The 280944-nt window shown below is 50.8% G+C and overlaps 9 protein-coding genes across 10 annotated transcripts in view; 4 read left to right on the top strand and 5 right to left on the bottom strand.

The window, feature by feature from the left end:
* Window positions 1-6655: 6655 nt before the first annotated feature.
* Window positions 6656-48935, bottom strand: RNF130 (ring finger protein 130). Its single transcript, XM_009958292.2, has 9 exons — window positions 48671-48935; window positions 39133-39327; window positions 25587-25837; window positions 22030-22101; window positions 20099-20181; window positions 13171-13267; window positions 11903-12107; window positions 9736-9829; window positions 6656-6845 (listed from the first exon to the last, which is right to left on the bottom strand). Exons 1-9 carry the CDS (start codon window positions 48933-48935, stop codon window positions 6830-6832), a joined length of 1278 nt encoding a protein of 425 aa, XP_009956594.2. The 3' UTR covers window positions 6656-6829.
* Window positions 48936-56374: 7439 nt separating this feature from the next.
* Window positions 56375-112069, bottom strand: FLT4 (fms related receptor tyrosine kinase 4). The gene is made up of 30 exons (XM_086471280.1): window positions 112012-112069; window positions 90088-90184; window positions 83544-83818; window positions 79553-79665; window positions 78524-78686; window positions 78141-78280; window positions 77258-77426; window positions 76367-76484; window positions 75602-75753; window positions 74721-74883; window positions 72760-72904; window positions 70029-70137; window positions 68607-68966; window positions 68211-68357; window positions 67570-67701; window positions 67180-67286; window positions 66747-66882; window positions 65834-65938; window positions 64184-64297; window positions 63859-63947; window positions 63420-63567; window positions 62748-62842; window positions 62268-62390; window positions 61741-61852; window positions 61266-61365; window positions 60669-60774; window positions 59577-59716; window positions 58802-58922; window positions 57956-58041; window positions 56375-56594 (listed from the first exon to the last, which is right to left on the bottom strand). Exons 1-30 carry the CDS (start codon window positions 112067-112069, stop codon window positions 56375-56377), a joined length of 4143 nt encoding a protein of 1380 aa, XP_086327406.1.
* A 5395-nt stretch (window positions 112070-117464) lies between these two features.
* Window positions 117465-158287, bottom strand: LOC104347495 (zinc-binding protein A33-like). Its single transcript, XM_086471053.1, has 7 exons — window positions 158191-158287; window positions 122043-122320; window positions 121339-121434; window positions 119425-119658; window positions 119007-119026; window positions 118150-118265; window positions 117465-118041 (listed from the first exon to the last, which is right to left on the bottom strand). The coding sequence occupies exons 1-7, from the start codon at window positions 158285-158287 to the stop codon at window positions 117497-117499; spliced, it is 1386 nt and encodes a 461-aa protein (XP_086327179.1). The 3' UTR covers window positions 117465-117496.
* LOC104349895 (neuropeptide Y receptor type 2) lies at window positions 142727-143890 on the top strand. The gene has a single exon (XM_009955568.2). The coding sequence runs from the start codon at window positions 142727-142729 to the stop codon at window positions 143888-143890; it is 1164 nt and encodes a 387-aa protein (XP_009953870.1).
* Window positions 158288-162059: 3772 nt separating the features above from the next.
* Window positions 162060-182426, top strand: HMGXB3 (HMG-box containing 3). Its single transcript, XM_086470736.1, has 20 exons — window positions 162060-162168; window positions 162880-163027; window positions 163446-163620; window positions 164076-164615; window positions 165253-165351; window positions 166899-167030; window positions 169109-169521; window positions 169861-170036; window positions 170335-170432; window positions 170979-171077; window positions 171635-171784; window positions 173569-173870; window positions 175307-175434; window positions 176048-176179; window positions 176453-176637; window positions 177234-177453; window positions 178531-178664; window positions 179062-179178; window positions 179594-179803; window positions 180398-182426. The coding sequence occupies exons 1-20, from the start codon at window positions 162060-162062 to the stop codon at window positions 180866-180868; spliced, it is 4038 nt and encodes a 1345-aa protein (XP_086326862.1). The 3' UTR covers window positions 180869-182426.
* A 1741-nt stretch (window positions 182427-184167) lies between these two features.
* On the bottom strand, window positions 184168-203744 carry CSF1R (colony stimulating factor 1 receptor). 2 transcript variants are annotated; one of them, XM_086470769.1, is made up of 21 exons: window positions 203670-203744; window positions 198792-199031; window positions 197739-198023; window positions 197055-197214; window positions 196162-196298; window positions 195121-195310; window positions 193949-194064; window positions 193559-193679; window positions 192685-192875; window positions 191987-192099; window positions 189789-189915; window positions 189199-189303; window positions 188761-188871; window positions 188333-188492; window positions 187673-187770; window positions 187414-187529; window positions 186504-186626; window positions 186271-186382; window positions 185857-185956; window positions 185124-185229; window positions 184168-184647 (listed from the first exon to the last, which is right to left on the bottom strand). In XM_086470769.1, the coding sequence occupies exons 1-21, from the start codon at window positions 203716-203718 to the stop codon at window positions 184516-184518; spliced, it is 2892 nt and encodes a 963-aa protein (XP_086326895.1). In that variant the 5' UTR covers window positions 203719-203744; the 3' UTR covers window positions 184168-184515. The 2 variants fall into 2 exon arrangements, with proteins under 2 accessions (XP_086326895.1, XP_009957366.2); XM_009959064.2 differs by having other exon boundaries at window positions 196162-196321; window positions 197078-197214.
* A 9317-nt stretch (window positions 203745-213061) lies between these two features.
* On the bottom strand, window positions 213062-227854 carry PDGFRB (platelet derived growth factor receptor beta). The gene is made up of 22 exons (XM_009959065.2): window positions 227806-227854; window positions 226095-226391; window positions 225380-225649; window positions 224970-225097; window positions 224446-224620; window positions 223667-223859; window positions 223339-223454; window positions 222672-222798; window positions 222298-222509; window positions 221489-221583; window positions 221064-221196; window positions 220552-220656; window positions 220333-220443; window positions 219805-219958; window positions 218252-218418; window positions 217877-217995; window positions 216561-216683; window positions 215023-215134; window positions 214647-214746; window positions 214424-214529; window positions 213681-213919; window positions 213062-213212 (listed from the first exon to the last, which is right to left on the bottom strand). The coding sequence occupies exons 1-22, from the start codon at window positions 227852-227854 to the stop codon at window positions 213062-213064; spliced, it is 3282 nt and encodes a 1093-aa protein (XP_009957367.2).
* A 22516-nt stretch (window positions 227855-250370) lies between these two features.
* CDX1 (caudal type homeobox 1) lies at window positions 250371-263347 on the top strand. The gene is made up of 3 exons (XM_086471093.1): window positions 250371-250797; window positions 262790-262935; window positions 263141-263347. Exons 1-3 carry the CDS (start codon window positions 250371-250373, stop codon window positions 263345-263347), a joined length of 780 nt encoding a protein of 259 aa, XP_086327219.1.
* Window positions 263348-269940: 6593 nt separating this feature from the next.
* Window positions 269941-280944, top strand: part of SLC6A7 (solute carrier family 6 member 7) — a 13301-nt gene continuing 2297 nt past the window's right edge. The window contains exons 1-10 of the mRNA XM_009960041.2: window positions 269941-269973; window positions 275380-275560; window positions 276268-276399; window positions 276979-277213; window positions 277747-277885; window positions 278180-278314; window positions 279011-279114; window positions 279693-279817; window positions 280394-280506; window positions 280588-280719. Coding sequence (XP_009958343.2) covers window positions 269941-269973; window positions 275380-275560; window positions 276268-276399; window positions 276979-277213; window positions 277747-277885; window positions 278180-278314; window positions 279011-279114; window positions 279693-279817; window positions 280394-280506; window positions 280588-280719 — 1329 coding nt within the window. The remainder of the gene's footprint in view (window positions 269974-275379; window positions 275561-276267; window positions 276400-276978; window positions 277214-277746; window positions 277886-278179; window positions 278315-279010; window positions 279115-279692; window positions 279818-280393; window positions 280507-280587; window positions 280720-280944) is intronic.

Here is a 280944-nt window from a genome sequence, read left to right as displayed (position 1 = left end):
TGTCACATGCCGGTAAAAATTGATTTTTCCTGCAGTGTGTCAAAGCGGTTGCTGCTTTCCTTTCTTCTTCTTTCTGCATTCCCATTATTGATGTCAGTGGGAAAGGGCAAAGCTTAGAGAACGTGTTTGTTATTTAACTGTTGCAGATCTCAATGGGAGAATGGGATAAGAAGCTTACCTCTTTTCTTCTCTGTGTAATGCCAACATGCTGGCTCTTAAAAAACCTCAGTGAAAAATTCAGTGGATTTTTCAAACCCCCCCTCAAAAAAAAAGTTAAGTGAGAAAGAAAGCTAATTAGATTTCTGCATATTTCAAAAAGTCTAACGGTTTTCAGGTAGATCAAGTGCTGGTTCTGTGAACGTCCTCTCTGTAGAAAGAGACTCACTTGACTTGAGCACACGGAAGGACCACAAGTATATTCTGTGTAGACCATTTTTCTCCTGCTTCGATTGAATTGGAGAAAAAAACAAGCATCAAGTTCCTTGAAATCTTTCTGCAAATGCAGGTCCTCTCTGCAGCTTTAATGTCAGACTGGCTTGCTATTGTCCAGGGCTACGTGGGTTGTAGGAAAATCAATGCACTTATAAAGGTCCCTTTCAGAAGGGGCTATTTCACAGTAAGGTTATGGATTGACCGAGATATACGAGTGCTTTTACCAGTCACTGGCCATCTCCTCTACAACCAGTTCCCTTTCTGACATTGCCCAACCATCTGGACAATTAAAAAAATGGAAACAGCAGACGCCTGTGCAAGAGACGCATTTGCAGTACAACACAAACTCTTAGGACCACCGTAAAACCTCTTCTGCATCGTCGCGGCTGGACCGACACAGCTCCCCATGCTGCTACTCAGCAATTTCCATCAGACAATCTTGCTTGCGCGCAACTCTTTGTCAGCTCAGAGACGCCACCCTCAGAAATCACCACAGCCGGTCTTCGTCTTTGCAATTGAGAAGGCGGGTTCGTGTTCTGGAAAAAGCAGCTCTTCTTCAGACAAAGGAGATCCATGGAAAGAGTACACAACAATAGGAATGAGAAATGAAAAAAACGGAAAAAGGGCCAGGAAGGAGCATGGATTCCTTTCAGGTTTTGTTCTCATCATACATGTCCAAGGCGGGCTCGATGGTTGAGAACTCGCTCTCGTAGACCAGGCTTCGAGGGGATAGAGAGTTACGATGAAAGAAGTGACTGCCTACGAGAGGTAGAACAAAACCTTGTTAGGATCACAAGCAAACGTTAAGAACTGAGTAAAGCATCCTCCTACATGGGTGCTGACCACAAAAACAGTATGCATGGAAAAAATTGGCACCCTTTAACACAAACCAGTAAGATCCATATGAAATAATGCACCTCCGTTCGTGTGCTCCCCTGCCAGTTCAAAGAAACTGCTTTCCATAGGCATGAACAATCCCATCTCAAACCGTTCTTTCAGATAAAGCAGGTCAAGTCTGAGCAAGGCTAGGGCAGGCTGGAGTTTCACACTCAGTGCTTGCTGCTGGTTTCCAGCCTTGTAAAGCAGGCACGTGCTGCCTTGGGAAATGCAGAAACGTTTGGTTAGGTGCCCAGTTCCCTATGCTGTGCATGAGCACAAAGCACTCTGGCATGAGGTCGAAAGGAATGAGCAGAATGACCGAGAAGGTCACCAAGGGTCGTCTGAGTGATGCTGCTGAAAGCCTGACCTCCTCCAGAGCTCAACAACCTCCATCCACCCCAAGTCACCTTCTAGAAACAGGCACCTCCATATTTCCTTGCACAGAACCAAAGCAGACCCAACCCTCTTCTCCAGCGTTGGTGATACCTGAAACAAGCACCAAGTGGCTGTTGATAGAGCGGGGAATGGAAGTTCCTTCTTTTTTTTTTTTTTTAACTCAGTGGCCTGGCATTCCCACCGTTCTCCAAAACCACAGATGGGTTTTGCCCAGCCCTACTGCTGTACAAACGGTTCTCTCTGAAAGCATCTATCAAATCAGGCCCTTGGCCAAAACATTTCATTACTCGGTTTCTCGATCCCAGGGGGGATTAGCTGGGAGCAAGGCTGCTTAGATTACAGTACACCAGGCAGCCACATGAGCCAAATTGGAGGCAACTGAAAAGCTTCCAAGTTCATCAAGAAGGCACTCAGCAAAGCAAGGTGCCTTCGGTTTCAGGCATCAGTGGAGCAAGATGCTTAGGGGATTGCAGTTTTAGTCCTGGTAGAATTTAGGTGCTTAATTCCTCCTTTCTTTGTCAAACTTTGAGTCCAGCCTAGAGCTTACAAAAGATATGAAGGAAGAATTCAGCTGTTACTGTCCAAAACACCTTCTCTCTTCCTCACTCACCCAAAAGACAGAAACTCAGAAAAGAAAAAAAAAGAAGTCCTTATTAGGATTAAAAAGAAAAAGCTAGAGTTAGAATCAAATGCGTAGAGTTGTTGAAAGAGCAAAAGGGAGGATGAATTTTGCACTTATCAGAGGCCCCGGCCCAGCACTGGCTGGAAGAGCCAGGGATGCCATAGACGGGCTCCACGCAAACTCATTTTGCAAGCTGTGACAGCAAGCCGCCGTCCTGATTTGCAGCATACTCCAGACTGAGCTGCACAGCAGCTGCGCGCCCAGGTCAAATCCTTGTTGAGAACAGCAGCAAACTGAAGCTGGGCAACGTATCTGCTGCCAGTTTCCTAAGTCCCCTCCAAACCTCTCTTTTACCCCCAAAAGCCAGTACACATGCTCACTCCACCATTCGCAGTGAGAAGGCGAAGTTCTCATAAGCAAACCAATTTATTTTTGATCGTGTAGTTAACTGAAACAAGAGTGAAATTAGTTCATTGCATAGGATTGAATTGCTCGTTCTGCCAGGAGCATATATCCAGGTATTTGGAAGACACGTACTGTGTGGGAATATACTTCGCAGAAGCAGTCAGTAGGGGATGATGAACACCCACTGTCTAGCTCTGAACCCTCTCCAAATTTACAGGTTTCTAACACCAGGCAATGCCTAAAATAAAAATAAAATAAATAAATATAGAAGTTGAGTTTTTGAGAGAACATAAACTTGGAACTACGACTTCCAGCTGATCATAGTCTGGCTTCAAACAAAAAACTGAACCTACTTTGAAATTATACCAGATAAAACTCAACTCAAGATTCTTCTTGAAATGTGTTATGGGTCAGGATCACTTAATTTTTGATGACTGAGTCTCAGCTTGCAGTTGAAATAAGCCATGGATATTGGATGTTTCATCTCCCTTTTCTCCACCTGCTGAAATATTACATACTGAGAAGCCAATGCTGAAATGAAACAAAGGGAACACTAAAAGCTTGGTGTTGCTTTCGTTTTTATTACACAATAATCAAACAAGGGATTAGGAAGCAGACAGCCCAGGCTGTCATTTCCTCCGTGTGCGCCCAGACTTCCACTCCATCAGATTAAAGGGAGGTATTTAATCAACAGGCAGACAGGTCATCTAACAATAAATGTTTAAAATTAATCTGGAAAAAAGCACTACGTATCCAACACCTCTAAAATTCTTTACTGTGATGTTTTCTTGCTTCTTGGCAAATGAAATTTAAGCCACCCACTTCCAAGGAGGCTGCATGTTTCCATACACATACAAATCTCTTGGCTTTCACACCACTTTGGGACACATAATTTATTTTCCCAAATGTCTCTACCGTTCAGTGCAGTCCACCCAGTGCAGACAGTCCACCCAGTGCAGAAAACCCAGTTGCTGCTCAGTCCTTTTCAACACTCGATCTTCAGATGCTCTAATAACCAGGTCAGTATCATCGCCCACAACTTAGGGCTAGAGAAACAGAGTCAGCAGGACACAGTGACCCAGCCACGCTCATCTTAATGCAGAAAAGTGCTAGTGCTTGTTTAAAAATGTGGCATCAGTCCAGTTGATAAATTTACTGAATAAATGTATTTTAAGGATAAGTAGAAAGATCCACAGCTACAAAGTCAGCTTATGAATCTGTTCTTCCCATTTTGCACTTACCAAGAAAGATCAAGATTTACCCCTTAGGTACGGAAAACAAATGGGAAGACTGCATTCAGTTTTAATACGTGAAAATGAACGTTCAGTGCTCTCTGCTGCTAGTCTTCATTACATACTTAGAACATTTCAGATAACTTATATTGAGTCTGAAAATAAACATGCTACCCTGGAATTGGTCCTTCTACCTACCGCAGGATGCTACAGAAGTGAGCACAACACCAAGATCAAAAAGTCAGGAGGCCCAGCAGGGCCACAGCACAGGTGCATCAGGAGCGAGCATCGCCTGGCCTTCCCTTTCCATCTGAAAGTATTTTAATGCCTTTAAGTCCCTAACCAGGGCCATCCTCTGCCACAAGCCGCAGTCCCCCCACAGCTCCTCGCACACAGTGACAACTTCACACTGAAATCCGATCAGAGCACTCCCCATCTCAGACGATCTGTTTCAGACACCCTCTCGGTTAAGGAACAGAGCAGGATTATTTCATAAAGTACCCTCTCCTCAAAGCCAGCTGTTTGCCGAGGCACTGCTACTCCCTCTTGAACTATGCCCCATCATACCCTTCTGTCAGCCCAGTCCTGCCATCTGTGCAACATCTGCAAGGAGAGACCAGCTCTTCTCCTTTCACTATTACGATTATGCATATGAGAGTAACATTACTCATTTTTTTTGCGTGCGGATCTGAAAGCATGACAGGCAGCAAAAACTTTTGGAATTTCCTTACTGTGCCTATCCGAAGTAAAAAAAATGAGTTTCTGGGATGGTGCAGAATCCATCTTTAAATATATTTATTTTACTAACAGGATAAAGTTCCATCGCTAGCCTGACCTGTAACTTACCTAGCTGATACTGTCTGCATTTTTATTAACGCTTTGTTGAGACAATTGTTAGAGGATCAAAAGAAAGAGTAAAAAAAGTTGGCCCTGGGTTATTCAAATCCTCTGCAAAGGGAAATGCACTAGAAGCCCTGTCAACCATTTTGTTCCCAATGTCACTCAACTGCTGCTGCTGCTGCAGTTCTGCGGAAGAACCATGAACTGGGACTGTTTGTGGTGTCTTTCGCATCTGGGTCAGATGTTCAGGCTGTCCCTGCGCATCCCTCTTGACAGCATTAAAAAGCACTTAAGGATTTTTGTTTCAGAGACAAACACAAACTTATTTTTACTACTGCCGTTGAGATGGGTGAAAAAAAAGAGTCACCCTTTTGTTTCACAGCCTGTATGCTAAACCATGCTCTAACCACATTCCTCCACATTTTTGGCAACAATGCTCAGCTGACAAACACTGTATTTTACAAGGAGACAGTCCTCAGACACACGAAGTTTGAGGGTTTTTTTCTCTTCATGAATAAGTCGAATGGGGTTTTCCAGTCTTTCAAAATGCACTTACTGCTCTACTGATTGTTTTCATGTTTCTTTCAAAATTTCACAAGGACACACTGAAAAATAATTTTATTAAATGTACTGAAGCTACCACATACTTCATTTCTTATTATAAAAGCTGCTTTCTCAGCTGAAGCCTGCTGGACAGATAAGAATTACGAAACTATTTTAATGTAGACTCTGGCTGTGTTCCTAAATTCTGAAAGTGCCTATACATAAAAATAAAATTAAATTAAATCCTCTATTTCCCAGTACATAAAAAAATTAAATCTTACAGTAAAATTGGTTCTCTCTTTATTTAATTAAATTAGAAAGCATTAAGTTTCAAATGTCTACATCTTGATACAAGAACAACAAAAACAACCAAACACAGAATAGGTTTTAACTTCTATCAATTATATTTTTCTCACCCATTTGTTACCTTCATCTACCCATCTCATTAAGTCAAGCATTAGCATTTGGCTGCGAATCAGATCCGCATGTTTTAACTGACTGTTGTGAAATTACTCACACGCTGCTCGCGTAAGTAAGCTTGCGTTAAACAGCCTGAGCAAGGACGGCGATGAGATGTTTTCCCTCTGCCTCCTCACCAGTAAAAAAGCCACGGCAAGAAGGGACACGCTTGCATAGAGTTCCTACATTACAGTAAAGGCCATTATCAATCTTTCATGATCTCAATTTGAACAAAAACTAACCCCGTCACTAATATGAAAGGAGGCTTCGCAGATGACAGCAGGCGAAAACGCTACCTTTTCACTTGGTGTTAGGAAGGAAGTAGTGGTTTAGAGCAGCTTCGCTTTTACCAGAAAGAAGGGTGGGGTGAAAGCAAAAGACAGAAAAGGTTTGATTTGTATGTGAAGAAAAGTGCTGCAAACCTTCAGCAATGCCTGACCTGAAGACAAAAATCATACTGCAGTCCTCTCGGTGCGACACAAGAGCGATACAGGAGGAGAAATGCAGAAAGTGTTCTTATTTCGAATTAATTCTCAGCTGGAGTCAAGGTAAGCCCGTTACAGACTAGAACACTCGGCACAGCGTTTTTCCCTCCCAAGCTGGTACAGAGCGATTGCTGGCAATACCCTTTCAGTCACTCCAGTGCCGGGCAGCACCACAAGAACAGCACTGCATGAGATTTCCACTTGTTCCCTCGTGTCCCCCAAAATGAAAGGAGAGGAATACAGATCTGCAAAGGCGAACTCATTCAAAGGAAATAAAGCACCTTATAAAATTTACAAAAGGCTGTCAGACTTGAGTACTAACACAGAAAGGCCAACAAAAACAAAATTCTCACAGAGTAAGATTTCATAATTAAAGTTTTTTTATTTCTTCACTTTTTCCTTAATACAAAGCTTTGGCATCAGCAAATTTTATGAAAAAATAGAATGTACTAAATAATTGCTTGTGCTGCATGATCGATAAATGATGCATAAAAATAGGTGTCTCTCTCCAAGGTAATCAGCCGGAAAGCGTTTCTTCAATACCATTCTGCTCTGTGGGGCAGAAAAAACAAAGGAACAAAGTATTTATATTAATGTTAATACTCCAAATACTAAAAAAAAAAAAATAAAAAAAAATCCTGTAACAGTCAGTTAGTGAGAAATGACTAATTATACAAGGCCAGAGCATTAAGAGAGGTCTGTACTCCTTACATCATTCTTACAGAACCCATAAAACACACAGGACAGCCAGAGGTTTGAGCACTTATAAACTTCTGAGGAAACTCCATCTGCTACTGAAAACACGTGGTGCTATCCAACATGTGGGCTTTTTGGACTTTAAAGCACAGTTATACAGTAATTTCTGACCATTCCCCAAGAAGCAAAGCAAAATGCGCTTCTTTTGTCCTTTAAATCACTACCTAAATAATAGCAATAATGCATGAATATTATCAGACCAAGATAAAGCAGCTGGTTCTTTATTTTCTTGTCACTTACACAACGTTTACTTTTATCAGTAACTATTTAAAAACGCATGTGTGCATGTGTATACCATACAGACAAACATACATACACACAGTTAGAGATGTGTATGTATACACAACCCCAGAAATGTTCCTCTAAATAAATATGTTTAAGCTGCAGGAATGACATAGAAAAAGAAAAGGATCAGGACATGTTTTTGGTGAGTTTTAATGCAGAATATTTGGCACTTTTTACTTGCATCAGCATATTACACGGCCTCATTCTTGCCACTGAGAAAAACCCCTCAGCTTCCTCTTGAAACACTACCATAACAAGTATAGGGTCTGCCAGCACTGCCTTTCATATAGAGAACGGCATAAAAAGCAGGTATGCTGTTATGACATTTAATGGAAATTGCAGTGAGAGGGAACTGCCATATATCTGGCGTGATACTGAGCACAGCAAGTGCTTTGTCTGGCAGTGGGGAACATAAGGTGTCAATGAAACAATAAATCTAAGCATTAGTGTCACACGTACACATTTTGAACTGTCTAAAATGAGTAGCCGAACCTGGCAGCACTTGTGGAGGCTGCTTAGATCCCAAAGGATTCAGTCAAAAAGCTGCTGAGGTTAAGGGCTACAGCTGGGTACAGCTCAGTTACCTAAATAAGTGATTTTTTTTACTGGTTTCTGCACTTGCCAGTTTTCATAAGTCTGCCTCAAAGTATACACTGGTACATGCTCGCGTGTTCATTCCTATCGCTGGGGAAAGGAACTCTCCTTACATCAGCCCTTTGTTTGTACATCACTGTGAAAACACTTCACTGGAGGCCCTAACTCTCTGCCAGTGTGAAGAAACTTGCCCTTTTTTCAGTGAAAACAGACACAGCTCTGACTGAGCAGAAGACCACAAAAAGAAGAGTTGCAAGGCAAGGCAGAAATGCAACTGCTATCAGTGCCCACATCTGGATGGCACTCCATGGGCTACAGTTCCTTTGTCTTCTTCCTGATAATGTGGAAACGCCCAGAAACACAGACATTCCTGTTTCACAACTCCTCTTGCCCCACGCTTTCCCAAGCTATTTTTCAGCGCAGATTAACTCTGTTCAGCTACAGCTATGTTGCCAAGTTGCTGATTAATAGTTGCAATTTCAAGATTTTGACAAATGGGGAAAAAAATAATCATGAGACTTGATAGGGCTATTTGAAGTTCTAAAACTTTTCTTCATTAAGCCCTTTTGGAACTAGCATCTGAAAAAATGAGGAAAGGAAGATTTGCAAATTAGTGGTAATCAAAGGTCCCTGATGACCAAAGAACTTATTGCCCCTCCTCAAGAAGATTAGCTCGAGAATGTCTAAAATTTTACACTGGAGACTATTAAATACGTTTCCATCTTATTGAGGAGGACACCTTATACTTTCTGGACAGCAATAAAAGGAAAAAAAGCACTTTCCCTTATGTTAAAAAAAAAAGGAAATTATGTTTATAAAGCTACATTTCCAGGCTGCACAGGAGATTGCCTTTGAATCTTACACCACTTTTGGTAAGAGATCAACGCATTAGGGGAAACTCAGCTGCACCAAGATGTTCAGAGACAAAGAAAGATGTTGACACTTTCCCTCCCCAAATAAATAAATGATAATTAAATATATATCATAAGCCCAGATGTTCAGTACACCTAAATTAAAATAGCTAGATGTACCCAGTTAATAGATCTGCAGAACAGCTTTATGCTTGCCCACACACAGAACTATAAAAAAAGATTGCAAGTCACATGCTAGAGTCATTTCTTGTCCAGCCTGTCTGAAAAGAGGCACTGGGGGTGTCTACAAAAATTAAGAAAGCGGGATGTCTTTAAGGACTCCTTTGACTGCAATTCTTAAGCATACTAAAATGAGAGATCAGAAGACTGGTCTGCTCTCTTCACCTGAGAGAAGAAACAGTAGTGTATTAATCGCTTTCATCTTTCCCTCTCCTAAGAGCAAAAAGGTAGTTTTCTATTTAAATACCTTTTTTTTAGCTGAAAGTGTGCCAACTAGGAATTCAGTTGTTTGGGGTTTTTTTTAATATGAAATTTGACTATGAAATTGAGATGAAAACTGTCAAAGGTGACTGATGGTAGTGATTTTTGGCTCTGCCAGGCAAATTTTGAACATGGGGATTTAATGGCAGAAATGTAATGTTTACCTAGACCATTGACAAGAAAACTGAATATAAATATCCTCTCTTTTCCCCATTCCACGTCTCCACTTTAGCAAGGATATTTCCTCAGACAATTCAGCTAAATACCCATTAAGAGGGACTTTAGGTGTTACCCTGGAACCTACTGTTAACAGACAGACTTGAATTTGAGAAAAGCAGAAAAGGCATTTGAAAATGGCATTTTTCCCTTTCTCTGTTCTCTTGGTATTTGTCCCCAATGCTGTCCATGACACACACCCACCAGAAACACATAGAAACATCTGAATATTTACTTACTCATTAGCATTCAAGCTAGCTGTGGCTTTGATGATCATGTAGCAGAGTGTAAGGGCACTGAGGAGGCCAAAACTGGCAATAATAAACCATTCTTCTGTTGACAAAGGAAAGGGAGGAAATCACTCGTGGGAGAAGGCTTATGTCAAAGCGATGCCAATATTTCCCTCAAACACCACTGGCGGAAGGCAAGAGGCTTCTAAGCCATGACTGGCACCAGGAGGTGAAGCAGAAGGAGGTTAGCCACAGAGTTACTGACTGGAGAAGGCTAGCAAAGAAGAAGTGGAGAGAGGTGTGGAAAAAAAGCATGGCACAACAATATTTCCTGGCTGAGCCCAAGGGTTAGTGATAAAGAAAGATTACTTAACAATGTAAAGTGGAATGCAGGAACAAGGGAAAATGTAATGAAAACTCCGTCCACCCCCAAGTGAGAAAGACGACCGTCAGGGTTGGTTTAGATTTGCTGAGATGCGGCTCTTCACAGAAGTGTACACAATAGACTCTCACACTTGTGTTTTTGCACCCTCCCTGCTGAATAAATGCTATAAAAAAACCCCAAACCAGCCCACCCCCCCAAAGAGGATAGCTCATTCAACAGTAAAACATAACTAGTTTTCCACTTAATAGACAGGAATACAAAAGGGAAAAAATAATTGCAACATTAGCGTAGATGTACAGACACATTAAAAAATAAAAAGGGGTATGAAGAAGGCTATTAGAGAATGTTCACTATTCAAAGTTCTCCCCCTTCAAGATCAATTTGGCACATAGTAACAGTTTGGAATACAAACACTTTTGCTGAATATGGCTTTTGGTTTAACTCTCATGCATCAAAGAATGCATGTGTCATCCATAAAATCCAAACATTTGAACAGCCTTTTCTAAAGCTTTATTTTATAAACACTGTCAGAATGAACTGTTGCTGATTATTTCTTGTTTTACCCTGGCATCCCATCTGTGCAAGAGCAGTACTATTGCTGGTTGGACACAGACAGTAAAAACTGTTCTGTAAAGCCAAGTAGTGAAAAGTTTCAGTTAAGCTACAGAGTTTTCTCAGCCCTGACAAGGAAAGCAGCACAGCAACAGATCTGCTCTCTGTTCAATAGGTCTGAATACAAGATGTATCAGATGTCAAACACTGCAGGACAAAGTAACTTACTGGCCCTGTAAAGAATCTAGATTTTGTATGTGGATTTTCCCTTCTCAGATCAAGACATTTCTGCATGTGGACTGTGTGTTTCATAAGATGAGATTTTTTTTTTTTTAATGAGACATTTACTTTGCTCCAGCATCTGAAGAAACACTCTAGTGGACTGTATCAGTTACATTGCCTCTTACATATTACCAGTGGCAAACTGTGTCACTAAGTTCAAAATCTAGATCACAGATGCACATAAGCAAAATAGGAGAAAATTAGACTGTTGTACTGCAAGGATTCTGTTTTCGCAATTCAGCCACAAAAACGACCATTCATGCATCAAATTGAGACTGTGCAGCATATGGAAAATGATGCAATTCCACACATACTGTATTCATTACAGTGCTATTATACACTAAAAACCCTAGGTAAAATCCAGTGAGTGGAATTTCCCATGCTGTTCTTATGGGTAAGAGTTTGCAAGCAGTGCAAGAACAGTTTTCTGATGTCATAAAACTCTTGGACAATACTCAAATGTTGGTACATCAAATACTTCTTTTTAATTCACAAATTTCGTAAGAAAAAACATCTGCTAAGAGACGTCAGAATTCCAGTAGAAATGTTCTCAGGGGAAAAAATGTCTGCAGAAATAATAATCAGCTAAAATATTTATATTTGTATAAATTATTGCACGTAAAGTACTCTGAAAGGGTAAATAATGGTTTTGGCAATCCAGCTTCTCGTACTGGTTCCCAAATCCAGGAGGGCTATTTCGTTGCCATTTTAGTTCATGCAGTGCCCTTTGCATGCAGATCTAAATGGATATACCATTAATAATGGAAGTGTTGGCACTGTCATACCCAGAGTTATCAGTTTCAATATGGAGCATCTGCCTCTTCCAGAGACACTGAGGTCACCTTTGTCCCTGCAGGGAAATCTTTCACCACAGCCCCGCAGCACAGAGCTCCAGTAGAGCCAGTGCCACATACCAGGAAAACCATGGAACAGTACTGGAAGCCAAAGAAGACTTACTTGTCACAGCAATGTTGATCTCTCCCGACCTTGGTGTTAGCTCTCCGTCCTGTGGAAGCTGTGACATCCCAGAGGTGCGCAGGGGCTCCAGGCTGAGAGAGCTGTCATTGGCAAAATCTCCGAGTGCTGAACGCCTGCTAGCTGGCTGGCCTCTGGTGAGCCTTTCCATATCAAAGGCTACATTATCTGTACATGGCACGTTTGGCTGGAAAAAAAGTGATTCCACATGACAATGGTGAATATGTAGCAAACCTCTACATTGAGTAAAACCGCACATACACACTTTATTCAGCTGCTATGGCTGTGCTCAGATCACATAGGAGAGAAACACATGAATTAGCAAGATCTATCCAAAGTCGCTCCTTCAGTCTACCTCAAAGAAGTGGAGGAAGAAGCAGAAAAACAGATTAAGAAAGGGACTCAAATATGCTCGTATCACAGCCTAGGCCTGTATGGTTTACCACTGTGAACAATGATGACTTGCACTGAACTCTACTGTATCCCCCTCTAAAAATCCAGGTGTTATTAATTGCAAAAACAGGTCATCCACAATATAGCTGCAACAATTTCTTAGAAAATGTGCAAATTTGCAACTGACACAGCTAAAAATGGAGGCCTGATTTTTCTCACTGGCTTGATTCAAAAGCTGCTTTAGACAGTATCTTCATACGCTGTTCTCTTTCTTCCTTATTTCTTTCTTCTGAAAAGAGCACCACTCCCACTTTGTAATTTTTTCCTCACACAGGAAAGAAAAAAAAAATCCTCTTTGAGGTTCTTCACTTCTATCCCTTTGTGAACTGGTTAAAAAAAGCAACCCTCAGGGATTCCATAAACCATGAGCTGCTTGAGGAAAACTGGCTGGCTTTGGCTAGGGCATGGCTTTTAACATGTAAACAAATGTAAGAGTGTCTATGGGAGACCTCAACAAGAATGAGAGATCTACAGAGTAAATTTAACAAAGATGGGTTGGAAGAAGTTGAGGAAAGGGAATATTGTAGAGAACCTAGTAGACTTCCACTAGATAAGAAATTGTTATAAATGCAAATATAACAATATATTCTCAATGACCAACCAGGGAAAGAACAATAACAACAACAACAAAAAAATCAGCTTTATTGGCAGCAAAGAAATTGGTAAAACAACCCCAAACACTTTCTGAGTAATGGTACTGGAACGGAACACCCTTCCCCCTTTCTCCCCTACAATTATTCCTCTTGTTCCAGGACTCAGACATAGGAGGAAGAGCAGCTGCCAACAGTGCAACTTACCACAATTCCCAGTGCCTTCAAAATGTTCAGTTTACACATTGGACACGTACAGTGCTCACTAAGCCATGGATCCACACAGGCTTTGTGGAAAACATGCCTAGAAGAACAGACAAAGCACGTAAATAATTTGCAAACAGTTCTATTTTCTACAATGGGAACTAATTTAACAAACTTTTAGAGTTTCTTTTTAATTAAGCTGGCAGAACAAATTCTAGAATTGCCAGTATTCTGTAGTGATTGCAATACGAAAAAAAAAAACCCAAACAAACCACTCTTGCTTGTTGTTGCCACACTTTACTAATAGTTCAACTAGAAAGAAACACTTAAAATGAAGATTTTTAAACTTTTTTCCCCCTTTTTATTGTGGATATGAGTATACATATGGCAGAACAACTTGGATAACAAAGACCCCACCATAACATTGTGTAAAGTCTTGTCTCAATTTCTATGTAAAATATGGCCATAAACTGGGTAGGAAGAGCACAGATCCACCAGCAGTCAATTTTATTCAAAAGTCAGTGCAACCAACCCAAACACCCTTATGTTTCACTTTGAAAGAGCTTTTATAATTATCATGTCTAAGTAAAAAGAAGGCTTTTCCTACAATCAGTATTTCTTGATACCAGGAAAGAAAACATGTCCATCATCCTATGATGGTCATAAAAAAAGAAGAATCTTTCCAAGATAAAACGGCAAATTTGGCTTCTACTTGCACAGCAGGGAACTCTGCAATAGTCTGAATTGCCACCTACATTGCATATAATATCTTAGTCACCTACACGAATATAAACCTAACAGAGCTGGGATTGATATAAACCAATATAACAAGGAAGGGCTATGCAGAGACCAAAACAATGTATCTAAATTAAAGCAATTAAAGGAAACGTCCTCTTGGCTTTCCAAAAGGCTTCAGAGCATATTAATGGCAAAATGGGTATCACTAGACTTGCTACACAACACAGCTTCAGCAAATACTCACAATAACCTAGTCTGCACAACTGCCTATGACAAGAACCCAGATCTTTCATTTCCAGTGGCACTGACTGCAGAGCAAGAAGCCAGTAAGAGCAGGCACACCCAAGCACGACAGACTGGTGATCGTGACAAAGATCAGCAATTACAAGGGTGCTCAGCCAGTGAAGAGCTGTGCTCTGAAACCAGCAGGCGAAGGGGCAGTGGCAGAACATGGAGCTCCTGCCACATATTTGAGGCATCAGCACAGTCTGTAAGAGGTCGTGCATGCCCCCAAGGCAGCATAAGGTTGAGATGCTCTCCATCCCCTCCTTTCTCAGGTTATACTCGCTGCTCTATGCCTCAGTAAGCTCACCATGGGGTCTGGGTCTTCTTTGCTCCCTATCCCTTGGGATTTTAAAACCAGAGACCAAATGAGGCATGTTACTAGATAATTAATTCCCTCTAAATCTCTTGAAAGCGACCCGAGAGAAAGACCTCCTGAAATCGTTAACAATCACGGAAACAGACAGTATATAATTATGTTTTGTCTATGGCTACTAAGGCTGATGGAGGGACTAAAGAATACCAACGTAATTAAGTTCCAGTCAGCTACAACTAGATAACCTACCTGCACTAACTAAAGATGCATAGACTTACAGAGTACAATATAGTCAACAGAAGATGGACAGGGAGCAAACGAACTTTGCCTAGCTATTTCCCAGATACTGGAGGAATAGAAACTTACAGAATCGCAGCTAGTCACTTAGCTGGCCTGAGTCCTTTAGCAATACAGCAACCAGGCAAACCAGGCTATGTACAGTGCTCACTGTTCAAATAATCGCACAGAATACAGACTCACTTCTATTGTTATTAGGTCTTAATGCATTCCCTTTATTACTCACAAAACTACAATGTTTAGAAATCCTGGGTGATAGAAAATGGTTTGACATCTTCTGAAACAGAAAAATAGCATCTCTATGTGTTAGGCAAATCATAGCTTTTAGTCGCTTATGTTTCAAGTCTCTGAAGTCTGTTGTTTTAGAGTAGGACAAACCTGAAAATCTAATATTTTGGGAAACAGCAGACATCAAGACTCCACAGAAGCATGGAAACAGCTTTAATATATCGTTATCTGCTAATCAGTGCTGTAGAAGCACTCAGATCAAGTGAAGCAGGCACCGATATGGATGCCAACATGCATCCACTAAATATTTTGAGTTATTTTAAAGAGTCATTAGCAGTGTGATATAGTTCAAATGCACCAAAACAGCTCAACTATATTTGTGACCTCTTAATTCTTTGCTTTTAGTCCCTAAACCTTCAAGGATGTTTATTAATGTGTTTCAAAAAAGCTCAGTTCTCCAAAGGTTATTTATTGATTTAGGTCAGCATGGCTCTGCTTACTACTTATGCAGTTTATCTACTCCTTAAAAAGCTTGCCGATACCATCATCGTGGCTCAGGCTCTGTCTGGATTTCTCTGCTTGCGAGAGTTAAAAAGCAGTCCTACAACAATGAAGATAGTAAACACATGAATTATTTTAAAAACTCAGTCTGACAAAGTAAAGCCTTGCATTTTCTGCTATCATAAACCTTCTCCATATCCATATTTCTGTCACTTGTTTTCTGAGACCGTAAATCTGAAGAGTTCCTAGCGAGTTGCTCTAGGTCACGGCAGCTGATGACAATTCCCCAGGAGCCACATACCGGGGAGTCAAGTGTGACAGCTTTTGCTGCTTCTCCAGCCTCGGGGCTGGAGGAAGCACGGCCAGCAGCCAGGCTGGTAGCACTGAAGGAGTTTCCCATGCGGGCATAACGCCAAACAGGGGACCTGCAGGTATTTTTCCACTCTGTCAGCATACCCAAGCCAGTTGCCCTCCAGCTTGTAATAAGCACCATAACACCAACTCCGTTGTACACCACAGCTTCTTTGCAGCAGTTCACAGAGGAAAAAAAAGGAGTCAGAAATCTCTTTTGGTAGCGTGATGCCTTCGAATTTGCATGTCACACAAGGAGAAGGGTTTGAATGAGTTTGCAAGTGCAATCTCCCAAGAGCTCCCTACACTTCCCTGCTCTCAGTGCAGCATCCCACCAAAGCGATCTGAGCAACGTCCTACTGCAAAGTAGCATCTTTGGCTACTGCTGGAGGCAGCTGCTCCCCTCACCCTGGGGTACAAACCTCCCACCCGGGCTGGAAAGCAGCACACAGGTCCTTCCTGCCCTGCTGAAGGCCGCCCATCACAGCTAGCACAGCTGAGGAGGGATGTCTGGCCTGCTGCGGCAGGGAGGAAGGCACCACGTTTCTCCCCGCCCCAGCAGGCAACGCCAGGGGAGAGCAGCCTCAGGTTTCCACAGGTATGTGGTATTGCTGGGGGGAAAAGGGAGACTGCCCTGGCAAGCAGGTAGCAGTGAAAATGGGGGTTGTGCAGAGGCATTGCAGTAAGTGGAAAGGAGGGCACTGAGATAGTGTTAATTGGCTCTTAAAAAAAAAAAAAAAGGCAGCTATTTGCAGCAGCACAATCAAACAGATGAAAATCTGGCTTAGTCACTTTTGCCACTTTCCCCCTTCTTGCCTAGTACAGGAATTATTACAGATTTGCTCAAAAGCCATTTATTTTAACTTACACACTACTCCTTTAATTCTCTTCCTACCTTGTAAATTCCTTCCTTCCCAGGCCATCTTTCCAATGTCATTCTCTGCTTTTCTCTAACCTGTCACTTCGCTCTCCCCTTCCCTTATCTCTCACCAGTCCTTCACACTACCCCCTCCTGATCACTTTTCATCTAGTGCCTGTTCATCTCCTAGATGCAGCCGTGTGATAGTAAAACTATCTGAATAAAGAAAATTTTCCACGAGGTTTGTCTTTTATTGGAAATCTTCTGATATTTGCCTACTCTACCTATTTTTAACTTACATAATGACATTCACAAAAGACAGAGTCATTCCTCAGGCTTGTAAGCCTAAGACAGATGGCTGCCTTATCCCTCTGTGCACTAAATGCTATAGGTGTATCCATAGGCTGCTGGTACTGTATGTATTTCTCACTCTGAAGCAGAAAATTAATGACAAATTCAACTATATTGTCTGCAATCATTTACACTTTAGTTTATTTTTAAATTGGCCACAAAACTTTTTATATCACAAATCTGGTGTTTCGCTACAGAATTTTAGGTGCAACTTGCTCAGCTGCTGGTAGGTTTTGCCTGCTGTGTGTCTGCCCAGACCAGACTCCTCTCTGCTGAGGCACAGAGTGACAGACCATACTTAACTGCAGAGAACAATTGCGGTACCAAAGGGAAATGCTACTTTTAAATTGATGAAAGCAGCAAGGATGTCATGTCAGTGATTCCTCCTGTCTAATGGTTATAGCTTCCTCAACAGGCACAGTAAGAAAAACTTCTAGCCTTTCATTTGCTTCCTCTTGGTCGAGCCATTTTCTCCACTGCTTTCTTGCAATTTATTTTGTCATCTGGTTTAGAGACTCTCCTGTGTGGTTTTTTGTGTGTGGTGGTTGTTTGTTTGTTTTTTTAAACTAACTTTGCATGTTGCACTAAAATGAGAAGCTAAAGTATCAGGAAGTAGGGATTAAACCTCCAAAGAAGGGATTAAACCTCCAAAACAAGATTTGGGGAGAAGGGTCTCAGACGTTGAAGACTGAAAAGTCTTACATGCAGTCTGAAATTTATTGGGCTCATCTCTGCAGATACTGGTTAGCTCTTCATCTACAAATATAAAAATGTTTTGTGGAAAGTATCCACCTCAATGTTTCTGTCTAGCCAAGACAGGTTTGCACTCAAAGCTGAGCTGCAGCAGATGAAAAGTGAGATTTAAAAAAGAGAAGTAGAAAGCGAACATAAAAGTTGTCACACAGCCTTCGGCAGGAATGTAATCTGAGCCTTCGCTGACCTTACATTCTTGTGAAAAACAGAGCAGAAGAGGATCTACACGGGAGCCTTGATATCTCCTTCGCATGGGAGATTGCACTGGGGGAGGACTGCCATGGGAGATGGCAGCCAGGTGTGCCTTCATCCAGCTCCCTGAAGCAGCTGTAACTATCCCAAGAGCAGGGGCTTCCTGGCTGCAGGACTGCAGCTCACCACAGGTGTCCAAAGGAAGCAGACTTTAATTTTTTTTTTTTATTATTAAAAAAATCAATTATCATCTTGGTTAAATGGTCTGTATTGTATCTCTTGATACTAGCAACATACCCATTGCTTAGACAGGGGCAGTTGTTTAACCAAGGAAGTTGATTTTAGTCCCACCTCTGCCTTGTCTTTAGAGGGAGAAGATGCTTTCCCATCAGATGAAGACTCATTCTCTCTTCACTGGCAAGGACCACACTCTGACCTCTGGATCAGTATTAAGAGAAAGGCAAAGGAGTGGGACTTGTGAACCTCTGTTCCACCTCCTTGACTCTCCTAGCGCACCCTGAACTACACAAGTAAAGCTTTCTTAAGAGGCGGTGGTCCAAAATTAGTGTGCAGTTTCCAGAAGTTCCTCCTCTAATTTCCAAATAGTCTTCTACTTAACAAATCAAAGACCAGGGCTTAATGCATGTATACAAGCTTTACTTGAGATTACAATATAGGACATAGCTCTCTGGAATCTCTACTTAATACTTGGAAGTACATTTTTTAGGGTAAGAGGACATAGTCTTTGAGTAAAAATGACTGAATTGTAAAAGCAGAAATGCACACACATCTGCATAACCAAAAGCTCCCAAATCTTTGCAGATTTAAGACAAATCTTTTCTATTCCCAAATATTTTAATGGGAGTTTCTAAACAAACATTTGTAGGGTGTATTAAACAACTACACAGAGTCTAAAACTGGTCATTGTCTCCCACAGTCCAATAGGTAAAGAACAGAGGAAAGTAAACTGAATTAAACTTCTGGCTTCAGAATTAGAATGCACATGTACTTTGATCAGTAAGATATAAAATAATACTGTTTTCCTTTTATGATGATAGAAATTCATTATGTATTAGAAGAAAAATATTCCAGCTATTTGGAACAGCCTGCAGGAGGATTTAGAAGGCCAATAACAAGCTCTTAGGAGCTGCTGCTGCGTGACTGAAGATCAGCTCCAACACCATCAACTTCGTTGCTTCTAGAGTATCATGCAGAACACTGTTTATATACCAAGCACAGGCCAAATTACTGGATCTTGGCTGCATATATACAACATAACTTACATGTGGTTTTTGTGTCTGGAGATAAGGAGAATTGCATTTCATAATACAAGGGAAAGACGTCCTTGGTAACGCTTAAGTGTACAGATTCATCAAAACCAATCACCAGGTAGAAAAAAGTATCTCTCAAAGAGCAAATAACCCAAAACAACTCAAGAATGAAAGTGCAATGGAAACAAACTGAAACCCTGTAAATGTCAAGAGAACAGAACAAAAGGAGGAAGTTGGTACATTTTAAGCACCAATGCGGAATATCCAGCAAGCCTGACTCTTCAGGCACGAGCCAAGAACACACTGCACTGGAGAGCCCAAAGACAGATGCTAGCACAGTGGCTGGCTGATGTCAGAGGAGCTATGAAGGTTGAAAGACTGCATTTCTGTTTCCTACACTGTTTCAGAAATCCGCAGCCAATGTTGCACATCTACTGTGCAGAATGCTGCAGCTGTACCTCATTCATTGTACTCCAGTCTTTTTGCGTCTGCCTACTGCTCAGTCCTTGAATCTGCACCACCACCCTCTCCCCCCTTACAATCTTAATAGCTCCACTGCTGATATGCCGAAACAGCCCATCTTCAAGATCATAATCTTTTGTTTAATTTCTACTGTTATAACAGCACCAGCACCCACCTTCTGGTGTCATAGTCTAAAATAAAGTGGCTGTTATTAGGACAGGAAACATCTAACAAACGTGTCTGTAAATTACAATGCACATATTACATGAAATGAAGCAAAGGAGCACAAAGAAAGAACAGTTTCCAAACAAAGCAACTTTACTAGCTTACTTGCATGGTAAAATGCGAACAACATCGTTCTGCTTGTAACTTTCAATGCAGACAGCACAATGATCAAAGTCTGGGTCTGTTTCCTAAAAGGAACAGAATGAAAATTCAAGTCAAGAGGTTGAGACTATGATAAATGTAAAAGCAGTTGTGACTAGTACAGGAACTGCATTGTGCCAAGTGGCTGTTACTAAGAATATACAAAACCAATAACTGGGTTATTACATTCCAACATGACTTGAGAAAGAAAAGTATTTCATACGTACAAAACTCTCCCCTTATTTGGAGCTGGTAAATGATCATTTGAAACATAAGCTAAGGCCTATGATGACTCTAATATTCAGTTAAGTCACTATAAAATACAGTGGTGATTTTCCCAGAGGCTTTACTTCAGGTTGGAACTAAAACTTTTATTCAGGTTTTGGGTTTTTTTGGCAGGATAAGAATCCTGGGATTCCCTTTTATAGCCGGAACTAGCAAATTTTACTTATTTCAGAGTAGTCCCATATTTTTGTCTGCCCCTTACCTGCAGAATTATCATCACTCTTATCCAGACATGAAGATGAGGATCGCTGACTGACTGGCTCTTGTCTTTTCCAGAAATTATTACCAGAAATTATTACCTTTTTATTTATTTATTTATTTATTTAAACACAACAACTTAAAATCTCTAATGAAAAAGGGCTGACTTCATTTGGAGGTAGATATGGCATCAGCAATATGTATTTAAAACATGTGGGCTTGTGACACAAGACAGACTGTGCCTTCTCTTAGTTTAAGTTCATGATGCTTTTTGATGCCAGCAAGCTACCAGCAAGACACCAAGACAGGAACCACAGCAAGACCGCAGCCACAACCTGGTCAGCACCAGGCAGTGCTGCAGGCAGAGAATCCCGATGGGCTGCTCTGATGAAGGGCAGGTTTTCTCCTCCTCTCTCCTCACCTGCGTGTGCATCTCACACCATCTGTACTGCAACCTTCATGCCACTTGCCACTTTTGAATTTATGCTGTCAAGATGACAGCATCTTTTCTTTTAATATGGAGAAGTTCCCGTTATCTACAGGTACTCCCATACCCATAGAAAAGATTTAGTGCAGCGGGCTCTCTTGGAATAAAACTACATAGGGAGGGAGAAAGAGCAGAAAGACTTTTTTTTCTGCCTCCTCTCTGGAAGTAAATTTTTCCATCACTTCCTAATCTTCTATTGCTGATAGTGTTGGTGAGAAAGATAAGAAGGAATCACACTAAAAAGGCCTAAAGAAATAATCTTCTCTTAAAAATCAAATCATAGCCAGAATTCCCTTGCCTTTTGCAAATTAAAGGGGAAAAATTAAGCAAGATTAAGTGACTATTTTTTCCTTTCGGAATCAAAACCAAAGCAGTACTGCTTATAAAAACTGGAAAAAGTTTAGAACTTAACACACCATATATTTTAGTTTGTATACTGGCAAGAAATATTCTTGGAATAACATTTACTGTCTTTAATGAAATACCTGTTTATACACTTCCTCAGATTACTGGATATTCAGATTTTATATAAGAGATTATCCTTTATTACCGGTTTTTGAAATTTATTTTTACTTTACACAACTTACATATGGAATGATTCTAAGCTTATGGAATTCTACACAAACAATGCTAGGCCTATGCACTCCTACCAGGAAAAGCCGCCAGCCAGCTAGCACACAAACCCACTCTCAGTCACAGTTGCCAGATGGAGCGCAAGTAGTATTTAAGCAAGAAAAACTTTGAAATGTACAGACTTACAGCATACATCGATACTAAAAGTTACACAAAATACTGTGCCACAGGACAAAGTAAGCCTCCAACAAGGAAGGCAAGGCCATAAATCAGAAGTAAAAAAGAAAAACTGAGATTGCTTCCCATGGCAAAAATTAAACATGATGCTCAAGTTGAAATATTATTATTATACCTTATCACCCTTCTTTACTGTCCTCGTTGTCAATTTACCGATGGCTTTCTTGGCAGCATCTCCAAGACGACGCTAATAAAGTGACAAAGAAAAGAACACAAATTAACTCTGATATTAAAGCTTCATTACTGTCCTTTATAATGACTTATTTGGGCTCAATACTAACATTGCAATACACACTATGGCAGTAGGCCAACACATAAGACAAAAAGCATACACAGCAAAGCATGCAGAGATTTGTCAGGAAGAAAAAACCCAACAGTTAAGCCCACAAATGCACTCGATAAGCATGGACATAAGCCTCACGGACTGTATAAATATCCACAAAAGTGATTCAACATTTGTGTGACAAAAGCAATCAAGCCCAGCCCGCAGGATAAAAGCTGGAGCAACATGCCCTCCTGATGATTTCCATTATATTCTGTTTATATTGCTTTTTATTCAGTGCTGTAATATACCCCTCGTACTCTTCTTAAGCTTGAATTTCCCCACACCCCCCCAAGCAGGCTGATCTTATTCTGAGACATAAGAGATCCTCTCAGTGTAACCTAGGTTCTCCCTTGCCACTACCTGAAACCACCAGATCTCACAGAAAAAATATAATGGGTCATGAAATCTAAATAAGCCAATACAGACTTAAATAAAGCCAAAATGAATACCAGTTTGAAGATGAACCTCAACCTAAATGCAGAGTCCAAGCTACTCTTTTTTGTTGTTTATGCTGTTTTTATGAACACCACTGTTGGATGGAAGGAGCCATTTCTGCAGTTCAAGTGCTGCAATGCCCAGTTTCCAGCCAACAGAGAATGGCTGTTTGCCAGCTGATCCACGGGATCCCAGAGATGGGGCACCAAGTGCAACAAAGCTCATGTCTTGTCTCAGGTTCCTGAGACATCAGATCTGGTTTACATTGACTGGAAAAAGGGAAGTTCATGTAGTTCATCCTTCACCTCCATCTTGTACTAAGTACTCTGCCTTTGAAAGAGACTGACTGTTCAGAATGTAAACTGCACCTATCAAAACCTCCCATATAGCTTGAAACAAATGGGAGTGTTTTGTGCCCACCTTCTATACAGTCGAAAATCAAACCCTTCACGAGGTGTATCCCCCTGTATCATACATGTTCTCTGCATCCAAACTGAAACTAAGGCTGCTTTTATTTGAGAAACACAAAGACCTCAGAATTCCACCACAACCAACTGTACCACCATTATCCTAGAATTACATAAGCACTTTTTGTAGTTTCCACAGAAGAACAGCTCCTATTTCATACGTTTTAGAGCATGGATTTGAAAAAAAAATCAGATACTCAGTCCCAACTACTAAAGCATACCCACGCAGGAAATGCAACATCAGAAACAGAGCTGGGATGGGGAAATTACATGCTTCCTGAAGTCAGAAATCTCATCTTAACCTCAACATGTGAGAAATTGGTCGATTTAAGCAAATCTAAATTACATGTCCTGGAACAAGCTGAGTAGTTAATGGCACAGAATATACTGGCACACTGCTCTAGTAGATAATCATTGCATAGCCAAAAGTGTGATTACTAAGAGAGGAATAACGCTGAAAAGACACTTAAATGCTCAACACTACCAACCACTTAATTGTGGGTAGTATTTATATTTAGTTGTACTGCATATGACTATGTGCACTACAAGATTATTTTCCTATTGGAAGTATATTTCAGCAAAACTCTTCCAAAACATATCCATGTTCTCTTACGTAAGTAGATTTGCTAAACAATAACTTCACCTGTTCCAGTTAAGAGATCCATCTCTTTTTCTAATTTTAACAAATACTTTTCTATGCTAACATTGGAAATGCTCAGGATTTGCTATTTTGATAAGTTAGGGGATAGCTATACAGCATACGCTTGCTTTTAAAACTCAGAACTGTCTTGATGGAAAAGGCCACCATGACATGCAAGAGAGTTTCAAACCTCTGGATGAAGCGCACAAGCGTAACGATATGAAATACCAGTATCTACCCACACTATCTACAAAACACAGTACAGTTTTGATGGATTTCTTTTTTTTAAAAAAAAAAGTGTGCCTCGACATAACTTAAAAACAAGATCATAGCCTTAAACAATCTATTTCATCAGTAACAGGACAGCCTTCACTCTGTGACGGTTCTCAAAGCTCTTAAAATATGCTGTAGCTGTCGCCACCTTCTTATTAAAGTTTAATAAGCTCAGCTTTTTAAGCCACATAAAATTTTCATCAAGTTTCTTCTGACCTTTGTAAAAATCTAAAGAAAGAAAAAAGGTCATAAGAGTCCTTTCCCCATGGAGCAACTGTTTTGAAACACGGACATTTGGAAGAAGCCTAGAACCATGTAGGGGATGCAAAAGGCACAATTTAGTATTCACAGACATTCATTGAGTAACAGTTATATTTAAACTTTCACCATCCCAAGGGACCATGCTAAGTACCGGTTAGAGTGTGGTCATTTAAGAATGATATCCTTAAGAAAATCTACAGGATGCTCACAAGACCTGCAGCATCAGACACTATTTATAGAAACCAAAAAGGAAATCCCTTGTCACAACTCAGGCTTTATACGTTTGCACTTGTTTTAGGTTTGACAAAACACCAAAGCACTGCCTCAGAGTGAGCTCCCGTGTATTAGCTATAATTCAGGAGGAAAGGGGGGGACAGTGACTAGAGGTCTGCAGCTTTGTAAGTTAGTCTTGACAGAGAGATACAAAGGTAAAAGGAGCACAGCGGATTTCCTAAGATTTAGTGACCCTTCTCAATAAAAGCCAAGGCACACTATGGAGGCAGTGGGTCATTAAGTCCACACTAGTAAAACATTTACTTCTAAAGTTTAATCCATATTTAAGTTGATGACTGATTTAGTCAACATCTCTGAGTATAGCCACACTTAATTCTGTTCTTAAACAAATTTAGAGTTGAACAAGAATGTAAGAAAGGCATATTGGACAAAATTTTACTTAAAATTATGACCAGGAGAATTAGGTAGTCCACACCAAGTATGATCTTGAGTAAAGCTGAAAGTTAACACAGATCACTAAGCAGCTCTATACCTTAGTTTTCTTACCCTAACATTCATGACAGATTATAGTTCAGAAATACCTTTACACAACTTCTGAATTACCTTAACTATTACTGAAGCTATCCTTAAGAACATGGATAGAATTCATAACGTTAGCTCTGTGATCCCCTACAGTTCACAAGTTCATTCACAATTTAACTTTCCTCCCCATTTCCAATGTGCATACAATATGTGTTATTCAGCCAACATTGATTCTATCTTCCTCTTGGACTTATGTTCATCAAAACCCAACTATTTTGCTTCAGTTCTATTCTTTCCTGTCATGTATTAAGATCTTGTACTGGCTCTGCTCAGGATGAAAACACTTTGCTGTATAAAAATCCCTGTCCAGCAACATGCTCTGCCTTGGAACAAAGAGGTTCTGAACACGAGTTTGATGGACATTCCTTAGAAATTACTTGCTCCCTATTGACTATTGTATATGGAAATATCACCTCCAGAACTCATGAGGAAAAAACCCAGAATCATTCCCTTACCTGATTCCTGTCACGTGCACTCGTGTACCTGATCTTCTGGATGAAGTAAAATATTAACCATGCTGAAGAAATTATCATCAAAACTATGAATGATATTGACACAAAGACTAGAGAGCCCCGACTGAAGTTTTTTGGAGGAACACGGGACCCCACTGCTATTGCCATCAGGACAGAGATATTCTTTTCCAAGTAATTCAGGATCTCCTTAACCTTCGATTCTGTAATCATGACAGCAACAATGTCTCCAGTTCCTATAAACAAAGAGAAATACTTAATTTACATTTAAAAATTAACATGGCATGCCACTTACAAGATTTTCCAAAAGCAAAGCCATTTGACAGCTTAAGAGATTTTAATCTAAGCCAACTATGGCACATGGAACATGCTACTGGGCACTCAACTCATGGCTTGTCCTTCAAAACCAGATTTTCAAATTAGGGCATTAACATGCAAACTGCCTGCAGTTCCACACATAGTAACAGATCTTTACTAGTGGTTACAGTACTTCCCACATTATAATTACTGTGTGCAGTCTGAACTAGCTTTCAAAAGTACATTTGTTCCAGATTTGGAGCTGTGAATACCTAAATAGACAACTCTCAGAAAAAACACCTATAAGATGAATTCAATGATACTGCTAGTGGTCTTGGTATACACAGCGCGGTGTGCAAGTTGGTCTGGAGAGTTATGCAAGTTCCCTTGTACGGTTATGTGGCTTTCACAAGTCACCAAGGTTGTCATGAACCTGTAAAACACAATTCCAGCACAGAAGCAAAGCAGCCAAACTTCTACCTACATCACTGCAGACAGAAGTGAACGTAAAGTAAGTCTGGCTGCAAAGTCGAAGAGAAATGAAAAAAAACTTGCCAGAAGTTTGAGTGCTGATTTTATCACCCATACAAACGCACACCTGATAAGGCTGCAAAGAGGCTGTGAGCTTCATCAGCTCCATTTTAATGTGTAGCCCATCTGGTTTTCGTAGTGTCTTGCCTTTAGACTACCTCCTGTCCCAAAGGGAAAGTTATTGGTATGAGGATAATGAGAGAATCAAACCACAAGACTTGCTGAAAAGAATAAAATCACCTGCAGAGCAGAGAGCGCACCTATGTTTTAAAAGCAGAGGCCCCATAAAAACAGGAGGATTTTGAACTCAGGGCAATTCTGATCTAAGTTCAAAGAAAGCAAAGTTTATAGGAAAATCAAAACCAGAAAGAAAAAAGCCTGATGAGTGCCATTCTTATTCATCCAGCTCTATTTGCTTCCTATACCAAAACCCCTTTCAAGACCTATTTTCAAAATGCTTGCAAGGTCTGCTCATCTGTGTGCTCCATCTGCTTGCTCCAATTCACATTGCCTCAGAGAGGAACTGTGTAATGCAAGCGACCGCAGCACCGAGATTCTGCATTTAGAGTGGATTTAAGTTACAGAGAACCTACTGTGACAGTGAAGAGAGAACATGAGGTCCTATTTTAACACAAGGAATTTGTTCAAAGTCTTTTAATCAAAATCTGATTTTTAAGAAGTTACTGTATCTACAAAATTATGTAGAAGACCCAGAAGAGCAGCATCTTTGAAATCCAGGGCACAGTAAGTCAGGGTGACAGACCCAGACGGCTACATAATTTTCCAAAATGGTGGCTTTAATAGAGTTGTGTAACAGTCTTACATGTTGTCTTATTACTCTTTCTATTCACTATGCTAAGTTGTAACTTTTACAGTCACTATCCTCAGTTTTCAGAGCAAGTTCCCCAACATCGGGGTTGTGGATTGTGCTGACACAGCACTACTCAGAAGAATCAAAGTTCATAATCTCAGAAATTAAGATTTCTGTAATAATTTAAAAAATATTCCACAGACCCAAAATTGTTTTGCCCAAGAAATTTCAACTTTTCTTTATTTAAAATTGAAATGGTAGAGACATTCATGCCTTGTCCTAGTAACATGAGTCTAAGTAGGAAGAGAATGTTCAGCGTTTCCTTCTGAATATGTCTGAAACAAGTGTCACTAACTCAAAAGCTTTGAATAGCAACCAAAACCCAACACAATTTATGGACACAACTTATTTAATCACTAGTATTCCACGGATTCATACAAGGTCCACTTTAGTCCAGCTCTCCAGAGACACTTCCGTTTAAGACACACTGGTTTGGTTTCATGCAAACTAATCAAGATATTTAATACCCAGCAAAGCTCGGAAACAGAGTAAAAATCTATCACTTCCTTTATTTTCAGGGGAAATCTACTCAGATTCCTATTCGTCCAGTTGGGAAGAGAGTTCCCGACCAGACTTGCAGCACTTAATCACAGGACAAGAGCCATCTTTCCTGAAAGATTCTCTATGTAGATGCAGCACGTGCTCCTGCAACCCCAGAACTCTGCAGCTCAGATAATGCATGATCAATCAAGAGCAGATAATTTGTATTGCTTGATATTTTCCCTAGGCTTCACTTTTGCTCTTCATATCTAGCCCGGATAGTGAAGAAGGGTGTGGAAGGGTGCAGAGGGACTGTATTCCCCAGAGCACATGTTCTGCTAAGCTTCCCCAGTAGGTATTATTTGCATCGAGGAATTATGTTAGAATCAGAATATCAGTCAGAAGCACTCAATGTAGCATTCTGACATGATTTACAGTTATCTGCAAAGCAAAGCTGGCTGCAAGATCTTCCGATACTAGTCCAGTTCTGTCCAAATCAAAAGCTGAAGCCTCTACCTGTTCCCTGCTGCCCAGGGAATGTGACAAAGCTGACAATCTGTCATGTGTTTTATATAAAGCCCAGCACAAAGGGAACCTCTGGCATCACTGCAAAGTGATTTGCATTCCAAATGACTCAACTGGGAACAGCCAAAGTGCTACTGCTGCTTCTGACCCTGCGAGAGCCAAGGAGAACTGCAGAAAAGAAAAATAAATTGTGCCTGTTTAACATACTGAAGCTCAGTGGAAACTGGGACTTGGTTCATCTGTATTTTTGTCAGGGGCATCACCCTAAATAATTTTAGCAAGAGCTCCCTGTTCGAGAACAATTGGGGGCAGGAGGAGACACTGACTCATTTATTTTAAGCACCTTGAAACACTACATTTCTGAAACTTAAGCAGAAAAAAAACTCCCCAGGTGAACTCAGGAAGACTAACAGCATTTGCAAAAGTTAGAATATGGTCTTACTACATAATCTTATGAAGAGCAATACTCTCCTCAGCCAAGAACACAGTGTCCAGAAAAAAGAAGCTGGAATGCTAACTAAAGCCAATGAATGACACACTCAACCATAGATGACAAGCTAGGACAGACAGTAGACATATGATAAATATTGATGCCTGTAAATATAAATCATTTAATTGTTATCATCCAAGCCCAGACAGCTCTTTCTAGCTTGCAATTTTACTGTGTCCATGTTTAATTAGGATAGTTATACAACTCTACGTATGAAAAGGGATGAGGTTGTAATTAATCATTAAATCTGTGTAATATTACATTGGGAGAAAAGAGAAAAGGACTTAAAAGCTGAGAAGACTCTAAAAACAAGAAGATGGGAAAACCAGCAATATCCAGAAGTTTCTTGCAGAGCTCCTACAGAAACCGCTTTGCTCTCTCTCTAATCTACCCATGTCTCCTAGCCATTCTGAAAGAACATGTTTAGAAAGTCCATAGAAAGCCATTTCAAAGAAAAATTAGTAGTCTCATCACAAGCAAATAATTGCTTCCTTCCTATTTGTTTTGTTGATTCTTGTCTACCAAATGTTTGTCTGAAGCTCAAAATATGGACAACTATGGCCAGGATACCAAGCTAAAGACAGGCACGGTTCAAAGAGAACTTCCATCCATCTACCATCCCTTGGAGGGTGCAGGGAATAGCAGCCTGGCAAAACACAACCACCAAACAGCTGATATTTTTCCTCAAGCAGCTGTTTGGTCAGTCCTTGGGGAGAAGGATAGGTGAGACAATTCCTCCTGGGCGTATGAGCAACCTGGCACTGAACTCCTGACACTGCTGCAATGTCTCAGCCACCTTCCCACAGATGGGGAGGGCAAAACCCGAGATCCCATCTCAAGCACAGCAAACGTTGGACCACCTGTAAGCGGCACTGACCTGTTTTGATTTGATGTAACAAGGTTTGCAGAGAACCGAGAATTAAGTCAGTTACTCATTATAAAGGTTAGAGCTTTTCTAATGGCTGATATTTTCAGCTAAAGTCCTTGTCATTTCCTAAGTCTTTGATAGCGCCTGCTGATGCTGCAGTCACAGCATGAGGTAGATAGGCTGCACTCATCTCATGCTCACGAAAGAATATTGTTCTCTCTTTAAATAGCAGATAATGCTTAACTGTAACTGAATCCTTTCATGACTTCACTCAGGAAAACCTAAACTTAACACACATTTATCCGAATAATTCTGCTGGTGGAAATTTCAGAATACTTCCTTAAAAAAGGCAAACAAAATCCCCACCTTACTAATAAAGGTAAAGAATGGTGCAGTCACTCATAGGCTGGATTCAGGGCATGAATCAGATATTGAAATGCCACTGCCTATTCAATGGCAACAATGGGGAGGAACATCATAATGATAATGTAATTGGAAATAAAACTGCCCATCTTCATAAATCAGACTTCCCTATTCTTCTGTTAAAATCCTGTAACTATATGCTAAGCATTTCTGAACATGTTATATCAGAAATAAAAATATTCAGTACCCAGGAAAGGGATCAGTCCTATTACTGTGACAGATTTCTTGGCATAACATTAAGTAACAGGAAACCAACAGAATTTGGGAGCCCATAAAACATGGACGAAGAACATATGAAACCACAAATGAAGTGCTATGGTTATAATATGAAGTATATATATATTCTGAGAGACTGATCGGGAGTTCTGTGAAAACACCAGAAGATATGTGAGCTGCAAGGGAGCAGAGGCAAAAATTACCCCTACAAGGTAAGCGATTTAGCCACAGAGATAGGGATATAATCCATTGAATCCACAAGGTGAGGTGAGGGAAAGGGAACAGGCATACCAAGCTGGATGCAAAACTGCACCGCTAGAGAAAGTTGGCTTGGGGAGCACAGCAGCCTTTAAACGTAAATTCCATAACATTGGGGAAAACACACAAATTATTCAGACACCTTAAAACTTTAGTCTGATACGAAATAGAGAAATTTGTTGTGAAGAAGTCTTACATTCTAAAACAGTCTTTTGGAAAAGCTGACACCAAGAGGAAGAGCCTTGGCGTATCTTCAGAGTGATCAAAACAGGTCTAGCTGCACATATTTTTATTTTGATCTAATCAGAAAGTAAACAAGACACATCCAAGCTGTCAACACACGACTGCAATCTCAAGAGTAAAATATGTTGAGATGTCCCAAATCGAACACTTCTGAAAACAGAAAAAACCTGTAATACTTGTCAGTTATTTAGTTCTAAGCAAGGCAAAAATTTAATGCCAAGATTATACATCGATTTTAAAATGAGACTGGATAGCATTTTAAAACATTTGTCTTCCTGTTGCCTTTATAATATCGAAAATGTTGTATTCTTGTCTGTGTGTAAATATTTACTTTAACATGCCTATTCTGTGTAGTGTCAGACACTAGAACAGATGTTACACCACCACCGTGAGAAAAATTGTAAAGTACAGCAGTATATGAAACTGTTACCTAAAAGTCAGGCTTTCACAGGATGCATCAGTTAAATGCAACCAGTGGAACAACTAGCTATCCCAAAACATTGAGCAGATATTTGCAGGTCTCTCTCCTACGCAAACCTACATGAAACAACCTAAAAAAAAAAAGCCTCTGAGGTTAAAACTTGAATTCTGACTGTCTGCTTAAGAGGACAAAGTAGTAGATATTTAAGTTCAGTGAGGAACAGGCTTCTATGAAACACAACCACAATACAGTCAATTTATGTCTGAAGAATGCTCGAAACTCTTCTTTGCAGCAAAAAGAGCTTCAATCGATTTTAGTCTGCCAGGCTAGGAAAGGGCACAGCACTCTGCCTTCTCACTATGATTACATACACTTCAGTATTTTGCAATGTACCACGCATTGCTGTACTGCTAATAGACATGTGATGGAGCTTCACAACATCCTGCTCCTTTAAGAAAAACAGGCATGCGATTGAGGCACACGATTAGAAAACCAGAAACAGCAAGAGCAGCTTTCCAAAGTTGGGTGTGACACAATTAACTTCGAAACAAATATTAAAGCCTAATCAGATTCTTGTTGTACTAGCCTGTAGCACACCAAATTAAGTCCATAGGTGATAAATAATAATCTTATGAGCACAAATCATCTTTCCAATGCCCATCCTCCTTCGTTAAACAAGAAATCATGCCTCACTATAATGTTCTTGCCATGTTTTCAAATCACCTTTATAATCTGCTATGACTGAGATTTCCTAAAAAAGAGCTAAATCGCAACATCAGTTGAGGAAACTGTTGGGCAGTTTTTGGATGACAACTGCTGACACATTATTTCATAACCCAGCTGCTGTATTCCGACACTCAGGGAGATGTTTCTCAAGAAGAAATCTGCATAAGATCAAAACAGGCAGTCACAGCTAAATCCTCCTGCTTCATTCACAAGTCTGAACCATGCTGACACACGAGATGGTGGAGCTATGCCCTTGCATTTCCTCAAGCTTGACAAGGTCTGGCTGTCTCTGCTACACCCAGCATACCCTACTCAAGAAAGCCAACACTACAGTCTCTCAAGCATAGAATACAGTATTAGTGCATAGAAGAGAGGTGTTAGACTTCGGCTTCACAATTTCCTCTCCATCAATCTCACCCAGAGAGCTCCTTTTTATCTTCTATTGTAAGCCATATGACACTAAGCACCGTTAGAAGAACTAAGATCCTTCTATTAAGCTGCAAGATGCACCCGCCTCTTCCTTAAGCCTCCCACAAGTTCCTGAATCTCTGCTCCATCTTGATTTTTGAAAGCAAGAATACGCTACTTCAATGCTTCTGAAGGAGGACAGATTCATGGCTGGGCTGAGAAGGAGGGAGCACCCAAAGGGAAAATTTACACATTTCTGGAACCAGAACTGCAGCAGAGTTCACTTAAAATGGTACAGACACTGGGTTCAGGTTTTGTTTTGTTACTCCATCCCCCACACTTGACTGCCTTGATCATTCTACTTATATCATATATTCCCTTTCTGTAGAAGGACTTGTATCTTCTGGGCATTATATTTACATATACTTTTTTAATGCAGGTGACCTTTTGGGTTCTTTACACTATGGAAGATCAAGTCTAGATAAGGGAAAAGCAGACAGATGTTGCAATGATTTTACAGACATTTCACACAACTTTTTTCTCTTTCAGCAATGCTTCTTTGCATCTAATTGCACTACAATTTTTTTTTTGGAAAAGGAAACGGACATTCCACTTTAATACCGGAAGAATAAAAAAAACTTGGTACAAACAGATTTATCATTTTATCATCCCCTTTCCACAATCTGCACACAGATTTTTTTCTTTCAATCACATAGGTTTACAAGGAATTTAGCTATATATTATTTAAACAGCATTTGCAGTCCTATTTAATGAATACTTTCACTATGAAGGTATTAGTATGCTAACAAAGTAGGTCAAATTTTATATTCAAACCTTGAACAAATGCAAATTAATAAAAAGGACAAGGGTCACATTAAGTTTTGACTAGGGAAATGGTGTAATGATAACATATGACACACTACTGAAAAAAAGGTTCCTCATGTCACAATTTCACATATGTCCAAAATACGTAAGTCTTTATCTTCAAAAGGTATTTCTGCCTATTTAAAACCAACCTTTCTTCATGTATACTTCTGAGCAATGTCCAAAACCTGTTACCTTAGACCTGGATTTAACACCCAATCACTGAATACAGTGTCACATTCTTGATTAATCAATAATATTAATGTAACATAGACCTTATGATCCATTCATCAATTAAGACACACTCAGATTTTGACAACTAAAAGTCTCCGTAATCTTGCATTTTGCGGCGTGACCAGGTGCTAGTAGGTGGCTTCCATTTTGCTGTTTCTGGATAGCAGTTCGTATTCCCACTAATGGAAGTTGGAGCTAAAAAACCCAGGGATTTCTAAGAAGGGTAATCTGTCTTGCTCATATATTTTCTTCTATGTACAGACAACTTCCATACAGATCCATCAATCTGGACAGTCATTCGAAACAAATTCAGCAAAGCTCTAAAATGAAACAGTAAGATATCCTCACCCAAGAACACTACAAAATACTTCTAAAGCTTCATAAATAGCATATTAATAAATTAATATCATAAATTTGATTCCACCAAACCCACAGATTTTGGGAATTACTCTGGTGCTGGAGCTCAGACTTTGGATAAGAAAAAGGATGTAATTACTTACAGTCACTAACAGTCCCGTGGGTCTTTTCACAGTCACAGAACTAATTACCCTTTCAGCTGGCTAAGGAAAAATGAGACTAACTGCTCTTATTTCGGTTGTGGATGAGGCGCACACCACACAAACACTGGTGAGAAGCTCTGCGAGGCACTGAGGCTATGTTAGCTTTGTAAAGGGGTTTCCCTGGCTTGTCTCGAAGGGAGAAGTGGTTCCTTATGGTCCAGATTCTGTGCTTCAACCACACTCCTCTCCACATCTCAGTGTCATGCACCTCAATCTACTGTGTGACAGATTTTCCTGATGGATACATTTCCAAGAAATGCAGTGGGAAACAGGACTAACTATAATGCTGTTGACACTCGTTTCCCATATTTTCAAAACAATAAACAACATAAAATGATCAAAGAATGGTTAGACTATTGATTGTTTTGCCTTTTTTAAAGCTTCAACTTTAATGACTCATCTCTTTCCATTTCACTAATATTCCAGTGTAAATTAACAACAATAAAATATAATAAATATATTATAATATAAAATAAAATTAGTTTTGAGCTGTGGATTAAAAGTAGGTGTCAGTAATCAAGGGAAAGTTTTGCTGTGGATTTGGCATAGAGCTGAAATATTTGTCAGCACACACTTGTGCAAAATAATCTGCAGTGGACACCGTCACAGCTTTCACACACCAGTTCAGCTTACAGCTACACTGACATTTGTGAGACAAAGGCAAGCGGTGTAGGAATAGAGGTGCTGCCACAGCAAGAGTGCCACAACAGAAGAGGGTGGCATTTCGACTGCCGGATCTCTGCAGTCTGCTCTACCCACTCCGATTAGGGCAAGAACGTGGAATAGCCATTAGATGGCAACAGCTCCAAACTACTTACTGTCCCTCCTGCCTCTGACCCAGTGACCTAAAATAATCCACATAAAATACATTCAGTTTTATCACCGTTCAAAGCAAGTACAGACCTTGCTTTCTGTGCTAGTGTGCTTTTTAAGTGAACACGGGGCCATCAGAAATCCTTGCCTTGAAAGGAAACTCTTTGTGGGAGTCAGTGTTGGGCAGCCCTCCCGCAGGAGGCAGCAGGAGAGCGTCACCTTCTGTGTGCATCACGGAACCGGAACACCTTCTTGCAGAAAACGAACGCATCGTTTCTGCAGAAGCTCAATGAAGATTGATACCAATGTCTTAAGACTTTAACAGATTTACCTGCATCAGGTAAATCCTCTGAAGAAGGTATGATATCAGAAGTTGTTTAAATTCTTCAGGAAATTTCTTCAGCACCAAAACAGTAGTTATTGGAATCCAGCAACTTCACTTTGACACTCTCTTCTATATTTGTTTATCTTTTTCTGTTTATATTTATTCCACAAATTCTGAGTATGAAATTTCAACTTCAGAGGCTTCTTTGGCTTATATCCTTTTCTATAAATCCAAATGAAGTCTAGACTTCACAAAATTTAACCATTTTGTACTTGACAGGACTGTCTCCACCACACACAAACAGCAACAACAAAAAAAGATTTAAAATGTTTTTACCTGCATTTCCTTCCTATTCCCATAATTGATTATAAAGCTACTACATATTTTCTCTACCACAGAGGCTCGTTTTTACATTAAACAATACTTGTTCTGCTTTAACAGAAGTAGCAAGAAAAACCACTCATAAAACTGCCTTCCTGCCAGTGATATCATAGTATAACATAACCTGTGCTGGGAAAGATGTCCTTCACTTAGGTTGGTAAAGGACATCTACAAGAATGTGTAAAATCAACTTATTTTCCATGCACACAGTAATATATATAGAAGGATATACACAGAGAAAAGTAAATAATGTTGCAAACATTAACAGAAATACATATATATCTGTTTAAAAAGTTCAACAGCTTCTCAAGGTCAGTACATACTTTAAAACTCAACTCTAAGCTGAAGGGGCAGAGACTCAGTGGACTATCACACAAAAAAAAGCAAGTTCTGATATCAGCAATAGAAACTGTTCATTTGACATGGTGATGATAGACTGATTTAAGAGTGACAGTTGTTATCTAGCCAACAGAAGGAATTATTCATATTCTGCTAGGTAATACCTTGAGTACTAACAAATTTCCATAAGATTAAAATTTTCAAATGTCTGTTCAGGCATAAAAAAAACTTGGTTAAAATATTAATCCCATAGGTGAGAACTGCTTACTGAGCTCTTTTCATAAGGAATCTCCTGTCTGCAGGTGGGCAACATCCATAAATCTGTATTTGACTTATTTTTAGCACAGACATTGCCTAAGCTGGTGATTGAATTCATGCAAATATCAAAGCAGGAAAGCATGCAGTTCACAGAGTGCGCATTAGCAGCAGTTGCCGCTTTCCTCTCTGCTTCACCAGGAAGACAGAATATTCCTAAAGTTTGGTATGTAGCAGTATAAAAATTATGTTACAGTGATATAAAATGACATAAGGTCTATGTTCACCTGTCTATGGAAAGCAAACTTAGAGCCATGAACCTGGTCGTCATAATACAGTTGCAAAATTGTCTTGTGAGGAATGCATTTTTAAAAGAATAGAGAAATACTGCACAGCACCAGACATTGTATGGAAATAAGACCAACTTAGTGGGTCACGTTCATTTTCACTTTATATCAACACTATTTAACACATACTCAACTGATTTAGCTATCAAACACACAGCGTCAACTCCTCCCAACCTTCAGGGATAGAAAATACTAGAGAGAAGAGATGTAGCACACCAGAATATCTAATTAGCAGATGATGTGGTCTTTCACCGCCTAAAAAGCATACAAGCAGTGATACAGTTGAAGAGGCAGAAAAAGGAAGACCAGAGAGTGCCTTGAATGTGTGTAAGACTGCTTTACTCACAACACTTGTTTGAACAGGTTCATCACGTAAGCATAGGTTCATGAATTTATAATCCCACTTAGACTAATTCTCACTGAGGGCAATGCTGGATTCCAAACCCTCCCTGTGCTGAGGCTAACACCAAAGGACTAGTCTACATCTCAGTTACACACACTTGCAGTTCCTACATCAAGCAAACAGGAAATTATTTATAGGAAGCTCTGCAAAGCGCAGATTGCTAAGGAGATCCCTTACATGATCATAACGCAATCAAAACAAAAGCTGTGGAGCGACATTCCTCTTTGTTACAGCATGGTGCTAAGAAGGTACTTCAGCTCTAGATAATTGTTTTTAGTCTGTCGCATTCGTTTGAACACTTCAAGTCCAATATTAATTTTGAGATTGTGCCTACAGCCCAAATAAGTGACAGAGATTACAGTATACCGGGGACTGAGTACATGCAGTTAAAAGCCAGTATCTCAAATACTCAAAGATAAAATATGCATCATCTCCAGTAATTACACTATTACATTTTTTTTTAAGTGTTCCATGAGTAAGAGTAAATATTTGGAAGTCAACATGCTGAAGACAGTATTAGCTTTTTTCCAAATATCAAGTATCCAAACAGTTGCCCGGCTAGCTTACAAGACACCATTTTACCCACAGCAGCTCTCACGTTTTGTATCTTGAGACATTTCAACCTGTTGATATAGTTTCACAGGCAACACACTGGTCTTCAAAGCCTAAACACTGAGTCAACTAGGATTTCCTAATAAGAGACACACACCATCCCACTGCCACGAAAGCGCCTGCCAAACCTAATGGCATTATGAGAAAGAAGGTATTAAAGTTATAATCAAATGTTAAATATGATTTAACATGTAACAGAGCAAACAATACTACAGCTGTATTGTTATTAGTAGACTTTCCTCCTGCCACAGTAAGGTATTCCAGGCCACAGGAGAAGTCACAAATCATTGCTAAACAGAGACTGCACATGTTACAATCTTACAGGTATTTCAAAGAGAGACCAGAGCTGAAGGCTTCAGAGAGTATTACATCAGCAGAGAGAGAGAAGTCGTAAAAACACACGAAAAGAAGGTTGTAAAAAGCGTTTCAGTAGAATACGGGACTTTTTGCCTGCAGATTGCTTGCAAAATTGTCTAAGGAAGGTACCTAAGATAAAAATGGACTGCCAACAGGCTTCGAATTGCTACACAGAGGTCAAAATCTCCCTGGAAAATTCCTGAGGTATACAGAACTGGGAAGATCAAACCCCACCAAACCAGAAGAAGCCACAAGATATTTCCCTGTTAGAAGAAAAAAAAAAAAAAAAAAAGAGAGAAAGAAGCAACCATAGCTCCTCTTTAGTAAAAAAATTCAATTCTAATTGTGTGACAATATGCAGAACAGTAATTAGGAAATTCCAGTTTCCAAGCAACCCACTATGCTTAAAAGAAAAAGGACTGAAAATATTCTAGGGGAAAAAAAAAAAAAAGTCAGCCAGCAGTACAGCCATCAAATATAGAAATATGCCTTTTCTGATTAAGCTAAGTAATTTCCAAATTGAGAAAACCTTCTGGGAAAATGAAAAATGTAGTTATCAGAATTGTGAAAATAATTTCTAACCAAGGAAAACGTTTACATATGAGGCTCCCACCGGCTAAAGTAACTCACTAGTAACAGTAAAATTTTACACAGAGACACCTAAAAAAGTAGAAATCTGTAGAAATGCAGATTTGCAGCACTATTCTAGACCAGCAATAGCCTAATACTAGACAACTTACAGAGGCAACGTCTCTCCAAATCATTGTTTTGTTGATTCCTGTATGGCACTCAGACACATTGTAGAAAGAGAACCCTCTGTAGACTGCCATTAAAAAGAGCACGCAAGCTCAAATTCAGATATAACTGTTAACATTTGAAAGCCTCCACCATAACAGCCAGCTGAAGACATGCTACTATAAAAATTCTTCAGGTACAGATACTTTGTAAAATTCTAGACCTTCCATTCTATGTTAGCTTTTCTTCTTCAGAAAGGTTTGAAACAGATTGCTCCTAAGATCTTACAGGTATTTTCTCGCTCCAGAACACCCATATCCCCACTGCAGAGCAAAGTGTTCTTCATAGGATCAAACCTTCACTGAAGGAAAGTAACTCTTCAGAATTCTCGGTTTATTTCACTCTATTGCATACTGTAAACATCATTAGAAAACAAGCTATTTCAAATAGCAACCATGTATTGCCAAGGGCTCTTTAGCAATAGTTTATATGGGAAAAGAGCACTTGGGCAAAAAAGAATTATAGTGAAAGAGATTATGTTTTATTTACCTTGATGAGTCATTGTGACAGGTTCTTCACTGGATATATTGTTGTAAATGACCACAGCTGTGGCATTATGTGAAGCTGCTCGCAGTATTTTCTCCCTAAATGTACAGTTTCCTCGCTGTAGTAAAGCAATCCACTGCTTGGTGTTCGGTGGAACCTGGAAACGTGTTCGAGGGTCACAGCCGAGTCGATCTGCAACTGAAATGGGAAATCCATTTATACAGCTGACAATTGGTTCAAACAAGCCAAAAAGAAAAAATCTAACTCCCAAATTTTGCTGAGTTACTTAACTGTTATGCACTAAGAAGCCACCATCCTCTTGTTAATAAAGCCTAAAGATAACTGCATTCTTATCAAAAAATGTCTTTAAAAAAAAAACAAGTCTCGCACATTGAAAGCTGGGACTTTATGCCCAAGAGTTAGGCTCACCAACACAGGCTATTTTTAACGGTAGTGCAGCTAGAACAATGAATTCACATTCGAATCAATACCTGCCTGGAGGCTGAAAAACACTAGAATATGGTTCATATGCCATAGGCATTTATGAAACAGCTGTTTATCAGTCATTCTGGGGAGTATAACTTTTTTCTTTCTATTTCAGTCATAAATGTCACTGCAGTGGGAAGTATAACTAAAAGGAGGTTGTGAAAAGAAGATTTCAGAGTTATCTGCCATGTGCAGACTACTGTAAAAAAGGACAATATTAAAAGCAGATCTTGTAAAACCCCAGCAGGCAACATCAGCTTTTTATATACCCACAGTTTGTCTACAAGGAAGCGCATTCAAATTCAGAGAGAAACAAATGGCTTTGCAAACATGATGCACTCAAGTTGTCAGCTAAACAGGTATTGCTGGTACAAGGAAGAGTAACAGAAATGGGAAACACCAGATTGTCTGAATTCAACAGCATGCAAAGCTCTTTTGTCCTTTCTGATGCTGTAATGTATCCCGGAAAAACCCAAACCCACACAGAGCTACGTACAAAAGGCACAAAATGCAATGCAGAAGATAACTTCACAGTACAGCAGCTGACACTGATGAAAGACATTTCTGTTTACACAACTGGAAACACACTGTTTAGTCTGATACACTGGTCATAGCATTAAAGGATTCTAGAAATTTAGAGCCAACAGCAACTTATAATACAAGTATATTTACCCTTTCAAATGCCAAGAGTATAAAAATCTTTGGCTACTAAAAATGGTTGGGATAAAGTGTGATTTTTTCCAAGCCAAACAATTTATTTGCATAATAGCTCTGAAAGCAGTACAGTTCATAAGAGCAATTCAAATGAAGTGTTCCACAATTTTTTCCGTTTAAAGAGGAGAGTTCTTCAGCACAGACTACGAGATTTCAGCAAAAGATCTACCACAAAAAAACCCAGTTTAACATATTAGCTGGAAACAAATGATCTTTTTAAGCAGTCTCAGCTTAACATAGCTCAGATTAAAACCTGTAACAAGGGAGATTCAAATAGCTAAAGGATCTTTTCTGCAACAAGAAAGAAAATCTTTTGCTTGCCTGAAGAAAACTAGTGCAGATGAATATGTTGTGGCAGTTGCACAGGAAGTCGTTGCATCTCTTAATTTGGACAAGAAGTGCCTCTCCCTGTTCCCCTGGAAGGAGGGTGGGGAGCCAGATAGAAGCACATCCTTTTCACAATTGTTTTTCAAGACTGTATTAGACATTTCAGACATGCAGGGTTATTTGTTGTATTTGTGCTTTTGTTTCATACAGGGATCAGGGAAAATCTGAAATGTAGATGCCTGAAGCCAAATTTTATGGAGTATTTTCTTCCATTGCCCTGACATTATTACTTGAATCCCTCTGGAAATTGCTAGCTAGCACTGATCCACACACATTGTTTTGGACCACTGGTGACGGCCATCATGAACAGCAACAATCATAGAACTGCACTTTCATATCGACTGCACTTCTGTAGCTTGTCTTTGTAGCTTTAAACTTAAGGTAATAGTACACTTTTTGAAGGAATTAAAGTCCTTTTTGAAAATGTGATAGAACCATAACATGGCACATATGCAACCAATCCTGACGTCCTCTGTTAAGACAAAGGCAGTTTACTGTTTAACGCACGCTTCCCCCTTGTTCAGAACATTTCCACTTAAAAATGCAGGAGGGAGAAAGCACCAGCAGACTGTGACAGAAGTTTCTCAAGCCTTGAAAGCTAAAAATCCCATCCTTCTCCAGTGAAATCAGATTCAAGAATCTCAGGTGTGATACATCCTTTGCAAAACACTCTTCAATAAATGTCCACAATTCCACAGAATCTCCTCAAACTGCAAAAATTAACTCTGAAAGTAGACACTACAGCCAACATAAATTTACTCAAAATATATGGGATGGATAAAGAGCAGTAATCCTATGGATTATGTACAGTTTGCTTCAGCACAATCACGCTCAAAATACCAAGTGAAAACAAAAATGGCCACAAAAATAGGGTAATGGGCTATTAGAATGAAAAAACATAAAAGCAATGAAAGGGAAAAGGCACTTTGAAAAGGGAGGCAGCATTCTCAAAGTCTGTTATACAGTTCAGTTTTACAAAGATTTATGTAGGCGCCTTTAAATTTGTACAGCTTGAAATTTTTAGCTTAAAAACTGACAGAGAAAGTAGTAAGAGATAAGAGAGATCACATCTGTGGGAAAAGGAGTATAAAATTTTCTACGACTGTAGAGATCAAAGTCTCTTTCAGCTGTGGACAGAGCTATGAAACGTTACTGGATAGAGCAACAGGATTAGGAAACAAGATATTAAGAGATAAAAGCTTTCCAGATATAGACCAACAAACACCGCTCAAATGCATACAGCATGTTATTCCTGACGAGGTGGATTTGGTATGTCTTGACGAAAAACTAACAGCTGACAATATTATTTTAGCACTATTTAAGTAATACAACAATATTAAGGAAAATCTGGTTGTTTTAGATAAACCTGAACTGAGTAACTGCAAATCACTTGAGATTTAACAAAAAGTCACAACCCTCTTTTCTTTACATTAGCATCCTATTACACCACACAAATGTTAAGTAATCTTTTCACTTTTAACTAAATAAAATTCAGGAAGAATAGTGGAAAAATCTCAGTTTTTCCACTCACCTTTTCAATAGACTTAATACACTCTGAAAATACTGGAAGTCTTATAATCACGGCCACCCTTCCAGCATAGCAAGCTGGCTAAAATAAAACACCTGCTATATACCTGATGTGCCAAGCACATCGGTTGGCATTGTAAGGGACATCAATAAACGAACAGTGTCAGCAAGAATCATCATCGATAGCTCTCCATTATCATGCCATCTATGCTCCGCTGTCCAAAGTCCAATTAGGATCTAAAAGACTAGCGATTGCAAGTATTACTTGGATGATATCCATGCCAGAATGAAAAGCAACTTCACATTAAATTAAAGTTATTATAAAACAAATCGCTTGTACATAAAAAGCTATGATCAGAAGTCACTCGTGTAATTTAATTTCAGAAGACACAAGCATACAGAAAGCCATCTACTTATGTTTTCCTATAGGTGTGGTACTCTTCTGGCTTATGGAAATGTGAGTTATTTACTCTGCCTTTCCCTTCTCCATGTCTAGCTATGTACCACAAGTGTGTTGGCAAAAACCCAATTATCTGTTAGAAGTGGCAGCCTGCTGGGTTAAAAAGCTATGTACAATGTTGATGTAAGTATCTCCCTTCCTACCATAAGCCCCAACACCACAGAAGGGTCTCTTCACAGAAGGATCAGCTGCCATTTAAGTATCCACTGTTAGGCTGCACGTTTGTTCTCATTTTCAGGTGAGTTTCAGTTTTCTCTTGCAGAACACAGGACTGCTCAACTTGCACCTAACTTTCTCCTCAGAGCATTATTTTAGAATTCAACAGCCCTTCCTGCTGAAGGACTAATGTTTGTGACAGCATTTTAAGGATTCATATGAAAGAAATAGTTAATAATGCAATAGATCCAACCAGGCTTCCTCCACTACTGAAGAAGCATTGTCAAGCTCTCATTAGCACAGCAATGGCACTTTCCTCCTCATCTTTTCCACATGCTTGACCAGGTCCTTTAGCTTCCCCTTAGAAGAGGGATAGCCATTTTGTGGGTGCAAAAGTGAAATTAATAGGTCAGCTGCCAGAGGCTTTGTCAGAAGTAAGCACACACCTCCCTGAATGCAGACAGTCTCCTCCTACTTCTGAACCACAACCGGGTTTGCTTTCTCTCGCCCACCGTGTGTTTATGTTGTTCTCACACAGCTTAGAAAGTAGCTGTGATGTCCCTCTTCAGCCAAGGCTGCTGTTATCAGACTTTGTCCCCTTTTCACAGCAAAAGGCCAGTGCCATGATCCCACACCCTGGGTATTAACTATTTGATTCCTTTTTTTTTTTTTTTTAAAAAAAAAAAAAGAGGTCAGATATCTTGATATTGATTGCATCAATATCTACTCTATGAGGCCAGCACCAGTTGCCAGAGCTGGTCTGTCTCAGCTACATAGACAGAAATCATTTTAAAGCCTGACCTTCAACCGCTGTAATACAATAGGTGGAGAGACACCACCAATATTTCGAGGGGAAGCAGATCAAGAGACTTGTTGGGAAAGAAAACAGCACACAGGAAGATGCAGACCCATGCAGCCTGTGCCCCAAAGCATTCCCCCCTCCCTCCCTGCAGTGGGCACTGGCCAGGCAGGTGGGCACCTGACTGGCAAAACAGCAGCCTCATGCAACGTGTTAATTATAATCCTGTGATAAAATTTCCAGAAGAGGAATTCAGATGGGAAATTTACAGAAGCAACACAGCAGCACCGATTGATCCTTATTTCAAGGAAGGGTACTCCTTATTTGCTATCCCCTTAGGGTGTAATATGTGTAATTAACACATATTTTCTTTCAATGCATTACGACTTGTGTTATTATCAATATAGTCCTTATCCAAGCCAGTTACAACTTCCACTTCTAAAAAGCTGTGTCAATGAGTTATGTACAGCAATATTTTATTTTCAAGAGCTATTTCAGGTAATTGCTTTGACTAAAGCTGGCATTAACACTAAAAAACCTCTTTGAACAAGAAGTAATCTTGTTTCAGAGAAGAAGTTAAACAAAAGAAAGTCACTGAAGCTTAGAAGATCCTGTAGTAGTTCAAATTTAATCTTGTCAGCTCAGTAAGTATACTACGATTATGGCTACAAACTCCAATATACAACCTCCACTTTTGTTATCAATTAATGACTACTAATTAAGCTGGATACCGAGACCAACAGTAAAGGATGGATGCATGGCACAAGACTTTTGTTCCACCACTCTATTATCTATTTGATGTTGCATTTTCCAAAAGCTTACTGTTTTGGATTCTGGGCCAGAAAGGAACACAAAATTCTGCCCGAGTGTTACCTAAAGATCTGCAGTTACCAGGAAACTGGCATTTTAAACCTTCTGCAGCTAAAACTTGTTCACACGCGTTTATCGAGTGTCAGATGCTACAAAATGCCATAGTTACAGTACCATGCACAAGATTCACCTCCATTCCTAACACTGTACCAATATTGTTTCTTCCCCATTTCCACCTTTTTCTAACATGTTTTTCCTCAAATTCTCAGTCTCCTTGCCCAGCCACAACCCTACTACCTTCAGCACAGATCTCCCTTTTCTGTGTTCTCCAATCCAGCTTTCATACAACCATCACCTCCCCACAGGTGGGGAAGTGAGGAAGAGACTCTACTCCTTTTCCATCCCTCCTCACTCCCTCCTTTGTGACCTATAGGCTCAGCACATCCGAACATTTTCAAGTTTGGCTTTGAGTCTGCTGCTGTTTCACTTCCTATCGGTCCCATCTCCAGCCCTAATCACCCTGCCTGCTTCCCTGCTACCCAAGGCAGGCAAGACCCACAAAACCTCACCTCTGGCAAGGTCCAACCATCTGCGAGGGCACTTTGAGAGCTCACAGGAGTGCCATTTCCAGTCCTCAACTGTGTATCCAAACCCAGAACGACATGTGATAACCTGGACTCAACAGTTACAGAAAAGTCCCATTCACCTGGGAGAACACTTTTGAAGGAACTAAGCCACAAAGTGTTGCAGTTTCTACCAAGAACTGTTAAAGGGAGTTTTCAGTGGCTTCTAGCTTGGTTTGTCATAGCAATAGGAATATGCTTGACAGCTAAAGGTCAGCACCACAACTGGTATCAGACACCTAATACCAAAGATGCTCAAAAGCAAAGGTCACTAGAGTGGCACAGGGCTGAACACTTACACAGTGCATGTACAGACACTGCCACGAGTACCTATGCAGCCAGTGTGAGAAGTTTGGGCCAAAATGGCTCATTTCAGAAAGTTACAAACAACTGAGGATGGGACTGAAGGAGAAATGCTCAGTAACCTCACCAAAGAGATGATATAAACTGGAACTAAACTATCAGAAAAGCTGCATCAGGCTGTGAAGATGCATTTCACTATTATCCTTCCATGCAGGACGAGAGGAGCATTTTTGGGTGATCTGAAGCATTCATATCCAGAAACTATTTAAAATGCTCTTTTAATAAGAAGTCAAGTCATGACAAAAGATCACAGGTTAGAGGAAGTAAGAAAAGGAACTAGAAGAATGGAAGAGAGACAAATAGAGAAACTCTGCTGCTGTCATGCATTTAATGCACTTGGAAAGAGAGGCGTACGCAGGTGCTGTATTCACACCCAGCAGCCAACTGTGACCGACAGCTTGCTGAGGCTACACTTTCACAAGTCACATTCACAAGCGGTCACACAAATTACTGCCATATCACTTCCAGGGGAACATTGCTTTTGAAATCCAGTATCAATTTCATACGAGAATCTATAAAAAGAACAGGGAAGGAGTTTTAATACATGTATTAACATGACAAGGTTGAATTTGATTAAAGAAATTCTGATAAAGAAACAGGAGAAGTGATTGATGTACCATTCTGCACTGATATTTAAAGCATGGGTAATCATACAGGACTAGCAACTTCAAAAAGTAATATATAAAATATTGGGCATATTCAAGAACAGATGTTAACAAAAAACACCGCAGAGCACAACAATTAAAATCACAGGCTGTGCTATTACAAATGGTGTATGTTCAGCAGCAATCATTGGCCCTAAATCTTGAATCGGTAAATTAATTTATTTCCCCATAGTCAATGAGTGAGGGATCTTAACACAGCACTCAAAAATGTGACATGAGGGACATTTCACCTCTAAAACATGGATGCCAAAGTCTATGCCATCAAGGTGCTAATAGATAACCCACATTCATGGAAATTTCAAGGTATAGCCCATGAACGGGTGAATGCTTGACATCAGAGCAGTTTCAAAGTCGAGGCATTCTCAAACATAGTTGTTAACAGTTGCAAGGTCTTTTTCTTCTTAGGATCTACGAGAACCAGGGTAGAGCACTTACTGCTTCAACAGCAGAGGTTTGTGCTAGCTACTCCTGTTAAGAGCTACTAGAAAAAAAATATTTTGCAAACAAGTTCTACAGCAATATTAACAGGCTGATAAAAAGGCATTAGAGTAATTACTTTCAGCAAGACAGCATTGTCTTTTATCAAATCTAAATACAAAAGGAATATAAATGTAAGACCCTCTAGCATTCAAGAACATCTTAACTAAAAGCATAAAATATTCCAGTCCTTCCTGTACATGAAATACTTTTAAGGCACATGAAGCGTACCTCAGCAAAATTAAAATAGAATGTACACTATACAACAACCTATACAGAACAATCCAGTAGAACTTTAAAAGATGACAACTGCTGCATTGTTTGCTTTAACAGCCTTCTGCTGACAAACAGAAGGACAAAACTGAATCTTCCCAACAACTGATGGCAAAGTTTTAATGACTGCAGCACGTCAAAACTACAGAAATTGAGGTCTGCAATTTCACAACTCCTGCTGTGCTTTCTCACTGAAGTTATTCATCATAATACTTAGCAGTAAGGTATAAAAACGCTGTTTATGGGCTGCTCAGAATTTTATTCAGCTCTTTTCATTATTCGCTTCTAGTGAAAATGCTGTCAGCCACCCTCAATGTTTTAATCACACTTTAGTGAAGATATCAGAAGAAAGCAGAAAAAGTTACAGAAGGTTAAAAAGTAATAATATCAGAAGATTTTCTTGAGAAACAACGCAGCTACTAAAGAAAATAAAGTATTTTGATACCTTGTATATATTAAAAGGCAGCGTTTTTAAAAACCCTAAAAATACTACTTGCAATAACAATGTTTATGTGCCTAAGGCTTTCAGGAACAGCGTCCTGATTTCACATGGCAGTCAGGGTGTGTGTTTTAAGTGAGGAATACCAGGAAGCAGGAGAAAGAAACACTAAGCATATTTGATGATAGCTGACTCAGAGCACGGTGAAGGTAGGATTTGAAGTACAAGTGAAAATCATTTCACAGTAGACTTGCTCAACAATTTCTGCTTCCTCACCCTCCCACCCCAAAATATGGTGCATTAATATACTGTAGTTAACGCTTTGTAAAGCTAATAAAATCGAGCTTCAGTGAAACTGGCAAGCATCTGCTGATGCACAGGCTGCTTCACACGTACTAGAAGCTTGTAGCAGGCTGCTTAGCAGGATGCATTTCATTCTGAAGAAGCATCAAAGTATTTTCCTGATCTTAAGATCTGGTAAATTCTCAAAAGCTTTTAATAATACAGTAGGTCTGTGTTACCAATTCTTTTAAAAAACCCACTTAATATTCACCACTTAAAAGTCTAGTTTTAACTGACAACATTATTTCATTTAATGCATTATTGAGAGGTTTACTGTCCAGGAGACAGGTTGGGACCACTGTGATCCATCAAGTGGTCCATTTCTTGAAGACAGTAGTTTAGATAATGTCAAGAAGGGTTTCTGAAATAAGGTACTACTAAAACCACATCGTTATGACTGAAGCAATTGGTTTCACTTCAAGACAATACTATCACTTGTTTCAATTACTGTTCTCTATAAAACACAGCATTGGTCAAAAACACAACCAATGGACAACAGCTTCACTTAATTAAAACTCATTTGGAAGCACTACACAACGTTCAATGCCGCAAACAAGCGCGTTTTGGACTGGCCACAACAGTAACAGCTTGACAGCTTCAGTTTTTCCAAGTCTTGACAGGAAGCTCAAACAGCATCTTTAAGAAACGAACACTGAACAGTCATGACCATGCAGCTGCAAAAGCCATCCAGATGCACGTCTGTCACAGTGAGATATCTATGCAGCCGTCCCGAGATTCACGGCAATGCCCTAACCAAATACCGTTAGCTGTCGCTACTGAATCTCTGCAATTAGTTTAGAAGTAACACCCTCATCACTCAGTATGACTAGCCTGCTGGGACCCACACTGCAAAACACATTATGCTTTGCAGACCCTCAGACCATGGATTACTTTTTTATTATTATTTTCCTCTGGGCAAGTCCTTCCTCCCCTTTTGCCCGAGCTCTCTAGGAAAGTCTGCAAAGCTCAGATAAAGGCGACCCGACGGCAAGCGACCAGCGGCTGCGAGGGACGCGTTACCTCCGTTGATGGGGACGGGAGCCACCAGCAGGCCCTTGACCTCCACCTTGGGGGAATCCTGCCCGTAGCGGCCGCGGTCGATCCTCAGCAGCGTGGGGCCGCCCCGCTCGGGGCTCAGCACCGTCACGTTGATGAGGGCGGTGTAGTACGCCTGGCTGGCGTTGTCGGCGCCGGCCGGCCGGACCCAGCAGTGCCAGAGCAGCAGCAGCAGCAGCAGGACGGAGGAGCCGCCGTTCCCGTGCTGGCGAGCCCACCGCCAGCTCATCTTCGCCTCCGGGCGAGCCGACGGCCGTCACCGGTTGCCTCCGCCGCTCTCCCGCGGCAGCGCCGAGCCCCACACGCCCGGGTGTATTTTATCCCATCTGACAGACCAGGAGCAGAGAAAGACCAAAAGCAGGCGGAGGGGGGAGGAGAGCACGGGCTCATGCCATGGGAGGAGCCAGGGGAATCATGGCAGGTCCCAGCTTAGTCCGATCCGTCGCACGCGGCCCCCGGGGGAGGCTGCTCGGGGCGAGCCCCGCTCCGCCGGCCCCTCAGGGCGCCGCGCTCATGCCGTCCGCCCGCCTGCCCGCCGCCGGGGGAGCCCGGCCGCCAGCCTCTGCCCGCGCCGGGCGACGGGAGGAGGCGGGGGCGGCGCCGCGGCCCCCTCCCCGCACAGCCCCGCGCCGGTCCCGAGGAAGCCGCCGGGAGAAGCCGCCGGGAGGAGCCGCCGCTGCCGCTGCCTCAGTCGCGCTCACACACGGCCGCGGAGGCTCGCGTCGGGCTCGGCTCGCCGCCTCGCTTCGCCTCAGGGCTCGTCGCCGCCTTAGTGCGGCGGGCGGCGCGTCCCGCTGCCCAGGCCGGCGGCTGCGGATGGTGGCCGCGGCTCCATGCTCGGCTCGCCCCGCCGGCGGCGGGGCCCCCCGCACCTTCCCGCAGCCGCGCCGCGCTCCGCCGCCGGCTCCGCGCCCGGCGCCTCGACTGCAGCCCGGCGCTCCTCACACTGCGCAGGCGCCTCACGCCCCGCCCAACGCCACGAGGGCGAGAGGCGGGGCTGAGGGGGTGGGTGGGCTAGAGCCACGCGCGCGGGGAGGCGGAGCTAGCGGAGGGGCGGGGGCTCGGTGGTATGACGTCATCGGGGGCGTGGCAGAGGGCGGCTATGGCGGCGGTGAGGGAGGGTCAGTGCCCGTCGTGGTGCCTCACCGACGTCTGTAGGGCTCTGGGGACACGCGGTTCTTAAGGGGTTCGATGTAGGGGCACATGCGGGCTGCCCTGGCTCCTCAGCCTCTTTAATTTCTAGATCGGGAGTGCTGAGCAACAAAAAGATAGGAGAGATGGTCTGAAATGGGGGGGAAATGGGCTGTATGTGTGAAAAAGAGGCGGAGTGTGTTCTGTCTGTCCAGTTAACACCGAAAGGGCTGTTGGGCAGGAACAGCACAGCCTTTGTGTTGGGGTTTGAGCACTCCTACCTGATTTGGAGTTACTCGCTTCTGATGTACTAAAATGGGAAGTCTTACAAACACTCAAATGTTGTGAATAAATATTAATCCCATTAAATGCTGTAAAACAGGACTTGATGAATTACCCTTGCTTTAACATCATAGTTTTAAGGATTTCAGCCTTTTCAGAGATGTAACAGAATAAAGTAATGACCTTCTGGGATTTTGAAAGGCAAACTATCTGAAAATTATTTATGACAAAGAGAACAGGGACTGCAGGGTTGTGAGTTAGGATATTTTCTAAATTTCTGAACAAAGAGCTGTGCTGCTGTTCTTCCGAGATACGGTCTCCTTGGTGACTTCCCCAGCTGCTCAGGAAGGCCCTGCGATAAGCCTGATGTTTCACCTAAGTATCTTATTAAACTGTTCTCTTGTGGAAGGTTTTGTAGTTTATCCATTTGTGACGCGCCTGGTCGCACAACGCGTGTAAGGTAACACCATTGAAGCACAGACTGGTTTGTTGAGGTGCAGGTGGTGGGTCTGATCCTTCCCTTGGAGAGACCTGTGCCATTCCCAAGGAAAGCAGCAGGCTTGCGAGCCTGCATCTGGGAGCAGAACGGACCTACTGGCTCTGTTAAAGACATGTAGCATGCGGCTCTGTAAAATCTTCTGAGAAGCTGTTCATGAAAAGCTCTATAGAAACGTCAATACGATCCAGCAAATGCTTTTGAAGCAGCAGCTGAATGTTCTGCTTCCACTTTTTTATTTAAGTTTGCTCTTCTCGGTAAATGCTGGGTGAGGAACCACGTGCCATTAACAGCCCCTCAACATTTCATCCAAACTTTCACCCCAGCTGGAGGGCAAGAGTCGTGGCGAACACACTGATATTGCACTGTGCAGAACACGTTTCGCAGCCATTGTTCTTGCAGCGCAGACAGTAGTTTGATTTTTCAGCACTAAGAGCTCTGCATTGTTTTGATGGAAAGTCATCTGCTTTATTGCTGAAATGTCCTCAGAAGGGGCCTCAGAGCCTGGATTCCTTGCTATTACAGTGTTGACCTTCAGAGAAGGATCTCAAAGCACTTTTGAAAAGCATTGAGAAAATATTCTCTGGCTGTGCTAGAAGCAAAACAAGCCGAAGGGCCCAGCCACCGACTTCCCAGTTCCCTTTTCTAACCACAAGAAAAAGCTGCTTTTCATTTCGCCTTGCCTGGTTTCCTGTGGGCTGTGTTTCTGCTGCAGAGAGGCGATCTGCCCTGTGTCAGGGCTGCCTGCTTGGTCCCAGCCCTCCTCAGGCAGCAAGAGCCGGGATGTCGCTCTGTGCCACATGGGGGGCCATGAGCGCTAGGCTGCTCCTCTTCTGCCGCGAGGCAGAAGAGAAGCGGCCGAATGCTTGTGGCCCCAGGAGAGGAACCCCAGGAGAGAAGCAGCTGAGTGCTGCTCCAGGGTGGACAAAAATGGGGTATTTCATGAGCAGAGCAGCTTCAATCTCCTCATTCCCCAGACGGGCAGGTCCCTGGATGGGATTAGGTGAGATCAACGGTCCTTTTGGCTGCTTTCACCCTGTGGTGGAGCTGGGTGAAGGGATGGCGGTGGAGAAGCTGGAGCGGAGGGGTTGTCTCCAGGTCTCTCCACCTCTGCAAGCGGCCACTCCTCAAAGCACCTTTGTTTTGGCAGACTGAGGTCTTCACGGCTCACCACAGGGTTGAGGGAGGGAGCCGTGCCTCAGGTTTCACCCCGGCTCCTGGTGATTTTTTCGGGCAAATGGTCATAAATCCATCTCTAGTGCTCCTCGGGCGCGGAACATTTCCTTCAGCCCCGACCCCGCCCGTGACTCGCACCCGCCCTTCGCTTTCCTGTCCCGTTTAACGCTGCCAAAGGCCCGCGACCAGCCCCGCCGCCATCTTCCCGCCACGGCTCTGCCCCGCGGCCCGCGGCCGCCGCCGGGATGAGGGCGCCACCTGCGGGGCGTCGCCGCCGCCGCTGCGCCTCCCTCAGCCCGCTGAGGGGCTCGCTGTGGCGCCTGAGGAGAAGGGGGTGACTTGGGGGGGGGTGGGGGGGGTTGGGGTGTGTCCCCGTTGGTCCCTCCCGGCGCCGGTCACCACTGTGTGGTGAAGAAAGGGCCGGGGGGTCCCAGACCCTGGGGCCGAGGCAGGGTGGCGGGTCTGGGGGAGATGGCGGTGGGATGAAGGCCGCTGGCTCCTGTCAGCGAGCTTAACCAAAGCGTATCCGGCTTCACCATGAGAAAAGGCTGGGTTTCATCCTGGATGGAAATGGCATACAGGGCAGCTGTTTCCTAGAGGATGCAGGGAAATGCAAAGGGACACGAAAGTAAAAATAATAAACCCAAAAATGTACTAATGGCTTGGGCCAGAGTCGGGCTGCCTGGTGCTGCATGGGGGAGCCGGGAGCAGAGTGCTGCAGCACCCGCGGGCAGCGGTGGCCTCCAGGAACCAGAGAGCAGCTGCCAGTTACGACTTTATTCATTTTCACATTTAGATATTACAACGAAACTCTTAATGACAAAGGATAACAAGTACTATAGGAGGAGAGGAAAGAAAGCAGTGTTCTAACTGGTTTGATATATAACCGTGAACTTCCAGAGACAAGACTCAACGTGAGTTATAAACACTCACATACGCTCACTGGTAGGAAACATCACACGTGCAAACACCCACACACGCACCCACAAAACACTCACTCGCACACACAGACCACACTTTTGTACTCGCACATAACCCATGTTGTAACCTACTTGCTTCAAAGGCAGCCCACTGAAACATCGAATGCTGCTGTAGCAACAACAGGTACCAGGTTAAAATATTGCAATATAAATGAAGTGTTACTTGATACACAGGTTTTTCTTCAGAGACGCACGTGTATTTGCAAGTAGAGGACCCAACGCTTTGTTTTCATGAGGGAGGAATGTCCTCTCAACACCAACACTTTGTAAGGAAAAATGAGACTGCGCATAGGGCGGGAACAGTCATTTTAAAGGAGGAGGATGATAAATAGCTTAGCTTCAATGTTGAGTTCCAGTAAAAAGCCCACACAAAACAAAACACAGAGTGCATTGTGAAAGGAGCAGGCACAATTATCGAACCCTGGGTTTTAAATTTGAAATACTCCCTTGTTGCTGTGGAAAGACAGACAACGCTGTTGCCTCACATCTTAAAACCAAACCAGACCAGCTTCATTTCATGCTCACACTTATCTGGAGACTGTAAAAAATTTACCAGAAATAATGCGGGAGTGTGGGGAAGGTTATCAGGTTTGTAGACTCTAATTTTAGTATACTTTCAAGAGAGTGAAAGTACAATTGTCTCAACAGCTCTTCAATATCCCACACTACAATTGTTCTTCATCAGCAGGAGTGTCTGAAGAGGAGCCAGCGTTTGCTCGTATCACGGCTGCATTGTTCATGCAATGCTGTTGACGGAGATACAATAGGATTTGATTCCACCCCCCCATCAAGATGGTGCAAAAGAGAGAAAATAAACTTCTGTGGAGTTGAGTGATTTGAATGTTCAAAAACCAGATGTCGCGCCAGTGCTTTCCCCAGAGTAAAGCAGGGGATTGTTAACAATGGCTCTAATGAAGTAACCCTTCTTCACAAGAATGCTTGTGAGCAATTTACAGCTGAACTTAGAGACAAAGTGCAGCTGTCTTGGCTGGCTGGGAGTGCTGACAGCCAGCCGGCGTGCTCAGACGCCTCTGTCCCCTTTCTGCTGAGGAATCCTGCCAGTGCCCTGCAAGCGTTGGGCTTTGCTAGTACATTTCTATCCCTCACTATGGACAAGGACTTGCAGCTACTTTTGAATTCTATTTTTCAACTATTATTTTATTCATAGGCCTCTTTCTTGGGTGCTTTTTCAGATGGGGCTGTGTTTCCAGGCAGAGAACTGTTTGTGAAGCACTAGAAACAAGAGAGCTTGCGTGCTACGGATGTACATCACCCAGCGAGCAGCCTGAATTTAGCTCAGCTGTCTGTCACCTTCCACTCATGTGAATGCTGGGGGAGACCCCCAGCAGCACAGGGCACATGCAGCCTTCCTTCTGTCAAGGGAACCACCAGTTTAAAAACCAGGGCAAGATGAGGGCAGGAGAATTTGGTCTGGCCTACACCCCGTTGGCTGTCCTACTTCCTTGGCCTGGCTCTCCAGTGTCTCCTGCCAGAGGATTCTTACTGAGTCATAACAATTACCTAAAGATGCTTAAATTCCTGGCAACTTCAGGGGACACCAGTACAAGTCAGGGAATTCATTGTCACATGCAGTTTCCAATTCCACATCTTGAGCCGGTTTGGTTGGCTCAAGCTGGTCCAGTTTTCTGCCTCTTTTTTTTGCCATGGAAATCGCAGCCAGCCATGTCATCCTGCTGACATGAAAAGGGAGTGGAACGTTGAGTGTTCAGCACAGGCTTAGAGAATCTGAATGACAGGCATGCTTTTCCCATGTGCTAAATAAATCTCCCCATTACACTTGTGCAGAGAACTATAATTAAGACTTGGGAGAGTCATCCGTAAGGACTCACAGACTTACGTCAGGAAATGCATCAAACCCTCTGCTGGGAAAGCCATGCAGTTTGGGAAAGCAGTAAGTCTGACAGGAAACGCAATTTATAAAGTCCAAACCAAACCCTTGGCTCTGCGCACAGAGGCGTGGCCCACAAGCAGAAACTCCCCGGTGCTGCACCTAGATGCTCTGGTGCAAGGAGCTCTGCCAGCCACGGGCGTGTGTGAGAAGAGATGATGACAAGCTCTCCAGACGAGCCTCTTCACCCAGACTCCTCTGGCAGTGATGTAACTGTGCTCTGTGGCTGAGCTCTTGGACTGTGAGCAGGATGGAAAGTGGGTGAGAAGTGGTGAGGCAGCAGCACAGAAATCTGTAGCGAGGAGCTGCGGAGGTTCCCCAGAGCTCTGAATTCACGTGGTATCTTTTAGAAACAAAAAGCCCAAGTGATGAGATGTTTCCTCAGCAAATAAATGTTCCTCAGTCCTCCAGAGACAGGCACACTGTGCTCGTGGCTCTGTAACAGCAACTGGAGAGGAGCCCCTTGGGCAGAGAGTGCCTCCTTAGAGCCAGGCAACTCAGGCAACAGGAAAGGTCATGGTGCAGAACTGTCCATCCAGGAGAACTGGGGCTTAAGCCCTGGCCAGGTGCTGCCCTCCGTGTGCTCAGTGATGCCAACACACAAGGGCACCTCATTGCTGGAGCTCTGTTTCTTCCACTGCTCCCCAAACCCTTGCAGCAACTTGAAAATAAACATTTCACTCCCTACCACTTTGATCCTTTTCCTCCCAGCAAACATTCCATTTTCGCTCTATGTTTAGAAGCCAGCTGAAATTAACACAGCCTTGCTTTAATTTCTCACTCGAGCAACAAATGATCTCAGCACTGCTCTGGGAGAAGAGGAAGGCGAGAGCAGCAGACCTGTGAGTAACCTGCTCCCAGCACAGATCATATAAACTCCTGTTTTGCATAGGGCGTGCAAAAAGAGTTGCCATTTATCTCAGTGGGAGGACTCCAGCCATCAGCTGATGACCTACTCAGCACTAGCTGTGTTCAGATGGCTAAAATAATACTGGTATAAGGCAGATTGACAGGTTTCCCCCCAGCAGAGATGAGAGGGGTGTGGGTGTTGCTTGCAGAGGAGATGGAGAGGCTGGCAGGCTGGCATCTACCCAGAATGAACAGTGTGCATGAACATTTACAAAGATCCCTCAGGATCTCCGTACACCTCTTTAAAATGTTCTGCTCTTGCTGCTAACACCACTAGGGATTTCTTTCCTTTGATTCTGCTCCACAGCTCAGGAGCTGATATCATGAGGAGAGGAGGAGGAAGCGATCCAAGGAAAAACATTCAGGCTGCGCACCAGGAAGAAACTTGAGACTAAGACAGATCTATTTATATCTGACCTGAAATGGGCTTTCTGAATGGGAAGCTGATCTGAGTGGAGGCTGGATGCTAGGCAGAAGGTGCTGTAGTGCTGAACACAGGCACCCACTCGCCGGCAGAATGCATCTGTCTGAGCCGCAGGAAGAAAAGAAACGTGAGGAATCAGCGAGGCGCTCTCTCCAGTCCCAGCACGGGGAAGCTGCAGTTGGAGGTGCTGCATTGGGCCATTGTGCTGTAGTTCCAAGGACAGCGATGTTCCCCATCTGTTTGGGGTAGGTTCACTGCTGGGGTTGGGCATAGGTTGAAGGAGAAGCTCTGAGTGACCCTGATGATGTGCCTGGAGGGGGAGAGGGGATGCCTCGGCAGGCGCCTCCAGGCCCTGAGGCCATTAGTACTGCTCAGAGAAGAAGGAAACGTGGAGAGTGGGGGGACTGGCCCCCTCTCCAGGCGGGGTGCAGCTGCCGTCCTCAGAGTGTTCTGACAGCTCCCCGTATTCACTGTTGTAAAAAGTCTGGCCTCCAACCTGGGACCCGTATGACGGCCGACATCTGCCCCGCAGCTCCGACTGTTCCCCTGGCAGCTCCGCTGTTCGACTGGGCCCTTTACTGCTGTGAGGGAGAGAGACACAGGAGATCAATCTGAGCACTCCTGGAAAGCCTCTGTCCCGCTTAGAGAGATCCCAGCTTCAGGAAACACCAACTGCTAATGCATAGGGCAGAGGCAGGGTCAGGAATGGACCTGCACCTCCATTTCAAAGCACAACACCAAGCCTTGCTCTAAACCCAAGCACAGCCCGTATGTTTTGTGAAAAATCTGCACATAACCTGATGACAGTTATTTCTGCTTTTCTAGATACCTTTGGGAAGCACAGGGAAGGGTTGGGACCCCAGCAAGCAGGGAGAGACAAGAGACATTGCCTCGATTGCTCCTAGACCTGGCAGGAGTAACAGAAACTGATACAAACCAACAGCCAGGACGGGGGAAAGGAAACGAAGGAAGATGATGGAGATGTGGGAGGAAATCAGCAACGCCATCTCAGTGCTTGCCAATGCCAGGTGACAGGCAAGAAGTCACAAGAGTGAGGGCAGGGACACATTCAAGGAGAGGTTTAAGGGCAGTGTTTTCCAGGAGATGGGATGCCAGGTAGCCCATGGTGTAGGAGACAATGGGAACGTGCCTTAGGGAAAGGAGGACAAGGACAAGAAGCAGGAGACAGTCTGATACAACAGCAGAGAGGCCACAGGGCTATGCCTAAGGGAAAAGACAATGACCAGTCTGATTTGATGTTGGGAGGCAGAGGAGGTGACAAAGAGGCTTGGGACTGGCCTTGTCTACACATGAGCTGATGTGGTTCACTCAACACACTGTCACGGAGACAAGGTTCCAAGCAGAGATGAGCTGGACAGCTTCTTGCCCAGTTTCCAAGCCTGGGGCAAGGACATAACCATCCACAACATCCTCAGGCCTGACAGTGCCAGCTCAACCTGCCGGGCTCAGTACCAGCATGTGGGAAGTGCTAAGGCCTGTACCATCCCTGCAGTGCCCCCATCGGGGCCCTGTACCACATGGGTCGGGGCTGGGGGAGTGAGGTGGCAGCCACACAGTTTCCATCCATCCCACCTGCTGCTGCTTGAACAAGCCCTGATACATTTCACCAGAAAATGTCAATAAGCATTAAGAGTCTTATTAACACCGTCACTCCACTGTGCCTCATTATCTTAATGGACACATTCTTACTGAATAGGCACAGTTTACATTTTTAAACCCTAGGAAGCAGCAGGCAGGTCTGTTCTTCATGCATTTTCCCTCTTGTTAATGTGTGCATGGATTTATTTGGCTCAGGGCCCACAGCTCTGCTGCTGCTGAGAGCCCCAAGAGGTATACCCTATGGGGAGACACCAAGAGCTGCCTTCCTGGTCTCACTGCATTTGGCCGCAGGGAGGTCTGAGTGGCTAGACTTAAGGAGTACCTGAATCCACCTTCTTTTCTGTGTCGGTTTTCTATCCTCTCAAATTCCTCAGATGCCAGAACCATCCCACTGTCTGTCTGATTGTCCTGGAAGGAAGCAACAGGAGTTATCAGTAACATCCCTGTCGGCTGATCAGAGTGGGAAGGGAGGAGGAATCATTCAGGAGATGAGATCATGTGTATCTGTGACAGGGAAAAGGAGTAGGGGTACTTTACCAGCATGCTCCATGGTCTTGCTGGAACTTACTGTCTTAGATGCCTTCTTAAAAGCAGCACATACAAAGGTAAGATTTGTGTGTACAGTTCAGTGCCACTTTTGAGAAAAAAAAAGAGTGCTCCCTGTCTGGAAGATACATTACCATCAAATCTGTGAGAGGTGGGATTTTCCTCTGAGACTAAAGGTATGACTTAAGTTTTGCCACTAGAGGAGATATAAGTACCAGCCCAGTTCTGAGAGGCCAGGAGGGTCCCTACTGCACAATGTCGTGTGGGTCAAGATACGGGAGATGCGGACAAGCACTCTGGATTTACCGAGCCCTGGCTGGATTTCAGTATGCTTAGGCCATGTTCACAGATTTGAGAAGGGTGAAGAGCAGGCTCTTCTCTGAGGTCCCTTGCTTTTGGGTCTAACCTCCCTATTTCACACTCAGGCAGTATGAGCTGTGCTGCAGAGAAACCCCTACGTGCCAGGTGGAGAAATGAATGTGCATAGGACTGGACGGACTGAACAGGAATGACACAGACAGACTGACATTAGATAGGAGTGATCTTCCTTCCATGATCTTAACAGCAAAGGTGTCAGGAAACAGCTGAACATTTCTTTGCCCCCTGCCCAGATGCTACTTACCGGGTGTGCCTTGTACATTGTATGTGTCATGGGAAACTCTTCAAATGTCTTTATCCTGGATGGACACCTGATCTGATTTCCTCCCGTCAAACAACCAGGGAATGAGACACAGTTGTAGTATCTGCTGACAGAAGTGTACTGTATTCAGTAAAACCAACAGAGTCAATGTCCTGAATAAACAGGACCTGAACCCAACCTCCTTTCCATGCAACCAAAGTATGCAGGGAGGCAGATGACCCAAATGGTGAATTTTGGGAGGAGAATGGCATCACCTTAGACCTCTCAACCCCATACTACTTCTGCAGTGGGGAGCACCCAGACTTCCTGATCTTATCAGGCCCTGATTACCTCTCCACTTTGGATAATGTCACATAGATCCCAGGCATCACACTACTACAGCTCCCTGGAGATGAGAACAGATAGGATGAAGTTCCTGCATTAGCAGAAGGGCAGAGACCCAGCTGACACCTCCTTTCCTCCTCTACTTGATAGGCTACAACGCCTTTAGTGGGACATGATGCTCTGGCAGTGTAGCTGGAGGCAGGAGAAGGAATGTCATAGGCTTAGACATCAAGGGCTCTTTCTCATCAGCAAAGGAAAGTGATTTTGCTTTTATAAGCAAGATGCTGTGGCCTAAATGCTTGGACCACGCCTGATCACCTGGGATTTTTCCAACATCTTGCTACTGGTTCGCCCCACATCCCTCAGACTCCCTTACAGCTCAGGCTGCTGGCTGCCTGCTGGGCTCTCTCTGCCCTCTTCAGAGGGGATTCACCTTGCTGCTAGGCTGTGACAGCGTATCCTCATGTCAAAGTCCTCTTCATCTGAGTTTTGCTGGGCAGAGGAAGGCACTTGGGAGAAACCATCATCTTCTGAGCTGTGAGAGTCGTTCAGCGGGATGTAATCCTTCCCTTCCTGGCAGGAAGAACAGTGAGTGGCCTTAGAAGAAGGGGAGGGCTTTCCCACAAGAAAGGACTCTATAAGCAGAAGCTGTCAGAGCTGGGGAGGAAAATTTCTGGTTTATGTCCTTTGTTTCTCTGGGTCAAAGTATCTGGCTGGAGATTTCTATGCCCTCTGCATTAAGCAGCTGTGAGTGTTGCAGGTGTGTGGAGGTTTGTGCGAGCAGAAAAACAGCCTAGTCCTGTGGCACCTACAGTTCTCTAGCCTACGTGGATGGAGCGCTGTGCTCTGGAGGCACATCATTGTGGCTTAGTCATGCCTGTGCTGGGATCCAGTGCTGAAAGGTTAAAATCAGAGACGTCAGGATGACACAGTACTCGTATTTATGCATTTAGCTATCATCTTATGAAATGGAACAGCAAGAAAATTTTACAATCAGAGCTGCATGCTCATTGCAATTAAAAGTCCTGGTGAGTTATTGCATGGCAGTGATTAGTAATAGTTTCACAGAAATTTGTATATCTGACTCCTGTAATGGAACAGTTGTTTCGTTCACATGGTCCTGACATTTAGATCTGAGGATAGAGTTTCAGAAACCCTGGTGAAGTCCTGGTTTTCATTATGCGGGCATGTGGGAGGCAGAAGTGCCAGGACCTTGACTCAGCTGAAAAATTTCAAACAAGCATCTGGGGATTAGCATGGAAATACTGGAATGACGACTGAGAGGGCACCCACCCTGCAAGAACTGGAGCTATATTAGGATGCAGTGAGAGAAGGCTACTGCAGAAATGAGCTCTCCAGTAGCTCTGGGAAACAGATCTCTCTGATCCAGGAAATGCTGTGTTATTCCTTGGCCTACGCAAAGATATTGCATTGGTCAGGGAGTCAGAGGAGGGCACAGCAAGGGAGCTAGCGGTGGGAGAAGAAAGCTGTCTGGAGCTGAGCAGGATCACAGGGAGGTTTTCACCTGCTGGACGTTTTCCTGAAGAAGGTTCCCCAGTATCTCCACCAGGTCAGAGAAAGTTGGTCTCTCCTTGGGATCACCATGCCAGCAGCTCAGCATTATACGGTAACTGCCAAGAAGAGATGCTAGTTTTATGCCATGGAACCCCTCTCCTACCCCGCGCTGCAGCTCCCACCCACCCGGTGCCTGCTGGGACAGCATGTATCTGTACTGTGAAGGAAAGCTCGGCACCCCCCAGCACATTGGCCATGTGGACCTACTGGAAGGGGGTTGGTTCATTATGCACTGAATATAACGATGCACAGGAGCTAATTTGGACACTTCTGATACCCTTGAGAGCAGGAAAGCACATTGCCCACTTAAACACTCATCCCAGTGTGGGTATGCAAGGGTACCTAGATAGCTGATTTGACCCCATCTGTCTTGCCCTCCAGCAGCTGCCTGGAGTGAAGGATGTGTTGTCTCATCCCAACCTTGGCTGAAAGGTCTCTGCATCCCACACAGGGACCTGTTCTCTATGCTGGGATCTGGGAGGTGTCTGCCATCCCGCAGAGGGCTCTGCTGTGACCAGTGCTGGGATCCATAGGGTTTCTGACTCACATTTCCGCTGTGGCGTACTCTGGGGCTCTCATCCTGGTACCGTCTTTGAGCCTCTGGCAGAACTCCTCATTGATCTGAACTCCAGGGTATGGAGATGCCCCTAAAGGAGGTTTGAAGAGGAGTGGGAACATGAAATGTGCCATCAGAAACCAGCCTTCTGAGACTGCCCTTCCTCCCAAGACACTGGGAGATGTGGTCACTTCTCATACACAGCCCAAGTCCTTGATGCTGCCTGAGACAGCCGCTCTGCCTCAGTGAGCAGGAGGCCACTTCTGCACGCCTGTCTCTCCATCGTCCTGTTCATGGGTGGATATGGCCTCCTTATTTTTTTTGCCTACACCAATGTCTCTTCCCATCACTCCTTAGACGTGCTTCAGAGCATCAGGGCCTCCTGCACAGGCTTACCTGCCAAGCTGCTATGTGTGAAGAGAGGTCCCGCCTCCCTCAGCAGCACATGAACCTCATTAGCACTCACCTAGTGAGAAGATTTCCCAGAGGAGGACCCCGAAGGACCAAACGTCACTCTGGGTAGTGTAGACTTTGTCGAAGATGCTCTCTGGAGCCATCCACTTCAGTGGGAGACGGGCCTGCAGGAGGAGGAGGCAAGGCACAAGTGTGCAGTCAGGGATGTGTCCCAGGACAGACCTTCTTGTAGCAATGGGATGAAATGAAACTAGAGCCAATAGCCCTGCTCCTCTCTCCATGGAGGAATTGAGGTTTAGTTAGGCCAGAGGGAGGGATGGAGACACTGAAAGGGGGAGGAAAGAGTATAAAGAAAGAAGAATAAGTTAATGACAGGTTGCGGGGAAGAAGGAAGGAGACAGAGGTCTGCTGGGGGAGTAGGACAGCACATACATCATTGGGCCAATGGTTCGTGGTCCCAGCCACACAAGTGGTTCCAATCGTCCTTTTTCATCTTTTCCTCAGTTTATTTCAGCCCCAGAGTTTATGAACACCTCAAGGGGGCCTAATCTGTATAAGCTTTGAGAAGATGGCACTCACACTGCCTTTCCTGACATAGTCGGGGTCCTTGTAGATGTCCCGGGCCAGGCCGAAGTCACAGATCTTTACCACGTTGTTCTCTGACAGCAGGATATTGCGAGCCGCCAGGTCTCTGTGGATGCACTGAAGGCACATGAACAGGAAGGGACAAAATCAGAGGGGTAGGAACCCCCATCAGAAAGTGCAGAGCACCCCCCCTCCCCTATCCTTCCCTCACGAACTTGAGCTGTAATGGGGGAATGGTGGAGGTGGGAAGGAGCTAAAGATTAAAGTTTCAAAAGGAGATGGTTAAGAGGAGGATGAAATGCAAGAGGAATAATTTCCCATCTTTGTGTACACAGAGCTACTTCAGACTTCCTCAGAAGTGTGAGGCAGATCACCAAATCTCTCTGTGTGTCACCTGTAAAGTGGCTGTAGGCAGGCCTTCTCTGGTCAGGCATGCACAAAAGAAAAGGGGAGTGAAGGAAAGGGTGAACTTACCTTTCGGGATGCCAGGAACTCCATGCCACGTGCTACCTGGAAGCTGTAGCAGATCAGGTCTTCCATTGTCAAGGGACTTTGCCACAAGTCGTCCACTGTCCAGGAGTACAAGAAAATGATTAGAGAGTGACCAGTCTCTTGTCCTCTTTGCCTCTCTCCAGGACTGCGGGATACAACCAGCCCCTCGGCGAGATACAGCTAGTCCTCAGTGCTAACTGAAGTAACTAGCTCCCCGCTAGGATTTTCTGCTTAGGCAGCAGAAAGCACACAGCAGGAACCTGCTCAAGTGTGAGGAGAATGAGTCCAGCCTCCAGCACACATTAGTCAGACAGAGTTGTGGAAACAGGGCTGGAAGGGACTCTGAAGGTCAGCTTATCATTCCCATCCTAGGGAGGACTCACTGAGATCCCCTTCAATTCTCCTTTCTTTAGGCTAAAAAAAAAATCCAAAGGGATTTAATCCTCCTTTCTGGCTTTCAAGAGTCTATAACAAGAGACAACAGATGACTGTAATAGCCCTGTTCAGGGAATTGCCATGCAACACTGGAGTGATCACCACCAAGGCTGAGTCCCAGCTGCCCGCTGTCATGCCCTATCCATTCCCCAAGCTAGCCAAGTCTGGTGTTTCTTTGGTGGGTCAGGTGAGGAGCCACTGCCAAGGCTGGAGTATTACCTTCCTGGATTGGCTGCACTGTGTGGCTCTTGTGCATCAGAAAGCGGTTGAAGATAGCACTGTCACTAGTCCCAGAACGACTCCTCCTGTCTGCTCTCACTGCCTCCACGATGGACTGGACCTGAATACGCAGCCTGGGAGACTTCTCCTGGCAAGGAGACCAAACCAAAAACCTCAGCAGGCAACACACACTGTAACCCTTGCACCCACAAGCCGCGGTCTTTTCTTGTTCTTAGACTGTAATTCTGATCTGGAAGCACCTATCATCCCCTGCAGAAAGAAATTACTGCCCTGATGTGCGCACGAACCAAGATCACTGTAAAGTTGATCTGCCCTAGACAGACGGTGTCTTTATCCCATTGTCAGATCATGTTTCAGGCTACATGTCTTCCTTCCCTAGGCATAAGGTGGGTCCCTAGGGGCAAAGGAAGCTATTTACCCTGTAGGGACTGAACCCTTCCCGCTTGGTCCGCAGGTAGTTGGAGAGGTTTCCATATTTGCAGAACTCAACAATAACCATGAGTGGACCTGGCGAGAAGAAAGCAAAAGTCATGGGAGGAGGTGAGAGCTTGCGATGGTCAGAATTTGCCCTGACTCGTGTTATGTGCAGCCCTGCTGAGCTGTGGCACCTGCCCTAAGTGCACACAGCACACTGATAACATCTCTACATGTCCCTGCTGTCACACACGTGGCCAGCAGAAAGACACAGGGGCTGAGCACTGATCTCTGGGAGCGGGCACAGCCTGATGCCCTGGGATATTTACCATTGGGTTTGGTACAGGCACCCAGTAAATTCACAACGTTGAGGTGATTCCCGATGTGAATGAGGATCTTCAGCTCTGACATCAGCGCCTTGTGCTCACTTGCGGTAGCTCCCTCTGGAAACACACAGATCATGTCATGACGCCTCCTCACAGCTTTTCACTCCCCCTCGCCACCCTTCTCCTAACAGAGTGTTAATGAGAGTCTTGCTGAGGAGGCTGTGACCCCAAAGCCTTGGTACATTTTGTTATTGCATGTTTCCATATGAAATGTCAGAGCCTTGTTCTGAAGATCCCAGGATCCCTGCTGTAACACATGGGGTGCTCCCTGAAGGTGCAGGGACACAGAGCAAAGGACACCACCACCTGTGCCCAACAGATTTTTCCTTGTGATAGTTGTGCAGGGAAAAAGATCACTTGAGGCTTACATACAGATGCATATGTTTGAATCTCTGCCCTTTCAGCCTCCAAACAGAGATGAGCCATAAAACAATTTGAAGGAAAATCAGAAAAAAAAGGCATCTGAGTCTTTGATCGTGACAGAAGATAGAAGCTGACTCAGCTCAAACACAGAATACCTTGTTACGATTCCTCTCCAATAGCAAACACAGTGTTGTGCCCCTGCCAGCTCTCTGTACTTCATCTTCTCTCTGAGTGCCTAATTCGCATCAACTCTTGATCCTCTGTTTTACCCTCAGCATGTGTTCTCTGGTTTTGTGTGCTTTTTTCATACTTCTCTGCTTCCCCATATGCATTTTGCCTTACTTGAGAGTTTGCAAATCTAGTCTGAGAGACAGAAGCATCCTCTTGAGCTGCAGCTTATGGGCCAGGTGAGAGCCGTGCCTCAAAGGACTGTAAAGCAACCTCGTGTGGCCAGGCTTCCCTCTGCAATCACTGTGCAGATCATCTGTACGCTTGCAGTGCTAAGTACTGCTGAGATGAGCCATGACTCAGTTTCCGCATGCAGGCCACTGCTGGCCAGACACTGCCTTGGTATTTTGTTGGATGCCAAATTACAGAATAATGTTTTGGATGTCTGTTTGAATGCGTGGCTATAAAACCTTAAAATCTCACTCTGGATTGACCAGGTTTTGGGCATAAAGCCAATTTAGTCCTCAGAGCTGGGTAAGAGCTGCAACCAGGTTCCTTACCCAGCTCTGAACCTGGCCCATAAACACAAAATACAGGCACATTTGGAAGAAAGCATTGGGAGCAACACTTCCTTGAGTGACCTGCCAAAGAGGGGCTCTGGGTTCTTGTTTGTCGTTTGAGACAGATTTAATTCTTTGCCTTTGTAGACAGCTAAATTTCCTTGAAAACCGAGTTCCCCAAGTGCCTGCTGTCTGTTCTGCCACTGGCCTCCCAGTGCAGCTGAATGGGGCTAAAGCATACATGAGAGGAGGCCAGGAGGATCAACTGTGTTGAGGCCAAGAAGCCATAAATTAAAATGCTGGCTCTAGCTCCTCTCCCCTAGTTGAGAGCTGGCTCAAGCAGAAGCACCCAGGAGCGCTTGTGGGAGATAAAACATTTTTCCAGGGCCTTAACAAATGCCATAAACAAAAGACAGGCATTTACAGGGTGAACATTCCCTGGCAGGTGCCTCATTCTTTGCTGTCCACACAGACTGCACATTCTGCTTCACTGTCCACATACCTTTCAGCATTTTGACTGCTACAGTCTCACAGCTGTTACTTTTATTGATCCCAAACGCTGATGCTTCCACCACCTTCCCAAAGGCACCATGACCCAGGACTTTACCTATAGGCAAGGAGAGAGGCAGTGTGAAGGAAGGCAGGTGCAGCACAGGCAGAATGGAATGAAAAAACAAAAATCCCAACAGGAAACCATAGGAAGAAGAAAGAAAAAACATCATAAAGGAAAAGGAAGGAGTGGAATGTGTGCCCTTCCCAGGTGGCTGCTTGCTCTGTTGGTGAGAATAAGAGAAAGGATGATGGAAGGAACTGAAACAGAGCTGGCATGGACAAAACAGAGGAAGGAAATGGCCCTGCAGAAGTGAGGGTCTGTTTGTTGCCCTCGAGCAGAGTGTGTGGGAAAGGTAAACATGACACCTTGCAGCAGAGCAGCCAGGGCTAATGTCACTGCTCTATGCCTCAAAGGTAGTCTGCAGGCCTTTTAACCCTCCCAGATGTGGGGAAGAGACTGCAGGTGGATGTCTCAGCATGAGGAGGATAATGGATGAAATCCTGGTCCTGAACTCAGGGTACGTGCTGTGGGCTGGGCTGTTCTGTCCAGATTACCAGCTGGAGAATATGGGGTTGTGTTTTAAAGTGTGCCCAGAGGTCTTCTGGTCTCAGTGATGCCTGTGTGGGTACACAGGGAGAGTCTGGGCTTACAGTTGGCTCAGACCTCTCCGTAGTCAGATCCAAAGAGATTTCCCAGGCACAGCTGGGCTTTAGGGACAGTCTGGGGAAGAAGATGGGAAGCCTGAGGCAGAAAGGAGGCATTAAATACACAGAGGTGTGTAAAAAACCTGGAGGGTGCGTTTGAAGGGCTGGTAGGAAGCCCTGGCTGCAGCGCGCAGTGGCAGGGAGGGGGTCTGGCTCACCTAGGCGCAGGCGGTCTCGTGGGAACTCCCACTTGCTGGAATCATAGGGCAGGTACTCGCACTGCTCCTCCAAGGGCACCTCGCCGGGGTCCATGATGATGGAGAGGTAGCCCGTCTTGATGTCTGCATGGGCAGGCTGCAGGAATCAGCCAACACAGAGGGTGAGGAGATGCCCTCCCTGCACTGGGTGCTGATTCCCAAGGGGGATTTGGTTCCTTTGCCTGCCTTGACCTGCTTCCCCCTGGCAAAAGCCATTCCCTGTCATCTGCTTTACCACAGCCCTTATGCACCCTGTCCTTGGCAGTGAGAGCACCTGAAGCAACACTCAATGACCTCCTTTTAGCTGTCATACAGCCCCATATCACAGCAGTGGTGTTGCCCCAAGCCCTGCTAAGCCACCTCCCCTTCCCTGGGACAGAGACAGTCACGTTACCCTTTTGATGTTACAGAAGATGAGGATAAGGAGGATCCAGAAGAAAACAGCGATAACCCCAGTCCCAATCAGGATGACAATCTCCACATTGGTCCTGTCGTCAGAGCCTGTGGGATGGGAGGGAAATGGTAGCTTCAGAGATTCCATGCCCCAGCTCAGCCATCCCTTGCGGCCTGCTTCAGGATGTGGGGAGATTGGGGAGGTGTGTTTGCCTGAGCTAAATAAGCTCTGCTCTACAGATCCTCCTGTGAGAGCACCATGCCACCAGCAAGGCCTAGGGGCTTTCCCTGCCTGCCACTGCCTGGTGTCACAGGGAAGAAGCATGGGACCTTGGCCACGCTTCTACTCCCCCCCTTCATCCCCAGGTACCAGTATCGTAGCTGCTGGTACCTTCCACAGAAACGCTGGCCGAGGAGTTCACACAGCCCTTAGCGTTGCAGACGCTGCACAGGTAGAGCCCAGCATCCTCCTCCCTCACCCTCTGGATGCTCAGCCTCTGGTTGAAGTCCGCCAGGTCGATCCCTGCAAGGCATGGAGAGTTGTAGTGGTCACTCACAGGGAGGGGGGATTAGTATACCGGACTCATTCAGGCTCAAAATAAGGCTCCTATTTTTTTGGCTGGTTTATTGTAGATGGCAGAATGAAATTGCATCAGCTGGTAGAGGGTCTGTCAAGCTCTGCTTCATGTCCAGGACCTGTTCCTTTCCCTCTTCAATGTACCTGTTCTTTCCATGGGATCTAGGTTTGTCCCTGCATGAGCAGAGACACCAGGCACTGGGCTGGGAGTAAGAAGATGAATGATTTATCTCTCTCTGCTGTCCAGCTGAACATGCACATGCACAGACAGTGCTGAGCCGGGCCCTAGGGCATAGACTTGGCTGGTGAGACTGCATCAAACTGGGATAGAACATGATTAAAACCAGAGTTCATCCAGTTCAGAGAACAGGCACCTTTGCAACTTCTAGCAGTGTTCAGCTCTCCAGCTGCTGGACATGACACCCTGCCTTTGATTCACCCCTAGCCCACTGTACCTGACACTTCTTCCACCAGTTTCTCATCTTTGTACCAGCTGATTTCAGGAACATGGTTGCCGTCCACCTTACAGCGCATCTCTATGGAGTCACTGACGTTCACCCAAATGTCTGTCAGGTTCTGCTTGAGGCGGGGGATCTCCAGGGCTGGAGGAGCAGCACAAAGAGGAGGAGGGGAAAACGGGAAACTGATTGATCAAAAGAATAGCTGTGTTCCTGGGGGGCTTTGGGTCTCTGACCCCTGCTGAAGGGTGTCTTGAGAACCCAGGTGCCCTGCCTTTGCCACCTTTAGTTTAGCTTGCTTGCGTGGCTTCCCCTGGGGATGGACTGGGAAGCTGATGGCAGCAAGAGCACGAGCTCTCCTCTGTCACTCCCGCCTGCCCTGTGGACCCTCACCCTGCACAGAGATGTATTTCTTGTGGCAGTGCTTCTCCCGAGTCTTCCTGTTCTGCACCTCACACACGTAGTCTCCCTCCTCGCCCAGGGAGATGTTGGGGATGGTGAGCAGCAAGGTCGCATCGTTAGAGTCGGGCTGGAAGCGTAGCTCCCCGTGCATCTTGGTGGCGTAGTGGTGGACGTTCTTGCAGTCCAGCACAAGGGGGTTGCCCTCCTCGTCGTGGAGCTTGGAGAGGTTCAGCCGATACCACTGCAGGTTCTCGTAGGTGTAGTTGTCCGCATTGCAGCTCAGCTGTAGGTCCTGCCCCTCTATGGGCTCTTCCGAGGGCTGGGACTCAATCTCGAACCCGTCTGGAATGGCTTTCAGGAAGGAAATGAACATGTGAATGAGTTTCCATGGCTGAGCTGCCAGACACAATGAAATTGTCTTCTTGGACTCAGCTGTCTGAGACTCCCCTGCCCTCAGCCAGGGTAAAGGAAACCAATCTAGAGCAGAACTGTGACATGCTAACTTCTAGCGACAAACAGCTTCAGTTGCACGCAATGAGCGCTAAGGGATATGCTGAAGTCCCGGGGTCAAATTAAGATGGGGTCACAACTGAAACAAGCCTGGGAGATCTGAATTAGGCTGTTACTGCTCTCAGCTCAGCTGCAGCGTTCTGGATTGCACACACTGCTTTCACGTGTGCAGGCAGTGGCACAGCCAGGCTGGACAACTGCACACGCAGAGCATTACTGGAGCAGCGACTGAAGATGTTCATCTGCCTCCACAAAGCTGGTGGTTCTGACAGCACAGGTCCTACCTATGATAGCCATGACCCCAGGCTTTGGGGTCTGTCCAGAGAGGCATGTGCCCTTGCTGTGCCCTTGCTGGGCACCCTGTCCCCAGGGGCCAGGGACAGACACCCGCCAGCACGGGGCACCACTGGCAGGAAGCTTATGCAGCCCCATATGGGCCACCAGTCCACACTGCTGGGCTCAGCTTCCTCCCCCCACCAAAATCCCGTGGGCACCCGACCGAGGGGCTCGGGCCAGCAGAACCCTGCCTGGGAGCAGGGCGGACAGTGCCACTAGAGGATGCTCTTGGACCAGGCACTTCCCCAGCCCAGGGAGCTGCCTGGGCCTGAGCCAGCAGCATGTCCCCAGCCCAGGACCTGCCAGGGCTGCTCCAGGACCCAGGCACAGGCAGCGCCAGCTCATGCCCAGGTCTGCCTACCAAACTCTGCCTGTGCCATCTGCTGCCAGGGCTCCAGGCTTCTGACACTCAGCAGAGCTCTGGGGTAGCCCTGCTTTCCTGCTGGCTTCCCAGTCTCTGTTTAAGGTGCTGACTGTGAATGACGGGACCCAGCAGGTCTAGGGACCTGCCTATTTCAAGTAGAGAGTTCGGCTGAGGCAGGTGGAGGGGATGCCCACAGTACTCACTGGTCACGTAGAAGTAGATCAGCCGCTCATCTCGACCCACTTTGTTAGAGGCGATACACTTGTACATGACCGAGACGTTGGCCTCCTGGATGGCCAGTTTGCTGACTGTCTGATGGGGAAGGAGAGCATAAGAACGAGTTAGGAAGAGCAAGAGGGAAGAGAAGTAGGATCGGTGCTGCTCTCTGGAAGACAGCAAAGCACACAACAAACCTGGCCTCAGGCAGCAGCTATACCTGGGAAAGGGTTATGCAAAATCAGCCCCTTATTCAATAGCCCTTTGTACATTTCAAGCCTCACCTGCTGGCTCTAGCAACAGCAACGTGGTTTTATTCCTGATCTCTGCTCCTTTTTACGGAGCTCAGCCAGCATAGGTGCCTCTCCATGGGAGAAAACTTCTTGCTAAGCCCCTTGGGTCACCACGGGGACAGGCCTGTGCCCAGCAAGGGGGACATGAACAGGATACAGGGCTGAAGGGATGGCTAAGCTCCTGGCAAGCTTTATAAAAGTGGGGAGACAGGGAAAGGACACCAAGGCTTTGATTCCCTGAGCCCTCTGCAGTGAAGTGGCTGCTTAGTGTCTCACAGAGTTCAGTGAAGTTTACAGGTACTTACAGACCAGCAAGCACTCCTTTTATCCATAAGGGGAAATCAAACCTGTGAAAGCAGCCCAGCTCTCACCACTGCAGGAAGAGCTGTCATCTTCCCCCTTGAAATTCCAAGTGTACATAGACATGGTCCTAAAAGCTTCCTCCTCCCTCCTTCCAGCAGGACATGACTAAGACTGGGCAAACAGCCAGTCTTAGTCCTGGGAGCACGGACCCAGGAGATGCTGCCTCCAAATAAGCCAGGAAAGGCAGCTGGGGAATAAGGCTGCGCTCCTCCTCCCAGCTCACACTCCACACGCGTGAGCTGCCAAATGTGTTACAAGCACTCCCCTTAGAGGAGACCTGCGGTTTGAAGCACAGGCTTCTCCTCCACCCCAGTTTAAATGACAAGTTAATCACATGCACAAATCCCTCTAATGAGACAATGTTTAAAATGCAAAAAATTTGTGTTCCTACAGGGAAACTACTTTGCCTTTACTATTCATCCCACAGAGTTTGGGAAGCATTTCCGCTCTAAGTGGCAATGTATTAGCTTGTGTTAATCAGAAGGAACAGTCATTCATTCAGTGCATACTCAATATAGCTGAAGTGACCTTATTACTAGTACTTTTGTGCATTGCCTTTTCCGTTTCTTGGGGTTATTCAATACAGCTGAAATGACCTTATTGCTGGCACTTTTGTGTGCTGCCTTTCCTGTTTCTTGAGGATTTTCCTTCTAATCTGCACTGTTACGTTTGAGTTGGGGTTTCTGCATTTGACATCATCCTGCTGTCTGCAGTGCGTGGCTGTGCACTGCACAGCCTGTGGGCCATTCTGCCTTTCTGGACAGAATAAAAAACAGAGGAGGATGGTAAAAGAAGCCAGGCAGAAAGGAGAAGGAAAGGGAGAGACAGCAGATTGGAGGATGTAGCATCCCACTGCAAGTGGAAAAGCTCTGTTCTCCCACAGCTCTTGCACGTCCCCGGGCTGCACAAGCTAAGTTGGACCTTCAGGACAGTTACAACGAGATAGATGGAATGAGAAGGACACAGCTGAGGAACAGGAGGAAGAGAATGAGGAAAAAAGGGGAAGACCAAAAGGGACCACATCTCAGGGGGGACACAAGGGCTTCTCACCCTGGAGCTCCCACCATCCCTGCTTGCCTCCCCCGGGGACACCAGTCCCTGTCTCTCCCTTCGGCTGCTCTAGGAGGAGCAGCATCTGCCCCTGCCACCCTTTTGGCGGAGTGACGAACTCCCAGCCAGGCCAGGGGACGGGAAGTGCCTTTGGAGGTGTGTAGGAAAACAGGAAGTGACTTTCGGAAATAGGGGCCCGTTTGTTTGTTCTGCATCCCTCTGCGAGCGGCTGGTGCCTGACACCAGCGGGAACAGGAACCCCGTCATGGCGCAGACCTGACACTCGTGGCTACCAGAGAGACAGAAAGAAACAGGCAGCAAGCAGTGTCTGGCTGTTTGCAGGTCACACGCTGCAATGAGGGAGAGATGTTCTTTCCAGAGAGGAAACGCTGTGATGGAGAAGTGGGCTCTGTGGGGCACACGTGCTCTCACTCACAAACATGCAGCAGATGGCCACCAGCACCTCCATACCACCCTTGCCCCACCGGGATGGGGACAGCTGGATGAAATGCCCTGCTACACACATGCATGTTCCCGAGGCCGGAGATTTCCTGGTCAGTCTGTGACTCCTGCTCTCCTTTCCCAGCTGCCCAGGCTGCTCTGTGGGGTTTGGCTCTCCCAGAACACCCCAGCAAGAGTGCTCAAAAATGGCCTTGGAAGCCCCCCCAGCACACGTCCCCCAGCCCTCCCTCGCTGGGTGCCCTGCGTTCAACAGCTATCGGTGTAAACCCTCCTGTGCAGCCAGCCCCAGTGGGAGCCTCTCTGGACGCAGGGTAATTTCTCAAAGATGACAGCTCTCCCTCGCCCTGGGGCTGCCTGGTACTGCAGAGTCCCAGAGCTGGGAACGGCCGCTGATGATTTACTTTAGAAGCAGAGGTGTGAAGCCCTCCCCAAATCTGGCTCTGCCAGGCTCGTTTCCAGGCCACTTTTGCTGGCTGATCACAAAGGACCCCTCTGAGGGTGCCTGTCTCCAGCTCCCTGCTCCAGGATGGGTTTGGGACTACAGCCTCACCTTGTTCCGCCCCTCCACGAACTCCACCCAGGTGTCAATGCTTTCGATGGGGTTCACCGCATCCTGCTGTGACACATCTTTCCAGTCCTTGCACTCGGGCATCCGGTCCCGCTGATGGCGTCTTGCTGCCCGGTGCCTGCTATTGCTAATCCAGCAGCCCGGGAGGAGCAGGAGAAAGAGAAGAAAGATGGAGAGAGGGTCAGCTGGGAAAAAGGCAGCAAAAAATAGCATTTTGTCTGAGAACTGATGCCCCTGTCCTCTGACTCTGCAAAATTTCCTGAGTCTCTTGTTTACACAGTTCTAATGTGTTTTATAAGGGTGCTCTGCAATCATAGTGAGGCAAACATCATCTATGGATGTGAAAACGGAGGCAGGGAATGGATACTGGTGTCCCAGGCAGTGTCTTCACCCCCAAGCCGGTGGCTTCATCCTTCCCTGCTAGGGATGGAGAAAGGCAGGGGTGAAATCCTTTCATGTGTGCCTGGGGCAGTTCTTGATGCCACTTTGCCAGCAACAAGGCCTTAAACCCCTGCTGGGACTCAGAGCCAGGGATGTCACAGACTGGTTGGACGCTGGCCTGAAGAGCAGAGGGTGCAGCACCCAAGGGTGTTCCTGCTGACTCTGATTCAACAAATACCAGGAGGGAAACATCCGAAGTAGCGATGCTGCTGGTGTCTCACAGCAGCATGGTGGTACCTCTTTGGGCTGAGACAGGCAAGTGGGGAGAAGTGCCCAAATCTTCAAGGACCCGGGATGCTGCAGCCTGCAGGATCCTTCTGAAACGCAGGTGGGGTGGGGAGATGGGAGGGTCTACCCAAAATTCAGGGTGGGAGGCATGGAGGGAGAGGGCTTACGATGACAGGAAAGCAGGTGGGATCTGAGTGCCCATGAGCAGTGGCAAGGGTGCACGCTGGCAGTGCGGGGCAGAGAGCTCAGCGGGGCGAGCCCATCAACAAGCTTTGTAAACAACAGGAAGCTCGAAAGAAGCCTCCTGCATCCTCTGGAGCTATGCTAGGCAGAAATATGGTGGCCTTGGGAGACAGTGCTCATAATTCATGAGCCCCTCTGCTTCCTGACAGGGCCACAGTGCTCTTGCATGCAGTGGAGAGTTCTCTGGCGTCCCTGGCTCGGCAACAGCCTGCATAGGGCTGCGGGACCCAGCTTCCTCCAGGCACCTTGCTGTCCTCCACCCTGACTGCTCTGGCTACAACTCCCCAGCATCCCTTTTCCTTCTTCCTGCAAGGCTGCTGCTAGAAAATGCCACTGCAGCCCTGCCTGATGCTGCCCCAGCTTCCCAGGGCACAGACAGTGGGCATGCACCCTTGCTGCCTGCACAAACAACCTCCTGGCAAACCATCCCAGCAGCTGGCAGAGATCTGGCACTTCCACCCAGTGCAGCAATTCTTCCTCGCATGCAGCAGCTCTGCTCCCCTGCCTATGAGCACTTTTGCTTCCATCATTACCCAGCAGAAGATGAAGGACCAAAAAAACCCAGGGACCTTAGGGCAGGAATGGGGTGAGCCCCAGCTGCTGTCTCAGGGTCTCACTAAGGGGCTGTGACAATTCCTTCTGCAACTTGCCTCAGTTTCCCCATTAGCCCAGTAGTCAGCAGTTTTATTGCAGGTGCTGTGAGGTGTGGCTGGGCCATGGACGTCCCCTGACAGATGCAGATGGCCAAGGATGCAGGGGAAGCTGTGGAAGTGCTTGGTGTCTGGGACCAGTCAGGCTAGGCAAAACTCCCACATGGAACACAAGCGTCTCCGGTGGGCTCCACTCTGCCTCTTTACAGGGCGAGTGGGTGTACAGCACTTGGAGCTATCGGTGCTGTCCTCCTCTTGCCATGTCGTGGCTGGGAGAGCAAAAGCGAGATGGGGTCTGGTACACAGCCACAGTCACAAGGAGCCCCTAACGCCACACTGGTGGCCTGGTAAGACACGGTTGTTGGAGGAAATGGCACTCACAGGCTGCGTCGGGAGAACATCCGACAGGGCATCCACGGCCTCCACTGCCACTGGATCACCTCCGGCGCTGGGATGCCATAGACTGTGCAGGTGAGGGCCTGGGGGCTCCTCCGGGAGTAGATGCTTGGGGAAGAGGCTTCCTTCTCATGGATTCGTGGAGGAACTGCAAGGATCAGAGTGACACCGTGAGCGGCCGTGGGCTCAGCCGCTGCAGCCCCAGGCCGGGCACAGCCCTCCCCAGGCCCATCTACGCAGAGTGGGCAGCTCCCGGCCTGCAAGGCAGAGCAGGTTATACTTGGCAGAAGCAAGTTACATTCTTTCTCCTTCCTCTGCAGAGTGTCACTGTCTGGATGCTGCAGATCTCAAAACATTGTCTGGCACCCCCCTGCACAGGGCTATAGAGCCTGCTGGAGACAAATCTCCAAGCAGCAGTCCTTCTAGCACTTTTTATGTTCTGGTTCCTGCATGACAGGGACCAGTTTCTGCCAGGGGAAAACTCCCTAGAAGCTTCCCATCCAGAGGAACTGCTCCAGCTCCAGGCTTCGTGTGTGTTGCAGCTGCCCTGCCCTCAAGTCCACATCAGTCAGGGTCACCCTGAGCAGCATCTCCAGCTGCAGTTGGGAAATGGCCCCTGAGCAAGGACATATCCTGCCCAGAGTGATGGAGCCAGGAACAAAACTGTGCTGTATGGCCCAGGCCACAAGGAACCAGCCTTGCTGTAACCAGAGCATCCCTCAGCAATGGGGAGAAGGAGATGATAGAGGTACCAACTGCTTCAGGACAGCAATGGGGCCTTGGTCTTGGGGCAGCCCAAAGGCTGGGGGCCACAGGCTCAGCGCTGTCCCCCCAGCCCCAGCCCTGGCCCTGGCCCCCTCCCTTACCATTGACGATTAACTGGAGGCTGATGCGCTTCTCCAGCCCTGCCAGCCTGTTCCGCAGAACCAGCGTGTATGTCCCAGCATGCTGCTCCGACACATCCTTGATCTGCATTGAAGATTGAGATTGCTTGGGAATTAGCTTCCCGTCCTTGTACCTGCGGGGAGGCAGAGAGAAAATGCAGCCATGGGGAGGAAGTGTCCCACTGGCAGCTGGGCAGGGGTTTGCTGGTCCCCACTAGAGCGCAGTCAGGGCATGCCTTGCTAGCGCTGGGGACCTGTCTGGAGAGACCCCTGGGCTTTCCCTGGACCTGACTTATGGGTCTGTGCATCGTTTTGGGGATGTCATAGCTCTGCCCTGAGCCGCGTGCAGGTGCAAAGCTCCCAGCCAGCTCTGGCCAAAGTGCAGCACGATGCAGTGCACAACTTGGCCCACTCTCTTGCTCCTCTGGGCAGCCGTGATCTCCGCTGCAGAGGGACAAGAGGGACAGCTCCTGTGGGAGCTCCATTTGGCCCCTCCAGACAGCACAGAGCTGCCAAGTCAGGCCAGGACCTTTGCTGCTTCCCCTCCAGACCTCACCTCCTCCCATCCCAAGCTGTGCAGCTGAGCCAGGGCAGGTGGGAGAAATGACCCCCATGGGTGGGACAAAGTGACATTTGTGACAATCTTGGCCACACAGGGACCTAGAAAGAGGGCCAGGCTAGGCTCCCCTACTTGGCAGAGGGAAGGAGGAGAGGAGAAGGTGGCTCAGGCTAAGAAAGGTGCGTTACCACTGGAAGTCTGGTGAGGGGTAAGCCACGACTTTCACCGGCAGCTTCACGGCTTCATCTCCTGCAGTGGCTTCTATCACTGGGCCCTTCCTCCACTCCACGTTGATGAAGGGCTTTTCTGCAAGAAAAAAGGTGAGCATGGAGGAGAGGAGAGCACAAATGGACAAGCTGTCACCAAGCTCTGCTGCTCTCCGCATGGCCCGACAGCAAGGAGCAAGGATAGGTGGGGTGTTGTGGCAGTGACGTTGAAAATGACTACTCTGCAACGATGAAGTCAAAATAACCAAAATCCACTATTGTCTCGTCTGCCCATATGACCCCCAACCCTTCTTCCACAGCTTTGCTCCCAGCAGGGCCCCCTTTGTGGAGCAGAAGGGAGTGAGTGCCAGGCAGGCCAGCACAGCGCCGTGACTCCGGCAGCTGAAGAGCTGCCTCTGCCTCGCTGTTGGAAGCCATCGGGGACACAGGGAGCCTGTGCTGCCCCGTGAGTTTCTGCTGCCAGGAGACAGCCTCCCAGTGCTGATGGTGCCTTGTGCACCCGCAGCTGGGTGCCTCCCAGGCCAGCCATGCCACAGGGGCACTGCATCTGCCACAGGGCCACGAGATCTCTGTGTCCTGCCATCCTACCGGCACTTGGGCCAATTTGGTGTTTGCGTCTTTCTCATTATCTTGGCACCTTGTCAAATGCGCTCATGCTCCCCATGTGGTGCTGGGGTGCAGAAGGGTTGAGGGACTGCAGGAAGGCTGGGTGTCACTAAAGCAGAGTGGGATGAAGGTGCAGGAGCACCCCTACTGAGCTTTGGGCCAAGCACTGCCTAAGCAGTCTGGGGATTGCTCTGGTGGCAGCTCTGCTCTGGCTGTGGCTCTGCAAGGGAGTGGAGGGCGCCGTACCATGCACGATGACATCGGTGCTCTCCTCCAGCATCTGGGCACCGTTGGTGGCGGTGCACGTGTACTTGCCCAGGTCCTGCTGGCTGACATTGTGGAGGGTCAGGATACTGGAGAGCTCTGTGTGTGTCTGCAGGGACCGGCGCTCAGGCTCCATCACTGCCCGCTGTGTCTGCAGGACATGACAGAGAAGGGGATGAAAGACATCAGTGGAATGGGGCTGTGCAGATGGGCTCCTCACGTTGACACTTCTGGCTGCCCAGTGCTTGTCTCTCCTTGGACAGGCATCTCCACCACTGACTGCCATTGTCAGGGATGGAAAGGCAACAAGCCCTGTGTGACTGACCACCTGAGGCTGAGGTCAGAGTTTAGCACATGTTTTGCTCTAACCTGCAGCCCAGTAACCAGTCTGGGAGCCCTATAGGTACGTGAACAGAGTGATGTCCTCAAGGGTCGCCCCTGTCTCACTGGTCTCAAGAGCCAGAAACTACAACAGGGGGAAAACACAGCAGGGAAGGGACACCCTCGCAGGCTTTTGGTAACCAGGGCTGTGTGGCTAGAATACCTCCTTTTAAGCCAGTGGTGTTTGGTCTGGATTTGCACTGGTGGAATTGCAGCCAGTGTTTGCCCAGGAGTCCCCCAGAGCAGTAACACCTTGGCAAAGAGGGTGCTTTCTGCCAGGAAAAGGGGTCTTCCCTCTGTCTGGCTTCTGCTGCATGAGAGAAAAATGGGAAAGCACTCTGACCAAGATGTCCGGGGCACAACATGGTTAGGATCATGAAGCAGAGCCCTGCCAATGATGTGAAGAGGAACAACGAAGGGGCAGGAGCAGATGACTCAGAGGGAAATGGTTCAGTGCATGGGGAGCTGCTCTGTTTGCTGGTACCTGTTTGCCAGGGTAAGTCCACTGGAAGCGGACGCCAGAGTTGAACTCAGCCCACACTGTGCAGTTCAAGACCAGCTTCTCTCCCACTAGCAGCTCCATGGCTTTCTTGGGATACAGCTGGATGTCATACAGCTCGCTCCCTGAAGTAGAAGAGGCAATGAAAAAACATTTCTGATCTATTAACTCTTTGACTCAGGCTATGCAGTTACAGGAGGCTTGGGTATGACCTCCTGCTGCTTGGCGTATCTCTGGCACACAGTAGAGGAAATATAAGCACCATGCAGAGTCTATGTAGCTAGAGAGGACCGTAACAACCCCCTGAACCACACTGATGGACTTGAGAGTCATCCAAACTGCCCCCCTGCACGTTCCCAAATACTCACCTGCTATATGGATGATGAAGAAATTGGATTTGAAGACCTTCTTGTTGATGACAGTCTCACACTGGACAAACAAGGAGTCCCTGATCAAGTGTGTGGGTACCTGCACCCCCTTCTTGTTGTCCCAGAAAGTGCTTTTCCCGTCAGGATGGATGAGAGAATTTTGCTAGAAAAATCAACATTTTTTCCAACTGAAATAAGAAGGTAACAACATTCCCACACCTTCCAAGCTTTATGCTGGCTAACACACCCCTTTTGAGGGAAGAAACGATGTAGTATCATGCTGTGCTGGCCTCCTGCCCTCTCCCCCGGAGGGTTTGTCATCTAGGAATCGCGGCCTCCCCTATACCCTGAGCAGCCGTATCCTGCACTATGAACCTCTCCGTCTGCAGAGTGGGCCAGAGACTTCCAGGAATGGAAACTTCTAGTGATAGCTAAGGAAACTGATGCTGATGTCCCAAACATCAGCCCCACCGGGATGAGTGCTGACCTTGGGTAGAGTCCTTCCCGGGCAAGCGAAAGGCCCCTGGCCCCCAGAGTGTCCCTGGAGGCCTTTGTACAATAGTAACACTCATCCTGGAAGGATGTATTTGCATTGAAAAAAAAAAAAAAAAAAAAAAAAGGCACAAGCAAACTGATAACAGAGTTGTTTTTAGTCATCAGCCCCAGGGCTGCAGCCTCCTCCCCTGTGGGGATGCTGACCACCTAGAGGGTTTCTAGATCACAGAGACCAGAGCAAACAGGGGATGCTGTGGGGAAATGGGATTAAAACAGTCTTGTTTTGTTTCATAGAGCTCCAGAGAAGAGAAGCAAGGTTGGCAGGAAACCCGTGGGGTCTGCCCAAGGGAACTGGACAGCACAGCTTTAACCAGCAAATAAAACGAGGAAGCCAGTGGCTTGTACTTTCCATGGAAAATGTATCCCATGCATTTTCCATTCCTGGCAGTGCCTGTCCTGCCTCCACTCAAGCAATTACAAATACAGAACAAATGCAATACACCTCAGACCAGTTTCCACTGGTCGAGCTCTCACCGAGAGCAGTGTGACGTTAAGATCTGGGATGGACACAAGGCATGGTACCCAAGTGTTCTCCTTCTTGCTGATGAGGAGGGTCTCCGGCTTGTTGATAAACGGCTGTTCAAAATCTGAAGAAGAAATACAAGGAGAAGAACAACTAAGCAGAGGCAAGAAAAGAATGGGGAAGAAGGACCAACCAGAAGAAAAGGAGGCTTTCTGGCTTTCTTTGACACAGCATGAGCTTGCCAGAGGGAGTGGTGTTGAGCTGGACGGCCCCATCTGCAACATGCAACAGTCAGAGGAGACACCTGGAGCTTGGGAATGCAAAGGGAGCAGCCGAGGTGAGTGCCTGGGCCAGCCGGCTCCTCCACACCAAACACCGTACCGGTGGAGCGGCACTTGTGTGACATTTGGGCAGTGCTGGAAATGACCTCCCTTTTCCTGGCCCCCTCAAGGTCTCTGCCTGGGTTTGACCCTTTGTGAAACCAGTGGGTCTCAACCTGGGCTCAGCGCCTGCCCAGCTGGTGACTGTGCGTGGCCCCACGGCTGGGACGGTGCGGGGCTGTGCCGCCCTGGTGTGGCAGCAGGCAGTGCGACCTTCCAGGGTGAGGAAGTGATCCGCAGCGGAATGGTATGCAGATGTCATCCTGCAGCCATCCCGGGCCGGCAGATAAACAGATGAGTCGAGCTTTCCAGGGCTGCCACCCCACTGCCTCCCAACTGCTGCAAGCACAAATACTGACAGGAAAAACAAAACCACCCAAAATTAATCAGCGAAACGACTTAGCAAGGCCAGGGACGTTACACTAAACTCCATGTGGAGCCAGCACCAAGAAGCAGAGTGTCTGCAGAAGGGGCTGCCCCATCCTGCTCAGTGGGTGGCCTGAAAAGCCCAAACAGGGGCTCCACGGTGAAAAGAGTTGATGGCAGCGTATAAAGGAGATGTGTGGTGGCCCTGACCCGTCGTGCCAGGCACCACCCAGACACAGAGCGCAAAGACCAACCTGATCCCAAAGAGATGGCAAGCTAACGGGGCAGCATGGACCCCATTTCTGGTTCTTTCTCAGATACACCGGAAAAAGCTGGTGAGACCAAGATGCAAAATACACTGGTGGGATACCATGGCCAGCCAGAGGGTAGGAAAGGTGAGGTCTGTCTTGCAGTGCCTCATGCCAGTTGCTGCTGAGGCACCTGCTCACCCGTCTGCTTGGCAGAGCGTTTGGTTTGAGGGTTTTTCTATTCTTTGGACTCTCCCAAACAGGGTGCAGTATCAGCAGCCACCCAGGCTGACTAAATGGGATGAAGACAAAATTGGAAGAGACAACGGCCTTAAAATTTACTGTTTCTTCACCTGGATTGCAGCTAAACCATTGAGTTCAAGGGACTGTAGCATGAGGACGTCTGTTTGTCCAACCTGAAACTCTTTCTGTCTGCTACCCAACCCCTAAAGCTGCCCGTCTAAAATGACAAGTCAAAGACTAATTTGTTAATGATCCCCATTTGGGGATCCTGCTGTTCAGATCACATTGGGCCCAACCCAATCCAACCCAGCACTCTCACTGTTAAATGCATAAGGGAATTCCTTTAATTTTTGATCTGTAAAGCTGTTGCTTCAGTGATAGTCATGCTGCAAAGACCTACTCTGGGTGAAGTGCTTTTTTCTGCAGCTTAGGTGAAACAAGCCGTGCACAGGAAATGTGTGGTCAGCTCTTATGAAAATACAGATTGCCCAGAGAATTCTTATCTTTATTTCCTGGGGTTTTGTGCTGCCACAGGATTGCTGTCTTCTCAAATCATAGATCTGTTTCATCCCTCATTCCTCTCCTGAGCCCTGGGCACATGAAAGGGAGGAGGTGCACAACTGTCAGAGGTGAGAGACTATGAGGTCCCCTCCAAGCCTCCAAGCTCAGATGGCAGCCAAAAACTAACTGATTTACTGGGCTGGTCCTGCTGCCAATGAGCTTGTGATTCATGCACTAACTCCCCTCTCTGACCACATCACATATTTTCTGTAAGTCCATCTTAATGGGACGGGTGGGAATAATTTAGCATCTTCTTCATTAATATATGTTAAGCTTTATGAGTTGGGGGCTGTACGTATCCTATTCTACCCTGATGAGGCATTCTGTATGTTTACAGTGCTATCTGTAGCTGTAATAAAATACACACCTAACCAGACACATGGGAAATGAGACATATGCTTAGAGAGTTCGTTTGAGAACTGAGCTGCAGGTAAAATACAGAAGAACCCATTTTTCCAGCCAAGCACAGATATTTTGTTCTTGGCAATTCCACCAAGCTTTTAACATGAAAAATTAGGTTGATGGATAAACCTGTGGTCTGATCATGCTGTCTCCAAACATCCCCAACACTTACATCAGCCCTTCCAAGCTCTCCAGAGACAGTTTCACATTGCAGCCCAGTTCAGCAGGAACAGGCAGGGCTTTATCTGGATGTTCTGCAATGGCTACGGTTACGGTATGCCTGGGTTTTCCTGACGTGTCCCTTCTCCTGCTTGAAAGCCTGTCCTGTCTGGAAAGGGGGATTCTGAGGTTTCCTGGATGCTTGATAGCCATACCAGCGCACAGCCTGATCGGAATGAGTACGAACATGTGCTGTGTAGCCATGCACACAGCGACGCTGCGAGGTGTCGGCTGGATCTGTTGCACACACGCTGTCCCCAGGCACGGTGAGTCCCATGGGCCCTGATAGTGTGGGATTTATTGCCCCTAACCTACATCACACATGCACGCTTGCTGCTCTCTGGTAAAGAGGAGAGCCACTACTGAGCTGCAGATGAGGCTAGAGGTGAGAGAAGGTGGACAAGGGGACAAAGTGGCATGCGCTGGATCACAAAGAAAATCAGGCTTTTGCAAAATCACTCCCTGCACACAAGCTTGTTAGGTTGTACTTATTTTCAGTGTGTGTAAGAAGCTCTCTGCCTCCAGCCTGATACAACACTCTAGAGTGTCTGAACAACCCTGTCTAACTCACAGACACGTCCTTACAACATATCTGAGATCCAGGGAAGCTCTGTCCTGCTTTAGGATGGGCAGCAGGGCCCACGGGAAGAGCAGGCAATTGCCCAATTCCTCTCCAGCAGCTGCCCAGCCTTTCTGATTTCCCCCTGCATTTTTCTCTGCATAGTTGCAGAGGCAAATTTGGCTTTGCCCTGGGACTTCTGAAAAATGCATCTTGTGTGTCATGACCTGCCTGGTTCGTAACAACTGCACCAACTAATAAACGGAGGCAGAAAGAGAAATAGCTCAGCCAACTGTTTCCAGGGGACAGCGCTCGTTTGTCTTGCTGGAGCGTGCTGCGAGCAGTGGGGGAGATGGCGGAGGAGCCCCTTGGGCATGAGGAAGCTGAGTATTGGCCCCACAGCCACTTGCTGAGCTGAGGTTCCAACTCCAAACCCGGTGGACAGCCCTCCTCCTCCAAAACATGTGTCAGAACCCTGCCTGCATGGGCAGCCCCTGCGCAGTGTGGAGAGGAGCAACTGAGTGTGCCACCATGGAGCGGCTGCAGGGCCATCAAGCCCAGGGACAGGAGGAGGCTGCACATGGCGGGTTTGTACCACTCCTCTCCCTCTCTCAGTCTCAGCTTCATGGAACATTGTCATCCCTAGCTGCTAGCATCTCGGAGAGCCCCCAGCTGCCCAGAAGCTAACTCTTGTGCTTTTTTTAGTGGTGGAGAGTCTCTGAGGCCCGGCTCTCACTCCTTAAATTCCTGCATTCCAGCCCGGCTGGAGCGATGCCTCCGGGCCTGGACGTAATTGAATCCCAGGCGCTGCTGCCATCCCCCAGAAATGGACGGATATTGGTTTTATCCAAGTGCAGGAGCCAGCCCTTGGCCTCCTCCTTGAGCCTGCAGCAGCCACACTTTGCCCTGGGAGGCCGGGGACAGGGGCATGTCAGGCTTTTTAATCTTCCTGATATTATGCTGGTGCACAGGCTGCCCCTGAGCTCCCCCAGCCCGAAGGTGCACGCTGCCGGATGGCTCTTACCTCTCACGAACACGTAGGTGCTGACTGCCGTGGTGCCCTCGATTTTGGCATCGATGTACTTGTAGTAGCAGCGGTAGTAACCTGTGTCGTTTGCCTGCGTCTCTGTCAGCACCAGGACTTTGCAGTATGGCTTTGTGCCGGTCCCCTCGCAGTCTTCTTCTCGGATTGCCCAGCCGCTGCTGGGGGCTGCTGAGGCCACCAACTCGGTTTCCTTCTCCTTCCCAGCAGGGTCCACCTTGCCCCCAGGCCACGACCACTCCAAGGGGTGCTGGCCCCTAGACATGGGCAAAGAGGAGAGTTAGCTTTGGACTGAGCAGGGTGAACACGGTGGGGATTTAACTGCCCTGTGTGACTCTGCGCCCATCTGCACGTGGCCCAGCCAGCCGCCGCTCCCAGGCTGCGGCATGGAGGAACGGCCATCGTCCAAGGAGAAAAACAGGCGCGAGGAAATGACAAGTAGCTTCACTAATCACTGGGCAAGCAGAGGCTCGTCCTCTTCCCCAGGCCACCTCTCTGGCCATGCTAAGCTGTAAGACATCAGCTCACTCACAAGCAGGTCTCCCCCTCCCACAACTTTATCCTATTGGTATTGATGCCAAGACAGGGAGACACATAGGGCCCTGAGGGAAAGGCTCCATTTCTTCTCTATTCCCTCTCATTATTAAAAGGGTCCAGAGCTATTAAGAAAACACACGGATGTGATGAGTTCCCTTGGCTCAGTGTAGCTGCTGGCTAGGGCTCGTGGTGTGATGAATGGAGCGGGAAGCAGAATGAGGGAAGGAGAGCAGACTGGAAAGAAAACGAGGAAGAGAAAAGCAGGAGGGAGTCAGGGATAAAAGACAGCAAGGAGAAAACAAGGAGAGGCTCAGCTGACTGCCTTCTGTCCAGCTGCCAGCTGTTTCCTTCCTTGCTGCTGTGGGAGGGGATTCCCCTGCTCTGCACAGCACCCTGCAGCCCCTTCAACCCCCTGGCACGCTCCCCTGGCTGGCCTGGGGCTGCTGCTGCCCCTTCCCACCTCTGCAGGGACACTGAGCTACAGACACCTCTCCAAGTGCACAGCCACTGAGCCTGTTCACCAGTGGCCCAAAGACAAACGGAAAAGTCCAGGAACTGCAAGAAACCCCCAGACAGAGCGTGCACGTGTGTATTTATATATAGCTGAGGACCTCCAGAGCAGGAGGCTTTGCGTATGCACATGTACACAGGCGCGCACGCCACCATAGCTTGCTATAACTGCACTTGTTTACTACAAACAAAACAAGCTTTTATTGCATGCTGGAAGTTTCCTTCTGTGAAATCAGAGCCCCTTTCAGAGGAAGGCCTAGTCCCCACTTGAAAGTTTGCCAGTGTAGCTGAAAGTCACTTAAGAATGTGCAAAAAAAAAAGAAATGGGAAAAAAGAAGACATTGCAAGAGCCAGCTGTGGGGGTAAAAATGGCCTTTTGTCACCACCATTTGCTCTAGCAGGGGAAACTGGGTTCATCTATTATGCAAGTTGGGAATAGGCATGTTGGCACACGCAGCTTCTCTGCCAGGGCCCTGCCAGGGTAGCTCTGCGGGCAGATGCTTTTAAGCGCAGCCAGATCGTGACTGTCACCAATAGCTGGATCCAGACAGCAAGGGACAGTGAGGAGGAAGCGAGATAAGGTGCCATTGGAGGGCACAATGGCTCAGACGCAATGAGGACAGGATTTCTGTCCAAGTGTGGGGGAAAGACCTGCCCCTGTGTGTTTGTCTTCAGCAGCTGATTTATCTTCCTGCAGACTTTGCTCTCTTCCAGCTCCCGCTGCCTAGCTCGCTGCAGATGAGTTCAGAGACAGTGTGCTGCACTCTCACCGTGTCACCAGGCACAAGGGCTGTAGAGGCAGTGACGTGCCCTTGGGGACAGCCACGCAGCCCCTCTGACCCAGCTCAAACCTCTGCATTCACTAAAAATGCCATCGATGCCTGAGGCAGGACTGGAAGTACAGCTCCAGTTGCTTGTGTCCATGAATCACGGGCAGGCTCTTCCAGAGTATCAGAGTCTCATGAATAATAAGACTCTTGAATTTTGAGTTTTGTCCATCTTACGCATGCACAGGGAAAATAATAGTAAATCATAATAGTAAATCTGATCACCAAACCAGTAACACTCAGTGGCCTCTGCCATGTCCATTGCTGCTGCGCCCATGGCCCCGCTGCACCGGGCTCAGGCCGTGGGGCTGTCCCCACTCTCAACCCAGAGCCGAGAGCTTCAGATGCTGGCTGCGCGAAGGAGCCCCAAAGCCCTTTGCGTTTGCTCAGGCATTTTTGGAGCTCCACGCGGAGCAGGGTAATTGTACAAGTCTCCAGCGTTTCCGCTTTCTGTTTGTTTACCCACTGGGATTTTCACGCATTATCAGATTCACTTGTTTTATTAACCAACAAGGCTAGCAGTAGCTGAGTGACACGTATTTATATAAACATGGATGGGCCAGTACAAATAGACCTGCTGACCAGCCCACGGGCAGCTCTAAACTAAGGCATTCCTTGCATCATGTCCTGCTTGACCTGATTCGGTGGGGACACAGAAGGTGTAGGCAATAGCACTGAGTCCAAGTTAGCGTAGCTGGTGTGTTAAGAGGACCAGAAGAAGGCAGGGATGAGGGCAGGCCAGGCTCACTTGGATTTCTTTCTGAATCTATCCTCTGCATTTGGGGAAAGGTCCAGGCAGCAGTTTTGGATGGTTCCCTCCCTCCTATCTGTCACCTTTGAAGATTTGTTCCCAAGTTGTTTCCTTTCAGCTCTGTGATAATGTGCCTCTGGGCGATGGAGCCTGCTGATGCCAGCTGGAAACAGATGCACTGTAGGCTTCTCCACAGCTGTTTTCCTAAATCTTTTCAGGACAGATGCTCTTCAAGGGAGACGTTGCAATTGGCACCACTTTTCTTCAATCCTCTTTTGAAGCTCCCAAGCGTGGTATGACGGGCAAAGCTGGCTGTGGCTTTGTGGCTTAGCTGGGATAAGACAGATCCCCTCTCAGCACCGCAGAGATGTTCACAGCAGTCACGCACGTGTAGGAAAGACCAGCAGGTGTTGTGTGTGTGTCCGCACACTGCTCCGGAGCAGTCATCGTGGGGCACTGCCTTATCCTCAGGCTTCTTCAGCCCTGCCACAGCGCTCATTTCCTCCACAGGAGCCAAGAGGGCTCCGGGGTCAAATACTTCCTCTCTGCCAGAGTGGGGCTTGTGCATCTGCAAGTACCTGTGAGTCAGCTCTCTTAACAAGTCACTGGGCGGCAAAGGGCAACCCTGCTCTTCTTTTTCTAAATACCACGGCTGGGTGACGCTCCCTCTCCACCTGAGTGCCCAGCAGCTGCAGGATGGGATGGGATGGGATGGCTGGGGCTGGGCTGGCCACAGCCAGGACCAAGTTGATCCCTCTGGAGGTTTCTGCTGCTGTGCAGCCAGCTCCAGTGGGCTCTGCTCCAATATTCATGAGCCGGAACAGCACAAGGTCTTCGCTTTCCCCCAGCACAGGCTGCCGAGGGCATGAATGCAGAGATTCACAATATTCTTTCCTTCCCTCTCAGGATGGGAGTTAATAAAAGACGCACTGTCCATGTGGGCATCAGCCACTTTACCATGCCTTGCCACATGCTTAGATCAAAACATCACTGGGGCTCTCAGCCAGCCCTGGCATGATCTGTATTTTGGGGCATGCTCCTACACTGGTCCCCTGCTCTGTCTGGACCTCTCAAGAGTGCATTGTGCTGGGTGACAAGGGAACATGTCTGTATGTGACACCATTTGCAAAAGCAGAGCCCCAGCATTTGCTGGCTCCCCGCGGGTGTGCTGTGTCTTTGGGTCTCTGTTAAGGACGCCCAGCTCCAGAGGCATCGCTTACCCCATGGCCTGGCACAGACTCTGGTCACCGATGAGGCTAGGTGGGCTGCGGAGCAGGAGGGGGTCTGCAGAGCTGTGGGTGTGTGAGATCTAGGCTGCTGCAAGGGAGCCTGAGAGTGCAGTTGGCTGCAGGACTCTCACGCTCAGTGGGTGAAGCTTGAAAGGTCTCCAGGGAGTCTCACGCGGGGGGTTTTGAGCTCAGTTTTGTGCTGCAGCACTGCTTCAAGCAGGCCCATACTCCTGGCTCCAGGGCAGCTCTAAGAGCAGCCAGAGGACATTGTTCTCAGGGGATGACCAAGGTCAAACTGAAGCCACCTCCAACACGATGCTCAGCAGGAAATCCCTGGATCCTGGATTTGATTTTGTATTTGTTTCTGCCCTACCCTGCCCCACCACCCTCTCCTTTGCCTGTTCTCTTGGTGGTCTGCATGTTTTTCCCTTCAGCTCCCATTAACACAAGCCAGGTCTTCCCAGGGTGGGCCATGGTCCAGAGAAGAGGTTGGAGAAGCAGCTGGGTGTAATTAGAGATCCAGGGACCAGGAAAGATTTACTTTTCATTCAAATGAAGTAACAGTGTCCCACAGTCAAAATCCTCTCCTCAAGACATTAGACGAACACAGGCTTGAGAGCTCAGAGGGAGAAGGGGAACCTCTAATCCATGCAGGAGATGCTGAGACTTATCTACCTGACGGTGGAGCAAAGGACACTGCACAGCCCCCGAGGAGCACGTCTGGGACTACAGGATGCAGAGGCAGGGGGCAGCCAGGAGCGACATGGGCCAAGGGTACATTGGTTTTAGTATGGTTTACAGATGGCCCATCTGCCCTTTGGCTGGCCAGTTCAGCCCTGCACAGCACCTGGGAGCCGGGGGCAGGGATGTTCCTTATCTCAGCTGTGCCCATGCCAGCGCCCTGTACGGATGCTGCCTAGTGAGCCTGAAAGATGAGCCTTGGCACTACAGCAGGGAACAGGGAGTTTTTTGCCACTTGGAGAGACTCTGTAGCTTGTATGATGCTCCCTGCAAGGGCAGGCTATTCAGAGTCTGCGCTGGAAACAAGATGTTTCTTTTTCCACTTCATGTGATTTTCCTTCATATTAATCAATACCTAACAAGGGCACAAGGAAAGGGCATCTTGTCCACAGTCCAGGAGGGTTAGCCAAAAAGAAAGGCTTTCTCTTTCGTGGTGCTAAGCATGTATGTTCATGCTTGACTGCAGAAGACACTTTCTTTAACCACACCTCTAACTTCAGTATGTCCTTTAGCCTTGGCTCAATCTGCAAGCAACACAGTCTTGAAACCACTTTCTGTGTCCCTCCCTGGGCCACTGCTGAGAAAGGGTCTGGCCTGATTATAAACTCATTCAGAATGATCTCACTGAATCTCCCGTCTTCAAAGGTTTTACCAGAGAGTGTCAGCTCCCACATCTCTCTGTAGAGAGAACTACCATGGCCGAACACTGGAGTCCCCAGACCCCCTCCTCTTCCTCTGTGCGCCCTACAGCAGCTATATGGTTGACCACAGTCCTTCAACTCACACATTTCCTACAATCTAGTACACCCCATGGCTCCTCAGGTCACTATATCAACAAGCCCACAACCGCTTAGCTTCCCAGATCAAGTGAAATCAGTTCAGTACGGCCATCAACAACCTTTCCTCTGTCTCTCTCCCCTGGCTATGAACTGATTCACAAAGTAAAAGCAATGCCATCTGTTCCAGAAAAAGTTAAATATGTTTGTGACAAGACATGAACACAATGCCAGCCAAGTGTTTGCAGTAATTGCTCCATAGTTATATATAACACTGAGAAACACCCATTTGAGGCCCACGCTGAATTTATACGCCTACTGGGCCCTAGCACTCAGATCGCAAGCATGGATCTGCTTTCAGCTGCTGAAGGGAAACTCCAGCTTTGTCAAGAAAACTGACCTTGGTCAATTGTCCCACTTGGGGTTTTTTGTTTGTTTGTGTTTTGTTTGTTTGTTTGTTTTTGTTTCCAAGATAGGAGGTAGCGCTGAAAATATGTACAGCCAAGTGTCCCAGCATGGGATAAACCAGTTCAGGCACATCACCTTCTCAGAGCCACAGTCTCCAAAACAACCAGAGATTCCCCAGCTCCTCTCACAGAGTTATTCACCTGGTCTGGCCAGGGCTTCTCTTCACCCCCATGTGTACAAGGCAGAGCATTAAATCCCAGCTTCCTAGAAAAGTTGGAAGCCTCTCACAGCCACCACTAAGTACAGTCTTTGCTTTCTCCCATGGATATTTCTCAACATCCCCCAAAAATGACCTGCCAGATTTAGAAACCATAACTACAACCCTAGCAGCCACTGATGAGGTGAGAAAAAGCAACATCAGAGAAAGACAAGGAGAGTTAGGAAGGACAGTTTCCTTAAAGAGCTCACAAGGAAGCTATCAGATCATGCAAATGTTTCTTTATCTTCCTTCTGCCTGCAAAACTACAGCAGAGGTTATCACCATCTCCTGAGATGTCTTTACCTTCTTTTTTCAATTAATTAATTAGATGAATTCTCATTTAGTGAATGTGGAAAATTTCTAGTCGACTGTGCTAAGTTGCAGGTGTACTGCAGCCAAGGCATCCCTGGCAGGCACTCCTTGCATGCTCCTCCAACACTTACCAGGTAAAAGCAGTCTAGGCAGAGCCATGCTTGCTTATGCCTTACCTGCAGGTGATGGTCAGCGTATCCTTGGCGTTGATGACGTGTTCCTCCTCAATGATGCTAAGAGTAGGGGGGGTCATAGAATAGCTGCTCACTAGATCTGTGGAGAGAAAGGAGAGCGGGGATGATGCAGTCATCTGCTAGTCTGGACCCACCGCTGTGGGCAGCAGCTATCTTGGCATCACGAGCCCAGAGAGGAGCAAAGCCTGTTGAAGGAAATGTCTCGTAGAAGTCTGCTCCTACAAGACAGTTTAATGCTGGCTCGCTGGGACACAAGCAGTTTATTTGCAGCCCTCCTGGCTCCAGCGAGCAGCTCTTCAGCAACAGCTCAACGGCCAGGTCCAGACAGCCCCTGGGCTCAGACAGACAGGCTAGCATAGATGAGGGCCAGAAAAAGAACAAAAGACCAAAAATCAGGTAATCCAGGTGTGGCCATTCCTCACCGGGTGACTGAGATTGATGTTACTTGGACTAGGGCTCTGAAATTATCTTATCTGCTAACTAACAGGAGATTTTTCTATACACATGTAGTTTTCTATAACCAGAGGGACAAGTCAGGGGTGCCCAGGTAGACAAATGCAGAACTCTTGTGTTTGTACAGAGATGCTCTCAGGAGCCAGCAGGGATTCACCAAATGCCCTTCTCCTGCCAGACACTCTCGGGTACAGGCAGTCACCCAAACAGGACCAGACCTTTGGGGATTACAGCAGCCCCTTCCCTGCACCACAGCTGGACAGGCATTCCAGGAGTGAAATTATCCAGGCTCAAGGACGGGCAGTTAAACATTATCATGCACTTCTCCCAGCTTTTGCCTGGGAGAGTCCCACTTCTCGTGTGCTTGCATCTCCGGCATGCCAGACACGCATCCTAAGCAAGCTCCTCATGAACAAAACATCTCGAAGTACCGGTTACCCTCAAAGACATACCCATGGTTTTTCATTAGCATGGTGTTGCTGACTGTCATTACTTCATGATCTTTATCTTAAAACTCCAGCTTCTGGAGACGTGAGATAATTCAAAAGAAAAGTCTCAGTCACTGCACAAACAAGCAAGCAAACTAACCAGAAATAGAAAAAAAAAAAAGTTGTGAAATGTGAAGCTGTGACTCAGGTAGATGCTAAATACTAAGGAAGAAAGGCATGCAAAAATATGTTGCTAGTTCGATTTTCCACAGAAACACGAGGTTTTTGCAACCACGTTCTGTGCATGTCTGTCTCTGTCCCTCGTAACATTCAAATCCACATATCAGATCTGGCAGGGAGGGAGAGGTCTCAAGGACGCGGTGTTTCCACAAGTTTCACAAGCAGCAGGAATGCCGTATGACACCTCTCCTCCAAAAGCATGGCCCGAGGACTGCGGCCCTTGGAAGCCCTGCGGTAGAGCCACGGGATGAACGCTTCTCTCTGGGGAAACCTGCCCCAGGAGACACCAAATGGCCGCCAGCCCCTCTTGACACAAGGCCCCCGAGGTGGGGTGTGAGGAGCCAGGCCTGTGGAGAAGCCGAGGTGCCCAGGGTCCACCGCCACCAGGCGAGGCCGCTGAGGGGGACACGGCGGTGGAGGGACGTGCCGAGCGGCACCGCCGGCACGGCCAGGCCAGGGCCGCCGGCCTTGTTCTCCCCGATTGTTCTCCACTTCCTTCCCGCCCTCACATGGCTCCGAGGTGGTGTCCCCGTGGCTGCCCCCATGGCAACGGTGGGGTGCCGGCCATCTCCCCCCGCCACCTCCCGCCTCCTCTTCCCTTGCCCGTGCGAGGCGGCGTCAGCCCAGGGGCTGTCCCGGCCCACCTCTGCCTGCGCGAGGGTCCCGCTCCCCATGACTCGTCCTACAGACACCCCTCTCTCGACGACGACAACAGCAGCAGCCATCGTTCATCATTCAACACATGGGTTGGGTCAGCGTCACCGTGGCCCCTGGGACTGGGTGGCGCTCGGCCCCCGTGGAGGACACCCTGCCTTGCGCCTCCAACCTCCCCTTCCCTGGAGGGAGGGGACGTCAGATGTCACACACAAAAATGTGCCCTGGGGCTGTGAAAATAAATGACCGCATTTTTGGTAAAATCCCTTCAAAATGTAACAAGGTTTATTAAAAAGAGGCGGGGGGAAAGGAATCTGTCTGCTAAGCTGCATTTCCTATTAATGCCGGACACACTTATCCCAGTGCAAACACCGCTCTCCAGATGGCCACAGCCTGCCAGTCCATCGCCCCAGCAAGCGGCCGGGGGGTGCCTGCCACCCCTGTGGTGCTCAGCCCAAAATGCAAAAGGTATGGCTTGCCATGGGGCCAGCTGGCGACAGCAGACCCCCTCATCCTGACAGTGTTCTGGGGCAGCGAGCAGAAATCTAATCCTCAAAACCCTGGCATGGCAATCCCCGGGGCTGGCTGTGACAGGCATCAAATTTGGTCTCAAAACTGGATTGGTCTTCCTTGCTTGAACCACTAAAGAAGCGGTCTAAAGCGGCAGGAACCTCTCGACCGATGCTACGCACTGCATCTGCCCTGCCGCCAGGCTCGGGGAGAGCAGAAATAACCCCCTGCCTCCCTTCACGTGCCGCCTGGTGACATGTTAGCAAACAACACCGGGGGGTGGAGGGGAAGAAAGAAAAAGTACGATCTGTGCAGGTTGAGGCTGTGGGATTCCTGCAGATGCATCCTGTCCACGGCCCTCCGCGAGTACAACAGGAAAAGGAACCACTGCTCCCTCCGAAAGCACCGCGGTGCGGGGCTGGGGACGCTCCTGCTGCTGGCAGCCAGTGCTGGGCCAGCTCTCGTGGCCGTCCAGCCTCCTTGCCGGCCCTGGGCTGCTGGGAGCTTCGGGGACTACCCACATCAGGCAGTGGCTCATGCTGAGGACCCACTGCTCACCCTGATGCCCCACCCTGGGGCTGGCATCTTGAGATGCTGATGCCCACAGCCACATGTGGCATCCAGGACAGGCAGAGGGATACACATTCCCAGCCTGCAAAAGCATCTTCAAGGCCATCAGCTTTCCCCAAAAAGATTCTCCATCCCTCTGCGCTTGCCAGACAGATCCACCCCATTGCTGCCCTTGCCTGGGGGAGCGTGTGCCCTGCTACAGCTCTCTCTGGTGTCACACTCTCCCCAGCACTGAACTTGGTGCTGGGTTTGGCCATTAAATCTCTGCTAACCGACATACAGATGGTTTGTGTCTCCGGCAAATCCCAGGGTGTGAGGGAGATGTCTCCAGAGCATGGAGCGTCTCCTCTCCCCCGAGTCCCTCCTTCGCCCCCCTCCAACCCCAGCGATGCTTTATCTCCTTGGCCCTTCGAGCAGATCCCACTCTCTCGTGCACGCTAAACTGCGCCCTTGCACGGGGAGAGCATTAATGTAATTAAAAAGGCATGCGGCAGCCCCGGCGAGCTTTGTTTTTTCAAGATGGTTTCCAAGCAAGTTGGCAGCGGGATATTAAAATAAACAGAAGGGGATTGATGGGATGCGGGGAGAGGAAGCAGGATCCCACAGCCACTCACACCTTGTCTATTTTCAAAGCGTGTTTCCCAGCAGTTTTCCTAGCCTTGATCTCTCAGCACGCGGCCCTGAAAGGGGCCAGGCTGCATCAAGGGCCTTCTCCTTATCGCTGGCGGCTCCATCATTTTCTGCAGCCCCTTCTGCCTCTTCCTGCACCCTGAAATCTCTGCTTCTGGGGTCCTGAATCCCAGGGTTCTCCCTGCCTGGTGGGGAAGCCATGCTCGCCCAGGAGAGTGCTACCCACCCTAGGGCACCTTGCAGAGACCGAGCAGCCCGCAGGCTCCAGCCTTGTGCTTGAACTCCTCTCCACCCTCGGGCATGTTGTGGGAAAGCCTCACATGTGGCCTGGTTTTCCCTTGTGATGGCTGCAGACGCCTAAATCACTGCAGGGCAGCGTCTGTGCCAGGGCCAGCACCGCTGCAGCAAGCGATGGCTTTGGAAACCCGGGCGAAGGCTGCGTGTGGGTGAAGGTGCAGGCGTAGCATGGCACGGTACGGCATGACATGGCTCCCGCTCTCCGTCTGCTGCCACTCGCAGGAAGCCCTGCACCGGATCCTCCCTCCAAGCCCCCCCACACCACCTCAGCCCCTCTCCGCTTCCCCTTCCCTCCCTCTCTGCTGAGTCGGCCCCGCTGACTGATTAACGGGGCGCCTTTCCGGAGAGGGATTTTGTTCACACTCTGTCCTTCTCGCTGACTTCCTTCCCCGGCGATGGACTGGATCGCTCTGGCCACAGCCGCTGCGTGTCCCCAGCTAACCGGCACAGCTCATGCTCCTGCCACCGAACTTACTGCTTCAGGGTTTTGTGACCAGAGCTGCAAAATAACATGGAGCAAAGCTGGTGCAGATGAGGCTGTGTGCTCCTGCTTGTGTCCTGGCACCTCACACACCCAACCCAACCCAGCCTGCCTACCTTAGTGCTGTACTGGGTCAAAAGATGGGCTGGAAGGGAAAAAAGAGTGTCCTTTTCCCCAGCAAAGCTACCCTGACCCTGCTACTGCCCCATTTCTACTTTGCTGTATTCAGGCTAAAATTCCCAGGCAATAAGCATCCCGACAAAGCAAGGCAGGAACTTGAGGTTCAGACACCTTCTACAAAAAAGGGATTTCTGGCAGATTTGTACCAGGTAACTGAATTCCCAGACCAAGGCTCCAGGATGGAGCCCTTGAATTTACCAACATCCTGAGTCTGCCACACAAAGCACCACCGATGAGCCTCTTCCAACTCACCGGGCTCAGGCAGCTGCTCTGGCCTGTCCCTGGCTGCGGCTCAATGGCACTCTGAACGCCCTGGGATTGCTCATGGCCCAGTGCTACCATATAGCCTGATGTGGCTCACTTGGCAAAGCGCCTCCCATTTCCCTTGGGTTTCACCCCCAGCCCGAACATTTGGCTGCCCCGAGCTGCCCCTGCAGGCTGCAAAGCCAGTGGTGGGGGCTCTTCCCTTGCAAGGCATGCACTTAGACATGCAATCACACATCATGGTTACTACGTGAGCAAAGACCTGCTCCTGGACAGCCAACAATAAAATTCCAGTGCCTCAGTGGCAGCTGAGGAAACAGGGACTGAATGACTCTTTCTGATGCAGAAGAGCAGCAATAGCTGGCACTGGGGGAGAGGGAGAAAAAACCTTGCTTTGCCCTTTCTGCAGACCTCTCCTCTGGCTTTCCAGGCTGGGCTTGTCTGAATTAGTGGCATTTGCAGGTGAAACTGCATGTGCACCACTTCCCCTTGCCCCGCAGGAATTAACTCCAGCACTGCAGGTGCCATCTTCCCCCTCCACTCCAGTTACCTCTTCCCCGCCTGCCCCACGCTGGTATAACCGACTGCCCCGGTGCTGGAGGACCCGTGGCTGCCCACAGACACATGAGAAGTCCATGTGCCAGAGGCAGAGCTGGGCCAACTTCAGGGGGGGCTGAAGTTCCCCCATTTCAGGGAGGAGTGACTCCTCCTCATGCATGGGCAAGCATCCAGCTGTGGGCTGGAGCTGCAAAGCGTGAGCGTCACGTCACAAAGGAGCAGGCAGCTGGCAGAGCAGCACGGGGAATTTGGATATAGGGCTGTCAGCTCCTCCTCTTCCTCCTCCCGGTGCTCGCCAGCACGGAGGAAGGCTTGTTTTGCAGAGAGGTGCGATATCGCACGAGGCTGAGAAATGAATGGCAGACTCTGGCCAACGTGGGGATGAAACACCAGGTGTTTTCTCTCCAGTCTCACAATGGGAAAGGCAAGCCCCAAACCACGGCAGGAATTCACACCAAAATGGAGCAGGTTCTGCCCAGCAGCCTGTGCCCCGGGGGCTGTGATGGCAGGGTGACAGCCACCCATGCCCACGGTGAGGCTGGGGGAAAAATGGAGAGGTGGCGTGCTAAAGGGCTCTGAGGGCAAGGTGGAAACAGGCTGAGGTGTTAGCAGTGAATAAATTAAATAATGATAGAAAAATGGAAATCCCCCCAAAAGTATGTATTTGCACAAGGGCAAAGGAAGCAGATCCCTTCTTTTACGGGGTTCATGAAAGACATTCCTTTTGCTGCAATGCAGGGTTGATCATCACTTCAGATCTGTCCCAGAAGGGGTTAAACACAGGGGCTGTGCTCCTCTGTCCCTCTGCACCCTGTGTTGTGCTACGAAGTCACACAACTGACCCCCAGGCACCAACAGCTCATTCAGGCCTGGGGCAACACCTTTCAGTGTAACACCACTGGTGAGACAACACTCCTCTGGCCTAGAGATTTTTCATCCATGGACCTCAAAGACCTGAAATGTCACCAAATCAAAGTGTGGTGGATCTGTGTCCTCAACATTTTGTCAGGATATTCCCAAAGCATCAGACGTTCCTTTGCTTCAACTGTGGCAGGCTGTCCTCTTTCATGACACAGGGGACTAATAATTACAGGAACTCAGTCAATACTCACAAACACAGAGGTGATCATCATTACTGGGTGCCTGATCCCTCCTGTCCAACGCCAAAAGCATAACAAAACATTAACTTTTCCCTGAGACACCTGTGGGTAAGTTGGCGAATGGAGGCAGGAGTCCCCCGAGCAGAGACCAATATGAGAGCTGAGGAAGGTGCCACCAGAGCTGGTGGAAATATTTTTTCCTTGGCACCAGTCTCAGAGAGACCCCAGCCAAAGCATCGCCCTGCATGCCAGCCAAGTGGGGAGCGGGATGGGGTGGGCAGAGACACGAGCAGTGCATCATGTGACGGCAGCATGGTCCTGACACAAGCAGAAGGAGCCACAACCAGCGCAGCAGCTGGGTTGTCTGCTCTGCTCCTCCAGCCCCCGTCACTCCACAGCACCATGGCCACACATCCATCGCCTGCAGGTCTGGCCGAACAGCCCCATGGCCTCAGTCCAAAAGGCTGCTCTGGCCTCAATGCAAGCACCCAACGGGTCTGTTTAGCCTTTTGTTGCTCATAAACTTTAATTAACCGGTTCTTTTCTGGCAAGGCACAAAAATCTCATAACCACCTGCACTGATGGGGAATGAGGCAAAGAAAGTCATGAGCTCTCTGGGCTCCTTCAGCTTTTGGACTTCCAAGCTGGCAGTCTCATCAGGGAACAGAAACAGAGTCGCTCGAAAGCAGGAGCCACTTTCAAGAGAGCTGGGCTGTCCTGAGGAGCAAAGTTACCCTCGAACCCTTCAGTCCTGGTCCCTTGGTACCTCCAGACAGGGATCTAAACCAGGGTATTTCACAAGCCAGCTGCCTTGAGGCAGCAGAGCACGGCTACACCCAGTGCCCCACCGTGCTGCCACCTGCTTTTGGGACTCTGGTCTGCACAGCCACCCATGCCCTAGGGATCTGCCACCATGTCATCCCAAAGCATCCCGAAGAGGGGTCAAGGAGCGCCTGTCTGGGAGTGTTTATCTGTCTGCCTTTCTCCCTCCACAGGAAGCACTATCTCACCATCGCCCTGCCTCACTCCAGCCTGGTTTCCTGCTCCATCCTGCCAGGTTTACCCTGCTTTTTCCTCCTCCCCTCCCCCTGCCCCATGGCTGTCAGGCCATGTTTGCATTTCTGTCTCCTGCCGTCTTTCCTCTCCCTACCCCCCCGCCCCGCGCTCGCTCCCTACTCCATCCTCCCCAAGAGGCTACGTCCTGAGCCAAAGTTAGCCTCTGTCAGGTAGCCACATGTCCGGCCTGGGGCAGCGGGTCAGCCGGGGCCACCCTGCAGACCTCCTCCAGGATCTCTGCTGTCAGCAGCCTCCCCAGGCCCCAGGGGAGCCGGCTGTTTGCTGCTCTCACTTGGGCGAGGGATGCTCCCGCACATCAGAGGGCTCGTTTCCCCTCGATGAGCCGCCGGCCCACCCTTTCTGCTGCTGGCCAGGGGCTGGCCCGACGCCGCTTTGTTTGGTCCCCCATTCCCTGAATCGCTCCGGCTTTGTTGGCTGCCTTCTCCTGCCCGGAGAATCCTTTTCCTGCCTTTGAGATAAAGGATGCTCGAGCCATCTGTGTGTTTTATTTCCTTGTAGAAACTAACAAGCCAAGGATTGCTTCCTCTCCCTGACATTTTGGAGGGCAGCTCCGGCTCAGCGGGATGCGCAGGGAGGGGACGGAGGCCCAGCGCCTTCAGGCAGGAACAGGACCTATTCTGTCCATAGGATTCACTCCCCAAGGGGCAGAAATCTTCAGACCTGCCAAAATGCCCGTGGCAGCTCCCACTCTGCCAACGCCGTGACTCTGCAGGAGCCCAAGGCGAGCTGCCCTGCTTAGCATACACAGCCACCCCTCTTCCAGTGGCCCCTATTAACTGCATGGCTAAACCCTTGCAAAACTCAATTAAAATTATCCTCCCACATCTTAAGGACTGTCAGGTTGCTTCTCTTCCTGTTTTAATTTACTTCTTTCAGAATCTTGCCCTGCTCACTATTCTCCGCCCCCGCAGGATGTGATTAACATGTTGTAGAAAGAGCAGAGGGATCAGATGGCTTTAGGGGACCAGTAGCAGAAATCAGCGCTGTTCATTACATCTCAAACCTGAAGGGGTGCAATGGGTGGTCCACAGCTCACGTGAAATGAGTGTTGGTCCAAATCCGGTACCTGGCAGACAAGCCTTGCCAGCACAAAGAGATGGCCAGGATGGGCCAGGGACACACCCCCGTGGGTCCCGGGGATCTGGGATCTTGGGACAAGTGGCTTGGGAAAAGCTTACACTGCTGCTACCTCCAGTTAACCTGTTTGGGACTGCTCAGGAGTTGCCTGACCATTGCAGGATTCAGAGTTTAATTCCACCCCGTGTCTACCCAGGTGTAGCGCTGGGGGCTTTAGTGGTCTGAAGTACCTCTGGCAGCAGTGGGTAAAAGCCCATGCGACACTAAAAAGACATCGTCGGTCACTGAGAAAAAAATGATAGCCCGTACAGTTACAAAGGGTAAACAACTAAAAGAAATCATTATCCACTGCTTCTCATGCTGCACCTGATGAAGCTACGAGACGGACGACAAAGTACCTTTTCACGCAACTCAGCTAAACTGGGGATTTTGCCACAGAGAGATTCCCAAAGAGAGGGATAAGCTCCTGGAGGACAAGTCACCACCAGCTGTTACACACAGTCATCCAGGTGAGAAATCCAGGTCTAGGAGTCTCTAAACCGCCCACTGCCAAAACAGGCGGTGCATCAGGGCAGGATCCCCCTGCCCTCGCCAGGGCATCGTCCCCTTTCCCGGAGCCCCAACTGCCCACGCTGAGGCTGATGACAGCCCGAGCAAAGCCAGGACCAGCTCCAGTGCCTGGGCAGGGGCTTCCACCCGCAGCACTGGTGCTTCGCTTCGTGGACACAGAGGAAGGGAAAAGCCTGAGAAGCAGAGGAGAAGAGACCCTCAGTTTGGACATCATTGACTGCAGCTCCATCCTGAGCAACTGTCCCAGAGGCTCAGGGGAAGCTCCTATGGAAGTAAGCCACAGATGTGCCGTTGGGAGAAAATGGAGGTCAAGCTAAGCAAGGCCTCGGCATCCGACTCTCGCTGGGAGATGAGGAGGCAGAGGCAGCTGACCGGGAAGTCAGACAGAGCCCGAGGGTTGGCACTGAGCACAGGGAGAAAAGGGCAGCAGCGTTCAGAAAGAAAAAAAAGCGAGTTGCAGGTTTGCTTTTTTCTTGATGTGTGTGGGCTTAATTGCGGGCCTTTGAAGTTTAGCTCTTCCCAAGACCGTTGGCTTACGGACAGCCTGAGCAGGACGCTGAAGAAACCCCTGTACCCCACTCAGGGCAGGTTTCCCCCATGTGAGCAAAGCCTGTGGATGCTGCCTGCCTCCCACCCAGGCTGCTGCAGCCAGGCTGACCGTGCTGGGCTTTTTTGGGGGTCTGCAAGCCATGCAGCTGGACCGGGAGGCACCGTGCCAAGCGGAAAAGACCTGCTCCTCCATCTTTGTGTCCCTGGAGTTTGCAACCAGATGTTTGCTACTTAGCTGTGAATTGAAATCAACTCTGACCCCTCAAACCAAGCAGCTGCCCTGGAGCTGGCAGTGCCTGTTCTCTGCAGCACAGCCCATCCTCAAGTTGATCTCCAGCTGCTGAGTGCAAGAGAAGCTGATGAACAGGGTAAGTGGGGGAAAACAGTTTTGCAATTAGATGATTATCTTGGCCTTGGAAAACCTGGATTCAATTCCCCATCTGCTCCAGGCTCCCTGCAAGCCCATCATGCAGCTTCTTTGTACCTCCATCCTTGCCTCAGCCACAGAGGGTAGGGCAGCAAGAACTGAGCCGCTTTGGCTTGGGAACAAAGGTACTCAAGCAAGAAAGGAGGAATCCTTATTCCTTCTAATGAAAGATAACAGGGAACAAAGAAAATGGATTTATCCCAGAGCCAATGTGATGTGAAAAACCTACATTAGACATGGATGGGTCCAGAAAGTAGGAAGCACAAGGAAAGTGCAGGAGGAATTTAAACATCCTGATTATCAAAGCAGGGTTTTCAAGCATCAAGTATAATCTAAAAATAATAATAATAAAAAAAGCAAAGGGAAGAGTGGTCACAGGCATGAGAGAGCGCTTCTGCCTGGGGAGGGGGGGAGCATGAACCCTCCTCCACGGCGCAGCTTCTCGCATGCACACCCGCACGTGCGCACACGTGCATCTGCACGACCTCTTCTGCCGCCTCCGACAGGGTGGGCACCAGGGGAGGCAGGAAGATCACAGGCACACGCTCTTCAAAGGAGAATTAATCATCAGAGGTAGCGGCAGAGGAAGGAAGCCTCAGGTACGAGGTCAGGCGTGCACAAGCAGAGAGGGCTGCTGAAAAGCTCGGAGTGCTTGCTGCAGATCTAAGAGCCCTCCCAGCGTCTGCGCGAGCAGGACAGGAGGTGCAGTTCCCTGGGGTAGGCGCACCTACAGAAACGGAGGAGATAAGAAATTTCAGCCCTCCTGGAAAACACCGTACAGCTCAGGTTTCTGCCATCCTTGAAAGCAGCCGGAGCCAGCCAAACCCGGAGCCTTCCCTGATGCGGTTAATAAAAATCTTACTCCGCTCTCTGAAGGATCCCCAAGAGGGACGGGCTCTCGAGAGCGCAGCAAAGCTTTCCCCCCACATAGGGCTCTGCTGGCTTGCTCCTCACCCCCAGGTCAGTGATCCCATCTGCTTCCTGCTGGGCGAAGAGACTTGAAGATGAAGAGGCTTGGGGCACTGGGAGGAAAGCCGGCCCCCATGGGGCTGTCCAGGGCATCGATGGCAAGATACAAACGCTCTCGGTTTCTCTTGGCACAGAGCTGTGACCGCAAGCCAGGACCCGCTGCAGCAGGAGATGATAATCATCATCTCTGAGAGCCAAAGTGTATCGGGGCATTCGCGTCACTTCAGATTAGCTGGCTGTTTAACATCTGCACAGATTTCTCTCTCCACCTCCACATAACACCCCTCACGCAGCTATGAAACTCATTTAATTCCCTTCCAAGAAAGGCTGAGTTGGAAATGTCACACTTTGTATATCATAGCACAATTCCTACAACGAAACACCCAGCCTAAATGGCAGTACCGAGCTCTGGTGATATTTGAAGGCCAGTAAGCTAAAACACCTTATGCTGCTTTTTTAAAATAGCTTCCAAGAGGGTTACCGAGTTTGATAAACATCCAGTTACTCTCTTGTTAATACTCAGAGGCTGATTGTTGTTTTCCTGTTCAAAGGTGCTTCCCTTGCCACGCAGCTCAGCGGGGAGAGCACGCAAGCGGACGCAATGGAAAGGAAGCGTTTACACATGCTAATGACTTCCACGGAATAAGCACAAGTACCAACAGGGAAATGGTGCTAAAAAGACAACACGCCACTTCCTTGGCTGTCCCTATTTGGTCACCACAAGGTACTTGGTGCTCAGAGCCATGGGGCGAGGCAGGGGATGGCCTGCCCAGCCCCATGGGAAAGCCAAGGTGTGAACAAAAGGAAGACACATTGGCTTAGACCACAAAGGCAGGAGAAGCCGTTTTGCAGCGGGGCCGTTTCGGCACCACACTGGACCATGGGGCAGAGGACAGACACGGGCCCTTTCCCATTCCCAGCAACGCAGGTCCAGGCACAGAGTCCTTCCAGGTGCCGTTCAGGCCATTTCACCATGAGCATCTCTCTTCATGCCAGCACAGGTTTCCTAAGTTCACATGGGGCCCTGTTTATTTTCCTTTTCTTTTTTTTTTTTTTTTTTCTTAAATCTACTATTGTATGAAGAAGTGTTTTTCTTTTGGCAAAGGTTACCGCGGGGCCAATGCCGTGTGGAGTCTCCTGCCTTTCATCACCGCTAAAACCTCTGAGCAGGAGCTCAGCCTGGCCACCGTTGCTTATCTTCAACGAAGGCAGGCTTGTATTTCCACCACCGTATAAAAAATACACCCTGGTGCTCCCCCTCTCCCCCAGCACATTCTTTGAAATGCCACCCAGGCCTTGTTATTGCTAGGAGGCTGGAGAGCCAGGGATTAACTGCCTCAGGCTGCATTAGGCTTTATTTGTCTAAGCAGCCCAGGGTGAGGAGCAGCCATAAATATTGTGAAATGCCAAGTGTTGTGGAGGGGCAACGTTGGGCGACACAGGCACCATGGCAGCAGGCGTTGCATCCTGGGCGGGGAGTCATTCTGGTGTGACTGATGTCATTGGAGTGGTTCCTGCCTCCCTTTGGCGGATATCAAACCCCATCCTCGTGTGCGTCCCCAACTGGGGACGTCAAGCTACCACCCATGCCCCCTGGTTGCCTCCATTAGTCCTTGTAGCACATGAGCAAGCAAATGTGGTGGATCTACCTGACCAAGTGGGAAAATCCCACCGCACACTGTCACTCGACGGGACACGTACTGGGTCTGAGCCCTTCTGCCCAGAACAGGGCAGTATGGGGTACGCTGTGGCTCCCCTTCACTTGCGCACTGGGACATCACAGCACAGAGAGGAGATGAAGACCAGGGTATGCCCTGATCCCATCCCAGCACCAGCAGTACTGCCAGAGCCAGCACCTACAGACAGCAGCCCAGGACCTGCTGAGGCTGATAGTTTGGCAACAGCCAACAAACCAAACGAGGAGTCATCAGGCCCACATGCACGTTCCATCAGCTAAATTGCTTTACAAGGGCACTGCTGGGCAACTCTGCAGGCAAGGTGGTTGCTTCTCCCGTGTTTCATCCCAGCACAAGGGCCGTGCGCTGCCCGCCCAGCGGTGCGGGGATTTTTTGGTGTGAATGTGTGCGGCTCCTGTGGGAGCATCCCTGCGCTGCAGCTGGCCCCCACGCTTTCGGGACATGCCATTAAACTTCTGCCCTTTGCTTCCCAAGGGCCAAGCGCTGCAGCGTGGTGAAGGGATGATGGCCACTTAGACCAAATTATGCCTCACTGGGGACTTTGCTCAGGCTAGGACAACGCACCGTGTGAGTGATGGATTTCTGTGGGCGCTGGATGCCGTCACCTCTGGTGGATGTGATTTTGCTGCCATCACTCTGAGCTGGCAGTTTCCAAATCTGAGTATAAACCACAATTTGTACCCAACCTTCCTGCCTCAGTAAATATCAAGATTTACTGTTGTCCATGGAAGTTATTGACTTGATCCTCACTTTTGTCAGTATTTATTTTTTTAGGTCACTATATCAAACATCCATCTTAGCAGACACCAGTATTTCAGAAATGGGGAAAACAAGTCACAGACAGAGAGCCAAACCCAGAGCCAAACCTCACTGTCAGCACACACACGTGTGGCTGTGCAGACATGTACATGCTTCCCACAGCCAACGCGGGACCTTCCACATGTGGGGAAACCAATGGAGGGTTTTAGAAGCTCTGCTATGCAGCCCTGTGCTTTTTTTAAGGAACACATGAAACCAGTAAACCTTTTACAGACTTCCCTGCTGCATGAAGAGTCCATGTGCCTCCGTAACTCAGAAAGCTGATGGAAGACCCCAAAACCCTCTGTGGGTCTCCTGGGTCTCATGAAGGTGCAGACAGACCTTCCTGCAGAGCCACTACTGAACTTGGGATGCCTGGCTGGGCTCCACGGGGTCTGCTGAGCTCTGCTAAACCCTGCCAGCAGCTGAAATGGTGAACATGCCGCAGGATGGGTGCTTTGCATCCCCATAGAGGAAGGGGATGGTGACCCAGGTGGGATGCCTGTCTGCCATGGGTGCTGACTAGTGCTGGCCGCTCAGGAAAGCCATCATGAGCTTGCAAATTCTTTATAAGCTTCCCACGTGACACAATTACCCAGGGGCCAGATCCTGAAGCCCTTTCTTCTCTCTTTACTCAGACCAGTCTCCACTGAAGTCATTGAGGCGTTGGCCTAAATACAACTGAAGGACTTCAGGATTTGGCCCAGTAATAAAAACTTCCTTCCTTTGTCTACTGCTCACTCCACACGATCCTACTACCTCCCGGCCACGTCTCCCGAGGCTGGGGCCATCAGTTGTTTTGGTTGATGCTGCTCTTTCGTTTTACCCTCTACCAGACCGCGCCTGTCCCCTCGTGCAGCTGCAAGCTGCTGAGGTGGAGGGAGCTGGGGCGGCTGGCGAGGAAGAGGGTGGATCGTGGGGTGAAATACAACCTGGCAAAGGGGCAGTGCCAGTCCTGGGGACCACGTGTGTGCAGACACCACGCAGGCTGGGAGCAGTCTCAGCCATCACCTCCCCAAAGGCAATTCCTTCAACACCTCTTTGAGGGTGGGATGGAGTGCCTCCAAAAAAGCCTTTCTCCCCCACTGCCAACTGTAGAGCAAGTGCCTTAGGCTGTACACCAAACTTTTGGGTGACAGGGACGGGGTGAGATGACTCCTGCCCAGGAAGGTATAGCAGGAAGTTAACTCATCTCGCTGCAATGGCGACTATGCATCATGCTAGGAAGTGACACCGTAAGAAACACGTTTAATTTTAAACAAATAACTTGCAATATGAATTTTGCTGCTTTTTCTGCCTCAGAATGCCAGGAGGATGCAAAGCCCTGTTGTCCCCCATGGGGTACCTCATCCCCAGCACAGCTATCTCAAACACGCATGGGACTTTGGGGCAGGAGGCAGGAGCTCCTGCTTCCTTCCCATGTCTACAGCCTTGCACACACCTGTGGCACTGGCAGAGCAATATATGAACAAAATGGACCAATACAGCAACTCCCTGCGCATCAATCTCCCTGCCTGTGCTGCTTGATGACAGAAAGCAAATACAAAAGGAATTTGAACTTAGCTGAAGTGAGAAGCATTTGGTCCTGAGGTACCAGCATAGTTTGAGGATCTAACCCTCAATCCTGAACTTACAGATACCCAGGTAGGTGACTGGTCGTATAGCAGATTGCTCAGAGTGCACAGAAACAACCCCTGCGAGTTCCTGCTGAGGTCTTCAGTCTTGCAGAGAGATTTTTTTAATATTGCTCAGCTAAAACCAAAACAGTTGGACACACACCTTGGAGCATGCAGCTCTAACCACTGCAGGGAACACAAAACTCTCTGAGCAGCAGAGGACCGGTGTTCTCGGGGCTGCAAGGCTTGCAGCATGGCCTTTGCATGGGTCTGTGTGAGCCCCGTGCCATCCAGCCTGGCTGAGCTGGCTCACCATGCCCTGCATCCCGACGTGGAGCACAGCGACGCCGACCTGTGCGTTGCACAGAGGAAGAGTCCAATGTCCAGTCCAGCGGCCACAGCTGCCTTGTTGAGGGCTTGCTCTTTAAAAAAATACTCTCTCGCTGCACATTCTGCCCTTTTTAAAAACATTAATTGCCATGGAAACAATGCTCTTATTGGTATGGGAGCAGCCTGGTGGCCTCCACAGATGCAAGATAAAAATCAATGGATACATTGAAATACAGGCTGTATTTCAGGACCTCTTGTGGTTTTGGGGCTGGTCACCACGGGCACGTACGAGAGGATGGCTCAGACACTAGCAAGATGCCATCTTCTTTGGAGAGAAAGCTGGTGACCATAAAACACAAAGTAACATCTCCTTTGCCATGTTTATCTGCTCGGTCATAGTACCCTTGTACTGGAGCTGGTCCCAGTACTGATGTGTGGGCTCAACTCCTGACGCTGGACATCACTCCCAGCTCCTGCTGAAGCATCCCAGCCCTAGCTACCTTTCACGTCCTCATTGTCAGTGAGAGGAAAGCCTCACCTGCTCTCAGACCTTGGCAGGGTGGCTTTGCTCCGTGCCTCCCCTCTCCCCATCCATGGCCCTTCCCACCAGCTCAGATGCCTCACCAAACAGAAGATAAAAAATGCCAACATAATGTATATGTGTATGTATTATGTATGTATGCCGTCACTTCTTGTCGTTGAGAGTCTTTGAAAGAGCACTGAGGGGGCTCGTACACAAACCAGCACAAAGGGAAGGGCTGCGAGTGCCCTTCCCTCCCCACCCGCAGCCGCCCCCGAAAACACGGTGCAAAGGGCAGCCCCGGCTGCCCGGCTCTCCCCTCCCGGCGAGGAGGAGTGCTGCCCCGTTCCCTGCCGTGCCGCCCATCATAAAGGGGTCCCTGAGCTGTTATCAGGCAGTGACAGTTTCCGCCATCAGATTCCTCCTGTCCGTCAGGAAAGCTAAATAAGGAACGTCGTTCAGGCGGCTGCAGGAAGAGGGGAAATGCAGGGACATCCGGCCCAGCTGCCAATTTTTCCTTTCCCATGAACCACCGCTGACCTTCACCAAGGGAGAACCTGGACACCCAGCCTGGCATTGGCACCGCTCGTCTTTGCTTAACCCTTCCCCAAGGGGATGCCCCGGCCCCCCGAGCCTGCCCGGGCAGGTGGCCTCGCCTTGCCACACGGCGTGGCCGCGGCGGGATGGTGCACGGGTGCTGCGTCACCGGCGCGAGCACCGCAGACCGAGGCGGGCGGACTCGACGCACCGGCTGGCGTTTGCCCAGCCAACAGGAGCCACGGCCAGGAGAAGGCTTAACCCCTCCGCGCCTGCACGCGGGTGGGTGGCTTCACCTCCCCTGGTGGCATCGAGAGCATCATTGAGCTACTCCGATCTCCTCCCTCTCTGCACGCACTGAGACCGGGAGCAGGGTTGAGCTTATTCCCTCGCTTATCCCTCCGCAACCGAACTGGGGTTTTCCGGGCTCTGCTGAGAGTTGTAAACAGCTCTGGACTGGCTGCTTCAGGCAGGTAAAATCTCATCTCCTCTTTCTCTCTGCTCACTCCAGGGCTTCGCCCATTGGTAACAGGGACAAGGACAATCCACTCAGCCCTTTCTCATGGTCTTTCCTGAGGATAGCCCCGGGGTCCTTGCTGCCTTTCACTGCCCAGAAGCAGAGCAGGGGAGCAGCAGCCACCTGGCAATTACATGCTCAGAGAAGGGGAGACCACAGCAACTGCCTGGAGTATCTCTTGCCTTTCTCCACCACCCTGTTCTCTGTGTTTCCCCAGCTTGGAGTCTTTTCCTGACCCCCTAAACCGATCCTCCCTCATTAGCACATGATGTCTGTCCCACGGCACCTCCAGGTTTGGCCCGCAAAGCCTGCACTGGAGATCCTCGCCCTGGAAGGAGGGGGCAGAAACCCAGCAAGAAAAAACAATTCACACGTGGGAGAAGTTGTAAGGTGAAATACAAGTCACTGGCTGAAACCTGTTTCTGCTACCTCAGCAGGGAAACGACTCCAGGAGAGACTCCCCGCTTAATATCCTCAGCTTATAAACTTAGTGGGAGTTTTGCCACTGGCTGCTGCGGGGCCAGGTTTTCACCGTCCTCCTGCTGAACTTGCACCTAGAGAAGGAGCGATTTGCCTGCAGGCGCTCAACCAAAGTGGCCATGCTGGGCTTGAGGGCTCGTGCCTCCTTGCTCACTTGACCACGGGCCATCTCCGTTTCCACTCTTTTGCGTTAACAATGAGGCACCGCAGATGGGCAATAATACTGTGTGCCGAAAACATCAGAACTATTTTGACCAGAGAGAAAAAGCCCCCCTGGGACCTGGCTAACCCTCTCTTTTAACAACGTGAAACAAGAAACAAAGGTCTGGGATAGCCAGAGGCAATAAAAACCCTGGAATTAATTTAACCAGTCACTAGATGCCAGTGCAGCTGCAGCAGTATTTCTTTTCCTAATGAAGGACAAAAGATAACTCCAGCTCTGGTCCAGGGCAAGGCTCAGCTCTGGTCTCCCAGCAGACAGTGGCACGTACCAGGCAGTCGGGTCCCCGCCATGGCACCCAGCTGTGTGCCCGGCTCCCCGCTCCCCCTCGCCCAGGTGGAAATTTGCAGGAGCTGCCTGCACAGGGGTAGCTGGGGCAGGTCAAGGTGAAACATGGCAGCAGGCACCTCTGGCTCACCGTCCACAGTGGGAAAGGGGGCTTGCTGCTTTAACTAACCGCCTGTGGATTTTTTCCTTGCAAACCCATGTGTTTTTCCACGCCCAGCTGCCCGTGGAACCAGGCAAAGCCACAAGGCCCTGCGGTGACGAGCTCCACCGCTGCACGGCGACATGCAACAAGCCACCGTCCTCCCCCCCCCCTCTGCATCCTCCCGGCACATGAGCCCACCAGGAACTGCCTTCTCCAGGCGAGCTGTGATTTTGCAGCCCTCCATCGCAATGCCCCGGCCCACCTTTCCCAGCGGAGGAGCCCTGTAACGTTTAGTCATTCCTCACACAGAAACCACTGCGACCGCTGCTCCTCCGCTCTGGCTCGCCACTCTCCACAGGCAGAGCAGCCTGTGGAGTCCAGCCATCACAGGGCTTTCTGCTTCCCCCCACACCTGCAGGACCCCCCAGGATCCTCATCACCCCAGGCTTACTGCAGGTTTCACCCACCGCTGGGTTTAAATACACAGCTCCCCCAAACTGGGGGTGAGAGAGCCCCCCACCTTGCCCCCATTGCTTGGGGCTGCTTCAGTACAGCAGACTGAATGAAAAGACAGCACGTTCATTTGGAAATGCCTCTGCTGCACCAGCTGGAGCGGTTGGGGAGAAGGTGGGCGAGGTGGGTGCCATCTCCAGGGCTCGCCTTGCTCCCCAAAGCTGCTGAGAGCCAGGCAGACCGGGGGACCCATCAAGAGGCCCCTCCTGCTCGGTAGCCACTCTGTAAAGCAACCTCCCGAGTGCTGCGGATGCCCCATATGGCACTGGAGAAACTGCTGCCGGGCCACGGCCCCCTCCTGCTGCCGTTCCCGTGGGATCCCGCTCTCCCCTTCCCTCCCCAGGAACTGCCCCGGGACACCGGGAACAGCCTGTTCCCTCCTGGCTGGCCAAGAGCACCTGCCCTTCCCACGCCTGCCCTGGAAAACACCAGGAGTAGCATCAACACGGGGCCAAGAGACACCCCGGGGACGGCGATCCCACATGGAGCAAGCCTACGCGAGAGAGGCAGTGCAGCGGGGTGGGACACGCCGGAGGAAGCCCCCTCCTGCCCCGCCTGCCACTGGCTGGGGACATTGTGCTGCTGGGGGAGTGTCCCCCAGACCAGACGTCAAATTGAGCTCAGCAACAAACGCCCTCGTGGCTGTTCGTGCAGGCAGCGAGCTGTGGGCTGGCGTGCCCAAGCCAAGTCCCAGGGCGGTAGTTTTAGCCCACTCATCCCAAATCGTCCCTAAGCAGATGATGGGGCAAAAGGGCCACAGGCTGCTCCCTCCCCAACAGCCCCTGGGGACCACGAGCTGCATCCCCCCCCATCACCCACCTCCTCCGTGGAGGCCCTGGCTCTGCTTCACCACTAACAAGTGACTGGGTTAAGCCAGAGAGGGGTTTGTCGCGCACTCACGGGCTTTTGCATGAAAGGGTGTTGCTGAAACGGCCCACGTTTATTACTTGCAATAAAGCAACTGCTTCAAATCCCAGCAGCGAAGGCGAATGTTGCTGCTGGCACGGTCAGCGCGGGGCTGTCCGAGCACCCGGCCGGGGAGGTCTGCGTGATCTTAGAGGAGGGCAGGCAGCGGCAGCCAACGTAATCGGCTCAGGTCCTACACAAGCACAGGCCCTTCCCTCGCACGAAGGACATATGCTCTTGAAAGCGGCAAGCTGGGGTCCCCAGTGGGATTATTTGGCTGTGGGGTGGTCAGCGCTGCTCTGCGCGCAGAGCACGGCAGCTCGGGGAGCACACACGCTCATTGCCATCTGAGATGCCCTGGGATGCAGGAACCTCCTGCCTGCTTCCCCCATCTCACTGCCTGCAAAGTCTTTTAAGGAGCACCGAGGGGGTCTGCACACAAACCAGCACAGAGGGAAGGGCTCTGCTCCATCCTGGGAGCACCGCAAAGCTCAGACATAGGGAGAGCCTGTGCGCTCTTGCACATGGCATCTCTTCCTAGTGCCGGCCCGTTTAACCAGGTGTTGGGGCGCAGGAACAAGCAGGACGCAGAGCCAGAACAGACCTTTCACGATCCCAAGATGAATATTTCACCCTTCTCAGGTGGAGCAGCCTCACACCCCCATCCCTCCTTCCAAAGGGAGCAAATACTTGCGCCTGGTTGGGGTTACGGTTAATGAGGAATTTGTAGGTCCTTTACACACAGACAAATTGGTCTCAGGTAGAATGGAAGAAAAGGAAGCAAATCCCGAAGGTACAATCCCCCAATTGAGCTCCACATCGCCCGTCATCGCTGCACTAATCAGGCAGCGCCGGGGAGCTTCAAAGCTCTGCGCAGCCCTGCGCTGACGAGGCCCACACATCACGCAGCCGCGCTGGCCAGAGCCTCCCAGGCACCGCTCCCCGCACCTCCTGGAGATGAAAGAACCTGAGAACAGCTACACGATGCTTTACAAATTGCTAACAAGAGAGCTTTGAACAGCTGCAGCTCCCACTGCGATGCCCCCAGCAGCAGGTCCCTTTCTGCCCAGCATCCTGGAGCTCCCGCTGAGCCCTGGCCACCCAGTGGGTCCTTCAGTCCCGTGGCACCACAACCATTAGCAGCATTTTGGGTAGAGCAGGTTGGCAGCGCTGCTGCCGGTGATGTGATCCATACCACACCTCTGCGGCCAGACCCGCAGCCCTCCCGTGATCTCACTTCAACGATGGCAGCAAATGCCGCCGGTGACAGTGAGTCACTAAGCTGAGGCTACAGAAAATTCTATTTATGCTCCCAAAATTCATCTCCCCACATTGCAAGCTTCCAGCATTACCAACTTTCTGTCGGTCTCACTCTAATCTGAGCTATAAATGCTTTACCCGTGCAAGCAGAAGCTTCCCTGGGGGAAGCTGGAGAGGCTGGTGCCCTGTCCCCGCTGCCCCGGCAGTGCCTACCCCGCTCTGGTCTCTGGAAGGGTGCTCCAGCCCCATCTCTGCCGTGGTCCCACATCCACCTGACCCAAGCCATGGCCAAGGGGTTCAACTCGCTGCCCAACAGCCTTTAGCCCCAGAAGCGCTACGGGAAGGACAAGCGTTTCACCAGGATCTGCCTTGGGTGACTTCCCAGAGCTGCCAGTAACCGGCTGGGAAAGGCAGGCGGGACGGCATCGCCTGGACCACCGCCTCCTCACGCCTTCCTCCCCAGGGCGCTGCCCGGCGCTCCCCAATTAATGACTCCGGGCATGACAAAATAAATAAACAGAGCAGGGAACCGGCCCCCAGGCTGCCCTCCTGCCCGGCCGCTTCCCCGCGCAGAGAAATCCCTCCTGCCAGAGCCCCGTGCCGGTTTTCCTCACTTGCAGTGAGCCCACCCGCGGCACGGGCACGGCGTGGGCTCACCCACGGCCTCAGCCCCCCGCGGCCCCGGGTCCCAAAGGGTCCTCCCGTTCCGTCCTCTCCCTGCGGGGACGCTGTCACAGCCGTCGGGGACACCCGGGAGGGAACCGCGGCGCGTCCCCGTCGGGGTTGGGGGACCCCGGGGCGGGCTGTGCTGGTCCCCGTCGGGGCTTGGGGTACCTCGGGGCGGTTCCCGTCGGTGCTGGGGGACGCCGGGGCGGGCTGTGCCGGGGCTCGGGGACCCCGGGGCGGGGAGCGCCAGGGCACGGCACATCCCCGTCGGGGATGAAGGACGCGGCGGCGGGCAGTGCGGGTCCCTGCGGGGTCCGGGGGGACATACGGAGGGCAGCACCGGGTCCCGTCCCGTCCCACCGAGGCAGCCCCCAGCGCTCACCTGCCTCCGAGACAATGCCGAGCCAGAGCCAGAGGGGCAGCGTGCAAACTCTCTTCATCTCCGGGGCTGCGGGCAGGTCCGTGCGGGGCGGCGCGGAGCGATGCGGAGCGGAGCGCCCCGCGCCCGAGCTCTGCTCCCGCCGCGCCCCAGCTGCGGCAACGCGGGCGGGGAGCACCGGGACGGCTTCCTTTTCCTCCGCCCGCCCGGGGCCGCCCGCCGCCCTCCGCCGAGCCCGCGGGGCGCCGGGCGGGCGGCGGGGCGGGGAGGGGCGGGGCGGGCGGGCGGGGCGGCAGGGGGGGGGCGGTGTGCGGGGGTGCACCTGCGGCTCCGGGCACCGGCGGGGTGTCTGCACCCCCCGCACCTGGGTGTATGGGTGTGCATCCCCCGGCACACCTGGGTGCGTGAATGTCCCACACCTGGGTGCGTGGGTGTGCATTCCCCTGCACACCTGGGTGTGTGGGTGTCCTGCACCTGGGTGCATCCCCCCCCCCCCCCGCAGCTCGGTGCGTGGGTGTCCCGCACCTGGGTGCGTGGGTGTGCATCCCCACACACACCTGGGTGCATGGGTGTTGCGCAGCTGGGTGCGTGGGTGTGCATTCCCCTGCACACCTGGGTGTGTGGGTGTCCCACACCTGGGTGCGTGGGTGTGCAACCCCCCCGCACACCTGGGTGCATCGGTGCACATCATCCCTGCCCTGCGTACACCTGAGCACCCCCACACCAGTGCATGCGAACGCACGCCCCGCATGCCTGTGTGCAGCCCCGGACGCCCCACCCGCAGCTGGGTGCACACGCATCACCCCATACCTGTCTGCAAACGGGTGCACACCTGGGTGCACTCCCCGACCTCTTGGACCAGAGGGAACGCACACAAATACCCTCTCACACCGGTGTGCACACACCTCACGCGTACATGCACATCTCACACTTGCTTGCACACACACCTTCACGCTCCCCCCCGAAGCCCACACCTCACACCTCTATGCACACACGCAGGCACACAGTCCTGCACACCCCCCCTGAGCCTCCCCACTCCTCCCCACACCCCCCAGGGGCACGCAAAGATGCCCACGCACTTTCTCACACCCGTGGGCACACGCTTGTACCCCTACTCATTTGGGGGTGCACTAGGGGCCGCCGCTTATGCCGTCCATCCGAGCCCACTGCCAGCAGCGCGGGGCAGCCGCGTTGTCCCCCAGCACCGTTACACGTGGCACACGCACTCCTCTCTGGCCCGTGCCCACGCACACGACCGTGCCGTTGGCAGCAGAACGGTGCCGCCCCACGCGTGCCAGCGGCGCTGCCCCCACACCTCTGCCACCGCCAGTGCCTCTGGCTCGGTGCAAACCGACGGCGAACGCGGCACAGACGGAGGCGATGGCAGAGCTTTGGGGAGCGCGGTGGCACAGCCCTGGCCGGCTGCCTGCGCACCCAACGAGCGCTGAACAGATAAATCAACACGGCCCCAAGCTGCACCCTGGAGGGTTATTAATTATGCGCGCTTGCAGACAGCGAAGAAAGAGCCTGAATGAGAACCATGTGCTCATGGCTTCGAAAAGGCATGAAAACTTCTCGCACGCTCAACTGCTCTCATTGCCAAGCCCGTGGAAGAAATCACCCTGTCCCTCTCCCGCAGCCCTCAGAGGGGCTTCAAGCCACAGAGTTTATTTTACCAGACTCCCCTCAGCCCAATTAGTGAGTGTTTAACCCTGAGAGCACCGACCGCATCGCTTTTCAGCACACTCCCCTTGGACTACCTCCCTGCTTGATCCCAAAGAAGCAGAAAGTGGCAGTGTCAGTCCGTCCCAGGTAGGTGCCCAAACCCCTGCAGGTTTCTGGAGAGAGATTTTTAAAACTCGCCATGATAATGGGATGATGAGGTAGAGCTGGGGACTACACAGAGGGGAAGCACTGACCACTGCCACAGGGAGAAGAGCTGAGATTGCAGGATCAGATCCCTCCCCGGTGCCAGGGGCTGTGATCCGAGACAGGGCAGCCACGGGGCTCCCTGCCCCAGCAGTGCACCCATGCTGGGGACCACTGTGAGCAGCAGGGGTCATCGTGCACCTGAGAAAGATGAGCAGTCAGGTGGTGAGGTGTGGACAGCAATGGAGGGATGGATCACATCAGAGATGCTGGACAAAATGCACAGTTGAGGGAAGGGCAGCCTGGAGAAGCTGAGAGTGAGAAGAGCAGAGGGTCTGACCTGGGGCTGGGGGAGGGGGGGAGTAGGATCCTCTGGTACCCCCAGAATCAAGGGATTTTGGCAACCTCCACCCATCGCAGCCCAAACGTGGCACCGTGCAGGCGGTGGTGGCCAGGACCAGCCCGTCCATGCTGCCATCTAACGGTGGGACGCTGGAGAGGGCTCGCCCTGCCACGACGGGGAATTTTCCATCACAAACAGGGCGACTGTGGGACCGATGGGACCTTTCCATTGTTGCCGCCCTGGGAAACAAAAGGATCTTATTTTAAAACCTTGTCCCCCTTCCAGCACGTGGGGGGGACCCGAGGAAGCAAAGGCTTCCCCAAAGCACGGGATAAAGACAGAGACACACCACAGCGGGGGCCAGGGCAGGAGCTGCCGGACACTGCCCAGCCCCAGGCACGGCTGTGGGAAAGGCACACTGGGGTGGCTCTGAGGGCACCCAGGGACAAAATGACAAGGTAACCTGCGAGGAAACCACAGCCTGGTCCCGCAGGCAGGTGGCGAGAGCCAGCCCTGGCAGGTGCAGAGTGCGGGCGCTGGAGCAGAGAGGGGTGCTTCACCCCTACGGCACCTCCCGTCTCCCACGGGAGCGTGTTCCCATCCCTGTCCCCTCTTGCCTGAACCCCGGGCCAGGCCCAGCTGGTCACCGCACTCACCCCATGCCTGTGGTTTCTACTCCACAGTGCTGTGGTTTATCTGCAAGATGCCTTTTTCAGACACCATTTAGCAGCAGGCCATATTTCCTCGCTGGGCTAACGCTGCACGTAGAGCAGCTCAGAGCAGCCTTTTCCCCACACGTAGGAGCTGCCATATGCGCTGTGTGCAGGGCAGGGGCTCTGCCTGTCCCAGCCTCCCTGCCAGAGCCTTTCCCTGCTGGCGAGGACGTTATACCCCAAGAAACATCTCTGCCTGTGAGTGGCACACCACGGCAGGAGGAGGAGGAGGAAGGACGTGCTTCCTCAGGAGCCTGCTCAGCCCAGGGATGTGGGACAAGCAGGTTTCGCTGCTCTCCAGCTCTGCCTTTGGCAAGGGGGAGGTGTAGGAGGTGACAGCGATGGCACTGGCAGACGTTGCAGTGAGCGGCTCGCAGCCCGTGCCGCCACACCAGCCCACGGAAGCAGGAGCTGGTGGCCGCCTTCCTCCCTGCCGGCAGCCGCCGAAGCCTGGCAGAGTCTGCCAGGGATGGCTGCCTGCTGCTGCCCAGCCTTACTTGCCTGCGGTTTCTGGGCAGGTTGGGGAGGTGATGGGTTTCAGCTGCCCAGCTGCAGCTCCCCGCCGCGGTCAAACCGGCCTCACCTCCCTGCAGAGGCTCCCAGGGCGGATGGCAGCTCTGCTCGCAGCAGCATTTCCAAGCCAACAGCTCTTTCTTCTCCACTCTTGTTTCAGCTGAGGCTGCAGGGCAGCGAGAGGAGGAGGAGGCAGGAGTCGGGAGAGGAGGCTGAGTCCAGCCCAGGGGCTCAGCAGGGAGGGAGCAGAGCTCACTCACCAGCTAAAGCCCAGCTGGGGATGGGGAGGGGGAGCAGAAACCCCAGACATCCCCTCCAAGCACACCTGACCCCCTGAGCAAGGCTGCACAGAGCAGCAGCCTCCCAATAACTGGGTCCCCTCTGCACCCACCTCCGCCCCATGCCTGCAGAGGCCCAGGCAGCTGGGTGCTCCTGCGCAGGAGGGCACCTCTGCCTGCATCTGGCACGGGCCGCCCTCCCTCCGGCTGAGCACAAAGCCTTCTCCTGCCCTGGCACAGGCATTAGGCAACCCCTAAGCCAGGGGCCACAGCAGAGCCCAACCCTGGCACAATGCACAGGAAAGGGGAAGGTCCCTCGTGGCACCGTGGGAGGACAGGGTGCCCTGTCCCATCCCTGCTGAGCAGGGGGATGACCAGTAAAGGACTTGCCTTGACAAGTGTCCCAGTGCCCAGCTGTGGGAGCCGGAACGCCCTTGTGCCTGGCCCTTCCTGCAGTGCAGTCGAGCCTCTGCAGAGGAATTTGCAGGCTCCACCCAGGACCAGGGTAGCTCCAGCTCCTGCTTTGACCCTGGAGTGGACTTCAGCTGGATAAACATGACAACTCCACCCACCCCAGGCCCTGCCATCCTCCTTGTCACCCATCACTCCCACCAGCCAGACTCGGACCCACCCCAGCACCTCCTGCCTTGTTGACTCATGAGTGATGTGGGGACACAGCCAGCACCCAGGGCACAAACTACAACAGCCAAATCCACTCAGTTTACCCCTCCCAGAGCCCCAGGCCACTCTCCCGCAGGGGCATCACTGCCAGCGGGGCTGATGGGCAAAGAACCACACTAGGAACTGCCTGCAAAGGTGCCCAGGCTTTAGTGAAGTTGGCCTGAAATGGGACTTTGCATTTTTCATGTACACAAATCCTTAAGACCCAGCCAGAGCAGAGGAGGCTGAATCTTAAAACCCAGGAGCCTAAGGCCAGGGCCGGGCTCAGACAAACCTCCCGACCCCACGGGGCTACCAAACCCCCACCTTGTTCCCCAGCAGCCTGACACAAGGCGGGGGTGAGCAAAAGACCAAGAGCTGCTGCAAGATGTGCAGGGAGTGCTCCAAGGGAAGAGGTGAGGGAGAGCAGGGGCTCTTCTGTGCCTCCTGCGCTGCAGGGGGAACACAGGCTTTGTGCCCTCACGGCAGTAGACACCCCCACCCCACCCCCCCCAGCACAAAAGCCATGAACAGGTCCAGTAGGCGGTGGCCTTTCTAACAAGCTTTAATGGTGACTGAGGAGAGGAGAGGCAGCGCTGCGGTCCCCGGGCTGCAGTGGGTCCCACGCCGTGCACCGAGCTCCCTCTGCCGCCAGCCTGGAGCCCATCCCCACAAAGCTCCTGGAGCAGAGGGAGGCCACCGTCGGGACGCTGAGTGTCCAGAGGCACCTGATGGTGCTGGGGGATTGCTGCCCACCTCCACAGGGTTTATGGGGGGGAGTATGGAGGGCCAGGAGGTGCAAGCAGCCTGCAGCCACTCCACAGCAGCCCTGGGGGTACTGAACTGTGCAGTGCTCAGGCATGGAAGGTTGTTCTTCAAGGGGTGTGAGGCACCTCCGGGAATGCAGTGTGGCACCCATAGCCCATGGCATGGAAAAGCAAGGGCAGACAGGAGCTAGGAAGAGACTCATGTCCCTCCTTCCTCTCCAAACTGAAAGCAAAACATCCCCTCCAACACCCACCAGGTCCACGTGTGCAGAACTGGCTTCCAGCACGGCCCCAGCCCGCCAGCCGGCAGAGACAAGGAGCCAGACTGGTGTCCCCAGAGCACCCTCACAGGGCCAGGTGGCAGAGGCGCATGGGCTCCATGTTGTCCCTCCCATCGCTGAAGCAGGTACTGAAGAAGGGGCAGTATCTCTCTGCAGAGACCTGGTGGAAGGTGAAGAGGTGGGACATGTCCCCAGCATCAAAGAAGGTGACAGTGCCCTCCTGGCAGTCCAGGAACACCCCCACTTTCCGGGGAGGCCGACGGGGAGTCAGGCGCACCCAGGGGGTGGTGGTGGCCCAGTACTCCGTCTTGTTCCGCAGGCGAAGCGTCCAGTAGCCATTCTCTGGGCACAGCTTCACCTTTGCTGCCCGGTCCACAGCTTCAGCAGCCACCCCCAGGTCCCATTTGGTTTTGCTGCCCACCCAGACCTCCCAGTAGTGCCGGCCGCTGTCGAAGGTCTGAGAGCCCAGGACGTTGACGCACTGACGGAAGCGCCGAGGGCTGCTGGGGACAAGCTGGGCTCGATTCCTCTCTGTGACTGCTGTCAGGTCTCTGGAGAAGACCAGGTTGGGGTGGGCTGACTCCGGGTCGAAGGTAAGTGGGGCAGGAGCTGCGGAGACATCGAGTATGGCATTTTACTGGTTGCACATTCCCTCCACAGAGAACCTCTGGCCCCGCCACCATGCAGCACATCCCTCCCTCACACCGATCCGCTCACCGGGACAGATGGACCGCAGCATCTGTCTCCAGAAGATGTACTGCAAGGGGCCGCTGCGGCTGTCCCTGTAGCGCTCCAGGTCGAAGGCAGGCTGGGTCTCGACATGCACCGAGGGCCTGGGGCAGAGAGCATGGCAGTCAACCCCTCTGCCGTGCCACTAGTGAGGCACGGGGGCAGCGTGCGGTCAGGAGGGTGTGACCGACGCGGTAAAGATGGGGCACAACCCTCCCCGGCAGCTGCTCGCTCTGCCCGACGCGGCACTGCCCCCGGGGCAGCAAACGCCCCAGGGCAGAGGTGTGGTGGGCCCAGACAGCTCCGGCAGCACCAGCACCCAGCACCCCCACACAGGACTCGTGCATGGGCGAACAGGCCACGCCTGCGGAGCTGGGCTGCGTCCCCCTGCAGCCCCCAGGGAGGGAGGGGACAGGGACACGCTTCCCTATGGCAGTTCTGCCCCTCAGCTACTTGCAGCCTCAAACCAGCACCTCAGGAGCAGTTTGGCAGCTCCCTGAGTCTAACAAGTTAAGAAAGGGCAGGGAGAAGCCAAAGCACCCCAAGTCTGTGGCATCGGCCTTGCTCCCGCTTGCAGCACGCGTGGCGCTCGCACCCATTCCCAAACCAGCACGTCTCCTCCACCCGCTCCTCCAGCCCGGCCGTCTCGACACGCACGCTCCCTGGGGAGAGCATCCAACATGTGCTGGGGACCAGCTCCCACCTAGCGCAGCACCAGCAGCTCGCTGAGCAATTTGTGATGCTTTTAAAACTTGAGATAAGATCCCTCCCCCCATGTGGTCCCAGCCAGGGACAGAGATAAGCTCCTGAAAAGGGAATCAGCTTCTTTCATGCCAGACACGTACCTGATATCCAGGCTCTCCACCTGCAGTGAGGAGCAGAGAGAATCAGCAGTCACTGTCTGTAATTCATGCAGCTGCACAAATAAGCTCCCTGTCCTGCCTCCTGCTGTCACACAGCACAGAGAGAGGAAACCAACCTGCCAGGACCCCCACCCTGGGGGAAACTGCCTGGGCACTGTGGCTAAGGCAATTTCACAGGGGTGACGGAGAAGGAGGAAGGCTCCTGAGACCCACCACATCGGAGAGACCACCATACCCCTTGTGGCTAAAGCCTCCAGACTCCCAGGGAACGGGCAGATAATCCAGAGGGACAGCAGTGAGAGCGCCAGCCTGGTGCTGTCAAGTTAGGACTCTCCCCATCCCAAATTCAGACCCTGAAACGTCCCTCAGCCTCCTGCCAGGGGCAGCCAAGCATGCTCACCTCCAGCAATGACACTTCTTCCACCTTGCTCAGGGTCTGCTCTATGCGCTCTATGTCCCTCTGCAGGACCGACATCCCCTCCTCCAGCCGGTGGACGTCCCCGTGCAGCCGTGCCAGCGACTGCTCTTCCTTTTCACCCAGCTCTGCCAGCACAGCTCTCTCCTCTTCCTCCAGGATCTGATGAAGGCGGGCAAACTCTGCCCGGATCTTGAAGTTCAGCTCCCCAGACACTTTCTGAGCAGAGGGAAAAGGCAGAAGGTGAGTCCGGGAGCTAAAACACACAAGTAGGTGCACAGGATGGCTGGGCCCATTACTCTGCTTACAGAGTCCTGGAAACTAGAAAGTCAGACATATCCACGACTTTTTGGATAGAGAACAGGACACAAGGACAAACTTCAAGGCTATAGAGCCGAAGGGGGAAAAAAAAACCCACTCAAACAAAAACTCTACCAATGGCTCAGTCGCTTTAACTAGAAATCCTTGCACACAGCCACAGGGTGAGCCCACAGCCCTCTCCCACATCACCAGGAATGTGCCTGTGTGCAAGACGGGCGCTCTTTGGCTTTCCTGGAGCTGCAGACTCAGCCATTCAGATTAGTCAGGATTTGTTTCACACCGTGCCAGACCCCGCGCAGAGCTGCCCGACACTGGTAACTTGCTCTTTTTCTCCGATGCCTCCGTCTCTTCTCAGGGCTCCTGTTTGCACAGGAGAGATGGGGGAGCTGCACAAACTCACGTCTGCTCTTCTCAGAGGTCACGTTTTTCCAGCCGTTTAGTCGGCCAGCCAACCTTGTGGTGCTCTCGCTGCCCTCCTGCCTGTTTAAAACAGCCAGCCAATGACTTTTTATTTTCCCAATCTTTAAGCTTTTAATCTCTAAGTGCAACCTTAGCCCTCATTGAGGACTGTTTCCCAAAACACACATCCCTTTCTACCAGCAAGAAACCCATCTCCCCCAGAACACCTCTGAAGTTTCCCCAGCCAGCACGGCACCCCAGCTTCCCCTTGCTCTAGCAGGTGCTTGCGCTGACACGCCAGGACTGCAGAGGCTGTGCGTGGCCCTGGTCAGATCAGCAATTTGCTCCTTTACTCTTGAAACGCCTCTTTGTCAGCTCTTTCACTGCCACGGGACATCACCTGCATGTGCTTACTTGCTGATACTTCTTCACTAACCTCAAAGGTCTATTCCAAAGCCATCAGTGGTACAGAGGTATGAAACACTGCAGGCAGGGGGATCAGAGATGCCAGTTGGAAGGCAGTGTCCCATCAGTTTTATCCCACTTCTCAACGACTTCCATTTTCATTAAACTCTCCTTCCTTGGCTTTTAACACTTTTTTGTCACTCAAGGAGGAAGCACAGTCAGCCTGCGGCTGTTCTTGCTTCGCTGATCAGTGACTAGTAGGAAGCCTGGAGCCACTCGATCCCGTGGAGAGCACTCAGGCGCCTCACATCATCTCAGAGCCTCGCAGTGAATCCAAATACAGTCCTTGTGACAAGGCCACTGCTCCCCGCAGCGCCAACGCTTCCGCTGACCCAGCTCCTTCAGCCTGGCTGCCGCCCCTTCAGACACGCAAGAGGACTTCGGAGCTTCCAAGAATTAACCCTCTCCCAAAGTGGCAGCGCTGCAGGGTCAGACCAGCCTGCTCAGCTGACAGCTCTCACCACTCGCCCTGTCTCGGCCCTGCTGCACCAATGCCCCTTGCAAGAGCTGCATCAACAAGTGTTTAATGCCTCTTCCCAAAGCCTGATTATTCAGAAGTGATGGGCTTCCACACACAAAGGAGTTTGTTCAGATCCCTAGATTATTCACTTAGATTTTTACAGGAAGCTGAGCTAAATCTCAGCTGAACTGACCACAGATCCTCTAGGAACATTAACCCAGAGGCTGCACAAAAGGCAGCTATCAGGGCATTACCGTCAGGCCACAGATATCTTCCTGCGTCGCACGCTTCCTCCGCAAGAAGCTCTCCATCTCCCTCTGACGAGCTTGCAACGCATCTTCCAGGTGCTTCTGCAGGAACGAGGAAAAGAAGGTGAAGAGACCATTTCACGATTCAGGAGCAATCCCAGTTCCCGAGGCCAGCATTACAGAGAAGCTGCGACCAGGTTTCTTATCAAGGCAGTGAGGAGAAGAAAGCACCTGATGCACAGGCTTGAAAACTATATATGTGCGCACATAACGAAACAAATTCATTTTTAAGACTGGGAGCTCCAGCCTGGGATATCTGTTTGCAGAAGGTTTAAACCCTGTGTGATGTGACCTGACTTGTAGGGGACTGACCCTCAAGCAGCGCACCCGGCACAGGCAGCCCTCACCCCTGGCTGTATGGTCCCTACGTGAGAAACAACGAGGCTGCTGTGGAAGCGTGGCACAGCAGTGTGGGAAATGAATGCAAGAGAAGAAAGTGTCCAACAGACAGACAGCTGGAAGGAAATAGGGAGAGGGAACGCACTGGGAATAGACACGGGGGTCATCGCACTTGGGTCAGGTGAGGCACGCACAGGGCTCCCCGGCGGGGGAACCGACGGCAGGAGGAAGGGGTGGTGGGCTCGCAGTGGCGGCACTGGGCTCACATGGCACCTGTCCCCTTCTCCCCCAGCCGGGCAGAAGCCACTCACCCGCATCTTGTGCCGGTGCTCCACAGAGCCGCAGCGCCGCACCTTCTCCACCAGCCCCAGCAGCAGGTAGTGGGTGCGGAAAGCCCGGCTGGGGAACTCACGGCGGCACTGGGGGCAGGAGGGCACGCGGGTGCAGCTCTCCCAGTAGCCCTGGATGCAGGCCTTGCAGAAGTGGTGCATGCAGTCCAGCATGACGGGCTCGCTGAAGAGCTCGAAGCAGATGGCACACGTCAGCTCCTCCCGCAGGCTCCGGTCCTGGCTTCTGCCGGCCATTCCTGCTGGCACACGGGTCCCACCCTGAGTTTCTTGCCACTATCAACCCCAAACCTGCTTCCCTCTGGGTTAGGGCAGACTTCTGCCTCTCCTCACGCTGGGCTCTGCCGGGTGCTCTGGGGCAGGTTACCAGACCTCGGGCAGGAGGCACAGGCCCTCCCCGGCTGTATCCAGCCCTGGAAAGCCCCAGACAGGGGGAATTACAGAGACCCCCTGGCAAGGGGTCAGTCCCTTTGCAGAACATCAACTTTCTGTTTCCCGTTACTTCAGCAAAACCACTCACGGCGTCTAAGAGGGCCCGGCCGTGTGTCCCCGAGTGGGCCCCAGGGAAGGGCTCGCCCGGCCCAAGGACACCCACCCGCCACCCTACAGCCGGGGGAAGCTCCAGGGCAAACCCCAGAGCCCGGCGGTGCCGTCGGCTGCAGCCCCCCGGGGGCCCGGCCCCGGGCTGCCCAGAGCCCGCTGCAACCCCCCGCCCCGCCCCGCCCCGGGGTCCCAGCCTTGAGGTGCGCACCCAGGCCTGCACCCCCCGCACCCCTGGCCACAGCCCCCGGCCCGGCCCCGGGGCACCCACCGTGCTCACGGCCCCCGATCGCCCCCGCACCGCACCGCACCGCGCACTCTGGTCCGCCGGACTTGGACCCTCCGCTCCGCCCCGCCCCGCCCCGCCCGCGGACTGACGTCCGTCTTGGCCAATCGTCTTGCAGAGGCGCCGCCCGCCCATCCGCTCATTGGACGGGAGCTGGGGCCGGGGGTCGGGTGGGGCTCCGGCGTGTGACGTGATCACGTGTGCGGGGGCCGGGGCAGCGGCCGGGGCGGCGGGCGCCACCCGGGGCGGGGCGGGGAGGGGGGGGCGGCGCGTGCCGCGCTGCACGGCACGGCACGGCACGGCACGGCACGGCACTGCACTGCATTGCACTGCATTGGATTGCATTGCATGGCACTGCATTGCATTGCACTGCATTGCATTGCATTGGATGGCACTGCATTGCATTGGATGGCACTGCATTGCATTGCATTGCACTGCATGGCACTGCATTGGATTGTATTGGATGGCACTGCATTGCATTGCATTGCACTGCATTGGATTGCATTGCATGGCACTGCACTGCATTGCATGGCATTGGAAGCACTGCATTGGATTGCATTGCATGGCACTGCATTGCATTGGATGGCACTGCATTGCATTGGATGGCACTGCATTGCATTGCACTGCATTGGATTGCATTGCCCTGCCCCTGCACTGCCCGGCTGCTGCATTCAGCAACGAGAGAGCGGAGAAATGAGCCCCCGGGAACACCCTTCCCCTCTCTTTCCCGGTTTCCCGTCGCCAGAGGTCTGAAGCTCGCAGGAGCTCCGCCAGCTCTCCCAAGTCACAGGACCTTCAGAGGGCAACTGGGAGCAACGGGGCGACGGCTTCGGGTTTCGCTCAGTAACCACAAGGGCTGCAGGCTTGTTAGCAAGAGAAAGGAGGAAGGGTTTTCACCCTTGCGTGGTCACCTGATGCTGGGAAGTGGCAAACAGTGGCAGACATGTGAGAAAAATCACGAAAGCTTTCAATACTGGAAGTAAAAGCAAATAAAACCGAAAGGAGAAGAGAGAGGGACACGCAGCAGCTGCACGGACCATCTATCTCCTCCCCCTGCTAAAGCATCCCCCCGAAAGGGCAACGTGCCAGGCACTGCCTATCTGCCACCGTCCTCCTCCTGCTGCTGCTCTACGTTTTCTCACCGTTAGACCGGTGCAATTAATGCAGAGAATGTTTCCACCCACCTTCCTTTTGCTTGCCTGAGGGATTTTCCCAGGTTTCCTCTTGCACCGTGCGTGCTTGCTCACCGGCATGTGGCTGCAGCAGCCCTGCTTGCAGCCATCGGCCTCCCCCTTGTCTCCACCAGCCCCTCGGGGGTCACACGCTCAGCCACAGCCCCACGCCGATGTTTGGACATGGAGCATCGCTGACTACACGAGGAGCAGTTGGTCCTGGGGGATGCTGGCCGTGGGCCGGCGAGGTGCAACCCAGGCAGCCTCCTGCAACCCCCTTGGGCCCAAAGCAATGACAAGCTTTGAAGCTCCTCGTTGCTCTGCAGAGCCCTGGCGTAGGCAGCGCCGATGCTGGAGTGCGTGGGGTGGGGTGGGGCGGGGTGGGGGTGCCCCCAAGGAAAGTGCTGAGCTCCAGGAGGTGCCGTGGGCAAGGTGGGAGGATGTGGGCTGCTGTGAAAGTGCTCTGAGGCTCCTGGGTAGCCAAGCAAGTGTCATCTGTGGGCACCAACAAGGTCAGGCCATGCCCAAATATGCTGCCAGCCCCAATGCAGTTATTTTGGGGGCTCAGGACCTGCTGCAGCTTGCTGAGCGAGGCGAGGGTTGGCTGCACGCTGCTCTTCCAGTCCCCGTGGTGGCAGTGGGACAGGGCTGCTCAGCCCCCCGCTGCTTGCTGGGTGCTGGGGGACAAGAAGCACTCACTGGGCAGGAATTGTTTCCAACAGGCTGAACCTGCTCCCCTTGCTGCCCTTTTCCCCTCTCCACTGCACAACTCAGTGGGGTCCCCCTGGGAATGTTGCTAGGACAGTGACACCGAGACCTAGGGATGACACAGGGGTTCAGGGATGACCGAACAATCTCCGCTTTGCTGTGACTTAATGCAGCAAAACCTCACTCCTCACATTTAGGGAGTTTTGTGCTTCCAGTAGGCGGGATCCCACGGTGCAGACAGGCCGGGGCTTGCCGGGAGCCGTGCCTGCTGCCAGCCCAGCGCGTTGCAGCCGCTCTGCAAGTGGGTAGTGCCTGCGCAGCGGGACAGTGGCCGGTGCTACCTGTCATCCTCCTGCCGCTCCAGCCATCCCCAAGAAACAGCTGGCTTTGAACTGGTGGATTTTGGGTGGGAGCTGAAATCACCTGCTTAGATGCATCCTTTTGAGAGGAAAATGGCTTCGTCTACTGTGTCCAGCCTCTGATCTCCCGGCTTTGCCAGCATTTCTCCAGGAGGCATTACAGACTATGAAGAGACACGCACATAGACACACACAAAAATGCAGCAGACAACAGGCCCAGCCCAGAACGCACAGCCTGGGGTGAGCCAGGGTGCTGCTCCCTGACTTGTTGCAGCTTGCAGCGCCATGGTCCATTATTTGTACAGCTCTGCACAGAGGTAAAAGCATCAATAATTGCTCTCCAGCAGAGATCTGGAATGTGCTGCGAAAGGTTATGTTCCCTGAGCCATCCGTGCTGGGAGATGTCCCCGTGAATCAGCATCTGCGTGGCGTTCGGAGAGCTCCTCCGTCCCCACAAGGCTGGTTACAGAGCCCAGGGAGGCGACAGCCCGCAGCCTGCACCTCCACCTCCCCCAGGGCAGCTGCAGGCCTGTTGTTTGGAGAAGATGAGTCCCTCTGTAGCCAGACCACTGAAGCTCCACCCTTAAACAGCAGAATTTGGGACAGCTCAGCTAATGTTGAGCTCGCCCATCGGTTCCCCTGTTAGCCCCAGCTGGATCCTGGTCCTGGGCACTCTGTGCAGTGTGAGCAGCAGGAGCGTCCCCCCGCTGCGGCACCAGGCTGGGGCTATGCCAGGGGATACTCTGCCTCTGGGGCTGGCAGGGGGCTGCGGGGCGCTGCTCTCATGGGAGCGATGCTCTGCACCAGGGCATGGCACTGCCAGCTGGGTCTGGGTGCTGCGGGAAACCCCGCAGCACCTGAGGGAGTCCTGGACTCCCTGATGTCTTGACTCGATTTTACAAACGACTCCTCTTGCTGCTGACAGGACTGACGGTCCATTTAAAATTACTCATCTCCATCTTTGCAGGTTCGAGCTGCAAATGCAGGTTTCAGAGCCATTTTACCATGCACTGCACTAATCCATCAACTCCAGAAGAAAGTTCTAATACAGGCAGGGGTGTCCTCATCACGGCCATTTCACTTTTGGGACATCAACTACGAGGTCTAAAGCTAACAGAGAGTGGCAGTCATTTCCCAATGAACACGTCTTCCCATCTGTGGATTGAAAACACACACCAGAGCGTCCCCCAGTCTCGAATTTTTGTTTAAGTGCTCCTGGCATCTCCTTCCTTTCAGCACTCGCTTCACTCGGCATTATGATGTTTCTCTTTCTTTTTTTAGCGTATTCCTCTTGGGAGGCTCCAAGCTCTGGGCTGGGACCTGAGAATGCTGTGTTTGGAGAGCCTGATTATGCACTGGGGAGATGAAGGATAACGTGGATTGGGAAGGGTCTGGCTGAAAGCTCATGGATTGGGTCCAAAACACTTCACGGTTCTCTGCTCCGTGCAGTAAACATGTGTTCTTGGAGATGGGTCTCAGAGGCGCTGTTCGGCCATACAGAACGAGGGGGATGAAGTGGGAAGTGCCATGGGTGCGCCTGCTGCAGGGCCTCACTGGGCTCCCAGCGATACACGAGTGGAAGGGGAAGGAACTGCTGATCCCCAGTAGCCGTCCCTTGTGCCAGCTCTCCAAGCGCAGGCAGAAAAGCTCAACAGGGGTTGAGCAGCTTTGCATTTCGATTTCCCTCTTTCACTTTGGTTTGAGCACAAATACACACTGATTCCCCTGGGTCCCGCTCGCCCCTGTGGCTCTGCCTGAGCGGTGCCCAGCCACAGGGCAGGGGAGGGGGCAGAGGGGTAAATCGCGGCTGGAGCCCTTGGGTCCTGCAATGGGGAGGCGCTGGGCAGCCCCTCAGGGGGTGACTTCTGTGCTTGCTGGTCTGTGCCCTCCTGCACCCACCAGCCTGTCCCCTACAGAGTGTAAACCTGGAGGCACAGGGTCCTCCAGCCACGGACATCGGAGTGAGATGGTGGGTTTGGTGCGGCTGTAAGGGAACGAAGAGCAGCAGCACTTGACAATTCCCAGCTCGGCTGCCTGCTGGGGTTTGAAAGCCCACATGTGGGAGTTTGTTTTAAACACAGTCAAAAGACTTATCAGTCCTGCCCTCTGGCCTTACCCTGGGACCCTTGAGCTGTCCTTATTTCCACATTTCAGACACTGAGCTGAATTAAATCTGGTCTTTTCCACATGATAACCCAGACAAGCCCCAGGGGAAGGACTCTATGTGGGTGAGGACAGGGCAGCCTGGAGCCAGCCCTTCCCTCTGCCCATGGCATCCCTGGCCAGGAAGGAGTGTGGTGCCGCCGGTCCGGGTGAAATCTCCAGACTCCTGATGTCCCCAAAAGCAGACTGTACCCAAGGAGGCTCAGCTTTGGTGGGCTCCTGCCAGCTCTCTCCTGTGCTGAGACCAGGAGAGAGGAAGAAATGGAAAGGGAAAGCAGCAAACAGAAGGAAAAAAGTGAAAGAAGAAGGGATAAGGTGAACCAAGGTAACAGCTGCATCACTGTTAATGAATATTATGCATCCCTCCGTGACCTCAGCTGCAGGGACATGATTTAAAGGCCTCGGTTAGAAAAGCAAGCAGGAAATGAAGCAATGCTCCGAGATACGATATCTTTGGATAAATAGCTGGTGGAGGACGGTGACCAAAGGGCAGGCCATTATTTGCCAATATTTTCTTCCCAGGCGCAAATGACACTGCTGTTTTGCCAAGGCCAGAGCCTTGTGCTCTGAAGGCGTCTGACTGTCCTCAAGTACCCCCACGAACTGGCAACTATGGTCCAAGTAAAAGCCAGATGGAGAAGGTGAGAGGTGAGAAGGAGAACAGGTTCAAACCATCCCAAACATGCCATGAAAGGACCCAGGTCAAGTAAGGCCAGTGGTCTAAAGGTTTATGTCATTTTGTCCCTCGTGTGTCCAGGAGCTCATGGAGAAGGGTTGGGGATCAGCATGGACAAATACATCTTCTACTACATGGAGGGAGGGAGTTTGCACCATGGGACTGGGGCTCTTCTGAGCTTTTGGATGCTGCATGGCTCTGGGGGCACTGGGGCTGTGGGAGGGTTTAACCCACAGCCCACTGGTGATGGCATGTAGGAAACAGGTCCTGGAACACGCACGGGAGGATGAATGCTGCTTAATCATGGTGAGGGTTTTTTTGGTTTTTTTTTTTTATTTTTTTTTTTTCTCCCAGGGATGTTCAAATAGCTCAGTTTCTAGGGGCCAGGTTCATATGGGGCTGCTCAACTTCTCGGGCCAGTCTCCTTCCCCAGGACTCCTCATGTAAACCATCACGAGCTGGCCTGCCAGGCGGTCTGACACGCTGAGATGTGAGATTCCCCATGCCACCCCTCTGGGCAGCCAGGAATCCTTGTTTGCATTCCACCAGTGTCCTTCAGCTCCCCACACCCAGGCGCCAAAACCAGGAGATTTCTGCAAATATTAACATTTCTGGCTGCCGCTTGTTTGCCTGTTTATTCCGAGCTATGCATGAAACCCCTCTGATATTCCACACGCAGCACAGGGCTTGGCCAAACCAGCTTTGTCCTCTCAGCCTTCCCCGTGATGGGCCATGCTTCAGGTCCCCGGGTGCAGGATGCCCCGTAACGCTGCTCTCCTGCATTGGGATGCCTGGTTCATGGTGAGGCTGCCGAGCATTCACAGCCGTGTTGAGGTGCCTCTGCAGGGCCTGAAGCTTGTGGATTTTTACTTTTTTTTGAGCTTTCTGACCTCATTTCTCTCTGTACAGCAGGGATGTGGGAAAGGTCTCCATGAGCTCACCCTACAAAAATGGGCTGGACAGGCTGGCCACTCAAAGTGCTTGAGTCTTTTGCCAGTTAGCATCCTTATTCCATGGTTAGAACACAGTAGCCATGAAATCCAGTTCTGTGGTCATGTCACATCCCCAGATTGCCTTCCCCTGTCTGGTCTGAGGCTGTTTGCTATATTCATTACTTCCATTAAAGATGGCCACAGAGCCCAGTTGTCTGCAGCAGCCCCCGATGTCACACATGAAAATCTTCAGCCCATTCAGTGGAGATGGAGAGAATTCATTTACCAGCCTTCAAAAGCCACGGGATGTTTCTGTAGAAGACCCCACAAGAACAATATCTCTCAGTGCAGCATTTCATGCAAAGCACAGGTTATTGGGCATAAATGTTCCCTCTTGCTATTTACTTTGGACTTTGCTATCCGAGAAAGATGCAGGTGTGCTCCAAAATCTCACTCATTTTGGAGAAACTTGGAGTCATCACCGCCTGCAGCTCAACAGCCTCAGCCCGGAGGCAGGATTTAAAAGCAGCTCTTCACACTTGGCTCTGCCTTTCCCCCTTCCCTTTTCTTACTGCCCCACAGTGCAAGCCAGAGCCTGAGCATTACCAAAGTGGTCACCAGAAACAAAATGCAAGAAAATTTGATTGCCATTGAGCAAGACAACCACGTCCTTTAAGGAAAATAATTAAAGTGGCTATTTCTTTGTTAAAAAATCTGAAAGATCCTCAAAAAGATTTTCATTCCGGAGCTGTCACCATAACAACGAATGTTTGCAAAGGATGCGATGGGGCAGGAGCAGGGAGAGATGTGCCCTCAGTAAGCACATGGTGCTGTGCCCGGCCACACAGCCGATGGCTGCAGGCGATGCCGAGGATGAGGGGCAGGCCAGCCGAGGAGGAAGAATGCACAGGCATGAAGGAGGCTGCTGGTGACGGGGAGGAGTGTGGGAGGAGGAGTGCTTTGCCTCGAGGAGGGGAAAGGTTGGGTGGTCAATATTGCACTAATCGTCTGACCTGTTCCCACTGTCTGTACCGGTGAGGCTGTGGTGGTCCCCCACTGCTGCCCAAGCCCTGTGCTGGTGCTGTCCCGATCTGCCCCAAGGCCAGGGATGCCACGGGAGGTGGCCAGGCGGAAGCCAAGGCCAGAGGCAAGTGGTGGCCTGCAGGAAGCTGCATCTTCTGCCTCTGGTTTTGACAGCCCGGTAAACACCGAGAGTGATCGTATCATGGGGGTGAACTGATCTTCTTCAGAGCCCTGCTCTTTGCTCCCCATTCAAAGTTCACAGACTCATTTGTTTGTCACAGGAGTTAGGCAGGCTCCTTCCCCCTCCTTTTCCAGGGGAATAAGCTGGGGCACTGCGTTGCTCAGGACAGCTGTCGAAACAGGGAATAACCCACCTCAGAGACATGGCGCCAGGGCCTCTGCCACCTTTCCCCTTTCTCTGGCTACCAGGGCTGGCTGCACTCCTCTACTTTGCTCTGCAATATACTGATGCACACCGCTCTGGTTCTCGAACAAGGGTGTCATGGGATGCTGCACATCTTCTGCCCAGAGTGAATGTCACCCTGAAGGAACGTGATTGTCCCTGTGGGAAGCTGAGCACCACACGCTGCAGCATTTGGAAGCCCTGAGCGCTCACAGAGGTAATGCTGTGCAAAGCTGTATTTCCCCTGGCACCTTAAATACCTTTAACGCTTGGGGAGAAATAAGTCTCTTCTCCCTCTAGCAGGAAATGGCTTTTGAAGTGGATTTGCAGGCTCCAGACTCACCTCCCTCGTGTCTGGTCTGAGCTCTTCAGTGGAGGCAGAGAGGAAACACTGCTCATCGAATAATAAATTGCAGGCACGCGCTCCCCTGAGCAGTTGTTTGGAAAGTGTCCCATGCGCCTCGTGCCAAATTTCCTGGCCAGGGAAGCTCAGTGGTATTAGCATGTTCCAGTTAATTAGGGTTGTGAGCTGTCCTTTTCATCGCCTGGAAGAGCTGAAAGAAGGACAAACCCAGATCACTGCCTTTATAAGGCTTTGCTTTCCAGCACCGTCTCTGCTTGGCTTGTGCGTGCTCTGCCTGTAGCCTGGGGATGCTGCTCTATCTCCTGGGGGACTCGGTGTCAGACCTATCTCTCAGTGTCAGGCAGTGGCTTCTGAGTCACGTTTCTGGGGAACACGGAGCCAAACGCATTCTCAGCCATATCCCTGGGTTGGTATCTGGAGTGGATCTGACCCCACTGCCTCTGTGTGAAGAGCTGCCAACAGCGCCCGTGTGCACCGACCAACACAGCCCAGCACCGCAGAGCATGACCGCTGGCCTGGCACCGCAGAGCTGAGCACGGTGTGGATAAGCTGCTCCTTGCTGACGGCTGATGTGGGTCCCCACAGGACTACACAAGATGGAGCGAGGTAGTGAAGCAGCAAACGTGATCCTGCTGCCTCTACAGTGGTGCTCCTGGCAACCTGGTGCCTTTCAGCAGCACCAAGCCCACAGAAAACACACCCTGCCCTCAATTTTTCCCAGGCACTTGTCAGTCTTGATGCTTAGGTAGAGTTCAGGCAGGGGCTGCCATCAGCCCATCCAGCTCTGCCTGCTCCCAGTGCCACAACCCAACATTCACAGCACCGTGACAGGATGACCACAGATCTGTAGGTTCATCGTGGGGCTGCGAAGCAGGAGCATCCAGCCTGGGAGAGCAAGGCCCTGATTGCAGAAGATGCTACACAAATGAGATGGGCAACGTAGGAAGAAATCCCACAGGGCAAAAGTGTCGTCCCTCAGCTGCCCTAGCAGAGCTGCCACTACCACATGTCCAAGCACCCATTGCCCCATAGTGCATGTAACCCGCTGCTCCAGGGCTGTGTGTGCTGGAGTGAACTGGTTTTACCACTTTCTTTATGTACAGGGAATTGAGATACATCAAGTGATTTTCCCAAAAGCAGACAGGGAGTCTGTGACAGACCAGGAAACACGCTCCTACCCAAAAACTCAGCCAGATTTCTAGTTTATCTGGACAACTGCTGGTGTACAACGTACCATATTTTTGCAATCCTGGCTCTGAAGAGCTTATCTGACTGCAATTATCCTCTTCTGCAGAAGCTGTTTTCTAGCTGGCTCAGTACACAAACAACAAGCAACAACCCTCTAATAAATTAGCAAAGCTTTGAGTGCAGTGACTTGCAGAAACGGCAGCTAAATGCAAGGGCCAGTCCTGGGCTCAGAGGCGCTGGCGTCTGCCTGGAGGAACCCTGCCGAGCTGCCCAGAGTCCATCTGCCCTGATGTGAGGGTGATCAAGGGGATTTTGCGTGCTGGATGGAGATCCAGGGGTGGGAAGGGAGCGCAAGGGGTAAACTCTTCTCGGTGTTAATCAACTTAATCAAATGATCCCTGTGGGTTTGCCCCAAGTAGAGCCCCATCCCCATCTGCTCCCAGCTCTGCTAGGAGCTGAACTGTGGTGGTGTGTGTCCTCTTCAGCAGGACACAAGCCCTGTTAATCTCCTTCCATATGATCTCCTCTTTCCTGGCTCACTGACCCTCATCCTGAAGACACACCCAGCATCCCCGTCTTCTCCCTGCCCTGAAGGAGAGCAGAGCTGTGGCAGTCCCCAGGCCAACCCACACAGCCTGCCTCTCCTGCTTCTCCAGGGCCTCTCATTGTGGTATCAGATTGCTCAAGTATTTTAGCTAAACCTTGTCCCTGATGCTATCTCTACTTCTCCACTAATTCCAGAAATGTTCTTATGGGGACAAAAAGCGGTTACGAAATGAGAACCTGCTTTTAAATTCAGAGAGGGTGCAGACAGCTTTCTATCCTCCCTCCCACCCCTGAGCAGCTTTTGTGGCTAATTTAGTTCTCAAATGCATCACAGACTCCCAAATCCACTGCATCCATGAACTCTGGGGCTCAAATGGAAAAGGGGCTTTTGTGTTACCACAACATGCAGATGCTTCTGAGGCTGCTCAGCAAAACACAGGCTTGACACCGCAGGAAGGAGCAGTGGAAATATTTGGTTACGCACAGGTGGAATTAAACAGGTGTTTTAAAAATGAAAGCTGCTTTTTTAAGTATGTCAGTGTTGCTGCTCCAGATGAAGCAGGATGAACTGGAGCATCTGGAAGCCTTGGTAACAGATTTCTTAGAGATTTCTCCCAGGGAGCGATCAGATAATATGCCTTTCTTTTATGACAGAAGTTGAGCTACGGAGTATGGCTTACAGCTGCAAGGTGTTCAGACTGAGGAGCTGCCTGCTGTCTGAGGCAGAGCAGATTATGGGCCGATGAAAAGGCAGCGCTCTTCTCTGCCCCATTTCTCAGCTTTTGGACATCATTTCTGCTCCCTGGAGCATAAAATTCATTGTCGTATTCTCAGAAGAGCAGGTGAGCAGACTTGCTTTTGTCTAATCAAAACCCAAACCCTGGGAAAAGGCTTTTGTGCTGCAAAGATCCTTTGAATGATCCCATCATGTTTGAAAGGACACGAGGCTCCCAGGACACCTGTGCAGGCGCTGGTGTGTACCCAGCCTGCGTGTGCAAATACCCAGGGTTTGAGGTTACAATGGTGCACACAGGGGGTCCTGGCACCTCTGCTCGGGGCTGTGCAGCCTTCCACACCCCAGGACGATGCAAGGGACCATCTTCCTATTTCCCCATCCTCATACTTCAGGGTGTAGCTGCTGGTTGAGGGTAGGAAGACCTTCAGCTGCTCTAAGATCTGTTAGCTGCATGGGGAGGTCTTCTTGCACCTCAGGTTCAGGCTGCCACAGCCTGTGCCACGACTGCTCCTCTCAACCCACCATGACGATGAGGAGCTCGGGCACAGCAGACCCCGGCTGTCCCTTAGCTGCCGAGAAGCCGAGGGCCAGGCAGCATCAGGGCTATGCTGCATGCACTCGCCGCCAGCAGAAATTATGTTGTAGCTGGGTGAGATGAGGCAGGCTGGCAGGCAGCCCACGTCTGCGGTGCCGTGAGAAGAGCCTGACTCCCAGGGAGAGGGCTGGGGAGCGCGGAGGGAGCTGGGGCCAAACCCCAGCTCGGTGGCTGCCAGTTGGAGGGACACCTCAGGCGTGCTGAGAGCTCGGCCTTCCCTTACTGCACTGCTCCATGTTGCAGGAGGATCGCTTGCTGGGGGACGATTCGTGACTGCGTGCATCATCGTGGGTCACAGGCAGCTCTCCCTTCCCGGGCTCTGTCTGTCCTGCCAAGCACAGGGGCTTTTCAGCTCACTAAGTTATCTGGTTGAAGGGGTGAGCTGATGTTTGGGAGCATCGCAGGTTTTGTTGCTAATCTCTCCACTGGACCCCTGAGACTGTGGGAGAGGATGGTCTTTGGGACTTTGCACTGACTAATCCGTAATTTATGAGCTTGGATTTGCTATCATCTAGCAAACGCCATGTGCCAAAAATGACTGGAATTCACTCCATGGTCCTGATGAAGGTTCAGAGCTTCAGGCTGCAGTGAGTTTCTCTCCTGTCAATCACTGCCTTTTCCCTAGGCATCTTATTCCAGCCTGGGGAAGAGAAAAGTAGGGAGCTGTATCAAAGGACTGGGATGAATAGGCAAGAAAAATCTTATGCCAGAAGAGAAAGGAGGAAGAAAATCTCTCTCTTGAGCCGAAATTAGGCATCCACTGCTGAGGACCCTGGAGAGGAGAAGTATCCATCCACCAGGAACACGGGGAATAGCATGTGCAACTCACTTCCCATTAGCTGCTATTTGCCTCTCGCTGTGGACCCCTGGGAGACAGCAAGGCCCCTTCCAAGCAGGTTTGTCTTGTCCTGCTCCTCTCCACGCTCAGCTTTCCAGAACAGCTAAATCAACAGCCTCAGGGAAAATGAAGGGGGAGAAGACACAAAACTCCCACAAAAATCCAGCTAGCGCAGCTGTTCAGTTTACCTGGCTGTCAGCGCCGGTGTGTCGAGCCCTTTCCTTCCTGAAAGGGAGATGGGGAGAGGAGGGGGAAGGAGGGGACTCCTGAAGACCCCTGTCTGAGTCTTACTTCAGTAATGTTCTCACTCTCCTTTTTCTGCTGAGCCATTGGAGTGTTTTCTTTTTCCTGGTGTATCGTGACTTCTGTGGCACAGAAAGTTGGTTGAAAAACCTCCCTGTTTCCATTCTCACAAAGAAAAGGAAACCAAAGTCCACTGTGGGGGTGAAGAGCAAGACTCCTCTGACAAACTTCTAGACGTAGATACTCAAAACCAAGGAGAGTTGTACTCCTCCCTAACCGCTGGGAGCATCTCCTTGCCTGGGTAAGCTGCAAACTCCCATGTTGTCTGTGGTGGAAATCTGATGCTGGGAACACACCTCACTTCTTCTCTTTGAAGGCAAAACCTTTGGCCAGGTAGGGAGCTGTGTTTCGCCTGCTTCCCTGCGCTGCCCACAGGGTGCTTTCCTGGGCTCCGGTGAGCTTGGGTTTTGCAGATTTGGACATGAGTATGCTGCTTTTGTGCCTCTCCCTCTCTCTTGCTCCAGATGTGTGGGCAGCGCTGAGCACCCTAAAATAGAAACTCACTTGGGTTCCAAGCTCCACACTGAATCTGGCTCTGGAACAGGCCAAGCCATTGCCAAGTGGCTAAAAACTACTCAACATTACTTTCATTTGCATCCCAAGAGTACCCGAAGGCTGTCCCGCCGCAGCAGCCTGCTCTGTGCAGGGTGCTGTACAAGCACGGAGGCAGAGGAGGATGGGGCGAGGTCTGTGAAGGCTCTGCTGAGTTGCAGGACCTGCAGACCTCTTGCTGCAGGGGAGATCTACCCCTGGACAAGACGGTGCCAGTCCCAAACGAGTTGAAAGCCTGAGCAGACGGGAGAGCTGCGGGGTGAGGGCGGATGGACGCTTGCCCAGGTCAGTGGCACGCATGAGGAGCCTGCAGACCTCCAGCTCCCACCACTTCTCCCTGGAGAGGGAACTGGATGTGGTGGAAAAGCTTCTCTCTCCTCGATGCAAGAAGCCCCTCAGTGGCTGAACACTGTATAAACAGCAGCAGCAGGCTCCCTCCCCCTTTCCATTTCTGTTTGTTAAACACACGCTCCCTGCCTTTCTCTCATTCAGGAGCTTACACAGCATCCAGCTTTGTGAGACAGGGGCTGTCAGTCACCCTGCAAGAGGGTGCTCTCCAGATGCTCAGGGTGGGGTACCGAAGCTGCCCCTCGTGATGAAGCACCCTCCAGCAGCCCAGATCCTCGCCTGACTTCCTCGCTTTTCCGAGGACAGTTGCAGAAAAGTGCTTTTCACCCCTTTGCCACAGGTTGACTCCCAGAGAGTGGAGAGGACCAAGCACTCCATCCTGGCCAGCAATGAGACGATAACTCGAGGTGAGCGGCTCGGTTCCTGAAGGAGGAGGACGCTCTGGCCTGTGCAGGTGGGTCGGGGAGGGCTCGTCCGAGCGGCAGGGCTGAGATGGGGCCAGGTCTTGTCCATGCCACATGGTTCAAGCAAAAAAAGGTGCAGGCATCTTTCAGAAACTGAATTTGGGGACCGACAGCCCTGAGAGCTGGAATAGAGAGAAAGTGAACAAGAAATACTGGCAGGAGAGTTTCAAAAGGTCCCTGGACTGAAGGAGGGAGTCTGGGAAGCTGGATGCTGAGTGAGAGCAGCCAGGAGGGCAGGTTGCTCCAGGGGGCTGCAGAAACCAGGCACGTACAGCTACAGAGCCGCGTGCTGCAGGTGTGGGGCTGAGGTGCGTGGCTGGCTGAGAAATCCAGATCTCTCCTGCAATCTGCCTCCTCGTGGCTTGGTACAGACCTCCCGTCGGCTCCTCCGTGCTGGGACTGCACATGGGGCTGGCACTCGGCTGGCTGTCAGAGATCAATGCCCTCAAAGAGAGAGATGCAAAGGGAGATAGGGGACTGCAGGAGGAAAATTGGTGCTTGCTTTCTTTCTGCACTCATTGCATGTTAATTGTTGAACAGAGAGAGCCTCTTATAGTCCTGTTGTAGCCTGCATTTCACCTACAGAGTTTCTGGTCTGTCCCAAAGCAGGATACTGGGTTTTCTCCCTGGTTGTTCTGCTAGTGGGTTGTCATTTCCCTCTTCTCCCTTGTCTCGTCTACCCCAGACTCCGTAAATTTCAGGAGGTAACAGACTCCCCAAGTTAACCAGGATCCTTCCACCAAGCTGCCTCTTCCATTCTGCAGCCCTGAAAACTAGTGTGTCTCCATGGGCAGCGTCACCCGCTGAGTCCTGTCTCCCAGCCAGCCTTGCTCTGCTCCCATGGTGCGTCCCACAGGGCAGAGGGCCCTGCACTGTTCCCCCCTGCTTTCTGTAGGACAATTTTCCAGGAGAAAGTGTGTATCCCTGCCCAACAGATCTCTTCTCATCACCTTCTTTTTCATCCTGTCCTGAGCTGAGTGACTAAGGCACCCTCCTTGCCTTGTCCCCTTCAGACACGTTCATGGCTGCAGCCTAGTCAGGGGTGTGCAAATATTTAGAGTGAGGAGCCACAAGAAATCCCTGGTGTACCTCCTCCTCCTTGCACTTTGTCTGCCACTGCCAGTTCTACGCAGGGGTCCCCCAGGAGCAGCTCCAGGGCCCTGGAGCTTTGCAAGTGCAGGGGTGGCAATGCGTGTCTGATGCCATTAGGTTTCTGCACCAATAGGCCTGGTCTGGATAGACAATTTACAAAGCTGTAGCAGGTGATGGGCAGGTCAGAGGGCTTCACTTCTGACATGGTGTCACTGGAGATGGAAGGACCTGGGACAATTTCCATCTGCTTTTTGGCTTCAGGAAATCATCCCAGAGCTGCTGTTTGTCCTGAAACCAGCTCATTGCACAGAGGAGGCAAACCCCCCCTCCCCTCCATCGCTCACATTTTGCATTTTCATGCAGCTCCTGAAATCTACGTCCAGGTTTTATCCTGAGATATGCAGAGTCTTCTCTGGTGGTGGACACAGGAGGCTGGAGTCAGCAAATGTGGGCTCTGTTCCCAGCCCTGCTGTGGATGTGTTGTGTGGTCTCTGGCAAGCTGGTTAACCTCCATATCTCTGTTTATTGTGTTCTCCTCTCTTAAGTGCTGTGCTGCGGGGTGCAGGGCTGAACACTGCTGCCTCTCGAGTGCTGTAGGGGAACATGAAGGTGGTAGAAGGTGGCTTGCCCCAGGGTGACAACCGTGTTCTGGTGATGAGGGCTGGTCTCAGATCTCCTTGCCACGGACACCTGACTACTGCCAGATATGGGACCGAGGGCGAGAGGAGTCAGTGCTCAGACTGGGCTGCTGGAGATGAAGGGGTTTCATGGAGTTGAGCTGCTTTGGAGGAAGGACCCAGCATGGAATAAATCAGTGAGTCAAGCCAGGAAAGTATCCATCAGCCTCAGCCCTCCTACCCCAGCGCTGCTGTAGAAAGAGATCATGGCTGTTGTTAGCCAGACAGCAGAGGCTGGCCCAAGTCCCTTCGCTCCCTTCTTTCGAATCAGTGATAACTGTGATTGATAGAATTGTAATTCCTGGCCACACTCTGAGCAATCTTTGTCCTTACCTCCCTCTTTTCTGCACCCCTTGTCCCCATGCCGCGAGCCTGCTGGCTGCAGCAACCCCAGTCTCACTGCTTGGGACAAAAAAAGGAATTTTAATTAACAAGCTCTGTTTTCTCCAGCCCTCTGCCCAACCCTCCAGCCCTGCTTTCTGAACCCTGCCAGGCTTTGTAGATGTTTTTTCCAGGTCTGGATGTGTCCTGACAGATCTGGACCAGGCTGGCTGCGTGCCTGGGGCTGCAGCAGGGACACTGGGGGAGCTGGGGCATCCCCAGGAAGCAGAGGTGCACGTGAGTCCCAGGGCACCTAGTCTAGGCCTTCTGTAGGAATGGATTTTGGAGCTGTCACGGTGGTCACTGTCACTCTCAGTCATCGACATCAGTGTGCTCAGTGAAGGGCTGTTTCACAGCACCTCTGTGCTTTCCCCTCCTCTTTCCCCCTTCCCAAAAGCTGAAGACTGCTGGCACAGGGAACAGCTCTCTGCCTTCTTGGGAGCCATCCCTGGGTCCCAGCCCTGCCTCAGGCTGAACCTCAGCTGGAGGAGAGGGTGAGAGGAGTATGCAGGCAATGCCCTGTTTCTGCATCCCTTCATGGTAGCCCAGCATAGAGGAAAGGGCTTAGGGTAGTATTTCTGCCTCCTCCTGGTCTGCCCTGCTGTTTTGTTCTCCCCAAAACAGCTGGCTTTCAGCTCCAAGGACTTTTTCCATCTAGCCTGGCAGGCCTGCTGGGCACGGGAGTATGTGCCTGGCCACAGCCTACACATATGCCAGCACTTCCATTACTTGCTGGAAAGGACCCCGGTCCACTCCTACAGTATCCCTGTGACCTCCAGGCAGCCCCTGGAGGGGGAAACATTTATTATGACCGTTTTGTCTCTTAATTAAAATGCCTTAATTGATTTTTAGTAGTTCCCCTTTGGAAAAAAAAAACAAAGCAAACCAAATCAAATAACAACTCCATTAAGGCCATTTTGTTAGGAAGCGAAACAGCTCCAGTAATCATGATGTTCCTGGCTCCTCTCAGATGGTGGGGAGCTGCCAGTCTGCGGTGAAAGGAAATAGCCTGAGATGTGAACATAGGAACTGGCAGCCAGTTGGTGGGTGAGATGAGGAAAAAGGGAAGGGAGTGTCCACTGGTGTTGTGCCAAGACTTGGGTACCAAAGATAAACGGAACAGGCAAGGCATAGAAAAGGGGATAACAAGTGATAGTGATAAAGTAATGCTAGATGATCTGGAAGGTATAAAACCCCAGCCATAGAGCAAGCAGGGAAAGTACAGCCACTGAAACTGTGCCCAGCCCTTGCTCTGTTTCCTTCACCGACCTTGTTCTTCTGGCAGTGAGGTTTGCTTGGGGGCCAGCTGTGGCACGGGTGTCTGCGGGCTGCTGCTGCGGCTGGGTCAGGCTCTGATGAAGAGCCTGTGGCTGTGCCACCTTCCTGGGACCCTGCCTGTTCCCCTGTGCTGTTTCCCACCGCGTTGGCTGTCTGGGGCAGCTTTGAGTTCCTTGTCTTTGGGGTTACCTTTCCAGGGCTAGGGGCAGTGGTGGAGGTCAAGATCACCATTAAGCAAACTCTCACCCCAGCAAATCCACCCATTTTCTTCTCCTGATGCTTAAAGCTCCCTTCCTGCCGTCTTAGTGGTAGCTATACAGTCTCCATCATCATAGTATCTGAGCCCAACATTTACAGGGATATTGGCATAAATCAGCCAGCAGTTAAATGTGTTAGGCAAACCAACAGGCACGGAAAGGGCAGGAGAAAGCAAGTGTGCAGGCAGGGACAGTCTACTGCAGGCAGCTCGTCTGCTGGGCCTCTGCGGGGGCCTACGTTTGCAGGCAGCCAGGCAGATTCCTAGGAGCACCTCCCGGAGGGGAATCAGCCCCTTGCTCCGAGTACTGATGTGAGAACAATCAGCCATTTGTTATTCATCGCAATGTAATTGCTGCCACCTTTACTCGTATGCTATTTGTTTAAGGAACTAAGTGAAATGCAGGTCTTCTGCACAGAAAGCATCCTCCCTTCCCAAGGACAGGCTGTCCTTAAAAATTTGGCTTGCAGGACACAGGATTTGCGGGAAGCCCACCAGCACCCAGTCAGCAGTGCTCCCATAGGTACAGACCCAGAGCAATTCATTCCTCAAGGAAGCTGAGAGGGTACCCAGCAATCTGCCTCTAATTCCCAGCTTGGTTTAAGCCCTCTGCCTCCCTCCCTCAGCGGCAGGACATTATGTCCTCTCTCTGCAGGTCACAGAAAACATGGTGCTCTGCAGACCACTCTGTTCGGGCAGAGTGATGACTTTTGCTTTTGATCAAGTGTGCGCTGGGAAGGAGGGCCCCACGCACAGCACTGGGGAGAGGGGACATGTGAGGGGCCACGTCCACCCCCCTCCGCGTGCCCCGGCAGCAATGCTGAGACACGGAGGCTGAGAAGGAGCCAGTGACAGAGCTGGCTTTTCTCCTGCCGTGTTCGGACTGAATGAAAACCCTGCCGTGACAACACTCCGCCATTACAACGGCACCAAACGCCAGCCGCAGGTTCCAGACTGAGCTCATCCGTCAGGCTCCCTGCTCCCAAAGCCATCTTCACGCAGACGTTTGAGCACCGCGTGGCAGGAGGCTCCCTGACGCCGGGGCTTTGGCTCTCGGGCCTCTTTGTGTCTGGACGCTCAGCAACAGCTCTGCAGGAGGCTTGTTCACAGCTGCAGCGGTTTGCCCCCTGCACACGCACGGCCCTGCAGGAGCTCCCTCCTCGGCAAAGCCAGCGGATGCCTGGGTGTCACCGACACTGAGGGGACAGACAGGTTCTTTTAGGGATCCTTGGCAGAATGACGACAGCACTATATCGTGGTTACAATTAAAACTTTATTTCCTTAACAGGACATTATGGTTAGCATAGCACAGAATTTATGACTGGAACGGCACAGGATTTCTACAAGCAGAATCAACGTAGCACAACCTACAAGTAGCATAATACAAAGTGTATAATACACCTTAACTTATGATTTCTAATCACTTAAGTAATACAGAATTGATAATACAACCTAACATAATTTATAATCACCTGGACCCTCTGCAGATCGGGTCAAATCATAACACATGGTTTGCTGTATCAATACAACAATCATAATCTAGACTTGAAAATCCTATAGAAGCGTACGAGTCACTCACTCCATCCGTGGAGGAAGCAGAGGATGGTGGGGGTGTCCCTGGCCACGGCGGGTCACAGGTCTCACTGTCCAGCGGTCCCCCCCTTAGGACTTGTAACTGCTTGATTTTATGGACAGTGCTCTGTGTGGTGTTACACTTCCCTGGTCTGTGACGGGGTCATCAACAACATCTGGCTGGCCGGGTGCCTGGGACCTCCAAGGCCAGCAAGGAAGCGAGTAATCGTTCTGGCACCCAGGAACCTTGAGGCTGGCAGGGAGGGGAAGGAGAAAAATGTTTGGTTTGTCTACTTGGTTCACAGGACCTTCAGAGTCTGATAATGAGGGAAAGGGAATGAGCACATGACACGCTCGGTCACAGAGAGTGGCTGCTTGACTCATAAAACGGCGTTAGTTATGTGAACCACATCACCAGGGTTCAGGAGCAGGGGGTACCGGTCTCAGGTGGTAGCATCACTAGCAGAAGCAGTGGCAGAGACTCACGCAGGGCAAGGGTAAGAGATATTTTCACCTGGAGAGGTAAGAAACAAGAAACTGAAAAAAAGTGGTGCAGAATCTGGAAATAAATTGTTATGGGAGGTGGAGAAAAGCACCTTGAATTTGAGAGTGTCCTGTCATATTTTTCCTTTCCTAGTTCTTAAGGGGTTAGGACTCAGGGTGTTTTTATAGGCAAGTAAATCTCATCAAAGATGACTGGCACCATCATCGATTTCTTCTGCCAGCCCCAAGAGGTCCCAAATTTTTGGCTTGTCTGAAGCGACTTCCCAGTTTCGCAAAGCCTAGCCTGAAGAAGCAGGAGAGGCAGCGTGCAAAGGGGCTCCCTGAGCAGGAGGTGTTTTCAGGACCTACCAGTCTGGCCCTGGCTGGTTGAGGGATTTTTCCCTGTTCAATTCAAATAAACGGAATCTCAGAAACTTGCATGGAAAGTTGCATTTTCCCCTGACCTTTCCCTGGGGAACTGGCATTCAGCTGGTCATAGGTTCTAACAGGAGGTCTAAGAGAGCCGAAAGGCCGTTCAGTGTGAGGAAGGATGAGGGGTAAGGGAGACAGAGGGAGGATGTCACTGCTGCATGTGGGACATGCCCTTTGAGTCTCAGTTCTTGCAGATGCTCTGCTGTCTCCTGCGCTCTCACTTCTGCTGTGTCTGTGTTCCAGACCTCCTTCTCCTCCCGACAGAAAGTCTCAGGCCAGGCATGGGACCGTTGGAGGGAGCCAACAGCACCCTCACCATGGAGAAGACTGCGTTAGACAAGAAGCTGCCACAGGGCTGGCACGCCAACGACTTTATCACTCCTAGCCAGGATCTCTCTGGGTCCCGCAGTGTTATGATGGACAGCACCAAGATCCTGGGGGTCCAGGTTGTTCTGATTGCCGCCTACTCCCTCATCATTCTGCTGGGGTTCATCGGCAACTCTTTGGTCATCTACATCATAGTGAAGTACAAAACCATGAGGACTGTAACCAACTTCTTCATAGCTAACCTGGCCCTGGCAGATCTGATGGTGGACACACTCTGTCTGCCTTTCACCCTAGTGTACACACTGCTGGACGAGTGGAAGTTTGGAGCTGTTCTTTGTCATCTGGTCCCTTATGCTCAAGCTCTGAGTGTCCATGTGTCCACTCTCACCCTGACTGTGATTGCCCTGGATAGGTATCGGTGTATTGTTTTCCACCTAGACAGCAGGATTTCCAAGAGGCTCAGCTTCACCATCATAGCTGTCATGTGGCTAGCAGCAGCTGTCCTAGCAAGTCCTCTGGCCATCTTCAGAGAGTACCGGTATGAGGAAATCCCATCCATCAACCTCAAAATGGCTGTCTGCTCAGAAAAATGGCCTTCTGGTAATAACAGAGATGCCACCATCTACAGTCTGTCTATGCTCCTCCTGCAGTATGTTTTTCCTCTTGCAATTATTTGTTATGCCTATACACGGATCTGGTTCAAGCTGAAAAACCATGTAAGTCCCACTTCTAGGAATGAAAACCAGTGCCGGAGGAGGAAGACGACCAAAATGCTAGTGATGGTAGTTGTGGTATTCGCAGTCTGTTGGCTCCCCTTCCACATATTCCAGCTTGCCATTGATCTTGATCTGGTTCTTATCTTCCATGAGTACAAACTCCTGTACACTGTCTTCCATGTCGGGGCCATGTGCTCTACATTTGTCAACCCCCTGCTCTACGGATGGATGAACAAGAACTACCGGAACGGCTTCCTTATGTTCTTCCGTTGCCAGAACAAGCCAGAAAGCATCCACACTGAAGGCTCAGTTAGAGGGAGGTCGTACGTCTTCAGGGCCAACACCCTAAATGGGAGCATCAAACAGACTCCTGGCAGTGGACCACTGCCCACAGAGGTTTAGGGATGGGACTTCCGCCTCCAGGACTGAGGCTGACAGCCCAGAGACATTCTTGGGTGAATGCCTTTTTTTTTTTTGGTGGAACATTATGTTGCCAAAGCATTATAGCTACTGCAGCCACATAGGAATAACCCCCTGTATTTCTCAAAACAATAAATCTCGTGTATTTCTGTCTGAACAAACAAATGAATTTTTCCTTTCTCTGTATTCAAGTTATGCATGCAGAAGGATGAAAAATTATACACAGAGGAGGCTTTCATTTAGCCAGCAAAATACGCCCTTTTTGCTATTTTCATTTGCCAAAGTGGGTTGCTCAACCTTTTACTCCCTGACATATTACACATTACAAACAGAGAACCTTTATTGTGTACGCTTGTTCATCTGTACCCAAAAGCCTTAATGATCCATCTTTAGCTAATGCCTCCAAGGAGAGAGAGACCTCCACTCTCCTGCAAACATGGGCTGGTTAGTGCCATCACTCCGCAGGCCTGGGAAGGGAGCGGGCTGGTGCAGGTTGAAGCCAAGCAATCCATGATCTCTTGTCTTGCATAGCGGTTGCATGAATCTGCATTTGCAACCCATGGGATGAGCTCTCATCCTCAGAAAGCCCAGGAGGTGGCAGTGACACGACTTACAGCAGTTTCCTTTACCAGTGCCAAAGCAAGGCTTTGGGGACATCTCATTAGCCAGGGAGCTTGTGAGCCTGGCACCCTGGACCTAGCAAGGAGGAGAGCAGCAGAGAAGCAGGTAGGAAAGGAAAGAGCTGAGGCAGCTGATCAAGAGAACTGAAACTAACCCCAGGGGATTAGCAAAGGTGATTTCCTCCAGACCCTAAGGTGTGCCTCCTGTCATGCAATAACTTGACAGATGCCAGCATGACCAGAGAGGCAAAACTGCCAGCGACGCCATTCTCTAAGGCACTCGGAGGGTTTTAAAGCTTTACTCTTCCTGGAGTTGGAGGTAGGATGGATCTGTAGGTGGGTGCTTCAGTTCAGAAGACAGATGTAACCTGCTTGCATGGTTGTCACAGCTGTGGCATCCTTTGGCAGAGAAGACGTGGAGATAAAGGAAGAGGCATTCTTTCAAACCAAACTATATGTTCTCCTCCCTAAGGCTGTGTCAGCTGGGGAGTGTATTTTTAGCTCTGCCATCAAAGGAGTCTTGATTGCTACTGTGATCTCAGCAGCTCGTCATTGGTGTAATCTCTGAAAGTCAGTGTTCATCGTATCAGAAAGTAACTCCCAGATGCAGGAAAGAGACTCCACAGATCCCCTCATTAAAGATAAAAAGTAAAGAAAAACTTTGATTTGTGGGTCTTCACTTGAGCAAGGACAAGAGGCAAGAGGACTTGTAGTACTGAGTATGCCATCTGGGCTGCTGGGCTGTCACATCTGGAGCCCTCAAGAGATGAATTGTCAAAGGGCTTATTTGAAAATCCAGCTCTCCTGCCTCTTCCTCAGCTTGACCTGCCTCTGGGCCTTGTCCTCCAGCTCAGCTTCTGACTGCCACACTATATTTTAATCTCTCTGTTTATTTCTGCTCTCTGATTCCCTGCTCCAGTTTCCTAAATAGGTACAAGAAAGTGGTTTCTGGTTCCTTCCTGAGAGACATCACTGCCAGCCAGGGGCTGCAGACCACACCCCACACTTGGAGGCATGGGCATGCTGATGCCTAATAACCTCCCCAACACCTGATCCTGCAGATCACAGCCCGATTTTCTTTTCAGGAAGCTTCAGGATCTATGGAGATCCTGTCAGGAAGTCACTGATGTTCCAGTAAATGGGTCATCTGGTTCCTGACAGGCCAAGGCATGATGGGAGAACCAAGACACAAGTAAACCTTCCTCATGTGAACTGCTGTGTTGTGGCGGTGAGAGTTTGCTGTTTCATCCCAGTGGAAGGAGGAGGATATTCTCCTCCACAGCACTGGTAAATTCTGTCCCTACCTAATGAGCTAGTAATTTCTACAATTCTCTTGAGGAACTCTCCCCATGTTTCCATCAAACTCCAAGATACAAGGAAATGTTTTTGTTTCAAAAGCAGCCTAAACGAGTGGAAAGAATTCAACTATTACCAATAAACACTTCAGAAAGTGATTTAACAGTCGATAATGTATGTCAGAATAAAATAACACATTCAGCAATGCAAGCTTGGAAACCAATCACGCTGCCAGCTGAGATGGATGAGGAGCTAAATTGCTCGTCTAGGGGCCTTGCCAAAGGTTTTGTCCTGTGACACCACACACGGTATCTGACTCCGGAGCAAGGCAGATAATGACATTATGAATGGCTTCTTAATTTTGAGCCCAGACTTTTAAACTAAATATGGATAAATAAATAAATAGATCTCAGCTCTTCACAAATAAATACTGGTGGTGGCATTTATACGGCAAAGGGATTTTTATGCTGGAGCAAACTGAGAAGGAGAAACTGTTTACTTGAAGCATAACAGCAACGTTCTATTTGCTTTAATACACTTGCGCAGCTTTACTGATAGATTTCTGCCTGTGAGCGTGCTGCTTTTTTCCTTGCCATTGGAAAAAGTCACAACCTTCCGCACCCACGGCTGGCAGGGAAATCAGCTCTTGGTTGTCTATACATGTCCCTGTGGAAAACCACGATGCCTTTATTGAGGGAAAGTGGCCCTAGTGTCCACTGCCAAACAGAACAAGAGAAGGTGGAGAGCAAGGAAGCAAAGCTTCTTACCAGAGGTTGATTTGGTCATATAATTATATTTTATAGACTGTCACGACTAGGACTGAATTTGTTTCCATGAAACAGAAATCTGTGGGAGATGAAGGTTCCCTAGATATCAACACTCCACTAAAGATGGCCTTACTGCCATGATCAGTTCCATGAAACCAACCGCCAGAAACATTTTAAGTTTTTGCACTATTTAGCGCTCAGGACAGGGTATGGCCCTGCTCTATTGGTGTCAAGGGCAGATCCTCTAGTAGTTACAGATATTCTTGGATTCAAAGGCATCTTCCTGCCGCCTGCCTCTTGCCAAAGGAGTATCAGTGAATGCCCACCAAGTCGGGCTCCTCTCTGCGGAGCTGGCCCTGGCATTACTGACGTGGGATGGAGTGACTCGTGTCAGAGGCACAGCAGCTGATAGGGGTAAGGTATTTCATTACAGAGTTAGAAACACAGTGACAAAAATGAAAATAGACAAGTGTTTCCTCAAAGCTTGTCTGGAAGACAGTGTTGTTCTTGGTGAGCAAATGTATTTCCTTTAAGGCTCTTCCTGATTCTTGCTGACATCCTTCTCAAAATGCTGCTTCACCAAACTGACCTGAGGATATTTCAGAGCCTTTAGGAGAGAGATTCTGAATTCCCTGAGAAACACCCCATTTCTCATGCTAGGACACTCTTTGCGGTCAATTCATACAAATCTTGTAGTATAAAAAGTACCATGGAACAGTTCTTAGTTGCCAAGCGACCCCTAGCAGATGATTAACTTTGAATAGACACCACAGGTGGGGATGCCTCTAACTATCCCATGCAACCATTACTCACACGCCAGACAAACACAGGAACAGCTGAGACGTGGCAACACCATCATTTAAAACCAGCATCATCAGTAACTGCCGTTCCCTATTACAGGCTGCTCTAATTGCTCTCAAGAGTCCAGAGCCTCTTATCAAACCTCCAGGCTTGACAAAGCAAGTTGAAATCTGCAGAGCAAAGGCTGCGCTTTGGACACAGGAGGCTCTCCGAGACCTAGAAATTTTGCCTCTAAAACACTTAGTTTGCTCTGAAAATGCCTTCCCATTTGATTTCCAAAGCATACACATCTGTAGCAAGCTAATGCGCGTAAAGAGAGCAAAGGTTTGGGCTTTTTACTTTTCCTTGTCTTGAGGCAATATATACAGCCGGCACTGAGATCAGTGCAGGGTGAGCTGGGTCCTTCGGTAAGGGCTGTGTTAGAATCAAAGACGTGACACACTCCTGCGTACGCCTGTGCTTCATACCGCTCCTATAAAGGCCAGATCCATCCCCTCGTGGCTCTCTGCCCTGCAGTAACATGTGCCCTCTCCCATTACCCACGGCAGCCCAAGCGAACAATGTCAAATGGCACATGTTTTATTCAATATGCCCACAAATGTATCAGCAGAAACACTGCTCTGAGCTTTTCACAAAGGCTCTGTAGGGAAATAGATACTAGACCAGGAAAGAAGCAGTTCCTCTAACATATGCTAATACGGGACAGGCTGGAGTGCTTTCTGCTGAGGGAGGTCACAGGCAGCTTCTGCTGAAGGAGGTCACAGTTTCCCTTGATATCAGGTGTTAATCTTATAATTGTTACAGCTAACATGGTCTGAAACCAAATTAGCCTTTGTTTGGGCATGAGCTGTGGAGTTGGCTCTTTCTTTGCAAGCCTTTTGTCTTTCGGATCTGTTATTGTGTGATTTCACTAGGGTCTCTGAATGTGCTGGGTTTTAAATAAGGCCTCAGGATCAGCTAACCTGGTGAAAATCAGGAATTAATGCAATAATCCAGAAAAAAAGAAAGGATTCTGGGTTCATATGGATGAGCAGAATTGGGTCCTTTGCATCTGCAAAAAAGACGGCATTGTCTTCCTTTCAGTTTTCCCTTATCTAGCTTGAGATTCTTCAAGTGCCAAAAATAATATTGCATATTACTGCCAGAACATTTATCTTCTCTTTGAGCTCATTTCAGAGGAGGGATTTGTTCAGGAGGGCCTGGGAGGGGAAGAAGGCTAGGTTTTTAAAGCTCATCGTTATCTCTAGTCTCAGTGTTTTGTAAGTTAAAAGACAAATCAGGAAGTGACAAAGTCACTCACACACGCCAAGGGAGGTACCAATTTATCTTCAGACAACACAACTTCTATTTAATTTTCTATCCAACTGCATCCCAGCGCCCTTTGCCGAAGTGTTGTATGTATATGGGGCTGAATGAGGTTGTGGGAGGAAAGCATTTTTCTGCTGCTAATAGCAATACCTTAGTGTCACTCATGATTTATAGCCAGCAAAGAATGCTTTTTCTGGTGAATGTTCTGCTCAGTGTAATGAGTACAGAAGGAATAGTGCGGACGCCTCATGGAGCTCACAGGAGGAGATCTTCATTAGGTCAGTCCTGTCCAGTGTGGTAGCAAAGACTGTGAACATTAGAGGAGAAACTCTTTTGTTTATAACTAGCTTATTGAAGTGCACAAGCATGGAGTTGTCGCCGTGCCACTCTGCTAATGTGTCACAAACTTTCAGACGCTGTTCGTCTGGAGGATGTGCAGGCAGCTCAGCTACAAGGTGCTTCTCCTTGATGCTGCGTGGAAGGAAGAAGGGAAATAGATCACAGAATAAGATTTCAAGATCTTCAGGAAAGGATGAGCCCCTGGATGAAAACTGGAGGTTAATATGGTTCTTTATGGAACATGGGGTAGACTGTTGGCTCTATTGGGACCAGGATGAGTAACATCAAAAGGGGAATGAACTCTGCCCTGGTGCAGGAAGAACAGAGCCTCTGTCAAGCTAGGGACAAGCAAGAAATAACAGCAAACCTGGATCCATCATGTCCACTATTCTCTCTTAGATGGAGGTGATAAAAGATGCTGTTCAGGGAAAGCACGCTCACTTGGCCACTTTAGTGGTCCATTCCCCCCTAGCAGCAGCCACAACTGTTGTGCTAGAGATGTTAGAGGGGACACCGCTGTCTAGACCATTTAGTATCCATTTCTAGACTTTTTGTGATTTTGTCTAATCCCTTCCTGACTCTGACAATTCTGTCTGCTTCCACAGCCTCCTGTGGCAGTCAGCTCCAGAAGTTCACTCCCCACGGTGTAAAAAAGTACTTTCTTTTATCTGTTAAAACCCCTCCCCTACTAGTTTCAGCAAATGCCTTCTGGTTCCAGTACTGTGGGACTTGCTGAACAGCAGTCGAACCAGTGCTTACCCAGTGCCTCCTACATTTTGTAAAGCTTGATGCTGTCCTCCTTCTCCAGCTTTCTCCTCTCCTAGCTCAAGTCAGATCTTCTCCTAAGGCAGCTTCTTCATCCCTGATCATCTTATTTGCTCTTCTGTGGACCTCCTCTAGTTCCACAAATATCACAATGGGCTGAATTTTGCTCACAGTTCCTGTAAAGGCGTGGGATCTGTCAGCTTTGTTCCAACCTTGCTTAAGATCAACTGTAAGAGTGCTTTTAAGTATATATATGTGTGGGAAGGACACCTCTTGATAAAATGTCAGGCTGCAGCGTCGCTGTATTCTTAATGAAATCTCATTACACTGGTCACTGAGTCAGTTCAGTGAATCATGAAATGCATCCCCAGTTTCGTTTTTGAAGACGAGAGCCACAAGGGCAGTCACATCCCTACCTCACCTTGAACTCTGTATCCAACAGATTTATCCATGGGCAAAACTGGAGTCCAAATGATCCTGATCCTGGCCTAGTGTCCTAAATGACAGCTTCGTCTGTCCATTCTACAAAACAGAAAAATGAGGAATTGTGCATTTCAGGAAAAGAGCGATGAGTTTTTGTTACTTGGCAACTGTTGCTCCCACATATTTTGGAAGAATTTGAGAACATCCTGCGCCTCAGAGAAATCAACTAGCTTAGGTGAGGAGGAATGGAACTGGCAGCAAATCCCCAAAACTTTGAGCTGGGAAGATCTCTTGGGGCTCATGGAAGCAAAAAGTGCTTTATGTCTGCATGCTCCTCAGCTTGTCTCCTCAACGTGACGGTCTGCATCAGCTTCTGGGCTCTTCGTGGTGAAATAATCTGTTGTTCTGCTGTTTCTGTCTCGCAGAGGCATTTCACAGCCATCTGAATGTGCTCTAATCCACCTGCCAGCTGCAATCAGCACACAGCACGGTTGCATTCCTGTCAGCCAAGATTTGAGCACCAGAAACAAAAACCTTCAAAAGAGGAATCAGCAAGAGATCTGCATGTGAAAACTGGGGAGGGGGGCAGACAAACCTGAGGGCTTGGTGAATGTACACACAGTGACCGCAAACCCAGGCAATGAGGCCAGAGTAAAATTTGACTTGCTTTCTGCAGCGGCAGTTGACTTCAGACAGGAATTCAGACATGATGATTAAAACAATAATTTAGAGCTTCAGTTGCTGGGAGCTAATCTCCAAGGTTGAACTCAGCAGATGGCTGCGTAAGTGGACCCCAGCTAATGCATTTATGCAGTGGTTCAGCATTTTTGGTCCAGTCTTGTTACTGACAACTTTGCTATGTGAAATCCCATTTCTCTTTCCTAGGTTAGATAAAAGAATCTAGTGGTTTCAAAGTGCAGATCTCAACTCTCCGAGACAACCCTGCAGTACCCAATTAAGTAAAGCTCAGATAGCAAAGCCAGCATGGCAAGGACTGATTGAAAATGTCTGTTGCTTCAAGGAGTGCAATAACACGAGATTGCTACGGTGGCAAAGATGTCTGACTAAAGCATAGGGTTCATTGGTCTTTGTAAGGTCTGCCTGGCACTGCAGTCCTTTGTTGTGTGAAATTCCAATTGGCTTCATGCAAAATCAGTGAGAGCTGGGTAATTAATACCCAATAGTTTGTTTGGAATCCTGGTCTTTGTAATTATGTCATTAAAAGGACATGAGCTAATCTCACTGCAACCCAAGCAGTTAGAACAGCATGGCAAGAACTTCTCTCTCTGAAAGGCAGCTATTAAAGTACTTCTCACAGATTTCGCAGACAGCAGGGAGATGTTCTGGGGTATTTTAATCATATACATGCTATAAGAACAGTATAAGAAAAGATCATAGGAAATAAATGGGAGTTGGAACTCCTCTGGCTAAACCATCCCTGATCGCAGGGTGTCTCACTTCCTCCAAGGCTCCTGTGATGGAGAATTTCATCCACTCCTTGCACAGTCTATTCCGAGCCGTTCCTAACGTCTAACCAATAAATCTCCATCGCTGCAATCTATTACTTCTTGTCTTCTGGCAGACACAGATAATAGTTTATTACCTTCCATACCACACCTTTATGTACTTCAAGGGTGTTATCACGCATCTCTTCCACCCCCTCCAGACTAAATCAAGTCATTTTTTTCTGTCATTCCTCACAGGGCTCACTTGCTCTTGTTCTTGCTGCTCTCCTCTGGACTTCCTGTGTTCAACAGGCAGTAGTTTAGGAGGCAAACAAAAGGACTGAAGGCAGTAAAAAGCTTCTGCAGACATGTCAGATTCTCTGAGCAATCACTCACTCCGCATACTGGAATGCATAATTGGGAACTGCTCTTTTCCAAACACAGCGACTGCCTCTACGCTACGGCAGGAGACCAGGTCTTTGTTTCGCTGTCAGCCAGAGCTATTTCCATGTTCTGACTCATCGACGGCTGTTTCTGCACAGGTAAAAGCAGCAGTGCTTCGCAGCATTGTTCAAGCCCTCAGAGGTGAAAACAACTACGAGGCCTAAGTTCCCCTGCAAGTTGCATCAGTCACGTCGAATTTTGCACCGTGTGGACGTTGCCTCGTGTGTGCAGCTCTGGGTATGTCCATAGCATGACCATGCACGCGGCCCTGTTCTCTAGGAAGCTGTGACACAAGTCCCAAGACAGGAGGCTGCAGTCATCGTGTCCCAACTTGCCTTTCCCAAGGAACCTGGTGCCTCGCAAATGTGTGTCTCCCCGAGTCGCCCTCAGGACTATTTCTTGTGCTGGCCAGCAGCTTTCTGCACTCCCCATCCCCGTTGTGAGCGCAGCAACTTCCTCACGCCCTTTCATTTACAAGCAGGCCCAGGGAACCTTTGGGCTGTGGCTGGACCCCCCTTCTTGGATCCAGTGGTGCTGGTGGAAGAGGTTGCAGTCCCCAGACCTACTGAGGCACCTGAGCAAACAGCTCTGACAGCAGAGCAGCAACACGGGGCAGTGCTGACTTCTCACTGTCCCCGGTATCCTCTGTTCAGGGGACCTTTAATTGCTACTTCTTCCACCTTTCCTCGAAGAACAGCACTTACATTGTACTTCCTTATATCGTGGATAGAAAGTAAAATTCTTTTCAGCTAGTTCTCTTTTCCAGCTTTGTCAAATCCTAGATGAGCTGATCTTAAACTGCTGAGCCTTGCTTTCCTCTTCTGTGAAACAGGACAAGTGCAGCACCCAGAGGCTTGTAAAGCATGTCGTATGTGCCAGCTGAAGAGTGCTGCTGCATAAAAAGCCTTATAATTGAACCCATCTTACGATAATTATCTTTCCATCAGACCTTACTTGCAAGGTGCTGTTAAATACTCAGAGAAAAGCAGCTTTTGAATTCTTGGGGGTAAATATTTATACCAGACTCTCAAAAAAGTAATGATTTGTGAATCCAGGTGTGGGAGGGTTTTTAATGGGAACAGTGCCTGGAATTTTACTGCTTTCAATGTGGTGTATGAGTATTGACTGAAGGATGACCACAGGCTTTGCTCCACTGCTCATAAGCATTTCTAAATTGTTTGGACAAGAATGATTCTAAAGAAATACCAACACAGTTGTTTTCTGTGCCAAGAAAGCTAATTAAAAAAAAACTAAGCAATTTTTAGCCCATTCTTATTGTTGTCCTGTGCTGTCTTGTGCTTCCCTCCCTCACGATTGCTAAGATGTGCAATTGGAAGAAGGATCTTCCTCTGCTGAAACCACTTTAGAAGATGACATGCTCTGAGCTGCAGCATCAGTGAACAACCTGAAGAGAAGGATGGGGCACCCTGGCTACAAAGCAAATTTACAACGTTGCGTGCATACCCCAGGAATTAGCAAGACAAAAAGACAAAAAATTAAATTTAGGAGCATCGTGGAGGTGACCTCCTGAGGCAGAACATCGACCACATCAGCCAGATTAGGAAGCTAGAGAGCAACCTGCTGTCATGGCTTTTATGATCAGGTCATGTCCTCACTAATCTGTGGTCCATGTTACATCAATTTATTTCTCTTTTTTTTAAACAAAATACTCCCCCCCCCGCCACTTGCGACCCTTTATATTCAAGGGTCTCAATGCAGCTCATGTTGCCCAGAGGCTGGAGTCTTATCCTGGGAAGTGTTTGAATGGCTCCTCGGGGAAGTGCGAGTTGCAACTCATAACAAATATATTTGCAAGTAGTTCAGTGAGCCACAGAACGAGGAAAGCCAGGTTTCCCAATGGCCTGCTGCCTGTCTCTCTGGTGTCTAATAACGTGTCAGCTCACACAAGGGGCTCACACTCTCTACCTGCTGTGTTCTTGCACAAAACTTTTCAAATACAACATCGTGGAGATCTTGACCCCTCTGTCAAATTTTGTCAAAATTCATCAAGCGCTTTAAAAGTTCAATGGGCCTTTCTACGCTATTGGCACTTCACAAATTTTGGAGCCATGGGGCATGAGGGTAATTGGCTTTCTGGGGAACTGTATCTTAAAGTTACCCTTCACCACAGGACACCCCAAAAGATGTCAGTTGTTACGTGCATGTTGGCAGCCCCTTCTTCTTTTTCCTTAGAGGCTCTTGCGTGTCCCCCCCCTGGAATTTTTAACCTACTTCTCCACTACTAAAGAAAACCCCAAGTCTGAGCTCCGGTTGAGACTTCTCATTAACAGGCACTAACAGGCATGGCACCAGCTGCACAGGAGTCCTGTCAAATGGAAGGGCTGGGGCAGAATCTCCTTGTTCCCTCCAGTGAACTCGTTACTGTTTTGTCTCTTCAAGTTCTGTTTCAAGCCATAGGTTCCCCTTGGTTCCTTTATAGGGCCATTCCACAGATGAATGGATCCTACTCTGAGGAGCTGCTTTCTGTTTCTCAGCACGTAGTTCCCCTTTGTTACAGTCTTCTCATCATGTCTGGTCATGCCCCCATGTATTCTGGTATTTCTGGTACCCTGCACCATCTTAGGAGAAATAAATGAATAATCTGCTTCCTCACATGCACACCTTTCACTCTGCCCACTCAAAAACCACAATGCCAGTTCTGTGGCAAAAATTCTCCAGTCATGCGTTCAGATGTCTGGTGATTTATTAAAGCAAGTTAAAAAAGATGTTCCTAAACAGAATTTCATATATCCTTGTTGTTGCAGTGGTTATAACTCAGGGCAGATTTGACGTTTTCAATCCAGAGTTGTAAGGATATGCAGTCTTTTATCAGTCTATTTTGATTTCAAAATTCTTATCTCTATTGTGCTGTAAGCATTAGGTTAGCTCAACCTGCTGTATTAATAAACTGTCTCTTGGATGTTTGTAGCCCTTTTCTAATAGCCAGGACTTCTTGAGTTTCATGGTTAGCACAATGCCATACAGAGCTCATTCCTTCCGTTCTTGTGTGGTTGTGCTAATAAACAGGAGATAGATGCCTTTTGGCATTAACAAACAGGTGCAGCCCTTACAATGTGACAAAGAAATGATTTTGGCTGGAACTTCCCTGCGGTGTATTATCAGAGGGGATGGTATAAACAAGCCAGCACTTGTTAGAAGGAAGCATGGGATGTGACTTCGTTCCTGGTATCACCCTACTTTACAGTCCACAAAACCTCTATAAGACACTGAAGCTCTGAAGGCTGGAGGCAGCTTGACTGTGTCTCTGCATGTGAAATGCACAGCTAAGGGTCTGTTCAGGCACCCTCCAGAGTGATGAAAATGCCAAGACACTCTGAGATATTATATGAAAAGAGACCCTGGCACTGAGTTCTGCCTGCCAGAGACCTGCAGACATTCAGAAATGCTCTGTCATGCCAGCCAAGCCACAGCTCCAAGTTCTTTTAATTCTTGTAATCAACAGACAACCGATGAATGTGATAAGGTGGGGGTTTCAGCTCAACATGGGCTACGGAACAGAGAGGGGAGAGGAGAGAGACAGTAGATGGATACCAGGTAGGAGGTGCAGATGTGAAAGGTTTGATGTCCTCCCCTTCAGTGGAAAGACTGGAGACAGGATTAACAGATTGCACTCGGTAATGGTATTGTTCTGCTCAAAACACCAGGAGATGCAGTTGTTCTGAATGTCACTGTGAAAAGATGAACTGTCAGGGTACTTGATTCTCCACTCGGTTGCTCTGTTTGAAACCAGGTTAACATCACAGAGACCAGGATTGCACCTTTTGTATTTGAGAGCTGGAGCTGCTTTTTGTATGCAAGAAAACTGCCTCCTTGCTGGGGTGGCACTTCAGTACTTGTCACAGAGCACCAGCGTGGTGTAAGCCATCAGCTACTGCTGAAGGGGAAGCTGGAGGGTTTCTTTCCTAGCCACGCCATGAAGGTCCAGCAGTGGTGCACACTGTCAGCATCCCAGACATACCTCCAACGTGACATCAGAAAGCAAACCAGAGCCTCCCTGTTTTCATACACACTGCAGAGCAGGAGAACAAGCAAGACTCTGGAGGGATTCACATGTACTCTATATAGCCCAGACTAGCTGTACTGGTATCTGAGCTCTTTCCAGTATAGCACTAAGCGATTCACATCTCTCCAGCTGTTCATTCTCCCATCGTATCTCAGGGGAAGATGTGAGTGCCAGGAGTGTCTTGTTCTGGTGGCTATCTTTTAAAAAATATGTATTTAATTATCTTCCAGGAGGCAAGAATTAAAAAGCAGCCTCACTGCTTTGGGACCAGAGATTAGTGGAGTTTATTCCTGAGGGAGCTCATTTTGCAATCCCAGCTCAGCTCCGAGAAGGCTCTGCCGTCTCTCACCCAGTCAAGCTTCACTTGCTTGCAACCAGCCGTGCCATGCCAGGAGAGAAGCTGTTGGCTCTTGCTTTCACTCCTGGCACTGTGCTGCCTTTTACTGTACGTCCACGCTGGTGAAAAGCGTGGCCGCAACTTCTGAGCAAGCTTTAATCTAGCGGGGGCGAGGACCAGCACTGCTGTGACAGTGAAGCTCAGTCTTCCTGAGGAACCTCACCCAGCTCCTTCAGAGGAGCTTCTGCTGCAGCCGCGCAGCTACAGAATCCCTACCCATGTCGGCTGATTTACAGCCGTGTGCATGCCATGTGGGTCTTCTGTCTGCACTGCAGGCAAAGACTTTAGATAGTCTCAGTCAGAAAATACGGGCCACGACCTTGGCTCGAAGATTCCCTTTCCTGGCTGGCTGTGCATTCCTGAGAAAGAATTAAGTTACAGCACGGGGCCACCCTGGAGTCCTGCTGTTTTGGTGACAGCTGTGGCTATGGGCAGCCATGCTGAAAGGTGCAGTCTCACAGGGATAAGAGTAGCTGTTTATCTGGATCCAGTTCACTGGTCTTGAGTTGAGAGTATCTTAGGGCATCCCAAAAGTCACGCATGACTGTTCTGGACTCTCAGGGATGCAGGTGTGCAGAAAGCCGTAGGATAGAGGTGGAGAAAGCCTTTACAAATTTCATTATTGTATGGCCATTCCCTGTTTGCTAACCTGGGACTGCTGCTTCCCCCCGCCCCCCAAACTGACTGAGGTGGGGGTTAGAATCAACAATCTGTCTCAACCAGTGAGTGACTTCACTGGGTTTGTGAGATATCAGTATTCAGGTATTCTTTTTCCTCTCTTTGTGCTTGTTTTTTTACCACTAAAATGGGGAGTGAGAAGCAGTGTTTACCCGCCTCACATCACATACCCGATTACTGCTGTCAAGTAGGTTCCACTATTGTTGCTGGTGAAGTGTCACATTAGAGCTGCAAACCCAAACGCCAAGACTTTCAGTAGTTTTTCCTTCACGAACCAGATAGACCAAGTCAAGCTTGTCGTGCTTAACAGGCTTGGCACAAAGGACGCTCTGATTTCATATCGTGATGCCTTCATAAGGGGCAGCTCCTTCCTAATGAACGTATTTACCATTTCTGCATTACATTTCTGTACTTCACAAGCTGTGAGAAGATCTGAGCAAACACACTGGTTTGGGAACAACAGAAAAATCCCCAACACGGATCAAAATCATTAGCATGTTCATTAAAGGAAGGAGGCAGTTACCTTGACTGATATCAGAGAAATGTTACAGGCTACTTAACAAAACCGTAATGCAATAAAGCAGTATGTCCTGTTGGAGAGAGCAGCACGGCACGAACACTGGAAAATAATAACCCTTCCGCAGCTGCAAGCTGCAAGCCCTGGGCTGGCTCCATCTCGCACTCTCATTACTACCACGAACACCATGACTCCCTCCTCTCACGCAGATGCTGCTCTTGTGCCAGCACAGAGCCACCGTGCCGGCCCAGCCTGCTCCAGCGCTGCCTGGCAGTCCTGCCCGCTCTGGAGGGGGCGGCCGAGCCGCAGCACCGGCAGGGACGCTGCTTTCTGCAAGGCTGGCTCTTCCGCAGCTGCGCCAGGGCCTGTCACGAGTGTGCCGCAGAAAGACCACGCAGCACCTCAGGGCTCCGCTGTTTGGGGGTTATTTTTTCAAGCACACAGTGAACAGAACTTACAGGGAGTGGGAGAAAATTCAGAATCTGTTTCTTGAGGCAAGACCATCTTTCTGGCTCTTTGGGGAGAACTCCAGCTAAAACAGGGACACCACCACATTATTCCTGATGGTCCTGGGGAAAGAAATGAGTAGGACAGAAATGTTTGTTTAAAGAAAACATAAAGCAGCAAACCTAGTCAAGACTGTGTCTTTGATAGCCACCAGCACTGTATTCAACCCTCTCCAATGGACTCTTAGGATGATATGGTTTATTCATTACAGGGGAGGCTGTTTAGCTCCTGTTCGGTTATCCTGACAGAGTTTTCTAGACGGGTGCGTTATCCTTGGGAAGTTTTAGTGGGTTTTGGATACTTGATGTACTGTGCTGCTCTGTGACCAACTGGCCGCGAACCTGGAGGTATTTCTTCCTGTGAGCTTTGAATGGTTATGCTTCGGTTTCACTTTCCAAATCTGAATGAAATTAGAATGTTCAGTTTCAAAAGCTATTGCCTTTCCTTTAGTGGCAATAAAGAAGGAATGGGAACGCTTGCCTAGTCTGCTCTGTACTGTTCATTATTTTACACTAGGTTTCTCTTCTTCATAAACTCTCTATAGACAGTCTTTTCAGCTGTGCCTCGTCTCACAGCTTTCATTATTTTCATCACCTAACATATAATACTTCTGTACCTCATTTAGCAGAAAACCGTGTAGAGATCAAATTGTAGTTTAAAATATGAAGGTCACCTCTGAGCCTTGTTAACAATTTTATTGAAATAACTAGAACAGAGAAGTAATATGAATCATTGTTCCTATTTCATTGTTTAGGAAAATTGAATAAATGTCTTGAAAATGTTTTATGTAACGTTTTTGAAAGAAACATATTTCACCTGCTGTAAGACACGTGCTGGTTTGACCGCTCTGGAAGAGATTGGTTGGACGGCGACTCAGAAACCAAAGCAATTTCAAAGAAGAGAGGCAGGTTCTGGTTTATAAACACAGAAAGCCCAAGAAACATGTGGCTGTAGCAGCCTCACAAAGAAACTGAGATTTTTGTGATCCTGGAAGATTAAATGAGAGGTTGGCACAAGAACTCTGAGTTTAATAGCTGGGTAAACCAAGGAGATACCTTTTGCTACCTAAATCAAGTACAACACTTTTGGTCCCTTTCCTTGTTGGATAATTTTGTGCTGTGAGTTCCCTGTTCGACAAAGCCACATTCAAGAGCCAAAGTTTTGCTGGTTTGTACCACCCCCCACAGAAACCTGTGTATATAATTAGAAACATCAAAAACGTTAACATTTCTGAGATCCCTGATGTTTGTTCTTGCACACAGCTCCCAAACATACCAGAATTTGTCAGAAATACAACAAATCCCTTTTTGCTTTTCCACTGGTGCCATTTTAGAAATGGTAACATCTTTACTGCCACATTTCCGAGGGAAAAGGGGCTCCTTTTCCCTTCTACAGCCAGACAGCCGCTCCCTCTTTGTCTCCAGTCCTCTGACTGCTGCTCCGTCACTCTGTGGCAGTTACTATCAGCACACAGAGCAGGGACGGCGCAGCGAAATGGGAGCTGTAGCAGATGTGTGCAGAGCCACAGAGGAACCAGTTCGGTGTGTTTTTTCCTCTCAAAGGAAAGCCTGACCCCACGGTCACCAACATCCCGGCACATCTCAGGGAGGTTTCAAACGACTTAGAAGGGCCAATGGATACTGTCCCTGGGGACTCTAGCTAATAACGGGGCTACCTCACTGCTCCTAAATTCCAGCACACCTCCCTCACCGAGGACGAGGCTCAGAGGAGGTCCCAGCCGTGTTTTAAGCCCTCCATCGCCACTGTGAAATGAGCCCCCAGAGCTCCTGGCAGTGTTTTCCTCCTCGCTGCCGCGCTGTCTCAATCTCACATGGCTTTCGTTTCAGGGGCTGGTGTCATGAAAGCTCTTGGAAACTGGTGCTGTTTGAGGGCTGACACAGGGATGATGTCAAATCGCACTCAGAAAAGATGCCTCAGCCCCACTTTATGTGCATGACAACTTTGTGTGGATTGAATAGGAAAAGGGATTGAGGCTTTGCAGATGAGGGAGCTGGAGGAAACTAATAATAATCTGCTACAATTTCTCACCTATTTAAGCAGGCTCTGAAGTCAACTCTTGAAAAATAAATGCCGGTACCTGCTGCAGTTCAATGTGCCTGTCTGTCTTTTGAACTCCTTCAAAGTGGCCCTTGTACTTTATCAGGGAAATGAAGAGGGAGATCCCTGCGTAACCTCCACTGTTACCTTTCATCTCTGGAGGTAACGATGCATAAAGTGACCTGGGGGGCGAGTGCCTTTCCCCTCCTGACACAGCAGGTAGTCCTTTGTCGCTTTCCTCGGGCTTTCAATAGACACCGCTACACAGCAGCTTCCCCTGTTCCTCAAAATACTATTACGGCACAGTTAAAACAATTCACATGCTGTTAATATCATTTTTCTGAGACAAAGCCATTCGTCCATGGAAGAGTCATAATGCCCAATTTAGGAGGGAGTTTCTAACGCCATCGATAGCACGCATGCCATGAGAAACTCCTCCATGAACGATGGAAGGAAACACGGCTGCTTTCATTCAAGTTTTTTTTCTCTTTTACTATTTTTTTGGTTGTTCATTAGACCTGTAAAGCCTCTTTTTCCCAAATATGTGGCTAGGTAATAATTCAAAAAAATTTCAGTGGTCGCATATTGATCCGAATAAAAGTATGGAGCTTCAGAAAAGTATACAGGTTGGATAGAGCCACGCAGCGTTTGACGGAGAACAGAGAGTTTGCCACCAATTATTGCACATAAACACTGGCAAGGCCCGTGAATAGCTGCAGGACATCAGAAGGATAAACAACTGGTTGCAGATTTAATACTGGCTGTTGTATCACTGCTTTGTGGGTTTTATTAATGATTTACTAGACAAGTGAAGCCTTTATTCTGCTCCTCCGAGATCTGAGAAGACACAAGATAGCTGTGGTTTACATGTCTCTAAAGTTAGAAATCATGATGTAAAACACAGAAATAGATGTGAATAGAAAAAAAAGCCAAAATGTGTAATTTGAAAAACGTGTTTAAGCAATAGCTGCACAACGTCCTGCTTTCCAAAAGGTTCAAAGGAAGAGGGTTATAGATACAGCGTCCTACGGGGCTATGTGTTCCCTGGGGAGCAGGACGCCAATTTTTAGTGTTCATGAAAACCCAGAAAATAATTACTTCGGTTGTGTATGGAAACTTTTATTCTTCAAAACTCAAGAGAGAAATGTTGCTAAAGAAATGCCGGAGCAGAGCTTCTCCCTGGCGCCTCCCCGTTTCATGAGGAGAAGGGCCAGGCCCGTCCCTACCGCTCCGAGGAGACCCGGAGGGAGAAAAGCCGTGGGAAGTCCCACCGAAAGCCGGCCTGGCACCGCTGAGGAACGCAAGAACATGACCGCGCTTCTGCAGAGATCTAATTGCTTATTCTGCTAATCGCGCCCTAATTATGCCCCGCTCCTCTGCGACCGGCTCCCGCCGCCCTCAGGGGACGCCGCCCTGAGGGAAACTGGCGGGAACAGGGGCCGCGCGCCTTCCTTCCCGCCACCACGCGAGGCGGACGCCGCGCACCCGCAGGAACGCTGACCCCTCCCGGCCACCGTCCCGCACCGCCGCCTCTGCCCCTGCCAGCCGCGTCCCAGCGCCCGGCCCCGCCCTTCCCGCCGGCGTGGCCCCGCCCCCTCCAACCGTCACGCTGCGCCCCGGATGCTGTTGCCGCGAGCACTTCCGGCGGCGGCGAGTGGCGGCCGAGGCGAAGGGACCGGTGCCGTGTCCTGCCCCGACCCGCGGCCCGGGCCCGGCCTGGCAGCCGGCCCAGCATGCCGGGGCGGCCCGCCCGCCCTGCTCTATGCGGCTGGCCCGGAGCTCCGGCGCTGTCTCCTCCGCGCTGCTGCGCCCCGGTTGGGACGTGACCGCAGCTCGCTGCCTGCCCGACCGCGCGTCCCCGGTGCTGCCCAGTGAGTGGCCGCGGCGCCAAGGCCTTACCTGGGGGGGGGGAGCGGCATCTGGGAGGGGCCGGGGGGAAGGTTCGCCAGAGCCGAAGGGGGCCCCGCCGCTCCGCTCCGGGCGCTGTGGAGCAGACGGGAGCTCGGTTTAACGGGCTCTGGCTTGCCCCGGGTTAGTGACTGCGTGGGGCCGAGGTGCGGGTCGTGCGTGGGCTGCACCTGAGCCCAGGTAGCGTTGCCCTGTGTCCCCTGAGGCTTCTTGTGTCCTGCCTGCCTCCCAGCGCCCCGGAGGCTGGAGCTGTCATCGGTGTTCAGCGAGCAGCCCCGGAGATCTTCGGGTGGGTAAGAGGGTTGTGAGGCTTCCATGTTTGTTCAGCCTCTGGCCTGCGCGTGGCTGCCATATCTTGTAGCTGGGCACCTGCTTGCTGGGCGTAAGACTGGCTTTAGATTACCAAACTTAACCTGAGAGGTTCCTGCGGAGTTAACAGCTTTTCGGTGTGGGTGCAGTGTGTCTGCGCTGAACTGATGGTATCGAGGTCCTAGTAATAGGGGTGTTTTCTTCTAAAAATGAGTAAATAGCTATTGCGTAGCTATCTTGGTTAATTAAAGTCAAACTTACACACCAGCGATGCTGTTGGTTTACAAAAGTGATTAAGAGTGGTGTTTGTTGGGAGAAGTGTTGTATAACTTGGCAAGTGTGTAACATAAAGTGTGTGTTTTTAGCAATGGAGGCTCAGTACGATGGCACTGAAGTTACTGTGGTGATGGAGGAAATAGAGGGCACTTACACTTACGCATCACCAGTGCCATCTAAGAAGAAAAAGAAATATAAAAGTACTGGTGATCATGGAGAAAAAGCTAAAAAGCCAAGGTAAGTTCCTTCTGTCTTCATTTAGCTCCTGTGTAGGACATAGGAGCGGTTTTCCTTGTTTCTGATAAGAGTGAGCTTTGCAGTACGTTTGGAACACTTCATAGTGTACAACGTCATGGATGAAACATTAGCTTGTCAGTTTGGGCCCCCTCTGACAGCCTTGTCTTTACAGGCGCTACCATCGCTTGATCTAAAGTTTGTGTACCCCAGAATAGTTTGCCTTGGGCTCTTTCCTCTTACTTAGAGGTTCTCCTTGGAATCTTAGTTTTCATTTTGTTAAAAAATGCATTTACCAGTAGAATGGAATGTAACACACTTGTCACTTGACTTTGAGGGAAGCGTAAACCTTGTGGATTTCTTTTTCCAAAGGAATTTGTGTGGAATGGTGTCAACAATTCAGTTTCTGGTTGCGTTTCAGATCTGCTTACCTCCTCTACTATTATGATATTTACTTGAAAGTACAGCAAGAGCTCCCCCACCTCCCTCAATCTGAAATCAACAAAAAGATCAGTGAGAGCTGGAGGTTGCTCAGTGTGGCTGAAAAAAGCTATTACTTGGAGAAAGCCAAGCTAGAGAAAGAGGGGTTGGACCCGGTAAGTCATCTTTCTGGCAGTTCTTTGCCGTGTGAAGAGAGAGGCACTTAACTGCTTACACAGCACTGCGTGGGGCAGAATCCTTCAGCTGCAGATTCCAGCTTGTGTTCCTGCTTAGGACAGCCTGTAAAGAAGCAGCACATGAGGCCACTGCCTCTTGCCTCTGCCTTCTGTTCAGTCAAGGGATGAAGTTTTGAAATTCAAGATGGATACATCTAGTACCTGCTGATGGGGAGGGTAGTTATTTTTGTGTCATGTCATCAAGGTGATTGATGGTAAAGTGGGTGATAAAACCAGGGCTGAGAGGGCTTTTCCAGGCTCTGTACTCTGGAGAAATTCCCAGCAAACTACTTCAGGAAACCATTTGAACTTTAGACACTAAAATAGCAGGATTGAGAACTGAACCTCTTCCTTTTCTCATCTTCATTTATTCCATACTCTGTTTTTGCCAACAGAACTCCAAGGTGTCCGCTCGAACCGCAGTAGTTCCAGACATTCCAGGTTTCCGTAAGATTCTTCCCCGCTCAGATTATATAATTATTCCCAAAACCACTCTTCAGGAAGACAGGAGCAGGCAGTCGCTGGAACTGTGTGTGACACAAGGCCAGGCAGCGTCCGAAGGGTTAACGGCTTCCCCTGCTGTCTCCAACGTCCTGTCTGCGGACTCGAGCCGCGCTGGCGTTGCCGAGCAGTGCATCGCCATCGAAGGGCTGGCAGAGGAGGCTGCTGCCTTCGGTCAGCCTGACGCTGTGGAAGAGGTGGTTGCATCGGAGGTTCTCTCTCACTATGTTGGGCCCGTGACGGAGAAAGTGGCTGGAGATATCCTCTTGGATGAGGCTTCTTTGGAAATAGAAGGGCAACCGTATCAGACAGCTCGGGTGGTTATTGAAGAGACTCTAGTTAGCAGCTCCACAGACATCTCCAACGGAAGCATCGCTGTGGCCCGCCCTCAGGTTTCGGATGGTGTGTCTGTGGTGACCGTGGTGACTGGGAGGGTAAGTTTTTCCAGTGACACACTCACTCCTGCCAGAGTCTCACCTGAAATGTCCGAGTGCTGTTTAGCACATCTTCAGATCCTTGGTGGCTGCAGGAGATCCTGCATTGCCCAGCGCTCAGTGGTGAGGGAAACGGCAGCTTTTGTAACTGGTGATTACAGCGTTTCTGCTTGCAGATTGGCTCTGCCATATGCTGATACCACTTGTGTCTTAAGGTGACTGCTTGAGATTTTTTAATTGTTTCTTATAACGTTACTTGGGGTGGGTTCTGCAGTTGGACTGCAAGATTTTTGGGGAGCAAAAAGTGTTACCTCTGTGCTCCTGATCGCTGTTTTCTTGGTTACAGAGAGGTAGAAGGGAGTCCGTTTAAGTTGAGGTGTTAGGGATCAGTTATAGAAAACCTTATTACGTGAAGAATTGAATCTGCTGCTTTCAGTTTCAAGCTGTGGAGAGTTTGGTAATTTCCAGAGTAGACCTGGTAAGGCCGTTGCTTTTGAAATGACCGCTCTTCCTTCCTGCTTTCTGGTCTCATCAGCCCTTAAGACCTATATTCAGTGGTGGTGTTCATGAGAGGGTGGGACACAGGTCACCATGTCTCTTGTTTTCTGCATGTGTTTTCCCTTTGGCTTCATTTTAGGATACTGAAGAGAGTAGCTCGTCCACACCTGCTACACAGTTTATTATGTTACCTTTGCCAGCTCATTCTGTTGTGGAGAACCCAGCATCAATTAAATTGGTAAGAAATTCAGTCTTGTGTGGTATTTTAAGGTACAGATATATTACCATAGATTTGTCTTAAAGGTATTAGAGTAGGAAGGGTTTGATCATGGTTCAGTTCTTACAGATAATACAATTTGGAGTCATCATGTCAGTTGATATATTTCTTGTCCCTGGTTTTATGCCTGGTGTGTGCTAATGGGGGTCTCTGACTTCCTAGAGTGTCTTGTGGGGGCCTGTTTCTGCTGCCTTCTTCCTCCAGGAGTTCTTGGAAACAGATGGAGTAGATAATGCTATCACAACCCCTCTGGCCAACAGCAGTTTCTGTGTTGACCTTCTCAGGGTCTGTGTAGCCATCTATGTCCTCTACTTGGATGTGTATTTGTCTTCATAAAATGCCGGTGTCCACTCCTGGAAGGGGGATGACAAACAGGAGCTCCCCTGTCTTGGGGATGGGTGTCGCTTTGGCCACGTGACAGGAGAGGAGCAATGACCTAAGGTTTTGAGAACCCGTGTAACAGGTTGTGTGGCCTGTTGCATGGGGAGGGATAGTAGTATTTCTCTGATCTGACCACTCCAGCCACCCGTACTTCCGTAGTCGTTGGGGGACTTCATTGCACAGCCAGCACTGCAGCTCCTTGTGTGGTATAAGCTAGTGCCAAATCCTGTTTTCCTGGTCCTCTGTGCTTCCAGCTGGTGGAACAATCAGATACTTACAGTGGTGCATAGTGTGATATTCTTCCAGGTGTCTTAGGGAGAATGGAAATACCTCAGGTTTTTGTTCTGAGAAGTACCTAGCTGAAATTGTCTCATTTCTTTGAGAGCAGCACTTGCATTTCTAGAAAAAAAACGTACCTAGTTAGGGACTTGGGGGACAGCAGCTCCCTCGGGAGTGTTGAGTACAGAATGCTTAGAAGTGCTGTGCCAACAAAACTCAATGTGTTGATGCAGTTGTACTGGTGAAGATGACGGGTTCTGCTTTAGTTGTCTTTATGAATAGTGCCTGGTGGTGCTGCTGGTGTTACAGTAGTTTATAGCAAGTTACAGAAAAGCACCAGGGAGTACTTTGGTACACCAACCGCAAATTACTGATGAAAAGTGCCTCTACATCACGAGTGCTTGTCTTCAGGTCTTGTTGCCCCATTGACATGAGCCTATTAATCCCATCTTGCCTCACTGTGGACTGCTGTTTGAATCGTTTTTATGCCGTCTTATTGTGACTCTTTCATATTCATTAGATTAGATTCATATTCATTGAACAGTTACATCACTGTACACGCAACATTAGCTTCTCCAGTAGGTTACGTGCATTGTTCGTCTCTGCTCTGCAATTTGATCTAGATACTGGTAATGCTGAAAGCTCTCGTGTAGACATTTGGACTCGGAGTAGTGATGGTGCTGACTCACGCTGATCCAGCTGCGTGGTGGTTGATCAGTAAAAGGAATAATAGCAGAGGGCTGGTGATATGCCGAGTAAGGTTTGTAAAGTGCTTCTGAGGAAGAAGGGAGCGATGAGCTTTGTGGTTTTCAGCTCTGTAGAGAAACTCTTGACAACTCTCATTTCAGACAACCACCTATACTCGCAGGGGACATGGAAATTGCACCAATCCTGGCTGTTCCTTCACTTACGTCACCAGGCATAAGCCACCAAAATGCCCGACATGTGGAAACTTCCTGGGAGGGAAATGGATCCCAAAGGTAAATTTGCCTTTTCTTCCCTCTTTTCAGGCAAAAAAGTGCTGGTTTTGTGAATGCCTGTGATATTTCTAGACCTGTCGATCTAGCACAGGAGGTCACATATGCCAGAATTGATCCTTGCACTTGTGTTCCACTATTTGTGCATATATTCCAAGCCAGCGTTGCAGAGGACACTTGACCAAGGTGAGAGAGACCCGAAATCACCACGCTTGGGTACAGATGCCACTTGTAATGGTGTCAGTTAGAACAGAAGGGGCTGCATTTGGTAACTGTCATTGAGAGGATACGTATTCTTCTGGCCCTCTGCCCGCGTTGTTTCTGTGACTGGAAGGCATTGCCTGTTCTGCCCCAGCCCTAGCTAACCTCAGGAATTTGGTTGAACCATTTGTTCTGTGGCAATTTATCTTCATTTGAAGTTCTTCTACAAATTGAGGTTTTCTGTGGTCTTTCAAAATCATTTTTTCAACAGGAAGGAGAAATAATTCTCAACTATCATAGGTATATGGTCCCTTGGGACCTAGTTAATAAAGTTGATTGAGTGGAAGCTGAGGTGCTGTTGGGTATTGTCGACTCATGGCCGCATGTCTGATCATTCATGATGTTCTGACCTTTGGCTGGAAGGAAATTCCCAGGTGTTGGTGGAGTTGCAAAGTTTGTTTGAGTAGGAAAGTCTTTCTCCACGCGATACCTACTCTGCTTAAGTTATTGGTGTCTCTACTAGCTGTATACAGCAAAAAAACACTTGCTTTTTAAACCTTGGCAATGTCATGGTAACTAGTCAGCTATGGACAGATGTGCATTCGTTAGATTTCTACCTGAAACAAGGCTCCTCGGGCACAAGTTAAAGGATGTTTTTGCTGTGAAAATTTGTGCTGACATTCAGTGTCTTTCTGCGGATTTGTTCTGAACCTGCTTTGTTTTGCGTCTGGATCCATTAAACATCTAGGGGCAAGAACTTTTTCAGGCAGCTTACGAACTCTTGTAGTGTCTGAGCTGATGGCTGGGCTTCCCACGTGGTAGGATACAAAGAGTGCGATGGCATCTTAGCTTTTGTTCTGTAAACCTGCTGAAGTGGATCGCTGGCTAGCTGCATAAACGTGTTTCTGCCTGAATATGGCATGCCTGCTCCTGTAAATCCTGCATTGGTTAGAACTGAAAGGTTTTAGAGGGAGTTTTCTTTCTGTCTTTCAGTTTTATTATGCTCTTCTGGGAACATGTTTGCATAAACAGTTCCCCTAGTTTTTGTGGTGTCATGCCTTGGGAAAAACATGCACCAGCAGGTTTTTTTTTTTTAACCTGTAATAGCAGGGTTTTTTAAGCAGTAATAACATCAGAAGAACTGAAACTAAATATATCCATACCTTCCTGTTCCTCAGAAAGGGGAGGGACTAGGTTATGAGATGTCCATTTTTAAAAACCTAGATTATCCTTCTGAGCATAAACTCTGTAGAGAGCTTAGAATTAGCGTGTTTATGGCAGTAACTGGTATCTTTTTGCATATTACTGATTCAGTGTTCCATGGTACCTTCTTTGACCCCAATACGGGGTTTCTATAGCCTTAGTCTTGAAGGTAACATTTTTCTTAAAGTCGAAAAAAACCTTCCTAAGTAATTCTCTGTTTCCTGACTCGCTCAAATGCATGCTTTTCTGAATGCACATATCCAAAAGATACAAGTTCTCTATCTAGCTTCCTTTGATTCCTCAATAGTGTGGAAGAACAGACAGTGTCAGAGAGCTGAAGGTGTGAAAGGGGAGCGTAGGAGGTGGGCCCTTGTTAGAGAGGGTGGTGGTTTGTGATGTTGATGCTAATGGTGATACTTGAGAGAGTTTAAGAAAGACTGATCCTTCGAAGTAAACAGTGTCTAAAAATAATACCTAAAGTGCCAGGAGGCTAGATGAAATGTTAACAGGGACTTTGCTGTCGTAGGAGATGATGTCTTTCTGTTCTTGTACAATCCACTGCTTAAACACTTCGTTTTGCTGTTTTCATCCAGCATTAAATAGGCCATGGCAGACCTGGCATATGGGAAGGGAACTTACTTTAAAGCTCTGAAATGTGACTATCTCTTTGTTTCCAGGAAAAGCAACCAAAAAGCAAATCTGAGCCAAATTCAGGCACCTCTCTCAAAACCCCAGCAGCTAAAAGAGGTCAACAGCCAGTGCTCGCAGAACCAGCAGCTGTTAGCGAGAGCACCTCCAAGTCTGCCTTGGAAAGCTCTGAAGCTGTTAGCCAGCTGCTGAACGCCGTGCCCGTTGGAGGGCAAATGCAGGAGACAGAGTGGGAGGAAGTGATCATCTCTGAGGCTCACATTCTTGCAAACAGCGTGCTTGCTGAAGACAGCGGGTGTGCTGTTGGAGTGATGCTGGGTCAAGAGAGCCAAAGGCAAGGAGAGTCTTCTTCGGAGCAGGCAGAAAAAGATAGTGTAGGGCTGGCGATGCCACCGTCTTCTGAGGTGCTGAGTCCAAATGCCTCTGCAAAAAAGCCGATGGGGTGAGTCAGTTTTCCATATGTTATGGGAGTGTATGATGTCTGTTGTGTGCTGATGGGACTTGTCCAAGAAATTGAAGGCTGTTGGCAGTGCTTGCTGTAAGACCAATTCTGTTTGCTGTCTGTTTTGTGCCAGTTCAGGATTGTTCCTTTGAGATTTTGTTCATCAGAGCTAATTTTTTTTAAGTGACAATTAAATTGTAGTCACAGGGCAGGTGTATCCTTAGCACTATTTCTCCTTTCCGCTGCAATAGCTGTGATTATTGTGCTAATAAAGCACAGGTTAGGGAAGGGAAGAAAACTGAGGCTGAGGGGGAATCGCTGGAATTTTTTGTCTTTCAGAATTGATGCTCCAGCTGCTGCGCACAAAGGACAAGAAGCAAAGAGTAAACCAAGACCTAAGCCCTCCTTACTGGCTGCAGCAAGACCCATGCGAGCCATCCTGCCCGCACCAGCCAACGTGGGGAGAGAAGCCAGCGCTGAGCAGCCCAGCATCAGACAGGCCTTTGCGAATACCGGTAAAAGCAGTGTTCTCTGGTGTGCTTCGGGAGTGGTTGGCTTTTCCTCACCACGATGAAGTGGTCTCTGTCAAAGAATAAGATATGTCTGAAGGGACACAGTGACCTACACTAGGAAAAAACACTCTTTCTCTTTAACTGAGAGTGCAGGTAAATGGACCATGAGACACCTGCTTGAGTCACTTCAAGTTTGGAGGAAAAATCTCACATGGCTATGGTGGCGTTTACCAAAGATGTCAAAATGAAACAGGACCTGTTTTCTCATATCTAACCTGCTGCATCCTTTTCTTCCTCCAAGACAAGCATTCCCCTGTGAGAACATCAGGCTTGAAGCCCAGTACGCTGAAACAGTTGGGCCAGTCGATTCTGCAGCCACCAAGCGCTGAGGAGCGGAAGGTACCTATGGTTTGTTCTTCAACTGCGTATTGTTTTCCTGTTTGGTTTTATTTTTTTTCTCCAGCTGAAGGGTATGACCTGACCGCTGAGAAACAGAACATAAAAATGTAGCAGCCTTATGACGATGAGATCTGTGACTGACAGTTTTTAGGGTATGGCTCGGAAGCAGCATGAATGCGAGATGGCTGAGTGTAGGAACTGAACAGAGGTTCTATTGGACAGTCCTGTTGGCTGCTTTGAGAACCTTCCAGCTACTTTCAGAAGATGTTTTGAGGATCTGCTAGGGCTTTGATAATCTGACCTGTAATACTGAGTGCTGAGTCTTTCACCTGTGAAATACCACGGAGTATGCCAAGATGCTGGAATACTTCTGTTTGAATTGTAATGCCCCAGTATGCAAACCAGTGTGTTGTAGTCCTCTGTTATTAAATGAACATTAATTGATTTCTTGGGTGGGGGGGAAATGCTAATGGGTATTGCTGACAGGATATATGTGTTCAGTAGAAGGTGTCTCATGGTGTGGTTTTTTCTGCTTTCCATCTCCAGCTCCACAGTGCTCTGACCAGCAGGGCATCTCAGGTTAAAGTCGTGGAGGTCAAACCAGACATATTCCCTTCCTACAAGTACAGCTGCACCGTAACTCTGGTGAGAATTTTTCAGATGGTCTGGCTTAGGCCATGGGGAGTGTCACCTCTGGGATGAGTGTTCTGTGATTTTCGTTACACCGACTTGCAGAAGTCTGTCTCGTATTTAATGGGAGACAATCTGTACGTTGTATGTCATCTGTTGACTTAATCCAGGGTGACTGTACTCTGTTGCAATCTTGTCATGCAGTCTTGTTAAGAACTGGATTTTTCTTTATGTCCTAGCATAATCCCCATCCCCTCCTTGAGTTCAGCAGGGAGGATCAATGTTTTCTGAATTGATCTGATGTGTGAGTGTTTGTGGTCTCTGGAACTGGCCCCAAAGTGTTTGAGTGCCAGTTCAAGTATTGTGTGCAAAGCAACAGGGCCTGCTATTTGACTTTTAAACAAGCTGTTATAAAGTGGGGAAAAAGCTTATGATATTCCGGCTTTTCTAGAATCTTGTTGGCATAGCATCATTTGGGCTGGAAAGGACCTTTAAGATCATTGAGTCCAACCCTTAAAAGTCTAAGGCATCTAAAAGTTAAGGTCAGCAAACATCTTTTTTGTGTCATTCAGGATTTGGGATTGGCAACATCCCGTGGCAGAGGGAAATGCAAGAACCCCTCTTGTAGTTATGTGTATACCAACAGGCACAAGCCACGAATCTGTCCAAGCTGCGGATTCAATCTTGCCAAAGACAGAGCTGAGAAAACAGCAAAATCCCTGGTAAGGTTCAGAATAGTTTGTCTTACTGAATGTTTGTTGTGGGGTGGGCAGGGAAGTACCTCAGTTTGCAAGTGCCCATGGGAGCGTGTTAATTATTTTTCATGGTGGTAAGATTTTCTAACAATAACGTCCTATTGAAAATACTTGTGATGATGTTTGTGCTGTCCAGCTCCTGCAACAGTGGCGCTTCAGGCTGAGAATGAGACTGAGTGTGCTCAGTTCTACCACTGGATGTCTCTGGAGCTTAAAAATGCTTATGGCATGTCGGTACACGCTGGGGAAATCACCCCTGAAGTCACATTTGTTGTGTCAGCTTTGTTGAACTTCAGACTTCAGCAAGAAACTCCCAAGTATGCCCTGCTTTGCGACCAGTTTGTGGCTCATGTCAATTCAGTTAGTACATCTTGTGTTAGAGCTTCCTATTTTTAGGGGTTTGTAGTGCAACTTTACTTCCAGCCTGAATTTATTTCTGGATGTAGTATTTTTTTTCTGTTGTAGAAAGATGTGTTTTTCAGTTGTCTGCTGTTCTGCATGGATGTGAATAATGAGTTCTGGGTTTTGCTTGTTTGGAGTTTTTTTGCATTTGAAGTTTCAAAGGTTAGCTTTTCTCATACAGAATTGTTTTGTTTAAAAAATAAAAATAAAAAAAAAGGAGCTGTCCTGTTCTTAGCTGAAATGCCCACTCAGCATATAGACAGACTACATTTTAGTCTGTATGGCAATACGACTCTTCCACTTGTGCTTTTTCTTTTTTATTTTGAAGACCATAACTTTGTGTAGTGTTTGTAAAAAAAATTAAAAAAAAAACAACCAAAACCAAAAACAAAACCAACCAAACAAAACAAAACAAAAAACCAAACCAAACAAAAACCCACACCAAAAAAACCCCAACCAACCAAACTGAAATGGGCTGTGTGAAACTTGCACATAAGCAGCTGTGTCAGGACAGCAGAGCGCTTAGCTCAGCTTGCATTTTGAGAGGCATGTGGCTTGTCTCTTCCTCATTTAGTTTTTTCCTTATTTTCTGGTTCTAGATGTGTTTAAGATTCCTGTCACACTGTTCATTATTGTCTCTGGGCTTTGGGGTGATCATTTATCTCATCGCTCGGCTAGACAGAAAACCAGGTTGAAATCTTGGCAGAAGAGCTGAAGTGATTAAACAGATTAGCCTGTTTGTGTTCTCGCTGTTCTTTTGAGCCACCTAGAGTTTGGTTCTCCTGTGCTGGTGCATTTTGTCTTGATAGCCTATGTCTGTTGGGGGCATGTGTGTGTCTCTAAGGACTATAGTTGATCAATTGTAGTTGATGAGTGTGTTCCGTACGTGGCAGGGCAGCCCCTAGTTCTCATTCAGCGCTTGTCGTCTGTAGCTTCTGGAGAGGTGTGCAGACTGCCATGGCTGCCTGAGCATGTTCGGCAGCAGAATGTGCCTGATAATCGTCACTGCCTTTCTCCATAGGTTGCCAGGATTACTGAAGTGTTTATATACCTGTTGGTGATTGTCCTCACCCTCTTGATCCTCAATCTCTGCACTAACGCTCTGGTTTAATGGGCTAGCAGTATTCTAGGAGCTCTTGAATGGCTGGGCTGTAATAAAGTATTTTTGGTGAAGTAGCTTAGGCTTGAAGCTACTGTCTGGAGTCAATGATTGAGCAGTGGAGTAGAAATTGAGTCTACTGGGTACAAAGATTGTGTTTCTGCTGCCTTTTATGGCTTCTTTGGGCTTCTTAATATTTCGTCCTCACGCTTGCCTAGTTGAATATGTGAGCGTTTTACGTGCTTTCTAGGAGGTCAGTCCAGGTCAGTCTGATGTGCTGAACCCCAGCGAGCCCCTAACCCCATCGCAGAAAGAGATTCAGCGTCAATCCACCCTGCAGCTGCTGCGCAAGGTAATGCAGATCCCAGAGAACGAATCCGAACTGGCCGAGGTCTTCGCGCTCATCCACGAACTCAACAGCTCGCGGCTCATCCTGTCCAACGTGAGTGAGGAGACAGTCACCATAGAGCAGACCTCCTGGTCAAACTACTATGAGTCTCCATCTGCGCAGTGCCTCCTGTGTAACAGCCCATTGTTCAAAGGGGGACAGAAGTAAGATTCTGTTTTAGACTTGTGGCTCTTTCAAACCTCATGCTGATACTCTAAGTGTGCCTGAAATAATCTTTGGTTTAGCCCCTGGTGTAAGTGACACTGACTAAGCTACATGTGTGTGGAAAGGGTTTAGCTGGGTAGCGGTAAGCTGTTTCTGTTGTGCAGTGTAGTTTGTCGTAGTTACCGTTCCCTTACAGCAGAAGAGCTCGATCAAAGAGTGACTGCTAAGTCTAGATAGAATTTTTTTTCTTCTTGAAACAGTCTTTTCGTTAGTCATCCCTTCTTTGTTTTCCATTCTGATGTTTTGAGGCTGACAGAGGCAAACGTGGGATTATAGATGTGCTTTATGTGATTTTCCCTTTTCTCTCTTTTCCTGATCTGAATATTTCCTGTGTGGATCTTTTTGCTGATGATGTTTTCATTCTTTTCATGGCTTAGCGTGGGCTTGAGTGAATCCTTTTTTTGGAACAAATATCCAAATTGAAACCTGAAGGATTTTCAGAAACTACCAGTCTATAGGCTAGATTAACTAGGTTTGTGTAAAAGCCCGTAGGATATCACATCACTGAGTCTGCCTAGCGTCCTCCTGTTGCTGAAAGCATGAGCAGAAACATTTCCCACAGCAAAATGCTGGGTAGCTTAGTGTTGTGTCTCTTTCTTCGACAAAAGAGGTTTTCTTGATACCGGTTATGGATGTTTGCTTTAGTCCGGCTAGTACTAATTGAGATTTTTGCAGCTGAGATACTTTTTATACTCAGCAATTTTTGCAGAACAGTGCTATATTGCACCTGCCCCTCACCTTGTGACTTACCAACCTGTGTGTTGTAAATCCTTGCTTCAGTCCTGGGCGGCTTTGCCGTGCTCTGCAGGCAGTGCTCTGCTTGTGGGGCTCTCACAATTTATTAAACCCCTGCCAGTGGGAGGAGGCTGGCTGTGACTTCGATTCCTGTTTTCTCACGTAGGCAGCTATAGTTCTGACATGGGGGCACAACTGGCATTTTCCTGTCTGAACGTCCTCCTCAGCAGCTCTGCTGTAGACGAGCAGGCCTTCCTGCGTCTTTGGGTGTGCAGGGACAGGCTGTCGGGCAGAATGTGTGACTAGTCAGCATGTGCTGTCCCACAGCAATAGGGCTGACCCTTCTCCCAGGGCAGCTTGGGCCATCGATTTTCTTCAGCTCTTAAATACTTTGCGCCCAAGGCATGGAGCTGGAGAGATGCTGTAGCGCTGTTAAAAGAATGTGAGCACTGACCTGACTCTGCCAGGGGAACCTATTTTAAAATACAATTTTTTTTTTTCCTGGTGTGAAGTGGTGTGAGCTGGGTTAGACTGACATACTAATGAACTGATCTCCACTAGAACATTTTGAGTTATGCAGAACTGGACTGAGAAACCTGTTGGCTTGACTCTTTGAGCCATCTTTTGTTGTCTGTTACAGCTCCCTTGCTGGTCCTCAGGAGTGCTGGCTGCTGACAGCTAATAGATTACAGGTGGTTACAGCTCAGGTCAAAGTGTGCTTGAACCTGCAGTGTCTGGCCCTCCATAGCTTCACTGACATTTACACAGGTAGGAGAAATGGAAGTGTATCAACTTACAGCATGACTACAGTCTAAACCCTTCAGAAGCCTTGGGACTGTATCAGGGCGTTGTGTTTGCACAGAAGAGCCTATTCTCTGCCCTGATGTATTAAACTTGAATTATTTTTGACTTGCCCTATTCTTCTGCTGCTTCTGCAAGTAAATCTGTATTAGTGAGAAAAACACATCTGAGTGCTTTGATGAGGAAGACCGTGCCTTGCTTCACCCATGTAGGGTCTCCTCTGTGTAAGTGGTAAATGTTGAGTTCTGCAGGGCCACCCCTGGGTTCACAGTCAAAGACACCCGTGCAGAGTGCTGTTTCTGTGTTGGCCAGTGAGGCTGGGCCTCCCGCAAGGCCGCGTGGAGCTGAGGAGATGGATTGGCTGCTGTTCCTTGTAGCCTTTTAAATTTAAAGGCAAGTCTGTGGAAGGAGCTAATCTTGGTAATGCACAGAGGAATGGGTCCCAGAAGTACTATCCACATGTTTCCATTATCCTCTGACCCGTGCTTGTATGAGTATGTTGTATGTCAGTCAGGAATATATTTTTTTGTGAGGAAGATCTGGAACCCTCCAGACAATAACTGTCTTGTTTTAACTGTAGGCCTTTTCAATGTGGGTAACAAGTTGCTCGTGAGCTTGGATCTTCTGTTTGCGATCCGAAACCACATTAAACTTGGAGAGGATCCCAGAGTGGCTGTTGGCAATATTCTCGACTCTGTTCAGGAGCAAACTGGTGGGTTTTCCTTCTTGTTTTTTTACTGTAACACGTACGCCAAACTGTGACCTGCTGATGATTGTTAAGTTATAAAAAGGCAAAACTCCCCTCTTCTGATGTGGTGTGTTTCTGTTGAGTCACTTCCTAAACCTGACCATACGCTGCTGTGACCAGTTCTTTGTAACAATTCTCTGGAGGACAGGTTTGTGTTTATTCTGCATAGGAGAGTTCTACTACCTCTCCACTACTTTAGGAAGTGAAAGCTGTAACAGTGGCATGTTCTCTTTTCAGAAAAAAGCCTGAGCCCTGATGAGCAGGTCCAGCTCCAGGAACTGCTGTGCAATGGCTACTGGGCCTTTGAGTGCCTGACAGTCCGGGATTACAATGACATGATATGTGGAATCTGTGGCATAACCCCCAAGGTGGAAATAGCCCAGCGGAATGTGGAAAATGTCCTGGCACTGAAAAACATAGAGGTAGGCTTTTCACAGACTTCACATCCTGTTTGTGTTCAAAGCAGATCATAGCGACTTTTGCTGACTCTGGTCTTCATAATGCACGATAATTACACGAGAGCTTTGTGAGCAGTTTTCTGCTGGTGCCTGACAAGAGGATGTGGCTGGAGTGGTGATGCCTGCTCTTCCTCTTAGAGGTGTTGATGTATGGTCTGGGGAAAACAAGATCCTCTGTCCCTGGACCACAGCTTTTGTCCAGCAGCCTCTGACAGTAGGAACCTTGGGTGCAAGCTTCTGAACTTGGCCTTCTGCCTTTGCAGGAAGGCGTGTTTTTTTTTTTCCCAACAGCACTTTCCTTGAGGTGCTGCCTTCTCTAATGGGCAAAAAAGCCCTACTAGTAGTGTGCAGCATGTTTGGCTTTTATGTCAAATAAATGGTTTTGACTCTCACCCAATGAAAAGGGATTGTGGGGAGCTCTAGGAGCCTGAAGTCATCTTGTTATGTTTGGGCTGAGTACTCTCTTGGGTAGTCCTCATGCCTTGAGTGAGGCTGACACAAAACTGTCAAGTGAACTACAGTTATTTGTATTTGACCAGCGTGTTTCTTGCTCTTTCTAGTTTACTTGGCCGGAATACTTGCCATCGAGTGAAGTGAATGTAGAAGACTTCTGGTCCACGATGGAGACAGAGGTGATTGAGCAGATGGCTTTTCCTTCTAGCATCCCCATCACAAAGTTCGATGCCTCTATTGTTGCTCCGTTCTTCCCTCCACTGATGAGAGGAGCAATGGTGATCAATACGGAGAAGGACAAGAACCTGGATGCACAGCCAGTGCCAGGTAACTGCTGCGTCTGTGCTGCTGGAGGGAGTGCTTCACGGGGCAGGGACTTCAGCCTTTTGCTGATGTTCAGAGTTGAGAATGCATGATTCCAGGACTCTTAAATTTATGTCTGCTGAGAGACGGCAGGAATGCAGGGGTGAGTTCAGCTGTTCTCAGGGCACTTAGCAGCTTGAATTTTGGCCTGCCCAGCGAAGCCTGAAAGTACTGGTGTGCTCTGGTGCGCTTCAGACGTGAGCGCATCGCACCCCAAATGAGGTACGGTCTGACTGCAGAGGGGTGCATGCCCAACTTGGATGCCTGTCAGTATTTGTTTCATGTTAGACTGATACTTGGGCTATGAAAGCTGCAGGCAGTGCTTGGTATCTCAGTATCACCATCTCAATAACGGGTGAGTAAGTTTTTACACAACTTGAAAAAAGACTGGAAGACGAATGTGCTAGTGCTGATCAGTGCTGTCAACGTTCGGTACGTCCAGGGCATTGACTGCATGTAACAAGAAACCAAGAAATCTCAGATGTGTGAGAGCTAAACTTAGTTAGCAGCTGGTTCCCTTAACGGTTTAGGTATTAGGTGTGAGGAGGAGAACTGGCTTTGTGAGCTTAACAAGTGTATGAGTTGGCTTTGCAGACAGGGCTGCAGCTGTTTTAGAGTTGAGCTGCAGAAGGGCTACGTGGGCTTTCGTGGAAGTAGAGCTCCAGAGAAAGGACCAGGGAGGAGATGTGAAGGGTAAGCCCGGAGCTGCTCAGTCCAAAGGCTGCAGTCACATTTCTGTGTGCTCTCCTGTCACTTGTTTATCCTCATGTCAGTCCAACCAGTCACTTAAAGGTTACAAATGACAGGATAGACAGGTGCTCATGGACTCTGCAGCTCTGCTGGGCACAGTCTGGTGACCTCACTAGTGAAGGGTTTGAGAGAAGTGTGGGCTGTGACGCGCTTTGGAAATAGGACTATTCACGGCTGCTTCTTGCTGGCGGTTGGTTGTGCAGTCTCTGCTTCTGTAGTTTTCAGAAGAAATTATTTTGGTGACTTCCCTTCCTGAGAATGAGTGCTGAGACTTGTTTCCTGCCTTTGCAGGTAATGGGAGTGCCTTGGTGAGGCTCCTTCAGGAAGAAATCTTCAGGCTTGAGCTGATAAGCTCTTACAGTGAGGAAGAGCTGCAGAGCTTTCTGACACAGTGTGGCATCCCCTGGGAGGCCTCAGATACAAAGGTAATGGCTTGTTTGCCCACATACAAGCTTGCAGGAGTGGAGCTGTTCTTCACTGTCTTTCACTCTTGCCATCCTAGATAATTACCTTCTCACCTGACTGCGCTGAGGGCAGGGATGGGTTAGAAGTGAGTGCCTGCAGATTATAGGATAACTTACACATGGTGAAATAAATTGAACCTTTGTGGGCTGGAAGAAAGGAAGCCTGTAATTACCTTGTCACAGGCTCAGCGTCGTGTAATTGCTTGTCATCTGCACGGTGCTGAGTGTGGGATTAGGAGGTTCTTGGATGAAGTGCAAATTGGGATTTGGGAGACCTTGTCTGCAGCCTTCTCCCTCTCTGGAGGAGTCTGTTAATGTTAGTCCATTACAGATGTTCTCAGGGGCCTGTCTTTTCTAGGACCAGCTCTGCTACTCCCTCCTGGCTCTCTATGAGTTTGTACAGAATGGGACAAGCATCACACAAGCCTCTGCTCATCACACAGGAGGGAAGATCTACAAAGTGTGTCCCCACCAGGTAAGGAAGGCTGGACTCAGCAGTGGTTTTTTCTTACCTTGCTATTGGCTATTATCTGACTTATCAGTGTGGAACTCCCTCATTAAATAGAAGCAGCGGAGTGGGCCTCTCTGAGCTGTGGGAATGAAACACACTGCCTTGGGGGCTTGGAGCCGGAGCAGTCCTGTGGGAGAGCTCAAGATCGACTAGCAATCTGAGGGCTGTTTTGATGTTGCTGCTGAGGTGGAGTTGAAAATCACCTCTTTCTGAACAAGAGATAGTGAATGTGTATGAGGGGGAAACAGAAGATCTTTAGAGAAAGTTATTGTATTGTCTGGAATACCTGAAAGGAAGCTTAATTTTTTTTAAGGCTGTAATTTTTTCCATAAGTTTTCAGTTTTATTGTGCTGTTTGGTGTTAATCCCTTTCTTTCCAGGTTGTGTGCGGCTCAAAGTACATCGTAAGAGGCGAAAATGCCCGGGATCACGTGGACCTGTTGGTGTCCTCACGTCACTGGCCTCCAGTGTATGTTGTTGATACAGCCTCTTCAGTGGCACTGTGTGCAGACGTCTGCTGTCCTGGCCTGACTTCCCAGATGTGGGGGAAAAACCAGGGCTGCTTCTCTGACCCTATGGACCCTCCAAAGGTTAGTTATGTCTGCCTTTGCGCTCTGCTGTGCCAGTCCGGTATGGAAACGTTTCAAGTGAGATTTAAAATTTAAAAAAAAAAAAAAAAAAAAATTAAAAGTACATGTAACCCGCATTGTGCCTCAAGATGATTTGACCTGATGAGGGTCTCCTGGCTCACGGCTTTGCCAGTGCTTGGCTTCGGAGCGTAGCAGGAAGCATTACATGTTGCTTGGGGCATTGTATTAGGTTCGTGCTGCTTAGTAGGAAGAGCTGTGCTGGAAGGGTGTTGTAACGGTTCAAATCATGACCTTTGGAGCCTGTCACTTGTTTTGACACAGCAACTCAATTATGTTGAACTACTGCTGTTGCTTGAGAAATGGAAGAGTGTTGCTAGTGCCTTGTGGTTATCTCTGAGGGCGTACGGGTGAGGAGGGAGTGTGCAGAACCACCTTTGTGGCATTTAGGGGAAGCCTGAAGCAGTTAGCCCTCCCTCTGTCCTGGGTCATAGTGCTGGTTGGAGTTCAGCCAAAGGGTAGTTTTGTCTTGTTCTCCTTCGCTGTGAGGAAGTTGCCGCTTGTTCTACCTGGCATGTTTCTCTCTCCCCCACCCAGTATGTGTCCTGCCCTGAACTGCTGGACCAGCACTACAGCGTAGACATGACTGTGGCTGAGCACTCTGTTCAGCACCCGATCACCAAGTCGTCGGCACGCCGAATTGTTCACACGGGTTCGGAGCAGAACAGCCACCGGGATCCCACGGCTCGGCATCACTGCATCTCCCTGTGCCGAGAGCTGGAGCCTTACGGCGCCATCATCGCCGCGATCGACGACAGCAAAACCAGCAACATCCGCCAAAGGCCCATCACCTTTGAGAATGCCACGCACTATTACCTCTACAACCGCCTCATGGACTTCCTCACCAGCAGGGAAATTGTGAATCGGCAGATCCAGGAGATCGTCCAGAGCTGCCAGCCTGGGGAGGTGGTAATTCGCGACGCTCTCTACCGGCTTGGAGTGGCCCAGATTAAAACAGAAACAGAGGAGGACGAAGAGGGGAAACAGGAGGATGATAGAGGTTGCTGAATAACAAAACAGCCTGTTGGTTTCTCTCTAGGGTTGTGTGGATGGGTGGGCTGGGCCAGCTTCTGCAAGGTTTAGGTGGTTGTCTGGCTTGAGAGTTTGTTTTTACAGGTTGGAGGGGTGATGCCGGTGGCTTTGACTGCTGTTACTGACCAAAGAGCTGTGTGCTTCCGTAGTGTCGTGATAGCTGCCGCGAGCGTGGGTCTGTCACTCCCCTTGCTGAAGGTGCGCCTGCCTCCCGAGGTGTGCGATGGACCCGCTGTTCGGTGGTGTGAAGTGGGGCCCTCCCTGCAGCTGGCGAGAGAAAGGAGGGGCCTTCCTGGTAGCGGGGAGTACGCATGGTCAAGCGCACAGGTTTTTTAATTCTGAATCTTGCTTGCTGACTTCTTTGTGCATATTGGTGGCAGGGCTGGGGGTGTGGGAGCAGGCACGAAAGGCAGACAGCTAAGAAGATTTCCCCCAAAACATTCTGAAGAAATTAGTTTAGGACACTGACTTCTGCTTGGAAATCTTGCAGAGCTCTCATATGCATTGGCTGCAGGGAGCCTTTAGTTGAGGAGGAGGAGGTGGAGCCCTGCAGCTTTTAACATGCCGTATCTGGGGAGCCTTCCTGGAGGGTCCAGGTTTGTGGGTGCTTCGGCTGCAGAAAGCTTCTTAGAGTTGTTTGTCCCTTCACATGAGCACTAATAATTTAGAAACTGAAACATACAGTGAGTGACAAGTGTTCTGTGTGGTAATGTAAGAAGTGACCGGATGAGCCTGAGGGCAACCAAGCTCCTTGGAGGGCTGTATGAGCGCTGTGGAGAGGGGAAGGACACTCAAAATTTCTGCGCTGTCCACCTGGACGCTACTTTTTAGCAGTTGCGTTCTGTTCAAGGACTTGGATTTCTGTTTTCCTGCACTTAGAACAGAATCAGAAAGACTGTCTGTGGGATCAAGGACAAATGCAGCGTCACCAGAGCAAGCAGGGTTCAGCGTTCCTCCCTCAGAGGAGGCACTGGGAGAGCTGCATCCCCGTGTGCAACCTCAGCACCCCATCAGGTGTCATATTTGCCCTGCCCCTGTCCACGCAGCGCCATGTGGGTTAGAGAAGTCTCATCCTGCCCAGGTTGCTTTATCAGCTCCTTGCGAGGAGTTGGGCCGAGACCTCTGTCCCTACAGCACGTCTGAAGAACACCTTGGGTGGCGGTGGTGAAGCTGTGAGTGTTGTCTGCTGCCCGCTTGCTCTTGCTGGTGATGAAGGTGAAGGTGGATGGATGGTTGCTGTGACCCACAGAGGAGCGAAATTTGCTAATTTGTCATCCAAGGACTTTATTTAGTCTGTGTGAGGAGTGGGGAAGATTCCGAGGCTTGCGGTGTGATTGAAAACTCCCTTCTGTGAAGGGGAACCTATCAAGTACCGTACTGTTAAAGTAAATGTATTAAGTCTGAGCAAACGCAGTAATTATGGCTTGGGGTTTTTCTGTTAAGAACATTAACTTATTATAAGAGACATTAGTGACTTTTTTCAGTCAGTGATAAAATTTAATAAATTATCTCCAATTTTTGGGGTGGAACTGTGTCCAAGTGACTTGGGTTTTGTGTGCAAGACCTGGAGGACTGTGTGGTGGGTGTACACCATGATTCCAGTGTGCAGTGCTGTGGTGGTGGGGAAAAGCCTGGTGTTCTCAGAAGCAAGGTGTTCTGAGAGGGGCAGCTCAAGAAATGGCCTGGGCCACCTCACCAGAGTGTCAAATAAAATTATCCTGCTGAATAGAGCTAAGGTCTAGTTCGTACAAGTGGCAAGGAAGTAGCTTCTGCAGCTGGCTGGCTCCCCTGGTCTGCCTGCTCTTGGTCTGCAGGGCCCTGCGCAGGACAGCTCCTGAGGTGACCTCCGTAGGAAGGTGTCTGCAGCAGGCGACAGTGACTGCTCCTCAGGGTGTGTTTGATGGGCTGGATCAAAGCCACCACTACAGGAGGTTCTGCCCCAGTAAGCTTGAGTCCCAGGTCACCAGGGCCCTTCTGCCTCTGCCCTGCCCTCAGTGTTGCTGCCGCCACACGCCTGCCTCACACACGGTGACCGATGGGATGTCTGACAGCGTCACAACTTAAATTACTCCCCTGTTACATCCATGCACAGGGACTATGTCATTTTTTCCCAATTACAGTCAGGGCAAAGTGCTTTAAAACCTTGCTTTTAATCAGTTTTTGCATTATACAAGATTTAACGGTTTTGAGAACTGGTAATGAGAAGTGTGTCTGAGGAACGGGGGCAGAGTTGTGGGGTGTGGGAGCAGGGGCCAGCACATCAGCCGTGCTCTGATCTGTTCCCCTCTGAGAACAGTCCTTAAAGTCCTGGAAAGAGACTCCTTTTGTTAAACATCTTATTCTTTATAATGCTGACAGAGAGAAGGACATTAGCTTTTTATTTAGTAAGGAGGAATGAATCACTTGGTGTTAGCATAAACCCAGGTTTAGCATAATCACCAGTGGCCCACAGCGTAATTTCTCACAGTATGACAAGGGCCACCTGCCATGCAGTGGTTCTGCCTCGCTTTTGCCTGAGCCCTGTCAGTGCCTGTACCTGCAATGCCAATCCTTTGCCCACCCAGCCAGGTGAAGCCAAGAAGTTTCTTTAGCTACTTCTGGTGGCCACACAGGACTGGGTGGCTGTGGCATTAGTAACCCTGAGCAAGAGCCAGATGAGAAATAAGTTTAAGGGCATGAGGCCCTAGCTTATGAAAAAAAAATAACCTCAGCTGTCCTATTAAAAATGCACTTAGGAAAATATGTACAAGAGCATATCTGTAATGGTGACAGAGACAGTGATTGCTACATGTTTAATAACTCAGAAGTTTTGTAGGACAGGTGTTGTGTTGGTTGTTTCCAGATCTGTTTAAGCTGCCATTCTTTCCTGGATTGGGATTGTGTTCAGTGCTCATGTGGAAGAGCACTGGTTACCTCTGTATGCTACCTGAGAAATAACTGCCCCTCTGTCCTGGTACTGGGGCAAGAGTTCACATAACCCTGGGGTCATGCCCTTGGCTCGCTTCACCCAAACAGTCCTCACAAAAGCATCAGCTATAGAGAGGTCAATTGCATGAGGAAATGTAGAGGTTAATGTGTATTTAATGCTAAGTGGAGGCTTTACCTGTATCTAAACACCCTGTGACATCCAGGGTCAGGCTGACAAAGGGAAGAGAGCAGGACCACCAAGAAAGAGGGCTGCTGCTGGGGTGTGGAGAAGTTCCAGCTTCAGAGCTTAGTTCAAGATGTGCTCATAAAACAAGGGTTCAGTTGTGTGAGTGACTCTTGGAAATGTCTTACTTGGCTGTAACTTGTATTTTAAAAAGAACCTACAAAACCCAAACACCCACAGCCTCTTCTGGCGGGTGGGGCAGCAGGTGACAGGGACCTTCCTGTACCTTGTAGAGACAAAGCATGGTCTCATCCTCCCAACTCTATGCTATACTTGAGATAAGACCTCAGGGACTCCACGGTGAGTCTTGGTGTTGCATCACCCCAGCGCTATCCTTCCCCGTAACGCTCATACTTCAGAAAGCACAGAGAGGAGAGCCAAAGCAGGAGGCGTCTGTGTCCTAGGGCAGAGCAGAACCATGCACTCTGCGGAGCCAGGAGGACAGGGATCTACCCCAGGGTGGTGGTACCAGCTAACAGAACTGATAGTTGTTGCTCTTGAGAAGGGGCTGGCCGCTCTCCTCTTGCTCGCAGGACTCCTCACAGCAGCCGGAGGTATCACAGCCACTGTCTTCCTCAGCAGGGGCGGGGAGGTTGGTGTAGTCCTTGAAAGCAAAAAGAAAAAACCCCAAAAAACCCCACCTCAGTGGTATGATGCAAGCTCAACACTAGCCTTTGCTGTGCCCCCAGGGCATGGCTCGCTGGCGGGACAGGCGTGCCCGTGGTTTTGTGGAGCTGCAGGACAGCTAGTCAGGGGGCTGCGCATCTTTTGTGCGGCTGCGCACCCTGTCCAGGAGAACAGGGCAGGGCTGCTGCACGGGTTGTCCTCTAGCTACCCATCTTGCTGCCCCCAGAGGCTGCTGCAGAGCAGCTGTATTTGTACAGCCTCCTCCCTCATGGTAGAGGGTGACTTAACCCTCCAGCATGGGGAAATGTGGTTGCCTCTGCGCTTCCCACCAGCACTAAGCTGCACCCGCCAGTGAAAGGTAAGGGACATCACCAGGCAAGTTGTCCGGGAGCTGTGTTCACGTAGGGAGAAAGCACATCTGTCTCCCCCCTTCTGTTCTCCAAAGGTCCTCACCTGCTCCTTATGCACCTCCAGTTCTTTCTGAATGAAGCAGCCGATCTGGTCGAAGGTGGGTCTCTGGGTGGGCTCCAGGTTCCAGCATGCCTGCATGATGCTGTACCTGCACAGCCAGACATGGACAGGGCAGTTGCACTGTGCTGCTGCAAAGATGCTGGAGGGTCTGCAGCCCCCCAGCTCTTCCCTGCAGCACTTTGTATTTCAGGCACACAGTGCTGAGCAGTCCCTTGTCTTCCTGTCTGTGAAACCCATGCTCAGTGCCTGTGGAGTGCTCCAGGGAAAGGTGAGCACAGAAGTGGGTAAAGCGGAGTTCTCTTATCTATCAACAAGGGGCTTTATGCCTCCAGTACTTTTTTTCCTTAAGCTTAAACTCATTCACCTCCTGTAACCTACTCAGGCTTGTCTTCTCACAGTCAAAAGTAGCTGACTGAAAAAAAAAAAAAAACCAAGAAAAATCCACCAAGTTCAGGAATGTAGGCATACAACGTGAGCTCTCCCATCTTCCTGTCCATAAACTGAGGAAATAGCGGATGGAGCATCACAACTGACTGTCCCAGGTCTTGCTTCCCTACAGGATCAAGGAGCAGCCTGGTAGGATACAACCTGAACCTCAAGGGCAAGCACACCTGGGAGCAGCAGGCAGACCTGTGACCATCTCCCTGCTTGCCCCTCATGAAGCATCTCCAGCCACCCTGTCACCCATCGTGCGCATCTCGGCACATCCACTCACATTTCCAAGGGAGCGAAGTCAGGCCTGGCCATCTGGTATCCCTGCTTCACCATGCTGTAGAACTTGCTGTTCACCACCATGCCGGGGTACGGACTTTTACCTGTGGCAGTGACAGGAGCAGAGGTGACTCTAAGATCAGAGGCTTTAACGCTCCAGCCTTGTGGGGTGGGAAGAGGCCGCCTGGAGCATTGCCTGAGCCAGTGCTACTTGTTCTCAGGGAGTTCTGAGCTAGACCAAATCATCCACGAATCCATTGTTTTTAATAGTCCCTCTGGAAGCACAACACTTTTATAGCCCTGATAAAACCTAGACTTTTGTCAACCTTCCTCCTTTCTTGGAAGCTTTTCTGCAGAGAAAAGGGCAGTGGTAAGCCATAGAAAACAGAAGAGGTTGACGAGCTCACTTCTTTCTTACCAAGGGAGAAGATCTCCCAGAGGAGGATGCCGTAAGACCACACATCGCTCTGCACTGTGTAAATGCAGTCAAAGATGCTTTCTGGGGCCATCCATTTCACGGGCAAACGGGCCTGGAAGAGCAGAGAGTCCTGCAGACTGGGACAAGCTGGCAGCTTACGCTACACCTTGTCCTTCGTGCCTCGGCTGCGCCCTGCACTCGTACCATCTCTTGTCCCCATTTTGGTTACTTACATTGCCTTTTACAACATAGTTCGAGTCATTCATGATATCGCGGGCCAGGCCGAAGTCACAGATCTTGGCGACCCGTCCATCTGATATGAGCACATTCCTGGCTGCTAAGTCACGGTGGATGCACTGGGGAGAAGAGAGCACAGCTGAGATCCAGCCAACATCTCCCAGCAGTCCCAAATAATTCCCTACAGCCTCAAATAATTCCCTACAGCCCGGGCCTGTCACTGAAACAACACTTACAGGGGCAAGGGGAACACGTACTGCTTGAAAAGCCCCTGTAAGAGGCACTGTGTCACGTACGAGGAGTACAGGCTGAGCTCTCTTTCAATCACTTCATTTGCAATGCTAAGACCTTGGGACATTTCATGCCACGTCCTTTAATCACTCATGGGCCCATCATCTTCCCCATGAGAGGAGGCTCAGAACCAGGGGCTGTTGACACTGTGTCTTCATCTCCGAAACAGTCATACAGTTACTCTCTGCTACTCTGAGCCAGCTCTGGCAGACAGCTCAATGGCCACTTTCAGTTCCTTGTCCCTGGGGCAGCAGGGAAGCTGCCAATGCAAGAGAGCTTCATATCAAAGTTCCTGACCTCATGTAAAAGCTGGGGAGAAAATGTTCAGGCTGGCACAATGCACAGCCCTGGATTCCCCCCTGTAATACTGCTCTGCCGTGGTGGCCGGCCTGGAGCCCGTGGGAGACAAAAGCTCTGAAGGGAACACCAGTCACTGTGGTCCAGCGTGTCTGAACCCAAGAAATGGAGCAGAGAGGCCCATTTCCAGCAGCAGCTTGCTTGAGCTTGGCCACCCCATCCAAAAACACCCCGAGCTTCTTGCAGACGGGATGGCTGGTGGCTGGACTGGCGTTTCCCAGTTGGGGTGCTGGGGGCAGTTGTCCTCTTGGCACTCACATTCTTTGATGCGAGGAATGCCATGCCCTGGGCCACCTGGCTGGAGAACTGTAGCAGGTCAGAGAGATTGAGGGGACGGAGGTCCTCCCTGGCTTCATCTTCTTCTGAGCTTTTCCCTGAAATTCAAAGCAAAGTTTTAGGGTTGCTGCAAACCTGGTGAGTAACGCAAGCTACGCTGTATCATGGTTCCCCAGAACTAAACCCGGTAGGATGACCAGAATAAAGAAATCATGAAAACAGAAACGAGCCTTTAACTCACCCCTGGCTTGAGCAGAATCTGATGATGCTGAAGATGACGATGACACAGGCCTCATTTCAACATACATTTCCAAACCCTGGCTCGAAAAGCCACTGTCGCTGAATCAGAAGCAACAGAGATGGAGGCAGGCTGTTAGCAACCCTCCAGCAGTACCTTTTCCACATCCACCGAGAGAAGAAACCACATCCCTGCCTGCAGGAAGTGGCTTAGCTAGAGGCTTAATGGCAAAGTGAAAGTCAATGTCGAGGCTGATTTGGAAAGGGGACCTAGGTACCCCATGGTATGGGGCTCCAGGTACCACTCCCCTTTGACAAGGGACTGCCCTTGGCTCAGCCTCATCCTGCAAAACCCATATGCCCAACAGTGCAGGAAGCCAAAAAGTTCTGAAGTTCCGATTGCAGACCGTGGGAGGGCAGACTGGGTGGAAACCAGAATTTATTGTGGGATATTCAATGACTTCTGTCAAAGACTTTGAAAAACTTGGGACTGTAACCAAGCCTAAACACAGACATCTCCAGTTGCTTTTACCTTCTGGTATTCTGCAAGTCTCCAGGCCTTTGGCCTTAATCTCTCTCCAGCACAGCTCTCTGCACACTTCTCCCAACAAGTACCCAGGCCCTGCATGGCTCAGCCCTGTGGCCATCAGAACTCTGCTTTTACCTGCGGATATATTTCTTCTCTACGTCAACATTTTTGTAATCAGCAGCACTGTCTAAAGAGGTGTCCAGGGCAGAATCCTGGATAATGATGGATTCAGCCTTCCGCAGGAAGTTCAGCAGATCTCCGTAGCGACAATACTCTGTGATGACAAGAATTGGGCCTGGGAGAGAGGCAGAAAGGTTTCATTAAGAAGTGACATTACTATGACCTGTCCTGAGGTTTTCTTTCCCTGGGAGAGGCAGCAGAACCCGTACTGCATATAAGCATGTCTGGGAACAGCCAGCCCACAGGCCTGGCAAAGGTGTATGTTCAAAGAGGACCACTGAGCTCATCAGCTGTCTCTGTTGTGAGGCTGAGGAGAGGTAAGAGCCTCGGAGGAGCAGGCTGTGGGAGGGGTCCAAGGGGGAAGCAGGGCTGTGGGGTCCCACCTCCATAGGTGCATGCTCCCAGCAGGTTAACAATGTTCTCATGGTGTCCCAAGTGACTCATGATCTTAAGCTCAGACATGAGAGCCTCCTGCTCATCTGTGTCTGCTGATGCTGCAAGACAAGAGGAGAAGAGCTGTGTGAAGTAGTGAAGGAGAAACAAGGAAGAGGTGATGGGGGAGGACAGAAGGTGTAGACAGAGAAATGGAACAAAAGGAGGAGACACATTCAGAGAGAAAATTGTGTCCTCTGCCTGTGCCTCTGGCCACACATGTCCACAAAAATGACGGCAGTGTGATTCTAGCACCCACTACTTGTCACAGAAACATCTAAAAAAGTAAGTGTTGCAGCCTGGGAGCACCAACACGTGGTGAACACATGCTACATTCTGCCCAAAGGAGCCTAGGTGATTTCAGCTTTTGCAAGTTGCTCTGTGCTTACACTTTAGCATCTTCACAGCCACTTTGAGGACTGAATCTTCTTTGCCTAGCCCAAAAGCGGTGGCTTCTACTACTTTTCCAAAGGCTCCCGCTCCAAGAGTTTTTCCTGCAGAGGAAAAAAAAGCATGCTTATAAGATGCATTATAGAAAAAGATTGAGCAGTTGTCCTGCACACAGCCTTGAGGAGGATGTCTGGTGGGTGGGGATTCCTGCTGAGCCCAGACAAGATGACACATCCCTTTGTCAGGAGCTGGTTAACATCTAAGGGGAACTCTACTGTGAGCAAAGATGGTATGAGAGAGGCCACATCCAAACATGGTCTCACCAGCTCTATGCATGAGGAATGACCCCAGATGCAAGAAGAAGGACATGATCTTCTCAACCTTCCTTGGAGCAATGGAAGGCTGGAGGGAAGTTGTAGCATTTGCCACCCTGTGTGGAAGAGGGTAGCAAGGCCTGATTAAAGATGTTGCTGTAGTGTCTGGATGCAGCTTTGGATGTTGCCCAGTTGCTTTCACACTGTCCCTCGGAGCATTTCAGCTCTGTGGCAAGTTGCATGCCACCAGGCAAGCAGCAAGGAAGGTTTCTTACCAAACTGGAGATGATTTCTGGGAAACTCCCATTTTTCATTGTACGGCAGCTGAGTGGGATCGATAAAGATGTAGTTATTCCCTTCACAGGCCTCAATGATCTTCCACCTCACCTGGTACTTGGGTTTCTGTAAGGAAGAGACTCCAGTTATTCAATGTTCCTCAAGTCCTGAGAGTTCCCCAGTCCCAGCATGCATTCTTGCCCTGCAGACATAGAGGGAAGACCTAGGCTTCAGCCCATCAAATATTTCTTGCTTTGAACATGGACTGAGTGAGAAAGGCTTTGTCTGGACAGCCTGGTCCCTTTGCTGTTAAAGTCCCTCCAAGTCATCACTCATGACTAAGGGATGCTCTCTTGCCTCTTTCACTTAAGGTAGCCTGTTGCCCTTGCTTGGGACACCAGAGCTGGGAGAGCCAGCATGTCCCACCAGACCAGTGACTGACAGTGCCCAGCTGGTGCTGGAGGGAAATATGTCTCTTTCCTTGGTACCCTGGGTTGCTGAGCATAGCAGAACAGCGGAGCTGGCCCAGCCTCGCTTCCCTTACAAGGGATAAAAAAGAAATGGAGAAATAGAAGTAAGAATGTCTTCTCTTTTCCACAGTCTCATGGCAGAAGTAACCAGGCACGGCAGAGAGAAGCAGTGCTGGAGCCCATGGGCAGAGGCAGTTGCCAGCTTGTGTTGGGTGTTGTCATTCACGTTGCGAGGGCTAGAAGCCAGGCTGGGGGCACAAATACAGAGAAAGGCAGTGAAATAGTTTGGCATGAGAGTACTGTGTGCGGCCTTTGCTCCTGCACAAGGAGACAGGCAAGGACCTGCACCCCAGTGTGACAAAGGTGGTCTCAGGTCCATCAAGGCAGGCTCAAGGAAGCATGGGTGGAGTGACCATGGCTGTGATGAATCACCTCACATCCCAGCTACTGGGAGCTGTGTGCTAAAACGCTTCTGCTCACTACTTCCCCTGGATAGCTGCAGAGAAGGATGCAGTGTACGGGTAGAGGCTCAAAGCTGAGTTAGCACAGGCATGAGGGATAAAAACTGAGGCAAACAGACCTGCAGTTTTGATGCGAAGCATCTGTTTGTTCCCCCCCCCCCCCCCCCCCCTTCTCTTTCCTCTGCCTGAGAGTTCACCTTCGTGCCCATGCAGGCTGTCAAAAAAGGCCCAGACAAGATGCTGCAAGATGCACAGCTTCTGGTGGAGGTCCCTCCTAAAGAATGCCACACACACTCAGTGTATTTGCTGCTTTCTGCTCCTGGGCAAGCACTGCTGCTTTCTGCTCCACAATTCACCCAGCACTGCAGCAATCAGCCATGACTCAAGAAGCCCCATGGCTGAGATAGATAAGACTATTTATAAACACATCCTGCTTCTCTTGGGCTTGCAAGGCCTTCCTAAAAGCTGTTTCTTCAGATCTGTGCTTACACATCCATCCACCGCTCTCTGGACTACTGGCCAAAGATAGCTCTGCCTGCAAAGCTGTAGGTGCTTGTTTGGGAGAGGGCTCTGCTGGATCTTCCAACAACCAACACCAGAACTCTGCTGCAAAATTTGCAGCCTTGATGGGCTGTCAAAGGAAGGGTGCCAAAGGGAGAGCTGAAAAACAGGAGATTTTCACCCACTGATGAAGCAGAGGTGGCTATTGATTGGTACAGTTAATGGAAACAACTGAGAAGGAATCCAAATTCTGAAAATGAGTCTTGCAGAGAAAATGGGGCAAGTTCTTGTATAAAAATAGTGACCAAGTCTTCCTGGAGACAAACGCCTTCTAACATCATCCTGTTTCCCCATAAAGACAGCTTTTTATAAAGCAGGGAGGAGAATGAAAAGTAGATGCAAGTTGCAAATAACTTTTTTTCTTTCTTAATTTGGCCTGTGGATTCATGGTGACCAGAGCAAAACCAGCTGCCGTTGACAGCACAGAACGAGCACCTTTGGCACTGAGGAATATCCACATTGACCTCAGGGCTGCAAGATGAAGGACCAAGTTGTGAGAGGTGTTAACACACTGGGTTTGGTGCATGAGCCTAGTCCTGCAGCAGGAAACTCCTAGGGGAAGTTGGGAGGCGGTGGAGACAAGGGAGGTAGCTTGCCTGGTACCTCCAAGCTGAATGCTCCCTGCCTGTGGCTGACAGCAGAGGCCGTGTGGTCTCTGAGGCTGGGCAGGCCCTGCAGCCTTTGCTACGCAACAGGGAATCTGACCTGGTTGTACTTGTAGAGGAGGAAGAGGAGAAGGAGGAGCAGCAGGACCGATGTGCCTATGCAGGTGGAGAGAATGGGGTTGAAGAGCATGTTCGGGGGGGCCATGACATTTCCTGGAGGAGCAAAAAAACCAAGGATGAGTAAAACACTCCTGTTTCAATCCCTTCTCTGGGAGCATTTTGCCCAGCTGTTCACTTAGGCTTCCCCTTCTATGCAACACAACTCCCTGCTGGCCTCAGAGACACCCAAAAGAGCTGCTGGGAACTGAGGGAAGTTCTTGATGCCAAACTCAAGACTGTAATGGCTCCTCCCGTGCACCCCAATTTCTACACAAACAGTACCAGGTACAGGTCAGAATGAGTACCAAGGTCTGCACAGCAAGAACAAGCCTATCAAAAGCTGCATCCTCTGGACTCCAGTGGGCTGAACAGCAGCTGGCTGCACTGCACCCTGGAGCTAGGTCTTGCCACTATAAGGTGTTCATGGCATGGCTCAGCCTTTGGCACCAGGCTATGCCCAGCCAGCAATTCCCACACGGCTCCTAGGACTGCCAAATGCCAAAGCCTCCCACCTCCTGTGAGGATACAGGGCTTGCGGAATCTATTCCGCCTCTCTTGCAAGACAATAGGGACATACGTAGAGGAAGATGAGCCCCCAGATTCTCCCCCACTCTGCCAAGCTGACAGTTTGTATCTTACTGGTGATGGTGAGTGAGTGAAACATGTCAGAAGCATTCCCCTCTCTGTTAATGGCCATACAGCAGAAGGTGAAATTGGCACCCAGCTCCTGGAATGGGACAATGCTCTCCACCTCCACCTCTTGGAAGGGCAACATGTTCACCACCTGGGGACTGGAGTCGTTCAGTAGCAACCTGTAGTCCTCATTGTATCTGCAGAGACACCAAGCAGGAGAGAATGAGTTCCTCTGCAGCAGAGTTGCTCATAAGAGAATTGGTGCCTGCGTCAGACTAGAGAGGAGACACTGGGACTTATAGTGGCAGCTCTATAAGACATTGCTCACTGCACAGCCAAAAGATCTCTCCCTGAACAAAGGCCTGTATAGACAGAGCCTTAACTGCCTTTATGTGGCTACAGCTGTGGCAGCAGTTCCCTTGAGTGAGGCTGCTACTGAGACACAACCACCCTCGTCCAGGCAGCTGCAGTTGCCTCCCATCACGCTGTAGCTCAGTAAGTCTGTGCTCTGCAGAGCCTCAGACCTGTGGAGGCCCTAGAAAGATGACTAGGAGCAGCCAGGATGTAGCTCTACAGCAACCTATGTCAAGGCACTTCTCCAAAGGACCCACATGTTCCTCAGAACAGCACTGGGAGAATGGGAATCACAGGTGGCTGAACTCTTCAATCTCAGGCCTTTAGGAATGGTGCCTGCCCCGTCTCCTCAAACTGTCCCCCAAGAACCTCTTTTTTTCAGCAGGACAACATCCCTGTTGCTGTTACTGAGCAGGCTCTGCTGTGTTGTCTGTAAGCAAGCCCACGTGGCACTGCTCAGCAAATGCCAGCATAGCAAGGGCGAGTGCACACCTTGGAGGTGCTCAGTCTCCTGGGCATTTCTCACCTGCTAGAGTGAACAGGGCAGTGGTACCACTCAATGCGTGGGGCTGGGTAGCCGATGGCTGTGCATTGAAGGATGCTGGAGTCATTGGCTGGCACCTTGATTCGGCAGACCCTTGGAGGAGCTGTCGGGGAAGGCAGATAAACAGTGAGTGTTACGACTGGAGGAAGAGCCCATTCCCTGTGCTCTGATTTACTTTCCATGTGTGCAACAATAAATCACCAGGAAGCTCTGTGCTATGCATAGGTTTGGGCTGGGTCCCAGACACAGTCTAGCTGCGTGTCCTGTGGGTGCTGGAGTGGAAGCACCCTGGTACCCCACCCTACTTGCTGCCAGCTGGGCAGCAGTCCCAAGGCAAGCAGGGTGAAAGAACAGGCAATGCCAAACACTTACATTTCACAGAAATACTGAAGGTAACAGATGCATTGGTCTCATTGTTGAAGGCATAAAATGTATAGAGACCTCCCTCTCCTTCCTGCAGGCGGTTCAGGAAAAGTGTGTTGTTATACCTGTTCACATAGAGAAAGTAACCACCGTGGAGAAAGCTGGGCTGAGGAAACTCAAGCACTCACACAGTGTTTGCTCAGTGAGATGCAGCCGCTTCCTGTGCCCTGGAGCAGGTGAACACTGCCCAGCACTAGTTCAAGCCCATGAGGGGAATCTGCTATTTGCTTCTTCAGGGGATGCAGAGAGGGTCTGGTCTTAGAGGAAATCCTTATGCCACCAAGTGCACAGCACTTCTAAAAGGCTGTGGGTGGGTGAATGCTCAGAAAGGAGAGTTTAACATCTAAATCATTGCCTTTGAAGGGCCAGAGGATGCTGGTCCTCCTGCCTTTGACAGAATTCCTCCCACTGAGTAGCCCATCAAGTCATGGTCCCTAGTGCCCAGTACCCTCTGACCCCAGCCCATTTCTCAGACCTCAATGCAAGAAAGAGTTTGCCCTAAAGCCACCATGCTTGCTGAGTGCCACAGTTCCTCTTGTGGATTATTCTGGGTTTATAAGAAAATGAAAGGGGAATTGCCAAAACTCCCCAACAAGTGGAATGATTCTCTTTCAGTCTTCTTTTGGCCTCAGTTGGCTGTAAGCTTTGGAAGAGCAGGGCTGTGCCCTGCATTAGGTCTTATCCACATAATGATGTTTCTGCCTTCTCTTGACACGGGGCATATAGTGCCACTTGGTACATACACTCTCCAGACCACAGAGCATGGGACAGGTCTGAGGAGCAGTGAATTTTCTGTACTGTTCACCCACTCATGCTATTTCCTCCTGCAAGGAGAGTGTGAACTCAAACAATTGGACCACAAATGTGATAGTGACTGCCACAAGATTTTCTAAAGGGAAGGCTGTCAAGTTAGACAGATGTGGTGTCCTTGTTGACCTGATCAGACCTGCTCACTGTGGTTTGCTAATAATACTGGAAAGAGAAGACAGAAAGGCAGACCTGTTCCTCTCTTTAAAGCCAGACAGTTTTCTGTCAGCCAGTAGCATGGGGTCTGCCTGTCTCCCAAGGAAAGCATTGCTGGAAAAATGCCATGGCCAGCGTAGAAGAGTGAGAGCGCATACCAGTTGTTTCCAGAGATCATTTGGCCCTTGAATGGAGTGCTCCCAGAGTTCTTCAAGGGGTTTTTGTGCTCCCAGCCCCAGTGGAGAAGTTTTGGGTAAGCCTCAATGTGGACCTGCAGCTTCAGACTCTCTCCCAAAGCAACCTCCTGGATGGTGCCTTGCACTGGGGTCAGGAAAACATAACCTTTCTCTGCAGAATGGAAGAGAGCATGACCATCAGCAGATATGTCCAGAGACCTGAAACAAGCTTATACCAGCTTCATAAATGGACCATTATTGGAAAGGGCAGCCTCAGCTGGGAGGCTGCAGGAGGGAATGAGGCATTGCACCAATCATGTTGCCAAAGGTGTACTTTTAAGTTGCTGCTTTGTCATGGCAGCTTGAATTACACACTGCCTGAGGAGAGCTAGAAAAATCTTAGTGAACTCTCCTGGGGAAAGAAGTTTTACATGCTGTATCCTAATACGTGACGAAGCTAAAACTGTATCTCCTGATCGTCCATAACTAAACTCCTGGCTTCTCACTTGGAAACAACTCAGACCAAGCCCGCTTTCTGAGCCATGGTATGCAGCAGCTTTGGGACACCAGCAAACCCCAGCCTATGAGCTGCAAGGATTAGTTTTCCATCTTGAGGCACAAACAAGTGTATAATAGACCTGAATCCTCTTATGTGGATCTGTTACTGGAAGAGACAAAGATCCATACTCTGCTCATGTGGCAAGCCTTTCCTGGTCTTCAGCATAACCTTGCCCCATTCTTTTTTTTTTTGTTTTAAAGCCATTTATAAACCCACAGAAACTGAGAAGAGCTTTCCAATTTTTCATCCAGAATCAAAAAAATATCCTCATGCCCCTCAAGACATGAAGGGAGCACCTGTTCCTTTCCTAGCAGCTCCACAGTTCTCACATGAGCCTTCAGACACAAGCGAGAATGAAGTTTCCAACAACAAAACTAGGAACAAGATGGAGGCAGAAGCGGCAGATGCTCACGGCTAGGTGTGATTCAGCCCACACCTTCCTGGTCTTTTGGGGAAGCACTCACCTACTACTTGAAGCATTGTTGAGGCATTCCTGAATCCTGCTGAATTGTTAGCTATACACGTGTATTTGCCACTGTCTTCCATGGTCACCGCTGGAATGGACAGGATGTCACTGATGAGGTAGTTCTCATTTTCAAAGCTAGGCTTTTTAGTTCTCCTGACCTGTCAGGGAGGGAACATCAGGTACCTTCTTGGAAGGGCAGAGGATGGAACAGAATATTTGTGACAAACATACCCACACCCCTCCTGTTCTGGGCTGCTGAGCTTTGTTATAGAGCCTCTGTCACCAAAGGCCATCTGTGTGGAGACCAAGAGGCATATTAAACCTAAGTATTCAGGGCAGGTATTCCATAGCAGTTAGGGTTATAGCTCTTGTCAGCCTTTTGACTGCGAGTTGGCCTTACACTGTGTGATCCAAACATATCTTACATGTTATTTCTACTCCTTAATGAAGGCATCAGATACAATAAGGACTTCAGCAAACCTTATCTAACCACGTAGCAGGGAAAAGTCAGCATCACAGAGATTTTGAAATGCATTCTCTTTCTTCACCCATGTCTTTTCTCTGGGGAACTGTGTGTCCTAGCATGCCTGCTGCTTTATAAGCCCTGGCAGGGCTGGGTGGAGAAATGTTGCCTTAGTAGGTACTGTGGTCCTGCTCAATGAACTCAGCTGAAACAACATACTTTCCTTCTCTCTTGCAGCAAGATCCTGACAATGGGCAGGTGTTTCTTAACCCTGTGTCACCCCAGGGAAAGAATGGCCATATTTGGATTTCTATGGCTTGTTTGAGTAGCTGCTTTGGTTGGGCAGTTGAAGGCTTTGCTGCAGGTAACTTGGGTCTGAGCAGTTCTTAACCACCCTATGCCTCCCAGTTTCCAGGAAAGCCCCATACCTCCTTGAAGCTGCACAACTTACATGCTTTGCTGCTGTCACCCATCTGATGTCATACTTGTGGGAAGGAGAAATTACTCTGCAAGTGACTTCAAAAGGTTCGCCCATGATTCGCACATGGTCAATAGGGTCCATCATCACCGATACAGGCTTCTCCAGTGCTACACAAAGGCAAGCAAGGAAAGTTTCAACATCAGCTGATCCAGTGACCCCTTGTGCTCCCCAGGGTCTGGCTGCCTTCTCCTTTCCCTCCTCTTCAGTCTCTTAACCCTAGCCTTCTCCTTTCCTAGGGATCATCACTCCTTTTTGCGCATGTGTCTATGGGAAGCAGTGTGGGTTAGGGGGAGCACAGCGTTCAGCACTGTGGGTTCAAAGGGAAGGGGAACCTTCTGCCTGAGCATCAGAGCCTGAGGACTTGCAGAACACCAGGGAGATAGGTGGACTTTTTTCTCTGTTCTGTGATAGTGTCTACAAAGATTTGATCACTGCTGAACCCATGGAGACCCACCTGAAGGAGCCAAATTGCCAGAAGCTGATGGAATTTTGCCTCATTGAATACCCTTTAAGGATTGCAGGTTCAGGAGGTCTTTCCTGCCACTGGTGAGAAGCTTTTCCTTAACTATCTACTGTGGCCAGCTTAGCTATTGCTGTCTCCCTGGGGACAGCAGCAACCCCAACCCTTTACCTTCTTCCACAATCAGTCTTATTCTTGATGACTTCTCTATTTTTCCATTTATCACTGCTTGGCATCGGTAAAAGCCCTTCTGCTTGCTTTGCACATTGTAGAGTGTTATTCCTTTCTCAGTACTGAAAGAATAGTTGGTCCCAGGTGGGAGAGGAGAGGCGTCATCCATTATCAGAGTCACACTAGATCCGTACTCAGGGTCTGTGATGAGACAGGGGAGCTCAGCATTGCCACCTTTGGTCACAAAGGCCCGGAAAGTCGGTACGTACCACACATTATTGGGATCTGCAGAAGAGACAAGGTAGGCCAGAGAACTGGATCAGAAAATGCATCGAAGCCAGAAACACATTCCAGTAAAGGCAAGTCTCCAGCATTGCTGCCCAGTGGGAGTTCGATGCTAGGGCAGCCCTGCTCAACGCCTGCTTGACTCAGCCTCCAAAAACTCACATGACAAGCCCAATTCCAGCGAAGGCATTTGAGGAGAGCACAGCAATCCACTCACAAATGTACATAGGTAAGACTGAGAAGTATGCTTACCTCTAATTGGACTTTTCACCATGGTGTTAGCTTTATTTATCAGACCTCCAGCTTCCCTGTCCAGGATGGTATCTCTGGTACAAGGGAAGGGGTGAACTCAAGTGGTGGAGCTAACACAGCGTAACTACTTCTGGGGTAAAAGAATATTTGGGGTCATGTTGTGAGGATGCAATTAATTTGATTCTCTCCCTTATTTGGGATACTGGCAACACAGTTCTCTGATTTCCATATCTCACTGCTCATTACAATACTAAACAGACTTTCATCCCTGTTTTTTCAGGAAGAGAAGCCAAGGTAAATGGAGGGAGACATCCAGGCCATTCCCACATACACAAGACACAGCTCTCTACCCCAATGCTTCAGCCACAGGACTCGTTTTATGTCGGCTTAAATGGTTGTGCCACTGCTAGGAGCCTGCACTGCTCCCACAGCCATAGAAAGGACCTGTGTGATGGCCACGTTGTCTGAAAGGAGGCTGTTCTGCCAGTGTATATAGGAAGAGAGAAACACGGGTACCTCGCACAAACAGATGCACAGTTGCAATGCCCTTGTCACTGCTGTTGACATAAGCACACTTATAGGTGCCTGTATCCCTGTAAGTGGCCTTGGGAATGCTGAGCGTGCTGCTGGTGTGGTTGCTGAATGGACGGCTTTTCCATTCAACTTCAGACTCTCCTGAGCAGCGCAAGGTGACTGGATCACCCGTGTTGACAACCAGAGCAGGAAGGTCAGGGCTGATCACCGGGGATGCCGAGCCTACAAAGGAAAGAGAAAGGGTGAGGATGCAAAAAATGATCCTTAAAGACGCACAGAGTAGCTCAGCACCAGGAGCTTTTGGCTCATATCACCCCAGCCATTCTCCATCCCACCAGACCAATATGGCCTGATACTCCAAGGAATGAATTTCAGGGAAGAGAGGAAAGCCCACATATGAACATTTAGAGCACTGGGACAGCAAAAACAATCATCTGGAGTTGATTAGGTCAGATGCTAGCCTGGAAAGTGTTCCTGTTGGGTTTTGCCTCTTCTTGCCACAGTTTTCCTTTTGTGGCAGAGCTGGAGCTACTGTATGAACTTGGTTAGCCCATAACACCATTTGGTGAAGTTTAAGTCTAGTGGCTCTCTCTGTTGCATTTGTGCTGGGATGAGCTAGAACAGACCTGGAAAGCTTCTGCAGAGTGGGAGGTCAGTGCATGCCCTTTGGGAAGACTGGCTTTTTGGTTGCCAGGCGCTGGATTTTGAAGGACACCTACTTAAGCCTTATCACCGAGTCACGCAGTGTGTTTTCCTCACAGCTGCCATCAAAACATTAGGAAATGAGTCAGCATTATTATTCATATTTGGGGGTGGGAAACTGAGGCACCAAAAAGCTAAATGGCTCATGAAAGACCATAGCTGCAGTTGTAGCTACAGCACACCAGGCCACACTGACACTGGCGTTGCTGGAACCCAGCTGGATTTCTGATGCTGTCTCTGCTTTGAAGATGGCTTCTCTGCTGGCTGAATAAAGGGGAACCAGGGTCCCACTTAGTGTCAGAAGGAAATATTTTTTCCTTGTTTTGCCACATCAGCGAGTTCTTTGAGTCACCACCTATATTTAGGGTGGGGGGAAGTGAGAAATGATTCAGTTCTGTGGGGCTAGGGAAGAAGCAGTACCACCACCCCCACGCCAGGCCTTCGGGGAGGACAGGAAACACATTGCAAATGGCTATCTGTGCTTGAGGGGCTCTGCACCCCCTCCGGCCCCTATCCAGGGCTATTCTCCCACTTCTGCTTTCCATCCCAGTTGCTAACCTATCTTCACATCTTAAAGGAACACACACCCAGGTTCAAGTAATACTAAGTATAAAGGTAGCTGCCCAATTTATCAATTTGTTGCTAAACCAAAGACAGTTTAAAGCACATCTGTTCCCAGGTGCTGCCTTGGACACTGTCTCTGTAACACAGCCAGCAGAAGCAGCAGTCACTCATCCTCACCCACCCCTGCTCACAGCTCATTTGGTGAGGGAGACTATGTCCAAGGTACAAATGTGTGTCCTGTGCTACCAGCTGTGCTTAGGGCTGTAACACCAGAGCCTGTCCATCAGAGCTCAAAGAGCATCACTTAAGCAGTCTTGGGCAGATGCCTCCCTCTGTGCAATGAAGGGTCAACAGTAGGAGATTCAAGGCCCTGGAGTGCGTTGCTGGTGTGACAACGATGCAGTTGCCCAGGGGAAACCCAAACAAGGTCTGGATCAAACTCACTGGCCCTGCGGGAAGAAGTAGAGGACAGGGAGCTTCGAAGCATGGAATATTTGACATTTTATCTCCCTGGGGTTTGGTTTTTCTAGTGATGCTTTTATCTTTCTGTGGAAAGAGGAAAAGCCTCATTTATTCCCACAATGGAGAAAAACATATCCCAGAATCCTTTGCAAAACCACATTTTCCACATATCTGAGGTACAACGTTCCTTCCTTTTTGCTAAGCCTTGTTTTCCAGCAGGGTTTGACACAATTCTGTTGCTCTTTTACTATCACTGGATGCTTTTCCCTCACCTACTCTGATTTAGCTATCCCTCTGCATCCAAAGCTTCACAACCATTTAATGCTCTTTGACCCATAACTGCATTCAACCTGGCTCAGGGAAAGACCATGTTGTAAATGGTCCTTGATTTGGCAGGAGGACAAGACAGACAAGAGTCACGTCACTATGTCCGTGTTGTCATGATCCTCCAGTTACTCCTGAGTTGCTATGGCCAGAAAAGGCTCAGGGTAGGTGCTCTCCATAACAGTGAAGAAGCCAGAAGCCTTCAGGCTATCACTGGAGACTCCTGTCAATGGCACAACCACAAGCAGAGTGAGGATAGATGGGACAGAGACACTAAATGCAGGACAATGCCAGGTGAAGGCCACCCAAGCATCCACTCCTTTGTGTTTGCTGGTGGATAACTCAGACCAGCACATCCTTTTCCAGAATGGGGAAGCAGGGCTGCTAGGGAGGCTTTCTCCCTGCTGACCAGTGTGCAATCTTGCACGAAGCCCAAGGATGTCTCTCTGATGCTCTCCAGCAGCTTCCGCAGCATTGCCAGTAACTGCTGGCCGAAGGTTTTACCACACTTGTGTTGTGTAACCATGACTTCTAGTTGCAGCTGCAGACTCTGTCCCTGCCTCTCCCATGCCAGCCAAAACATTACTTTCCTCTGCGCTGAGGGTTTGGAAATGGTGAGGAAGCAGAAGCAAATGCTAGTAAGACAGAGCCACTCAAAAACCTTTACCAAAGAAGCCAATCATCAGGACCTTGCTTTCGTCCTGGGGGATACCTAGGCTAAGGTTTGGCCCTGGGAGGGACTCATACCAGGCCCAAGTTCCCCTTGACCCTCCCCTCAATGATGGGAGGGAAAAAAGCTTAGTTTCTGAGGACACCTTCCCCAGAGTCACCTACAGTATCTGAGGGGGCAGGGTGTGGGGAAAAAGGTGCTCATCATATCTCTGCTTGGGGCTTCTACTTCAGAGGTTGTTGTCCACAACAAGAAAACAAAAGAAACCCCAGGAAGACCTCTCAAGATGACCAAGAAGAGATGTGAGCTGATAAGGTTTCAGATCCTTCCTCTGATTGACCTGAAGCTGAGATACGAGCTTCCAACACTCCCCCAGCAAAATCCCAGATCACAATGGTCATTCCACATCAGCCCTGGATACTCTAAAAAGATGTACTGGCAATCCAAGAGGTAGGAGAAGGAAGTCAGACTCTGGCTCCAGCTTGAAGCTATTGCTTTATACAACTTTGGCACGCTGCAGCTTTGGGCTGCAGATGGCCAACAGTGATGATACTCAGACAGATGTGTGTCTAACACCCTGACATGGCTAACAGTCCCTGATGAGGATGTCACAGCCAGTGACCTGCATTGCCCAGTGCCTCAAGGAACTTTCAGAGAGATCCTGACAGATGTTGTAGATTTGTGAGAGATCATAACATCAGACCTGCCTAGTTCCTATTATCTTAAAACAAAAAAGTAAGAAATTAAAAAAATTAAAACCCCTTCAGCTTTCACAACACAGTTCCCAGCATAGCAGACCTGGAGAAAGCCTGCTCAGCACATCAAAGATGTGACTTGAAGTGAAACATCACGCAGTGCAATAGCAAGAGGGATGCAAATTTTCTGGGCTGAAAAGATGAACACAGCAGTGGCTCAAGAGGGATACACTGCTTCCCTGTTACATGCTGAATGTTTTCCCCTCTAGATTGCCCCCTTCCAGGGGGTACTTCACACCAGAGTCTCATTGTATGGGAGGCAAGCTCAAGAGTAAAATTAAGGACAGTGCCAGATCTGAAAGGCTGCCAACACTTAAGACATAAGAATAGTAATACTGGTTTCTCTCTGTTTGGTTACAAACCTCAAAACAGGCTTAGTGACTCTTTCTTGAGGTCGATGGGTTATCTCCTCTTGGCAATCTCCACAACCTCAAAACCCAGGCATATTCACCTTTCCCTTTTTGGCTGCTTGAGTTCTGTTTCCACAACATTCTGGCTCTACAGCCCTGTTGCGTATGCCAGCACCACCACAAGACAGCAATCCTCAGACATCTCCAACTGGCACAAGGTGCATTGGAAGGTGCCGATGCAGCTGACTCTCCTGACTCTTCCAACTCTTCCACCTGCAGGCCAAGCATCTCCAGCTCTTGCCCCATTTGGGCAAAGGGTTATTTCAGAGATGGCTTCCCTCAGGACACAATTTGTGCTGAACCTCTCCTTCCTCCTAACACTTGCCCAGACCCAAACAGTGGGAAGTTTCCTTTTCCATCTCACCACTTGCCAAGGCTCTTCCTATGCTATGTGCACCTTCCCACACACCTTGGCCTTAGCCTAGCAGTGCTGCCGGCATCCAAGAGCAAACCCTCAGCACAGCTAGGCTCCAGAGCCAACACAGACAAGCAACACACCCTCTTTCCACCACTGCTCTCCCTCTATAATGACAGCCAGCTCTGGATGTTCTTCAGAAAGATGTTATAGCCAAGTCTGCACTAAATGTCAAGCTGGTGTCTCTTCCCTGCCATGCCATGGAGCAGACGTTATCTTGCCCACTCCCTACCCACACCAAGGCTCCTTGAACCTGCTCACAGCAGCAGTGGCTGCTTCATGCAGCAGCCTCCTGAAGCAGGGACCGTCCCAGCCCACAGCAGGCTTTTGGCAACATGACTGGCAGCTCAGCTTCACCCTCCACCACTTGGAGCCGAGTGTCCCTTAGCCCAACTTCAGCATCGCCCTGTCCCCAACCCCACCAAGGCTATCACCCCTCCTCAAGCGAGGAGGGATGGAGCACTCGCACCAAGCACCCAGGAAACACTCACTGCACCCCGAAACTGCCCCAGAATGACATGGAGACACTGTAGGGCTTTTGGAGGATGGTAGACCTACCGTGCCAGACTCCAGCTGTGGTGAGCAGCAGGAGGAGAGCAGGACCCATGTCCCCAGCGACCGTGGTGCCCCAGTGTGGAGCAGGGACACGGCTGAAGGATCCTCTAGAGCAGCGGGCGCCTCTCCTCGTGGGCACCGTCCCCAGCGCTCCCCCGGCAGAGGCTTCTCCTTTCTGAGTTGACCACAAGTTAAGAAATTCCCTTTTTTTGTTGTTTTTTTTTGAAACGGGGGGGGGGGAAAGGCAAGTGATGCTTTGAGACGTCACTGATGACAAACCCCCTTGGCAGAGGTGGGGCCATGTATGCACCCTGCTGCAGGTCACCCCCCTCGCTGTCAGGGCCACTCTCCCACCATAGACCCTGCCTCAGAGCAGGGTTCAGCCCCAGATTGCTCCCCAGGGCGGACAGGGGCCGCTGCACCATGCTGGGGTTCAGGGCAATCCCAATCTGCCCTGGTTACTGCCACCCCAACCCCCAGGGACTGCTGCACACTCGCTTGGGGACACAAAGAGCCAGGCTGGGACCCACCTTGGTGGCAGAGGGCTCCATTTAACCTCAGGCCCAGTGGCTCTTGCTGGCTCCAGGTCCTGGGGGCCCACACAGGAATATGGCTGACTGCCCCACAATGGGCCCACAAAGGTGGTTCAGCCTGGGGCAGCTCCCAGGAGGGAAAAGGCCTGTGAAAATGACAAATTATTTTGTTTTAACCAAAAGCACGATCCTTGGTGCAGAGAGGGGAACCTGCAGCCACACAGGATCACCCCCAAGCCCAACTCCAGCACCATGCAGAGGCAGGGTCGAGCCCAGACAGCTGCAGGCTTGCCTTCACTGCCCTCCCCACCCAGGAGACATGTTGGGTTCCAGCCTGCAGACCCTTCCCTGTCTCCAGCTGGGCTGGGGGACACATGGGCATCACAGCCCTCTTCCTCTCCCAGTACCTCCAAGCCTGGGGCTCACAATAACCCTGTCACCATCAGGCAGCCACAGAGCTCAAGCAAAAACCTCTCCTCCCCAGGACCTCACCCTACCCAGTCCTCCTGTCTTGCTGCTGGGAAGGCTTTTTGAAGCTGTTTTCTAATTGACAACCTGGCAGGCACCTGGGACAAGTAATTAGGCACTTCGTTAACCCTCCCCTGGACTGTGCTGCTTCTAAAACAGCAGGTGAAGGTAGGCTTGAAGCAAAACAGCTCTTCCAGGGATGTTCAAGTCAGCAAGAGAGATCAGACACTGAGTGCCCGTTGTTCTCTGCTGTATCTCTGGATAATGTCACACTGCAGCAGAAGTTCATGACAGTTCACAGCAGCTCTGGCGTGGGAAGTTGTAGCTGCCACCTGACAGCGATGGGAAGCACAGGGAGGAAGGTCCTGCCTGGGGCAAGACAGAGGGCTCTGCCTTAGCTGTGCCCAGCTGCAGCCCTATCAGTGGGGATGTGACAGGGACACTGGCTGCGAAACATGGGCAGAAAGGGATGGGCTTCTCCAAAATGGGCAATTAGCAAGGTGCTAGCAAGACAAGGTCTTGAGGCCAAGAGATGAGAGCATGGCTGACTCTGCTGGAGATGACTAAGAGTCATGGGAACGTGGAGAGAGCTCTTGGTTTTGGCCAGAAGGATGGCTGGAGAGCATAAGGGAGTCCAGAGAGGAGGAAAGGCAGCTTTTGGCTGGCGAAGATTTCCTCTCAGCAGATTTTCCTGGCAGGATGTGGGGAAGAAGAACATGAAGTAGAGGCAGCACTGGGGTGCTCCTGCCCAGAGCTGGGGGGCTGTTGAGCAGTTGGACCACAGGGGAGGTCTGTCTGATTATTCTTTCCTCCTTTTGAGCCAAAGGGGCTTTTTAAAGGATGTTTTTTGGTTTGTTTGTTGCTTTTTTTTTTTTCCAGGAACAAACGCCAGCTCAGAGAGAACTGACTCACCAGTGTGAACAAGTATTAAACCAGACAGGCTTAATACAGAGGAGGGAAACAATCTCTCAGCCTCCCTTCTTCTCTTTGAGGAGGCCTCTTGCAGAGTGTCTCTGATGGCAGTGGTCAACAGGTAACAAGTCACAGCCTGTACACAGAAGTCCCCAAGCTGGGCTGGGCACACCTGGGGATGTTCAGTGGGACAAGCTGTCTGCTGGGGTTCCTTCCTCATTGATGCCTGTCTCTTCCTGCCTGCAGGCTGCACCCCAAATCCTGTGGTTGCAAGTGGCAGGCCAGCCACAGGAGTGCTGCTGGGGCTCACGTGCCCAAGCAGCTCTGAGCAAGGGGCAGGGACGCTCTTGGAGGAGCTGCAGCCCTACTTTGAGTCACTTGAAGCCCAGGGCTTTCTGTGGAGGCCCTGGTGGCCAGGAAGGCATGCTGGGAGATGGCTTGAGATGTGCTCAGAGCCTGGCTCGCCACAGACTGTGGAGGGGAGAGTGGAGGCTGCCATGAGCCCTGGCTGGAAGCACTAGGAGGTCAGGCTTCTTTCCCAGGCTGGGAGCCGGGCTGGGCCATTCCAGCCCTACAGGACCCCTGCACTGAGTAGAGCTGGCCATGGTGTCATGCCTGCCTGAAGTACCCTGCAGCAGCCTGGTGACACATGTGAAACACCCATGTGCCCCATGAGCTGTTGGTACCCAAAGAGCTAAAAACCCTGGTTGCAGCAGGCCAGGGTCTGTCTCTGTAGTCTGAGTTTCTCTGCTTGCCTGAGCTCTTCCACAAAGTACCTGTCTCATCACTGGAGAGGAGACTTGTTTTGGAGTGAGGAAAATGCCCTGCTGGGAGTCAATGTGTTTGGCCTGCCAAGCAAGGATTGGGCAGCAGGAGCCAGTTGGGTTAAGGGCTGAGATCTACCAGTTCCCCCTCCCTGCTTCCCCCTAAGGCTTTACTGCAGCCTCTCTGGAGACAAGGTGATTTTTTTCCCCTGCTGATTCAGCTTCTGGAGAAAAATGCCCTGTCTGCCTGTCATGGCTGAGCGGTGCCAGGTGACTCAGAGCATATCTGGGGAGAATCAGGCTGAGGTGGTCAGGGAGCCTGCAAACCTCCTCTCTGGTAAACGGAACAGAGACTGGAGCTCAGGACAGGCCGTTCTGAAAAGGGCAGCCTTGCTGGGGCTTGGACCTGTCTCCTGCTGCAGCTGGTGCCTTGGGCCTTTGGCTACACAAGGGGTTTCCAGGAGCTGAGCGAGTCATGACTACTGCCAGTGGGGACTTGCACTGAGGCTGCATCATGCAGCCTGAAAACAGGACCAACATTGATATATTTGAACATCAGTTCAAAATCCCTTCTTTGCAGCAACCCCAGGCTTTCCAAGCACGTGGCTCAGAGCTGGCTGCAAACAGCTCCACTCAGCAGCCTGGGGTCACTTTCAGGAGGAGCAGTTTCATGGGAGCCAGAGAGAGGAGAAGGCTTTGGGCTGGACTCAGGAGGTGCCTGTCTCTCATGGGGCTGGAGGACCCCAGCACTTCTGGAGAAGTTACTGCAGATGGGTGAGGGAAGCAGGAGGAAAGCAGAGGGACATGTGGACCTGAGGGAGTGTTAGTGTGGGGAGTATTTGGGGGTTGCATCTTTAAAGGGTACCAGTGAATTCCTCATCCTAGAGGGAAGGGAGGAGATCTGACCTTGGAGGAGAGCTGGCTGTGGAGAGCCCTGTGCACTGTAGTGTCGTTCCTACTGGTGCCCTGCCCCATTGGTCCTTCCAGTCGCTCCCACCACCCCGAGCTATTAAACTATGTGGAAAAATCAATAGCGCTGTGATATTCACCAGCTCCTTCAGCCCAGTCCATCATCTGCTGCATCCCTACCCTGACCTGAGCACAGACCCAGCAATGCTCCCAAGGAGCACATTGTGCCTTTGTTTGTGGCTGCTGGCTCAAACCTCAGGCACTGGGGATACACATGGGAACAGTTCCTGGTGTCCTTCCCTCTACCCACCTCCTCCCAGTACAACACGACCCACAAGCTGGCCAGTTACCAGAGAGATGAGGCAGATCCTGCCCTGTTCGCAGCCGCTTTTCCTTACCACGTCTTTGGGCTCAGCTCTTGCCTTGCTGTGCTTCTCTCTGCCTGGCTCCCAGCTTGGCTTTCACTAAGCGCTGGGGTCATGCACAGCGTATTAACATGCTTAGCCTTCATCCACGACATGGTTAAGCTGTACTTCCAGCCCCATCTGAGTGGGAGCAACCAAAACCAGGCAAAAAAAGGAAGAGACCGAACTTTGCAAAAAGAAAAACATCTTTATTTTTAAACTCTTTCTTTAAAAATGTATTTGTAAAAGTTTACAGAATAAAAATAATATCTCATGGCTATAGATGTGACATAGTACAAATCCTACAAATAAATCTGTAAACCTAGGAAAATGTTAACTCTTTGGTACCTTAGTCTGAACTCTGTTTTTTCCTTTGCCCTCATGATGGTTTCTGACAGACAACATGGAGGCAGGTGCTGCTTCTGTTCAGAGATGCTGCAGAGTAACAACATAATGCCAGCAAGCCAGCACAGCAGGAGGGGGGAGAAGGCAGAGGGCACGCTTTGGGCAAGCTTTGCAGTTCTGGTGCAATCCATGAAGGAGGAAAGGACAGGAACGACGGGACACTGCAGGCCTCCCAGTATGAATTGTCTTCCCTACCTCCTCCCACCCCTGCAAGAGTCCTCTCTCCAAAGTGCTGCTGGAGCTAGACTGGAGCAGTTCCCCTGCCTTTGCTGAAGCCAACTGGATCCATCTTGGTCTGTCCCGGAGACTTCATCCCTCCAGGTGAAACACAGTGATTGTGCTGGGAGCCCAGCAACCCATGTGCTGGCCCATGAAATCTGATTTTTTAACAATACCTGACCTGCCCTGGGCAAGTCCTGCAAACATGGTGCCTCCATGGTTACGGTCAGCACTGGGTGCTCAGAAGCCAGGCAGGGCTGGGGTATGCTGTGGGAAGGACATGTGCACGGCCCAGAAGCTGCTCAGCACCCAGTGAGGACTTGCAGCTGCCCTGGCGGCTCTCTGCCTATGCAGCCACCCAAGGCAAAGGCTGCCAAAAGGCTGCCGAGGGCTGCCGAAGGGCAACCTTCATGTTCTCCAATGGGGATTGCAGCCAGGCTGCGTCTAGGCTCCCCGGGGCTTGCTTGGCAGCCCACTGCTCTCCTGTCTGCACAGGAGATCCTGTGGTTTGCGTTGTGAACTGGCCGCACCGATCCTGGAACCTGAGGTAAGCACTGAGCTCGAACAGAGCCCTTCCTCGTGCCTGTGCATTGGAGCATGGGGTTTGCCTCCTTAGCACATTAGCTGACATCTCATTTTAGAAAAAGCCACCAGAAGGAGACGTGTGAAATCCCCCTCTCCAGATCTGCCTGGATTTACACAGGCAGACCTTGGGCTTCCCCACACCCAAAACCTAGCCCACTGCCCAGTACCCTGTATTTGTGGTACTGTCTCTCGCCCAGCCCAGAGCCCTGACTGGGAAGAAGGGGAAGCGCTGTTTCTCACTTCTGGCTGACTTCCTCCTGGCTGCACATCTGCACTGCACTTCTGCCTCCTGTCCGCATGGGACTCCACCACGGTCCCCTTGGCAGGTGAACAGAGACAATTTAGTTACAAGTAAAGTCCGCTGTGCTCTAGATTTCTTAACATGACACAAACAAACACTAAACATGACACTCTTGCTTAAAAAAGTGATAACACGCTCAAACCGAGAAGGACAAAAGGATTAAAACCTGTGCACACATCAATCAGAGAAGCATCTTAAATGCAGAATGAGACACTGGAGTGCCACATTAGTTTCTGGGATACACTTAGGTACGTATGAAATAGTGACTGGCAGTAGGATTATGCATATACTGTGCTGATAACGATGTAACAGTTGTAGAGTAAAATATAATCTACAAATAAAAGATATTGCACTAGAGATGGGCCCAAGCTGTGGCATGTGTCCCTTTTTGGGGGGCTCAGTTTGGGTCCACCTCTAAACACAGAAACACACCTAAACAAAAATACTCATCATCGAAACTAAAAATCCCGGAGGGATCGGTTCCCTTCAGAGTCTCACTGGAGAAATTATGGCTACAAAACTGATGAGCCCAGAACAACCGACCTTTTCTCCTGGCCCTCACCCACCGGGCCATGCAGGGACTGGAATGTTGGCAGCAGAGAGAGAGGGAGCGGGGGCCTGGACCTGGCTCCCTGAGTGGAGAGATCTTGTCTGGGGGGCTGCTGTAAGCCCCAGCCCTGCCAAACCCTCTCTTTGAGGGGTGTTGCAGGGATGATCAGCAAAACATGTTGGCTTTGCCCAGCTGCCAGCCTGTTGCTGTCTGAGAAGATCCGCTCGCTGCAGTGGGTGTGCATGCCCTCGCTAAATGGTGACGGGAATAGTTGGGCAAGGACAGGAAAGTACCACAAAGTGCAAGACTTGGCCCTTGCGATCACGGGGCCAAAGGCAAATATTTGGTCATACCTCTCTGGAGTGGAGAACAGTACCATTTTGCAAAAACTCTGGCGTACCTGCTTTAAGAAGGAAGAGGGAGGTGGGGTTAGCACCCTATCAGCAGCCAGAACAGGTTTTGAAGCAAAGAATAATTGCAATAAATCTACAAATGGGACAAACCACAATTGGCATCCAAGTGTAGCTAATGCCCAGCAGGATACCTGAGTTCCCCCAGCAGGGAGAAGAAATAGATCTCTGCTTTCAAGACTGTGGAAACTATTTGATAGTGGGAAATTAATAATTTAATTAGTAATTAATCTGTACAAGATCTGTGAAGCAAATAAGCAAATGGCCAAAGACAGGGTGAAAAGGGGTTAATGGATGGCAAAATCTTTGGGCTGGACGGAGGTAGTAAGAGTAGCTCTCCAGGGTTGTTCTTGATGCTAGAAGTATTTAATATTTTTATTAGTCAGTCCAGCCCAAAAATAACTGTTAACAAAATGTGCTGATGACCCAGTGTCTGGAACAGTGGAGAGTATCTTGGTTAGAAATGCTGGAAGAGTAGAAAGATGTAGGTGCTTAGATTGGTCAGAGGATGACTCCAAACTACCAGTATGTTGTGTCTGGGAAAAGGCCAACATTATCCAAAGCTACACGAGGCAAGTTAAATCCAGTACGGACCAGAACTATTAATGCCCTATGCAAGGTCTAAATTTGACCTCATCTGGAGTACTGGGTACTTCTAGTCACCTTTGATAGAGAAGGACAAATTAAAAATGGAGCTGGTGCAGACAGGGGCTATTAGGATGATCTGATGTGCTATCCTATGGGCTCAAGTTGCAGTGACACAGATCCTACCAAGCACCTTACATGTTAGAAAAATAAAGTGATCTGACCCCAAGGATCTCATAAGTTACAGCTTCTCTGCGGTTAGGATCATTTAATGAACTGTGGCCACAGAAGATGGCTCCTTCATTACAGCCAGGAGGAACAGAGCATGGAAAAACAGTTGTCATTCACAGTGTGTTTCCTATGGATGGTGGGGAGTCTGACCACATGGGCTGAAAATATACTCCACCGGCTGCCAATAAAAGTGCCATTTCTTATGTTCACATTTTACTGAGGACATCAGCCCACAAAACACCTACTCCTCTTTTAGCTGCATAAATGGCAGCATTGCAATGATAGACAACTTAAAACAGAAGCTGTTTTGATGGGGATTTCTGGCAGAAGTTTTATATTTTGCAAAAAAAAAAAAAAAGTCTCAGTGGCTCTGAGGTGGTAGAAGCTGAGCAAGATGCTGATTGAATTTCTGAATTTGTAAACCTGCCTGTGCAGTTTTTGTAGGATGCAGAGAGATGTGCGTAAGTAGGGCAATGAAGGGGTTAATAGGAGTGGGGGACATGCAGCGAACAGAGCTCTGTGCAAGGCAAGACTTCTCCTTTCAGAAAAAAACCCTGCTAGTTTCTATGGTGTCAAAACTGTAGACTTTGGGGTCCTGCTCTTATCCCTGCAGAGGCGGGGCTCACGACTGGTTTCAAAAGCCTGGTGTTCCTCCTGCTTTGAGTCTCCTCATTCAAGTGCCAGCTGAAAGCACAAGAAGTCCCTGTGAGAAGTGAGGAAGGAGGTGAGAAGCAGGAGGAAGGTCTCTACCCTGTCGTTCTTTAAAAGACTTTCTAACAGAGAGGAATCCTCCCCGATTGCTCTTGCTCTGCTTGGTTCCCCATAACACTTCGTCCACGGCCCTGGCAGGCTGCGAGTGGCTATGTCTGGCCCCTAGAAAGTAGAAGGGTGTGAGATACAGTTCAGCTGTGATCCAACAGCTTCCTAGCCTCTCTCCCTCTCTCTCTTTTGAGATATCCCTGGGTTGGTGTTCCGGCATCCTTATTGCTCCCCACAGTCTTGCTATGACTCAGGAGGGACCAGTGAGACCTCCCAGCCTGAGAAAGGGTGTTCAGATGAACAGTCTATCAAAAGGAAGCCCTTGCTTCCTAAAGATAAGGCACAAAGATTTTGCAGCTGGCAGGGTTATATGATTTCCCAGCAGATGAGCTGGGCTTAGTGGCAGTAGATTAATGAATAGCCATATTGCTTCCTTATACTGGCCCCGGCTAGTGGATTAATATATTTGTTCCCTTTCAATCTTCGATGGAGAATAATTAGCTTAGTGTCCTCACAGACGGTATGAACAACACTGGACTGCCCTCTTTGCTACTACAACAGAGTCATTGTGAGAGCATTTTGAGTTCCTGGCATGCCCTTGGGGCTCCTGGTGCCATGCTAGGCACAAGGGGTGTGACAGCCCTTCTAGGTGGGTGCAGAGCTGTGCCCCAGAGCCATGGGTACCTGTAGTGCTTGTGATGTTTTATCCACTGTAGAAGAGCTGTCAAGAAAGGAAAACAGTGATTCAGTATCTGTGAGATGCTGGCTAGTCTCTCTAGGACTTGGCTGTGCTTGGAGGAGATTCTGCCCAATGTACTCTCAATCTCCAGCAGCTGAAGGTTGGTATTGCAGGTTCTCCACAACCCAGCAATGGGCTCCAAGCAAGTCACCTGTCCCAGTGACATTTCACAGAACCATGGTGGTGCTGAGACCATCAGAGAAGTGCTGGTGCAGAGGAGACAAAACTCATTGTCATGGAGGGGGAAGAGGCTGGAGTATCATCTTAGCAATGCAGAAAGTGGCGTCTCTTGAGGAGATCCAACCCACGTCTTCCACTTTAAAAGAAGATGTTGGTCTGTGAGATGTCTCCCTCCTGCAGTGGTTTGATCACTGAGGAGGATGTGGCAGTGATCTGGAAGGTTGATGGCACTGAGCCACCTCTTTGTAAGGAGGAAGGGGATGGCAATGGGGAAAAGTCTTTAATTCCCCACCCAACACTAGGAGACAGGAGGGAAGGAGGAATGCTGGGACAGGTGGAGGTGTCCCGACGTACAAGCGCAAAGCATGGCTCTCTGTGAGGTTTGGGTCAGCCCCTCAGCTGGCCTCTCTGTAGGGAGATGCAGAGTCAGCCCAGCTCTGACTACAGGAAACTCTCCTCCACCTCTTGGTGCCCTGTGGTCGGCTCCTGGCAGCCTGGCTGCGGGTCAGATTCCTGCTCCTCGTCCTGCCGGAGGCCCAGAGGGCTGTCACAGGATATTGTAGACGATGTGTTGGCCTCATTCAGCATAGAGCTGAAGGGAGACAAGAGGGAGAGAGAAATGAGTGCCTTGTCCCAAGTCTCCTGGTGGGAGAGGATTGCTAAGAGCTGAGAAGCATGTTGAGCTCCCAACAGCCCCGCTCTATCTGACTAGCTTTCCACAGGGGAACACACAATATTGGTTGGGTCTACTCAGCCCTGAAACACAACACAGAGCCGGCTGGGTTCTGCAGACCGTGGGCCCCTGTGTGCCCTCCTGCTTGTGAGTATGGGGCCAGCACACTTGTCCCCAGCTCATGTCCCAGCTCCTCTGATTCATCTCCATCCCTGTGGGCTCATGCAAGGTCCCAGCACCTCAGATGGGGGTGACACTGCCCTCCTTTCCCAGTAACCCCACCCCTGGTCTATCCCTCAGCAGAGCATCCTCATTTCCTCTTGAGGCCCTCATTTTCAGATTTGGGCAGTCAGGGGAAGGGACAATATCCAGAAGCAATTTTTTTACCTGGCCCGACTGATGGAGACCTCCTGAGGGAGATCACAGGTTGCCTCGGGTTTGGGATCGGGAAGGGGGATGATATAATCATTCTCGCCCCCGTTCTGGTGCACGGCTGTGTAGAGGATGCCACCGGCAGGGGAGCTAGTAGTGACCCTGGCATTGTTCAGCCCAGGGATTGTGGGTCTTGTGCGGACAACAGCGGGGTGGTCACTCTTCATGAACTCTTCATCCACCTGCTGGTACCTCTGCTCTTGCAGGGCAGGTTACCAAAGGAACGGGAAGGTCTTGTGAGTGGAGTAAAAGCACTTGTGTTGTATTTGCTTTCCCTGTCTGCTAGGCTTTTTCTAGAGCAACTGGCATCTTCTAGCTGTGTTCAGCTACCCTGACTCCACCAAAGACAAGTCATGAACATTTCCCAAGGGAGAGATCAGGGGTGCAACTCCACAACTCCAAAATATCAAACAGTTGGAGGCAGGTTTTTGGTGTCCTGCCAGTTCTGATTTCTGTGGTTGCTGAGATACCAGCTGCCTGTCTGGCAATGTCAGTTGATTCAGCAGCGCCCCCAGGATGCCCAAACCACCTTCGTTGGCTGTTCCAACTAATGCAGCCTTAGTCATGGCAAAATCCTCTGGCACAGCAGCACTAAACACTGGTCTCCAAACCCTGACTGAGGGCCGTGACCAAGGCAGCACCCTTGACAGAGCACCAACCCTCTTCTGTCCCTCCAGCACAGGGTCCTTTGAACATACCTTTCTGTAGCAATCCACCAAGAGGTTCCCCATAAGCACCACCAGCTGTGAGAAGGATGGTCTGATCTCAAACTTCTCCTCCCAGCACTTCTGCATGATATCATAGCTAACAAGAGGGAAAAGAGAGCACTCCGGTGACTTAGTGGGTGGGGAAAACAAAGGCAGAAATGTTTCTGTAGTTTGTGTAGGGTAGGTCCAGGGCAAATGTATGGGCAGCACTTACATTTCATCAGAAGCGTGGGTGGGTTTCGACATCCGATAGCCACGTTTGATGGCATTGTAGAATTGTTCATTCATAGGCAGTTCGGGGTATGGAGTCCCTCCTGGGTGTAAAGGGAAAGCAGGAAATCAGACTGGTGGTTTGCCTGCCACTCCCATGTCAACATGCATGTCACACCAAGGTTTCCCTTTTTCTTTACCTTTCCTGTTTCATTTCACTTCCAAATTCCAACGTCAGCATGGGAAAGAAGGAGACAGGGAATGAAGTGCTATTCTGACTGGTGAGGTTGGGACTTGGGGATCAGAAATGGATTTCTATTTTCTCTGGGAGGGGATCCTGCTATCAGACCTACAGACACCATGATCTCCAGGGCACGTACCAAGAGTGAATATCTCCCAGAGGAGGATTCCGAAGGACCACACATCGCTCAGGGTGGTGTAGAGGTTGTTGAAGATGCTCTCTGGAGCCATCCACTTAAGGGGCAAGAAGGTCTAAGAGGAAAAATATGAAACAAGAAGAGTGTCAGCTGCATCTATAACACTTGTTTCAACAGGTGAGATCCTGACACCCAATTTACAAGTGGAGAAGACCCTTCAGAGCTGCCTATCAGCCCAATTCATCTGCTGATGTCTGCTGTCAGAGGCTTCTTGGGACCAGTTTCCTCTTTCCTTGTGCAGAATGAACATAGCAGGCAGGAGGAAAGAGTGGGTGTGCTACATCCATTTCCATCACTGTCTGCCATGATGTGTGGTCATGGTGCGAGTTCCCTGTTCCCTAGTTCTTGAGGAGTCCACTGACTTGCACAACGTGACCACAGCATTCCTGAAGGGAGTCCCAGACTATCTGGACTTTGCAAACCTGAGATCAGGCTGGAGAGGGCTATGGGATGACCAAAAAAGAGCCGAAGGACACATCCAGCTTTTTCCTGCTCCTGCTCTCTCAGAGTGATACAGGAAAAGGAGCCTCACTTGACCAGCTTATATGCAGCACTGACTGTGCTGTTCCTGGGATTTGCTTGCACAATGAATACCAAAATAATCTCCAGGAAGGACTGCACAGGGGCCCAGTTTCATTTCCCATTTCAGAAGGAAAAGCAGCTATGGCAATTCTGGACTGGAAAACCCTAGCCCCTCTGCAGGAGGGTATCCCTGCCCAGGCACTGAGTGCCTGTCTGCCATCCCATGCAAATGGGAGAAAGCATTAGAGAAGTTAAGTAGTTCATGGAATAGATAAAGATTGGGGTTTGAGGGGCCTGGCTCCACTCTCAGCTCCCTCAGCCTCAGTTTCTCTGGGAATTATGTGGCCTGCTTTGCTTGGGGTTGCACATTCTCTAATGCCCCAGGGCTGGAGTGGACATGCTGTTGTTGAAGTCACAGGGGAGGTTCTGGGGAAGCTCAGTTACAGCCTCATCCTCTCCTGCCTCGAAAGATTGGAGATGCCTTTCTGGAAAGTAGCTGCTTGCAGGAAAACACTTCCTCTTAGCCTGTGGTCTAGTGGTTAGAGCAGAAGTCTGTGAACCTCTCCCCAGAGTGGCCAGTGACTCACTGCAGTACTGTCAAGCTGCCTAACCTTGCACTCCTCCTGCCTGCAGCTCAGGACCAGACTCAGTGCCATGCAGGGAAGGGATGCAGCACTGCTGCCAGTAATGGGCTGTACAGGGAACAATCCTTAGTTTTGCTGCTGCTGCCCAGGTTCTTCTGTAAGAGCCTGGAGAGATGGGCATGCAACTCTGCTACTCCACAGTGTGCAGAGCACATCAAGTGCAGGATGGTTGGCTGTTGACACCATGTCCTGGGAGTCCTGCCCTGTCATCACTCCTGGGCACGATGATGGACAGGCGACTCATGGGCGAGCATGTAGGGGGTGCCGTGCCCAGAGCCCTGGGAAGAAGGGACTTGCATGGCTCCTGATACTCACGCTGCCTTTGGAGATATAGTTGGAATCCCTCATGATGTCCCTCGCCAGGCCAAAGTCACAGATCTTCACCAGCTTCCCCTCACAGATGAGGACATTCCTGGCAGCCAGGTCACGATGCACACACTGTAGGGGGGAGGCAGGGCATTATCACTGCGAGGGGCCCACAGACAACCTGAGGAAGCAGCCCAGTTCCGGCACTAGCCCATTTCTGGGGCTGCAAGGACAGGAGTCACTTCACATCATTTGAGGCATCTCCTCCACCTCTAGGGACAACCACAGCTCAAAGCCACTAGCAGAGCTACCACATTTTCACTGCTCGCCTGGACTGCTACCCCTGTGACAGCAACAGGCACACAAATCTGGCAAGGGCAATTTGAACAACGCAGCAGAGAGGGGATTTCCAGGTCCTGACTAAGCAAGGGGGCTGCTGTGCTGCCAAGGAGGGGATGTCTCCATGTCTGTTGGACAAAGCCGACCCAAAGACATCACAGTTACACCAGCCTAGCTTGTGCCTCCTAGTTTGTCAGTATGTTGGATGTTTTCCATATGAACAGCCTTGAGATTTGCTCAAGACCCTGCCAGACACTACTAGTGAGCATGGTGATATTACGCCACTAAGCAATACTGTGGGAAGCTGTGGGAATCTGGGAGCTTTTCTTCTGTGCTCCATGAGGAAGCACTGACCATGCACTTTTGGGGATCAGACTGTTTGGCTGGAGGCAGAGAGCCAGGAATTTCTCTCCATACCCCTTCTCTTAGCCGTGGCCTGTGTGATGTTTCATAGAGTGCAACTGTATTACTACCTGCCCCAGGCCAAGCCAGACCTTACAAAATCCCAGAGCCTAGTACTCTGTGGTGGCTTAATTTCCACTAAACAAGCACTTCTGAGGAGGCCTGAGGGGCTCAGAGCATGTGGTGCAATAGGGGTGTCCGTGGCGAGTAGTAGCCCTGCTGTGGAGTGCCTTGTGCTTTAGCACGGGGAGGTTATCACTGTTTGGTCATCTTGGTAAACAGGGATGATATAACACCACAGCTGTGCTGCACATGGCTTGGGAGGAGCTCAGAGTTAGGGAATCTGAGGTCATCTGAAGCTCGATCTAAGCCAGGGTTAGCTGTCACATGCAAATATAGTCATGCTGATCCCCAAGGCTGTGTTTCCAAAGAGAAGCGGTCAGCAGCTCTTCAATTGCACAGCCACTTCTCCCACGAGGAGACTGAGGGACAGAGGGACAGTGAGCAGAAGCTGACCACAGGACACGGCAGAGTATTGTTGGCCTCCACCACTGCAGGCACCACAGACCAGCTGGCATACGTACGTTTTTGGAAGCCAAGAACTCCATCCCATTGGCCACCTGGAAGCTGAAGCCCACCAAGTCCATGTAGCTGAGGAGCGGAGACTCGTTTATCAGTGTCACTCGGTCTGTTCTTTCAGGAGCTGGCGGGCAAGCAGAGAGAGATGTTGGCATTACTCAGCACACTCGTGGGCTGCCCACCAGTGGAAGGACCCACTGGGATTGCTCTGCCTCCAGCAACAAAGGGACAGAGCTGGGAGCTCCCATCACAATCTGCCACCACTGCTGGTCTCATCCCAAAGGTGACCTTTGCAATATGGACAATCTGCCTCTGCAAACAAAGGCATCTAGTGCCCAAAGTGCAAGCGCACCTCCCTCCCGCTGTGGCTGAGCTGTTACCTGATGGGGAGTAGCTGTCCAGCTCATACGGGGTGCCGTAGTTAGAGGACTCAATGTCAGCGTACTTGACTTCACCCTTCATGTCGGACATGGGCACATAATCCAGGGAGTCATCCTTGCTCATGTCCATGTAGCCCCCGTCGCTCTCAACAGACAAGGAGAGGTGACTGTGGGAAGAAGCAAAGAGGCTGTTCAGACCCAGAGGAAAGAAGGAGATGCAGGGGATGGGGGCAATGATTTGTGAGACTGCAATTCCTGAACCCTCAGCCCCAGCACTGAAATGTCCCACACAGCAGGGAAAGAAGCCCTGCATCATGCATGCAGAGAAGTGCAAATGGCACTGGAGCCCTCTTTCCACCACCTAACAGCTCAGATGTCCTCAGTGCTAATTTAAACAGCCCTGCCATGTTCTCCTGTGGCTCTCCAGGTGTCCTTGCCTGCAGGCTGAAACTTCTCATACTCACCTTGCCGGGCAGAGCACAGACTTGGCTTGGCACATGAACTTGGCACTGGGGAGGGCACGAAGGGGAGCCAGGGCCGTGCAGACCCACAGGCTCCCACAGGGCAGGAGAGCATGAGGCCCGAGCCAGAGTGGACAGGCAGAACCCTCCACCTTGGCTATGCATGTTCCCAGGCTGGCCAGGAGTGGCCTGGAGAAGGCTGAACTGAGCGGGCAGGACACAACCCTCTGTCTACAGTTAAACCTTCCCAGTTTGGATCAGCAAACATCCGCACCTTTGAGCACCTCTCCCTTGAATGAGCAACAACTGCATCTGGGACGCAGCATCTTGAGGCCTTCCATGTGCCGGGGCTGGGCAAGGGAAACCCTCTGCATGGCCAGAGCGGTGGGGCACATCCCCACGGGCTTGGGAGACTGTGCTTAGTGCTTGAGAGGATCTCAGCTGCCTTCAAGCAGAAAGTGCTGGGGGTAGCTGTGCTGATGTCTTAATACTGCTCTATTTTGCTATTGTTTTGGCCTGCTGGAAGGAAATGCTGCTTTCTAAGTTCCCATGGGACCGTTTCTTTGCACTGATGTGCCTGCATCCCTTACAGCTGGCAGCCAGACAAAGGACCATTTCGCTTTCCTTGTAGCACCTTTTGTGCAACTGTACTCCTTCCAGCACTTTTCCATTAGGCTTGGTAGCAATGCAACCTGCCCTGAAAGGGCAGAGCTGGCATCTCTGAGGGTTAAGGCATGCTGGGAAACCCTTCATCTCTGTATTTAATGCATAGCTCTGGTTATGCCAATAAAGTTAACGATGGCAGAGAATATTCCCAACTGGCATGGAGCAGCTGATGTATGTGTTAGCAGCCTCAGCCTCCAGGACACACAGATTGCCTCTGCTAACTCCCTGTCTGCCAGAAGCTGTTTGGAGGTGGCTGGTTGGCACACAGGCTGGTCTTACAAGGTAACAAAGCAGCCAGCTGTGTCCCAGTGCTGAGCCAGCGTTTATTGTACTGGTCTGGAGGAAATGTAGATATCCTTCCTGGCAGTACTAGCAGGAGCTAGGCTGGGGTAGGCACCAGGGAGGAGAGTGCTGCTTTCCAGGTACCTCTGCACATGGTCCTCCTTGGCAGTGTTCCCGTACACCTCTGCCTCTCGCCGGGCCTTCTCACCGTAGGACTGCAGAAAGGTGTGCTTGTTACGGTGCAGGTAGTCCACCAGGTCCCCATAGCGGCAGTACTCGGTGATGATATAGATGGGCCCTGGTGGGATAGAGCACCCATGTCAGCCCGGCCTCAGCCCTGCTTGCTCCCCGGAGCAGCGAATTTCATCCCACAGGGACATTATCAGGTGGCAGGACATCTGGCAGGGCCAGGGGGAAAAGCCACCTTTTTGGTACTGAGTATTTTTGGAATTTGAAATTTGTGTTTGGGTAGGGAGGTGGGGGTTAACAGAAACATGCCTTCTGCGTTTCAAACAGGTTGGAAGGAAAGGCTTTCAGAGGCCTACAAGGCTTTCCTAGAGGAAGGGTGAATCATTCTGAACCAGAAAACAGGAATTATTCTCTCTGAGGACAGTTCTCCTCCTCAGCCCAGGGCAGCAGGGAGAGGAGACAAGGTACGCAGGGCTGAGCTACCTCCTTTGGTGCAGGCCCCCAGCAAGTTGACGATGTTGAGGTGAGGTCCCAGGTGGCTCATGATCTTCAGCTCGGACATGAGGGCTTGCTTCTCACTGCTCCGGGCGGTGGCTGTTGAGGAGAGTTGGTGTGAATGACAGGACAAGGAGGGAGCACATGGGCACTCTTTGGCCTTGCAGCTTTTGGATGGGGGAAAGGGGTGGTGTGGGGGCAACTCACACTTGAGCATTTTGACCGCCACTTTCATGCTGGACTGCGAATGGCTCAGGCCGTGGGCTGTCGCCTCTACCACGCGCCCGAAGGCACCAGAGCCAAGAGTGCGTCCTGCAAAGAAACAACAAGGTGACAAAGTTGGCGATGGCCCTTGAGGAAAGGAGCTTGGAAAAGACAAGTCCCCTGTCTGAAACCACACCAGCCTTGCTGCAGTCACGCTGGTGGGCATGGATGGTTGTGAGCTATGATGTCTGGGGTTGGGGCTGGTTTCCATATGGCTGGGAAGGGAAGGACCTGCCAGCTGCAAGAAAGGATAACCAGAAATAACACAGTGCTTCACGTCAAAGGGGGCAGCTGGCCTCCCACTGCAGTCCCCTTGTCCCAGGCCCACATTTTATCTCCAAGGATCTCTGTGCCTTTTCTGAGTTGGTCTCTTTTGGAGATCCCAAACTCAAACCCATCATTCCAAGACAGCCAGGACCCCAGGGGTCCATCAGTGGGACCTGCAGAGCCTTTACCTAACACCAGCTTGTCCCTGGGCACCTCCCAGCTGGAGTCGTAAGGAAGCTGCATGGGATCCACATAGATGTACTCGTGCCCATCGGAGCTGACTGACTCAATCACCTTCCAGCGGATTTCATAACGAGGTTTCTGGAAAGGGGAGCAAAGCGAAAAGAGACATCTAAGAGGCTGAAGGTCAGAGAGGGCACGGGGTATGTGGATGGGCTTTGTTAGGGAGTCTTTGGACCCTGCAGCCGTTGCCTCGGTCCCCATCTAGCCTACAGATGTCAGGGGCATGTGGAGACTGATGGAAGCCCTTGGTCCCTAGCATGTGTGGGCCATAGTCAAGCCCCTGCCAGCAGGAGCTCACAGCTTTGCTCTTCCCAGCCACCCTAACACGGGGGTACCACTATGGCAGTCTGGGAACACTCTCCTCTTTTACCTTCTGCCACAGGACAATCAGGATGATCAGGGAGATGATGGTGAGGACCAGCAAGGCCAGGATGACAGAGATGATGACCACCTTGAATGGCAAGGCTGCAACGATAACAGGGACAGCAATCAGACTCCTCCACCTCTGCATGGCCTGAGTACCCTGGGAAAGGAGAGGACAACAGCACAGAGGGGTCCCTGCACCTTTCCCCTTACCTCCTTTAGCCACTGTTCCCCTCCTGCTACACGCCTTCCCACCAGCCATAGACCCTGAGCTCTCCTTTGGGTTGGAGCAGTCCCTGTCCTGTCCTCCTGGGCAGAGCTGCCCAGCACTTGGGTTGTTATAGCCTGTTGAAGGCCTTGCTGCCTTATGAGAGATTTGACCATGGGAGGGTGTAAGGAGCTAGAGGGGCTGGTTTGCTTGGCAGAGAGCTGGCAGCTCCAGGCCTGGGCTTAGACCATCCTTCCTCGTATTTGGGATGCTCAGCGCATGGATGTTAGAGTCCGTGGCACCATCTAGTGACCCACGGGCTAATAACAAGACACCGGGGACCTGCTCAGGTGCTGTCATCTTGCCCCCTTGGAGGGATGACCTTGATATGGTGGGAAGAGGGTGTTCATGGCCGGGGGACATAAGGGCTCCAGACTGCTCCTGGAACAGCTTTCCTGCTCAACCCAGGGCAGAAATAGCCAGGCTTCCTGGCTCTGAGGATTGCAGTCTCAGAGGACAGTGCTGGCTCCCATCACCTCCAGGCTGGAGACACAGAGAGAAAAGTCTAGCTCCCTGCCACTGGCTCAAACACTTCCCTTGGCGCTCACCGTGTGGGACCAGGGTGATGTCCTGGGAGTTGGTGCCCAGGAAGTTTTGCACAGTGCATCTCAGGAGCAGGGGCTCGTCCACCCTGTGCAGCTGCAGGGTGCTGTTCACACGGTACACCTGCAGCTCTGCGTGGTACGTGGCATTGGTCTGCAGACCGATCTCTGTGGACTCATTCCCCAGCAGCCGCGTGGGCTGCCCCTTGGTGCTGCACCTGGTTTGGGGGAGGATAAAGACACCTGAGAGGGAGCTGGGACCATGAGCCACCATGGGATGCCTGGGTGTGTGGGCCAGCAGAATACAACAAAATAATAGTCTATTATTCTAATAAATGCGAGAGTCCAGCCATTCCCATGGGCTCCATCACTTCACTTACCATTTGATGTCGCTACAAGTAGACCAGCTGATCTCCGGCTGGGGCATGCCTTCAGCAGAGCACGTTACGGTCTGCTCCCCACTGCTGGCACTGCTGTTCTCCTTGAGATCTATCACTTTGGCTGGCACTGAAACCAAAAGACAGTGATGGGAATTAATCCTCCTTTCTGACTCCAGGATAGAAGGAGGATGTGATTCCACTGTAACCCTAACATGGCCTGGGGGTGAAGAGACACTGAGGCAGGACTCATCACATCAATCGTATTTTATTTTTGAAAGCTAACAGGAAAAAGAGAAAGGTTTGAGGGGGATTATGGAGGAGACCTGCCCCCATCTAGCTTGCTTGGAGAGCAAGGTGAGCACAGGGGAAAGTCCTGGACATCAGAGCTGCACAATCATCTGTGCATCTACTACCTTGGGCCAGGGCATGAAGGCCAAGCTGCTGGTGTCTGCACTGCCTCCCTGTCCCCCTTGCCCTGAGACCAAGTGTGAGATATTTCAAATGAGCTTGTTCCTTGCTTGAATGCTCTTCCTTTAACCAAAACCACTTTGTAGCTGTAGTCAGAGGAGTAAGGGCTTCAGCCCGAGGGTCCCACGGCAAAGGATGGAGCCATCCGCTGAGACTGCCCCCACACTCCTCAGCCCCAAGTCTGCATGCCCGTCCTCACCGTTTATCTGCAGATGGAAGGAGAGCTCCTGCTCATCATCCTCATTGGAAGCCCGGATGGTGTAAAATCCTCCTTCTTCCTGCTTCACCCGCACCAGCACCAAAGCCGTCTGGTACCTGGAGGAGACACAGTCCCAGAGCGCTGGGTGTGGGAGAGTACCGGGGGACTGACAATGCTCAAAGGCAACCAGCTCCCACCCATCTGAGGCATGCTCGAAAACCACTCAGAGAAAGGCATTAAACCGCCAGTGATGTCCAACCAGCAATTTGGAGATTTCTTTGTGAATTAACTCCTCGCTGCACCCCGGTGAGGAATGATGAGCCCTCACCTGGTTTCTGACAGGTTCCTGCTGGTGATGGTGAACTCGCTGTTACTCTCCATGGTCAATGTCTTGTTGTTCTTCAGCCACACAATGCTGGGTTGCGGGTAGGCCTCCACCTCCACCTGGATGGTGTGGCTCTTGTGGACCTCAGCGTATATCGTGCTGGGCAGGCGGGTGTGAAAGCGCACAAAGCCACGCTCTGAGAGGGAGCAGGAGGGATAGTGGGGTCAGAGAGAGAAACAGCACCCTCTCTAGCCCTTTGGACAAACATGGATCCGGAACAAAACACCCTGAACACCTAGAAGTGGTGGGGCAGCTCCAGATCCATCCCTCAAGGTTTCAAGATTGTGTGTGAGGGGAGTGTAGGTGCAGAGCCACACCAGAGCAGAGGAGCTCATGGGGCAGGCAGCATGTGGGGAAAAGGCTGTTATCTTGTGGAGATGGGGCAGGTTCCTTCAGATTACACAAAAGAAAGACAGATGCAGATAGGAGGTGACAATATGACCTCACATTTCCTTGGCACTGCACAGTGCAGAAGAGCTCTTATCCATACCCTCTTAAAGGGCCAGAAAAGCCACGGTGGGAGATTTGGGATATTTTGAAGCCAAGAAGTAGGCAGGGGTGACATTGGGTTAAGGGCTGGCTTTTTGCCATGGTCACTTAAGGCAGAGGCAGGGAGAGAAGAGAGCTGGAGGCTGTGCAGAGCGAAAAGGGTGTCACCCTGCAGCATCCTGCCTGGATGGCTGCATGGTTTGCTGGCTTTGGGCCCGTGGGCAGCAACGCACCGATCACATGGACTGTGATGTCTTTTCTGTCCGTTTTCTCATGGTAGCCCTCAGAGACGTTGCAGACATAGGTCCCACTGTCCTCCAGCTCCGCATTCTGGATGATGAGGATGGAGCGGATCTCGTGGGTGGATCCGGGCAGGAAGTCAGTCACTGGCTCCACAGCCTTCCCTGCCTGCACAAAGGGGACAGGAGGTATGGTCTGAGAAGTCAAGAGTATGTTCTGCCATTGGAGATACAAAGCCAGGCTCACACAGAGGGAGAAGTAGGGGGTAGAGGGTCCCAGTCTGGCTGCCACAAGGACAGGGAACGTGCACTGATCAGAGGCCACTGAGACAGACAGCCTTCATCCAAGGATCTCCCCATCAAGCCTCCCTGTGTGGCAGCAGCAGCATCCCACAGCTTCTGCCGTGGGGTGAAGCTTCCTATGAAGCTTCACCTAGGATATTGACGAACGATTGCCATGGGACATCTGGGTGAAGGCTGGAGCTGCTGTCTGGAGCCTGTGGGGCTGGAGCACTCACTTGCTTGCGGGGATAGTCCCAGTTGAAGTTGACTAGCTCGTTGCCGCTCACGGTGCACATCAGGGTAACGTTTTCTCCCTGACGCACTATGGTCTGCACTGCACTGATGGAGACGTTCACAGATGAGACTGTGGGAAAGGTGAAATAAAGGAATGAATAATGATGGAGGTGTGGGTGGGCACCCAGTCCATTTATCCTGAGTGGACTGGTCCACTGGAAAGTCGCTTCCCTGAGGAACAGAGATGACACTTTGGCAGAACCCATTTTCTAATGGAGACAGGACTAAATGCAGCCTCCAAGCTCAAGGGCATCGCTAAGGAGGCAGGGGGAGAGCTTTGCTGTCCCATGCCATTGAGCTGAAGGATCAGCCACAGCAGGAGCACAGGTATGCTAAGACAATGGCAGCTCACCCTGAATCCTGTAGACGTAGAAGGTGTCTGAATCCACCTCCTGGTCATCCACGATTGTCCGGCAGAAATAGGTCTTATCCTCAAAGAACCCTTTGAATCCCTGTTGTGGGTCATAAGTAGCTGTGATGGGGTTCTCCACTTTTTTCTCATAGAGGGTCACCTGCATCTGTGGGTTGGTCACACGGCATGGGATGACGGCCTCTGTGTAGCCTGTGATGAAGATGAAGAGCTCTTCGGAGGTCATTGGGGGGAGGAAGACTAGAGAGGGATCTGTGGGAGAGAAGGAACACTGGTTACAGAAAGCTGCTTAAAGCTGAACCAGGGCTGCTCTGTGCTCCTCCAGGACTGCTCCAACACAGGGCTCTGTCTCCAGACTGGTGGGATGCTTCTTCCCTTATTCCCCATGGCAAAGTAGAGCTGCCATGTCATTGACTTGCCAAATCTCTCCCAGGAGGGTGAGAGAGACCCAGCCACTGCTGCCTAGCACCATTGCCTCCCCCACCACTTGTCCCAACACACCACACATGGGCCCCTCCCATGACCTGGCATACCAGAGATGTGCCACAGCCAGATGACCTGCAGTGAGGGCTCTCCTGCAATGGGAGGAAGGATTTTGGGAGGCCAAGTGTTTTGAGACAAAGATAATTCAAAGCCTTCTTTCTCCTGGTTGCTAAACCCCATGGAAATGCAGCAACAAGGACGTGCTGTCCCCTACCTGGAACGTAGATGTACAAGGCGTTCCTCTCTGCTGGCTCTGGAGCCTGGTCAGGGCTGTAGGCACACACATACTCCCCGGTGTGACGGCCTGTCACGTTCCTGAGGGTGAGGTTGCTGACAAAGACACCATCCCTGTGCTCGAGCGAGGCGGCCAGGGGCTGACCCTCCCGCTCCCAGACAAGTGCACCGTCCCCATAGCACAAGAGGGAGGTGGTGCTGTGGAGGCCGAGGACAAGCTCAGGGTCTCTGGGTTCGATGTGCAGCCTGCTGAGCCCAGATGTTACCTCTAGCAGACCTGGGAGAGGAGGGAGATGAGATCAAATTGGATTCCTCTGAAATCCAAGGAGAAACATGCTGGAGCACAACCTCATGCCAATGTATTTGGTTTCTAGTGTGAGCCTTTACACTGAAAAATAACCTTCCCGGATTTGTCCTCCTTGGCGTAGCCACCACTGACAAACACATGCTCTCCTCAGAAATGCCCTGTCAGCCTAGACCTTGGTGGGTCACCCTTCATTCCCTGTACCTCCTGAAACCCTTACTGCAGAGGAAATAAGACATCACGGGGTTTAGCAATGTTCAAAGTTGCCCATGTTGTCTGTGGCAATGCTGGGTGGAGAACCCCCCCTTTTATGCTTTAAGTACATCTGGCCCCATCCAACTTTTCTGCGAGGTAACTGCACCCCCAGTGCCACCCAGTGCTGCCCAGTGTCATTGGGCAGAGAGGAGCATAAAGCTGGCTCAGGAAGTATTTGGGGCAGCCGTTGAATCTGTGACTGTGAACAAAGCTGTGCTGGGAGGCAGCCATGCTGTGATGCTGTTGCACCAGCCCAAGGGGCTTCTTTGGTGAGGATGGGGATGGAAATGGGGGTGACCTGGGCCTCCCCAACATATTTGCTCACATCCTTGGCTTTTGTGCATCCTGTGAGCTGGTCCAGATGTCCCCGTGAGCTGACAGTATAGATTGTACTGCTGACCCCAAAACGAGCCTGTCTCTGTAAAGGCAGAGGTAGGTCGCAGATGCACCTTCAAAGGTTTGGAAAGACTATACGTTTGGCAGGCAAGGATGAGAGGAGGAGATGAGCAATTCCCTGCTTTGCTGGCTGCCTCTCCACAGCAACAGTGTCAGATGGGACACAGACTAAGCTGAAAAAATGTCGGTTTGTAAGAAAGTGGAAAAGGAATGAAAGCAAAACCTTGCAGGAAATCCTTTGGAAGCAATAGAGCAGGGCAGGGCAGCTGGGGACAGCCCCCAGGCACTCGCAGCAATGCTGTAAACAGCCCAGATGCAGCCAGGTGCCCTGTCTGCCTTGCTGTAGGGGGTTATTGTATATATGGGGTCTGATCAAATCCTTCCTGCTGTTGGGGATGTCCATAATGTCCAGCTAACGTGGGTTCTCAGGTGTCTGCAAAGGGCTGAGCACACCCGACAGTTCTCCTCTCTGCAAAGGTCTCCTCCTTCCACCCAGCTGGGCATCAGCATGAAGTGAGTGAGGACTTTATATCCCCCACACCTCAGGACTGGGTCAGCATGAGCTCACAGACCCAAGTTACTAAGAGGGACAGATGTGCCTGGAGCGTGCTGTGCACCTCTGTGCCTCCCCATGGCATTGCCCCTTTCCTCCCCCTTGCCCTGGAGTGAGCATCCCAGGGTGGCAGCCCTGTGCAGGGCCCAATCCTGCACACACCATCCCAGCCACAGCACTCACTGGTGAGGATGAGGAGGCAGAGAGATTTCTTCAGAGAGGAGTGCAGCATGGCGGGCTCCGTGGCTCGGTGGCCGAATCCTGCCAAGAGCAAAGCGGGATGAGTACAGCGCTGCTGGCAGAGGAGTAGTCCCTTGGCCAGCCCGGGCAGGGAGGTCCCCAAGCCCCCACCCAAGCCCCGGGCTCCCTTCTCCACCTCAGAAACCTCCCATCTCTTTCCAGTTTTCAGCCTTTCCCTCCTGGTGGGGTGGTTGGTTCCCCCTCACACTGGATCTGCAGAAAGAGCTGTTTCTAAGGCATCTCCCACTGGTAAACAGTAATTTTGCTGGAGGCTCCAGCAGTTGTGTCAACTCTTGCTCATCTCTGCTTGAAATGCCGCTCCCCCCGCTGCAGAGCCCTCCCTTTCTTACTCCCTCTGCTCTACTGCTTGCCTTTTTTCCCCTCAGTTTTTGCTTCCCTCAGTCCGAGTGAGATAAAACTTACTAGAAAACGGATCCCCCTCCAACCCTCACACATTTTCTGCTCCTTCCAATGAAATAAAACAAGCCCCAAACCCCTGAGTTTCTTGTATTTATCTTTCAAATATATATATATATTTAAGGGAATATTTAAGAGGGCTTTTTAGTTAAAAATCCCTTTTATCAACATTTCTCGAGAAATCTTTTCCACAGATCATTTTCAGCCCTCCTTAGTGCAAACCAGAGCTCCCCAAGACCAGTGGGGTCTGTCCCCCCATAATGGGGTGACAGGTAACCCTCCCCATCGCACCTGCAGAGACAGGGATGAGTGTTTCTGAAAAGCAAAATGAAGAAGTTAGCAAGGGGAAGAGTAAGGGGAAAGGCTTCCTCTGTGCCTGGACAAAGCTGGGGGGGAAATGAGTTCAGTAGTCCTGAACTTGGGGATGCTCCTGCATGGAGCTGAACTTCACGGCTCAGCCATGCTGCAATCTGGGGCTGAGGTCCTGCCATGCTGCTGGGCCACCTCCCCTCTCCCAGCGCAAGAAGAATTTTGAACCTGCTCCCAAGGCAGACCTCGAAGAGAAGCCGCTGTGATGCCGGCACAGAGTACTGGGGAGCTGCTTGCCAGGCACGAGGATGGCTAGTGGCAACTTGGACTTGCTGACCTGGCCCCAGGCACCGACTCTTACTGAGCGGCTCTGCTGCCTCTTGGCCCTGGAGTGGCCTCCTGGCCTGCTTGATGTTAAGGAGGAAATGTTTTTTAAATGACGTGTGCTTGTCAGATGTTTTTATTATTCTCTTGCTTCGGCTCAACAAAAGTCTGATCTACCAGCAAACCCTTCCAGGTCTGTAGCTTATTCAGCAGCTTCCCTTTCCCCTCTCCAGAAAAGCCCCCCATGATTCCTTCTCTCTTCTACATTTGCCAGAGGGGATGAGAGCACCTACAGGGAAGAGCTCAGGGTGGATAAGATGAAAGGACCGAGGTGAAATTCGGGCTGTAAATGAATGTGAGCTCACTACATCCATCCTCAGAGAGCACCAGACTGCAAGAGAGAGGAGGAGGAGGATGGACAACCTAATCTCACTGCCCCCCAAGCCACTGCCTTGAGAACGATGAGCTTTGTTTCCCAATTCTCCTTTACAGAGGTGTGTGATTCATCCATTATTCAATGTTCAAGGTTGTAAGGACAACTGGGATCCTCTCCTTTCATCCCTCCCTGCCTACATCCACAAGCCAGGCTGTATTCCCCATCCCCTGCCCGCCCCCAAAATGTCCACCTGCCAGTAGCTAAGGTCTTCCCAAGCTCATGCCCAGCTTTTAGCTGCCTGTCCAGCTTCAGAGCTGTCACTGTTAGCCCTGTTGTGGGTGATATCTTGGCTTCCTCTGCCCACACAGACAGGTCCCTCATTCCACAGGTGATCTCTGTGGGATCACTGGTGGGGCAAGCCACTGCTCTGCCAGAGCTGGGGAACTGGACATGGGTGCATGCTGATGCTGGGCTTGCATGGGTGTTGCTTCGGCGAGCAGTGAGAGCCCTGCAGCCTCCGCCTGCTGCCTCTGGCTGCCTCCCCTGTGTTCATAGCTGGTTTTAATAAATCTGCTGGGTTTGCAGAAAGGCATTTTTCTCGGAGATGCTTCCCAAGTGGAGTGGGAGGGTGGCAATGTCTCGCAAAGAGTGGTGACCTCTCCCTTGTTTGTCTGCTCTGAACAGTGTGAGAGGCACCCTCAGAGATGTTGAGCTCTGCCCTTCCTGCAGGATGCGCACAGAAGGCTAGCAGAAGGAAAAACCTTTTCTCCCTGTCAGGGGGACATGTGTGCTTGCACATATGGGTGCACACAGGCTTTCACAAGGGATGCAAATGTACCCAGCTCATTGCCTGCCTTGAGAGCACTTGCTTCCCTCCTCAATCTCATCTTTTGTTCTCAGCAAGAGCAATAAAAAGCACCCTATGAGTGCCAGACAAGGAGGAGCTGAGGTAGGTACAGCCCCACTCAGTGGTCCGAAACCAGGTGCTTAGATGTTTTGCCACCCAGCGACCCAAACACAGGCACCTACACGATGCTAAGCTGCCTTGGATTACTTCCTCCCAGCCCTACGGGTGAGCAAGGTGCCACAGACCCCTTAGACTCCTACATCCTTCCCATGGGCCAGGACTTGAGCATTTTCAAGCCATGGGACCATTTGCCTCCACCCACCCCGGCACATGCCTGGAGTCCAGGGAGGTCCTGCAGCAATGCCATGTCCAGTGCCTTTCCCTCTGCTCTGCCGCAGCCTCCCACCTTGCAGCTGCTGGTGTGAAGTCCCAGCCCTCCATCTCTGCACTGTAACCCTCATCATCCTCTTCTCCCCACCAGCACAGGTACAGATCTTCCCTCTGCCCCTCTCCCGCACCATGATACGAGGACAAGCCGTCCCTGGCCCGGCAGGGCAGGGAACTTTTCTCTTGAGCTGCACTGTTTATTATTCTAAAAGAGGAATTTGGCTGGGAGAGGAGACAGGAGGTCAGCTGGCTCGCGGGGTGGCTGGGCTGGCTGGGCAACGCAGCCCTGCGCCTACATTCAGCCCCACATGCCCAGGGGGCTGGGGTCCTTGGGGCCACACTGGAGCTCTGTCGAACGCCGCGGGGGAGGATGGCTCCCCACCAGCTCACACGTCTCTGCTCGCCTCCGCGCTGCGGCCCAGCGAGGCCAGGAACTGGGCACCGCAGGACCATGAATGTCTGGGAGGGTTTTGAGTCCAAACAAGACACAAAGACAGGCGACTGTCCCTGCCCGGTGACACAGCCACATTGTCTGTCCTTATCTCTCCTCTGTAATCACATCAGCCAGGCCGGTGGCGTGCTGCACGTGTGGTTGTAGGAACATACCCAGCAGCCGCTCCTCCCCCGGACACTGAGAGCAGCGGGTGGTGTTTGCAGGCGAGACAAGGGAGAGCTGAGCCAGCTCTGGGGCTGTCTGGTTTCCCAGCCCACTGCTGTGCTGGTGAAAGAAAAGCGTGCCATAGCTGGCTGGGGCCAGGCACTGCTGAAAGCCTGTGTGAGCATCTCTAGCCTCATGGTTTTGCAGCGTATTGCGTGGGGCGATGGGATAAACAGGGGCACCCCAATATCCCTGAGCAGCAGCAGTGCTGTGCAAAGGGCACCCCGGCCCATGGAGACATGCTGTCACAGACAGGACACAGGCGAGAGGGCCAGAGCAAGAGGTCAAACAGCACGGCCAAGACCATACAACAGGACCGTGGCCATACACCAGGACTGGGATTCAAGTCTCATGATTCCCCATCTCATGACTTCACAGCTTCTCCAGAGCAGCCTTCTCCCATTTCTCCTGCATCCCAAATCTAATGACAGCTGAGCTTTCTCCTCTGCTTCCTCTCCCACTCCCCCACTCATTGCTGTGAGCGGCGGCCGGGGGCTGATGTCTCTGTGGCTGATGAACTTGGACAGGAATTTCTGCAGTGGGAGCAGGGCTACGCCCAGGGTTTTGGATATGAGAAAGAGCCACATCCAGCCTCTGCTGGGGATGGTCCCACCTCTATTTAGGGAGGACCATTCCCTCAGCCATCTCTGCCACTCCTTCCCACCTTGCAGTGTCTTGCTAAGGAGCTCAAGCATCACCAAACTTTATTGATTTATTACTGTTCCCCCACTCCAGACCTATCTCTTGTTTAAGGAAGTTAGTAATGCCTTTACTAACACCCAAAATATGTTGTGTGGGCTCAGTCTTGACTGTTCTTGGGTAACAAGGCAAGAATTTCCTTTGACTTTTCTTGCCATGCCCTGCCACACCTCTGAGCCCCCTTCCCTCTGTGCTTGCATCCAGCATGTGTACAGTGCAGTGCTTGTGGCAGAGCATCTCAGCATGTGTGTCAGCCACTGCTGGCATGAGCATCACATGACACTGTCCATCCCTGAGCACAGATCACTTGGGACAGGGCCATTTCTAGCCCTGCAACTGCCTTAATCCATGGCAGACCTACACAGACGGGCATCCACACCAAGGAGACCCTCCTGATCCACTGCCCTCCTACCCAGCATGCCTAGACCACATTTCTTGCCTCCCCTCCACAACCACAGAGCCCTGTAGACAACGAGTATCAGCGCCCCACAAGCACCCCTAGAGCTGTGGGAGATGGGAACCAGCCTGCAAAGCTGGTGCACAGGGAAGGGGGTGGCTCAGCATGCCAGGGAGGGGGAGAGCTGCCCTGACAGACACCTTGGAAGGAGCTCTGGTCCCTACAAACCATCGACCACCAGCAAGGGGATGTGCTGTCTGATAGAAATCAGGATGCACAGCCCCCTCTCAGCAAAATCCATTTACATTTCCAGGGACAATTCCTGCACCCATTGCCCCACGTTGCTCTTCTTCCCCAGTTGTGCCCTCCTTGCCTGAGCCTCCCCGCTCCAGTGATGCTGGGCAGAGCTGCTGGCCGCTGGCCCAGCCTGCGAGGGCATCTCAGCTGGTGGCAGCATGACCATGGCAAAGGAAGGAGCAGAGGAGCAAAGCCAGGCCTCTTACACAGCTGCTGGCCCTTTCTCTTCCTCTGGCTTTCTATTTCTAGCCCCTTGCCTTGCTAGGGCTGTGCTTCCAGGCGATCCCACAATGCTCGCTGGCCCTGCCGTCCTGCCAAGCAGGCCAGGGACATCTGGTGCGAATTAGCGGGAAGTAAAATATACTTTATTTCTTCTTTGTCTAAGCGCATCTGAGTCATTAAGTGAGATCATGAGTGCCCGTATGCAATGAAAAAATCCCCGTATGGATCCCATGATCAATGTCACTCACAGCCAGGGAGCGAGGGCTTCTGCTGCCCAGGGGGGCACTGGCCCCTGCTTTTGAAGGCAAAGAGCTCCCTGAGTAAAGGCTGGTGGCCCCTGAAACCCAATCCTTGCTTGTCCAGCAGTGAAACTCCTTGGCTTGCCCTGTTCTCCTCTGCCACCCTCTCCCTGGCCTCCGCAACTGCTTCTTTCCCACCCTTTAATCTAAATAAAACTGAGAGGTTTTTTTTTTTTCTCTTGGCTGGAACTGTCCAGAGTTGCAACATCTCTCCTCTGGGGTCCCTCGGCTCCCATGACACTGTGTTTACTCACAGGCCAGATTATCATCACAGAGCTCTTTTTCTTTTTCCCAGCACATGGCTGGAATTAGGCAGGGCACACACATGGGGAGCCTGTCGTCCCAAGGCCCATAAACAGCTGCTGATAAAACGCAGAGGTAGGAAATCTGAAACCAGGCTGTGGAGCAGAAGGGCTGGGGAGTCCCTGAGGTCCCACTGGCCATCCCTGCCCAAACTCTCCTCGCCTGGCCACCTGCCAGCACCAAGGGGGTCCTGAGGCTTTACCCAGGCACTGGTGAGACCAAGGGATGGTGAGAGCCCTGGGTGCCATTTAGCAACATGCCTGGCTTTGGGGGTTTCTTTTAGTCAAGTGAAGGTGAGGTTTTAAAGCGCTCACAGGCAGCGTCGCAAATGCCTCAACCCTCTGAGTGGTTTTGCCAGAGCTCCTGGGTCTGTGAAGACATGATCAAAGCCACAAAACTGGCGTGGACCAAGCTCTCTAGGAGATGATCGAAGCAGGGGCAGATGCCACCTGCAGGGCAGTACGAGCTCAGGGCCGCCGTGACCACAGGCGGGGATGGTTCTCCTGGCTGCCTCTGCCGCAGAGAGAGGAGCTGGCATGACCGGAGCCCCTGCCCAGGACCGCAGATCCTGGTCCCCAGCTTTGGTGTCACCTGGAGAAGGTGGTTGTGTGGTCCTGAGGGTGCTGCTCCTGCAGCAGACGGCAGGACACAACTAGCACAGCCAGCCTCCTCTGGGCCAGCCTCCCATGGGCTATTACGGGCTTTGACAGCATCTGTCAGAAAGCTGAAAATGAGGACCGTGACTCCAAAGCAGGGGGGGAGAATGCTGGGAGGGATGATGAGTCCACGTTGAGCCCTAGCATGATTCAGCAGCCCTGGGGTCAGCCATGTGAAGAATGGGGTGGGGTGGTGAGCCCCACGCAGCCCGGTTTTGGCTACAGCCATCCACCCTCTCTGAGCACGATGGGACTGCGACACCTAGGTGTGCGATCCAGCAAACCTCCAGCCATGGGCTCTCCACAACACATCGGTGTGAGGAGCTGGCACGGGAGGGGGGGGGTGGGACCACGGCAAGCCCTGCTCTCTCACCCCTAATCCCCCCCACTTTCCCGCTCTGTTTTAAGCCCATGGGAGACGGAGGAAACGAGTGACCTATTTAGCGCAAGTTCAAAATAAAATGAAACATCTGTTTGGAGAGGTGCCAGCATTATAAATAATCCCCCAGCCCCAAGTGTTGGTATTCATGATCCCTTCAGCTACGCATGCTCCCCCGCTTCCGCTTTCGGAGGAAAGGCTGGGTCCCGGAGCCGTCAGGGCTGCTCCCCGGAGCCTGAGAGCTTGGCCCGGGCTGTGGGAAAACCCTGGGCGAGGATCAGGGCTCACCTGGGGCCAGGGAAGGAGGGATGGGGGTGTTGGGAGGTCTGTCTGCCACGTGCCGGGAAAGGCTGTTGCGATGCCTGGCTGTCCTTTGCTATATACCCTGCTCCTCACCCCGGCTGAATCCCACCCCCCTTGGTCTCCCTAGGGCAGCTGGTGGGTGCCAGGGCCATGGTGACGCTGTAGCTGGCCCATGGTGGTGCTGGGACTGGTCCATGGTGGTGCTGGGGGCTGGCCAGCATTTTGGAGCACAGCCTTGAAGTCTGGCGTGCACGACTGGGGATGCTCACACTGGGTGTGGGGAGCAGGGCTCTTCTCAGCCTTGGGGCTCACACCTTGCAGGGTGATGACCACCGTGGGGAGGCACAAATATGCCCCTTGTGAGAGTTTCAGCCTTTACCAGTGCCCTTCTCCAGCAGGATGCTCTAAAGGATCAAACAGAGCCCAGCCAGGGCTGCCATGAACATCCCCCAGCTTCTCCACTGCCCCTGACAGCAAAGACATTTTCAGGAGAGCCCACCACGCTCCTTCATGAGCGTGTGAGCAATGCAAGTTATGAATGGGGCTTGCAGGGCACCCAAACCATGGGCCAGGACCCACACAACTCTCCGCATAGCTTCACCACTGACTAGCAGCAGTGACTCAAAGAGCTCTCTGGTCCCTCTACCCCCAAACTGGCATATTTGGGGGTCCCAGCTCCTGAGTATGTGGGGCTGGGTGGGGCTTGCCTCTCTGAGCAGAGCCCATCCACTCGCCTGCTGCTCTTCCCCACCACCAGCAGAGTGGAGAGGGGAAACAGGGGATGTGGGACCAAGAGTCAGGCACCATCCCGGCTGCTCATCCTATGTCCTGGCACTCCCAGGGCTTTCCTCGCTCTGGTGCCACAGCTGCCAGAAAGCTGTGTCTTCCTTTCCACAGGGATTCCAGGGGAGCACTCTGCTAAGGTATGCATGGGGTAGAAAACAGTCCACAGCTTGTTAACATCTCCATCACCAGCTCACAGTCACTCTTTGAGGGCGGCTGCTATGGTGGGGCCAGGGCTGGAGCCAAAGGGCCCGTCTGGCTCTAATTAAGCACTAATCATTATCTATGAGGGGAAGGTGATGGAGGCAGGAGGAGAAAAAGAGCCATCCTGAGCTCTAGTAGGATGTAGGGGCTTTGCAAAGACCTGGGAGCAGTCAGAGTGCTGTTGTCCTACCAGCCCCACGCCCCAGCAGAGGATGAGCAACAAGATCCTCCCCTGAAAATTTCCCTGAGACATGGATCTGCTGGGGAGGAGGAGATGATCTGCACGGATGCATCGGTTCTTCTCTTCTCAGCTGCCTGTGAGGGACCAGAGCTTAATCGCTTTGTTCTGGGGTTTTAGACTCTTGTGGCTGGGATTAGGCACTCACCAGCTCTGCGGTCAGGGCATCCTTCACCCATCTGCAGGACCAAGAGAGGAGCCTGGCACCATGGCCAGGATGGGAAAGGACGGGGGTAGTGCTGGGGTGCGAAGGGCGGAGGCTGCTTTCAGAGGGGGGCTGTGTTGGATTTGGTCCTGCTACTTTTGGGTTCCTGAGAGGGGGCAAAATGCAGCTACTGGTGCAGCTCTCGGTGCTGACCCTGCCCCCTCCTCCATAAGCTCACCTGTGGGGCAGGAAGAGCAGGGTGGTGGCACCCAGCACCAGGACTGCAGAGACAGCTGAACTGCAGTGCTGGGGGCAGCCATCCTCACCCCGTGTCTCCCCTCTGCTTGCTGGCAAGCTGGGGTCAGACCTTCAGCAGACAACTGCATGTGGTGAGGGTCTGGCCCCAACCTCCTTATAACAGCAGGACCTCGGGGCAGTGATGGAGATTTCTGGAGCAGGGGTTGCAGAAAGCCAGCACATGGCTTCCTCTTGGATAACCTCTTCCTATGTGCTCTGGCCAGGCAGTGTGAGTCCTGCTTGCCATCCTGCGTGCAGAGTCCTTTATAACCGTCACCAGTTCCTCTCCTCTAAGTCACAGAGCAAAAATCAGCTCCCCTCTGCACCCATGCTCTGCAAACAGCCCCTACCCCCCAAACCCCACAGACCCTCTGGAGAAGAAGCTGAGGCAAGAGTTGGTGCTGGGGCTGGCAGCTGCCAGCACCCCCTGCCCTCCCCTGAGCACAGCTTTAAAATGAGCACAGAGTCTTGCTCCCCGTACCAGAAATTCCTGAATCAGACCATATTCTCCCAAACAGCTCCCAGGCTGTAGAAGGAAACTTGGCAGCTGCCTGTGGGGAGAGAGGAGTGGACCCCTCTCACGATGCTGGTGGTGCTCAGCCCTGCAGAAAGCGGGATTTCTGTTCTGCAACCATTTGCTTGGCAAAGGCTGAAACCGAGGTGACTTCCAGTTTGCGAGTGGAGAACGCGCTTGCGGAGAGCAGGGCTCGAAATGGTGTATTTTCTGCTGGCCCTGGTTCAGACAAACCCACAAGCAAACATATTTTTTTGTATAAATAAGACAGTGTGTCTCGCCAGTTAAAGCAATTCAAACATGAATGTAGCAATTTAATTGGTGCCAATTACTGTGTCTCGGTAGCATTAAGATTTCAGTCACAGACTCTTTCGCATGGTAGATGGGCCAGAAGGGGGAAGGCAGAGGGACTGGCAGGATGGGGCCTCGCACCGAGGGGCAGGCTTGCCTGTCCCCTGCCTGCTTTGGGAGCCTTGTCCCCCAGAGCAGCCCTGGTGCTGCCCATGGGGACGTGCTGAGAAGCCCCCTTCCATAGCGGGGAGAAGGCATCTCCTACGCCATCTGTCTCCTGGTTTGCAGCCCAGGGTCTGATGGCCAGTGCAGCACCCCGGTTATATCCCTGCACCCTCCAACTCTTCCCTGCACCCCACAGCCTCCTGCAAGCCCTATCGCACACCGTCTTTTGCTGAGCTTGGGGAAGAGCATATGACGGGTGTTAGCAGCGATCTGAACAGACGAGCAGGTGCCTCCCTGCAGGCACGCCCTGGAGAGGACGAGTCCATCTATAGGTGCCAGTTGTACACCACTAGCACTGCACCAACCTGGCTTTCCTGGCAGCAGCCTTTCTGTGGGAGCTTTTGCGAGCTCCTTACTTTCTGCACAGCCTCTCCACACCGCGGTCCTCTGGCTCTGCAGGTCGGTGGTTGCAAGAGAAGGGTACACACACAGACCAGGGCATGCCACAGCCTGTGTCCCGGGCGGGCACCCAGGGACGATGAAAGAGCAGGCTGTGAGGGGCAGTGCATCACCGTACGTCTCCTGCTACCAGGCTGGGGGGGGCGATGGACCCGTGAGTCCCCCTTGCTCAGCACATGACCCACCCCAGCACTGCTCTGTGCATCCCTAGCACGTGTCCCTGTCCCTGTCCCAGCCGGCTCTGCCCTGTGTCCCCCGAGGTGCCGGGAAAGCGCTGCACTTCCAGAAGAAGGCATCCCGGTGGGAGCAGAGCAGGGCAGAGGTGCGCTCAGCTCAGGGAGCCTAATTAGGCAACAGGGGAGAGGAGGAGGGGAAACAGCCACCCCTAAAACAAGCCTCGTTATGTCCAATTTGCCTGGCGGAGCGGAAGGAGCCTCCTGGAGCTACTCCAGCCTCTCAGGAAACAATACCCGGTCTATACCCTCCCCTTGCAGCTCCTCTCCAGGGGATTTCTTTCCCTTGGTTAAAGTACAAACAAACAAACTCCACGAAGTGTTCGGCTCGGATCCTCCCTCGCAAGGATAGGATGTGACCAGCCAGCCCCAAGCCCATGTGGTCCCCAGCTCTCTCCAGCTCTGGGCCAAAAGCAGCCCCCACTGCCAGCACTGGCAGCTGCACTCCCACAGGATTCGTCGACGGTGCGACTCCTCTGCTCCCTGCCCCTTGCCACGGCATCCCGGGAAGATGCTTCGCTGGAGCCTGACCCTACAAACACCATTGCAATTCCATCCCGCTTCAGCATGGCATCAGACACCGGGACCAGAGGGACCTCAGGGACCGCCTGGCCCCAGGGTGGAGCTGGGTGGCGAAGTCCCTGCCCGGACCCTCTGGCAGCAGCTGGTTACACCTGACCATCATTCAGGTGATGCCATGGCTAGCCAGGTCTCTTCTTGCATGGCATCTCTCTCGCAGCTAGAGAGCATTTCTTAACCTTGGCTTTCCTCTGGGGCTCACTAAGACAATTTTGTCTTGCCCTAGTCCTGGAGAAGGGCTCAGAGCTCTTGCTGACATTGTTGATCTGAATGCTTCGGCAGTCCTGTCACAGACCCATCAAAAATGAGGCTGAAAGAGATCATAGGGTCATTGCCCTGCTGCAGTGTCTGCATCTCCCCAGCCAGATGTTTGCGCAACATGTCCTTTGAAGTTTGTGGCGCTAAAGGCACCCAGCTTCATGTCTATAAACCTGCAGACATTACCCCTAAAAGTTAACTTTGTTCTTGGCAACGACCATTCCCTGTGTGCTACCTCCCTAGAACACCCATTGACCAATAAGCCCCATCAACCCCTCTCCCAGTCATCTGTAGCCTCTTCTGGGCTTCCTATCAACCCCCCCCTGCTCTCCCTGGGCATTTCCACTCCATGTGCAACCCTGCTGAAGTGCTCGGCATCACTTGCTGGGGAGGATCCGCTCCATCCATCCTGCCTGTTCACACTGCCTCCAGCCATACACCTTTCAGCACATCCCATGGGAAGAGCCACAGGTTTCCCTGCATCGTGCTGCAGTCTGGTTTGTGTCCACTGTAGCCCTGCCAGATCCTTTCCCACCATACAAGCTGCCTGGGCTGTTAGCTCCCAAGATCATGCTCAGCCATTTAATATTTCCTTCCTAATGGCAGCATGCTGTCACAGCTTGCTGTTGCCTGGTTGATGCTGAACTCCCCCCAGAGCCCTCAGGATTCTCCTGCACTCCGATCTGCCCACACACTGCCTGCCCACCCAGCTTGGTGCCAGCCCAGAAGTTAATATGAGTGCTCATCCATCACCCAGGTGGTTAATATAGAGATTGAAGAGGACCAAGCCCAGACCAGAGCCCTGTGGGACCCCACTAGAAATACCCAGGACTTTGGACAACAAGCCGCAGCTACCTTCTCCCTGACTGCAGCATTGCAGCTGGCTGTACACGTGTTCAGACCACACTCACCATTCAGACCATGGGCACCCTGAACCCCCAGCCTTGTGCAGGCATGTGGAAGATGAGGCAAGAGCAGGTAATCGGGTGGCTGCCGTCCCTCTGCCTACTCCTTCAGCAAGGACCCTCCATGCTTTTGAGCTGGAGGAATGGACAGCTGGTTTTAGAGAGAGAGAAAAGCCCTTTATGTGCTGCAAATGGGTTGCTGTGACTTGATGTTTCTCCAAAACAGACTCCTCTTGATGTACCGACTGACTTGGAGGTGTTTCCTGAACCCAGGGACACTGCCTGGGGTTGGTGACTGCCACTGGGGCCACAGCACACCCGAGCCTTGGTGATATCAATGTCAAAGAGCAACTTCAAGCCTCATGTCAGACCATGCTGAGGGCTGGCTGCCAACAGGGTCAGGCTACATGGCGGCTCCCCCTCCGAGCCAGCGCAGCATGTGACACGTGCCGTGTCTTTGCCACTGGCTCTGGCTGCCTGAACAAAACGTGCCCCTTTCCTGAGAGCATGGGGTACACAGGCACCTTGTCCTGCAAGGTGTTGAGGGGGAAATAACCCTTCAACCAACCTCTCAATGGCCCCTGCGCAGCACTGGGGCTCAACATTGCTGGTCTTTGTCATCAGTGGTTCTCCTTCGGAAAAGATTTGGGATTGCCAAGCCCCTGCAAACGGGGCTTGCATGCCAAACTGACTACTTTTAGCTACTTGCCCACTGCTCTAGCAGATGCCTAAGGTGCTCTGGGGCAAGGATGGAGCAACACAACATCCCTTTCCACCACAAGTCCTGCTTTGAAAGTCTCCCTGTTGGCAGGTTGAGTGCGGGAGCTGGATGCTCTAAGCCCACAATGGTCCCACTGTGCGCACCAAAGCCCCACAGGTCACACAGCCCCCTGTCCCTGGGCTGTTGGGGCTGCCTGAGTCAGCACAGCTCCAGCCTGTTGGAGGCCCTCAGCTCCTGGGACAGCAGAGTGGTTGCCAACATTCAGGCCTAGAAGGGTTTTAGCAGGTTCTCCCCGCTCCAGTACCCAGCATGCCAGGGTGCACGCCCTGTGCAGGGCTTGCAGTCGTCCCTGTCCACCTGGGCCTGGCCCACCACGGGGACAGGAGTCCCAGTGAGGGCACAGACCGAAGCGGCGTGGTCCTAGGAGCACTCTATGTTTAGGGATGACCATGGATGTGTTCGGACAGTCTAACGCTGCGGTGACGCTGCTCTGCAGTGGGGCACACTCACACCTTTAAAAGATGTCTCTCTCGGGACGGCAAGCATCCCCTTCCCCATGCACACCCCAGCCCTCCCACAGCTGCCGGGCTGGGGGAGCCAGGGTAACCCCCCCGATCAAGGTGGGACTGAGAGCTCCCCATGGAGAAGCAGAGATCCCCTGGGTCCCCCTCCTGCTGCAGCAGGGTCCACCCTCCTGCCCTACAACCGCAGCGTCCCCTTGGCTCCCCGCAGCCATCCCAGCCCAGGACCTGGCGAGAGCTGACGGGACAGCTTTTCCCGTGGGATGCCACAGAGCTCAGCCACTTTCCACCGAACACCACCTCCCCAGGGCTTGGCGGGGCGGTTTTGGGGTGTCAGCCCCTTGCAGAGGAGCAAAGCCCCTTCCAGAGTAACCTGGCTGGGTCGGGGAGAGGGTCCTTGGGGTCCGTACTGCCTCCAGCACAAGGTTTCCTGGCCGGAGAGCTGGAGCAGAGCGGGAGGGCGAGCTGGCAGCCGGGCGGGCGACGCAAGGGCTTACCTTGGGCAGGGTCCCCCCCGGGCGAGCGGCTGTGCTGCACGTTCCACGGGTGCTGGCCACCCCGAAATTCCTTCTTTTCCTCCTCCGCACTCCTTATCTGCTGCTTGCCGAGGCTCTCCCTGCCCTCCCAGCCTTCCCCAGCTGGCAAGGCTTTTCCACTTAAAGGAGAAAGAGAAGGAAGGGAAGAAATGAAGTGGAGGGGAGGAGGGGAAAAAAAAAAAAAATCAAATCAAAAGGAGAGACAAGGCTGTGCCAGGGCTGGGCTGCAGCCAAGCCCTCGCTCTGCTCCTCTGTGCATCTTAGCAGCACCCTGGGCAGCCCCTAGCCCACCTGGGAGGGGGTCTGGCCGCCTCAGCCCCAGCGTGGAGCAAAGCCCCCGGCCGAGGGATATGCACGCGTATGTGTGTGTGTGTGTGTGTGTGTGTGTATAAATAAAAGAGACCTCAGGAGGAGGAGAAGGGGGGAGGCTGCCTCACCAATGAGGAGCGGAGTCCCTCCGACTTCCTCCCTCCACCCTCTGCGGGGACCCTTTGCAGGGCAAAACTTGCGATTAAAGCCCAGCAGACGAGTGCGATGGGGGGAAGAAAAATTTTTAAAAAACAAAAACAAACAAACAAAAAAACAAAAACCAAAAAAAAAGGAGGAGAAGCCAAAGTGGCTGCAAGGAGAGGAGAGTTTTGCTACAGGCTGCCGAAGATGGGGAAGCAGCGAGGGCCCAGCTAACGGGAAACAAAAGGAGCCCGGACCAGCCCGGCTCTCGCCTCCTTAAACCGGAGGGAAGGAGCTGCTCTCTCCCTGTGTCTGCTTTCAATTCTGGCCTTTTTCCCTGTTTTCTTTTTCTTTTCTTTTCTTTTTTTTTCTACCTCCCCTCAAGTTCCCCCCCTCCCGTTTTCTTTTTCTTTTTTTTTTTTTTTTTCTCTTTCTCAGGATATGAGGGGATGTTTAGAAAATCCGCTGCCCACGCCAGCAGCTGACTCATGTTTTTATTAAAGAAGGCCTGTACTGAACCGACTCGGTGTATTCCCCCCGGACGCCTCCCCGGGCCGTGCTGTGCCGGCACTGTGCCTCCAGCCCCGTTGACCCCCGGCTGGCCATGGCCGCTCGGGGACTGCCAACGCGCCCTCCTGGCCCCTTTTTTTTTTTTTTTTGGAAAGGGGAATAAAAGGTCTTGTGCAGCTGGGATGCTGCAGCAGGGGGTGGGTTTGGTTGGGGACTTGGGGCCTTTTGGGCTGCCGTGGGGCACGGGGCTGGGAGAGGCAGCAGGAGTTTCTACCTTGGCCATGGCTTCATCTCAGGTGTCCTGCACCCCTCCTGCCCTGGGGGGGTGGAAGCTAGCTGGAGAACCTACTTTAAATCCTCCCCACACCTTGATGAGTTCAAATAAAGTTTCTGAGAATCTCTCAATAGTCAAAAAATTATCATTCATCCAAAAAGGAATTTTTTTTGCAATTTGTTTCAGCACTGTAACAAGATGCAGAAACTCTTTGGATCAAAACTGTCTTTTAACCCACCAGCTCTTGCCACTGTTTCCATCTTGGGGATGTGTTTTTGTCTGATCCAAACATGAAAAACTGCAAAAATGCACTGGCTATCCTTAAAAAGGAGACTCCCCTGAAAAGATACCTTTCTATCTTTCTTTTTTTTCCTTTCCAGGAATGAAAAAGCCCTTCCCATAAAGACAACACTGCTGAAATCTGTGTTCCTGGCTTGTTTGCAAGGCGGACTCATCCCCTCCTGCCTTGCTAACTAACGCCTGCACAATGGGCACGCTAATGATTCCCTGGCTGGAAGAGCCCAAGAGATTGCCACTTATCGCCCATTATCTTGGTGTTTTCTTTGCACCAACGAAAAACCAAAGGGGAAGGTCTTTATTCTGTGCAGCCGCAGAGGGTGAGGAGAGCCGGGCTGCGGCACCCCTGGTTACCCACACGCCACGATCAGCACTTTGCAGGGAGCTCGTGTGCCTGGCAGGGTCTGGCAGCTGGGCAGGTACAGCCACGGGCAGGGCAGGGCAGGGCAGACATGGGCCTGGCTGAACCTGGGCAGGAGAGGGAGGCTGGTGAAAGGAAGGGTGCTGGAGAGGTGGCCCCCAGGAGCTGGAGGGGCTCTTACGCCGGGCTGCAGGGTAAGCGGTGACAGCTGGGCGAGACCCCACTGCTCCCCCGCGCTGGGCTGGCCAGATTCCCTGACTCCAGATGTGGTGGCAGCCACGTGTTGGGGGTCCCTGGCAGCCCCCCCAGAGCCGAGACGGTCTGTCGTGCAGAAGAGGAGCCGATGAGCATGAGAGCGGCTCATATGGAGGGCAGGCGGCAGAGGGGACGTGCTGCGCACATGGCCCTTCCTGACACTTTTCCCAAGGGATAAAGACGTGTCTGATGGGTCCTTGCATGGGGACATGTGGGCTGCTGGGAAGAGCTCAGCAAAACTATTTGCCAGCAGCATCCCCTCTCCAAGGACAGCATCTCTGCTCCCAACAGGGTGGGAGAGGGAGAAACCTGCTGGTACAATCCTGCTGGGCCCCTCACACCAGGAATGGATGACCTGGAGTGAGCAGTGGGTGGCAAAGCTAGCACGGACCATGCTGAGGGCAGAGCACCCTGATCCCGAGGTGGGACATATTTGGCTGCCTCTCCCCACTGCAAATGGTTGACCCCAATGCCCACGCTCAGGCTGGGAGCAGGGACGACCTGGGCAAAGAAAACCCTCTCCCAGGATAAGTCTGCAAAGGCCAGGGTTCATTGTTTTGGGATGCTGGGAGAGCTCTGGAGAGCCCACAGCATCCCGGCAAGCACACGTCGGCCCGTGCTGTATGTCCCTAGGGAGCACCCAGGGCCATCACTGCGTTCAGGAACAGCGCGTCGGGGTTACGGCAGATCCTGGGAAAGGCCAGTTCGGAGGAAGCACTGAAGCCGGAGGGACTTGCTTGTGCAAGCGTGTGGGTGGAGGGGAGCAGCTCAGCTACCTCTGCTTCATCCCCTCTTCATTGCTCACCTCTATTTTTGGCGACTGCACCCCCTTTTTGTGGCACTTAGTGATTCCCCTGGAGCTGGGACAGCTGCAGTGTGGGCTGCTGGAGCCGCTCTCAGCTGAGATTTCCAGCCTCGATAAGCATCGTTAAGTGCTAGCGGGGGCTTGGGGTCATGTAGTGCAGCATCTCTGGTGGGGACAGCAGCCACTGAGATAGGGACACTCCGGGGTATTTGGACTGCCCTGGCATCACCTGGATCAAAGCAGCACTGATCTCCTGCCCCATCCCAGGAGGAGCTGGGACCACAGGGAAAAGCCCATATCCCATGCCTGACGTGGAGAAGAGACGCCAGAGCCAGGCAACTCAACACGATGGTGGGAACAGCAGTGCTGGAGTCAGCAACAGGTCCCATGTGCCAGCAGGTGAGAGGCAGGTAGGAAAGAAGAAGCAGATGTCGGCCTTTCCCACTTCTCTGAAGGTTTAATGAGGGCCAGATTTGCCACTGACTTTCGTTCCTCCCAGCCTCTATCAGCTCCAAGTCAGCCCAGGAATTTCAGTATCGCTCTGATGTGGTGTCGAGCCACAGACCACAAGAGGAGCAGCAGGTGCTGGGGAGCACGGCACCACATCTGGGCAACCCATCCAGCATGGCAGCTGCCAGCACTTGTTCCTGGCTGGATCCATCGCTTGGGACCCTGGGGAGAGCTGCACGGAGGCTTCATCCAGCCCTTCCCAGAGCTCTGCCCTGGCCTCCGGACGAACTGCTACCCTGTGCATGGTCCTGCTTAGCCAGGGTGGTGGAGGGTGACAGCAGTGCCTAGGGAGGAAGGGGAGGCAGAAAGTGCTGGGCTCCTTCCAAAGTGACCATATGGCCGAGCACGAAGCGCTGGGGAGCATCCTGGGCTGGGGGGCATTCTGCAGCACCTTCAACAACAGCCAGGGTGACAGTGGCATCAGGAGGTAGCACTGAGCCGTATGCCATATGGTGCTGCATGCCTACAGACGCTGGCCCATCCCCTACATCCCCCAGGTTTGGGTGCTTGGAGGAGGCACTAGCCAGTGGCAGAGGATGCTAGCCCGCTGCCTTTCCCTACCTCAGGGCCTTTCCGTCCCCATCCCACGCACTCTTCCTAACCCCCACGATGAGCCTTGGTATTAAATGTGCTCTGCAGAGCCCTGGGAGGTGGCTGCAGGCTCCTGGGTGAATACTAATAGCGATGCCGTCCGGTCGCCCCAGACTTTCCCACACATCTGCAGCCACTTAATGTGGGAATTCTTAACCCTCTGCTGACGCAGTGCCTGTAATGGGGTGAAGGAGCGAAGTGCGGCCAGGACACTCCCCACCAGGCCCCGGCCACCTTCGGGACCTTGTGTCTCCTGTCACAGGCTGAGTGGGCGAGCTGTGCTCAACACTCATCGGCTGCACGGCGAGCACCCAGCTCTGTGCCAGCACAGGGGGAATTGCATCACCAAACCAGTGAGAGCAGGGGCCCCACACGTGCTGGAAAGCAATGAGGGATGCCAGCATGTGTGCCTGTCCCCGGTGCCCTCTTGAGGATAGTCCCAAGATGCACGACATTTGCATTTTGCTAGTAAAGCTGATGCAGATCCCAAAAAGCGACACCGAGCCCTGGGGATGGGAGAGGGGGCTGTATGGCGGTGCTGGCAGCACATCGATTTGGGCTATCTCTGGGGACCAGCTCTACAGAGCCCTCTTCAGCATGGGGACACAGGTACCAGCAGAAACGTGGTTCTGGCATCTGGGAAAAGCCAAAGGACACGTGGGAGTCCGATGGAGCTGGGGATTCTCCTCTGTGAGAGGGTTGCACTGATGTCTCCATTGCCAGAGAGGAGGGCATGCTCTCAGGGCATTCAGTGGGGCTGCTGTGCTTGCCCCATCCCCTTCTTGCTCTCTTGGATGCTGCTCCAAAGGTGTATGGCAGGAATGATGCATAAGAGACATGCTCTGCTCTCCCTTTCCTCCTACTGTAGGATGGTGGCAGGAGAAGCTGAGGAAAGGGAGGAAGGCGCTAGCTGGGCTGGAGTGTGTGTGGGGCCACACAGCTCTGGGATGTGCTGGTCTGAGGCCACAGGTTTGCCTTTGGGAGCAACAGGGGCTGAGGGGGAATGGGGAGGCCATGGGCCCATGGGGCTGCTGGGGAGGTGGTGGAGCAGGGGGCTCTGAGGAGGAAGGGGAACGAGGGGAGGCACCCACTCGACCCTCTGAGGGTATCTCCCTGTCCTGCTGAAACCATGGTGGGTGTTCAGAGCAAGCCAGGGGACAAGGCAGGGCTTGGTTTCCCCAGGGTGAGTGCCACTTCCATGGGAGGAGGATGTAGTGGGGTGGTTTCCCCTGCAAACCTGCTCCATCTGTGGTAGCTGCTTGCAGCCTGGCCCCGGGGACCTCCCAGCCCTCCCTTCTCCAGCCCTCCTGCTTCCAGGAGATGGCATCACTCGATCACGGATAGCAGCACTGAGCCCCAGGGAGCGTCGGGGGAACCTTGGCCACTCTCCCTCTCCACTGCACCCACCTGGTTTCCACCAGGAATCTCAGGTCTGGAGGACTAGCAGGAGCTCCTCAGGATGGCTTTGGTGCTAGGGTTCTCTGAGGTAGATGAAGAGGGTACTGCCACCCCCTTTTGTCCAGCCCCGGGGGCTCTGGCAGCCCCTGACCTTCTCACTCATGAGACCCTGGTATGGATGGCATCCTGGGGCATCAACGGTCCCCAGAAGCACTTTTCAGTCCCAGTCTAGCAGCTAGGATGCTACTTGGGGAGCCCATGGATGGGACCCCATGGAGGGCTCCTCGCCTGGCTCTTCCCCAGCATAAACTTTGCCAACCATAATCCCCACCAGCAATAACCAAGCCAAAGAAAAGGAAAAGAGGGAAGTTATCATCGGTGGATCTTTATGGCCCAGTCATCTTCCCCTTCCCCCTTCGCCCCGCACCGAGGGAGCTCGTGGCACGGCTGTTAGCAGGCACCTGGCGATGCTGCGCCCTGCCGAGCCCTTCACCTGCCGTGGGGAGGATGCAGGTGTGGGGTGCTGCCCCTGGAACCCCTGAACCCCCTGGTCCCCAGCAGCTGCCTGAGCCCTCGGCCTCAGCTCCATGGGCTGCGAAAAGGGAAAGGGGGGCCTGGGCTGCCCATCACTGCCCATGGGAAACAGCCATCGGCAGGAAAAACCCCAGCATCCCCCGTCCCTGAAATGCAGCCGCCCCTGGGGTGGGATCCAGCAGCCACCTGAGTTCCTCCATATCTCCCATCCTGTGCTATAGGGGGGGGACACGTTCTTCTTTTTTTCCCACTCACTGAGCCAATGCGTCTTTGCTGATGGGAGGAGGAGGAAGGCGGCCTTGGCTCTCTTGTTTAAACAAAGCCATGGCTGTGTTGAGACCTTGGGAAAAATTCAGGATAGATGGGGTTATACAGCACATCAATCAATCTGTGCTGTGGCGTGACCTGAGATCATCACTGGGTGGGATGGTCATGACGGTCACCTTTGTCACAAAGGAGAGAGCCGGGACAAGGCTGGGTGAGGTGCCAGGGACTCTGGGGAGCACAGGGAGGATGCTGCAAATTGCTCACCTCTTGTGGTACCACTGGCCATGCAAGGTCTTGGGAGGCAGAGCCTGGGAGATCGCAGCTCTGGGGGTCATTTCCCATTGCTGGGGTTTTACTCTGCTCCCTTCTTGCAAACCAGATCCCTCTCTTCTTACTCCATCTCCCTTCGATCTTGTCCTGGCTCCTACCTCCTTGCAGGGAGTGGATGTGTCACAGGGGCATCCATGTAGTATTTTCACCCAGTTTCAGCCAGAATTGAGGCTGGAGCAATGGGATGAGATGCCCAGGACTGATGCAGAGCCATGGAGGGTCCACAGCTCCAGGGTGGCTCCAGCGTGGCGTGCTTGATTGCGGGGTGGGAACAGCAGCAGCCTGGCCTGGCTGTGGCTGGGAGGGCTGCGAGGTGGGTACGGCAAGCTCTCGCAAAGTCCACCTTGAGCAAACAGATGACAGCGGTGCTGCGGGGGCTCGGGGACGCGCCGATCCCTCCATGAACACGGGAAAGCTCAGGATGCCGTGAGGAGGAAGGGCTGGCATGGGAGCGAGCGGGGCCACAGGGAGCACTGGTGGCTGGGTGCTGTCCCCAACCCACTGGCTAACGCTGGGCACGTCTGCCACCCGTGACAGGGGGGGGAAGCAAGAAATGGCCATGCGTCAAATGCGCTGAGCTCCTCGAGTCAGAGAGGCTCTGCTGGTTTTGTTACCATTTTCCTTTTAACTGCACAAATCTGGGAGGCAATCTCACACTGGAAACACTTCCTGGGTTCATATCTGCAGTCAGAAAAATGTCTGAAAGTCTCTTGTTTTATCCCCTCCTCTCAATTTCATTCTAAATTTCTTTTTTTTTCCCTGCCTTTTTTTTTTTTTTTTTTTTCCTTCCTTCTTATTGTCAAATTCCAGGCTGTTTCTGTCCTGGTAGGATGCAGACTGACCTGTCCCCACCTTGCTCATGTTTCCGGAAGGGGAAGGGGCTGGTGTGGAGAAAAAGGCAGAGGTGGCCTTGGGGAGGTGACAAAACACCCTTCTGGAGCCTCTGTAGGTCTGTGCTTCGGTTTGAGGAGAAAAAGCCAGCCTGCAAACGATGACTGTGACTACGTGGTGGTGGCCGGCACAGCCGGATTGTGACACTGGTGGGGAGGGGGATGATGATGGGGAGGAGGCTCCTGGCCGCAGATGATAGGGGTTTCTGGGTGGCATGGCACAGTGCTGGTCCTCAGTCCCTCATCCCCCTCTGGAGCAGAGGTGTGTATGACCTGATAGGTGATGAGTGGGTGATCTCTGCTGGGGGCTGTCTGTGTCTGGTGGCCACCTCCTGCCTTGCAGGCAGACACGGCTTCACGGAAGTCCCATTTCTGTTTGGTTTTCACTATCAGAAAACATATGAGGATGTTTTTGCTTCTTTAACAGAGAAAACAGGTGAGAAACTCCTCTTACTGCAGGGTTGCGAGCCCCTCGGAGCCACGTCGGAGTCCAGGGACTCCTCATTGCGTCCATGGTGGGGGCGTTCCCCCTGCAGACAGCCAGCTCTGTCTGTCCCTCTGTCCTGCTCTCTGAGGTTGAGCTTTGCTATCGGGGTTGGAGGGGTGGGTTTGCCCCTGGATGAAGTAAATGCAGGAGGACTCAGAGCCTTCCCTTCCCACCAGTCCCATTTTCTGAATCAGGTGGATGCCAGCATTGGTCATGGGAAAACATTATCCCAGAGTGAGGGTCTGGTGTACCCCAACATGGTGACAGGGCTGATGGCAGGCACAGCCCAGCTTGTCTCCTGCCTGCAGCCAGGCTTTAATATTGGGGCTCAGCCCAAGGCACCCTGCTCCTGGGGTACGGATGGCTGCAGGGACAAGGTGGGCTCCCTTGGGGCATCCTTGTGGGTGATACCTATGATGCCCTACTGTCCCCAAACCTCACTGCTACAACAGGACCACAGCCGGTGGCGTGGGGACAGCTGTGGGGTGGTGACAACGGAAGGGACATAGGGTCCTCGTTGCTCCTCAGGGTTGCCCACCACCTCGGGCCCCCCTGCCGCTGGGGTGGGAGGTTTGAATTCGCCCCCCACGCCCCCGCCGGGGTTCCTGCACTTTGAAATGCAAACCTGCCTTTCAATGCAAATGCTGAGAGAGGTTGGGCCCAATAAAAGCCTGTGGGCAGGGAGGTGCCTGGCCCCAGGACACAGCTCCCCAAGGCGCCCAGGTGAGCGGTGGCGAAGGAGGGGCGGCCGCCTCCCCACCAAACCGAGCCCGGCCCGCAGCCGGCGGCACAGCGGCGCAGCATGTGTGCGGAGCCGGCCGGGGAAGATGTATGTAGGTTATCTTTTGGATAAGGACACCAACATGTATCCCAGCCCCGTTCGGCATCCCAGCCTCAACCTCAACCCCCAGAATTACGTGCCGGGGCCGCCCCAGTACTCGGACTTCGCCAGCTACCACCATGTGCCGGGGATTAACAACGACCCGCACCACGGGCAGCCGGCGGCTGCCTGGGGCTCTCCCTACACCCCTGCCAAGGAGGACTGGCATTCCTATGGGACCACTGCTGCACCTTCCACCGCCAGTCCGGGGCAGTTTGGATTCAGCCCCCCAGATTTTAACCCCATCCAGCCCCCGGGCTCTGGACTGCTACCTCCACCCATCAGCAGCTCTGTCCCCCAGCTCTCCCCTAACGCCCAGAGACGCACCCCATATGAGTGGATGAGGCGCAGCATTCCCAGCACCAGCAGCAGCGGTAAGGAAACCCCCCCAGCCCTGCGCCCCCGCGCTTCCCTCGCTGCAGAGGATCCCTGGGCTTGAAGCCCTGCGGGGCCAGATCCTGCTCGGCGGCTCACCCTGCATGGCGACTGCCAGGAGTGGCAGCATGCTTGGCCTGCCCTCGGCATGGCACCTGGTCCCTAAAGAGCAGGGGGACCCCACTGCCGAGGTGGCAGGGGTGGAGGATGGGCAGGGAGCATATCGTCCTTCCGCGTTGCTGGCAGCCGGGGTTATATGGTTGGAAAGTCCTTTTCCCCAGCTGGTCTCTGCCCCTGCACCCTGCCTTCACCTGCCATCACTGGGTAGAATGGGCAGAACCAGAGACCCCCAGGATCCCAGGATCCTGCCAGCCCCGAGGGGGTGTTGGATGGATGGGGTGTCTCATATGTGCAAGAGTGAGTGTGCAGGGCTGGGGCCATGAGCCAGCGTGCAGCTGTGTGCACGGGGGCTGTGCATGTGTGTGCAAGGTGCCTTGTGCTGCGTGCGTGTGTACCGTGGGTGTCTATGTGTGCAGGGAAGGTACCGTATGTATATACGCGGAGGGAAGGGGCTGCATGGGAAGTTGCTGCACGTGCTGTGCGTATGTATGTAAGGTGTAGTCGGTGCGCGTGAGGTGCTATAGGCTCTGTCTGCACGTGCAAGGTACCCTAAGTAGAGTGTGTGTATGGGCCATGCTGTATCGTGTCGGTGAGTGTGTACAGGGGATGCTGCACACTCAGTGTGTGCGTGCAAGGTGCTGTGTCTTCAGGACAGCGCAAGGTGCGGTGTATGTGCAAGGTGCAGTGTGTGCGTGCATGCGTGCAAGGTGCAGTGTGTGTGTGTGTGTGCACGTGCGGTGCCTGTGCAAGGTGCTGTGTGTGCGCACGCATGGTGTGTGTGCAAGGAGCGGTGCGTGTGGGGACGGTGCCGCGAGGAGGGTGCGTGTGGGCGCTGCGGGTGCAGCACGCCGTGTGTACGTGTGCACAGCATGTGGGTGCCGAACGCCGCACGAGGGGGTACCTCCGCTCCTGTGCCTACCGCTGGTCTGGGCACCAAGTGGCCGTGCTGTCCCCAGGGTCCTGTCCCCTTGTCCCAATGTCCCCGGGGTCCTGTCCCCGCTGAACTCCTGACCTGGGGGCGGCGGGGGGGGGGGGGGGGGGGGTGCGGAATGCGTCTGGGTGACCCCAGCCCCCTGCCCGCGATGGGCGGAGGGGGGCCCTGCTGCCCACTTCAAAGGCGGTGGGCAGATCCCCCCTTGGGGCCAGCCCAAACTGACAAGGGCTTCGCTTTGTGATGGAGATGGTGGCCGGCTCCTTTGGCAGCGAGGTGAGGTGCGGGCCCCTTTGTCCTGCCCTGCCCACGCCCTTTCATCTTCACCTCCAGGCTTCGACCACCCCTGCCAGCCCAGCCTGGACCCGTCCTGCCCGCAGCGGAACCCTCTGCTCGCCGGGCTTGCGCAGACCCGCCACCCCTCTCCCTCTCTTGTGCTGGCCATGAGCTCTGCAGAGCACTGCTGGGGCCAAACTCACTACAGGAGTGGCTCTGGGCATCTCTCGGGGGCGAGTTTGGTTTTGGTTGCCCCATATCCCCAGGATCGGGGCCAGGGATCCCAGTTTGCAATGTGTCTCCAATTTTAGGCTTGTTTCTGGCTCCTCGCTGGCCAAGCCCCGTGTAGAGACCCTTGTGCAAGGGGCTCGTGCAGAGGTGCCTGGGGTCTTCTAGCATGGAAAATAACTCCTCATGTTTGCTGGATTCGCGTGGCAGGGATGGGGCCAGGTCTGTCCCAGTGGGACCAGTAGCTGTGGTGGTGCAGGCAGAACATCCCGATAAATGGAAAAAACCAGCCCCAGTTTGGAAAGAGGAGGCGAGAGGCAGGCTGGTATTTCCTGGCCCATTTTAAGCACTGAATAAACCTATTTAGGAAAAATGCCTACCCCCACAGGCAATGATGGAGACCCACAGGCACGTTGGGGCTGTGGGCTTCCCTCTGGAGTGGAAGGGGGGTGTGATCCTGCAGCCCCCCCCTACAGCTGGGACCCTGCCACTTCTGCAGGTTTTGTAGGTCCAAAGATCTCGGTTTCTTCTGAGGAGAGACGTAGGAGGGAAAATTAATGAGGGGAGAAAGACATCAGCACACCTCTCCTCTGGATCAAGGGCACAGTTTTACACCCAGCTGTGGGGCTAAGATAAAAACAGGGGCTTGAAAGTGCCTCTGATTGAGTTAGACAACAATTGAGTTGATTGAATTCTGGAAAAATGTCATTAGTTGCTTAGTTTGTATCTCTTAGATTAAATACATACAAAGGGAGAAATACATCAGCTTTGTTCCCCCTGCATGCAGAGGAGGAGCTGCCCCAGCCCAGCCCCAGTGATGCAGGGATGGGTGCTGGGGTGAAACCCCCTTTCTTGTGGAGCTGCCTCAGGATGGATGACCAGAAAGTCCCTTTTTAAGGCACTTGCGAATTAAGGACCTGTCCTTGCATCTCTGCTGCGTCCCAGCCCAGCGCTGCTGATGCCAAGTGGCTGCAGGATTTGGCCACAGTGGGACCATGTGCTGGGAGATGGGGGGCTGCAGCCTGTGTTTTCCAGGGCTGCCCGTTAAATAGAAACAGAGCCTTTCTCCACTAAGCTTGAAAGAGAGCAAGGCAGAGATGGGTTTGACATAGATAAGGGTGAAATTCTTAGATGAATTGTTTTATTGAAATCAATAAACTGGACTTTAATCAATCTGGATTGATTAACTACCCATCTCACCGCAGTGGGAATAGGAAATGAATACACAGAGGTTTTTTGCTATAAATATCAACAGTTTCATTGTGAATGCTATAAATCGTAATACTTCAGAGGGCTGTAAATTATGGTTCCCTCTCTGTCTTGCCTTGTATAAACAGCTCTTGGCTGTAGTTTGAAAGCTTTTGGGAAAGAGCTGTGCGGTGGTAAGAAAATGTTACGCAGGGAATATGAGTGTGATGGGGGCTTCTGCAAATGTGATCCAGAGCCCGAGAAAATCAATGAGAAATCTCCGAGTGACTCATTGCAGAGTCAGGCATTACAGGGGGATGATTTTATGTACCTGTTGCTAAATACGTGCGTGCTTCACCCGGCTAAGCCAAGATAACCCTGCAGCAGAAGGGATTGAGATGACAGAGGGCTGGTTGCTGGAAACTGGGAGTTAAAGGGAACCAAGCTCGAAGATGTCCCCAGGCCTCATTTCTCTCTTCGATGTCACCTTTTTTTCTGTTCATAAAATCTTAATGAGCAGCGTGTCAGAACCTCATGCTTCCTCCTTATTCACAATTATTTGCAAACTTCCCTGTGAATTGCACCCCAGCTCTATAAAAAGCTCAGGAAGGTGGCTGGAAACAGCGGCTGGCTGAACTTTGAAATTCACCCTCTACTCGTTAGTTATGCAAATCCTCAGATACTGCCTCAGGTCTGGCTTTTAGGTCACTAATCAAGCTTGGGCTGCAGTGCTAAATATTGCAAGTGAAAGTGCAATTGGGGCATCCCTTGGGGAGGTGAATGTGCGCTGGGCTTTGTGTGGTATCAGTGCCCGTGGTGCCCGGACAGGTTTTGGGGTGGTGGAGGGCAAACAGTGACGCTCCGAGCGCGGTCGAGTGGTGATTTGCTGGGTGTGCAGTTTTCCGTCGCAGTTTTCACTATTTCCAGATCAGTTTTCCAGCTCTATTTATTGCCCTAGTGAGGTCCATGAAAGCCGCAGGAAAGAGTGAAAACCCCAATAATGAGACAGAAACATTTCCCCTGGACAGGCAAGGTTCAGGCTGTGCACAATGTGTTTTGGAGTGATGATGCTGGCTGGAGGATGGTGCATTTCCCTAGTCAGTCCCTGCGTGGGGGACCCCTCTTCAGGACATGGTTGGTCCCCATGGGACACTTTGCTCCCCCAGGTCACTCAGTGTGTGTGTGCATCGGGCCCCATCGGTCTTTTCCCTTGAATTATTAACCCACAACCTGCTCCTGGCCCCAGCTGGGATTTGTTGACTGCTTAGCCTGCTGGCCAAGGTACAGGCCTTTCAAACTTTCCTAGAATCGACTTTCCTTGAACAAAAAGGGCTTCCCTGGAGCACTGGTGGTACCTACGTGATGGGCTTGGCTGGCTAATACCCTGGGATTAGCAGAGGGACACTTTAAACCTCTGGCCAATGGCAGATGTTTCCTACAGGGGACCCTTCAAGGACACCGACTCCACCGCTGTTAGCTTTGTGATCGCCCGGATAAGGGGCTGGATCCTTCCCCTATGCTGCCCCACGGTAAGGATGGGCTGAGCCCTGTGGGCTGCGAAGGGGGAGAGGAGTCACGGCGCCCAGCTGGCACCACCACCGCCTTGCTGTCCTCCTCCTCCTCCTGCCACAGCCGGGCCAAATCCAGCTGGGGTGCAGACCTGGATGAGGTGGCTCTGGGCTCAGTGCCGTGGGGCTGCCATGGAGGCGATGCTCTAAAACAGGCTGTTTCCAGCCCGCATGTGCTCACCAGCCCACATGTCGCCCTGGCACTCTTTGCCCTCCCGCGCTGGGGCGGTCTTTGACCCAGCACTGGAACCTGGCTGGCGGCGCTTGGCTCGGCGCTCATAAAACCATGGGAGCAACCAAAGGAATCTGCCAGTTGCCAAAATAAAGGGTTGAATCACTGCAGGGTTGGGAAATGCTTGCCCCAACGCCCAGCCTCGGGTTGGGGTTGAAGCATCTCCTGTCACGTTGCTCCGTATCTGGACACGGGGTTGTGATGGGGAACCACAGGCTGGCTGCAACTGCTGGCAGCCTGCTCCTCACCCCCCTGGGGTTTTCACCTCCTGGGAGGACATGGGGTTTGCAGAAGGAGTGTCTTCACCCACATGTCTGGGTGGGGGTGCAGATCTGGCCCCATCCGACTGTGCCAGCAGTGTGGAGCCCAGCTTGGGCCAGCCTGTGCTCCAGTGCACTGGTCTGTGCTCTCCCAATCCAGCTCTTTGCCCGGGTGTTTCTGCCTCTTCCCAGCAGCCAGGCTGCCCTGCGCAGCTGTGCCACACACCAAGCCCTGGTCTCTGCCTCCTGGCTCTGCCAGTCCCATAACCTCCAGGCTAACAACCCTCAGCCACACAACTCACTTACAGCAAAGCTTTTTTTGGAAGCACAGAGCCCGATGCTCAGCGTGCAGGAGACTAGAGAGCCATCAGGATGAGCGGCGTGGTTTCATAAGTGAAACCTTTCCAGTGTACAACGTACCAAGCTGGATCATTTTGGGTTGCTAGTGAGTGCCCACAGGGGCATTGCTGTTTGCTCTGACGGCTCTGGCACCAAGAAGAAATCCCCAGGTTGGGCCAATGGCAGGCGAACAGCCATGCAAGGAGCTGCCCTGGGGGCAGGAGGGTCGATGGGCTCCTTGGAGGGGCTCCCAGCAGCCTCAGGAACAGACGAGTGCTGCCTTCAGCCCTGGTGGCTGAAATGCCCATTTCCCCAACCCTGAGCAGAGCTGGGGAAGCCTTGGCAGGGTCCATTGGGTGAGGATTCATCCAGCATTCCCTCCCTCTGCAATACAGAGACATTAAATAAGTACTAGTGGAGGGGTTGGTTCCTCTCACCTGGTTTCTGACACCCAGCAGTTGTCTAAATCCAACGCCCTTTGGCAGAGAAATGATCTCAGCCAGGGATCTCGGAAGAGTTGCCCTCTGGAGGGTTTTGTTTCTTGATGGTGGTGATGAAGTGAGCCACATGGCTCTGGACCTTCACCCCATGGCTCCGGCCCTTCGCCCCATGTCGATTGTCCCATCCATCACCCCCCTGCTTCCTGCAGCAGAGGAAAAATAGCTGATGATATTGAAGCATGCATGGGAAGGGGAAGGCTTGTGAAAACGCTGCCCTGCTGGTTCCCAGCACTCGGGGAGGGTGAGGGGGTTGGGTTTATCCCCCCTCCTAGACCACAGAGGAGCATGAGTGCTTTCAGGCAGCTGCTGGAGCTGGAGGAGAGCAAGCAAGTGTGGGGCAGGACAGGGGAGAAGAATGGGGTTGGGAGGCTCAGCCCCTGCCGTTGTTGGTGCAGACTTTGGGGTTGCCATTTCCAGTGGGTTTAGGGACAGTGAAAAGAGCTGGACTGTCTACCCCGAGCATCAGCATCACCGCTGCGTTGATGCTGCTCGGCAGAGGGAGCATCGACCCCTCCGCACAAAATCAGCTGGAGCACATCTGGCTGCCAGATGAGGGTGGCTCCAGCCAGCCTGGAGGCTGCTGAGCTTTAGGAGCCGACCTCAGTCCTCTCCTGGGCCTGGGGTCTCTGTCATGGGGCATTGCTCTCTGGCTGTCCTGTCTTTGGCAGGGGGTGTGGGGGATTTCCACCCACGGAGCTGCAGAAGGACTGGGGGTTAAGCTGTCCAGGAAGCCTCACCAGCGAGCAGAGCCCATGGCTCTGACCCTGGGAGTCCACTCTGGTTTGAAGCTGCTTCTGTGCCTCAGTTTCTCCATTCAAAGCATTGCTTAAGCTATGCTGGGGGTGGTGGGAGGTTTTCCTTGATGCTTTCCCTGGGGAGGAATGGCAAATCCTGATAGAGCACTGATTCTTCTGGGATGGGAAGATTTTATCCTCTTTGGAAGTAGATGCTGCTCGTTCAGAATAAAGCAGCTTCATCACTGAGAGGAAAGCACCCACCTGGGGGACACAGCGTTGCACCCCATCTTGTTACACTTTAACTCCAGTGCGGACAAGTTCTTTTCCTGGTGCCTACTGGTGACGGGACTTTCACACCTGATGTTTTGCAGAATTAAAATATTGTAGTGCCATCAGATAGCATGGAACCAGGCACCCAGTACAGACAGACGGGCAGATGAGGCTGTACAAACGGAGCCAGTGCATAGCCAGAGCATCACCAGGAAGGTCAGACCATGCAGGGCAGCTCTGGGAGCACATTGCCCAGACTTTTCACGCCAGCCATGTGAGGAGCCGCCGTGCAGTGGGGCGTGCAGAGCTGAAGAGCAGCTGTGGGGCCAGCCAGCCTGGCAGCAACACCTCCATCCCCTGCACCAGCACCTCCCGTGGGAAGCACCATGCCACACACCCATGTCCCCAGGCCTCGGGGACCTCTGTGGTGGGGCATGACAGCCTGCACCGCCGTGGGCTCTCATCTCGGTGGCTCTGGCGAGCAGGTCGGGGCTACCATACCTCGGCTGTGCTGATCAGAGCCCTGATGGCTGCCCAGCAGCTTCCCATTGAGCCAGGGTTTGCAGTTGCTGCAATTTTGAGCTGCTTTGACCTGTGAAATGGAGACCTTTAGAAAAGCACGCAGGTTTATGCTCCTCGCTGCTGGCAGCCGTGCTGCTCCTGCTGCAGCCAGGAGGTCTGTGCCCTGTGTATGGGGATCCTCTGTTTGGAGCTGGCCTGATCCTTCCTTAGCTGGGTTGCATGCATTGCTCTGTGGGACTGTAAAGTTCCAAATAACACATGCCAGCTCTTGCTCCTTTGCTATTTTCCACCTCCTCCCAGGGTGCCACTGCCACCGCGCAGCCTCTTTCCCCCTGGTTTGAACCAGCCCCTTCCCAGTTGTTCTTAGAACTGCTCAACACCAGCCTCAAAATACCCCATATTGCCTATCTGTTAGGGTGTTTTTGGGCAGTTTATTATTGAAAGCCATCCTTTGGGCAGGCCAGGGCTGGGAAGGTTGAATTACCACCCCCTTGTCTGCCTCTGCCGTGCCTGTGAGGGTGCAGAGCCCGGGATGGTGGGCACAGGGATTTGATTTGATTTTCCCTTCCCCTGCCAGGTTCCTCTCCCGGTCCAGGGCGGGAGCTCCAGCATCCCTGTCCCTGGGGCAGGGCTGCTGTAGGGAGAGGATCCGGGCTGGGGTTTGGGACCCTGTCCCCCCTGTGTGTGTGTGAGTGCGTGTGCATGCACACTCAGGAGCGTGTCCCTTGGGGTTTGCACAGCACATTAAAGCTATTCTCTTATCTAATCATGGCTCAGGTGAGTGCTATTAGGGTTATACATTAACAGTAGTAACGATACCTTCTCCCCATGCAGCCATTGGCCCTGCCTTGATCCCAAAGCCGAAACCATTCACACCGGCCCCACGAATGGCTCCATTTGGCTGCCTGAGCAGTTCCTTTGCCTGGTCTTTTCGGGACAAGCAGGAGGGACTTTAAATACACAGCAGGGCTGGAAGGCGCTACCAGCTGTGCTAGGAGGCATCACCAGCACCCCTTTGCACCCCGTGCACCCCATCTGGTCTCCCTCCCGGTGCAGCAGCAGCAGCTCTGGGCTGTCCTGGCCGTGGGACAGCCCAATCCACCTCCACTGGGCTTCGCTGGAAATGTGGGAGCAGCTCCATCCCTCTGCTCGGCCACGCTCCCCACTGCAGCGCCGGGGGTTCCCTGTAGGTATGAGGGCTCCCCGTCAGGAACCAGGCTGGCTCATTCTGAATTTCCTCTTCCCTTTCACAGAGCCATAAAAAGTCTCCAGGAGAGAGTTAAGTGTAACTCAGCATTCGTATTCAAGGTAGCTGAATTATTCATTGTCAATAGTATTTCTTTTGAATCCTTTTCTTTTCCTTGTGAATCACCCACAGTACATTCCCAAATTCAGCAAACATCACTGAAACCAGCAATTAGTTGAGATGAATAACTTTCCATCTCTGGCTTAGTCGTGAGCCCTCTGCTTAGTCTTTGCTACCTGATGCTGGGCAGTGAGAGACTGGTGTGCAGCTCACACTGCGACGGCTCGCCGGCATGGCTGGGTATCTGCCAGACCTGAGGCAAAGCACAGGCTTCGTCAAGGATAGACAGTGAAGAGGGAATAACAAAGAACAAGCTGTGATGGATCTATTTACAGCTGCAGCAGGAAATAATAATTCCTGCTGAAATTCATGGCATATGTGGTATTCACAAACTGCCTTATTTCTTTATCCTTGAATGTATTTCTTTTTACTTTGCCTGTCAATTCCTTTGCTTTCCAGCTGTTTTTTCTCCAAGCAGTGGTATTCAAATAGCAATATTGCAAATAAGATCATTTTAAAGTCATTATCCCTTCAGAAAGGTTTTTCTTTTCAAATGAAAAAAAAAAAGATAAATTTATATGAGAAAGAAAAAAACTTGTAGGAGCCTGGAGAAGACAGAGGAAACCTGGTTTCTCATGGAGACGCTAAACCTCACATAAATCTCCACTGGCACATCTGGTTTATTCTGTAACTCCCTGGGAATCGCTGTGTTTGCAGATTCAGCACAGGTCCCTCCTGGGCTGGGATGCAGAAGTCCTTCTCACGCTGACGAACCCTTCACCTGTGGGGCGGTGAGAGGTGGCAGCAACCCCATGGGAAGGAGAGGGACCCCGTGGAAGAGCGAGGGGAGGACGTGGGGTCCCATAAGGGCTGGGCACCCCTGGCGTCTCTCCAGCCCAGCATTGTGCCACGGTCAGTTTTGTTTCGAGCCGCCACAGCCGGTGTGTGCCAAAGAGGAGACAAACGTGCAGCAACACTGCCGTAGACCCCTCGCACACTAAATCACTGTGTTTCAGCCGTGTATCTGCAGACATCTCCAAACACATCTTGCTCAGTCAAACTGCCTTTTTTACCCTGGTTTTACCCGCAGAATCACCCTGTGTGGCCAGAGGCAGGTTTGCTCTCGGTGGCAGTGAGGAGGGATTAGGTGTTTGCTTCCAAACAGCCCTGGGATGAGATGGGGTCCCCATTCTCTAAAGCAGTGGCTGAATTCATCACAACCCTCAAACATGAGTTAGTGGCTAAAGCCCAGCCCTGGTGCTGTGAGGTCTTGTTTCTATTCCTTGGCATGTTACAGCCTTCCTGTGCTCCTACCCTCCTCAGAGGATTGCTGGAGAGCTTTGGTGCTTCTTGGGGACCATGCCGGGACCCTTGGCCATCACCCTGCTCACATTGCATTGAGCTGATGCCAGCACCTCCAGGAGCAATGGCAGGAGGACACAGAGAGTGACATAGTCGTGGAAATTGGGTGCTAACTTGAATCATGGGGCTGCTGCTTCTGCGTCTGGGAGCCCCAGGGTCAAGTCCCAGCAGGGCGAGACGCCTCACGTGCCCGCCCCGGCTCCTACGTGCACCCAGGGGTACACACACACTCATGTGCTTCCACACCTGGTTTGCTCGATGGTCAACAGCAGGAGCTGGACCTCTGCTGGATCTTGCTTATTTAGCAGAAAACCAGCTGCGTTTTTCCATCCCACGGGATGCTGTGAGGGAAATGACCCCAAGGGACCCCCTCCCACTCACAGCGTGTTGTGGCCACGGGTTGTTCTGTCTCTGACACTCTTTTACAGCTATCTTTCAGCTCAAGAAGTGGCTTAGGAAAGTCCCCATCTCCTTGCAATGGGGAAGCAGGGGAGGGACACCCTTAAAAATAAAATTGATTGGGTTGGGAAGCAGGTTTACAGCCTGGGGGTTGTGGTTTTGCTCTGTGGAGATTCTCTTCTGTTTGATTAGGGTCGAGTCCACTCTGGAGTCTCTAAAGCACAGTTTTGTTCTGCGCTACTCTAAATCCTGCTTCAACCAGGATGGTCAGAATTTAATAATATCACTGAGACGTCTCAATGTCCGTCTGATTTGGCCCAAACTGGGCAATGTGTCAAGGACTTGTTAAGGGGAACAGATGAACAGGATGGCAGGCACACAAAAATCCCCTTTCCTGGGGCAAGCAGGCTGCAAGCAAGGTTATACGGGTTACTGGGTCACTAGAAATCCCTCCTCGCCCACCTGCAGCAGTGATGGGCAGTATCCCGTCCATGCTGATACACCCAGGGCAGTCTCAGTGAACCCCATGAAGCTGCTCTGGACTTTTTCCTGGCCTTTCCCACGGCACCACTGCTCTCAGCAGCAGAAATTCAGGAGAAGATGGGCAAATGTGCCTTCCATGCAAACAAATGGCCACATTCCCAGTCAGAAGGACAGTGGTTGCTCTGCTGAAAGCATGGCTTCATCCCTCTCAACGCCCTGGAACAGGATTTTGTCATTTTGGGTGGAGAAGCAAATATTCACAGCTGTGTTTATTCCCCACCCATGGGCTCTTCTGCAAAGGAAAGCACCAGGGACTTGTCAGCAAACTGCCAGGCACAGGCATCCTTCCTCGAAGTGCCACCCGCACCCCCCATGGTCCCCAGGCCAGGCAGGGTTCAAGGCGTTGGCTCCTGCTCCGCAGCTCACCCCATGTGTGTGTGGATTAACGAAGGAACTAACAGAGAAGATGGCTGGGCCATTTTTGACCGTATTTTTCTGCTAGAAAGCAGCAGGTGCCATTTGCAGTCCTGTGGGATGTGCATCAGTGTACACAGAGATGTGGGGCTCGATGGCCCCCAGCTCTATCCTTATCGGGGGGGGGCTAAGGTAAGATTTGGGCTAGCTTTGGCCAAACACTGCTGGCCTGTGGAGCCAGTCCCCAGGAGTGCTTGGGCATCATGTTGGCTTTCTCCAGTGCATCTTTAAAGACTGTACCCAATGAATAAGCACTGCCCTCTGTCTTAGTTTGGTACAGGGAGAAGGAAAATAACCCTCTTGGTGCCAGAGAAATGCTGTCATCCCTGGGTTTTCCATCTTTCCCCTGTCCTGACCGATGTGCCTTCAAGTGACGACACCCTGGGTTCGGGCTCCCTGGCAAAGAGGTGGGCTTCCCTCAGCAGCTTGTCCTTAGCCCACCACAGGCCTTGCAGTTCTGCTCCTCTCAGGGACGGTGTGTCATGGCATATGGGATTTATGGTTCATCTTCTTGGAATGCCTCTGGATCCCTCCTGCTCTTTCCACCACTCAGTTTCCCCAACACCCAGCTACTTTCCAACACAGAGAAACACCCTGGTGCTACCCAGGATGGGCATTAAATCCAGTAGGAGCCTCACAACTCTCTTTCCCACTGGTCCCCAGGGCACTGCCATGTTTCTCCTGAGCTCTCCACAGGTGGCTGTGTATCTCCTCCATGCCCTCGGGGATGCGCCTACCCCTCCACTCTCCCACTTCATCCCCTTTTGGCTCACCCCTGCACTGCTCTCTTTGCCAGGCAAGACCAGGACGAAAGACAAGTACCGGGTGGTGTACACAGACCACCAGCGCCTGGAACTGGAGAAGGAGTTTCACTACAGCCGCTACATCACCATCCGCCGCAAGACCGAGCTGGCCGCTGCCCTCGGGCTCACTGAACGGCAGGTCAGTGAAACCACATCCCGGGTGGAGATGGGGCTGGGGAGGGGATGGGCTGCAGCCCAAGCAGGCAGAGGTGGTTCCACCTTGCTCCACAGATCTCCCTTCTCTTCCAAACTCTGGGGTGTCCTGCCTGCCCCAGGGGAACCCTGCGGTCACCCTTGGCTGCATCCGTCCCCATCTCCGCATTGCCACCTTTGTCTTTCTGCAGGTGAAAATCTGGTTTCAAAATCGGAGGGCAAAGGAGAGGAAAGTGAACAAAAAGAAGATGCAGCAGCAAAGCCAGCCCACCAGCACCACCACGCCAACCCCACCGGCTGTCGGCACGCTGGGACCTATTGGAGGCCTCTGCAGCAACAGTGCCTCGAACCTTGTCTCCTCATCTCCACTTACGATCAAGGAGGAATTCATGCCTTAACCCCCTTCACCAGCTATAGACACCAAGAGATAAGCACTATGCAGCAGAGCCCAGCCGGTCCGTGTGCTCTGAAGAGTGACAGCCCCTTCCCAAAGACACGATGGTCCCTGGCTGAACCAATGGGGCAGCCAGCGAGGCTGGGTGAGGTGGCACCAGGACCTTCCCAAGGGCTTGGTGGGCTCTCTCCTATGTAAAAAACATGGGTTAGGTAGTATTGCTCTCCTGTAGGAAACATGCACAGGTCTGGTCTTTAGTATTTGTAGTCCAAAGCAAGGTCCTAATGTCAGCAGAAGGAAGCAGGGGGGTGGAGGATGGCTTTCCTATGGTGCTTCAGGTGGAGCTGGTAGGACGCTTCCTTCGGTCCTCCTGGTGAAGTAGCTGCCTGGTGCTTTTGGGGCAGTTCGAATAAGACTGAACTAGAAAAAAGATCTGGCTGGACTCAAGGCAAAACAAATTTCTGCTGAGCTGGTCCCCTGGATCTGCCATGCTGGGAACGGGGGTGCTGAAGGCAGAGTGGGTTGGACTGTGGGAGCCAGACAGAACCCTTGGCCTCAGGACCCAAGGGGGGACTCCTCCAAATCATGGTGATGGTGGCAAGCCAGAGGATATCCTTGGTGAGAGTCCCTGCACATTCCCACCCATGTCCCCCAGCCACCCCTGCAGCGCCAGCTCCTGCACCCCCAGGTCTCCCACTGCAGCCACAAGGAGTCACATGGAGACATGTCAGCAGCTCCGGTGTCCCCAGCTGTGCCATGGCAAGGCAGCACTGCAGCCATCCTCCGCCTGGAGCACAGTGAGAGGAGACAGAGGAGCCAGGCACAGACACACAGGAGGCAGAACACCCTGCTGAGCCCTGAGACCACCTTCCTGTGGGGAAGGGGAGGAGAACAAGAAGTTTTGCTGTCTGGATGGGGTGCAAGAACCAGCTGCAGTCCGTCCAGAAGGGCCAATACCGGGAGAGCTTTATGGTTCTGCTCCAAGGGAGCACAACTGTCAGGCACCGGGAAATGCTGCCAGGGTGGACAGGGGCCGTCTTGGGCAGAGGAATGGCTGGCACGTGCCCTAGTGTTAGGTGATGGAGATGTGGTTTCCAGAAAGACAGAAAAGTGGGGTTTTCCTACTTTATTCAAAACCCAAAGGACTCCAGGTTTTGCTCTCCATCTCCCTTCTCCTCCATGCCCTGCACCATTTCTCGCCCATTTTGTGCCCTAGGCCAGTAACTGATACCCCTCTTTTCCTGCTGGTGAACTGCAGCTGAAGTGCCCCTTCACCCTGATGTGTCCTGACCCTTGTATTAGCCTGGGTTTCCGATGCCCCAAAGGCCAGCGGGACACGGCTGGGACACAAGAGGGTCTGCAGCTCCTGCTCAGGGCCACGCCGGGTGCTCCTGGGCTGTGGCTTCCTGAGATCAAGACAGGGATGAGGGTGCATGGGCCTCACGTGGCAGCTCACATGACCTTTCCCAGCACCATTTCTCTGACCTCCAGAAACGTGGAGCAGCAGACATGTCCCCTGCTGCCTGCAGAGCACCTGGCTGAGCCCTCGCATCACACCCAACACCGCTTGTGCACCGCATCCCTCGGCCACCCTCTCCGCCTCCAGGCTTGCACAGCTCCCAGCCTCTCACAGCCCAGAACACACTGCGGCTTTTACAAGCGAGTCCCTGGCATCCTACTGTGCCCACCACCCCACTCCAGCTCTCGTAGAGTTTGGGTCTGCCTCCTGCAGGGGCTGCTGACCCTTCCCTTGGCCACCACCATCAGCTGTGCTCGGTGGCAAGGGCGAATGTTTGCATTGGCTCAGGACTTTGGCTCAGTTTTTGTGTATATAAGGCAGAACTGGTTTTCCTTTTTATTTTTTAGGCATCGGTGAAAATAAAAGCAAGCAGGAATCCCGCGCCCCACAGGTTTGTTGCTGTCTTCTCCCAGCCCACAGTTCTGCAGCAACGGAGTGATGCCAGCTCCGGGGCTGCACTGCTACCAATGTCCCCGAGCGCACCCGGGGTCGGGAGCAAGGTGCCCTGCCCAGCCCCACCAAAAATGGTGCAGATGGATGTCTTGACGCAGCAGCCTTGCCCCTGTAGCCTGCGGGGTGCCTGTCCCACAAGGGCACTGCTGGTGGTGGCATGGCCCACGCCGTGGCATGGCACAGCCGCATCCCATCCCTTTGCCACCAAGAGGGCCGGCCGTGCCAGGCGGCCCAGCGGCTGCAAACTTGTAGCCCCGAAGGCAGCTGGGGAAAGGGTGAGGCCAGGCTTGGGCTGGCAGAGGCCAAAGAACAAGGCCAGCTGCCCACGGACGTGGCCACCTCCCATTGGTGCCTCCTGGCCTCTAATCTTGTTTTATGGCTGTTGACGGGCTGAATATCCTCCTTGTCCAAGAAGAGCAAACAGAGAACGAGGATGTGAGATAGTGCCTGGGACAGCTGGCATCGGTGCCTGACACTCTCTTCTCTCCATCCCAGCCACGTGCCCCTAGTCTTGCAGGGCACTGAGCAAGGGGCCTCCCTTGAATCCCTGCCCAAAATGGCTCCTCCAGCCCCAAAATGTGCCAAATGTTGCCTGGGAAGGGGTGGGAACATGTGTGCCGAGGTGCCCAGGCAGAGTAGGTGGCTGAGGAAGGACACCTGATGCAGGATAAAGTCCTCATGGGTGGAGGAGATGGAGGAGCAGGGGTAGGATGAGGTGGCATTGCAGAGAGAGCGGAGCAGAGAAAAGGGTTTTTTCCTGACCTTGCAACAGGAGCTGCACCTACTGCTGCACCCTGGTGACCCTATGCTCACGGGCACAGTGCCTGGGGTGCCCATGGCATGGGACCACTGCCTCCCTGCACCCCTGCAAGGGGATGTGGGGCATCACGAGCTAAAACAGGCTGGAAGAGGCAAAGGAAATGGAGCTGATGTCGTATGGGAAAAGGGTTGGGACTGCATGGGCCACCTGCTCAAAGAGCTGGGCCAGACTGGGGAAACTGGGGTCCATTCTATGCAGAGACTCCAGCACAGTCCCCATGCCTGGGGCTGACTCCTCTGCACACATGCTCCTTCCTCGCTGGGCTTCACCTGCCTTTGACATCAAATTTTGTCATTGCCACGTGGGGGCTGGCTGGTGGGATCCTGCCCTGGCAGGGGATGGGGTGGTGGCAGCCTAGCCCTGGGCATCACCATCGCCTGCAAGGTCTTGCTCAACAGGGAAGCTTGAAGGGGCAGAGTCCTGGGTGGGGATGAAACGTGTATCTCCCAAATTCACCTGCTGCCTTGGGGTGCCTGTGGGTGGGCAAGGGGCTGGGCTGGATGGAAGATGCTCCGCCACTCGCCCGGAGAGGCTGCGGGTGCCGTTGACAGGATGAAATTCCAACTGATGCCCTAATCTGGCGCCTGCCTGTTTGCACAGCAGGGTAAAAGTCCAGCGAGCCGTGGGCTGTGCCCTTGGGTCCCTGCCGCCCGTGTGTGCACAGGGAGCCGGCGCTGGCGGGAAGAGGCAATAAATGCGCCCACACGCCCAGCCACCCCTTCCCCCAACACACACACATGCCCCTTGGCCGGGTGACGAAATGCATCTGCTGCGTCCCCGCTCCCATGTCCTCCCTTGCCTCCCTCCAGCCACTGTTTGGGCAGCAATGGGTGAGACCTGTGGGGTTCTCCCCTTGCCAGGCAAGGGGCTGGTGGAGCCCATGTGTCTGCCAGCTTTGGGACCTTTGGTCCAAACCTCCTGGATACATGTCACCTTGACGGTTGCACCCCGAGCAGGTGACAGGCACCCAGTTTTAGCACCTGCAGCAGCTGCCTCCCAAGTTGCACAGCCCCACATGGAGCCTGGTCCTTATGAGGACAGCCTGGCCCCACGGCCAGGGGACCCTGGGGACTGTCACTAACAAGCCCCCACAGTTTCTTCCTGTTCCTTCCTCTGTGCTTCCCACCATCTCCCACTGCCTGGCTGCACCCCTCCTTGGAGAAATGTTGAAATCATCATCAAAATAAGGCCACGCACACCAGGTGGCCAAAACCACCGCCGGCCTGCCAGCAGCCTCCGGCATGGCACGCTTCCCGGCGGTGACTAACTGGAGCGCCGCTGCCGTTGTCACCTTCCTTGTGTCTCGTGGAGCAGATCTGGGCACGGTCCCCTCTTGCTGTCAGCCACCTTCTCGCCTCTTCCCAGGCGGCCGCCACCGGGACATGGGTGGGCTGCCTGAGCAGGGTGGGCAACGGTGTTTCCTCAGCCTGGGTGCTGCCTTCTCTTTTTCCACGGATGGCAGGCAGCGCAGGCAGCGCTGGAGCCTGCTGGGCACTGCATCGGGATGGAGAGATGCATGTCTGCTTTCCTGCAGCCCTACCGCCCCGCTGCGCCCGTGCTTCAGCCCACAGGAAGGGAAAGGTTCACTTGATGTCCCGAGGTGGCTCAGGGGTGGGGTGGGAGAAGGCAAAGCTTGCTAGAAAATGCTTGCAAGCTCCGTGTGTGTTCCCTAGTGCTGGGCCCTTGGGAATTAGGCTATGGGGACAGCTGTGCAACACTGCTGCCCTCTGCCTGAGCTCTCCTGGGGTTTGGGGGGTTCCTGGGCTGCACTGCTCCTCGTGGGAACACCCCAGGGGCTCCTACTGCCTCTGGTGGGTGCCGTTCCGTTGCTGGCCCCAGGGCAATGCCAGACTCAAGCCAGCTCTGCGATGAGGTGCTGGAGCACTCCAGATGGCTGGGGTAGGGTGTCTACTCCTGGGTGGTCCCAGGCAATGGAGAGCTGATGGAGCTACCAGAGCAGCACCAGCCAACCCAGAAAAGGGAGCTCCAGACACAGAGCATCCCACTGTCAGTGGTATCAACTCAGACATTTCAGGATACTGACTCCCATGCTGTGGAGGTGGCCATGGGACATTTCTCTTTAGGTGGATCCCAAGGGAAAAAGCCAAAAGGGTGATTCAGATCGCACAGGCACGAAAAGCAAACAAAGCATCCCTGCACCGAGCAGGAAGGGTGAGGCTGGGACAGTGCCCAACACGGCCCCTGGCCACCAGGCTGGCCAGCTCCAGGCTCAGCATTCCCAGACAGCATCCTGGGAGAGCAAAAAGCAAGGGGTAAGTCCAAGTCAGGTAAAAGTTGGATGGGTGAATTTCCAAAGCCTTTTTTTTTTGGAGGAAGCTGTGACTGTGTTAAAAAAAGATGTTTATTGGGTTATATAGTTTGCTTCTTCCTCCTTTCCTGCTGGGAAATCCGGGTAAATGTTAGCTCTGAAAGACCCACTGTGCAAACGTTGAGCCACTTCATCGTGTTAGATTCTGCAGAAATGAGTCTTTATGCTTGGGATCTGTTTCCTTTCAGGGAAAATTTTCAGAAGTGCTTGGAGGGCCATAGGAGCATGACGGCCATTAGGTTTCAGGGAGATTTGCTCTTACATCAGGCAGGCTGAGTCCTCTCAGTCCCAGTCCTGTCATTGTTCTCCACATCCTCAGTGCTGCCCTGCTCAGCCTTAAACCTGAGCAAAGCAGCTGGGATCAGGTCTGGGGCAGGTTGGAGCACTGTAGGCCATTTTCAAGGAAGAGGGACACACACGCCCTGATGGATTGGGCACAGTCCAGGGAGACAGTGAAGGACGAGAGGATATTATCAAGGGAAAGAGGCATTACTGTGGGTCCTGAGTCAGACAGCAGCTCTCCTGGTACCACACTGCTGCTGGGGCATGTGGGCTTGTCCCCTCTTGCAGCCCTGTGGGGGACATCTCCCACCATGAAAGTCGGAGAAGAAGCCACAGATCAGCTCTCTGCCACCTCATTGGGGATTTGACTGAGCATGACAGAGAAAAGCCCGCATCACTGTGGGCTTTGGGGCTGTAGGATCCTACTGCTGACTCAACAGGGATGTCTGAACCCTGGAGATGTGACCTCTGCTCCAGAATTGGGCCCGTGATATGCTGGACTCGGCTGCTCACCCTGGGGCCAAGAATTGCTCTTTCCCCCAGCACAGCGGGATGCTCTTGTCCTACCCAAAGGGACTGACATCTGTTGAGCATTCCCCTCCCCGGGGCTGGGGACTGGGCTAGGGCAGCATGGTGAAAAGTCACTTTTTAGGCTCCAGCTGTGTCCTGCCATAGGAAAATCAGCTCAGAGACGGACAGAAAGGTGCTGGGAGCTTCTGGCATCTGCATTTCCACTGCTGCCACTACTGCCTGGGGCATGTGGGACCCCTGGGATGCCCAGTGGCAGGGTGCCTGCAAAGTCAGGTCCATCCCCAGGGAGACCTGACTCATTCATGGCATGAGTAAGGCAGCAGCCGTTGCTCATTGCTACCCTGGTGGGGGGGCTGAGGTCCCGGACCCCGCCATGGCAGGGGTGCGTTTGACAGACAGCCCTTCTCCAGCCTGCCAAGAGCCGTCCCCTCCTCCCTCCCTGCTCAGCACGCAGTCATCCCCAACTCCAGGCAAACCTTTCCTCCAGCCTTGCTCCCTCTGTCCCCCCTGCCTCCCACCGCCCCACCAGCCCAGCCGGCAGGAGACTGGCACCCCTCCTTGCCTGTCATCGCTTCGCCCGCTCCCCCTTCTCCCTCCCTATCGCTGAAGAAAGCGAGAGGAAAAAGTGTCAGAGCGGCGAGCGCATAGCAACAGGATTTTGGGATGAAGAAGATTCGGCAGCAGCATCTCCAGGAGGTGAGAGCCGGGAAGCGGGGATGTCCCCCAGGGCTGGGAGCTGGGGAGCAGGGGAGCAGGGGGCAAGGCATGCCCATCACCCCACCATCCCCTGCCCAGGGAGCCTCCGTCTGCAGCCGACAGACTTTTCCCTGGCAGGGATTGCAAATGGGGATAGTGTATGTGCGTGGGGCCAAAGCAGGATTATGGAGAGAGTGACGGGGGGCGTTTTGTAACCACCACTCCTGCCAGGCTGCGATTAGCGGACCCGAGAGGCCCCGAGCTGAGGGCAGAGCTGCCTGGTGCCCGCTCCTGGCTGGATGCTCCCTCCCAACCCTCCCCTGCGAGCAGGTGCTGCCAGTGATGATTCATGTTGTGTCTGGCCAGGGGGCTGTGGGTGGGCATGGCATGGCATGCTGTTCCCACAAGCCCCAGGGACTGCCTGGTCTTGGGGGGTGGTGAGGGATTCCCCCCGGTGCTGGGGTGACCAGAGGGAGCTGGGCAGTGGCTTTCCCACCTGCAGCTGGGATTGCCTCCTCCTCCATAGGTGTCTGGGTGGTGCTGGACCCTGAACTCCCCTGGTGCCATTTGGCAGCTGGCAGAGCTAGAAACCCTTTTTATATCCTGCTGGAAACCCTTTTTAATCCCAGCTTTCAGGCTTTCCTATCCTAGGCTCCCCTCTTTGGTCTGCGCTTTGCTCTTACCACAGGCTCTCTGAGTCCCCATCTCCCCCACACGCCGGGGAGCGAGCCCCTTCTCGTGCCCACCCCGCATGGGGACACGGTGGCAGAGGCTGGCAGCCACAGCTCCCTCGCGGGGACACGCTGCTGCTGCTGCCGGTGGGTCACCCCTTCACAGAGCATCCGGGCAGCGACCCAGGGCAGTGAGCTCCTTCAGCTCTGTCCTTCGCCAAACCATGTCCACTACACACAGGGCAAGGCAACTCCAACCTGTGCCAGCCTTCAGATGAATGAAAACACAGGAGAGTTTCATCCTGCCAGGAAATTCCTAGGATATTGGGTATGACGTAAAAAAGCCAGCAGTGGCCTGGTGGAAAGCAGCAGCTCTCTGATGGCCCTGGCAGCCTTTCTCCACTGTTGTTTGGAGGCATAGTCTGGCTCTTCCCTCTCCTCTTTCTTATAAATTGCTTTTTCAGATGACTTTGTAACTGCAAGACCCATTAAAAGTTGTCTTAGTCCCTTGCAAAGGCTTTCTGACATACTTGAATGTCTCTGCTGCTGGTGATCCTGTTTAACATTTATTCAGGAATTCATTTATTCCCACAGCGATCAACTGGAATGGAAAGCAGATGTCTCTGTAGTTATTTTCCCAATTCCTAGTGCTGCTCAGGGCCCTGCTATCCTTCATTAACCAAAAATACTCTTGTTGAGCTCCAGATGGAGAACTTGGTGCTTGCAGCCACCCAGCACCTTGGGACCACCGTGTCCAACATGGGCGTCGGGCTTGCCTGGAGCCGGCTGCAGCCAATGGAGGAGTTTGCACAGCCCCGGCTGCAGCACCCTCCCGGGATCTCGACAGCCTCCTCTCCCTCTCATTATGATCCGCTTCCCATCGGTGAGCCAGGAGTTTCAAGCCTTCTCACCAGACATGTTTTAGACATATGGAAATTCCTCTTTAATAGAGAAGATCTTTCTGAGGCTCTGAAGATTTCAGGTTGCCTTTTGCATTAGAGTATTTCGAGAAGAGTTGAGCGTATGGGTTTTATTTGTTTACTTATTTGCTTTGGGAGGTTATTTGGTAGAAATGGACTAAAGCCCACAGAGGCCAGTGGTGGGAGCCAGGATTTTGGCTGGCCCTCCTCGTACCTGGCCAGGCTGCAAAGCAGCATCCTCCTTCCTAAGCCACTGCCCTCCTCTACAAACTGCCTCAAACCTTCCCCTCTCCTCCCCCAGGGCTTTTGGATGAAAGACCATAAGCATTTGCAGCTGTGCATATTCCCTGTGCTCTGGACATCACTGTAATGAGTTTGCTTCAGCCTCAGCAACCTCCAGCCCCCAAACCCCTTGTGCTGGCTCCGGCATCGCTTGCTCCCTCTCCTGGCATGTGCTGGGGGAACCCGGGGTTAGCCCAGCCCTTCAAGAGGCTCTTCCACACCACAGAGATGCTGTATTTACTTCCCCTTCTAAGGCATATTACATTTGAATTAATTTTTTATGCTGTTTTTTTTCTCGAAGAGATTAACAAGCAATTCAAACTAATCTGAAGTGACTCACACTTTACAGACACACTGTGCTCGCACACAGCTCAGATCCACAGGGGAGAAATCTGGTGTTGGGTGGCATTTCTCCCAGTCAAAGGCTGTGTTCCACACCCAAAACACTGACAAAATAACCCCACAATGCCAGCTTGAATGGAGACAAAATATGATGAAAAAGTAGCTTTAATCTTGCTGGCTTTTCATGGATACAGCTGAGTTCTGCACTGGTTTAAATAAATTGGTTTACAGAAAATAATTAGCATAGGGCAATTTCCTTATGGAAGCCAGCTCTTATCTCGGCAGAGACTAAAGAGCTTTTTCTTCTCGGTGACCTTTGCTTTGCTGACTTCTTTGGGAGCATCTTCTGGTGAATAATGGCAAGTGATGCCGTGTTCAAAGAGGACGTTGTTGCCAAGGGAGCTGTTAGTCCCTGTCTGTGTACAACCACAAGACGGGAGCCTGGTTTGAAAGATGGCAGTTGATGATGGAAAGTACTAGAGCAATATCGTAGCACTAGAGCACTTCAGCTGCTGCTGAAAAAGAAAATTCCTGTTATGACAAAGGCTGAAAGGGAGCATTAATCCTAAAATAAAGGGCTGGAATTGAGCTGGTGTGGGAGATTTCCAGCAGCCTGAAGCAGAGAGGTGTGCATCTCTCTGGCAAAGATGGGCTGGAATCCTTAAATAGTTTAGGTCAGGCAAATAGGCCAGGTTTTCTGTGATTTCTATGGAAAGACTACGATTTGGCGCATTTTTGGGCTTCACAGTCATGGAGCAGCCTCCATGTGTGTTTTCCAGCAGCATCGCTGGCCTGTGCCTCCCCAACCTGCCTGGTGGGGACTGTGATGTCGCTGTCCTTGGGGTCTATCTGACTCCTGAGCACTCTCTGTTTTCTGCTCTGGGGACCCAAATTTAAACTGCAGATCTCCAGCTGAAAATATTAAAAAGAGGGGCAGCCATCACTGAGACACGGGTGACAAACTACATCCCATGGCCTCTGAAAAGCGTGACTGAGATGGGGGACCAGGCTGTGGACAGTTTGGAAAAGGTCCTGTCGGTTCCTTTGGTTTTGTTGTTTCTGTGTGATTTCCATGCTAAATCTGATGGATGGGCACTGCATTCAGTCAGGTCATGCAGCTCCACCAGTACCCCCTTGCAGCTGTTTAGGATTCAGGCAGAGGTGCAGGAATTAGGTGAGAGAATTTAATGATCTCCCAGCATCCCTGCTCACTATTTTTGTGTTATTTAAACCTGGAAAGCGAGAGCTCCCTGGGCAGTGTGAGGGACTGTGAAGTATTTTTTTGTGGAAGACCAAACAGTGATGGCCCTATAGCTCCTGTCCCTGCCTGGCAGGAACCTTTGTGAGTACAGGTTTTAGCCCCTGAGGTTTTCACGAGGGATATGGCAGAGCAGTCTGTCTGTCACCTGCAAACACAGGTTGCTGTGGGTCATGCCCGCTGTGTGCGCTGGGTTGATTAGCAGGCATGGCCATGGTTTGGAGTAGTTGCTAAGCTGGAGAGCTGTGTTAAACAGCTACAGGAGGGCTGCCAGGTAGCAACGGTTTTATAGCAACAGTGTTATATCTGGGTCACGTTTTGACTTAGCCTGTGTTTCTGAAGCATTTTCTTCTGGCCTTTGCCTTGTGACAGTGGCATCCAACAGGGACGGGCTTTTAACGGTGGGTTTTAGTGTAATGCCTTTGCTCGAGCTGTGCATTTCAGGTTGGCTTTGGGAAGAGTTTGCCCTGGTTCGTCCCGTCCCTCGAGGGGTTTGCACGCCGGCTGGGGACAGGCTCGCCTCGGTGTTCGGTGCCTTCGGGCTGTGAGCAGCATGTGTGCGGTGCCGGCGGCTGGAGGAGTGGGGTGCACCCTGTGAAGGGTGGGAGCCTGCAGCCATCAGCAACAGGCTCCTGGTCTCCATGGGAACCGGCAGCAAGAGCATCCTGTGGTCCAGCTGGAGAGGAAGAGGAGGAGGAGAGGAGATGGCTGCCACCTTCCCTGGGGGCTGTGGCAGAGCAGTGGTTGGGCTCTGCTCACTAGCCAAGTCTGATCTCCCGAGGGCTGGAAGTCTGCTGCGGGCTCTGAGCATATGTGCACACTGGTGACCCACAACTCCTTCTGGCTGATCCCTCCAAATCCAGGCCCCTTTCCCTCAATCAATCCCATGGGCTTGTTCCCTATGATCCCTGAACTCAGAGAGACAGAGATAGCTGCTTTTTTTCTTTTCAGAGCCCAAGAAGAAGGAAAGGTTCCCAAGTGAGCTCCTCCTGCTCTGGTCCTGGTGCCTTGTCAGCAGGGACACCAGCATCCTTCTGTCTCCATGCCTCAATACCAGCCCAAACTGATACACTCCCAGTCAGGGGCACAGCAACACGCCGTGGCACAAGGGCAGGATCCTTCCCTGCACTCCCAGGGTCAGGAGGCTGGGGAAGTTCAGATAGACCAAACATCTCACTGCAGACCTGATGTAAACACACACACCAAGAAGCCCTCTTGGTGTATCACCCAACCTAAATGTATCACAGGGATCACACCCCCCTCTTGCAGACCAGGCACAGCCAGGGAGGAAGGGAATGGGTTAATTCACTTTGTGCTGAAGAGCTGCCTTGCCTCACTGATCCAGGGCAGATTAGGAAAGCTGGAAGGAGCTCTCTCTCAGCAGGGCCAATTGGGAGCACGTCACTAAATCCCCACAGTGTAGGCTTTTGGCAGTTGGAAAAGCACAAAAAACTCCCCATTTATTTAATGGCAGCTGAGCACCTGGCATGGTAGGGGCATGTGGGACCGGGGTGTTGTGCTCCCTGGCAGTCCAGCGGTGATTCTTCCCCTGCTGTCCTCATGCCCATGCTCTGCAGGAGATCAGGGAAGTTTATCATGACCCCTTGAAAGGATTTATTGGGAAGGTGAGGTTGCAAGATGGGTCCTGTCCTCCCAGGGTGAACTGGGGCCATCCTGCCTTCCCCAGGGGAGCTCTGGCCATGCGGGATTGCATTTATTCCCTTTCTTGTTCAGCAGCAAAGCAGGACGTCGGCTGGGATGGTGCACAGATTGCTGCTGGGACAAGATATCCCCAAGGGACAAATGTCTTGGGGGTCACAAATTCACACCTGAGCTCTCAGTGCTCCTTCCCTCTCTCCCACTCTTCATCCCCTGTCTTTATTCCTTCCTCGACCCCTGGTTGCCCTCTCCTATCCCCTGCTCTCTCACTCAGCCGGTGACGCCAGAGCTTCTGGTGAGCCCCAGCAGCCAGGACGGGGACCTGGGCTCCGAGTGCCCGGAAGACAGAGGGAACTGGACGGGACGGCTGGATTTCCTTCTCTCCTGCATTGGATATTGTGTGGGCCTTGGAAACGTCTGGAGGTTCCCCTACAGGGCTTACACCAATGGAGGAGGTACTTGGGTATCCTTTGGAGCAGCCACGTCTCCCCCTCACTGAGCTGGGCTGGTGGGAAGTGTCTCTGAAGAGATGCCCCTTCCCCTTCTCGGGGGTGGGAAGTAGAGTTCATTGTTGTGGGGTGAAACCTCCTCCTGCCCCCCATGCTTGCTGTAGAGCATTAACCACCTGTACCCACATGTGGAAGGGACTCATCAGCCCATCTCTGTACTCATGGCCTTGGAGATATCTCCAGCTCCATGCTGGACTGAATACCACCTAAGCATCCCTCTTGGTTTCCAATAGCTTCTTGGCTTGGTGTCCTCCAGGACTTAGAGGGGTCAGCAAGTGCTTCCCAGGTATCGAAGGAGGGGAGCTAGCCTTTTGCAATGCAAGAGCCCGGTGTGATGGTGCAAAGTGCCCAGCTTGCTCAACTGCTCCCAGAGTAATTGCTTGTCACATGCAATAACAACTGCAGCATTTCACAGTGTTTGTGAAAGATTCAAGACGAAAGGAGAGTTGGGGGCAAGGGGGAAGCATGGCACTGGTTGAATCACAGCCCCTTCCTCCTGCACTAACAGTGAGCTGCTGCCCCTTGCTGTCTTCCAGATTTTGGTGTAGAACCCTCAGGGCCACAGATGTTGAATAAACTTTATTCCCTATCATAGATGGGCTTTAGGTCTCTGTTCTGTGTTACTTTCAGGGTTTTTTCCTTGCTTCTTGCAGGAGCTTTCTTGGTTCCTTACTTCATCATGCTGGCCATCTGTGGGATCCCCATCTTCTTCATGGAGCTGTCACTTGGCCAGTTCTCCAGCCTGGGGCCACTCGCCGTCTGGAAGATAAGCCCTCTCTTTAAAGGTGCGTGAGTGAAGTCCAGAGCCTCTGCGGGGCCTCTGGAACAGCTGCTTGATGAGGATATGGACCAGCAGCAGCATCACATGATCCTTAATTCTTGTTAGAATTAAAGGTTAAATTCTGGGGGTATGTAGAGCAGTCTGGACTTCTGGGTTAGCTGGTTTAGTAGCTGCAAGCTATGTATGCAATCTATCAGGTTTTGGAGGCTCTGGATGTCATGACTAGCTCTAGAAATTGTATTAAATTTATTAAGCCAGCTAGTGTACAAAATACAGCACCAAAGCTAAGCAATGACTGTTAAAGAGAAAGGTAAGAATAAAGCATTACGAAAAAGAAAGGTCAAATGAAATAATTTTGCTCTTAACATTAAGTTGGAGTAAAATCATCTGTACAATGCAATAGATCATCAATTCAGAGAAGGCATATGTGGAGGGTATAATAGCAATAAGAGGCTTCCCCCACCAGGTGAACCTCTGACTGGTTAAACATTTGGCTGCTGAGATCCAGTGTCTGACCCTGGGTTTGGATATGCTCTGCTCCAGGGACATGGCTCACTCCTTCTTTACCCTCTCCTTCCTCCAGGCGTTGGCATGGGCACAATCCTCATCGTCTCCCTGGTGGCCATTTACTACAATATGATCATTGCTTACGTTCTCTTCTACCTCTTTGCATCCCTCACAAGCGACTTGCCCTGGCAGCACTGCGGCAACTGGTGGAACACCGACCTGTGCCTGGACCACCATGTCATCAAGGCGGGGAACACCACCTTCCCCGTCAACATCACCAACACCGTTAGCCCCAGCGAGGAGTACTGGAGGTAAAGAGGTCAGCCTGACCTGGCCACGGGAACATGGTTGGCATCCAACCAGGGAGAGCATGGGGATGGGATGAGGGGTGAAGGGTCTGTGTTGCATGTCTCAGGGCTTGATGGGCACTCATAGTTGGCGTTGTGGGTGCAGTAATGGGCTCTTGTGCTCAGCTATGGGCTGTATCTCAGTTTAGCTGATGGGATCATGTCCCTGGGATGTGGGAAGTATCCATGATCTAGTGCTGCTTTGCTGACCTGGGGATAGGTTACACTGAAATGCATCCCATGCCTGGACCAGCTGGGAATTTGCTCTCAAGCCACCAGGCATCCCCTCTGGGCTCTTTAATGCAGGCCAGAGAAATCACATCAACTGCTCCCCTTTCCCTGGCAAATACCTGCCAGTGCCTTGTTCCTCTCTCATTGCTGGGATATTTGGCAAGGTTATTTTTTGCAGCAGAGGCGCTGCTATGTTCAAAGAGGGTCTCTGGAAAAAGGCAGGGGGTGCCTGTGGCTGCTCACTAGTGGTTCTCCCTTCTGCCTAGCCGGTACGTCCTGCACATCCAAGGGAGCTCTGGGATCAGGGATCCTGGGAGGATTCGCTGGAACCTGTGTCTGTGCCTGCTCCTTTCTTGGACTATCGTCTATCTGTGCATCCTAAAGGGAGTCAAATCTTCTGGCAAGGTAAGGGCTGGACAGTCTCTTTTGGGGGGACCTACAGCGATGCTCACCAGCACCTGTACACATCTGGGAAAGTGAGACCATAAACATCAGCTGAACACAGGCCACTTCGGGGATGGCTTGCACACCCAGACACTGGCAGGGTCGACATCGCTGGCCCTGCTGCATCCCAAGGACCCCCAGCCCCGCAGGGTGATGCAAGGTGATGAGGTGTCCCAGCCCAGGGACAGAGCTGGGGAGGAGCAAGTGTGTGTGCTCTCGCTCAGGGCTCTCCCAGATGGCTCTGCAATCCCACAGGTCGTGTACTTCACCGCCACCTTCCCGTACCTCATCCTGGTGATGTTGCTTATTCGTGGTGTGACCCTGGAGGGGGCCTGGAAGGGAATCCAGTTTTACCTTACACCCCAGTTTGATCACTTGCTGTCTTCCAAGGTGAGCAGGATCTTGTGCAATTTGTTCAAGACAGAAAAATAAACCTTCTCCTGCCACCTCCAGCATGCAACAGAGGTGGTTCCAGTACTCGAGTGCCTTTTCTGGCCACTGCCTGAGCCAAAGTCCTCTCTCTTGGTTGCTCCCAGATCAAAAGTATTTGCCTGTCAGCAATCTGACTTTGCTCCACACATTGTCTATGCTGCCTCTTCCCACCTGGCCCAGCCCTGTGCCTGCATTTCTGGCTCTCCATGCAGGGGATGGTGTGCTCACCACCTACCCTGGGTACCAGGACTGTGAGCAGGATTAGTCCAGCCCCTGTGATGGGATGGGGGACGGTGATGGGTGCTCATGGTGGATTTGGCTGTTCTGTTTTTCTCAAGCAATCTCAGCATGCAGGGCAGGGAGTTTCCTTGGGTCAGCAGTGTTGGTAGCAGAGACCACCCAGTTTTACAAGGGCATTTAATGCCATGCTGGGATGGCTCTAAAACACTCTCATTAGCCCTTCCACTATCCAGCTGACCCACTACAAGTGGTGAGCATGTTAACAAGGAAAGACAAACACCCTACGGGCTTTGCATGACTGGACGGCTAGGGAGGATGTGCTGGGGGCTCTGGGGAAGCACATTTTTAACTCCCTTTTCCTTGGGAGGAGGTTTCCAAGCCCCTGCTCTCCTCAGTCTTGGTTTTTTTCCTCAGGTGTGGATTGAGGCAGCCTTGCAGATTTTCTACTCCCTTGGAGTAGGCTTTGGGGGCCTCCTCACCTTTGCCTCGTACAACACCTTCCATCAGAATATCTACAGGTGGGAGCCAATTGCTGTCTTGTAAAAAGCATATGTTGAGGGGAGCTGTGAAAACCTCAGTTGGTGGGTTCAAAGCCAGCAGAAGCACACAGTGCAGCACAGGGTCACCCAGCACTGCTCCTTGCCCAAGCATCTTACAGATACCTAGCAGCTTGCACAGGCTGGAGAGGGACAGAGGGATGTATGGAAGAAGATTCTCCTAAACATCAAGGCACAGCAACTGACTCAGAAGTTTTGGGATGTAGATGCTGAAGGCTGAGGATATTTGAGGCTGGTTATGCACATTTGTCCTGTCCCCAGCATCCGTTGCAGGTCACCAGCAGAAAGGGGAGTCTGGGTGTTGGACATTTGGGTTGATCTCCTCCACAGGTGAAAGCAAGCTTGGGAGGAACCCCAAAATAACCCATGTCACTAGGTATATGGTCCTTTTGCACCTGGAAAATACTTACCAAGAGAGGCGCTGGAGGAGAATTGCACTGGGTCACCTAACATGTCACCCAGGGCTGGCAAAGCCACCACGCACTGCTGTGGATGCTAAGGAGTGGGAGTGTTCAGAGCATCTTCTTTCTCCTCTATAGGGACACCTTCATAGTGACCCTGGGCAATGCCATCACCAGCATCCTGGCAGGGTTTGCCATCTTCTCCGTTTTGGGATACATGTCCCAGGAGCTTGGGGTCCCTGTTAACCAGGTGGCAAAAGCAGGTGAGGCCAAATGAAGACCCTTTCTCCTTCACCCTCTGGCTGTGTGCACTGAGTAGCATCCCTTCCAGATGGAAGGCATCTGGGGGTGTTAGCATGAGGCATGAAGGTGTATGCTCAGCTGGCCAGGGGGAGGGAAGGGAGGAGACTAGTTCCTGCCATGCAAACATTGAGCAACACCAAGCAATGTCTACTAAAGGCCTGAGCAAGGAGGGCTGGTTTTCCTGCACCCCTCTACCCTCTGTTGCAGGACCACTCCTGCCCATCTTGCAAGGGCCACAGCAGGTCCCTGCCATGGTGCCTCTCCTCTCCTCTCCTCTCCTCTCCTCTCCTCTCCTCTCCTCTCCTCTCCTCTCCTCTCCTCTCCTCTCCTCTCCTCTCCTCTCCTCTCCTCTCCTCTCCTCTCCTCTCCTCTCCTCTCCTCTCCTCTCCTCTCCTCTCCTCTCCTCTCCTCTCCTCTCCTCTCCTCTCCTCTCCTCTCCTCTCCTCTCCTCTCCTCTCCTCTCCTCTCCTCTCCTCCATCCCCCATGCCCAGCATTGTCACCCCCTTTTCACCCTGCTGTTCTTTGCCTCCCCTAGGTCCTGGCCTGGCTTTTGTGGTGTACCCCCAGGCCATGACAATGCTCCCCCTTTCTCCATTCTGGTCTTTCCTGTTCTTCTTCATGCTGTTAACCTTGGGCCTGGACAGCCAGGTAAGGACAGAGCCCACCTAGCCAGCCGCGGTGCCCAGGCACCCCAGGGGCTCAGGGAACCCTCATCTCCTTTGCCTGCAGTTTGCCTTTATGGAGACCATCGTTACAGCAGTGACAGACGAATTTCCCTACTACCTGCGGCCAAAGAAAGCTTCTTTCTCGGCTGTCATCTGCATCGCTCTCTTTCTGATGGGGCTCATCCTCACCACAGAGGTAAGGATGTGGGGCTGGATGTGTCATGGGGGCTGACTAGGGCCTCACTCTAGGGGGTGCTTAGGGCAGGAGCCAAGTTTGGAGAGACTCGTGTATTCACATCAGCTAACAGGTTGGAAGAGAGATGATCGATGAGCCTTGGCTTCTTGAGGATGTGAGGTTCAAGGGGAGTGACACAGCATTGCTCCTGTCCCTGCACCGTCTCCAGAAGGAGAGTGATGTCTC

The sequence above is a fragment of the Leptosomus discolor genome, chromosome 10 (assembly GCF_034619465.1).
Source record: "Leptosomus discolor isolate bLepDis1 chromosome 10, bLepDis1.hap2, whole genome shotgun sequence".
Taxonomy (NCBI): domain Eukaryota; kingdom Metazoa; phylum Chordata; class Aves; order Leptosomiformes; family Leptosomidae; genus Leptosomus; species Leptosomus discolor.
This window is presented reverse-complemented; position numbering and strand designations above follow the sequence as displayed.

Excerpts from the sequence above, each read along its gene's own strand:
- CDX1 (XM_086471093.1), top strand. The coding sequence starts at position 250,371 with ATGTATGTAGGTTATCTTTTGGATAAGGACACCAACATGTATCCCAGC. Across the intron at positions 250,798-262,789 it reads TCCCAGCACCAGCAGCAGCG|GCAAGACCAGGACGAAAGAC; the intron begins GTAAGGAAACCC and ends TCTCTTTGCCAG. Across the intron at positions 262,936-263,140 it reads TCGGGCTCACTGAACGGCAG|GTGAAAATCTGGTTTCAAAA; the intron begins GTCAGTGAAACC and ends GTCTTTCTGCAG.
- LOC104349895 (XM_009955568.2), top strand. The coding sequence starts at position 142,727 with ATGGGACCGTTGGAGGGAGCCAACAGCACCCTCACCATGGAGAAGACT.
- HMGXB3 (XM_086470736.1), top strand. The coding sequence starts at position 162,060 with ATGCGGCTGGCCCGGAGCTCCGGCGCTGTCTCCTCCGCGCTGCTGCGC. Across the intron at positions 167,031-169,108 it reads GAGGGAAATGGATCCCAAAG|GAAAAGCAACCAAAAAGCAA; the intron begins GTAAATTTGCCT and ends CTTTGTTTCCAG. Across the intron at positions 176,638-177,233 it reads TGGCACTGAAAAACATAGAG|TTTACTTGGCCGGAATACTT; the intron begins GTAGGCTTTTCA and ends TGCTCTTTCTAG.
- FLT4 (XM_086471280.1), bottom strand. The coding sequence starts at position 112,069 with ATGAAGAGAGTTTGCACGCTGCCCCTCTGGCTCTGGCTCGGCATTGTC. Across the intron at positions 76,485-77,257 it reads CACCGATGTCATCGTGCATG|AAAAGCCCTTCATCAACGTG; the intron begins GTACGGCGCCCT and ends TTTTTCTTGCAG. Across the intron at positions 70,138-72,759 it reads TCGTGGAGGGGCGGAACAAG|ACAGTCAGCAAACTGGCCAT; the intron begins GTGAGGCTGTAG and ends CTTCCCCATCAG.
- LOC104347495 (XM_086471053.1), bottom strand. The coding sequence starts at position 158,287 with ATGTGGTGGTGTCCCTGTTTTAGCTGGAGTTCTCCCCAAAGAGCCAGA. Across the intron at positions 121,435-122,042 it reads AGCACCGGCACAAGATGCGG|AAGCACCTGGAAGATGCGTT; the intron begins GTGAGTGGCTTC and ends TCGTTCCTGCAG. Across the intron at positions 118,266-119,006 it reads GTGGAGAGCCTGGATATCAG|GCCCTCGGTGCATGTCGAGA; the intron begins GTACGTGTCTGG and ends TCTCTGCCCCAG.
- RNF130 (XM_009958292.2), bottom strand. The coding sequence starts at position 48,935 with ATGAGCTGGCGGTGGGCTCGCCAGCACGGGAACGGCGGCTCCTCCGTC. Across the intron at positions 39,328-48,670 it reads TCCCGTCCCCATCAACGGAG|TTGCAGATCGACTCGGCTGT; the intron begins GTAACGCGTCCC and ends TTCCCATTTCAG. Across the intron at positions 22,102-25,586 it reads GTGCACGTGACAGGAATCAG|CGTCGTCTTGGAGATGCTGC; the intron begins GTAAGGGAATGA and ends TCACTTTATTAG.
- PDGFRB (XM_009959065.2), bottom strand. The coding sequence starts at position 227,854 with ATGCTGCACTCCTCTCTGAAGAAATCTCTCTGCCTCCTCATCCTCACC. Across the intron at positions 219,959-220,332 it reads GGGGGCCTGCACCAAAGGAG|GGCCCATCTATATCATCACC; the intron begins GTAGCTCAGCCC and ends CTATCCCACCAG. Across the intron at positions 215,135-216,560 it reads ACTATATCTCCAAAGGCAGC|ACCTTCTTGCCCCTTAAGTG; the intron begins GTGAGTATCAGG and ends TTTTCCTCTTAG.
- CSF1R (XM_086470769.1), bottom strand. The coding sequence starts at position 203,718 with ATGGGTCCTGCTCTCCTCCTGCTGCTCACCACAGCTGGAGTCTGGCAC. Across the intron at positions 188,872-189,198 it reads GGCTGTGAAGATGCTAAAGT|CATCAGCAGACACAGATGAG; the intron begins GTAAGCACAGAG and ends CTTGTCTTGCAG. Across the intron at positions 185,230-185,856 it reads GACTTCGCTCCCTTGGAAAT|GTACAGCATCATGCAGGCAT; the intron begins GTGAGTGGATGT and ends CTGGCTGTGCAG.